Source organism: Ranitomeya variabilis, chromosome 5, assembly GCF_051348905.1.
Source record: "Ranitomeya variabilis isolate aRanVar5 chromosome 5, aRanVar5.hap1, whole genome shotgun sequence".
NCBI classification, from domain to species: Eukaryota; Metazoa; Chordata; class Amphibia; order Anura; family Dendrobatidae; genus Ranitomeya; species Ranitomeya variabilis.
In genome coordinates, this window is record NC_135236.1 from 250,155,913 (window position 1) to 250,413,731 (window position 257,819).

The following is a 257,819-nucleotide window of genomic DNA, read 5'->3' on the forward strand; positions in this document are numbered from 1 at the left end:
CACAATATGTACCACTTTTTATGATGATTTCGCATTCCTGTGAATCACTAACAATTTTTAGTAGTTATCTACAATTTTTTTTTTTTTAGAACTGCTTCACACCTATGTTGTATATAGTCAACCAACTTCTGGCACAACTGTTATTCCAGCACAGGACGCTTGGACTGCATCCCGCAATTTTTTGGCATTTGTTGGCTTTGCCTCACAAATGGTATTTTTGATGTCTCCTCACAAGTGTTCCATCGGATTAAGGTCAGGGGATTGGGCTGGCCACTCATAACCTCAATTTTGTTGGACTGGAACCAAGATTTTGCCCCATTTCAAGGGCATAGCCTCTTCATCATAAGGCACAACCTCTTCTGGTATTTTAATTTTTGCAAACTGGCACCAAAGTAAGAGAAACCTGCCCATATCATGACTATGGCTTGAATGCAGAGTTTGGGGGTCATCTGACGAACTGCCTGAGAACCTTGGAGCCAAGAAGAACAATTTGACTTACTTCAGTCCACAAAATGATTCTCCATTACTCTTTAGGCCAGTTGATGTGTTCTTTGGCAAACTGTATCCACTTCAGTACATGTTTTTAACAGTGGGACTTTGCAGGACTTCTTGCTAATCTCGACACCAAGATCGCGGGAGATGAGATTTCAGCGCTGAGATCTCATCTCTCAAGCTCTTGGTCCCAAGATCTCCATCTGCGCATGCGCCGCCTTCTGGTGGCCATTTTCCCAAAGTCCTCCGCACAGGAAAGCATGGACGAACTGCCGGGGGGGGGCTCTGGCCTGTCACAAACTGTCGGCAGAGCCCCCACAGCAGCGTAGCCCCCCTGCAGCACAGGACACCTGCACACCCCCTCATCCCAGCCTGTAGCAACGCTCCACTCCTGCCTCCTCCAGCAGCGACCCTGGGACCCCGCTTCACCGCAGCCACCACCCCCGGTAAGCAGTAAGATGCATTTATTATAAGAAGCACCACCAATTTATAAAAAAAAAATTTTTTCCTATTTTTCGCCTCAAAACTTGGGGTACGTCTTATAATCCAGGGCGTCTTACCAGGCGAAAAATACGGTATGTTAATGCTCCTACATAGGCTGGTGTGTGTGTCTTTAATATTAATGAGGGTAACTGGCTGAAGAGGTTGAACAAGGAAATTACATCACAATTTTTTTTTTTTTAGTTTATTTTTATTTAGCTCCATAAATTTGCAAAAACGCATATAAAACGTGTATTTTCAGCTGCGTTTTTCTGCCAAGAGATGCAGAAACCTTGCAGAAATTTCTGCAAGCAAATATGCAATGTACGCACATGGCCTAACGGGACTTATTCCTCCTTCGCGGTTTTAAAATCGTGATGTGGAGTGAGGGTACAGCAGCCCCCAAAGTCCAAAAATCTCGGGTTTCAGCTACCAGGGGTAGCTGAGACCCTGGAGAACACAATAGGGGCTGGATTTTCCAGTCCCCTATCACATTAAAGAAAAAGTGTGCCCGTTATTAACCCCTTCACACCTGAGCTTGTTTTCACCTTCCTGACCAGGCCAATTTTTTCATTTCTGACCACTGTTACTTGATGGGGTAATAAACTCTGCAACGCTCCAACGGATCCTAGTGATTCTGAGATTTTCTCATGACATATTATACTATGTGACAGTGGTAAAATTTCTTCGACATGACTTGCGTTTATTTGCAAAAATATCAGAAATTTGGCGAAAATGTTTGCAATTCTCAAAATTTAAATTTTTATGCCTTTAACTCAAAGATATAGCACGCAAAATGGTTAACAAATAACATTTCCCACATATGTAACTTACATCAGCACGATTTTTTAAACTTTTTTTTTTATTAAGTCCTAAGGGTTAACCCCTTCACCCCCAAGGGTGGTTTGCACGTTAATGACCGGGCCATTTATTTGTGAAAAAAACGAATATTTGGCGAAAATTTTGAAAATTTCGCAATTTTCCAACTTTTAATTTTTATGCCCTTAAATCACAGACATATGTCACGCAAAATACTTAATAAGTAACATTTCCCACATGTCTACTTTACATCAGCACAATTTTGGAACCAAAATTTTTTTTTGTGACGGAGTTATAAGGGTTAAAAGTTGACCAGCAATTTCTCATTTTTACAACACCATTTTTTTTTAGGGACCACATCTCATTTGAAGTAATTTTGAGGGGTCTATATGATAGAAAATACCCAAGTGTGAGACCATTCTAAAAACTGCACCCCTCAAGGTACTCAAAACCACTTTCAAAAAGTTTATTAACCTTTCAGGTGTTTCACAGGAATTTTTGGAATGTTTAAATAAAAATAAACATTTAACTTTTTTTCACACAAAATTTATTTCAGCTCCAATTTGTTTTATTTTACCAAGGGTAACAGGAGAAAATAGACACCAAAATTTGTTGTACAATTTGTCCTGAGTACGCTGATACCCCATATGTGGGGGTAAACCACTGTTTGGGCGCATGGCAGAGCTCGGAAGGAAAGGAGCGCCATTTGACTTTTCAATGCAAAATTGACTGGAATTGAGATGGGACGCCATGTTGCATTTGGAGAGCCCCTGATGTGCCTAAACATTGAAACCCTGTACAAGTGACACCATTTTGGAAAGTAGACCCCTTAAGGAACTTATCTAGATGTGTGTTGAGCACTTTGACCCAACAAGTGCTTCACAGAAGTTTATAATGCAGAGCCGTAAAAATAAAAAAACATATTTTTTCACACAAATGATCTTTTCGCCCCCAATTTTTTATTTTCCCAAGGGTAAGAGAAGAAATTGGACCCGAAAAATTGTTGTGCAATTTGTCCTGAGTACGCTGATACCCCATATGTGGGTGTAAACCATTGTTTGGGCGCAGGGCAGAGCTCGGAAGGGAAGGAGCGCCATTTGACTTTTCAATGCAAAATTGACTGGAATTGAGATGGGACGCCATGTTGCGTTTGGAGAGCCCCTGATGTGCCTAAACATTGAAACCCTGTACAAGTGACACCATTTTGGAAAGTAGACCCCCTAAGGAACTTATCTAGATGTGTTTTGAGAGCTTTGAACCCCCAAGTGTTTCACTACAGTTTATAACGCAGAGCCGTGAAAATAAAAATTCTTTTTTTTTTCACAAAAATGATTTTTAGCCCCCAGTTTTGTATTTTCACAAGGGTATCAGGATAAATTGGACCCCAAAAGTTGTTGTCCAGTTTGTCCTGAGTACGCTGATACCCCATATGTGGGGGGGAACCACTGTTTGGGCGCATGACAGAGCTCGGAAGGGAAGGAGCGCCATTTGGAATGCAGACTTAAATGGATTGGTCTGCAGGCGTCACGTTGCATTTGCAGAGCCCCTGATGTACCCAAACAGTACAAACCCCCCACAAGTGACCCCATATTGGAAACTAGACCCCCCAAGGAACTTATCTAGATGTGTTGTGAGAACTTTGAACCCCCAAGTGTTTCACTACAGTTTACAACGCAGAGCCGTGAAAATAAAAAATCTTTTTTTTCCCACAAAACTTTATTTTTTGGCCCCCAGTTTTGTATTTTCCCAAGGGTAGCAGGAGAACTTGGACCCCAAAAGATGATGTCCAATTTGTCCTGAGTACGCTGATACCCCATATGTTGGGGTAAACCCCTGTTTGGGCACACGGGAGAGCTCTGAAGGGAAGGAGCACTGTTTTCCTTTTTCAACGCAGAATTGGCTGGAATTCAGATCGGATGCCATGTCCCGTTTGGAGAGCCCCTGATGTGCCTAAACAGTGGAAACCCCCCAATTATAACTGAAACCCTAATCCAAACACACCCCTTACCCTAATCCCAACAGTAACCCTAACCACTCCTCTAACCCAGACACACCCAACCCTATTCCCAACCGTAAATGTAATCCAAACCCTAACCCTATCTTTAGCCCCAACCCTAGCCCTAACCCGAGCAATAACCCTAGCCCTATCACTAACCGTAACACTAACCCTAACCCTAGCCCCAACCCTAATTCTAACCCTAGCCCTAACTCTAGCCCTAACTCTAGTCCTAACTCTAGTCCTAACTCTAGCCCTAACCCTAATGGGAAAATGGAAATAAATACATTTTTTAATTTTTTAATTTTTCCCTAACTAAGGGGGTGATGAAGGGGGGTTTGATTTACTTTTATAGCGGGTTTTTTAGCGGATTTTTATGATTGGCAGCCGTCACACACTGAAAGACGCTTTTCATTGCAAAAAATATTTTTTGCGTTACCACATTTTGAGAGCTGTAATTTTTCCATATTTGAGTCCACAGAGTCATGTGAGATCTTGTTTTTTGCGGGACGAGTTGACGTTTTTATTGGTAACATTTTCGGACACGTGACATTTTTTGATCGCTTTTTATTCCGATTTTTGTGAGGCAGAGTGATCAAAAACCAGCTATTCATGAATTTCTTTTGGGGGAGGCGTTTATACCGTTCCGCGTTTGGTAAAATTGATAAAGCAGTTTTATTCGTCGGGTCAGTACGATTACAGTGATATCTCATTTATATCATTTTTTTTAATGTTTTGACGCTTTTATACGATAAAAACTATTTTATAGAAAAAATAATTATTTTGGTATCGCTTTATTCTCAGGACTATAACTTTTTTATTTTTTTGCTGATGATGCTGTATGGTGGCTCGTTTTTTGCGGGACAAGATGACGTTTTCAGTGGTACCATGGTTATTTATATCAGTCTTTTTGATCGCGTGTTATTCCACTTTTTGTTCGGCGGTATGATAATAAAGCGTTGTTTTTTGCCTCGTTTTTTTTTTTTTCTTACGGTGTTTACTGAAGGGATTAACTAGTGGGGCAGTTTTATAGGTTGGGTCGTTACGGACGCAGCGATACTAAATATGTGTACTTTTATTGTTTTTTTTAATTTTATTTAGCAAAAGAAATGTATTTATGGGAATATTTTTTTTTTTTTCTTTATTTAGGATATTTTTTTATTTATTTTTTTACACATGTGGGGAATTTTTTTAAAACTTTTTTACTTTGTCCCAGGGGGGGACATCACAGATCATTGATCTGGCAGTGTGCACAGCACTCTGCCAGATCTGCGATCTGCTGTGCAGGGCTGCAGGCTTACCAAGTGTCTGCTCTGAGCAGACACTCGGTAAGCCACCTCCCTCCCTGCAGGACCCGGATGCCGCGGCCATCTTGGATCCGGGACCTGCGGCGAGGAGGGAGGTAGGAGACCCTCGGAGCAACGCGATCACATCGCGTTGCTCCGGGGGTCTCAGGGAAGCCCGCAGGGAGCCCCCTCCCTGCGCGATGCTTCCCTATACCGCCGGTACGCCGCGATCATGTTTGATCGCGGTGTGCCGGGGGTTAATGTGCCGGGGGCGGTCCGTGACCGCTCCTGGCACATAGTGCCGGATGTCAGCTGCGATATGCAGCTGACACCCGGCCACGATCGGCCGCACTCCCCCCGTGAGCGCGGCCGATCGCGTATGACGTACTATCCCGTCGGTGGTCATACGGGCCCACCCCACCTCGACGGGATAGTACGTCAGATGTCAGGAAGGGGTTAAAAGTTGACCAGCAATTTTTAATTTTTACAAAAAAAATAAAAAAATCTTAGGGACCACATCACATTTGGTCAATGACAGAAAATACCCCAAATTGACACCATTCTATAAACTGCCCAAAACACATTCAAGACGTTCATTAACCCTTCAGGTGCTTCACAGTAAATAATGGAACGTGGAAGGAAAAATGAACATTTAATTTTTTTTCACCAAAAATTTACTTTAGATCTAAATTTTTTTTTATTTTCACAAGGTTAACAGGAGAAATTACTGTTTGGGCTCGGAAGGAAAGGGGCGCCATTTGGCTTTTTGAATGCAAAATTTGCTGGAATCATTAGCGGACAAAACTCTCAGCCCGGGCAAGGAGGGTAGTAATCAGAGAAGCAGCACGGAGATCAACAGAGGCATATCTGGGGGGGGGGGGGCAACCGGGGCGCACGCCCCGGGCGTAACTGGCGGGGGATGCAGTCGGGATGCCTAATGTGGCGGTCTGCAGTGTCTCCCCTGGCGGCTGCATTCTGCCACCCCCCGGACTGAGAGTCGGCTGTTCTCTGTTCCGACTGTCAAGCTGACTGCCAGCTCCCAGGGATAGATTGTACTCGCATCTTACGGAAGCGAGTACAATTGAGACTGACTGCCGAGTCAGAGCGATGCGAGCAGCGTGATCAGATCATGTGATCACGCTGCCAACGTCACTCGCCCGCGCTGCAGAGGTGAACACTGGGGGGGTTCAATTTGAGTTGGGATGGAGGATTTATTATGTGTGGGGAGAATTGGAGTGGGGATGGGATTTAATGTGTGGGGAAGATTTGAGGACACAAAATGAAGAGCAAAGGGGGAGATGGGGGCATATATGAGGAAACAGTACGGGGGAATGGGGGGCACGTATGAGGAAACAGTAGGGGGAACTGGGGGCATGTATGAGGAAACAGTAATGGACATGCATGAGGAAACAGTATGGAGGATGGGTGCAGACACTATGGGGAGCGAACGCGGAATGTATGCTGACAGTATGAGTAGGGATGTGAAAAATGTATGTGGACAGAGTACGGGGAGTGAGGGTGATGGGACGTGTGCAGACAGTATGGGGAGTCAGGTGAGCAGGCAGTATAGAAAGTGAGGGCATAAATATGAGGAGACAGTATGGTGAACAGGGGGGATGTGAGAGGAGACAGTATGAGGAGGGAGGGGAATAGTGTGAGGAGACAGTATGGGGGGAGAAAAGTGAGTGGGCACAGAATAGAAACTGAGTAGTGGGCCTGTATGGAAGACTGGGCCGAAAAATTTATTTGCTTACACACAAATTGTATAGCTCGTTTTGACTTTGCCAAAAGAAATGTGGAAGACTCCCCCAAAGTATGGAGGAAGGTGCTGTGGTCAGATAAGACCAAAATGAAACTTTACAGGCAGGAGAGGTATTTTTTTTTAATGGGGAGTGCATTATACTATATAGAGCCTGGGGGTGCTTTATACTACACTGCTCAAAAAAATAAAAGGAACACTTAAACAACAGAATATAACTCAAAGTAAATCAAACTTCTGTGAAATCAAACTGTCCACTTAGGAAGCAACACTGATTGACAATCAATTTAACATGCTGTTGTGCAAATGGAATAGACAACAGATGGAAATTATTGGCAATTATCAAGACACACTCAATAAAAGGGGTGGTTCTGCAGGTAGGGACGACAGACCACATCTCAGTACCAATGCTTTCTGGCTGATGTTTTGATCACTTTTGAATGTTGGTTGTCCTTTCACACTCGGTAGTGCACTATACTGTATAGAGGCCTATGGGGAGTGCATTATACTATATAGAGTCTGCCTATGAAGAGTGCATTATACTGTATAGAGGCCTATGAGGAGTGCATGATACTATATAGAGTCTATGAAGAGTACATTATACTGTATAGAGGCCTATGTGTACATTATACTGTATACAGTCTGTCTATGAAGAGTACATTATACTGTATAGAGGCCTTTGGATAGTGCATTATACTGTATAGTCTGCCTATGAGTAGTTCATTATAATATATAGAGTCTGCCTATGGGGAGTGCATTATACTATATAGCGTCTGCTTATGAAAAGTGCATTATACTGTATAGAGGCCTATAGAGTGCTTAATACTATATAGAGTCTGCCTATGAAGAGTACATAATACTGTATAGAGGCCTATGGGTAGTGCATTATACTATATAGAGTCTAGCTATTAGTGATGGGTCGTTCGTGAATTCTCTAAATGGCAATCACTGGGCATAAAATTCCTGTGTTCTGCGGACGTAACACCCACCTGGCCCAAACTCCACCTATTCATCAATTTAATTGGCTATCTGCAAGTGGGCGGGTTTTTGGCCACATACACTTTTTTTAAGTATGTGTTCACATATTGTGAATAGAGATCCAGGATGCAAAAAGAGCCAGCTCTTTGTGAGCGGAGCCAAGAGAGCTGGATGACCATAAAGAGACGGACTGCCCATCACTACTATCTATGGGGAGTGCATTATACTGTATAGAGGCATACGGGGAATGCATTTATACTATATAGTGTGCCTACAGGGAGTAATTATACTGTATAGAGGCCTATGGGGAGTACATTATACTGTATGGAGACTTATGGGGAGCACATTATACTATACAGGCCTATGGGGTTGCTTTATACCAGATAGAGTCTGCCTATGGGGAGTGTGTTATACTGTATGGAAGCCTATGGATCTGTGGTTCCCCTATACCTACAATTAGGGTGTGCCATCATAGTTGTACTCAGCGTAGTGCCGTCGGTAAGCCAAACTGACTCAGACTCTTCTATTTCACTGACTACCGACTCAGACTCCACAGCACTGGTCACTACTGAGCATGTACATAAAGTGCAGCACAGATTCATCGCAACTAAAAGCCGAGATCCTTAGATCAGGAACAGAACAGACATTTATAAGACATTTCATAACTTTCCCAAATTCTTATGAAAACATTTACAGCACATCCTGCACTGAACTACTGTACCAATTTGTTATATATTTTAGGAGTCTATCCATTTTATACCGACCCCACCAAAATTGACACAGACTCCACAGCCATTGTTGTAATCAGGGTTACCTGGTTAGGGGGCCCACTAAGAATTTACATCCCTCACCCTAAACCAAAACCCTAGCTACGCCTTTGCAATGACCCAGAGCATACTGCTAAAACAACATTCGAGTAGTTTAAGAGGAAACATGTAAATACAACCCCTGGCAAAAATTATGGAATCACCGGCCTTGGAGGATGTTCATTCAGTTGTTAAATTTTGTAGAAAAAAAGCAGATCACAGACATGGCACAAAACTAAAGTCATTTCAAATGGCAACTTTCTGGCTTTAAGAAACACTAAAAGAAATCAAGAACAAAAAATGTGGTAGTCAGTGATTGGTTACTTTTTTTAACCAAGCATAGGGAAAAAATTATGGAATCACTCAATTCTAAGGAAAAAATAATGGAATCATGAAAAAAAACAAAAAAAAATCACTAGTGTTTTGTTGCACCACCTCTGGCTTTTGAACTTGCAGTCTCTAAGGCAGTGTTCCCCATGTCCGGTCCTCAAGAGCCACCAACAGGTCATGTTTTCAGGATTTCCTTAGTATTACACAGGTGATAATTGCATCATCTGGACAGGCAAGCATTCAATGACCTGTGCAATACTAAGGAAATCCTCAAAACATGACCTGTTGGTGGCTCTTGAGGACCGGACTTGGGGAACACTGCTCTAAGGCATGGACTTAAAGGGACTCTGACACCTGAATTTGGCGGGCCCTGTTTACGGTCCGATGGGCGGTGTTTTCTGTTCTTTTATTCACCCCTTTCCCGCTGGCCGCAATATTGTCTTGAATGTGATTAGGTTTCCTCCGTAGTACACGCGTGCGCAACGCAATCTTGCCTTGCGCACGCGCAGTATGCTTTGCCCAACTGCGGGCAAAGCCAAAAAGCATTAGTGCACATGCGCCGGTGCACTATGTCCCGGAAGTATTTTGCTGTGTTCCTGGACATAGTGCGCCGGCGCATGCGCACTAATGCTTTTCGGCTTTGCCCACAGTTGGGCAAAGCATACTGCGCGTGCGGAAGGCAAGATTGCATTGCGCACGCGTGTACTACGGCGGAAACCTAATCACATTCAAGACAATATTGCGGCCAGCGGAAAAGGAAGGGGTGAATAAAAGAACAGAAAACACCGCCCATCGGACTGTAAACAGGGCCCACCAAATTCAGGTGACAGAGTCCCTTTAATGAGTGTCAAACAGTCTCTTCATCGATCTAGCTCCAACTTTCTCTGGTTGCTGTTGCCAGATCAGCTTTGCATGTTGGAGCCTTGTCATGGACCATTTTCTTCCACTTCCACCAAAGATTTTCAATTGGATTGAGATCCGGACTATTTGTGGGCCATGACATTGACCTTATGTGTCTTTTTTCAAGGAATGTTTTCACAGATTTTGCTCTATGGCAGGATACATTATCATCTTGAAAAAAGATTTCATCATCCCCAAACATCCTTTCAATTGATGGGATAAGAAAAGTGTCCAAAATATCAACATAAACTTGTGCATTTATTGAAGATGTAATGACAGCCATCTCCCCAGTGCCTTTACCTGACATGCAGCCCCATATCAATGACTGTGGAAATTTGCATGTTCTCTTCAGGCAGTCATCTTTATAAATCTCACTGGAATGGCACTAAACAAAAGTTCCAGTATCATCACCATGCCCAATTCAGATTTGCGATTCATCACTGAATATGACTTTCATCCAGTCATCCACAGTCCACGATTGCTTTTCCTTAGCCCATTGTACCTTTGTTTTTTTTCTGTTTAGGTGTTAATGATGGCTTTCGTTTAGCTTTTCTGTATGTAAATCCCATTTCCTTTAGGCGGTTTCTTACAGTTCGGTCACAGACGTTTACTCTAGTTTCCACCCATTCGTTTGTCATTTGCTTTGTTGTGCATTTCCTGTTTTGGAGACATGTTGCTTGAAGTTTCCGGTATTGACGCTTTGATGTCTTCCTTGGTCTACCAGTATGTTTGCCTTTAACAACCTTCCCGTGTTGTTTGTATTTGGTCCAAATTTTAGACACAGCTGACTGGGAACAACCAACATCTTTTGCAACATTGCGTGATCATTTACCCTCTTTTAAGAGTTTGATAACCCTCTCCTTTGTTTCACTTGACATCTCTCGTGTTGGAGCCATGATTCATGTCAGCCCACTTGGTGCAACAGCTCTCCAAGGTGTGATCACTCCTTTTCAGATGCAGACTAAGGAGCAGATGTATTTTGATGAAGGTGTTATTTTTGGGTATGAAAATTTACAGGGCGATTCATAATTTTTTCCTTAGAATTGAGAGATTCCATAACTTTTTCCCTATGCTTGATTAAAAAAGTAACCATTCCTGACTACCACATTTTTTTGTTCTTGAATTCTTTGTGTTTCTTAAAGCCAGAAAGTTGCCATTTGTAATTACTTTAGTTTTGTGCCATGTCTGTGATCTGCTTTTTTTCCCACAAAATTAAACAACTGAATGAACATCCTCCAAGGCTGGCGATTCCATAATTTTTGCCAGGGGTTGTATATGTGCGCACATTGAGTATTTATTTGCAGAAATTTTTGCAAGGTTTATGCATCACTTGGCAGCAAAAACGTGCGTTTTCCTGTGTTTTTGTACAGCAATGAAGGCTTTTTGTTAGCTAAAGAAATAAAGAAAAAAAAAAAAGGCTTTGTGATGTAATTTCTTGTTTCAACACCTTTTTCACTCTGATGCAGTGGCATCAGGGTAATGGGATTAGGTCTTGGTGTCAACAGCTGTCATTTACACCAAGCCCTAGGTTTAATAACAAAAAGGTGTGTCAGCCAGACACCCTCATTACTAATTCGGGAAATAGAGTTATATAAACACACACACATATATATTGTCACCAGCCTATGTAGGAGCTTTTACAGAATGAAACTACATAGGCTGGAACCAAACAGCAACTGTTATTTTTTACAAAAATACAAAATAATTTGCGTGGCCTCACACAGATGGAGAGCCGTCAGCTCATGTTATTATTCTCGGAAGGAGCCAATAGCCATAAAGGTTCCCAGGCTATTAATATCTGGTCACAGCTATTTGCTTAGCCTTTACTGGTTAGTTTACAGGCCTAACAAAGGCTAGGTAAACAGCTGTGGGCTGATATTAATAGCCTAGGAAGGGCCAATGGTTATTGGTCCACTCCCAGCCTAAAAACATAAGCTTTTAACCACCCCGGAAATGTCACATCAATGAGATGCCCCAAATCTGGCACTTAGCCTTGCTCTTCCTACTTGTCCTGCGGTGGTAAGTGGGGTAATGGTTGGGGGATTGATGTCACCTTTGTATTGTCAGGTGACATCAATCCCAGAGGTTAGTAATGGCGAGATGTCTATATGAATCCCCCATTACTAATCCCACAGTGATATTTAAAAAAAACAACACACACACTCCCAGACTAAAGTCCTTTTTTATTTTCAAATGACAGTCCTTTATTGCATCTAAATTAAACCATACTTGCGTCATCGCCCATTCCACTGAAACCAACGTCCCCTGTAAATGAATTAAAATAAACAATATTCCTCACCTGTCCGCCAAGATAATAAGCTATCATGCTCCCACAACAATCTTGATTACTTTGACAGCAGTCACTGATGTGACTTCTCTCAAGGACAGCTGGCTACACACTGACACAGGAGCGTGTAATCACTCCTGCAGTGTGGAGTTGCGGTGAGGTAGCTCATCATTCATCAGCTGATGAGCTCCGGTGATCTCACGGCACCACTGCTGCGTGAGAAAGTTCTCATGCAGCGGGGGTGCCGTGTAATGCTCGTGCCCAGACTGGATGGCGCGAGCGTGAGATTATGGCCCCACATCAGACTACCCTGGAAGGGGCGTGACTAAGGAGCTACCTTGGTGTTCACTGGAGCCTCTGATGGTGAGGTCAGGCTTGTGCGGCAGGTAGCTGCCAGGTACCACTCAAGGGCGAACAGCTTGCAGCATAAATACATCGGTTGAACCACAGCTCCCACTGGGCACAAGAACAGTCTTAGGCCGGCCTCACACTAGCGAGTTTTACGGACGTAAGAGCGCAGAAATTACGTCCGTAAAACTCGCAAAATAAACGGCACAATTATTCTCAATGGGGCTGCTCCTATTAGCCGTATATTACGGTTCAGTATTATACGGCTTTCTACGGCCGTACAAAATCGCAGCATGCTGCGTTTGTCAGCGTATTGCGCAAAAAATAGAATTATTCTTACCGTTAATTCGGTTTCTAGGAACCTTCCACGACGGCATATGGAGGTTGTCTCTTTGCCCTAATGGGGAACAGGAAACACAGAGGTTAAAAGGACCTCCCACTTGCCAGTGACTTACAACTGAGACCATAGCACTGGTTTACCTTTAGAATCCCAGAACTAATCCAGGAATATATATTGGGTGGGAAATTAGTGCCGTCGTGGAAGGTTCCTAGAAACCGAATTAACGGTAAGAATAATTCTATTTTCTCTAGTCACCTTCCACGACGGCATATGGAGAAATACCAACTAATTTGGCACTAGGGAGGGACAACGGCCTGGAGTACTTTACGGCCGAAGGCTAAGTCCTTATTGGACAATACATCTAGTCTGTAATGTTTAGAGAAGGTATGGAGTGAAGACCACGTTGCTGCCCTGCAAATCTGCTCCGGAGATGCGCCTGCTCTTTCTGCCCAGGAAACCGATGTAGATCTTGTTGAATGGGCTTTGATCCCTACTGGAGGCAATTTGTTTTGAGCGAGGTAGGCTTCCGTTATAGCTTTCTTGATCCATGTAGCGATGGTACTTTTGCCTACTTTTTTCCCTTTGTTTTGTCCTGAGAGATGGACAAATAGGTTATGATCAATTCTGAACGTACTGGTGTGGTCCAAGTACTGTAAAAGAATACGCCGGACATCCAAGGTGTTGAATCTTCTTTCTTCCAAGTTTGCTGGATTGTGGCAAAAGGTTGGTAGGAAAATCTCTTGAGAACGATGAAAGTCAGAGATAACCTTCGGAAGGAAGGACGGATCAAGACGAAGCACAATTGAATCATCTCTTACCAGAAGATAAGGTTCTCGTGTAGACAAGGCCTGTAATTCACCAATCCTTCTGGCTGAAGTAATGGCTACCAAAAACACAGCTTTATAGGCTAGGTTTTGTGGAGAACAAGAAGATAGTGGTTCAAAGGGTGGACCTGTCAGACCTTGGAGAACTACATTGAGATCCCATGGGGGAACTATGATCTGTTTTCTAGGATTCATTCTAGTAGCTGATGTCATAAACCTTTTAATCCAGCGATGACTCGCTAAATCTTGATCAAAGACCGAGCTAAGTGCAGAGACCTGGACCTTGAGGGTACTGGGCCTGAGACCTATTTCCAAGCCTTTTTGTAAAAAGTCCAATATGATGGGTATATTAGGCTTGAGAGGGTCTGGAAGGTTAGGCAGACAGAATGAAGAAAACTTTTTCCAGATCTTATTGTAGATGGCGTTGGTTACCGGCTTTCTCGATTTTTGTAGAGTAGCTATGACAGGGATTGATAGTCCTTTAGCTCTTAAAACCTGGGTTTCAGCAACCACGCCGCCAAGCTCCACTTCTGAGGGTCTGGGTGGAGAATGGGACCCTGAGAAAGAAGATCGTGCTTTATCGGCAACATTACTGGTCCATCCACTTGTAGTTGGATAATTAAGTTGAACCAACTCCTTTTGGGCCACAATGGAGCTATCAGGATAGTTGGAGTCCTTTCTAGGCGTATCTTCCGTAGAACCTTGGCAAGGATTGGGATCGGTGGAAAAGCGTAAGCTAGATGAAACTGCCAATCTTGGGTTAAAGCATCCAACCCCCTGGGATTGCCTCTTGGGTTCAAGGAAAAGAATGTTTCGACTTTTGCGTTCTGGTGAGAGGCAAAGAGGTCGACTTCTGGATGACCCCATCTGTGTACCAACATGTTGAATGTTTGAGGATCCAGGCTCCACTCGCCAGGATGGATTTCCTGGCGGCTTAGGTAGTCTGCCTGAATATTTGTAGTACCCTTCAGGTGGATTGCCGTCAGGGATAGTAGGTGTTTTTCGGCCCAAGAAAAGATTCGAGCGGAGATCTTTTTTAGATTGAGGGTTCTTGTACTGCCCTGGTGCCTGATATGGGCCACCGTGGTCATGTTGTCCGAGTAAATCTGTACATGTTGACCCGAAATCTGATGACTTGCCGCTAACAGGGTCTCTTCTACGGCTTTGAGCTCCCTGAAGTTTGATGATTTCTCGGTGATCGACTGGCTCCACTGGCCTTGATAGGGGACATGGTCTACTATGGCTCCCCAGCCCCTCTTGCTGGCATCTGTTTTGATGGTGGTTAGAGGGGACTGAATCCAGCATACTCCTTTCAGAAGGTTCCTGGGATTCATCCACCATGTTAAAGAGGCTTTCACCCTGCCTGGAGTGTGGATCCTCTTGGTAAGAGTGCCAGGTCGACCATCCCAATTGTCCAGAATGTGGGCTTGGAGAGTCCTTGAGTGAGCTTGAGCCCAAGCCACCGACTGTATGCAGGCTGTCATGGAGCCCAACAGTGACATTCCCTCTCGCAGAGTAGGGGATCTCATCTCCTTGAACTTCCTGATTTTTGTTATTAGGGAAAGTCTGTGATCGTCTGGGAGGAAGGACATTTGTCTTGCTGCGTCCAGCATTACTCCCAGAAATCTCCTGGTTTTTGCAGGTTGAAGGTGAGATTTTTGTAGGTTTGGAATCCAACCTAGGGATCTCAGAATCTCTAGGGTGGTAGAGACATGGGATATCAGGGTTACCTCTGTGGAAGCTACTATCAGAAGATCGTCCAGGTAGGGCACTATACAAACACCCTGTTTCCGGATGAATGACACTACTTCTGCCATCACCTTGGAGAACACCCTCGGTGCTGATGAAAAGCCGAAGGGAAGGACACCAAACTGATAGTGCTCCACCCAATGACTCCCCTGTATCGCAAACCTGAGATATTTTTTGTGTCTCGGGTGAATAGGGATGTGGAAATACGCATCCTTGAGGTCGATGGTAGCCATAAAGGAGTGGTGTTCTATCAGAGGAATCGCAGATCTTACAGACTCCATCTTGAACTTGCGATATTTCACGTGCTGATTCAGGCCCTTTAAGTTTATAATAATCCGGACGTCTCCCGAAGGTTTGGGGACCAGGAAGAGTCGGGAGTAGTGTCCCTTTCCCCACTCTGATTGTGGGACTGGGGAAATTACATTTGATCTGATAAGATCTTTGAGGCCTAAGGACAATAGGCTGCGGTCCCTTGATGATGGAAGGGAAGTGACTTTTAGACCCTGAGGGGGGGGAGAAATTAACTCTATTAACAGGCCCTCTTTGATGACATTGAGAACCCAGTGGGAGCTGGTGATATCTTCCCACTGACCCACGTATTTCGAGAGTCTTCCCCCCACCGGGTCGGAGTCATTGTTTGTCCTGTTGGGACTGCTGCTGCTGTGGGACAAAAATATTTTTTCCCCTACCCTTTGCGTAGCTCCACCTGCCGGTTTTTCCTTTGCCTCTTGCTTGAGAGGGCTGAGGTTGTGGGCCACGAAAAAAACGTTTCCTAGGCTGTTTTTGCTCAGGGAGCGCTTTCTTTTTGTCGGTGGCTTTATCGAGAATATCGTCTAGTGCAGGACCAAAGACGTAGTCTCCTTTAAAGGGTATGGCGCAGAGCTTAGACTTAGAGGTGATATCCCCACTCCATAGCTTAAGCCAGAGAGCTCTTCTGGCAGAGTTGGAAAGTACCAGGGATCTGGCGGCGACTCTTACAGATTCCAGAGAAGCGTCCGCCAAAAACCCTGTAGCTTTATGCAGAATGGGAAGGGAATCCAATATCTCGCCTCTTGAGGTACCTTGAGATATATGATTTTCTAATTTCTCAAGCAAGCAGGAGAGGGCTCTAGCCACACAAGTGGAGGCGACGTTAGCCTTAAGGACAGATGTAGAAGTTTCCCATGATTTTCTGAGGAGACTTTCGATCTTTCTATCCATGGGATCCTTCAATTGAGAAGAATCCTCAAAGGGGAGTGCAGTTCTCTTGGCGACTCTAGCCACCTGCACATCGACCTTGGGAATATCTAATTTAAGATCATCCTCAAGCAGAAATCTGTGCTTCATTTCTGAAGGGGTACTGAGACGCTTCTCAGGTAGTTCCCATTCTTGATTAATCATACTGATAATATTAGCATGAACTGGGAAGCCCACTCTCCTTTCTGATGAAAGACCACCGAACATCTGATCCTGTATGGACTGCGGTACAGGTTCCTCTTCTAGTCCCATGGTATTACGGACAGCAGAGACTAGATCCTCAATATAGTCTGAGGAGAAAAGGTACTTCCTGACCTCAGCTTTAGGCGATACTGGATCCTCCCAGTCAACAGATGAGGCATGAGAGAGGTCCGAATCAGAGTCGGATTCCACAACCTGAATCTTCCTCTTCTTAGCAGGGGAATGAGGTTGTGGCTGCGGAGGTGGAGGTGTGAAAGCTGCCAGGGAAGATTGTACCTCCTGTTTTACTAGTGAGCGAATCTCATCCAACAGTGATGGCTGCTCAGCTCTTATTATTCTGTCAGTACATGACTGACAGAGTTTCTTGTCCCAGTTAGGAGGACATTTAGTGGAACAGATAGGGCACTTCTTCCTATAGGCACCTTTAGGGGCAGGTTTTTCTCCCTGAAATATATAAAGGGAGAGAGGGGTGAGGACTTCTAACCCCTGCTACACTCCTCCCGGATCCCATCCCTGCAAACACTCACAGAGGCAGGGGTGGCGCTGGGCTCCGCAGATACGGGGCATGAAGAACCATCCATACTGGGGGAGATAGCCTTACCTCAGTGGTGGTTCAGCAGGCTTTTATGGACGCCGTCCTAGCACCTGCTCCAGCGATTAATCCCCCTCCCCCTCCAGGATCCAGGTGAGGGAGCTGTGAGGTCCGACACGCAGGCCGGCGAAACCCGGAAGTACCGGCTTCTTAGTGTATGGGGAAACCAGAAGTGACGCGCGAGAGCCGCCGACGTAACTTCCGGAACGCCGAGCCGACAGCATGGAGGAAGAGGACGCCGGACAGCTCCAGGAGGAGCCCGGTCAGGGAACCCAGGCTTGCTTTGCCCTCGTGGGGGCGCGGGAAGGCCGGGAGGGGGTCCCGAGGCACCTGCAAGCAGGACGACGGGAGCAGCAAAAGAGAGGGAGGCTGAGAGCGACCGTCTGCTGCCCGGCTATACAGGCAGAGCCTGAGAAGGTACCGTAGCCGCCGGCCACTACAGCACATGGAAAACCTCTCCCTGTCCCATGGGGAACAGGAAAGACACTGGCAAGTGGGAGGTGGGAGGTCCTTTTAACCTCTGTGTTTCCTGTTCCCCATTAGGGCAAAGAGACAACCTCCATATGCCGTCGTGGAAGGTGACTAGAGAAAAATCGCTAATGAAAGTCTATGGGGGTGAGAAAAATACGGATTCCACACGGACCTGCAGTGTGACTTGCGAGAAATACGCAGCGCTGTTAGTGAAAAGTCGGTAATTCAATTGCCGGCTTTTCATTTCTCCTGCACAAACCCGACAGGATATGAGACATGGTTTACATACAGTAAACCATCTCATATCCCCTTTTTTTTTTGCATATTCCACACTACTAATGTTAGTAGTGTGTATGTGCAAAATTTCAGCGCTGTAGCTGCTGAAATAAAGGGTTAAATGGCGGAAAAAATTGGCGTGGGCTCCCGCGCAATTTTCTCCGCCAGAGCGGTAAAGCCAGTGACTGAGGGCAGATATTAATAGCCAGGAGAGGGTCCATGGTTATTGCCCCCCCGTGGCTACAAACATCTGCCCCCAGCCACCCCAGAAAAGGCACATCTGGAAGATTCGCCAGTTCTGGCACTTGGCCACTCTCTTCCCACTCCCTGTAGCGGTGGGATATGGGGTAATGAAGGGTTAATGCCACCTTGCTATTGGAAGGTGACATTAAGCCAGATTAATAATGGAGAGGCGTCAATTATGACACCTATCCATTATTAATCCAATTGTTGGAAAGGGTTAAAAACACACACACATGATTTAAAAGTAGTTTAATGAAAGAAACACAGCGGTTGTTGTAATAATTTATTGTTCTCTCAATCCATCAGGAACACCCTCGCTTGGAAAAATAATAAACGCACAAGATACATACCTTCTGGTGAACCGTCTCGTCCCACGAAGTAATCCATCTGAAGGGGTTAACTAATATTACAGGCACGAGCTGCGATAAACCACTCTCTCGTGCCTGTAATCCCCGGGTGCTGAAAGGAAAGCAGGATCTGTACTTACATTGAGTCGCGGTGAGGCGCCCTCTGGTGGATGTTCTCATGAACTGCAGCCTGGGAACGTTTTCCCACGCTCCAGGTCATATGAGGACATCCACCAGGGGGCGCATCACCGCGACTGAAGGAAATGTAGGTCAATGACCTACATTTCATTCATTCACCGGGGAATTACAAGCACGAGCACCGCTGCATTTAGCAGGGCTCCTGCCTGTAATATTAGTTAACCCCTTCAGATGGATTACTTCGTGGGACGAGACGGTTCACCAGAAGGTATGTATCTTGTGCGTTTATTATTTTTCCAAGCGAGGGTGTTCCTGATGGATTGAGAGAACAATAAATTATTACAACAACCGCTGTGTTTATTTCATTAAACTACTTTTAAATCATGTGTGTGTTTTTTAACCCTTTCCAACAATTGGATTAATAATGGATGTGTCATAATTGACGCCTCTCCATTATTAATCTGGCTTAATGTCACCTTACAATAGCAAGGTGGCATTAACCCTTCATTACCCCATATCCCACCGCTACAGGGAGTGTGAAGAGAGTGGCCAAGTGCCAGAATAAGCGCATCTTCCAGATGTGCCTTTTCTGGGGTGGCTGGGGGCAGATGTTTTTAGCCACGGGGGGGCCAATAACCATGGACCCTCTCTAGACTATTAATATCTGCCCTCAGTCACTGGCTTTACCATTCTGGCGGAGAAAATTGCGCGGGAGCCCACGCCAATTTTTTCCGCCATTTAACCCTTTATTTCAGCAGCTACAGCGCTGAAATTTTGCACATAAACACTACTAACATTAGTAGTGTGGAATATGCAAAAAAAAGGGGATATGAGATGGTTTACTGTATGTAAGCCATGTCTCATATTCTGTCGGGTTTGTGCAGGAGAAATGAAAAGCCGGCAATTGAATTACCGACTTTTCACAGATATCACGCTGAATGAAATCTAAATACAGAATATATATATATGTGTCTCAATGACATATATATATATATATATATATATATATATATATATATATATATATATATATATATATATATATATATACTGTATATATGTTTTCCCGAACATTTGAGCACATAAATCCATTAGATGTCGGTTTTGCAAGCCTGAGCGAAAATCTCGCAGTACGGATGCCATACGGATTACATACGGAGGATGCCATGCGCAAAATACGCTGACACACCCTGACTACGGATCAATATTTTGGGAACATTTCTCCGTATTACGGCCGTAGTACGGACGTATAATACGTGGCGTATTGTCTTACGCCAAGTGTGAGGCCGGCCTTAGACTTAAGTGAAGAGGAGGTACTCTCACCAAGGGCAGTCTCTCCTACTGACCTAAGGTTCTGGAGTTTAAGATTCTCAGGGTAGAGACCGTCAGGATATTCCTCACAATCGCAGTGATACTGCATTCCGGCTGCTGCTCTGCCAGCCAACTTTTATCAGCCTTCTTGGGTTTTGCTCAGGTAGCTGCTTTGCCAGGTTGAGGAACAGAAGAGTTTTGGATGGTTGTGGTCTGACGTGACGGCTTTCGCCCGTCTGGACCACTTCTGGGATCTAGAGAGGGAAGACTTTGCTGCAGAATCTGGACTAGAATCAAAAATAAAAGCAACAAAAATGAAATACTCAATAAAATTAAAAGTTAAAAATTAAGATATTGGACAAAAAAATGGCGCCAGCACGCTAAAAGGTATAAGCCATATCACATTGCTTTTTTTGCACAGTCTCTTATGACTTATGATTGGTTTTATTCCCACACTTCTAAGATTTGTAAGGGTTTCACTAATACTATGAGATTATAGGTTTGCACATGTGCACTTGTTTTATTTATTTATATTCATCTTTTTGGTTTTACCTCAGGTTTATGCAACTCTGCTGGCTATTTTGCTGTAGCGCCATCTCATGGCTAACTTTGGAATATTTTAATTAACTAATTATTTTCTGTGATTTATCTAACAAAGATTTATATATTTTTCATATCTCTCTCTTTCATGTGGGTTCATTCTTACATCTATTTTTATATGAAAGAAGCTGGACTAGGCCCATCCTAGGATTTACGGATGAGATGATGGGATCCCCTTCTTCCCAGAGGGGGTGGAGCCATTCAAAGGCATCTCCAGCTAGGTAGGACATTAGAAATCCCACCTTTATCCGATCAGTGGCAAAATAGGGAGCATACCCTTGGAAGTATCGCAAGCACAGTTCCAAAAATATACGCCACTGCTTTGGATCCCCATCGAACTCAGGAGGATCCACCGGGACAGATGACAGTTGAGTAACTACATAAGAAGGGACTATGATTGTGGGTGGTGCACTGAAGGTCCGGGTTTCTGATCTGGTAAAAAAAATATCCAGTTGCTCATCCTGGCAGGGAAAATGTTCATCTTGCTCTGAGAGCGAAGGACCATGGGACTCAGCAGGGACCATGGCCTGAGCAAACTAATGCTCGTGCCCAGACTGGATGGTGCGAGCGTGGGATTGTGGCCCCACTGTGCCACAAACCAGACTACCCTGGAAAGGGCATGACTAAGCAGCTACCTTGGTGTTCACTGGAGCCTCTGATGGTGAGGTCAGGCTTGTGCATCAGGTAGCTGCCAGGTACCACTCCAGGGCAGTCTGGCTGTGGCAGCTGATTCCACTTAGGGACTGAATACTAATAACAAGTGCAGAAAAGTACGGGCGAGCACGGCTGGCACTCTTGGCAGGCAGGCGGGAACAACTAGCGGGACTGGAGCTGGTTCAGGTAGGACAGGAACATAGGCAGGAACAAGTAGGAAACAAGAACCAGTTCAAACTAGAGGGGATCAGAGCTGCAGCGCAGAGAGCAGAGCCGCAGGCTGCGGCGCAAAGAGCAGAAGGAGTGAACACAAAAAACACACAGCGGGATAGGAAAGGTTACAGACAGGGATACAAACGGGCACAGGTATAGGACTTAGTTCAGACAGGGTCAGGTACGGGAAAAGGCACAGAAACAAGGATTCAGACCAGGGTACGAAGCCCCCTAGGTGGCAGAAACAAGAGATACCGCAAGACAGGACCTGGCAACTCGGCAGCAAGACACTAAGAAAATACATTGCTCAGGCATCCCCTATGGGTGGAAATGCCTTAAAGGGAACCTGTCACCCCCCAGGCGTTTGTAACTAAAAGAGCCACCTTGAGCAGCACAAATGCTGCATTTTGACAAGGTGGCTATTTTAGTTCTTGTTCCTGCCAGTGCTGAAAGAATTGTTTATCAAATTTGTCCCTCATACATTGAGATCATCCGGGGGGGCAGGTTTTTCCCCCCAAACACAGACGCACCACAGCCGTCACTCAGGGTCTCTGCGCGCCGCCTCCTCATTCCTTCATTAGCGTCCCCAACGCCTGCGCTGTAAGTTCGAAAGGCAGGGCAACCAGTATATGGTTTATTATTTTTGATTTTTTTTTTTATAGGAGACAAGGGCATTGGGGATTTGGTGTTAGGCAAGTATAATGTGTTTTTTATTTGAATATGTATTTATTTTACATTTTTTTTTAGTTTGAGCACAGGTGCAGGCTGACAGGAGACTACTTCTCCCATCAGCGGCTCCTGCTACCACTTATCAGGGACAGCAGCCATAGCCTGATGGGACAAGTAGTCTGAGCAACCGACACCTGCTGACCTGTGGTAAGCTTTTTATCGCGGGTCACAGTCACATCTGCGGGGTCACGCTGACATCTGCCAGCGTGATCCCTTAGCGATGACTGTGGTAACGGTTATCGGTGGTAACATTAGTCTTTCAGAACCACCGTGCCAGTGTTTCCCACGCTGTCACACCGATGACAGCATGGGAAACACCATAGGAAGTCCATAAAAACTCAGCAAATTGCGGTGGCAAGTGGGGTAATGGTTGGGGGGTTGATGTAACCTTTGTATTGTCAGGTGACATCAAGCCCAGAGGTTAGCAAGTGCAAGACGTCTATACGACGGCCCCATTACTAACCCCATAGTGTTATTATTAACGTGAAAGAGCTGGAGCAGTTGTGCTTGGAGGAATGGACAAAAATCCCAGTGAGCAGATGTGGAAAGCTCATAGAAACTTACCAAAGCGACTTGCAGTAGTAATTGCAGCAAAAAGAGTCTCTACAAAGTACTGACTTTAGGAGGGTTTTAAGTTTTAAGTTATTTTGTTCTATTTCTTGTTTGCTTCACAATAAAAAGAAACCAAGTGTTCACAGTTGTAGGCATGTTCTTTACATGACTGATGCAAGTCTTCAAATAAAAAAAAAACAGTGAAATTCCAGGTTGTGAGGCAGCAAAACAAAAAATGCCAAAGGGGGAAGGGGGAAAACACTTTTGCAAGTCAGTGTATATAGGTCTCTATATAATTCATTTTGCTGTATTTGGTAATATCGCATCATTCTGCTATGTTTTCCCCCAAGATACTCTTCTAGTATAAGACTGTCATTGCCACGAGCGAGCAGTCACTCACAGAGTTCTCAATCTGCAGGGTGGCCGTTCCCGTCAGCAGCTGGAGGCAGCGCGTGGTAATGTACTCGTACAATGCAGGCAGATTTATAGCGTTAAGGAACAAATAACCGTGGCTAGCAGACTACCCGAGAGCGGCCTGCACTGCTTGGCAGGCTATGGCGCCATATGGTAGAGACATCTGCTCAGGCGCAGACACAACTAACCCTCTTAAGAGAGACTTGTCTGCGGAAATATGTTTATTGGGGCACGCGCCAACGCTGGTACAGTAAGCAGCCGCTGATTGGGGTATGCAGGTTTCTGCCTGTAAGACATCAGAATCCTCGCTATTCCATTACCATCAAATCTGGGGACGGCCAATTGACGATACAAATGTTATTATTTCATCAGCTTTTAAAACTAATGCGTTATTGTGCCCGATATTCTACACCTTACACACTTTTTGCTGAGTTTTTGAAGTGGAAACAGAACCAAGACTCCTTTTTGAAGATTTGGCTTCAAAAAAACTCTTAAAGAAAAAAGCCTCAGTGGAAACATACCGTAAAGTAATGAGCACACAAGGTCTTTTTTAGGCAGATTCCTCCTGGATGACACTTGAAAAAGTACTAAAAACTACTAAAAGAATACCCAGCAATGTAAGGACTGCTCTGGCTTATGGAGCTTCCATTAACCACTTAAGGATTCAAAGCCAAGAAGTGGCTGAAAGAAGTGACCTGCTCATGGTACGGGCGGCTTCTGCGCCGTGTGGAGGGAGGGAACCTGTCACCGGTTGTCATATAACTGCCGTCCATAACGCTCATATAACCCCCGACTCCCCCAAACCCTCAAGTTCCCCCGCACTGTATGGAAATCAGGTCCCTCCGGTCCGCTGAGCGCGGTTTCGGGCCTCTCCACCCTTCCCCCCCCCCCGGCTGCTGATCGCTCCCCCACACACAGTATAATGGGCTCCACAGCCCCCACATTCAGTACAATGCCCCCCACTCTATCCAGCCAGTTGGTGGTCCCGGTCCACACCAGAACAGCTGCATGCGATCCTGCTCAGGACTAGTTACAGGGAATCCATCACCAGGTTTACGCAGCATGATGTGGGGGTATAGATCCCAGTGGGGTCACTTATGGGGTTCCTTGCTGGAGTTTTCGTGTAAGTTTTCTCTGCTGCAGGGCTAGCAGTTCTCTGAATGCTGAGCTCTGTATAACCCCACCCACACCACTGATGGGCAGGTTTCTGTGTACACTGTGCATAGGCAGAAAGCTGACAATCCACAGTGAGACTGAGGTAATACAGAGCTCATGAATATGGAGGAATACCTGGAAGCAGGTTTACTAGTCCCCAGTGATAATATTACTGTTTTATCAGCAGTATATTTTCAAAACACAAGTAGCCTGTAAAAGGCATTGCTGGAATCAGGGTCTCTGTCCCTGCACCACCATGGTGCTCTATAATTCGTAGCAAAAACCTGGCGACACATTCCCACTAGAATTGGATGGAACTCTGTAGTAGTAAGTATGTCTTGTGCTGTTCATGGGTCTCTGCTAATGGCAGAGCCTGATTCCCTAAACTGGCGAGTACAGGGCGTCCTCAGCGTCACAGAGCGGAGTCACACCGTCGAATGTAAGGCTGATGTGTTTATGGATCAGTAACACTGTGGGTCAGCGTGATGGCCGAGGAAACACCACCAGATGTGAGCACAGCAGCCTAATGGGCGCAGGGTCACCGACTCCCCCCCACTAGGGGACAAACGTGTGACCACCTGCTATCCAAGGCCATAGCCGCCTCTAGGAAGTCAGCCTTAAAGGGATCATCCAACAGGACCCCCAGGCCACACTCTGCCCCAGATTCATCCGCCAAGCAAACCGCTCCCTGTACTGCAGGCGAAAGCGTCGCTCTACAGAAACGGGGTCTCTGTGGTCAGACCCCACTAGTGACAAGGTGCTGGCCAATCCCTGGCTGCGGTACAGAGCAGATCCGGACACACACAGCGCCGCACATACTCCAGATCAATATAGGCCACATGGCTGATAACAGAGGACAATAGCTCACACTGAACACAGCCCTGCAGATACTCCAGATCAACATAGGCCACATGGCTGATAACAGAGGACAATAGCTCACACTGAACACAGCCCTGCAGATACTCCAGATCAACATGGGCCACATGGCTGATAACAGAGGGCAATAGCTCACACTGAACACAGCCCTGCAGATACTCCAGATCAACATGGGCCACATGGCTGATAACAGAGGGCAATAGCTCACACTGAACACAGCCCTGCAGATACTCCAGATCAACATGGGCCACATGGCTGATAACAGAGGGCAATAGCTCACACTGAACACAGCCCTGCAGATACTCCAGATCAACATGGGCCACATGGCTGATAACAGAGGGCAATAGCTCACACTGAACACAGCCCTGCAGATACTCCAGATCAACATGGGCCACATGGCTGATAACAGAGGGCAATAGCTCACACTGAACACAGCCCTGCAGATACTCCAGATCAACATAGGCCACATGGCTGATAACAGAGGGCAATAGCTCACACTGAACACAGCCCTGCAGATACTCCAGATCAACATGGGCCACATGGCTGATAACAGAGGGCAATAGCTCACACTGAACACAGCCCTGCAGATACTCCAGATCAACATGGGCCACATGGCTGATAACAGAGGGCAATAGCTCACACTGAACACAGCCCTGCAGATACTCCAGATCAACATGGGCCACATGGCTGATAACAGAGGACAACAGCACGCACTGAACACCGCCCACACAAGGCTTGCTCTACATTCTGAGATCCATCCTGGAAACGTTCGATTCCGATCAGTCGTCCCATCGGTGGCATCAGCTGCACATACAGACACTACACACACCGAGCTGTGCCCCCGCTCCCCACACTCCGCGCCGCCGCCACTACTCCACCCGCGACAGGTTGCGGCCTCGCGCTGACATCCGTGGATGTGACGTCAGACTATGGCGCCCGCCCTTGGGCGGGTCAGGTGACGTTTTGCGGGAAGGGGCGGGTCCTGTTCTGATCAGTGGGCGTGTCTCCGGCCGCGCCGGAAGCGCAGTCCTCCTCTCGGTCCGAATCTGATTGCGGCCTGTGTGGACGGTGAAGCCTGGAGCTGGAGTACAGGCTGTACGGATACGGTGCGGGGGGAGGGACACGGGATGGGGGGGAGCCTGGGCCCCGTGTGACCCGGTCCCCGGGGAAGTGTGCGGGATAGGACAAGATGGAGGACACTTGAGGCCGGAGCAGGGTGAGTGCGCTCAGTGGGGCTGCTATTGGGGCAGAGGTCCGTGCTGTGGGCGCTGCTATCACCTGCTGGTACCCGGCTGCCTGCCACACTGCTCACCTACATAATGCCCGGCCTGACTTCTGGGACCGCTGCAGCCATCATCGTGTTCTCTGCCCGGGGGGAGGTGGTGCCAGTGTGCCCGGCGCTGGCCCTGCATGGCTCTGTGCCCAGGGGAAGGTGGTGCCAGTGTGCCCGGCGCTGGCCCTGCATGGCTCTGTGCCCAGGGGAAGGTGGTGCCAGTGTGCCCGGCGCTGGCCCTGCATGGCTCTGTGCCCAGGGATCCCCTCCGTGTGCTGATCGCAGATGGATGTGATCGGTGTCTTCTATTCGCATCAAAATCGCCCCCAGAGGATCAAACCAGCAACTTCTAAGAAGATGGCACCAGGTCTTATACTGTATGACTGTATGGCATCGGGGCAGAGTAGCGCCAGGTACCCAGTCCTTCCCTGCCTAAGGACTGCAGTGTGTTACCAGTGGTGGTCTGTCCCTGTAAGATCCAGTGATGGCTCTGGTGATGATAGATGTGCCATGTGGGCACGCAGGCGGTTGGCTTATTAGAGGGGTACTCTAGTAGACCCTGAATAGCAGATTCCACGTTTCCCAGCAGTGGATATCAGCAGGTCTATTCTCCTGTGATGATCTTTATTACCGGAGACGGTTATCTGATGCGTCCATTTAGCCGGGCGCAGCCGCAGGGGCGCGAGTCCGATCACAGTGATTAGAGGCCAGTATTGGTTGGGTCAGTTCAGATTAGGCTGCTTTCACACATCCGATTTGTGCCGTCAGTCACAATCCGGCAAATGTTGAAAAAAAACGGATCCGTCGCAGATTGTGAAAAACTGATGCGACAGATCCGTTTTTTCAACGGATCTGACTAGCTGATCCAGCTAATTGGATCCTAAAAAAATCTGAGCACGCGCAGTTTAAAAAAACGGGATCCGTCGCCCATAGGCTTCCATTCTAGCAAAAAGCCAGCGCTGTCTGTTTTTTCGCCGCAGACAAACAACCTAACTTTGTACATTTTTCCAGACTCCGGACAAACACTTTTCGCCGATCCGGCAAAAGACGGATGAAACATGAGGCCATCCGGCGCTAATACAAGTCTATGAAGAAAAAACGGATCCGGCAGCAGCTTTCGCCAGATCCATTTTTTTTCACAATTCGCCGGATTGAGCCTGATGGCAAAAACCGGATGTGTGAAAGGGGCCTTATTTGTGCTCCCAGTCGTCCCTATTCCTCAGTGTTACATGTGAAGGCGGGGGATTCCCAGACCTGATCCCCGAGGCTGCCTTCATATGGCCGGCACTGGTACATGGGCCAGCTCCATAGACATGCATGTGTATGGTGTGCGCTCGCTGGCCGAGATCTGCAGGAATCCATAGCACAGTTATTGGTGGCAGGGCTGACTGTGCACGCCCCGTCCTCCCCTGCAGTTTCCGCGTCGTGTTTACATTGTGGTGTAACGACAGCCGTGACCTTTCTTCTGCCTTGTGACAGGCACTGGGTGCGAATCTTCTGTGATTATTGTGTAAACTGATCACATGTTTTGTGCTATACTGTGCAGCCTGGCAATGATAGCGGAGATGTAGTTTACTCTTATTTATTTTTTTTCTTTTAATTTATCATAATTTTTTTATACACCTTATGGTGTTGGGATTTATCAAAATGACATTTTTGGACATAGCTTTAGCAATCATCCTAGTCTGGGCATGTGTTGTGGTTCTTTGTAGTTTTGTTAATGAGGTCGTCTTTGTTTTACACGTAATGTATTTTTTGTAGGTGGAAAATTCGCTGTGGAAATTTCCACCATGTGTCCCTGTCATGGAGTGAGTGTCCGTACATCCATTTTCCACTGCTTTCTGCGGTGTGCTATATATGGGGTGTGGGATTCCAAGACACAGGCAAACAAAGCCCAATTCCAGGCCAGATGTAAGGGCCCTCATAGATGAACGGGCTGTGGCTGTTAACCACTCATTGCCTGTATACAAGGTGGACATTCTGTGCACGTAGCATATCATTATCAGCAGCACATCTCGTGATTACACAGGACAACGTGCTGCCGAAAACCACGATTATATTGCTGACCTGAATAATCCCATTTGTTCGATGTACAAATGTTTTGCTCGTTCATTGGGACATTGATTTCATGCTTACAGAGAACGCTTATTCACAGATTATCACATACTCTAAATGATCCTTAAGGGTTGATTTTGTGATATAGGCTAGTGCTACACGCCAACATGTCACATGATGCTGAAATCGCAATATCACACTGGGCCATCACATCTTATTACTTCCTTTGGTGTCACAGTCACTAATGTTTCTAAGTGGGTTGAGTTTTTTTTGTCGTTGGTTGCAATTTGCACCTTACTCACTTTCCATAGACTTTAATCCAAGTTGCGCGCGACATGCGACTCCTGTTATTTGGCTTTTTCTTTCAAGCAAAATCACAGCTCTAGTTTTTGTCATGGGCCTTGACTGAGCATTGCTGCCTCCATGTAGCCTCAACCTTGTTTTTACACCTTGTGTGCAGTCACTCGGCCATATAGATTGGGACCGAGATCGGAGCGCAGTGTGCGGACTGGCCGGCAGCTCTGCTCACCCAAGCCTGACAGCCGCATAGAGACACATGAAGCTGTCACACTCCGGTCCGGAGAGCCGCCGACCGGTCCATGCACTGCTTTCCGATCTCGCTGGCGGTGCCCTAATATTAACCCTCTAAGCTCTGGTCAATGAGCGTTCAGGGGTGCTAGACCTTTTCTATATACTGTACCCAGAGCCGTACTTGCCGGTCACACATTGTACCAAGCTGGGTATGTTCCCGTAGATGCCTGCCTTAGGCTACTTTCACACTAGCGTTTTTTGCAATACGTCGCAATGCGTCGTTTTGGCGAAAAAACCCATCCTGCAAAGTTGTCTGCAGGATGCGTTTTTTCCCCATTGACTAACATTAGCGACGCATTGACACACGTCGCAACCGTCATGCGACGGTTGTGGCGGACCATCGGCAGCAAAAAAACATTGCTTGCAACGTTTTTTGCTGCGTCGAGAATATCTTTTCTGACCGTGCATGCGCGGCCGGAACTCCGCCCCCTCCTCCCCGCACCTCACAATGGGGCAGCGGATGCGCTGAAAATCAGCATCCGCTGCACCCGTTGTGCAGCACAAACAACACTAGCGTCGGGAACGTCGGCCCGAAGCACTGCGACGGGCCGAGTACGACGCTAGTGTGACAGTAGCCTTAGTAAGATCTCCCTTTTGTGTGAAGATGTAGCAGTACAGCTGCTCTTTGTCGTAGATCTATTACTGTCCACTCACTTGTAGTAGGCGGATGATGCCAGATTCTCCCATTGGTTCCAGCACTGGCGCCCGTACCCAGTGCAGGGAGGGCAGGCGGAATGCGTAGGTGGAGGGATTAGGACTAGCGGTACTAATGCTCCCGGCTCTGGCCTGCGGGGTCGGGATGTACCAGTGATGGATTTGTTAGTAAACACTAGAATGAAAGTTTTGCTGTTGTGTGAGTCATCTCCTTTAGTCGCACGGTCAGGTCTGTGCTTGTAACTTCAATGTCGTAGTGTGGGCATAGGGCAAATGTCTCCGTCATGATAGCGGAGGGCGACTAAGCTGTGGAGCTGTCCCTCTGCAGGATTAAACGTGGGAATCGCCGCTCCATCCCCCACTCCCGATTGTCTAGGCTCTCCTCTCTTTCATCCGGAGCATCTGCAGTAGTAGATTGGGTTACAGCAATAATACCGCTATCAAAGAGGCTGCAGCTGCCCCAGCCCCCTCACCCGCACTGCTTGTTTCCTTTCTTCGGGTCCCCCATTCTGTGTTTTCCCTTTTTCCCATTCATGTTCCTCTCCCTGTTTTTCCTTCTCCCTCATCCTCCATGGCACACCTCCCCCTCATCTTCCGCCACCCTCTGCTGTGCTTCAGTACACAGCCCTCTCTCATCCTATATTTATGTACCAGTGGTTTCGATGCTGGAAGTGGGTGATTCAAGGACATACGGGGAGTGCGGCGGCGGCGCGCTCGGAGACATGCCAGGCTTCTTTGTGTGCACCAGGCCTGGGTAGAAGGGATAGAATAGTCTTTTGTTCGGTGCCTGGTGTTTTCATTGTGCCCACTGTTGACCCTGCCGTCAGCCTGTGCTCCGAAACATAACATTATGCCGTGTACAGTACTCGCCCTGTCTAGGGTGTCAATATTATGTATGGTTAAATGCTTCATCCATTAGCTAATGCACACAACGGCGGATCGTGTTCCCCGAGCACAGTGACTTCATCCCGACCGTTGTATGTCTAGGCTGAAACCTTACTCAATGATTCACACACTCCTATTCTAGTGCTCTATACACTTAAAGGGATGGTCCACCTTTAACCCATGCCATATGTCCTCTCTTAGAAGTGGGGTGTGCTGTGTTAATGCACTGCAATGATGTCTGGTAATATAATTAGTCCTATATTATATTCATTTTTTTTATATATAAACATGAAGCAGGTATATTTTGTAGTAAATTAAACTTTTAGATCCATGCTGAAAAAAAAAATTGTGTTAATACAATCTGAGGAAACAGTCATGAACGCATGTGTCTTTCAGGGTTTTGTGCCTGCAGCCTAACGTTTTATATCTCCCATGACATACAGAGGAGGGTCACCGGCATGGAAGGCCGCCTGTCTCACATAAGCCTTTCTAAAGTGCTACACAGGTCAAGAGACCCCATTCTCCTGATGCCAGATTCATCCATGGATGTCCGCACAGGGCACCATTAGTACTTGCCGGCAGGGCGGTGGAGTCGGTATACAATGGACCGACTCTGACTCCTAAAATATAGAATACATTGGGTGCAGTAGTACAATGCAGGATGTGCTGTAAATGTTTTCCTAAGAATTTGGGAAAGTTATGAAATGTCCTATAAATGTCTGTTCTGTTCCTGATCTAAGGATCTCGGCTTTTTTTTACTCAAACATTTGTTTTATTAAGTATAAAATTCAAATAAAACATTTCACATTAAGACATACATTTTCATTTTCTCCACTCTTGACCCCCCTCCTTTCCCTTTTTTAGACAGCTCACTCTTTTCTCTTAACTTGTCTTGTAGTATTATAAACATTATCCGTATACCCTGACTTTTATATAGGTGAACCCTCTTCAGGCCTTGCTTCCCATAACTTCCCCTAACCTAGTTCCAGCCAAGGCAACCACAATTTATCGAACAGGACCATCTTAAGGATTTCGGCTTTTAGTTGAGATGAATCCGTGCAAAAATATATATAAAAAATTATTTTTAATGCTACGTTCTTAAAAAAGGCTAAACTGTGAAACACTTGGATAAGGTGTTTCTAGTGTATGTCACTGGAAATGCGTAGGAAAACTTTCACATTTTTAACCCTTTTTAAGAGCATATATGGTAATTAAAAATAATGTTTTTATAGATATACATTTTTTTTCGTCTATGGTTGTTGGACTTCCTTTTCTACAATTTAAATGATTCCCCTGGGCACCGGCCCGAGGCTTCTCCGTGCACCGCACCTATTGTGGACACCTTGTTGCATCTGAAGCGCTAATGGAAGCATCTTCCTCCTTTCTTTTAAACGTAACCGTACAAGTGGTGTGTAATCATTTGTTGATGACGGTGGGGTCCATGTTTGGCTTTGTGTGCTGCTGCAGCACTTCTGTGATTAAAATGTGTAGAAGCATTTTGGCTAGGCTGTGTTTCTGATGGTGTAACATTGGAATTTTTGCAATAAAGTGCCTTCATTTAAAATATTAGTTAAAGGTATTGTCCACTACTGGATGGCCTTTCTGATAAAGTAATAAAGCTTATACTCACCTCCCGTGCCGCTGCCGTTCCCGCATTGTTGGCACTCGTGGTCCTGGGGCTGTCTTGCGGTGTTGTGACACATGGTGCCCGGTGCCCAATCAGCGCTGGCGTCACTGTCCTTTCCTTCGGACAAATTGAACATGAAGAGGAGGTCCAGTCTGCAGTTGAACCCTGACTTCCTCTTCATGTTCAGTTTATCTGAAGGCGGAGACAGTGACGCCAGCACTGATTGGACGCCGGGCATCACGTGTCACAACACCGCAGCACAGGAGCCACGGGAGAGCGAGTGCTGACACTGCGGGAACGGCGCCGGCACGGGAGGAGAGTATAGGCTTTATTATTTTATTGGACATGTAGTTTAAGAAGAGTATTTCCTAGTGGTGGACAAACTCTTTTTAAGGTTTTTGCACCAAAAACTCACCTGCATTTTTACTGCGTTTTTGCATTCATTGCTTTCTATGGTTGAGAAAAAACCCTAAGAAGCGACGTGTATATATTATTAGGGGTACTTTAGCCCTGAAGAAAGGACTATGATGAGTAAACTTGTGTATAAATAGGTTGTATATTTCTGCCGTTAATATAGGTTTTTCAGGTTCTATAATATTAATGGCCTAGGTTTAGAATTAGCTGTTATGCCAGATTGTAGGGCTCGGACTCCTGCCGATCAGCTGACCGAAACCGGAGGATAAAGCTGCAATACCTTGTACAGCCACTAGCATGTAGAAAAGGAAGACAGCACATCACTCACATGATCAGTAGCGAATGCCAAGAGTCCCCCCCCCGATCGGATAATGATGGCTTGCCCTAAATTCATGGATCGGGGGGGGGGGGGGGTGTAAAACTCTTCTATATAATTGTCTAAGGGTCACTTCCGTCTTTCTGTCCTTCTGTCTTTGTTTCTGTCACGGATATTCACGCGGCCTCTGTCTGTCATGGAATCCAAGTCGCTGATTGGTCGTGGCAAAACGCCCACGACCAATCAGCGACGCGCACAGTCTGGAAGAAAATGGCCGCTCCTTACTCCCCGCACTCCTTACTCCCTGGCGCCCACATACTCCCCTCCGGTTACCGCTCACACAGGGTTATTGCCGGCGGTAACGGACCGCGTTATGCCGCAGGTAATGCACTCCGTAACCGCTGCTATTAACCCTGTGTGTCCCCAATTTTTTACTATTGAGGCAGCCTATGCGGCATCAATAGTAAAAAAAAAAAAAAAATGTAATGTTAAAAATAATAAAAAAAACCTGCTATACTCACACTCCGTAGTCCGCCGAGCCGCTCGCGCTGGCCGCCATCTTCCGTTCCCGGCGATTCATTGCGAAATTACCCAGAAGACTTAGAGGTCTCGCGAGACCGCTAAGTCTTCTGGGTAATTTCGCAATGCATCCTGGGATCGGAAGATGGCGGCAGCCACGCGAGCTTCGGTGGATCCCAAGCGTCGGTACCCGCTTCCTGGATCCAGGCGCCTAGGGAAGGTGAGTATATAACTATTTTTTATTTTAATTCTTTTTTTTTTTTAACAGGGATATCATGCCCACATTGCTGTATACACTGTGTTCCAAATTATTATGCACAAAGAGTTTAGGAGTGATAAGGTTAGAATTTTTTTGTTTGTCATGTAAACTCATTGATGGTGATGGGTGATGTGTGTCAGGGCTCTTTATATCACTGAAAGCAATTGCAGATACCTGTGCAAATTAGTTTGGCTGGTGTGTCCAAATATAGGCAAGACTACTTAAGAAGGCTGTTCCACATTATTAAGCAGCCTACATTTTTTGCCAAAATGGGAAAGAAAAAGGATGTGTCAGCTGCTGAGAAGCAACAAATTGTGGAGTATTTAGGTCAAGGCATGACTACAATCAACATTGCCAAGACACTTCATCGTGATCATCGCACAATCAAGAAGTATGTAGCTGATTCCCAGCACACACGTGTGCGTGCTGATAAGGAAAAATTGGGGACTCTTTCCAACAGGCAATTGCGTAAGGTTAAAAGAGCAGCTGCAAAAATGCCTTGTCATAGCAGCAGACAAGTTTTTGAAGCTGCTGGTGTCTCCAACGTCCCCAGAACAACAAGATGCAGGGTCCTTCAGAGGTTTGCAGCTGTGCGTAAGCCATCCTGTCGACCACCTCTATCCACTGCACACAAGCAGAAACGGCTCCAGTGGGCCAAACGATACATGAAGACTGACTTCCAAACGGTTTTGTTCACCGATGAGGGCCGTGCAACGCTCGATGGTCCAGATGGATGGAGTGGAGGATGGCTGGTTGATGGACACCCCATGAAAACACGGCTAAGGCGCCAACAAGGAGGAGGTGGAGTAATGTTTTGGGCTGGAATCATGGGGAGAGAGATTGTTGGCCCCTTTATGATCCCTGAAGGGGTAAAGATGAACTCCATAATCTATGTGGAGTTTCTAAAACAACAGTTCCTGCCATGGTTCAAGAGGAAGAACCGTGCTTTCCGCAGCAAGATCATTTTCATGCATGATAATGCACCGTCTCATGCTGCAAAAAACACATCTGCATCTCTGGCTGCTATGGGCATAAAAGAGGACAAACTTATGGTGTGGTCACCATCTTCCCCTGACCTCAACCCCATTGAGAACCTCTGGAGCATCATCAAAAGGAGTGTCTATGATGGCGGGAGGCAGTTCACATCTAAGCAACAGCTCTGGGAGGGTATTCTGTCCACATGCAAAACAATTGAAGCAGAAACCATCCAAAAACTGACAAATTCCATGGACGAGAGAGTTCAGAAGCTTCTTTCGAACAAGGGGTCCTATGTGCAAATGTAACATCACCTAGAATAAAGTTTTCACTTGAAAACTGTTTGATTTCATTTTGTAATAAGCTGATAATGCTTATAACTTCACAATTGATCATTTTTTTGTTCAAAATAAAAAAAGGTTGAAAACTCTGCTGTGCATAATAATTTGGAACATGCATTTGAGTGTTTATTTTTTTTTTTTAAATATACTGTTTTCATAGGCAGTTTGTTCCAAAACATTGCAATTATACTAGAATAGTAGATGACTGGAAAATAACAATGACTGCAATTCAGATAGGTAATTTAGAGAAAATATGAGGAAATATTATTTGCATAATAATTTGGAACACAGTGTACGTGGTCTGCGCAATATACAACGTGGTCTGCGCAATGTACTGCGTGGGCTGCGCTATACACTACGCATGCATATTCTAGAATACACGATGCGTTAGAATCGGGCCACCATTTAGTTGATTATAATTAAAACAATTAACATTATTTTTATGTGTTTGGCCCTTTGTTTTTTGGCTACATGTTTTTTTATTTCTCATGTAGCCAATAAACATGGTTAGAATGGAGCAAGCGTTTGCAAATCAACCTTGGCAGGATGACTGGCAGTAAGGAAGTGGTGTCGCCCATATCTTTCTTTTGCCGTAGTGAAGAAATGGATCGGACACAGGCTGAAGAGGGTATATGGGCCTGTGCAGTCCAGTAATGCACAATCCCACTTGGTTTGGAGGTATAAATGGGCCCAGTTACCTCTTGGGCGGCTGCACAGGTTGCACTACTGGTATATCTGCCCCCTGCTATGTTCATCCCCATGTTGTGTCCTCAGATATTTTGCACAATGTCACATTTAAAGACAACTGGGAAAGATACTAATTATTGAGTGAGAGCGAGTGCAATAACGCAGTGGCTGCCGGCCTGGTCTTGGTCATTTGTGGCACTTTCCTGCCTGATAAAGATACAGGCCTTCAGAAGGGGATGCGTTCTGATGCCGCGGACACTAGGATGACTTGTCAGGTCACACAGATCCAATGTAGACATTGCACTACTTGCTCTTTTCCCAGAATCTTAACCACAGGAAGTGTTGCCAAATGACTGACACTGCCGCTCAGGTCACATTTGCCCAAGTAGGGCCAAGCTCCGTCTGCCTGGTCTTTTTATTGGCGTGACCTCCTCCTCACCCTTCCGGAAGTATGATGAAGGCCTCTGGGTCACAGATTCAGTGTCGTTTTTCACCAGCGCTAACCATCTGGGTGTAAAGCGGCTCTGAAATTAACATCTCGAGTGCTGGTGCTAAGAGGAAGTGACACAAAGTAGAGAGTGAACAATGTGATAACATTATCATGTTTTATTTAATATATATTAATATGTGTCCATATTACAAGTATGAAGAAATGCGGCAATTCAGTCCTTTATTTCATCGTTTCAGACAGGCACTCTAAGGCCATGTGCACACGTTCAGTATTTTTCGCGTTTTTTTCGCTATAAAAACGCGAAAAAAACGCTAACATATGCCTCCCATTATTTTCAGTGTATTCCGCATTTTTTGTGCAAATGTAGCCTTTTTTTCCGCAAAAAAATCGCATCGCGGAAAAAAAAGCAACATGTTCATTAAAATGCGGAATTGCAGGGGATTCCGCACACCTAGGATTGCATTGATCTGCTTACATCCCGCACGGGGCTGTGCACACCATGCGGGAAGTAAGCAGATTATATGCGGTTGGTACCCAGGGAGGAGGAGAGGAGACTCTCCTCCACGGACTGGGCACCATATAATTGGTCAAAAATAAAAGAATTAAAATAAAAAATAGTCATATACTCACCTTCGATGTCTTCCCGCCTCTCAGCTGCATGCTGCTGCTTCGGTTTCTATAGCTGGTGTGCGGTGAAGGACCTGCGATGACGTCACGGTCTTGTGATTGGTCGAGACCGCTCACGTGACTGCGACGTCATGGAAGGTCCTGAACCACACCGGCATTTATAGGAACGGACGCCTGCAGGCGAGTATAACCATTTTTTTTTTTATTATTATTATTATTTTTAAACATTCTATCTTTTACTATAGATGCTGCATAAGCTGCATCTATAGTAAAAAGATGGTCACACTTGTCAAACACTATGTTTGACAAGTGTGACCAACCTGTCAGTCAGTTTTCCAAGCGATGCTACAGATCGCTTGGAAAACTTTAGCATTCTGCAAGCTAATTACGCTTGCAGAATGCTAAAAAAACGCGAAAAAACCCCCCCCCAAAAAATGCGGATTTCTTGCAGAAAATTTCCGGTTTTCTTCAGGAAATTTCTGCAAGAAATCCGGACGTGTGCACATACCCTAACATACTCTATTAATATATGATATCAGTAAAAGATGTAGTAACGATCTTCTGGTGCCACTTCCATTCCCGATTCCCGTACTTGTGGCATCAACTTTTAGTGGCGCAATTCATGTAGCGCATGACGTTTGCCTTATAGGAGCTGTGGACACACACAGAAGAATGTAATAGCTCTCCCTTTGGTCTGGGGTGCTGATCCATCCTGCTGTTGGGTATATAGACGAGCCTCGTTCTTCCTAGTCCTAATGAGGGAACACTGTAGTGTCTGTCTCCTATTCTCCTTCTTTCTCCTAGGCTATGTTCCCACCATCTGGAAGTAGCAGTGCTTTGGACGCAGTGTATTTTTGCTGCATTCTGTTTGAACACAGGTGAATCCGCATGTGATCACTGAACCGTGTGCATTTACAGCATTCAATACATTCTATGGATGACATTTCTGTTGCGGAGTCTCCAAATTAGAAATTGACATGCTGCGGTTCTGAAAGACGCTCTGCGTGTTAGTTTCCACGGGTGATCTGCAGGAGCACATACATGCATAGTGGACAGGAGATTTCTAGAAATCCCATCCATTATGCTGTAATGTCTGTCCGCATAAATATGCATCGTCAAACCCGCAGAAATTCCTGAGCGTGGGCACGTACATTACTGTTAAAATTAACCTGAAAGTTGGATCAACACTTATAAACTAACCAGATGGTGGCCCGATTCTAACGCATCGGGTATTCTAGAATATGCATGTCCACGTAGTATATTGCCCAGCCACGTAGTATATTGCCCAGCCACGTAGTATATTGCCCAGCCACGTAGTATATTGCCCAGCCACGTAGTATATTGCCCAGCCACGTAGTATATTGCCCAGTGACGTAGTATACAGCACAGAGCCACGTAGTATATTGCACAGCGACGTAGTATACAGCACAGAGCCACGTAGTATATTGCCCAGCCACGTAGTATATTGCCCAGCGACGTAGTATATTGCCCAGTGACGTAGTATATTGCCCAGCCACGTAGTATATTGCCCAGCCACGTAGTATATTGCCCAGCCACGTAGTATATTGCCCAGCCACGTAGTATATTGCCCAGTGACGTAGTATATTGCCCAGTGACGTAGTATATTGCCCAGCCACGTAGTATATTGCCCAGTGACGTAGTATATTGCCCAGTTACGTAGTATACAGCACAGAGCCACGTAGTATATTGCACAGCGATGTAGTATATAGCACAGAGCCACGTAGTATATTGCCCAGCTACGTAGTATATTGCCCAGCCACGTATGTCACAGGTTAAAAAATAAAAATATACTCACCTTCCGAGGGTACTCTTGTAGTTCTGTCGCCTGTGTTCGGTGCAGGCGGCAGCTTCCGGTCCCAGGGTGTGATGACGTCGCGGTCACATGACCGTGACGTCACGGCAGGTCTTTCTCGCGCAGGACCTGTGATGACGTCGCGGTCACATGACCGTGACGTCATGGCAGGTCCTTGTCGCATACCATCCTTAGCACCGGAACCTGCCGCTTGCATGGACCGGTCACCGGAGCGTCGCAAGGAGCGGGAAAGGCGGCGGAAGGTGAGTATATAATGATTTTTTATTATTTTTAACATTAGATGTTTTTACTATTGAGGCTGCATAGGCAGCCTCAATAGTAAAAACTTGGTCACACAGGGTTAATAGCGGCGGTATCGGAGTGAGTTACCCGTGGCATAACGCGGTCCGTTACCGCCGGCATTAACCCTGTGAGAGCGGTGACTGCGGGAAGTATGGAGCGGGCGCCGGGCACTGACTGCAGGGGAGTAGGGAGGGACTAATCGGACTGTGGCCGTCGCTGATTGGTCGCGGCAGCCATGACAGGCAGCTGGCGAGACCAATCAGCGACTTGGATTCCATGACAGACAGAGGCCGCGACCAATGAATATCCGTGCCAGACAGACAGAAGGATAGACAGAAAGACGGAAGTGACCCTTAGACAATTATATATAGACTAGATTGTGGCCCGATTCTAACGCATCGGGTATTCTAGAATATGCATGTCCCCGTAGTATATGGACAATGATGATTCCAGAATTTGCGGCAGACTGTGCCCGTCGCTGATTGGTCAAGGCAACCTTTATGACATCATCGTCGCCATGGCAACCATTATGACATCTACGTCGATACTGTGCCCGTCGCTGATTGGTCGAGGCCCAGGCGGCCTCGACCAATCAGAGACGCGGGATTTCCAGGACAGACAGACAGAAAAACCCTTAGACAATTATATATATAGATTACATGACTGCATTTGTCTTTTAAAGGGACATTACATTGCAAGATGATCGCGGACAAGCATTTTTAACAACACTCGTTCATGAACATCTTGCCGTGTGATGTCTCTTTAAAAGGATTATTTAGCAAAATGCTCCTTCATATCTGGTGAAATGATCTTTTGTGTAGCACAAATACTGGTGGTGCATTGTCCCGTGTATGCAGGGCTCGCACTGCTGAGAACCATGGCATGGCGGTTGGTGAAAGTTTACTGATCCGCGGTTGTATCATACCACCAGTAGGTCCGTGTAGAGGGAACATAAGTCTGATTATAGGCAACCCCATTCTGTGGGGAAGTTTGCCATATATAGTGAAAGTCAACTTTTCACATTTCTGTTGCGGCACTTCCACAGGACATTGAGTAGTAGAAAAGTCCTTCACTATGGGGGCACCAGTCCAGTCCTGTCTGCCGACAGCACCTTGACTGACACATGTCAGCGTTCCCACTCTCTCCTCCCAGAATTGATTATCCTGCGACTGCTGGCGAATGCCCCAACTACCTACATGCTGGAGGCTTGAGGTCACACTGCACATGTCCGACATCACGGTATTCACAAGCAGACTCTATACAGACTCCTGGGAGGAGAGAGTGAGGCACATTGTCGGTCACCCCTCAGTGGGCATTTTATGGGCAGATGGGAAAGGACTGGTCCACCCGTAGTGCTCACCTTTTTCACTAGTCAAAAGACATTTAGTATCACTATATATTGTAAACTTCCCCCTCGCAATGGAGTTGCCTGTAATCAGCCTAAGGGTATGTTTCCATGAGCCGGATTACACCCGGATTAGCTGCGGATTGGATGCTGCGTACAGCCGCAGTGTTCAACCCGCAGCATCCAGATGTTACAGCATAGTGGATGGAATTTTATGAAATCCCGTCTCCACTATGTGTGCGAACACGTTTCCGGACATGCGGCGCCTCTTTAGATTGCAGCATGTCTGCTTACCTCAGGAGATGATGCTGCTAGGTAGGAAATACAGTGTGAGGCTGAGAAGCGAGAAGTGCATCGCCACGCCACAATGCACTTCCAGACACACCTTCAATAGCTGCTGGAGCAGTGCTGGGTGGGATCGCCTGGCTTATCTTTAATGATTTGGGTGCGGTGGTTAAAAGTTTCTGAAAGATTCTATTTAAGCTTCTCTGACCGATTATAATTTTTTCGTATACTTTTGCATTTCTTCGGTACTCGTGCCTTTTCGTTCTGTTTGTAACGCCTCGGCTTTTCGGCGGTGCGAGTGCAGCATCCAATACCATGAGTGGTTTCCATAGTTGCAATTCAGTATACACACTATTGGTTTTTCAGATGCCATGACTCAATATTAAGTGTTACCTGGCAGTTGCTATTGTTTGCTTCTAATAGCTAAACGAGATATCTCCCTCTTTTTTATTCCTACTGTGTCATTATTTTATATATCTGGTGCTCTTCCTTCCTTATACCATGCGCCCCATGATGAAGCAGGGCGAAACGTGTTGTTACTTGGAAACACCACATATATAGTTAGTGTCAGCTATTAAATGTCTTTTTGCTGTGCGCCATCTATACTGTTAATACACTACATTACTTTATCATCTGACATGTCTGAGTCGTGCACCTTTATGGAGTCCAGTGTTTGCTGTACCTTCTGTCTAGCTGAGAGCCCCTGCTGAGGCACTTTTATCAAGCATTTCTTATGCAATAATTATGATGGATTTTTACCGTCTTAGTCATATTTGATTTTTAATTATTTAAAAGCTATAATTTTCAGTGATTAGCTAATAAAGTATATTTTTAGAAACTTTACTCTCTTCGTGGTATATTGGTTAGGTAGTGCACGAAGGCCACATTCAGTCGTTTGTGGTTTTTGTTCTAGTTTCATCAGTGTTTTTGATCAGATTTTCATCAGTGTTTGGTCAGTGTGTTGGTTTTTACTATCAGAGTTTGATTACTGATTTTCATGAATGAAAAATAAATTGCAGATCATCTCTTCTGCATTCCATTATGAATCACACAGTGACTCTGATGAAAAACTTCCATGTCTCTGTGTTTTGTTTTTTCTTGCGGATACACAGCGCGCAAAAATACATGGACATGTGAACAGCCCTATAGACTTTATCAGTGAAAATCCTGGCTAGAACCTGCATGTGATTCCCAGACATGTGAACAAGCCTGAATTAAGCTTATAGGGCATAGTTGTCCTATGGTGGTATGTTCAGATGTAATAAGGTGTGACGTTTGACGCCCTGACAATGAGAACATAATGGGGTTTTCTGATTGCGGGAAACCTTTTACCCTTGGCTGCAGTTCACATTGTACTTTGTATTGTGTAGGTGTTTATTGCCTGCAGCACTGATGTCACATTAGCGGCACTGCAGCCAATCATTTCACTCAGCGGCTCGTATCTAAACAGTGGATAATTCTTTGACCATTGTGTCACCATTGTTGGAGACTCCCCTTATGCCCAGTGGATATAACGTGACATTTGTCTATATGCATGCAATTTTTGTCTTTTTTTCACTTTGTACATACCAATTTTCCATTCAATCATGATTTTTTTGTAATGAATAAAATATATATTCTTTAACCTTGAATTCCAAGTGATTCTCCAGTATTGCGATTTTGGAGTGGTTTAGACTTATGTGAGTCTTTTTCTCTGACCACAGACAGTGGCGCTATCCACATTCATTATGCAATAAGGTATATCTTTATATTTAAAGGTTCCATGCAAATCTATGGGTCCGTGAAAAACACATTCAGCACACAGACAGCATCAGTGTGTTTAACATTGCAAAGTATAGGAGATGCTTTGCAATTCTGTTATTTCTTTATCATTAAAAAAACTGATGGCAAAAACAAACCGCACACTAATGATAAAATCGGACGCACTGATGACACCTGTACCATGTGTAAGCACGGACATGTGTGATTGAATCTTCAGGGCTTCTAACAGATCCCATTAAAGGGAACCTCATAGCAGGATTTACCCCTCACAGGTATTAAGGGCACTTTATCAAACTCTTAATATTTTCTGTATAATCACTAAGTCTAAAATCAATTCCGAATAGCAGCGTGCGGTTTCCCGTGCCGCTGTCAGTTATTCCTGCAGTGCACTGGTATCGTACCCATAGTGGCATGGTTGGCATCCCAGCGCATGCCGCTGTGATCACGATACCCGCGTGCTGTTGGAATGAGTGACAGCAGGGCCAAGTTAGTCCCGATATAAACTTTGGCTGTACTGATCAGCGATTATTGTACCACATCGGCCATTAGAAACAATGGTGGAACGCTGATAAAGTTGTTTTCTTCAAGGGCATATAGACGTGTCCTTCTGTCTTGAACACGCTCTGGCGAAGGACGTGCTGTAAAATTGCAGCACATCCACCTCCTCTTTTGGGACAAATCTGTATTCAATCTTCCTAGGAATGAAAGAAAATCTTTCTCAGATATATTTCTTTTTTGCCATTCTATAGAGAACTGTAATGTACCCGTGTGAATGAAAGCCAGCTGTTCTGTGTACAATATATTTGCCAGTGTAACATTTCTAATCTGCTAATGTGACAGCTAAATACGGTACTTTTGTGAACCTTAGAAAGATGAGAGCTCTGTGGATGAGCCTAGGTATCCACTATGCCTATTGGACTAGCAAACTCAATGTTTTCTTTTTAATGGTAAAAGCCATACACACTTAAAAGAAATGCATCCAGTCTTGCAGATTTATTGCAACCAAATGTTGATGTGAAGCCCTAACCTTAAAATAATGGGCATCTAGTATGACTGTTTTATTTACAATTTTTCTATTATGCTTAAAGCGCCTCTATCAATTTCACAATTGAAACTATAGAAATTTTTAAGTGGATGTCTTAGCTCTAATGAGACTGTTATTTTTACTTTATAAATCCATGTCAAAATGGCTCTTTAATGCTAATACTGAAATGGCCATTTTATGAGTCCAGCTGCAGAAAGAAATGGCTTATGAGCCCAATTGTGTTCAGTCTCTGCCCGCCCACCTCGAGATCTGCAGGTTGTACTGAGCAGTGTGAGATCTCAGCAGGGAGGAGGTACACTGAGGAGCTGTTAATGGGTCTAGTTGGGCAGAGATTGAGTAAATGGGAACCTGTTACCAGCTTTATACTGTATAAACCACGCCCATCACCTTTTATGTAAGTGGAGTGTAGACAACCCCTTTTGTCATGCTCTGCAGGTGAATCGCGCGGTCCGGTCCAGTGGGCGAATCCAGATTGCACTCGGCGACACCCCAGTCTCTTCAAACACCACATCTTGATCCACAGAGTGCTCAAAGTCTTGCACCTGCGCAGTTGAATCAGAGACCTGTGCAGGCACACATCAATCTGCCCTAGGACAAAGCGAAGTCATGTGATGCGCAGCCGCCACTTCTACGTCACCACGCCAAGTTCACTTATTTTTAAAATAAATACACCAGGTCTAAGGGTATGTGTCCACGTTCAGGATTGCATCAGGATTTGGTCAGGATTTTCCATCAGTATTTGTAAGCCAAAACCAGGAGTGGGTGATAAATACAGAAGTGGAGCATATGTTTCTATTCTACTTTTCCTCTAATTTTTCCACTCCTGGTTTTGGCTTACAAATACTGATGAAAAATCCTGACCAAATCCTGATGCAATCCTGAACGTGGACACATACCCTAACAGATCTATTTAATAATGTTTGCAGCTTGTATTGTGAATTCTGGTCACAGAGCCACTTGACTTTGCTGGGATCTGAGGAACAGTCCCATTCACTTGGCTGTGATGCAGTCCCTTGCACATAGGGTGACTAGAGTCACAGTGAAGGGTGGGGTAGAGGCAGGGCTAAACTACGGTAGCACTGAAACCTCACCATTTATTCTCAAGATCAGTGGCAGATGCAGAGTTTTAGCCCCAATAGATCACCAACCTTCATGGCCTATCCTGATGGCACCCAAATATACACCTCTTCTCCTGACATCACTCCCACCTTAATAAAACACCAGGGATTGTCTATCTGCTGTCTCTAAAGTCATGTCCTCTCTCTATCTGAAACGGAATTTCTCCATAACTGAACTACTCAAGTTTCCTCCCTCCACTACCCAAACTATGCCAGATATTGCTATTGCCTTGGGTGATTCAACCATAGCTCCCAAGCAGCACACTCTCTGTCTTGAGGTCATAATTAACACGGAACTTTCCTTTATTCCCTATTTCCAATCTCTCACTTGTGCATGTTGCCTACATCTTAAAAACATTTTTGGAATCTGACATTTTCACACCTTTGAATCAGCAAAAACTTAAATGTTGCACTTACTCATTCTTGTCTGGACTATTGCAACTCTCTATTGATCAGTCTCCCTCTTACCAAACGTTCTCCAATTTGTCCCGAATGAGGATTGTATTACTGTCCAGCCACTACACAGATATCTCCACCTTGTTCCAGCCATTGCACTCGTTACCTATCCACTACTCAGTAGAATATAAACTTATCACCCTCCACAGTTTCTCGCCACCCTACATCTTCTCTCTTATCTCTATCACCCTACCATGCCCTCTGTTCTGCAACTGATCTAAGACTAGCCTCCTTCTTAATCTAAACCTCTTACTTCAGTGTCCAAGACTTCTCTCGTTCTGGGCCTGTTTTCTGGAATGCACTACCCCAGATGACCCGATTAATACCTAGCTCCTACATTTTTAAGCGTGCTTTAAAAAAAATCTGTTTAGACAAGCCTATCACATTACTTCATTACCGACGCTAGTGCGAAAGTAGCCTTAGCCTATTATAATGGTGGCTGAACCATAACTGACTTTCTATCTATTGCAACCCCCTATATCCTTATAGATTGTAAGGTTGGGAGCAGGACCCTCATTCTTCCTGTAACTGAATAATTATGTGTCACTCAGTATTGTCTTTATTGTTTTTATGTGCCCTTGGTTAACTGTAAAGTGCTGCAGAATATGTTTGCAATATATGAATAATATTATTATTGTTCTAGCAACACTACACAATCGCTTTATAAAATGGGAATGTCCCTTTAACAAAACAATTAGCTACCCCCAACAACTGGAAAAGCCAGCAGTTTTTTTTGTGTGTGTGTATGTATGTATATGTGTATGTATGTATGTATATATATATATATATATATATAATGTTAATGTTTATATACAAATGTTCTTTTGTGCTTGTATGCTTATTGACTTCATGCTGTGCCTTCTGAATACATTTTCTGCATAGTATACGGATATGAATGCCTTTTAATGACACGTCTTTATTTCTTTGATTTGCAGTTACAATGCCATCTCTTCAAAGATCCAGTGTAATTCTGTAACCTCAAACTCTGGTACACCTGTCCCTTGGCTAAAACCCCTGTTCCACGCTGGAGAGTAGAGAGGCTGGCACAGCATCCCCAACCTGGAAAAACTTAAGGCCTCAGGAGGGTGCGCACACTTAAGATGTCCTTGAGCAGTGGCGCACCAGGAGGGAAAGGTCTGGACACAAATCCTGTGGAGACCTACGATAGTGGTGATGAATGGGACATCGGAGTGGGCAATCTGATTATTGACTTGGATGCAGATCTAGAGAAGGACCAGCAGAAGCTTGAAATGTCAGGATCTAAAGAGGTGGGCCTTCCAGCCCCCAACGCTGTGGCCACGCTCCCCGATAACATTAAGTTTGTGACGCCAGTACCTAGTGGTCAAACTAAAGAGTCAAAATCCAAATCAAAGAGGAGTAAAAGTAGCAAGGATGGAGGTAGGAGTAGTCAGACCTCCACTGGACTTTTCCCATCTGGAGAAGCAAATAAAAAAGAAGTATCAGGACGTTCTGCAGATAATGGGGGTAATTCAGGAGTCCCCTCTTCCGCAGCAACTTCTTCCAAGGCAGGAGAGAAATCGAGTAAGGCAGCCCGCAGCTCATCTAGTTCTAAAAAAGAAAGTGGAAAGGCCAAAAAGGACAAGGGTGAGGGGCCTGGGGCAAGTGGGGACAAAGAGCCCATTGGCGTTCTACAGCCGCCCCCTGGAGTCGGGGGTCGTGGAAACTCTGTTCAGGAACCTCTGGGAACTGCAGTAGAACAGATGGGTGGGGGAATAGCATCGGACAGTGGGAATGCGTTGAATGTTATAAAATCAGAAAATGAGGATCCCGAACTGGATACTCGAGGATTGAAGAAGGTCAAGGCTGAAATGGTGAGTACTCAATATATATTACACATGGAAGTGTAAATTGTGTACCATATAGGCAGAGGACTGTCACTCTACTTGCTTATGGGCAGCCTTTTCCCATGACCAGTTTTCATGAGATTTGCAAACAATGCTGCATACGTCAAGTAGTGTCAGACTTTTTTTTTTTCTGGTCACTGAAAAATGTAATTTGCTTTGTCAGCAGGAAAATGTTCGTGCCCCTGATCTCACGTAGTCTTTGTTCACACATTGTGGTAATGTAGCAGTTGGCAAAATTGCAGTTTACCAAAAATATTGCAAAGGTTTTAGACATGGTTGTTGACTGTGTGGTTTCTACAGATTTGACAGTTTTATTTATTTTTTTATAAAAAAAAAATTGCTGAGACAATAAACATCCTGGCACTATTGCATGGTGTGAGTGCAGCCATGATGGTTGTCTAATGTACAATTTATGGACATAATTTAAAAGACCTGTTCACTTCACTAGGCTCTTTTTAAAGGAGAAAAGTAATGCCAGGCACTGTATAGAATGTGAGAACGTTAAAGAGGTTTTGCCAAAATTGCAATTTTTTTCTTATCCAATTGGGTGGAGGTCTAGGTTATGCCGTCTGCTTCAGTGGGTTTCGCTTCATTCATTATCTATGGGGCTGACAGATAAAGCCAAGTACAGCACTATCTTTCCCTCAGTCTCATTCCCACGTGAATGGAGTCCGGTATGTACTTGCGCTCCCCAGGTCCACCAGTCGGGTATGTACTTGCGCTCCCCAGGTCCACCAGTCGGGTATGTACTCGAGCTCCCCAGGTCCACCAGTCGGGTATGTACTTGCGCTCCCCGGGTCCACCAGTCGGGTATGTACTCGCGCTCCCCGGGTCCCCCAGTCGGGTATGTACTCGCGCTCCCCGGGTCCACCAGTGTGTCTCCACTGCTCCTTGTGCCTGGCGTGGCTGCGGTGCTGATGTCGCATCAGCGCCACAGCAGCCAATCTGTGAGTTACGCAGCTCTGTGCCGGGTGTTCGGTCTACACTGGCACAGCCACAGAGCTTACTGACAGCACCACAGCCAATGCCTGACACTGGGAGCAGCTGCGGAGATTCGCAGGTGGACCTGGGGATGGTGAGCATGTTTTTTTTTTTGTTTGTTTTCTTGCTTTCTTTAATAGCAAACTGCAGCCAGGGGGAAACTTAATTGACAGCGAACAACCCCTTTAAGGTTATCCATAGGAATGTGATTGTCGAAAACTGATGGGACGGCCTTTACATCCAGATGCAGAACAGAAGAAGTTGGCTGCACATTTGCTTGGCTCTCAGTTTATTTCTGACGGACTTCCAGGAACATCCATGCACACTTTGTATAGCTCCCATTGCAAGAGAATTGAGACATCTGTCCTTTGTTTTTTCTCTCCATATGCTGTGGATGGCAGATTGGGGGGACTCCGGTTGTCGCGGAGAAAGGAAATATCCATTGTCAGGGACCTGCCAATACCAAATGTAATTTGGGAATGTAATTTCAAAACTTGTATATTTTATAAATGAAATAAGATTAGAGGAAATCTTAGTAATGTGGCAAATGCCCGAGGTGTCACTAAGTAGATGGTGAAGCTTGGTGGCAGGATGAGCTTTTGTGCTAGGAATATGTAGCATTTAATAGTTGTGTATTGTCAGAGAATCACTGTGCATTATACCTTTGTGGGGTCTTGTGTAATTTGCTGCAGCGTTTTTTAATTGTACTTACCTTGAAGCGGACTCTTTGTAGCGGGACCTTGGGTTTCTACATCACCTCTCCGTCCACTGCAGACCAGCTCCTATTCAGATAGCTGCTCTGCAGCACCTGGCAGCGTGTGCTAAACAGTGTGTGGTGGTGGCCTGCTCCGTCCATTGGTTACAGACAGCTGACTGCTCGGGCTGCTGGGTGTCAGATGTGCTATTGATGACCTATATCGAGATGCATAGGCAAATATGCATCAAAATCTACACATCATTCACTCCCTTTGTTAATGTGCTATTTTTTTTTTTGCTGCAAATGTATTTTTTTCCCGGCGGTTGATCACCACCACTATACACTGTGATCAAATGGGGATCAGGAGTCTTTCATCTCTGTAGTGTGCCCTATATAACACTAGCTGCGCTGTAAGGAGGAGGGAGATGGCTGTCAGTTGGTTCACCTAGGGGTTCACTAACCTTCCTTAACATCCAGCGCTAGTATATCTGCCTTTAGCATTACAGCACAATGGGGCTTTAAAGGAAAAGTGATGGTAACGAGTTGGAACTTCACTTTTTAATTAACACCCATGTAATGATGTTCATTGAAGTGCTTCTACATTGAATTTTTGTCACTTTTTCAGTTTGAGATTTTTTTTTAATTACATTTAATAGAACAATATTTATTACCATCGATTATCAATGTATTCCTGGAGGAATAATTATTGTAAATATCACTGTGATAAGCACTTAGATTTAATTGCTGATATCAGTGATATTTTCATACAAATAGACTAAATATATATATATATATATATATATATATATATATATATATATATATATATATCTAGAGATATATCGCTATCTGTCTCCAAATTAGTTATTAGGAAAAATTCAGGAGTGGATTACTCGATATAACAGTCTACATATGAATACCCAGCTATTCACAAACCACTCACGTAGTAATAATAATCTTTATTTTTATATAGCGCTAACATATTCCGCAGCGCTTTACAGTTTGCACACGTTATCATCGCTGTCCCCGATGGGGCTCACAATCTAAATTCCCTATCAGTATGTCTTTGGAATGTGGGAGGAAACCGGAGAACCCGGAGGAAACCCACGCTATCACGGAGAGAACATACAAACTCATTGCAGATGTTGTCCTGGGTGGGATTAGAACCCAGGACTCTAGCGCTGCAGGGCTGCTGTGCTAACTACTAAGCCACCGTGCTGCCCAGTAATAAAAATAATTTTATTTAATACAGTTAAAAACATGTAACATGCACAAATACATATAAATGAGGGATTTAATGAGAAAGGATCAAGTAAACATAGACATCGCTAAGTCCAAATGACCAGGGTTAGTATATATTATATATATTATGTTCAAAGATGGCTGCCGCACATTTGTACAAATACACAGTCTGAATTGACCTCCATAAATCAGGCTAAGCCATGTATGCAACGTATTACCGTATATCTTGCCCATTATGTAATAAAATGACCATCAAGACCACCACTGCCACCACGAGGCGCGTTTCGTATTGGGGTTTTATTAAGGGGACCCCTTCTACCACCTGTATATATCTAATAGCACTCACATATGGGACAATCCAATGGTGCATGCGTAGCCATCCCCAGGTCCCAGGTGCTTATTGTTCCCACACTCATTTCCAGCGTGCTTCAGGAGAAACTTGTCCCCTTGACGCGTACTGGTAATTTGCAGAGGCCTTTACAGCTGCTGGTATGGTGTGCATGTGCTCATGGGCACCATTTTTAGGAAGTCTATAGAGAGCAGCCATGCTCTGTAGTATCATCTTGATAGAACTATAGTGACTAGTGGTGAGCGAACGTGCTCGGATAACGTGTTGCAGATAAAAGGTGCATAAAAACCAAAATGCAATAGGACGGCTGTAATACTAATTACTAGAAGTCCATATATACAGTACATCGTAATATATAATATAGAGTTATAGAAAGAAATATGTGATAATGCAAAAAGAAAATACAAAGAATTGATTCATATAAACAGTAAGTTGATCTAATCATATTCTCATGCTACGTTTATCAAGTCTGGAGAAAGGAGAAGTATGTATAGAGGCACAGTGGGTGAAGTGAGGAAAGGTGCAACATGTAAATGCTGTCAGAAATCATTAATAGATAATAACCTGATGCAAAATCACCAGGAGCAAATAATTGACCAAGGTAAAAGACCCCCCAAAATTGCCAAAACGTCTTTTTTCATTTAATCCTGCAGTGGACATTGTTCCCAGATCATTTATCCATCTGGCCTCGAAGTGGGGGAAGGTTTGTTTCACGTTCCCTCCTATGATGTCACAATGATCCCTATCATACACCCCTGACTTTGAGTATTATATATATATATATATATATATATATATATATATATATATATATATATATATATATATATATATATATATATATATATATATATATATATATATATATATATATATATATATAATCTATATTAACCCCGGCCATTTGGACCTACCGCTGTCTACTTGATCCTGTCTCTTTAAATCTCTGTTATGTATATTTGTGCATGTTACTTGTGTTTACCTGTATTAACAGGCTCCCTGGGAAGTCAGCGGGAACTATAGTAGTTTCCATCGCAGCAAAGGCAGAATGATTATAAAACACGGATTACTGAATAATATAGATTTATCTGAGAGCTGCCATACAAATGTATGGAGGCATGTGAACCTAAAAGGGGGCATTCTGGGTAAGTCTGGATCCCTTTGGCTCTACATAACTAGCCCTAATCCTTTAGTTCTGCTAGATATGTCACTGCCAGAGGTGTTTGGTAGTGGCTCACTCCACTGTCCCCATGGAGAACATTTGCAGTTGTATGGTAGGGATTGTGAGAATTTGTATGGTCACCCGAAGAAACCATTTCTCATAGTCCAGATATTAATGGCCTCTTGCTGCTAATATTTCCTGACCTCTCCTCCCCCCCCCCCCCCCCCCCATATAAAATTGCACTGTGTTTGATTATTTTAGGAGGTTATTTCTGTATTTTATTAATAATCAGCCTTATTATTATTATTATTATTGCTCCAGAGGCTCAGGGTGGTGAAAAACAAAACTGGAGCTGTCACTCACCCCTCCTGTGGTCCAGAGTTACCTTTCACCACTACTATTGAGTACTGTCTGCAGCAAAGACGGCATGTCAGCAACGCTGCTGCCAATCACTGAGCTTGGATACGCACATCACCATTCTTTTCTTGCTTCTGGAGCTGTAATCTTTGAAAGTGGATAATCCTTTTCAGCAGGGTTTCAGGCAGCATTGCGAGAAGACAAGTTATAAACTGTGTGAGCAGTCTGTGGTTCCTGAAGTGTTTTCACGCCAGCGGTGGCCTTTTACACTCTGTACGTGCCGACAGGCCTCTGGCTGGACTCCACACTCATCTTTTTTCCTGCTGCCTCTTTCATGCAGGACAGGAAAGGAACAGATTAGAAGATGAATGAATGAAATGGCCTTTTCCTGTGGTCAGAGAGCATAGACCTTGTTAGCAGGAGGTGGACCGACCTCATAAAGATGGACAGATGAGAGTTGGCAGCTCCAGCCTGATGTCAGCCGCGGTCACGGAGTCGGGATAATAAAGTGTGAGACAGTTTGCTTCTCAGGGGATGAAGGAGTGTTTCCAGAGCACTGACTCCGCCGGCGGCCCTCTACAATATATCTGCACTGTGCATTCTACATCGGAGCTTGTGTGTGGTGTTTTTTAATAAACATAGCTTACCACAGCCTGATATATACTGGTTAAATAGGAAATTAGGTGTTTTCGGGGTTAAACCATTTTTCTTCAATGGTAAAATAAACATGTTTGTTCCCATGGAATGGACATGCAGCGTATTTCAGTCCAGATAGAAAATCCAAGCATATTACTGTGCTGTTTTGTATGTTATTTTGTGATGTCTTATCCATAGCATAAATCTACTGGTATTGGTGAGATGTGCAGCTTGTTGGCGTATATACTCTACAGCTTGCATTAGGGTGCTTTTACACTGCTTTTTGGCACTCGTTCGTTGGAGCCTACTTTCAAGCTTCCCCCGTAAAATGGGATTCGGGCATATTCACTGACAGGTCCATAGACTGTAATGGTGCTGATGAGTGAATGTGTCCTCTGTTGTGCATCGGTTTCAGACGTGTATGCCTACTGGAGGTAGACACTCGGACATAGTAGAGTACTAGACTGTTGTGAATTAGACTTTTTTGCTCCCTCTTGTGGTTACTAGTGATATGACTCTGAGATTGTCTTTCCTCAGTTTGGCACCCACCTGGGCCGTTAGTCCAGGGGTGTTGCTATATAAACTTCCTGGATCCTTAGTCCAGTGCCTGGCATTGTTGTAATCAGATCCTTTCTGTTTGCTCCTGTCTGCTGGTCCTGGTTCGTGCAAAATTAAGCTAAGTCCGGCTTCTTTGTTTTTTGGTTATTTGCTTTGCTCTTATTTTTGGTCCAGCTTGTACTAAATGTGATTCCTGACTTTGCTGGAAGCTCTAGGGGGCTGGTGTTCTCCCCCCGGGCCGTTAGACGGTTCGGGGGTTCTTGAATATCCAGCGTGGATATTTTGATAGGGTTTTTGCTGACCATATAAGTCATCTTACTATATTCTGCTATTAGCTAGTGGGCCTCTCTTTGCTAAATACCTAGCTCATTCTTACGTTTGTCTTTTCCTCTTACCTCACCGTTATTATTTGTTGGGGGCTTGTATCCAACTTTTGGGGTCTTTTCTCTGGAGGCAAGAAAGGTCTTTCTTTTCCCTTCTAGGGTTAGTTAGTTCTCCGGCTGGCGCGAGACGTCTAGAACCAACGTAGGCACGTTCCCCGGCTGCTGCTATTTGTGGTGCTAGGATTAGATATATGGTCAGCTCAGTTACCACTGCCCTATGAGCTGGTTTTTTGTGTTTGCAGACTTAGTAATTATTTCTGAGACCCTCTGCCATTGGGGTCATAACAGTATGCCAGGCCAACATTGAATGTTTAATGCATTGCAGAAGTGGGATAATAAGAAAGGAAATTCTGAGTTTTTTTTTTTTTTTTTTTTTCCTCTCTTCCTCCCCTTTACCTCTGAGTGGCTTGTGCTTGCTGCAGACATGAATGTCCAGACCTTGATTACAAGTGTAGACCAGCTTGCTGCTCGTGTGCAGGGCATACAAGATTTTGTTACCAGTAGTCCAATGTCTGAACCTAAAATACCTATTCCTGAACTGTTTTCTGGAGACCGATTTAAGTTTAGGAATTTCAGGAATAATTGTAAATTGTTTCTATCTCTGAGACCCCGTTCATCTGCTCAGCAAGTTAAAATTGTTATCTCTTTTTTACGGGGCGACCCTCAGGATTGGGCTTTCTCGCTAGCGCCAGGAGATCCGGCATTGGCAAATATTGATGTGTTTTTTCTGGCGCTCGGATTGCTTTACGAGGAACCCAATCTTGAAGTTCAGGCAGAAAAAGCCTTGCTGGCTATTTCTCAGGGCCAGGATGAAGCTGAAGTGTATTGCCAAAAATTTCGGAAATGGTCCGTGCTTACTCAGTGGAATGAGTGTGCTCTGGCTGCAAATTTCAGAAATGGCCTTTCTGAAGCCATTAAGAATGTGATGGTGGGTTTCCCCATTCCTACAAGTCTGAATGATTCCATGGCGCTGGCTATTCAAATTGACCGGCGTTTGCGGGAGCGCAAAACCGCTAAGCCTCTGGTGGTGTTGTCTGAACAAACACCTGATTTAATGCAATGTGATAGAATTCAGACTAGAAATGAGCGGAAAAAACATAGACGTCAGAATGGGTTGTGTTTTTACTGTGGTGATTCTACACATGTTATATCAGCATGCTCTAAACGCCTAACAAGGGTTGTTAGCCCTGTCGCCATTGGTAATTTGCAACCTAAATTTATTTTGTCTGTAACTTTAATTTGCTCATTGTCTTCTTACCCTGTTATGGCGTTTGTGGATTCAGGTGCTGCCCTGAGTCTTATGGATCTGTCATTTGCCAAGCGCTGTGGTTTTGTTCTTGAACCGTTGGTAAATCCTATTCCTCTTAGAGGTATTGATGCTACGCCATTGGCGGAAAATAAACCGCAGTTTTGGACGCAGGTAACCATGTGCATGACTCCTGAACATCGGGAGGTGATTCGTTTTCTTGTTCTGCATAAAATGCATGATTTGGTCGTTTTGGGGCTGCCATGGTTACAGACCCACAATCCAGTCTTGGATTGGAAGGCAATGTCTGTGTCAAGTTGGGGCTGTCAGGGAATTCATGGTGATTCCCCGCCGGTGTCTATTGCTTCCTCTACTCCTTCGGAAGTTCCTGAGTATTTGTCTGATTATCAGGATGTATTCAGCGAGTCCAGGTCCAGTGCTCTGCCTCCTCATAGGGACTGTGACTGCGCCATAGATTTGATTCCAGGTAGTAAATTTCCTAAGGGAAGACTATTTAATCTGTCTGTACCTGAGCATGCCGCAATGCGTTCGTATATCAAGGAGTCTCTGGAGAAGGGGCATATCCGTCCATCCTCTTCCCCTCTTGGTGCGGGATTCTTTTTTGTGGCCAAGAAGGACGGATCTTTGAGACCTTGTATTGACTATCGGCTTCTGAATAAAATCACTGTTAAATTTCAGTATCCTTTGCCTCTGTTGTCGGACTTGTTTGCCCGGATTAAAGGTGCCAAGTGGTTCACCAAGATAGATCTTCGTGGTGCGTACAACCTTGTGCGCATTAAGCAAGGAGATGAATGGAAGACAGCATTTAATACGCCCGAAGGTCATTTTGAGTACTTGGTGATGCCTTTTGGGCTCTCTAATGCTCCCTCAGTGTTTCAGTCCTTTATGCATGATATTTTCCGGAAGTATCTGGATAAATTTATGATTGTTTATCTGGATGATATTCTGGTTTTCTCTGAAGATTGGGACTCACATGTGGAGCAGGTCAGGATGGTGTTTCAGGTTTTGCGTGAGAATGCTTTGTTTGTTAAGGGCTCAAAGTGTCTCTTTGGAGTACAGAAGGTTCCCTTTTTGGGGTTTATTTTTTCCCCTTCTGCTGTGGAGATGGACCCAGTCAAGGTCCGAGCTATTCATGATTGGACTCAACCCACGTCAGTTAAGAGTCTTCAGAAGTTCTTGGGTTTTGCTAACTTCTATCGTCGTTTTATCGCTAATTTTTCTAGCGTTGTTAAACCTTTGACGGATATGACCAAGAAAGGTTCTGATGTTGCTAACTGGGCTCCTGCAGCCGTGGAGGCGTTCCAAGAGTTGAAGCGCCGGTTTACTTCGGCGCCTGTTTTGTGCCAGCCTGATGTCTCACTTCCCTTTCAGGTCGAAGTGGATGCTTCTGAGATTGGGGCAGGGGCCGTTTTGTCGCAGAGAGGCCCTGGTTGCTCGGTAATGAGACCATGTGCTTTCTTCTCTAGGAAGTTTTCGCCTGCTGAGCGGAATTATGATGTTGGCAATCGGGAGTTGCTGGCCATGAAGTGGGCATTTGAGGAGTGGCGTCATTGGCTCGAGGGTGCTAAGCATCGTGTGGTGGTGGTCTTGACTGATCACAAAAATCTGATGTATCTCGAGTCTGCTAAACGCCTGAATCCTAGACAGGCCCGCTGGTCATTGTTTTTCTCCCGTTTTTACTTTGTGGTCTCGTATTTACCAGGTTCGAAGAATGTGAAGGCTGATGCTCTTTCAAGGAGCTTTGTGCCTGACTCTCCTGGAGTCGCAGAACCAGTTGGTATTCTTAAAGAGGGAGTTATCTTGTCGGCCATTTCTCCTGATTTGCGACGTGTGTTGCAGAGATTTCAGGCTGGTAGACCTGACTCTTGTCCACCTGACAGACTGTTTGTTCCTGATAAGTGGACCAGCAGAGTCATTTCCGAGGTTCATTCCTCGGTGTTGGCAGGGCATCCGGGAATTTTTGGCACCAGAGATCTGGTGGCTAGGTCCTTTTGGTGGCCTTCCTTGTCACGGGATGTGCGGTCATTTGTGCAGTCCTGTGGGACTTGTGCTCGAGCTAAGCCTTGCTGTTCTCGTGCCAGCGGGTTGCTCTTGCCCTTGCCTGTCCCGAAGAGGCCTTGGACACACATTTCCATGGATTTCATTTCAGATCTCCCGGTGTCTCAGGGCATGTCTGTCATCTGGGTGGTATGTGATCGCTTTTCTAAAATGGTCCATTTGGTGCCTTTGCCTAAGCTGCCTTCCTCTTCCGATCTGGTTCCTGTGTTCTTTCAGAATGTGGTTCGTTTACACGGCATTCCTGAGAATATTGTGTCTGACAGGGGATCCCAGTTTGTTTCCAGGTTCTGGCGATCATTTTGTGCTAGGATGGGCATTGATTTGTCGTTTTCGTCTGCCTTTCATCCGCAGACTAATAGACAAACGGAGCGAACTAATCAGACTCTGGAGGCTTATTTGAGGTGTTTTGTTTCGGCAGATCAGGATGATTGGGTGACCTTCTTGCCGTTGGCTGAGTTTGCCCTTAATAATCGGGCTAGTTCCGCTACTTTGGTTTCGCCATTTTTCTGCAACTCTGGTTTCCATCCTCGTTTTTCCTCGGGACATGTGGAGCCTTCTGACTGTCCTGGGGTAGATTCTGTGGTGGATAGGTTGCAGCAGATCTGGAATCATGTGGTGGACAACTTAAAGTTGTCACAGGAGAAGGCTCAGCGTTTTGCCAACCGCCGCCGCGGTGTGGGTCCCCGACTTCGTGTTGGGGATTTGGTATGGCTGTCTTCTCGATTTGTTCCTATGAAGGTCTCCTCTCCTAAATTTAAGCCTCGCTTCATCGGTCCTTACAAGATATTGGAAATCCTTAAAGGGAACCTATCACCCCGTTTTTTAAAGATTAGATAAAAATAGTGTGAAATAGGGGCAGAGCTGGGCTTTACATTAGTGCCTCTTTGGTGCCTTTACACCCCCGTTAGGCTGCCGAAATACCTTAGTGAAGTGGCCGTTTTGTCCTGTCACTCAAGCTGGTCAGGTCGGATGGGCGTGGTCACAGCGCTGTTTGTCCCCCAGGATCCTGCTCATCATTACGTTGGTGGCGTAGTGGTGTGCGCATGTCCAGCAGATGAATCCACTGCCCAGGAGATGAATAACGGCGCGGTCTTCGCTATTCAGCCGTTTACCGGTGGGCGCGGCCATCTTTCCTGTGGCCGCGCCTGCGCAGATGGAGCGCTCTGCTGCCCGGGGCTTCAGGAAAATGGCCGCCGCGATCTCCATCTGCGCAGATGGAGATCGCGGCGGCCATTTTCCTGAAGCCCCGGGCAGCAGAGCGCTCCATCTGCGCAGGCGCGGCCACAGGAAAGATGGCCGCGCCCACCGGTAAACGGCTGAATAGCGAAGACCGCGCCGTTATTCATCTCCTGGGCAGTGGATTCATCTGCTGGACATGCGCACACCACTACGCCACCAACGTAATGATGAGCAGGATCCTGGGGGACAAACAGCGCTGTGACCACGCCCATCCGACCTGACCAGCTTGAGTGACAGGACAAAACGGCCACTTCACTAAGGTATTTCGGCAGCCTAACGGGGGTGTAAAGGCACCAAAGAGGCACTAATGTAAACCCCAGCTCTGCCCCTATTTCACACTATTTTTATCTAATCTTTAAAAAACGGGGTGATAGGTTCCCTTTAATCCTGTGTCCTTTCGCTTGGATCTTCCGGTTTCGTTTGCCATTCACAACGTGTTCCATAGGTCTTTGTTGCGGCGGTACGTTGTACCTGTGGTTCCTTCTGTTGAGCCTCCTGCTCCGGTGTTGGTTGAGGGCGAGTTGGAGTACGTGGTAGAGAAGATCTTGGATTCTCGTCTCTCCAGACGGAGGCTTCAGTATCTGGTCAAGTGGAAGGGCTATGGTCAGGAGGATAATTCCTGGGTGGTTGCTTCTGATGTGCATGCGGCCGATTTAGTTCGTGCCTTTCACGCTGCTCATCCTGATCGCCCTGGTGGTCTTGGTGAGGGTTCGGTGACCCCTCCTTAAGGGGGGGGGTACTGTTGTGAATTAGACTTTTTTGCTCCCTCTTGTGGTTACTAGTGATATGACTCTGGGATTGTCTTTCCTCAGTTTGGCACCCACCTGGGCCGTTAGTCCAGGGGTGTTGCTATATAAACTTCCTGGATCCTTAGTCCAGTGCCTGGCATCGTTGTAATCAGATCCTTTCTGTTTGCTCCTGTCTGCTGGTCCTGGTTCGTGCAAAATTAAGCTAAGTCCGGCTTCTTTGTTTTTTGGTTATTTGCTTTGCTCTTATTTTTGGTCCAGCTTGTACTAAATGTGATTCCTGACTTTGCTGGAAGCTCTAGGGGGCTGGTGTTCTCCCCCCGGGCCGTTAGACGGTTCGGGGGTTCTTGAATATCCAGCGTGGATATTTTGATAGGGTTTTTGCTGACCATATAAGTCATCTTACTATATTCTGCTATTAGCTAGTGGGCCTCTCTTTGCTAAATACCTAGCTCATTCTTACGTTTGTCTTTTCCTCTTACCTCACCGTTATTATTTGTTGGGGGCTTGTATCCAACTTTTGGGGTCTTTTCTCTGGAGGCAAGAAAGGTCTTTCTTTTCCCTTCTTGGGTTAGTTAGTTCTCCGGCTGGCGCGAGACGTCTAGAACCAACGTAGGCACGTTCCCCGGCTGCTGCTATTTGTGGTGCTAGGATTAGATATATGGTCAGCTCAGTTACCACTGCCCTATGAGCTGGTTTTTTGTGTTTGCAGACTTAGTAATTATTTCTGAGACCCTCTGCCATTGGGGTCATAACACTAGACTTTTAATTAGCTTGTTAGGGTTATTACTTGTTCTCTATCATTGTTAGGAAAGGCAAGGTGAATCAAATTTCCCAGCTTTATAAAAACCCAGCCTCCTCTAACCTTGTTCCATAAAACAGCAACCAGCCTGTTAGCACTCTCAAAATGGTGAAAGCCCACAAAGCGGGAGAAGGCTATAAGAAGACAGCAAAGCTTTTTGCCCTCTCCTCAGTTTGAAATGTAATTAATAAATGGCAGTTAAGAGGAACAGTGGAGGTCAAGATAAGGTCTGGAAAACCAAGCAAAATTTCAGTGAGAGCGGTACTCCTAGGATTGCTGGAGAAACAAATTCAAACCCCCACTTGACTGCAAAAGACCTTGAGAAAGATTTAGTAGACTCTGGAATTGTGGTACATTGTTCTACAGTCATGACATAGCTGTCGGGTGTGACCCAAGACCAGCGGCTCCTTCCCTGTCCCTAACACTAGGGGGCGCCCTAGATCGCCCTGCTCCCCAGGAAACTTCAGATGGCAAAGATGCCGGGGCCTCCCCCCTTGCCGTATCTCTTAAGATAGCCCTCCGTCTGTTCTCTTCCCCCATCCAGGTAAGAGGGGGTGCTACTGTGCACCGTAGTACACCAACCCGACAAGCAAGGCAACACAAACATAACAGAAACTTAACATAAAACTCCAGGCATACAAAATATTCATTCACATATAACAGTGGAATTCACTGGGGCGTCAAGGTAGGGGAAGAAACCAAAATAGAGAAGGGTAAGGAATTACCACACATACAAACCAAGCAACAGTCACAAAAAACTCCTTTCCCTCTGTTAGCCATGCAGGAATAAAGCTAGCTCTGACAAGGATTAGCAAGAGCCCAGATTATAAAGACAAAAAGGAGTGGCTAACCGAGCACAGGGATTTTCCAACATGGCCGATTAACCTCTGTTCTGCCAGAAGAAATAAACACATGAAGGAGAAGTGCTTCTTCTCAGCACCAGAGTAGGAGCAATCAGACGCTGCCATCTTCTGGCTCCACTCTGTTGCAGTAACTCTGTGACATCTACTTTTCAGAGACACATGCACAAATATGTCTTTCATGGAAGAGTCATCCGAAGAAAATCTCTACTGCATCCTCACCGTAAAATTGACCTTCAGAAGTATGTAAAAGAACATCTAAACAAGCCTGATGCCTTTTGCAAGCAAGTCCTATGGATCGATGAGGCTAAAATAGAGCTCTTTGGCCACAATGATCAAAGGTATGTGTGGAGGAAATAGGGCACAGAATTTCAGGAAACAAACATCTCGCCAACCATTAAGCATGGGGGTGGATCAATCATGCATTGGGATTGTGTTGCAACCAATGTCACAGGGAACATTTCACGGTTAGATGGAAGAATGGATTCAATGAAATTTCGACAAATTCCTGATAGAAAATTTAACACCATCTATAAAAAGCTGAAGTTGAAAAGAGGATGGCTTCTACAAATGGATAATGATCCTAAACACACGTCAAAATCCAAAATATACTACCTCAAAAGGCGCAAGCTGAAGGTTTTACAATGGCCCTCACAGTCCCCTGATCTGAATATCACCTAGACCTCAAAATAGCAGTGCATGCAAGACGACTCCGGAATCTCACAGAACTGAAAGAATTTACCAAAGAAAAATGGATGAAAATCCCTCAAACAAGAATTGAGACTTTTGTCTGGCTACAACAAGCATTTACAAGCTGTGATACTTTCAAAACGGGGTGCTACTGGGTACTAACCAAGCAGGGTGCCCAAACATTTGCATCAGCACATTTTCCTTTTTGTAATTTTTAAAATGTAAAAGATGAATATATAATATAATTTATTTTTTTTGCCTAAAATACAAAAGAAACGTGTCATGTCTAACTTCAGCCCTTTTAGAGATCATTTCATCTTCAACTTGCTTAACTGTTCACAGTAACAGTAAATTTGACGAGGGGTGCAAAAACTTTTACATGCCACTGTAAGCCCCGGTGGGACCAATGAACGGGTGCCAAAACACAGTGTGAAAGCACACTTACAAATACACAGCATTTGTAGAAGCGAAGTGATGACGTTAAAGTGAATCTGCCAGTAAGATCAACCCTCCTAAGCCATCTTTATGGGCATGTAGGTGACAGGAAGCTGAATAAAATTATACCTTGATATCTGTGATCCGATGTGTTATTCCAGAGACATCCATGTTTTTCTTATATGTAAATGACTTATTCCAGTTGTGGGGGAGGATGGTGCCTGGAAGATAACTCTGTCTCCAGAGCTAATCTAATATATAAAGCTGAATGTTTGTGTGTGTGTATGTATATATGTATGTATGTGTGTATGTCCACGATTGGCATCTGCACCGTCGCAGCTACAGCCACAACATTTTGCACAGTTAAACGTCTGGACCCCGAGAGCGTCATAGGCTATGTTGTGAGGCGAAATTTTAACCCTGCGCGTTCCAATTCACGAAACAATTTTGCCCCTATCTACATAATGGGGAAAAAGTGAAAGGAAAAGTGTTGGAGGCAAATTGACAGCTGCCAGATGTGAACAAGGGGGACTTAAAGAATGAAAGCGATGGCGCCAAAGAGTATATACTGTACATTTGCTAAGGTGGGGCCCCGACATGGGATACTCACCACACACGGGGATATGAACACATACACAAAATGCGCCACACACTACCACGTGCTTGAACACATATACCACCCTCAGCACACATTTCACCACACATACACCAACCTCGCCACATAAAAGTCGAAACACAAAAGTCGCAGCGCAAAACTCGCCACATGCAAAACTCACCACACGTGCAAAACTCGCCACATGCAAAACTTGCACACGCGGAAAAGTGCCACATGCACAAAAGTTGCAACACATGCAAAAGTTGCCTCACACAAAACTTGCACATACTCAAAACGCACCACACATAAAACTCGCCACGGTCACAACTCGCCATGCGCAAAACTTGCTGCACACAACTTGCTACACTAACCTGTCACATGCAACTCGACACACAAAAAGTTGCTACACGCATGTCGCCACACAAAACTCATTTCACAAAAGTCGCTACATGCATGTCGCCACACGCAACTCAACACACACAACTTGACACATGAAACTCGCCCTAAAACACACAAGTGGTATTAGTCGTCAAAAATAAAAATCTGATTAATAAGCAGACAAACTACAAGAGCAACAAATGTACCATATAGGAAATACGGCAGCTGTCAGTCACATGACCTGTCTATTATGTGTGTGTGTGTGAGCTAATATATACTGCCAGGAGGGAGGGCTTCCTGTTGGCTGGGGATTTATCAGGCTGCCAATAGCAACCAATCACAGCTCAGCTTCTATTTTGCTACAGTTAATTAATCTGAGTTCTGATTGGTTAATATATGCAACAAAGGACATTCTCAGTATAACAAAGGTTGTGTGAGGTAATAGCAAGTCAGTTAGGGTGTGTTGGTGGAAAGTCTGATGTCAGTCACATTACCTCTATGTGAGAGGATATAGAAACTGCCAGTTACAGACTATTTTTACCACAATAATGCCTCATAAGAAAAGGAATTCCATGGCACGAATGTCAGCTGATGCGAAAAAAGCTGCATTACGGGCCTTTGAAAAATGTGAAGACCGAGAAACAAGGCTGTGACACACATGAGAACAGCAGCTGCTTCTTCAAGAGCCAATGAATTTTCTGAGCAGAGGGAAGCGAGGCTTGCAGACAAGAGAACAAGAGCTGCTTCCTCAAGGGCCAATGAACTTTCTGAGCAGAGGGAAGCGAGGCTTGCAGACAACAGAACAAGAGCTGCTTTCTCTTAGAGCCAATGAACTTAGTTTTTGCCTTTTAATAATTACATTTCTATCTATTTGTTTTGTGGTTTTTGTGTGCAGAATAAATTTTTGTTAACACATTCTACTTTAGCAGCAGTTATTAACCCGGGTGAAGCCGGGTAGTACAGCTAGGTTTAAATAAAAGTGGGAGTTACCAGTGTGAGACAAGTAACTAACACAGAAAAGTAAAATTGAACTTTGTCTTCTTGCCAACACATTTTTGCAGTTTGCTGAGCTCTTCTGTATTGTAACAATATTTCAACCCTGTGTGTCTGTGAGCTGGAAACTGAAGCTGAGAGGAACCTGTAGATGTGTCCGTTACAATCAAACACAGCTCAGCAGTGAGATCAGGATAGCAGAGAGCGGCCATCACACATCGCACTTCCACTGATTTTGCCACATTTTGTTTATAATATTCTCTGGAGGCAGATTCTCATACATACCAGTGTCCGGCCCATAATCCTGAACAGCTCATTTATGTATAAGAAAAACATGGACAGTTCAGTGTGGATATTACAACTGAGAATTTGCTACACAACACTCCCCAAGTGGACCGGAATTTCTCCTAGAGTTGTATTTTCAAATTACCATGGTGAAAATGCATGTTATGCCAATAGCAGTACTTGTATATTAACCCCTTAGTCACCAAGCCAAATTTTTCAAATCTGACTTGTCACTTTATGTGGCAATAACTCTGGAATATTTCAACATATCCCAGTGATTTTTAATTACCGTATATACTCAAGTATAAGCCGAGATTTTCATCCCATTTTTTGGGGCTGAAAGTCCCCCTCTCGGCTTATACTCGAGTCATACCCAGGGGTCGGCAGGGGAGGGGGAGCAAGAGCTGTGTAATAATACTCACCTGCTCCTGGCACGGTCCCTGCACGTCCCTGGTTCTCCGGGCGCCAGCTTCTTCCTGTACTGAGAGGTCACATGGTACCGCTCATTACAGTAATGAATATGCGGCTCCACCTCCCATAGGGGTGGAGCCGCATATTCATTACTGTAATGAGCGGTAACGGTGACCGCTCGGTACAGGAAGAAGCTGCCGGGGAAGCAGGGACTGCACAGCGCCAGGAGCAGGTGAGTATAACTGGGAGGGGGAGCGCTGCGCTGAGCGATATTCACCTGCTCCCCGTTTTGGGCGCCGCTGCATCTTCTGCAGTGACGCTCAGGTCAGAGGGCGCGGTGACGTGGTTAGTGCTCGCCCTCTGCCTGAACGTCAGTGCTGAAGATGGAGCGGTGCCGAGACGTGGAGCAGGTGAATATTGAAAATGTCCGGGGCCTGAGCGACGGAGAGGTGAGTATGTTATTTTTTTTTTCTCATCGCAGCAACAGCAAATGGGGCAAGTGTCTGTATGGAGCATCTTATGGGGCCATAACGTTTGTGCAGCACTGTATGGGGCAAGTGTCTATATGGGGCCATAATCAACGTTTGTGCAGCACTATAGGGGGCCATAATCAACGTTTGTGCAGCACTATATGGGGAAAGTGTCTATATGGGGCCATAATCAACGTTTGTGCAGCACTATATGGGGCAAGTGTCTGTATGGGGCCATAATTAACGTTTGTGCAGCACTATATAGGGCAAGTGTCTGTATGGGGCCATAATCAACATTTGTGCAGCACTGTATGGGGCAAGTGTCTGTATGGAGCATTTTATGGGACCATTATTAACCTTTATGCAGGATTATATGGGGAATATTTTAATATGGAGCATCTTATGGGGCCCATCATGAACTGTATGGAGCATTATATGGGGCTCCTGATTCAATATGGATATTAAAGACACTTAACCTACTGATGTCTCAATTAATTTTACTTTTATTGGTATCTATTTTTACTTTTGACATTTACCGGTAGCTGCTGCATTTCCCACCCTAGGCTTATACTTGAGTCATTTAAGTTTTCCTGTTTTTTGGTGGCAAAATTAGGGGGGTCGGCTTATACTCTGATCGGCTTATACTCGAGTATATACGGTAGTTTTTTTTCGTGACACATTATACTTTATGTTAATAGTAAATTTAGGACTATATGTTTTCATTTATTTATTACAATGTGAGAAATTTGGCACACAGAGTTGTAATTTTCCAAAAAAAATAAATTTTCAAACTTTGACTATCCAGATTGTCATACCGCACAAAAAAGTTAATAAAAACATTTAGCTCATGTCTGCTTTACATCAGCATCATTTGTAAAATGCTTTTTTTTTTTTTTTTTTTAGGATGTTGGAAGGTTTAAAAGTGTATCAGCAATTTTTGAAGGAAATTAAAAAAAAAACAAACATATTTTTTTAGGGACTTATTCAGTTTTCCAGTGACTTTGGGGATCTATATGTTGGAAAAGCCTTAAAAGTAATATTTTAAAAACCGCTTCCCTCAATATATTCAAAACTGCTGTCAAGTACTTTATTAACCCTTCAGGTGCTTTGGCAGCCACCACACAAGCATGATCTCAGGGTGCCAATGGGGTTAAATAGGGAGCTCCCCCACACTCTGTTAACCATCTAGATGCCATAGTCACTATTCACAGCAGCATCTAAGAGGTTAATCGGCCATGGTCGGTGCCTATACCGGTCATTGCTAATGCAGCATTTTCACTCTTTGGGGATGCTATTCACTTGTATCTCAGGTCAGTAAAAAGACTGTTATGATCTGGTGGCCTAAGAGCAGCATGAGACGTACTCTGGAGAAGGTGGTACCTGTACTGACCGCAGACCCTGAACTTAACACCGCAACTAGAAGTAGCCGTGGAATGTATCTAGCACTCCCTGGACATCTTGACACAGCCGGAGGACTAATTACCCCTAGAGATAGAAAAGGGAAAACTATCTTGCCTCAGAGAAAATCCCCAAAGGATAGACAGCCCCCCACAAATATTGACTGTGAGAGGAGAGGGAAAAAACATACACAGACTGAAATGAGAATTTAGCTAGAAGTGGCCTCCTTTGCTAAATAGAAAGGATAGGACAGAGTACTATGCGGTCAGTATTAAAACACTAGAAAATATCCACCACAGAAAATACAAAATCTCCACAGCTAACTAAAGATATGGAGGGTCTATCTGCATCTCCAGAGATACCAGCTTGGCTAAAAAAATCCTTATACAGACCTAGCTGGACAAGACAAAACATAGGAAAGAACTGAACAATAAGACCACAGCATGTGAACAGCAAAATCAAGGCCAGAACTTATCTTTTGTTGAAATGAACTGCAAAGCAGAAGAGACCAGGCAGGGATGTGAATCCTCCTGGAACAATGGACAACTGGCACTGACTAAAGGGTGAAGCAAGACTAAAGACTAAATAGCCCAGTCAAAATTGCAAAAAGTGAACACACCTGATAAATGCTGCGATTCAGAGACAGCAGCGCTACCACTTACAACCACCGGAGGGAGCCCAAGAGCAGAATTCACAACAGTACCCCCCCACCCTTGAGGAGGGGTCACCGAACCCTCACCAGAGCCCCCAGGCCGATCCGGACGAGCCAAATGAAAGGCACGAACCAAATCATCAGCATGAACATCGGAGGCAACAACCCAAGAATTATCCTCCTGGCCATAACCCTTCCATTTGACAAGATACTGAAGCTTCCGCCTCGAAAAGCGAGAATCCAAAATCTTCTCAACCACATGCTCCAACTCCCCATCAATCAACACCGGGGCAGGAGGATCAACAGAGGGAACAACGGGCACCACATATTTCCGCAACAAAGATCTATGAAAAACATTATGGATGGAAAAAGAGGCTGGAAGGGCCAAACGAAAAGACACTGGATTGATAATCTCAGAAATCCTATAAGGGCCAATAAACCGAGGCTTAAACTTAGGGGAAGAAACCTTCATAGGGACATGACGGGAAGACAACCAGACCAAATCCCCAACCCGAAGCCGGGAACCAACACACCGACGACGGTTAGCAAAACGCTGAGCCCCCTCCTGAGACAACACCAAATTGTCAACAACATGAGCCCAAATTTGCTGCAACCTGTCAACCACAGAGTCCACCCCAGGACAATCAGAAGGCTCAACCTGCCCCGAAGAAAAACGAGGATGAAAACCAGAGTTACAAAAGAAGGGTGAAACCAAGGTAGCAGAACTAGCCCGATTATTAAGGGCAAACTCGGCCAATGGCAAGAAAGCCACCCAATCATCCTGATCAGCAGACACAAAGCATCTCAAATAAGTTTCCAAAGTCTGATTAGTTCGCTCGGTTTCGCCATTTGTCTGAAGATGAAATGCGGAAGAAAAAGACAAATCAATGCCCAGCCTAGCACAAAAAGCCCGCCAAAACCTAGAAACAAACTGGGAACCTCTATCGGACACAATATTCTCCGGAATGCCATGCAAACGAACCACATGCTGAAAAAACAACGGAACCAAATCAGAAGAGGAAGGCAACTTAGGCAAAGGTACCAAATGAACCATCTTAGAAAAACGGTCACAAACCACCCAGATAACTGACATCCTCTGAGAAACCGGAAGATCCGAAATAAAATCCATAGAAATATGCATCCAAGGCCTCTCAGGGACCGGCAAAGGCAAAAGCAACCCACTAGCGCGGGAACAGCAAGGCTTGGCCCGCGCACAAGTCCCACAGGACTGCACAAAAGAACGCACATCCCGTGACAAAGAAGGCCACCAAAAGGACCTACCAACCAAATCTCTGGTACCAAAAATCCCAGGATGACCAGCTAACACAGAACAATGAACCTCCGAAATCACTTTACTAGTCCATCTGTCAGGAACAAACAATTTCCCCACTGGACAGCGGTCAGGTTTATCAGCCTGAAATTCCTGAAGAACCCGTCGTAAATCAGGGGAGATGGTAGAAAGAATCACCCCTTCCTTCAGAATACCGACCGGCTCAAGGACCCCAGGAGAATCAGGCAAAAAGCTCCTAGAGAGGGCATCAGCCTTAACATTCTTAGAACCCGGAAGACACGAGACCACAAAATCAAAACGGGAGAAAAACAGGGACCATCGGGCCTGTCTAGGATTCAGCCGTTTGGCAGACTCGAGATAAATCAGATTCTTATGATCGGTCAAGACCACAATACGGTGCTTGGCCCCCTCAAGCCAATGTCGCCACTCCTCAAATGCCCACTTCATAGCCAACAACTCACGATTGCCGACATCATAATTGCGTTCCGCAGGCGAAAACTTTCGAGACAAGAAGGCACACGGTTTAATCAAGGAACCATCAGAATTCCTCTGAGACAAAACGGCCCCTGCCCCAATCTCAGAAGCGTCAACCTCAACCTGAAAAGGAAGAGAAACGTCCGGCTGACGCAACACAGGGGCAGAAGTAAATCGACGTTTAAGCTCCTGAAAGGCAGAAACAGCCGCAGAGGACCAATTCGTCACATCAGCGCCTTTCTTCGTCAAATCGGTCAGGGGTTTAACCACACTGGAGAAGTTGGCAATGAAACGGCGATAAAAATTAGCAAAGCCCAAAAATTTCTGAAGGCTCTTCACGGATGTGGGCTGGATCCAATCATGAATGGCCTGAACCTTAACCGGATCCATTTCTATAGATGGGGGAGAAAAAATGAAGCCCAAAAAATAAATCTTCTGTACTCCAAAGAGGCACTTAGACCCCTTCACAAACAAGGCATTATCACGAAGGATCTGAAATACCATCCTGACTTGTTTCACATGAGACTCCCAATCATCTGAAAAAATCAAAATATCATCCAAATATACAATCATGAATTTATCAAGATAATTCCGAAATATATCATGCATGAAGGACTGAAACACAGATGGAGCATTAGAGAGTCCGAATGGCATCACAAGGTATTCAAAATGGCCTTCGGGCATATTAAACGCAGTTTTCCATTCGTCCCCCTGCTTAATACGAACAAGATTATATGCCCCTCAAAGGTCAATCTTAGTAAACCAACTAGCCCCCTTAATCCTAGCAAACAGATCAGAAAGCAAAGGCAAAGGGTATTGGAATTTGACCGTGATATTATTCAAGAGGCGATAATCAATACAGGGTCTCAAGGAGCCATCTTTTTTGGCAACAAAAAAAAACCTGCTCCCAATGGTGAAGAAGATGGCCGAATATGCCCCTTCTCCAAGGACTCCTTAACATAGCTCCGCATGGCGGTATGTTCTGGCACAGACATGTTGAAAAGTCAGCCCTTAGGGAACTTACAGCCTGGAATCAAGTCAATAGCACAATCACAGTCCCTATGCGGTGGAAGGGAACTGGACTTGGGCTCATTGAATACATCCTGAAAATCAGACAAAAACTCAGGAATTTCAGAAGAGGGGGAGGAGGCAATTGACATCAAAGGAACGTCACCATGAACCCCCTGAAAACCCCAACTAGTCACAGACATAGATTTCCAATCTAATACCGGATTATGCACCTGTAACCATGGGAAACCCAGCACAATAGCATCATGCAAATTATGCAACACCAGAAAACGACAATCTTCCTGATGGGCTGGCGCCATACACATGGTCAGCTGTGTCCAAAACTGAGGTTTATTTTTAGCCAACGGTGTAGCATCAATGCCCCTCAAAGGAATAGGACTCTGCAAAGGCTGCAAGGGGAAACCACAATGTCTGGCAAATTCTAAGTCCATTAAGTTTAGAGCGGCGCCTGAATCCACAAATGCCATGACAGAAAATGACGATAATGAGCAGATCAGGGTCACAGATAACAGAAATTTAGGTTGTACAGTACTGATGGTAACACAACTAGCGATTCTCTTGGTACGCTTAGGGCAATCAGAAATAACATGAGCAGAATCGCCGCAGTAAAAACACAACCTATTCTGACGTCTGAATCCTTGTTGTTCAGCTCTAGACACAATCCTGGCGCCGATCAATCTGAATGGCCAGAGACATAGAATCACTCAGACCAGCAGGCGTGGGGAACCCCACCATAACATCTTTAACGGATTCAGAAAGACCCTTTCTAAAGATTGCCGCCAAGGCATCCTCATTCCATTTAGTCAGTACAGACCATTTTCTAAACTTCTGGCAATATGATTCTGCCGCTTCTTGACCCTGAGACAGGGCCAACAAGGTCTTCTCAGCATGATCCACTGAATTACGTTCGTCATACAATATCCCAAGCGCCTGAAAAAAGGTGTCTACATTAAGCAACGCCGGATTCCCAGGTTCCAGGGCAAATGCCCAATCCTGGGGGTCACCACGCAGCAGAGATATAACAATTTTAACCTGCTGGATGGGATCACCAGAGGAACGGGGTTTCAGAGCCAAAAACAGTTTACAGTTATTTTTAAAGCTCAGAAATTTGGACCTGTCCCCAAAAAACAAATCAGGAGTTGGAATTCTAGGCTCTAAAACCGGAGTCTGAACGATATAATCGGAAATACCCTGTACTCTAGCAGCAAGTTGATCCACACGAGAAGCCAATCCCTGAACATCCATACCAGCGCCGAACTCCTGAGCCACCCGGAGGTAAAGAGGGAAGAAAAAAAAACACACAACAGACTACAGAAAAAAAAATGGCTCAGCACTTTCCTTCCCTTCTTCTGAGATGCGGTTAACTCATTGTTGGCCAGTTGTACTGTTATGATCTGGTGGCCTAAAAGCAGCATGAGACGTACTCTGGAGAAGGTGGTACCTGTACTGACCGCAGACCCTGAACCTAACACCGCAACTAGAAGTAGCCGTGGAATGTACCTAGCGCTCCCTAGACATCTCGACACAGCCGGAGGACTAATTACCCCTAGAGATAGAAAAGGGAAAACTATCTTGCCTCAGAGAAAATCCCCAAAGGATAGACAGCCCCCCACAAATATTGACTGTGAGAGGAGAGGGAAAAAACATACACAGACTGAAATGAGAATTTAGCAAAGGAGGCCACTTCTAGCTAAATAGAAAGGATAGGACAGAGTACTATGCGGTCAGTATTAAAACACTAGAAAATATCCACCACAGAAAATACAAAATCTCCACAGCTAACTAAAGATATGGAGGGTATATCTGCATCTCCAGAGATACCAGCTTGGCTAAACAAATCCTTATTCAGACCAAGCTGGACAAGACAAAAACATGGGAAAGAACTGAACAATAAGGCCACAGCATGTGGACAGCAAAAATCAAGGCCAGAACTTATCTTTGTTGAAATGAACTGCAAAGCAGAAGAGACCAGGCAGGGATGTGAATCCTCCAGGAACAATGGACAACTGGCACTGACTAAAGGGTGGAGCAAGACTAAATAGCCCAGTCAAAATTGCAAAAAGTGAACATACCTGATAAATGCTGCGATTCAGAGACAGCAGCGCTACCACTTACAACCACCGGAGGGAGCCCAAGAGCAGAATTCACAACAAAAGACATACTGGTGGTCACTATGTGGTTACAGAAGATCGGTCATTAGATTCCTGCTCCATGAACCACAGGCAGCGTGAATCGGAGCATGGCTGTGGGATTGCAGCCGTGTATGTTTTACTCTGAAACACTGAGACGTTTCAGAGAAATCAAGAGTTTTAAAAGCTATGCCAGGTCCATATGGAGAAATCTTACGGTGTCAATGACATCCCCTACCGGCTTCTCCCCATGGGTATAATTAGGCAATCGATCAGGAGCTGGACGGGGACGCCATTGGAACAGTCAGGTCTCTTCCTATAATCCCTGGATGGCTTTTTAGGGTACTTACCCACGATGAGGATATAGCAGCGGTTTGGATGCAGCGTATTTTCACTGCCTTCTAATTACACAGGTGAATCCGCATGTGCTGATGTACCGCATCCAATACATTGGTTAAATTTTTGTTGCAAACGCTAGCGTCTCCACAACAGAAACTGGCATGCTGCGGCTCGTAAGCCCGCACCACGGGTGAGTTTACGTAGCGTCAAATAGAAGCACAGCGGGAATGGGATTTCTGTAAATCTCATCCATTGTGCTTCTAATGTAGAACTTCTGAACGCAGCGCAAGTGCGTTACGTCCAACACGCTGCTCTTCCTGATCGTGGGCTTGCAGCCTTAGGGTATGTGCACACGCTGAGGATTTGCCTGCAGATCCGCAATGGATTGGCTGCTGCGGATTCACAGCAGGTTTCCATCAGGTTTACAGTACCATGAAAACCTATGGAAAACCAAATTCACAGTGCATATGGTGCAGGAAATCCATGGTAAATCCACACCGTGGGCACATAGACTAAAACTGTTTTCTCTGAAATGCATCAGTAATGGTGCAGCCAGGCTCTAATTCATACTGCCCCTAGTTCAGACTGCAGAAAACTAAGACATTTTAAAGTGCAAAGAAGTGACTAAACCTAGCCTTTTTTTGTTATTTAAACCATACTAATAAGAGCAGCTCAGTGGTTTGCACAAATCCCACCAAGGACAAAATCTGCAAGGAGTATGTGTGTTCTCCCCGTGTTTGCGTGGGTTTCCTCCAGGTTCTCTGGTTTTCCCCCACACTCCAAAGACATACTAATAGGGAATTTATGACCATAAAAATATCCAAACGACATATAAACATGGTTATAGGGATTTTCCCATCATATAAAGATCAATAACTGGTGGGCTCTACTGACCTATTCAACCAAAGTCAGGGTACAAATTACCCAGAAAGAGTATAAAATGTAAACATTTTTATTAAGTATTAAATGTAAAAAAGACATGAACCAGAGAGTAAATGGGACAAAAGGGGATAAAATAAAGTAGATAAAGGTGGGAGGGGGCTTTCACAAAAAGTAAAGGGTAGCAAGGCAGTCTATATCAGACAAAGCAGGGAATACTAATGAACATCCATGATTCACATAAGAATTTGCATGTAAGGCATGATACCGTAAATCATAGTACAGACTATTAAGACAGTATAGTGACAAAAATAAGTCCGTCTATATGTATATCGTGCAGTATAATATTAGAAGACAAGTCCATAATCAGTCCATATCTAATATAAAGTTAGTATAGAGCGTACCCATATTGAGGTGAAGAGACCCCACATACAGCCACCAGTGCCCCGACGCGCATTTTGCTGTTACTCTTTCTCAAGGGGAGTGTGACTAATGGCGCTATATAAGCAGAGTTTTGCAGATATCAGATAAATGAGTCAGAATTTATTATAACCTAGTAAATTTGACTTTTAACACTATATTTTCTGTATAGAGTCAAATGACCTCTCTGCAGCAGCTACAGTTGTGGCCAAAAGTATTGACACCCCTGCAATTCTGTCAGATAATACTCAGTTTCTTCCTGAAAATGATTGCAAACACAAATTCTTTGGTATTATTATCTTCATTTAATTTGTCTTAAATGAAAAAACACAAAAAGAATTGTCCTAAAGCCAAATTGGATATAATTCCACACCAAACATAAAAAAGGGGGTGGACAAACGTTTTGGCACTGTTCGAAAAATCATGCGATGCTTCTCTAATTTGTGTAATTAACAGCACCTGTAACTTACCTGTGGCACCTAACAGGTGTTGGCAATAACTAAATCACACTTGCAGCCAGTTGACATGGATTAAAGTTGACTCAACCTCTGTCCTGTGTCCTTGTGTGTACCTCATTGAGCATGGAGAAAAGAAAGAAGACAAAAGAACTGTCTGAGGACTTGAGAAACCAAATTGTGAGGAAGCATGAACAATCTCAAGGCTACAAGTCCATCTTCAAAGACCTGAATGTTCCTGTGTCTACCGTGCGCAGTGTTATCAAGAAGTTTAAAGCGCATGGCACTGTGGCTAATCTCCCTAGCTGTGGACGGAAAAGAAAAATTGGCAAGAGATTTCAACGCAAGATTGTGCGGATGTTGGATAAAGAACCTTGACTAACATCCAAACAAGTTCAAGCTGCCCTGCAGTCCGAGTGTACAACAGTGTCAACCCGTACTATCCGTCGGCGTCTGAATGAAAAGGAACTGTATGGTAGGAGACCCAGGAAGACCCTACTTCTTACCCCGAGACATAAAAAAGCCAGGCTGGAGTTTGCCAAAACTTTCCTGAAAAAGCCTAAAACGTTTTGGAAGAATGTTCTCTGCTTAGATGAGACAAAAGTAGAGCTTTTTGGGCAAAGGCATCAGCATAGAGTTTACAGGAGAAAAAAAGAGGCATTCAAAGAAAAGAACTCTGTCCATACAGTCAAACATGGCAGAGGTTCCCTGATGTTTTAGGGTTGCTTTGCTGCCTCTGGCACTGGACTTCTTGACCGTGTGCATGGCATTATGAAGTCTGAAGACTACCAACAAATTTTGCAGCATAATGTAGGGCCCAGTGTGAGAAAGCTGGGTCTCCCTCAGAGGTCATGGGTCTTCCAGCAGGACAATGACCCAAAACACACTTCAAAAAGCACTAGAAAATGGTTTGAGAGAAAGCACTGGAGACTTCTAAGGTGGCCAGCAATGAGTCCAGACCTGAATCCCATAGAACACCTGTGGAGAGATCTAAAAATGGCAGTTTGGAGAAGGCACCCTTCAAATATCAGGGACCTGGGGCAGTTTGCCAAAGAAGAATGGTCTAAAATTCCAGCAGAGCATTGTAAGAAACTCATTGATGGTTATCGGAAGCGGTTGGTCGCAGTTATTTTAGCTAAAGGTTGTGCAACCAAGTATTAGGCTGAGGGTGCCAATACTTTTGTCTGGCCCATTTTTGGAGTTTTGTGTGAAATGATCAATGTTTTGCTTTTTGCTTCATTCTCTTTTTTGTGTTTTTTCATTTAAGACAAATTAAATGAAGATAATAATACCAAAGAATTTGTGTTTGCAATCATTTTCAGGAAGAAACTGAGTATTATCTGACAGAATTGCAGGGGTGTCAATACTTTTGGCCACAACTGTATGATCAGAAGCCGCAAAAAAAATGGTGCTATACAGTGGCTTGTGAAAGTATTCACCCCGTTTGGCATTTTTCATGTTTTGCTACCTCGCAACCTGGAATTTCACGTTTGTTTTTTTTGAGAATTTGCATCAGTTCATGTAAAGAACATGCCTACAACTGTGAACATTTGGTTTTCTTTTTATTGTGCAGCAAACAACAAATAGAACAAAATAACTGAAAGCGTCAATGTGTATAACTATTCACCCCCTAAAGTCAGTACTTTGTAGAGCCTCCTTTTGCAGCAATTACAGCCTCAAGTCGCTTTGGATAAGTCTCTGAGCTTTCCACATCTGGCCACCAAAGCTATGGAGTATGTAAGCCATACCGCCGACTTCACGACTTTTGCTCATTCTTCAAGGCAAAACTGCTTTTTTTGATCTTTGTTTTACAATTACTGAGTTAAAAAACTCACCAAATACTGAACGTGTGCACGTGGCCTTATTTAAATTAGGTCACTTGCTGTTTTCACTGGTTTTTTTTAATGTTTTTATTGCGTTTTTGACGCTGCAGTTTTTGTCTTTTGTTGGTGTATTATGCTTTAAATAAAGCTGCTTTGTTTTTGATGCTTACATTTTTTTTGCTTTGACAAAATTTTTATTGCTATACTTAAGTGCTGATTACGTGTGTTTTCAATGCATTTCTGCAGTGGAAACGCAGTAAAAACTCATGTGCTTTTTTTACCTGTGGATTTTCTGTACCTAATGTAAAGGTACCGTCACATTAAGCGACGCTGCAGCGATATAGACAACGATGCCGATCGCTGCAGCGTCGCTGTTTCGTCGTTGTGTGGTTGCTGGAGAGCTGTCACACAGACAGCTCTCCAGCGACCAACGATGCCGAAGTCCCCGGGTAACCAGGGTAAACATCGGGTTACTAAGCGCAGGGCCGCGCTTAGTAACCCGATGTTTACCCTGGTTACCAGTGTAAATGTAAAAAAACCAAACACTACATACTTGCATACCGGTGTTTGTCGCGTCCCCCGGCGTCCGCTTCCCTGCACTGTGTAAGCGCCGGCCGTAAAGCAGAGTGGTGACGTCACCGCTGTGCTCTGCTTTACGGCCGGCCGGCTCTGACACAGTGCAGGGAAGCGGACGCCGGGGGACGCCACAAACACCGGAATGTAAGTATGTAGTGTTTTTTTTTTTTTACATTTACACTGGTAACCAGGGTTAAACATCGGGTTACTAAGCGCGGCCCTGCGCTTAGTAACCCGATGTTTACCCTGGTTACCAGTGAAGACATCCCTGGATCGGTGTCACACACACCGATCCAGCGATGTCAGCGGGTGAGCCAGCGACGAAATAAGGTGCTGGCCTTCTAGCTCCGACCAACGATGTCACAGCAGGATCCTGATCGCTGCTGCGTGTCAAACACAACGATATCGCTATCCAGGACGCTGCAACGTCACGGATCGCTATCGTTATCGTTGTTAAGTTGTTCAGTGTAAAGGTACTTTAAGTCTTATGGGGGAAATCTGCCCAGAAAACTCAGTGCACCCACAAGAGAAATTGACATGGTGCAGATTTGAAACACGCACCACAGGCCGGTTTACACGGAGTAAAAGAAGCGCAGTGTGCAGGAGATTTCTATAAATCCCATCCGCTTTGCTGGAGCTGTAACACTCTGCTGTAGGGATGTAGCCTAATTCTCTCTTCTATAGGTAAGGAGCCTCGTCAGCATGGTATTATTATTATATGTCCAACCATTTCTAGCGATGATTGTGAATATAGGTAACATTGATGTCAAACTGTGTAGAATATAAATATTTTCTGTGTTTAATGAGGCACATAATGAAGTAGAAGGTTTGTTTAAACATGGCATCCTGTTGGCAGAAAGGTGGATGGGTGCCAAGACGGTATTTGCAGTAGCAACAGTTTACGTAAACTAGCTGAAGCTACTCTGGGAAGCTGCTGTGTGGTGCGGACGATCCTAGAGTGGGATCCCAAACAGATGTTAGCGCCTGTCCATAACTCGGGAAGTGGCAGGTAACCCCTGTGTGCATTTACCGCTCTGTAACAATGTGTGTGCTTGAGGTAGGAAAGTGTCACTGAGCTGTGCTGAGTGTCACATGTTGTAGGGGGATTGTTCATGTACAGGCATACCATATGTCCGCCATATTTATGGAGCATCTAGATGTCATAGTAGCTTCTAGTAACGTTATTACAGCAAAGCATTTTGCCTAGAATACTTGGTGCGCCATTTATTCCCTTTCTCTAGTGCTCATTTATTCCCTTTCTTTAATGTCTATAACAACTGACTTTTAGCAAACCTGAAAATAATTTGTATTGCAGTATTTGCTTAGTATTTTTCTTATTATTAAATATACGGTAATATGCGATGCATGTTTCTGATCTGTGGGGGTCCTGAGACCTCCATCGATCCGATGAAACACTGCTCTGAAGACCAGAGGTCCTTCATCAGCTACATGCGGACAGGGGTGTATGGGTTTATCAGGAAGTCTACGGGTCTACATTCACTCTCACATAACTGTGTAATGGCCCATAGACTTACTATTGAGTCCATTCACTGCTCAGGAGCTGTGGACTTTATATTGGTGTATGACCAATCTGTGGGGTGTCTCAGGACCCTGACCCCCACCGATCAGAAACCCTATAATCTATAAAAACCTTTATAAAACTACACTTACACTTAAATGGTTTATTATAGCACCATGCCTGTGTTAATGACCATTTTCTGCAGTCGGGTTAACATACAATTTAGGAATGATACTAAAACAATTTAAGCACTGCTCCTGAAATACCGCTTTAAAGGAAACCTCTCACCAAGTCAAATGTGTCCAGTATTTTAATCTTATTTTATTCACATTGCTCCCGAATATTTTTGCTTGTTTGTACTTTTTAAATGTACCATACGGTGTCACAGATATGGGCACTTTTTTAGTGCTACTTTTATGGTCTTTACCGAGGGCACGTGGCTAACGGGATTTTTTGGGGGCTTTTGTTTTATGCTGCTCTGTGAGCAACGCCCCCTTGGTAAAGACTCTAAAATTAAATAAAAAATAAAATTAAAAGGCCCGTGTCTCTAAAACCATATGGTAGATTAAAAAAAGAATGGAACAGACATGGGAGCACTTGGATTTAAATGAGAAGAAAGTGTCCACTTTTGACCTTATGTCAGGTCCTCCTTGAAGGGTTGTTCCCCAAGCTACAAGTTATCCACAGGTTAGGACAAAGCTTATTGCTCTCTGAGATGCCCCACCAGAATAGACTGCTTTCTCCGGGAGTCCCACAGGCACTAAATGGAGTGGTGGCCGAGTGCCCAGTTGTCAAAGTGTAAGCACTCTGGCCGGTGCAGAGGATTAATCACCAGTTGGTGAGAATTATGTCCTCCTTATAAATAGAAAAGAAAAATCCTCAAGCTTTGTTTCTCCCTGTTAGAATTGATACAAACTAGTAAAACCACAGAACATTGATACAAAATAGAGCCATATATGCTACACGTTTTGAATTTCTACATGTGCATGATTTTTTTTTGTCATGGCAAGTATTGTATGTGTACAGAGCCGACGAGGTAATATATTTAGGGTATCTGCACATACTGTAGGAGATTTCACAAAATTAGAGAAAATCGGCAGCGTAAAATTGACCGATGTTGTGGATTTGAAAGAGTGAAATATGCGGAAATACTGCTATTTGATCCCAACAACATTTCCAATGCCCTTCACGGCAGTGACTTTTGGTTTGGATTTTCTGCTGCTGCTGATGTGGTGTCTGTAAATGCACTATTACGGCATCTTGGCCATGCTTTTCGAGATGCTCCTGGTGTAGCAGATATGAGCCAGGTTTGTACATGAAGACCCAGCAGACATTGGCATTGGCCATCTCATGTCTTTCAGGTGCTTCTCGGCTTGAGGTGCATGATGAAAGCTGTGTTATGTTCATGTGCCATCATTTAGGGATGTCGGGTTGGCTTGAGGTATAATTCTATTAGGTTCAGGCTGCGGTCTGTGTCTGTGGGTCTTGGGGGCTTTCCGTAGAACAATACATATTACTTTCTTTTCATTTTGAGCCCTTTAGTCTCTACACAGGTTTTAAAATGCTTTTGGGTAACATTAGGACCCCTCCACTAAACGTCCATTACTCAATGATGGATAGTAATTGTAAAATAGATGTCTCCATTCACTTTTTGTAAAAATAATGCAGCACAGACACAATCTCTGTGGCCGTCTGTGCCCCCCATTAGTCTTCTCACTGGCTTTGTTCTGCAGGCTTGCACCTCTCCTCCTTCTCTGTGTTTTACTTTTTCGTCTAATAAGGCCTCTTTCACACTTCAGTCTTCTGGCATCAGTCAAAATCCGTCATCGCAACGGATCCATCAAAAATAGTGAAAAACGGAAACAACGGATCCGGTTTTTCGACGGATCCATATATCTGTCCCATCTGTTTCTTCCCTTTTTTCGATGGGTCCTTTTTTCATATTTCCAAATGGGATGCTCCCAAACGTGATTGGCTACTGGAAAATAATGGAAACCTAAACCTATATATTGAGTGTTTTAACACCCCATCTTTGAGAGGTAGTAGAGAAAGTGGCAGAACTAAAAGGAGCTCTAGCAAATATTGTGACCATCTATGCATCTATCCATCAGGCAGGTTGCTGGCAGGCTTCTTGCTTGTATGCTTCTTGCTGGCACATTGAGGAGTGAAGCCACATGGCAGGTTTATATAGATTTGGGTCTGTCTGGCCAAATGGCTACTAAATACAGATTTGGAGCATGCTCAGTGTAAAAAAACGGAATCCGTCGCTGGATTCCGTCATTTGATGGACAGCGACGGATCCTGCACCCATAGGCTTCCATTCTAGCCAACAACGGACGCAGCTGGATCCGTCGCTGTCCGACTTTTCGACACAGACAAAAAACGTTACTTCGTCCATCCTCTTCAGACGGATAAACAAATTCCGATGGATCCAGCGCACAACGGACGAAACGTGAGGCCATACGTCGTAATCCGTCGCTAATACAAGTCTATGAGAAAAAGAGGGTTTTTTTTCACAAAACGACGGATTTTGACTGAAACAAAAAAACTGAAGTGTGAAAGACGCCTAGGCTCAGTGCAGACTGCATTTGTGCCGTCGAGTAGTATCTATGTAAACCATAATTTTCAAACTCTGTTAAAAAGTATGTCAATTATCTGTTGTTTCTTCTTAAACATAGAAACGTTTTTCTTTTTCCATTAGTAATCCAGCATCTTGCACAGGAAAGCTCCAGAGTCCATTTTACCACCATATTCCTGCCAGACACATTAATGGTCTATCCTCTGGATCATTGCCGGTCTGACCACAGCCCTCAATTTATACCTGTGTCCTCCGATTATATATTTTTTCTCCGTTTGGTTTTCTGCCATTATATGATATTTTTATTATTTCTAGTCTGTGCTATATTCTTAAATTAAATATCCCTTTACTCTGCCCCCCCTGTAATGTTGGATTAATGATATGTTTCCAATGAGTCTGTATCGCTAGAGTTTTACTTACTTTCCCCTGAAATGTATGGAAGAACTGCCCCACTGTTCAAGGGAAATTATGCATCACTGTTCAAAAAACCATAAGTTATGGCCACACATGCATTAGCAACTTAACTTTTTTATGCGGTCTGTGAATCTGCAGCATGTCAATGTGCAAAGGATAGTTTTTTTGTTAGCTACTGCCATCCATAAAGCCTCCTAAGCTGCAGCTATCTCGGCCGTTTATTCCAGGCACAGGAGCTCCTGTGTACTCTGAGAGAGCCAGTGCCTATGTGTATCTTTGGAAGAACAAAAAGATCGACAGTCCGACATTGGACATGGGGGGAGCCTTAAATTCCCAGACCATTCTCCTGGGTTCCCATATACATTAGACTTTTGGCCAAACTTGGCGTTATCGGAGGGTGCAGCCGATATGGCAAACAGATCTACATCCCATCAGTAGAAGCCCAGAGCACGCCACTGACGAGGTCAGAGATCGACGTTGAGTCATTTTAATTTCTGGTATTCTCACCCGAAATGACAGGCTCTGCATACCAACCAAGTCCCACAGAAAAAGGCAATTCCAACATCACAAGTATATTTTTTCGTCCTTAAAGTACATCATTAAATCTTTACATTTTGTATATTAAGACACTGTTATGTCTTATGGAAAGTTCGTATTGATTGATGGTCACTGATAAAACGGTGCATTGACTCGTGGAAGTAACTGGCTGTCTAATATAGCCTTCAGTAGGTTAGCCAGTAACTAGTAATGGCTCCATAATCATTTAAAAGATTACGACAATTCTACTGGCTTGCAGTCCAGTTATATCTGTTCCATGTTTCAGATTATAGTTGGATGTTCAGAAAGAGGAAGAAAGGTTAAGAACTGATCAGTAAAATCAGCAAATCCCTGAGCAAAGTGTCAGCATGTTCTGTCCCTATTGTACCTCCTTACATGTTTATATTGAACTCTTTATATCCACTCCCTACTAAGAATAGGGAGTATAAACAGTTTGTCTAATAAAATAAAATACTTTTTGGTTGACTTGGTGGGGTAAATAATTGGGTTGCCTCAATTACTGCTTCAAATGCACAGCCCAGTATGCAGGACCACAGAAAACACAGGAGAGCAACAGTGTAGGTATGCTAAAAGATAACCTGCCTGCTGCTGCATACTGTGTTGATATTGATTTGAGTCTGTAACAGTAGACGAAGATCTTTCAGGTAGCCAGCAAGTATATAAGGGATCTTTATTCAACGAAGATCTTTCAGGCAGCCAGCAAGTATATGAGGGATCTCTATTCAACGCCTTGAAAGGAAATGTGGATAATCATTTAGTTTGTGCTGTTTGAATGGTCTGCTCTAGTTCATGGTGCTCGAGCAATATGTTTGTTTTATTTATTTTTTTGATGATTCCTATCTTCCAGGCGTCCTTTAGCCTTCAGAATCACAGTTGTGCTCTCGTCTGCGGGAGCACATCCAGGTTCTGAGCTGATCCTCCTTGGAATGCGGCACTAATGCTTTTTTAATCTGTCGATTTATTGTTGTTGGCTAGGCGAACCCTGAGCTGGCAGAATGTCGTGCTAACCCCGTTCTGAGACGTTTTCAGCAGACACGAGAAGCAAGGAATTAAAAACACATTTTAAAAAATAACTGCAGGCTTGCTAAATAAAGCCTTTTACTGGCACATGATTATTTTAAAGAACTGCATGTTTTCCAGGCTTAATTAATAGAAAATAGACATGACTTGGCCTTATTTTTTTGCTGGTGCCGTGCCATATGCACATTTAGGCCACATTCAAACATTCTGTATTTGGTCAGTATTTTACGTCGGTGTTGGTGTTTTCAATAATTTTTATAATTTTTTTTAATATTAACAGATATAATTGGAAGAAAAAAAGGGAGGAAATATATATGTAAAACTTTAATTTGGAGTAATTTGTATAGTAGTAGGAAAGGATAATGAAGGGAAGGGAGAACTTTGAGCGAACCTGTCAGCGGAATATGGCTAAGTAAACTACGGGCATTGTCAGGTTGGCGCTGTTACGCTGATTAAAAAATGTTCCTGGGGGTGAAGAAATCTGTCTTGTAGTTCTTGTGTAATCAGTGTTAGGGTACCGTCTCACTATACGATTTACCAACGATCACGACCTGCGATACGACCTGGCCGTGATCGTTGGTAAATGGTTGTGTGGTCGCTGGGGAGCTGTCACACAGACCGCTCTCCAGCGACCAACGATGCCGAGGTTCGCTGGTAACCAGGGTAAACATCGGGTTACTAAGCGCAGGGCCGCGCTTAGTAACCCGATGTTTACCGTGGTTACCAGCGTAAAAGTAAAAAAAAAAAAATCCGTACATACTCACCATCTGATGTCCGTCAGGTCCCTTGCCGTCTGCTTCCCGCTCTGACTGAGTGCCGCCGTACAGTGAGAGCAGAGTGCAGCGGTGACGTCACCGCTGTGATCTGCTCTCACTTTCCGGCCGGCAGTCAGTCAGAGCGGGAAGCAGACGGCAAGGGACCTGACGGACATCAGATGGTGAGTATGTACGGTTTGTTTTTTTTTCCTTTTACGCTGGTAACCACGGTAAACATCGGGTTACTAAGCGCGGCCCTGCGCTTAGTAACCCGATGTTTACCCTGGTTACCAGCGAACGCATCGCTGGATCGCTGTCACACACAACGATCCAGCGATGACAGCGGGAGATCCAGCGACGAAAGAAAGTTTCAAACGATCTGCTACGACGTACGATTTTCAGCAGGGTCCCTGATCGCTGCTGCGTGTCAGACACTGCGAGATCGTAACTATATCGCTAGAACGTCACGAATCGTGCCGTCGTAGCGATGAAAATGCCACTGTGTGACGGTACCCTTAAGGTACCTTCACACGAAACGACTTTGTAACGATATCGCTAGCGATCCGTGACGTTGCAGCGTCCTGGCTAGCGATATCGTTGAGTTTGACACGCAGCAGCGATCAGGATCCTGCTGTGATGTCGCTGGTCGCTGAATAAAGTTCAGAACTTTATTTGGTCGTCCGATCGCCGTGTATCGTTGTGTTTGACAGCAAAAGCAACGATACCAGCGATATTTTACACTGGTAACCAGGGTAAACATCGGGTTACTAAGCGCAGGGCCGCACTTAGTAACCCGATGTTTACCCTGGTTACCAGCGTAAAATGTAAAAAAAAACAAACAGTACATACTTACATGCGTCCCCCGGCGTCCGCTTCCCACACTGACTGAGCGCCGCAAAGTGAAAGTGAAAGCACAGCGGTGACGTCACCGCTGCGCCCTGCTACTGCCGGCGCTCAGTCAGTGCAGGAAGCGGACGCCGGGGGACGCATGTAAGTATGTACTGTTTGGTTTTTTTTACATTTTACGCTGGTAACCAGGGTAAACATCGGGTTACTAAGCGCGGCCCTGCGCTTAGCAACCCGATGTTTACCCTGGTTACCCGGGGACCTCGGCATCGTTGGTTGCTGGAGAGCGGTCTGTGTGACAGCTCTCCAGCGATCAAACAGCGACGCTGCAGCGATCAGCATCGTTGTTGCTATCGCTGCAGCGTCGCTTCGTGTGAAGGTACCTTTAGAAGTTTTCAGCTAATGATATGCCTGTGCTCCAGGGTGGGACTGTAGGCAGTCTAATCTTCTTGCTCTAAGCCAGAGAGGCCTCCCCGCAGGTCAGTTTTAGCATTTAGTGAACCTTGTAATAGTGACCAAAAATAAAAAAGTGTTGGCTCTGGGACGGGGAAAGGGCAAAAACGGAAATTCGTCTGGTCGTGAAGGGGCTAATATTCTCCATATCAAATGAAAGAAGGGCCATTTGGGGTGTTGTAGTTATGTCTGCTTCAGTAGTTAATTCTAAAAGAGGATGCCTGTTTTAAACATTTTCTTAATTTTAGGACATTTCCAAAAATTGTGCAGCATGTCACCATCTTGTCCACAGTTTCTCCAATGTTGAGAAGAGGTGTTTGCAATGGCTGTTGCCAATCTTACCGGGGAGAAATACCATTTGGTAAGAGATTTCTAGTAAGATTCATGGAAGGTCATACATATGTTGGATGAGTAAGTGAGTTTCATGCTTTCCTGCGATTGAGCTGTGGTAATTTGCTTCCTTAAATCTTTTTCCCACCTCAACATATAAGGATTTTTTTCAATGAGAATGTCATTATTAAAGTAAATATTGCTGCTTTTGGAAATGAGTTTGTTTGTGTTGCCTTGGAGCTGACCAATAAACTGTGGAAAAGGATGACTGTTTATTAATAATTCCTGATTTTTTTCCTCTAATAATGAGAAGGTGTAAGAAATCTATTTGCGATAATTTAACACTTTTGATAATCACCGAAAAATGAAACTGTTTACATTGTGAAGATCTTTACCTTAGTATGTGTAAGCCAAGATCAGAAGTGATGAACAAGCAGAGGAAACGTAGAAACACGTCACCACTTCTGTATTTCTCACCCACTCCTGGTCTTGGCTTACACATAATGAGGTAAAATACTGACCAAATCCTGAATGTGGCCTTATGCTTAGGTCGTGCACCCAAGCTGCACTTTCTGAGACGTTGATTCCTAAATGTTAAAGCGCACATAACCCTCTTATTTGGGGGGGGGGGGGTTCCAGTCGCTGAGACTATGAATGAAATGAAGGTCAACCATGTATGCCTCTGCACAATTCAAGACTGGGTTCTGTAGATCCCTTGTCCCCAGGATCCACAACCCTATTTTCAGTCCTAGCTTTTGGATCCCCAGTGATCGGTGGGTTTTGTTTATTCCGTGGATAAGTAATATCTTTTGGATTTTGGTGGAGGAGGTCTTAATCTAAGCATCCCATGTTTGATGGGCAGCAGCGCTCTTGTGAGCACTCTGTGCTCTCATTGTTACCCAGCTTTGTGCAGCACAAATGAAAGAACAGCATGCATCCCCTTTAAACAACTGATTAGCAGGGGTGTGGAATCCGACTCCTACTAATCTAAAATTGATTTTTTTTAAGTTTAGAATTGCGCATGAGTTTTGTAGACCTGGATAACCCCTTTAAACTATTTTGAGCTACAATGGTTTTGTTATGGGTATGGGATAAAATTTAGCTTATAGAAATGGAAACTACTGCCATGGTGTCCTAGAAGCATAGCCATTGCAATAGAAAACAAAAGCCATGTTAGCATGTTTAGGGAAGGTTTACCCATGACAGATTTGGTAATAAATAAGACATTGGTGGGCATCCGGCACCCCCACCAACCAGCTGAAAACTGTTTTGATGTTAGCTGGATGTAAACATGCAGAACAGAGCTATAGAGTGCGGCTCCATTCAATGTGTAGGAGTCGGGTACTGCAGGACAACTCCTACTCCAAAGGCGAGAAGCTGCTCTGCAGTACCTGGCAGTGGAGCTGCACATTGAATGGCTGTGCTCTGCTGCTCTGTATTTTTGCATCCGGCTGCTATAGGCGTTTGCAAAAGCTGATCGGTGGTTGTGCCTGGTGTTGGTCCTCCACTGATATCATATTGATAGGTCATCAATGTGATGTGACTAGACATTCCCTTTAAGAATGCATTTACATACGTTAATTTTCAGTTTTGTGTTAATTATATGTCCGTGATCCGTGGCGGGTTGTGTGGAGGGGGGGTCTTCATGAGGTGCTCCGATTATATATTCATAATGCAGACTACTGACAGGACACTGATTCCTCACTAACCTGCCCCCTAGTTTACATAATGAATATACTAATGTATGTATTTGAAAAAAAGCATGTCACTTAATCAAAATGGGGTGCCTGCGCACTTTCTGTTATCGGTTAGTGCCTATTATCTTCCTGTGTTTCACAGAAGGAAAAAAACCACCATCAATATGGTGCCGTCAGGTGCGCCTGCACATTAGCACCTATCGCGTTCCGATAGATGCTACTGTGCAAGTGCCGCTACCGGCTCCTTATTGCTGCAGCCAAAAAATGTACAGTAGAAGAAAATGGTAGCGGTGCTTGCGCAGTAGCATCTCTCGGTATGAGATAGGCCCTTCTTGTTGCTGCAGCCCCCCAAAAATTTACACTACAACAAAATGGCGCCATAAGTGGCGCAGTAGCATCTGCAGCAAGGAGGAGACGGTAGCGGCACTTGCGTAGTAGCACCTATCGGAACACAATAGATGCTAATGCGCAGGCGCACCTGACGGCACCGTACTGATGGTGATTTTTTTTTCCTTTCAAGCACAGGAAGATAATGAGCACTAACCGATAAGAGAAAGTGTGAAGGCGTCCCAGGCAGCTCCATTTTGATTAAGTGACATGCTTTTTTTCATATACACACATTAGTCCATTCATTATGCAAACTAGGGGGCAAGTCAGTGAGGGATCAGTGACCTGTCAGCAGTCTGTATTATGGCTATATAATCGGAGCACCTCATACATGAACCCCGCCTTAGGGCACAAGAATCTCATTAACAAACTGAAAATAAAGATTAAGAAACAACCAGAAGACGGATTTCATCACCAAGGTATCATTGTAATCAGTATAACGGCGCTGACCTGACACTGTAGGTTACTGTGCGCAATCCCTTTAAGGCCTCCATACACAACTGATAAAAATTGTAAAAAACCCACTCATTTTGTTGGAACTGGCCGACCATCTGACTTGTATGTAGGGCTGTTAGGGGAGAGAAGGATCAGGCAGATAGAATTTCATCAGCTGATTGTTTTGCTTTCTGTGGAAATTATCTGCTGGTGACTTTCTCCATCCATTTTACAAGCGCATGAACGCTCGGCCCAGTGTTCCTGTGTATGTGGTGGGGTCAGGAGAGAGTTGTTTGGCTGGCAGCGGACTTATGTGCCTGCCTGCTTTCGCTGGAAGTGGAATGGAGCAGCCGGGTCACACACGCTCCGCACCCCTACCCTATCCATTTCCTGTTTACACAGGAGAAAAAGAGTCAAAAAACGCTAGAATTTGAAAAAGTATTAAACCAACTTTATTAAATCACACATATCAAAGGTAAAAAACCATCAGATATATAACGCACAAGATTCATTGAGCAACCAATATGTGGCATAGTATTGGTGAGGTAAATGACATAGTTGCCAAAAGCAAAGTGAGTGCCGGAAAACAGAACCCGCACAAATGGGCTAATATTACATATATAGACACGCTATACAAGGAGATACCACGTACATGTCCTTAAGCCATATACAAGATAGCAGCTGCTAAATGCAGACGGTGACGTGTATCTAATGAAACAAATACAAAAATCCATTTTCTGTTGGCACGGTACTTAATTAGCATGCTCATTCATGGCTGCACATCAGATGGGGGGACGCCAGAGGCCCATTCTGTGGATCAGTGTCGGTGACAGTGGTTTGACCCTCAGCAATCAGCCAGTTATTGCCCATCCTGCAAATGGTTGGTACATTGCCCGATGGGCTGTTTGTTTTTATCTCGGGTTACTCCAGATTAGGCTCCTCCCACAACAGTCACATGACTCTCTTTTTTTTTTAAGTACACGTTGATGGAATATGTGTTACAACTGCCATTTTAGGTCCCTCACGGAGCCTCATCCTTCACAGTCAGTTGAAGCCACGTTTGGTGAGGAAGAGCCATGTTTATCGCACCGATTATGATGGATAATCTTGCAGAGCATCTGTTGGGAGGACCTCCACTGTTCAGGTTCAGATTAGGGAGGGTAGTGGGGCCTTGCTCATAATGCTCGTAATGTAAATGTAAGAAGGGTTGTCTGGGGGGAAACGGTGGGATAAATCCATCAGTACAACCTCTGAGATGGGTTGTTCCATGATTGCGGGAACCTTTGGCCATCTGCAATTTGTTAATGAGCTAATAAAGTCCCGGTGTTGTCCTGGATAAAGGGATTCCCCTATCTGACGTGACACGGGGAGCGGATGAGCACATAGACTATGTATGATATGGCAGCGACATGCACTCTGCGATCAGGCAGAGTTGGAGGGATGAGCGGTGACACCAGGGGTAAAGCTCATCTGGAGGACAGTCAGCTGGCTGCAAATCATTATATTGTCCATGGATTAGAAAGCGAGTCCTGCTGAGTACCCTCGGAACATGGCTACTCCATACTGCACCATTCACATAGGAAACAAGCAGACCAGGGTTTATTATTGAGATTTGACTCTATTTGTACGGTAAATGTGCATTAGACCTACAACCCGGGGCTGGCTAGTTGTGCCCAGAGGTGCCAGCCCCTACTGATCTGTGTCCAAGCTCTGCCCCTTTGTGACATATACCACACACTCATCTCCGCCTCCCCTGTGTGTTCCCCCTGTAGTGTGTGTCCCACAGGAACAGAGCTGTTTGTTTACCTTGTTCCTACTGTTAATACTGGAGAAAAAAAACTTGCTGAACTGGCTTTTATGTGTATTCATCAGTCTAGTGAGAAAGTGCCATGTAGTGCCCCATTACTGGGCAGTACCTCAGGAGAGCAGTTTGTTTATGTACATGTGGCAAGTGCCATGTAGTCCCCCGCTGCTGGGCAGTACCTCAGAGAGCTGTGTGTGTACATGTGGCGAGTGCCATGTAGTGCCCCGCTGCTGGGCAATACCTCAGGAGAGTGCTATGTGTGTACATGTGGTGAGTGCCATGTAGTGCCCCACTACTGGGCAGTACCTCAGGAGAGCACTGTGTTTATGTACATGTGGCGGGTGCCATGTAGTGCCCCGCTGCTGGGGAGTACCTCAGAGAGCTGTGTGTGTACATGTGGCGAGTGCCATGTAGTTCTGCGCTGCTGGGCAATACCTCAGGAGAGTGCTATGTGTGTACATGTGGTGAGTGCCACGTAGTGCCCCACTACTGGGCAGTACCTCAGGAGAGCACTGTGTTTATGTACATGTGGCGGGTGCCATGTAGTGCCCCGCTGCTGGGCAGTACCTCAGAGAGCTGTGTGTGTACATGTGGCGAGTGCCATGTAGTTCCACGCTGCTGGGCAATACCTCAGGAGAGTGCTATGTGTGTACATGTGGTGAGTGCCATGTAGTGCCCCACTACTGGGCAGTACCTCAGGAGAGCACTGTGTTTATGTACATGTGGCGGGTGCCATGTAGTGCCCCGCTGCTGGGCAGTACCTCAGAGAGCTGTGTGTGTACATGTGGCGAGTGCCATGTAGTTCCGCGCTGCTGGGCAATACCTCAGGAGAAGTGCTATGTGTGTACATGTGGTGAGTGCCATGTAGTGCCCCACTACTGGGCAGTACCTCAGGAGAGCACTGTGTTTATGTACATGTGGCGGGTGCCATGTAGTGCCCCGCTGCTGGGCAGTACCTCAGGAGAGCACTGTGTGTATGTACATGTGGAAAGTACCATGTAGTGCCCCGCTGCTGGGCAGTACCTCAGGAGAGTGCTGTGTGTATGTACATGTGGCAAGTGCCATGTAGTGCCCCGCTGCTGGGGAGAGTGCTCTGTGTATGTTCATGTGGCGGGTGCCATGTAGTGCCCCGCTGCTGGGCAGTACCTCAGGAGAGCGGTGTGTGTATGTGGCGAGTGCCATGTAGTGCCCCGCTGCTGGGGAGTACCTCAGGAGAGCACTGTGTGTGTACATGTGGCGAGTGCCATGTAGTTCCCCGCTGCAGGGCAATACCTCAGGAGAGTGCTATGTGTGTACATGTGGTGAGTGCAATGAAGTGCCCCGCTGCTGGGCAGTACCTCTGGAGAGCGCGGTGTGTATGTTCATGTGGCGGGTGCCATGTAGTGCCCCGCCTCTGGGCAGTACCTCAGGAGAGCGCTGTGTGTATGTTCATGTGGCGGGTGCCATGTAGTGCCCCGCCTCTGGGCAGTACCTCAGGAGAGCGCTGTGTGTATGTTCATGTGGCGGGTGCCATGTAGTGCCCCGCTGCTGGGCAGTACCTCAGGAGAGTGCTATGTGTGTGTACATGTGGCGAGTGTCATGTAGTGCCCCGCTGCTGGGGAGAGTGCTCTGTGTATGTTCCTGTGGCCCGTGCCATGTAGTGCCCTGCTGCTGGGCAGTACCTCAGGAGAGAGCGCTGTGTGTATGTCCATGTGGCGAGTGCCCAGGAGCACATTGCACCCAAAGGTTGCGATCAGTATTTTACATCAGTATTTTCCAATTGCCTCTTCAGAGAGGAAGAGGACTAGAACTCTAGCGCCACCTACAGGAAGTAGCAATCCTAAGAGTCAATGTTGACTCTTTAACGAGCCTTGTCACATGACTTAGGATAACAAAAACAAACCAGAATCTTAATTTGCAGACACTGTTTCGGGGTACTGCCCCTCGTCAGTGCAAATTTTCCAGAGGAGCAATGTGGCTTAAGTTTCCTCATCTTGGCATGTCAGGCTTGACATGTCACTCTCCGCAAAGGAGAAATGTTACCTGTTGGATCCCAGTCAGATGCCTCTCGCGCAGCCAAACCATCTCACAATCTCACACTTAGCACTGACAAGGGGAAGAACCCTGAAACAAGGTGTCTGCAAATTGAGATTTTGGTTTTGGCTTTTATCCCGTCATGTGACAAGGCTCGTTAAAGGGTCGACATTGACTTTTAGGATAGCAACTTCCTGTAAGTGGCACTAGAGTTCTAGTCCTCTTCCTCTCTGAAGAGACAATTTGCATATTTCCCAGAGGAGCATTGCATCTTAAGTCTCCTCATCTCGACATGCCAAGCTTGACATGTCATTGTCTACAAGGAGAAACCTTACCCATGGATCCCTACCTCAGTGTGTGTAAGCCAAGATCAGGAGTGGGAACAGTCAGAGGAAATGTCTAATAGAAACCCGTCACCCCTTCTGTATTTATCACCCACTCCTGGTCTTGGCTTACACATACTGAGGTAAAATACTGACCAAATCCTGAATGTGTGAACATGGCTGAAAAAGCTGGCAGTCGCCTGGCTGGATGTTGTTTCACTCTTGATTTGGGTACTTGGGAATAACGTCTTCTTTGCTGTGTATGTAGTACTTACATTTATGAGACCTCCCCAGAGTTTTTAGTTCCCTAGCTACTAATAGTGTCAGTAATATGATAGACTCCAATGAAATCAGTTCTTTTATTTCTGGTCTATACTCCGTATGTAAACTTTTCCTGTCTTTAAGCTGTAATTTCTGTATGATCGGGTGTGAGAAGCAGAAATGACGCATTCTTATGAAGAGAATGATTGAGAGAAAAATCCTCCCAGCGGAGACCTTCAAGGCCAATTTGCTAATTTCTGATGGTTGCCATGCTGATTACAATGGTAGAAGTCAAGTGTATTGTAGCGGCAGGTTTTGTTCTAGGTTGTGTGCATCAATGAGAGCAATTTCCCTTGTTATTTCTGCTTCTCCCCCGGCATTGGTTTTCCTTCCTCCTTTGTTTCTCTCATTCCTCCTTCTCATCTCGGTGGTATTGCTCCCAAGCCCTCTCTAATTGTAGGTGTTGATCAGGGGCTACTAGCCACCCCTTCCCCAGTCTCTCGGCACACGCCGTCTCCTCCCAGCCTCCAGGTAATGATAAAATAAAGGGTCTGCGGCTGTGTGATGTTGGTAGTACCGGGTGTGATTAGGAGTGGAGGAGGGGTGAGTGTCAGGTGAGTACATGTCTGTGCGTCTCAGGCTGCCTCTCCTGTGCACGTGTTACTATGCAAATTTTCCTCTAAATATCCTTGTATATATTTATTTGTATGCAGATAGCGTGCGTGGATGGAAATAATTGTGCTGAAATCCTCTGAGCTGCTTTATCTCTGCCATAGAATACCTTTTATAATCAGCATCTCTAATTGTGCCATGGTCGCCTCCACACTCCCACCTCCCACTGTTCACTCTTCCCTATCGCCACCTCCATTACCACCTCTCTTGGTTCATTAAACGCCTTGCTGCTCGAAACTACTGACTTGTATTAAATCAGGTTAACCTCTCCCCAGCCGCCGGCAGGCGCTGCTTCTGCCCCCATGAAAATAAGCGCTCACAGCTAAATTCTCCAAAGACTCTGAGGCTTCAGAGGCGTTATTGAGGAGCGCGCTGGGCATCCCCACCTGAGGCTCCCGTGCTGAAGAGGGCTCTTACGCCTGTCAGGTGGCTGCACACCCATGTCATGTGAGAAACTGGAGGAACTGTAATGCAGTCCGTACCACCAATCAGTAACGGATCTATAGAGATCTCCTAGTGTGCAGCGCTTCGGGTCCTCGCTCTGAGCTGTTCGGTGCAGACTGTAAAGCTTTTTATCAGGTCTAGATCAGAATATATATAGGACATGTCCACATGTGTTTCCATGAATGCACCATTTCTGCACCTTTTAGTGCCACTTATTCCTGCTCTCTTGTTAGATGGGATGGCTGTCGGCCAAGTGATTGCTCATCTATATACCTTGTATAGTTATATGCCTGAAGGCCCAAGTAGCTGACCCATGTTCATTTATGGTGGAGCTACAGGATATGATATAAGGGTGAATTACACCCAGATTTTTGTCAAAAATCTCTGCTACTAAGAATTGTATCAGTCATCTGAATAAGGTTATTTTTGTGACAAACCTCATTCAGAAGAATGGGATAGTCACAGAAGTTTCTGCAACAAATCTGTCTGGTGAATTACAGCTCAGCACCTTAGAAGTGAATGGCGATAATCTGCATACCGTGCACAACCTATGGCCGGGTGGTGCTGTCTCTGGAAAAAACAGCCATGTTTTCCTACTTCTTGATGACTAAAGTGGATTTGTCAGCAGGATTTTGCCTTGTAATCCAAAGGTAAGTTCACACAGGGCATTTCTGCTCCGTTTGTTATGCTAATTTTCAGCTGCTTTTTACAATACCAGCAAAGCCTATGAGATTTCAGAAATCTCATACACACATTGGTTTTTTGTGTGATCAGTATTTTGTGCTTTGCTGCGTTTTTTGGACATAGAACATGTCACTTCCTTCAGAGTTTTTGCTGCGTTTTTTCACCCATTGACTTGAATGGGTGTTGAAAAAAACGCAGCAAAAACGCTGGTATCATTATTTGCTGCTTTTTTACTGCTGAAAATCCATGGACATTAGCATGAACAAAGAGAAAAAAAAACACACCAAATACGCACCAAAAACACACCTAAACCTGCATTTTTGACGCAGCTTCTTTCCTGACAAGAAGATCGGGTTTTGCTGCAGAAAAAAAAGCAACAAAAACGCCCTGGGGGAACTTATCCTAAGGGCAGCTTGAGGTAGGGGCAGAGAGCCTGATTTCAGGGATGTGTCAGTTATTAGGTTGTATGCTGTAGTTTCAATACAATCAGTTCTTTATCAGCAGGAGATTATCACTGCTGCACTAGCTACCCTTGTGCCTCCTGGTCCAATTTCACCCCCAGCTCTAATTTAGCCACTTACAGTCAATGTACATTATACATTGAAAGCTGTAGTGTCGACGCTGTCAGCTTACTGAGCACAGCTACATCTACAGCAGAGATAACAATGATTGTGTCAGAACTGCTGCACCCAGTAAGGTGACACACCGCTGGAATCAGGGGACACAATGATCATTAATACAGCCTGCCTGTTATCAGCAGGACACCCTCTGTTCACACAGCGTGATGTGTTGCTTCCATCTGTCTCTCGCATAAAACATCTATTCTGACACAAACAAGTGTTGTGCTTGTTCCATCAGTTGATGAGTGCACAGGGACGAGCATGTATCGGGCTGTGTGAAAGGGTCTGGCCATTTTATCTTTGTGGTGGCGGCATGCTTTTGTGGCACTTACTAGTGTGTAAGTACTACTGGTTCTCTTCCTGCCTTGTTATTGTAGCCTTCCTCACCGCTCTCATGTCCACAAAATGGCTGCTGATAGAGGAGCATGTGACCCACCTGTCAATTAGCCTCCTCCAGCTGAAAGCCAGTGTAGATGGAGGAGGCTGGTGGACTTGGGTGGTCCTATGCTCCTCCAGCAGCCGCTGTGACGTGAGCGGCAGAGTTGTAGATAATGTGACCGTCTGGAGAACCTGAGCGCCTCCTCCAAACTGATTATTGGGACAGTGTTTCCTTTCCATCTGTGCCCTTCTGTTCCTTAGATATGTGCCCCCCCACCCCCATCCAGTAAAGATGCAAATTTTTTCCTTTCCACCAACTGGGCGTGTACCACAGAGCTCCTCTGTAGCGGCTTGCTTTTTTTTTCACTCTGATGCTGGCCAATTGCAGCACAACCCCGCCCACAGAGAAGTTCTCTGGTATACGCCCAGTTGGTTGAAAGGAAAATTTCCACCTTTATGCACAACATACGAGCGGAGGGGCACCAAAGAAAAAGAAACCGTTCCAGAATCAGCAGAGCGGCTGCAATAGGAGGAGGTTTAATATAAAAAATGAGTGAAAGTTCTTCTGTAAGTGTTACCACTGTGACCCCAACGGTCCTAATAATTAGGGTCTCCATTTTCTGAACAATTGTGCATTAGTGATGAGAGAACGTGCTGGGATAAGGTATTTTTCTATCATGCTCCGGTGCTAACGGAGTGTCTTCAAGCACAGTATTCGAGCACGCCGAAGACACTCGGTTAAGCTAAGTTCACATTAGCGTTCGGGGGCTTTGCGGAGGGCTGCGTACGTCCTCCGTTAAGCCCCGCCTACTTGCGCATGCATCCTGCGTACCTATCTTTAACATTGGGTACGCAGGACATGCATTGTATGTGGATGCATCGTTTTGACTCGCTCGCCGTCTGCACAAAACGCAACTTGTTGCGGTCAGCAGTCGGGTCAAAACAATGCATCCGCAAACATCTGCATGTCCTGCGTACCCAATGTTAAACATAGGTACGCAGGACGCGTGCGGAAGTAGGTGGGGCTTAACGGAGGATGTACGCAGCCCTCTGCAAAGCACCCGAACGCTAATGTGAACCCGGCCTTAGCGCACGAGCATGCTCAAATAGCACCTTATTAGTGACTAGATGGTGGCCCGATTCTAATGCATCGGGTATTCTAGAATATGCATGTCCACGTAGTATATTGCCCAGCCACGTAGTATATTGCCCAGTCACGTATATTGCCCAGCCACGTAGTATATTGCCCAGCCACGTAGTATATTGCCCAGCCACGTAGTATATTGCCCAGCGACGGAGTATACAGCACAGAGCCACGTAGTATACAGACTTAAAATAAAAAATAAACATATACTCACCTTCCTAAGGCCCTTTGAAGTCCTGGCCCTGTGTGCGGTGCACGCGGCAGCTTCCGGTCCCAGGGTTGGTATGAGCGCAGGACCTGTAATGACGTCGCGGTCACATGACTGTGACTTCATGGCAGGTCCTTCTCGCAGGACCTTTGATGACGTTGCGGTCACAAGACTGTGATGTCATGGCAGGTCCTTGTTGCATACCATCCTTAGCACCGGAACCTGCCGCTTGCATGGAGCAGTCACCGGAGCGTCCCGAGGAGTGGGAAAGGCGGCGGAAGGTGAGTATATAATGATTTTTTATTTTTTAAATTATTTTTAACATTAGATCTTTTTACTATTGATGTTGCATAGGCAGCATCAATAGTAAAAATTTGGTCACACAGGGTTAATAGCAGCGTTAATGGAGTGCTTTACACCGCGGCATAACGCGGTCCCTTAGCGCTGCCATTAACCCTGTGTGAGCGTTGACTGGAGGGGATAATGGAGCGGGCACTGACTGCGGGGAGGAAGGAGCGGCCATTTTGGCACCGGACTGTGCCCGTCGCTGATTGGTCGTGGCTGTTTTGCCACGACCAATCAGCGAGTTGGATTTCAGTGACAGACAGAGGCCACGACCAATGAATATCCGAGACAGACAGACGGAAGTACCCCTTAGACAATTATATAGTAGATGAGCGAGTATACTCGTTGCTCGGGTGATCTCCGAATATTTTTTAGTGCTCGGAGATTTAGTTTTCATCACCTCAGCTGAATGATTTGTGACAACTAGCCTGCTTGATTACATGTGGGGATTCCCTAGCAACCAGGCAACCCCCACATGTAATCAGGCTGGCTAGCAGCTGTAAATCATGCAGTTGCGTCAACAAAAACTAAATCTCCGAGCAGTCACAAATACTTGGAGATCACCCGAGCAACGAGTACACTCTCCCATCACTGGACCTTATCCTAGCACGTTCACTCATCACTAATGTGCATTTATTCTTCATTATGGGCTGAGATACTGAACATGCCCTCTGTCGATGTGTCGGTGGTCTCCGATGTGAATCCCTCTTTGAGGGAAGCCTCTCTGGTAAGGATCTTCCTGTTTGCTGGCTCAGGAAAGCCTTTATTTCCTGCCCCACCAGCCAGCTATTAGATGAGCGAGCAGCTTTGCTAATTATTCTGTGCGCCGTACAAATTAGCACCCTGACTGCTGGCTAATTAGCAGACCTACTGTAATTACCGTCTCCTTGTGTTGTGGCTGCGGATCTGCTCCACAGCCATTCATTTCCTCGCCTTCATGCGACATGCTGATGAACTTGTATTAGCCATGTAGGCCTCCCTGGCCATTACAGCATGAGGACACCTTTGGGTAGGGGAGATAGTGTTTTGAAATACATGCTTGTCTGTTTGTTTGGTTGGTTGGTTGGTTGCTGGCTAAAAATATATTTTTTTCTGTTGTGTTTCATTGCAAACTTGCACAGTTTGCCTTCAATACTATCTTGCACCATTGGTGGTTCTGAGCAGAGTTTATAGTTCTTTATCTTTGTTCTTCTGAGTTCCTATCATAAGATTTGGCTCAACTTTTAGGGTACTGTCACACAGTGGCACTTTGATCGCTCCGACGGCACGATCCGTGACGTTGCAGCGTCGCTTGATTATCGCTCCAGCGTCGTAGACTGCGGTCACACTTTGCAATACACGGCGCTGGAGCGATAATTTCATGACGTAGTTGCGATGTAGAAGTCATACGGGACATTGGGAATATCGTGCACACCTTTGTTACACGCTGCGATCGTGCCGCCACAGCGGGACACTTGACGACGCAATAAAGTTTCAAACGATCTGCTACGACGTACGATTCTCAGCGGGGTCCCTGATCGCAGTAGCGTGTCAGACACAGCGAGATCGTAAGTATATCGCTGGAACGTCACGGATCGTGCCGTTGTAGCGACCAAAGTGCCACTGTGAGACAATACCCTTAGGTGGTCATAAATCAGCTCAGAGGAGCTCAGAACAAAGATAAGAGTTATAAAGTCTACCATCAAAACAAGCTGCCTGATGGATTCTCAGTTAACTCATTCTGCAGGCAGCAATTAACAGAGCAGCACAGAAACAAGAATTTTCAAAGATGATTTGTAGCCAAAATACATGCACTTCAATTTACAATATATATTTATATGGATACCCTCGAGGGCATTTTTTTTAAAGTGGTTATTCAACCTTTTAAAATGGATGGGGGGTCCTACACTTTCCACCCCAGTCCATGTAAACATTGAAGACACTGTCGCACTTGCACAAGCATTGTGGCCCCTGATCGGGTAGGGTGCTGAGGGTTGGCACCCCACCAATTACGGTAATACTGATGGGCTATAGTAAGATTGTCATCTGGCTTCAAGGGGGTTTCTTAAAAAAAAAAAACACTGTTTCCTAGCTGCAGTTTGTTTAAAAAATAAAACCACAACATTTTGTTCACTCACCCTTCCTGGGTCCAGGCTGAGTCATAGCTGCTCCCGTTGTGTAGGTCTGTCAGGTTGATAATGCTGCAGCCAATCACTGATCGTGAACTCAGGCAGAGACACTGCGCTCAGTTATTGGCTTTTGACGTGATGTTAGCGCTGTCGACATAAGATTCATCCGTTCATCCATGAATGAAGCAGTTGCAGGTATTGCCGAATGTAAATGCCCACTTATACGTCATTGTAGTGAAAGTGGGACAAGTCCACCCCCTGTCCATTCATTTGTATGGAAAGCATGGCTGCTCGTGGCCACTTTGAGCTGAGGTCATGGGATGGGAAGTGATGGCCGGCCCCATCCGATGCTTATGGCGTATATACTGGAGCCTCAGGACAACGTGCCATCACTATCTACCACACTACAACATGTAAGTGTGATATTACCATCACTTTATGACAGGGGTATAATGCACAGTGTTACACTTGGGTTTTATTATTTTTTGGCTAAGCTTGGCTTTCTGTTTGGTAGAGTATATGGTGCTTACCTCACATATAACCATCGTTGGCTCCAGGTCATTTAGTGAACTCTATTTCCGAGCATGTGCTTATGTGTGTGTTCCTCCATTGGGTACTCTGTTGCTTTATTATTGCTTTTTGTTCTATAGTTTTTCATCTCAAAGTTATGTTTTATGAGACTTTCATGCACCGGAGTGATTTTGGGTGCGTTGGGTATTTTGGTGCAAATTTTGTTCCATTTTGTGAAATGTGTGACAACACAGATCAAAGAGAAAAATAAAGAGCATAGTTTTTATTTGCACAAAATGAATAAACCACATGTGCCACTTTGAAAAAAAACGTCAACGGACCCCACAAAATAAAAAAAGAAAAAGTGACTTTAAAGGTAATTATATCATGTTTTTGTTACCCCATTGGATGCAGCATGATGTAAGGGAAGAGACCCTGATTCCAGCTGTTACTGAGCAGTGTGTTGTATTTTTTTGTATAATCTCACAATTTTCTTTGCTGCAGCTCTAGCAGTTCTCTGAATGCTGAGCTCCGTATAACCCCCTCCTCCCCCACTGATTAGCAGCTTTCTGTGTACACTGTGCATAGGCAGAAAGCTGCCAGTCAGTGGTGGCTCATGAATATGGAAGACTACCTGGCAGCAGGTTTACTAGTCACCTAGTGATATTCTTCTGCTGATTAAAAGTGATTTTATCAAAAGTACAAGAAAGGGAACGTCTTTATAATCAGGGTCTCTGTCTCTACATTATGCTGCTCCCAGATTGGGGTGCAAATCCTGGTAATAGATTCCATTTAAAAAACCCTCCACAAATGATGAAGGATGAGGGGCCCAAGGAGGTTATGTTATTCCTCAGGATAATACAATGTAAAATGACTTTTTGAATACAGTTATTCCATAAATCTATACTTCTTCTGTATAACTGTCATTGTTTGTCACTCCCTTCCCTGTAGATGGAATCCACGGTTTGTGCATCTTCTGGACTACCTCTGCATCTGCTTGTCCCCATGGTCAGCAGCGACATATCGTCTCCCTGTGAGCAGATTATGGTGCGAACAAGATCCGTGGGTGTGAACACCAGCGACGTGGCTCTTGCTACTGAGCCTGAATGTCTTGGCCCTTGTGAACCCGGCACCAGTGTTAATTTGGAAGGCATTGTGTGGCAAGAGACAGAGGATGGTAAGCAAAGCTTTGTGTATGCACGAAGTGTCTGCTGGTTTACATTTGGGCTGATGCCCAGCAGTGTATTATTATAGCACCTTCCAATCTGCCTGGTGCCATAGTACAACTCGCTTATCTCCATAATCCCCTAATTTCAAGGAGTCCTGTGTAGAGGGGTTGTTTCACCCGAGGCGGGCTGTGTCAGAGGGCTCCTGGGGTTCTGCTCCTGGAGCCGAGAAGCAAGCAGCTGTTTCTTCCAGGAGTAACGGCGGTCAGCCAGGCATCTTGTCTGCGGGGGAAGCTTAGTACTACATGGAAGAAGGCCATTCACATATTACAGGAACAGTGTGACGCTGCCAGCATGGAAGCCTCTCTTACAGACCGTCTGTACTGGCGGGATGGTAAGCTTAAAGGGGTATTCCCACCTGATCTTATCCTAATATGTAGTCTGTGTAATAATAATAATAATAATAGCAAATACCTCCAATTAGGAACGTAGAATAGCTCTTCTGGTAAGATCTGTCACTTTCCCCATGTGCAGAGCATTGCAGTAGCTTAGGTATCCATGGTTACAACCACTAACAACTAACTAGCTTTTACTATATCAGTGGTTGTAACCATGGATACCTAAGCTACTGCAAATGGGGTAAGCGACATAGGTTATCAGGAGAACTGTACTACATTTCTAATGGAGGTATTTGCAAATTTTATTATTACACCTTTTACATATTGGAATAGGATCTTGGAGTTGGGAACATCCCTTTAAAGAGAATCTGACACCAATTTCTGCTGCACCTTTTATAGAGCATTGTAAAGTAGGATCGGAAACCCTGATCCTAACTCTGGAGTCAAATCCCACCAAGGACGACATCTGCAAGGAGTTTGTATGTTCTCCCCGTGTTTGCATGGGTTTCCGCCTGGGTCTCCGGTTTCCTCCCACATTCCAAAGACATACTGATAGGGAATCTAGATAGTGAGCCCCAATGGGGACAGCGATGTCTAACGTGTCTAAAGCTCTGCGGAATATGATGGCTCTGTATAAGCAAAGCATAATAAATAAATGCAGCCCTGGATACTTCTGAGATCTGGAAAACCTTGTCCTCCACCACTGACTGACTGGCAGATTTCTGCCTATGTACAGTATAGACAGAAAGCAGTTAATCATTTCCATGAGTTGGCTTAAAATGAGCTCATCAGTGAGCAGAACTAGCAGAGCAGCAGCAGACATTACAAGGTTTTTTTCTCATACTTATGGCAGGGGAGCCCGGTAAGTAACACGCCAATGGAATCATGGTCTTTGTTCATAATTTATGCTGCCCTCAGACTGGTGACAGTCGTGACAGAATCCCTTTAAATGTATTTTCAGAGTGCTGACTAACTGGTTACTCTAGCTTACATGTGCAGGGCTGATATTTTGCCAAGCTTTCGGTAAAGCACAGTTATATGGAGCCATAGTTCTCCTCCCCTAGACTGCTAAGACATATGTAATCCGCATCAAATTCTATGTGAATAATATCATGCTCCAGTGGACAGTATAGAAGGTTTTTTTTCCTACACACTGCGTACAGAATTATTAGGCAATTGGATTTTGATCACATGATACTTTGTATACATGTTGTCCTACTCCAAGCTGTTCAGGCTTGGGAGCCAACTACCTATTAAGTAAATCAGGTGATGTGCATCTCTGTAATGAGGAGGGGTGTTGTCTAATGACATCAAAACCCTATATAAGGTGTGCTTAATTATTAGGCAACTTCCTTTCCTTTGGCAAAATGGGTCAGAAGAGAGATGTGACGGGCTCTGAAAAGTCCAGAATTGTGAGATGTCTTGCAGAAGGATGCAGCAGTCTTGAAATTGCCAAACTTTTGAAGTGTGATAACTGAACAATCAAGCGTTTCATGGCAAATAGCCAACAGGGTCGCAAGGAGCGTGTTGGGCAAAAAAGGCGCAAAATAACTGCCCATGGGGGCGTGGCGATGTAGAGGAGCTGTGCGGACGTGTTTGGCTGGAGCTCCCATAATCCTGACACACATCGTGCCATATACTTGCCCGGGAGGGTCCTTTTGGATACCGCTGTGCTCCTTGGGGTGCCTGGGGGCCCCCAGCTTCTGAGGGGGCGCAAGGTGCGGCTCCGGTCGGGTGAGCTCCTGGAGCGCACAGACGGAGGACAGAGTCGGCAGGAGACAGCGGCCATCTTCCCTGCAGTGTGCGCTGGAGGCAGACGGCGCGAAGTGAGCCCCGTGGCTCATGAGGGAGCTGGCTGCATTCCGGCACAGCTAATCAAGGTACGAGAGGGGGATTGCGCGGTGTGAGTCCTGAGAAACGGACCCCGTGCCCCCCCCTCATTAATACCATAAAGCGCCGCATAGCGCCGACTGGCTCTGGCACCACTGAGACTCCCTCCCCCTGCCCTGCAGCCCAGACGGTGGGCACAGAATCTGCCACAACTTACTGACGGCCGGCCACTTTAATTATACCCTGCAGCTGCTGGGAAGTGGAGCCCACATTTACTAACTGTTTCTTGGATTCTCCCCTACTCTGAACTCATAGCGTGGGGTCTGCAATATAATTCTGACTCAGCCGGGTGTTGCTGGGAGGACCTTACTGGCTGTGTGTGCACTGCGACATATTGGTACATTAACCAGGCAGTGGCTATATCTTGCTGAAGTGATAATTTGACTTTACAGTATTAACCATGAACCGCTCCAAAAATTCAGGCGCAGCTGAAAAACTTAGAAAGTATGTACGGTCGGATCCTCCTGACAGTGTACGCTCAAAAAAGAATAATCCCTCACCTGTGAGCAGACCTGAAAACCAATCAAAAAACTATGCCTCTGATGATGAGGAAGGTGGAGATCAGGAGGACCTGACCCTGAAACAGGCATCTGAACAACTGATGCAAGCTATATCTCTGACCAGGACGTCATTAACTGGGAAGATAGAGGAGGTGCACTCTGAGGTGGGGCGCCTTCGACAAGACATGCAATCCATGAGGGGTCGTATCACAGAGGTTGAATCAGGGGTATCTCGCCTGGAAGACAATTATGTACCGGTGGAGGCTAAACTGACAAAAGTAGCCGGCTCTATAAATGGAGGCTAAACTGACAAACGTAGCCGGCTCTATAAATGCATGGAAGCAGAAGGCGGATGATCTTGAGAACAGACTACGACGGAACAATATCCGTATCATCGGCCTACCAGAGCGCTCAGAGGGTCAGCACCCCGAAAAATTCCTGGAGGGCTGGCTTTAAGACACTTTGGGGGATAAATTCTCCACCACCTTCACAGTGGAAAGAGCCCACAGGGTACCAACAAAACCTCTCCCTCCGGGCGCCCCGCCAAGACCCTTCTTGGCGCGTCTTCTTAATTGCAGAGACAGAGACACCGCCCTTCGCATGGCAAGACAAAAAAATCCTATCAAGTATAACAACGCCACTGTCTCCATATTTCCAGATTTCTCCATGGAGCTGCAAAAACAACGGGCTCAGTTCATGGAGATAAAAAAACAGCTCAGGGAGAAAAACATCTTATACTCAATGCTCTACCCTGCCAGGCTCAGGGTTGTCTACCGAGGCTCTTCCTCCTTTTTTGCAACTCCGGCGGAGGCTGAGGAGTGGATGCCGTCATGTGTGGGGGCGGGCGGGGGAGGAGAAAAATCCTAAATGGATTGCTATCTTCAGTCATATGATTGCTCAGAATTTGGAACTCCCTCTCCGGATTTTCTTTATCATTGAGGGGAGCTCCTTTTGCCAACGTCCAGGAAAACAACTTTACCGAACTCTGTATTCAGAGATGGTATCCCCTTTTTTGGACTGGGATAAGTGGAGCATGAATCTTTGCTGCTTTTTGAAGCATTTTTTGCTTTTCATTGTTTTGGTTTTGTTAGTGGTTACTTGTATAGAAATTACTGCCATGTTTTTCTCCATTACTAGCGTGATAGAAGCTCGGCGTGACACTTTATATTATGTTAGGTTGACAAGATATGGCGTCTGATATTGTATGCATGACTTGGAATGTGAGAGGCCTTGGATCACCTCGCAAGAGAGTTAAAGTATTTTCTCAGATACGACGCTATCATCCCCATATAGTGGCTTTGGCTGAAACACACCTGACCAGGGACTCTGCTCGCTATGTGCAGAAGGCCTGGATACAGTGGTCTGTACATGCATTCCATACCAGCTACTCCAGAGGAGTCTCTTTGTTAATTCATAAAGATATTAGATGGGAGGTTAGAGAAGTCCGGAGAGATCCAGAGGGTCGTTTAGCGTTTGTACACGGGATTATGAACTCGGATGACTATGTTATAATGTGTATATATAACCCTCCCCCTGCTAATTTGCCAGTCATCAAAAAAGCGGTAGCATTCGCCCTAAATTATCCAGATGCGTATATTATGTGCATGGGAGATTTTAATTTGATAATGGACGAGTGTTTGGTAGACTTCGGCTAGATGACGGGGCCGCGGGTCTAAGCCCTTCACCGTCTCGATTGTCAATATTTATGGAGTGTACTGGTTGGATAGATTTATGGAGAACACATCACCCTGACGTATAAGAGTTTACCTGTCATTCATCCTTTAGACGCACTTTATCCCGATTAGACTACATATTCGGCTCCAGTAACTTGGCGGTACGAGTGGGGGAGGTGAGACATGGGAACAGGGGCGTTTCAGATCATAGTCCGGTAATTCTTAAACTTAAGCTTAGTCAGAAAAAGAATATTATGACTTGGAAAATAAATCCATTTTGGCTTAAATTAATAGGTTCAGAAGACAGGACTATTGACCAACCGGACTGCTTCATTACATCCCACACAATGCCGCAAAATATGAATATTTTTTGGGATGCTCTTAAAGCATACCTGAGAGGATGTTTATCCTCTACCATCTCGTATATTAAGCGCTTGACCTCAAGGGAAGATGATGACATGGAGAAGCGACTGAGGGACTCGGAGGCGGCCTATATAGCTAACCAGACAAGTGAAAACAGAGCGGAGTGGTTACACTCGTACAGACTACATAGTCAATATACTGACACTAAATCTAAACGCAAACTATTCTTTACTAAACAGGCATACTTTGAAATGGGAAACCAGTCCAGTAAACTCTTAGCATTTATGGTGCGTCAGCACAATACTTCCAATACTACACTTAAAATCCGGAAACCGGACGACTCAATAGTAACCTCGACAGATGATATACTCCAATGCTTTTATGATTTCTATAAAGAGTTATATAGCTCCAAAGGAGATTCTGATACTTTGGAATGCCTAAACTATTTATCGGACATAGAATTCCCTACACTGACTGTTACACAGCAAGCCTTTTTGGACGCAGACTTTACTCTTGATGAGATAAATAGGGCCATAACAGATATGGCTTCTGGTAAAGCGCCTGGCCCGGATGGTTTCCCCATAGAGATGTATAGAAAATATCGAGATATTCTGGCACCAATCCTTTTGAAAGTCTTTCAGGGGATTTGGGAGGGTGGTTCCTTGCCAGATTCCTATTATGAAGCAAATATTATAGTCTTAAAAAAAGAAGGGACAGACCCCCTAGAATGTGGATCTTATCATCCGATTTCATTAGTTAATGTGGATTATAAGATTTTCACTAAAATTCTAGCTACCAGGTTAAATACGGTAATACTGGATATAATACACCCAGACCAGACGGGCTTTATGCCGGGTAAGAGTACTTCTATTAACATCAGGAGGGTTCAATCAATAGCTCAATATAGTACGTTGGTACCTGGGAATAAATGGGCCATGGCCTCGCTGGACGCGGCTAAGGCATTTGATTCTCTTGAGTGGCCTTTCCTATCTGCATGTCTACTACGATATCGATTTGGTCCTAAATTTCAAAACTGGATTGCCGCATTATATCTGAAACCGAAAGCCCGGATAATTAACAACTCTATTTCTGAATCATTCTCCTTAAAAAGAGGGACTCGTCAGGGATGTCCTCTATCTCCGGCCTTATTTGCCCTTGCGATAGAGGCACTAGCAATTCGTGTGAGGTTCACGTCATCTATTAGGGGTATCACGATAGCAGATCGCACAGATACTATTGGTCTATATGCAGACGATATGGTGGTGTTTCTGGACGAGGTGGAGGAGACTCTACCACATGTGATTACCATTATAGAGAGATTTGGCAGACATTCGGGACTATATATTAACTGGGGTAAATCTGCCCTGATGCCTCTTTCTCATGACTCAGTGGCACACCTTGATGTGTTATCCCCATTACCGGTTGTTTCTAGCTTTAAATACCTAGGAATAATCATATCAAAATACAGCAGACTTGATCTACAGTTTAATATTCTACCGTTATTAGATTTTGTTAAACATAAATTCGCTATATGGAGTAAACTGCCTTTATCTGTCTCAGGTCGCCTAAACTTGATAAAAATGATACTTCTCCCGAAGCTTAACTACTCCCTCCAACATAGTGCAGTACCGGTTCCTAAATCCTTTTTTTCAAACTTAAATTCATTAGCTACGTCCTTTATCTGGGGGAAGGCTAGACCCAAACTTAAATTGTCTACTTTGCTCAGATCTAGGCAAATGGGAGGGGCGGCGTTGCCAGATTTTTTTTTATATTATTTAGCTGGACAGCTTAGAGCTCTGGGAAAATGGATGCCTGGGGGATGTTTGCCGAATTCGGAGAGCCATCTAGCCCATGCTGCCAAGATTTACTGCCCATTGGGTTTCTTGGAAATAAACAGACCTTCTGCTCCTAGATTAATTACCATTACTTTGGCTAGTGAGGCTAATTTGGCGGCAGGTGAAAAAGGTAATTCACTTTGATGGTATTGTAGCCGAAATGCCCTTATGGGATAATGAAAACTTCCCGAGATTATTGAATCACCCGTCTGCTCAATTCTGGATATCACACGGTGTTTCGTCGCTTAATGATCTTTATGACCGGGGTACCCTGATGTCCTTTGAACAACTGCAACTTAGGTATGATATACAAGGCCTCAATTCTTTCGCTATCTCCAACTTAGATCGGCGATTCAGTCGCATGTTCGTAGCGTGGAAGTGACGCAAGCAATATCTTCCTTCCCACTGATAGGGATCTTTAAGTCACAGGGGCCCCGTGGCCTCATCTCTGCATTATTCACTTATATGTTATCCGTAGGTGCTGATGCTGCTTTGCTGCTAGTCAAGGAAAGGTGGAAGGTCCTGGTACCTGATCTTCAGGGCGAGGGCTGGGAAATGGTCCTTGAGTCCCCAACCAAGGTGTCCCCCTCAGCTAACAATAAAATGATACAGCTATATATATTACATCAATCATATTTAACCCCGCTACGACTATTTAAAATTGGGTGGTCCCGGTCTTCGGAATGTCTCAGATGTCATATGGGGGAGGCAGATTTCATACACATGATATGGGAATGTCCAGTTATTCTTTCTTATTGGGAAGAGGTAACATCGTTGTTGACCTCCCTTGTACATATTCCTGTACCCCTGACTCCGTTAGTGTGTTTGTTCGGGGTATTGGAGGAGGAGATGTGGGACCACCATGTTCAAATTTTCTTAAGAGAGACACTTTTCCTGGCAAGAAAGTTAATCGCCTTGCGTTGGATGGGTACCACACATCCATCTCTTAGGATAGAGCAGGTAAATTTAGTTGTGCCATACGAACGTACTTTATATCAGAATAGAGGCTGTTTGGAGAAATTTAATAAAATCTGGGATTTGTGGAACTCATCGTACCTCACCATGTCATCACGTGGTTGAGGGCCTAGATTCAATATGACAAAGTTTGAGAAACTATACTATTCACGTTGCGCTTCAACGCTATTCTGTTAATGTGGTGGAGAGGGTTTTGTTTTGGCAGTAAAATAGTTTTAGTTTTAGGATTTTTTAGTATATGAGGCATACTATAATACCTTGAGTTTATATGATCCGATCGGTGTATTAAGATTTATGTCAATGAAACTATCATCAAAATGTAATTGCACTGTCTTGGAAATTTGTGAACCGTGTATGTACACTTGATTTATGTGATTTAATAAACGAATTTAAAAAAAAAAAAAATAACTGCCCATGAATTGAGGAAAATCAAGCGTGAAGCTGCCAAGATGCCATTTGCCACCAGTTTTGCCACATTTCAGAGCTGCAACGTTACTGGAGTATCAAAAAGCTCAAGGTGTGCAATACTCAGCGACATGGCCAAGGTAAGGAAGGCTGAAAAACGACCACCTTTGAACAAGAAACATAAGATAAAATGTCAAGACTGGGCCAAGAAATATCTTAAGACTGACTTTTCAAAGGTTTTATGGACTGATGAAATGAGAGTGACTCCTAATGGGCCAGATGTATGGGCCAGAGGCTGGATCAGTAAAGGGCAGAGAGCTCCACTCCGACTCAGACGCCAGCAAAGTGGAGGTGAGGTACTGGTATGGGCTGGGATCATCAAAGATGAACTTGTGGGACCTTTTCAGGTTGAGGATGGAGTGAAGCTCAACTCCCATATCTACTGCCAGTTTCTGGAAGACAACTTCTTCAAGCAGTGGCACAGGAAGAAGTCAGTATCATTCAAGAAAAACATGATTTTCATGCAGGACAATGCTCCATCACATGCCTCCAACTACTCCACAGCGTGGCGGGCCAGTAAAGGTCTCTAAGAAGAAAAAATAATGACATGGCCCCCTTGTTCACCTGATCTGAACCCCATAGAGAACCTGTGGTCCCTCATAAAATGTGAGATCTACAGGGAGGGGAAACAGTACACCTCTCGGAACAGTGTCTGGGAGGCTGTGGTGGCTGCTGCACGCAATGTTGGTCGTAAACAGATCAAGCAACTGACAGAATCTATGGATGGACGGCTGCTAAGTGTCATCATAAAGAAAGGTGGCTATATTGGTCACTAATTTTTTTGGTTTTGTTTTTGAATGTCAAAAATGTTTATTTCTAAATTTTGTGCAGTTATATTGGTTTACCTGGCGAAAATAAACAAGTGAGATGGGAATATATTTGGTTTTTATTAAGTTGCCTAATAGTTCTGCACAGTAATAGTTACCTGCACAAACCGATATCCTCCTAAGGTAGCCAAATATTAAAAAAAAAACACTCCATTGTCCAAAAATATTAAGCTTTGGTATTTATGAGTCTTTTGGGTTGATTGATAACATAGTTGTTGATCAATAATAAAAATAATCCTCTAAAATACAACTTGCCTAATAATTCTGCACGCAGTGTAAACATTGTATTACTCGATACTGCCCCCATGCACTTATCTTTGCTTTTTCTACGAGTCCCTTAACCCCTTCATGACCCAGCCTATTTTGGCCTTAATGACCTTGCCGTTTTTTGCAATTCTGACCAGTGTCCCTTTATGAGGTAATAACTCAGGAACGCTTCAACGGATCCTAGCGATTCTGAGATTGTTTTTTCGTGACATATTGGGCTTCATGTTAGTGGTAAATTTAGGTCGATAATTTCTGAGTTTATTTGTGAAAAAAACGGAAATTTGGCAAAAATTTTGAAAATTTCGCAATTTTCACATTTTGAATTTTTATTCTGTTAAACCAGAGAGTTATGTGACACAAAATAGTTAATAAATAACATTTCCCACATGTCTACTTTACATCAGCACAATTTTGGAAACAAATTTTTTTTTTGCTAGGAAGTTATAAGGGTTAATATTTGACCAGTGATTTCTCATTTTTACAACAAAATTTACAAAACCATTTTTTTTAGGGACCACCTCACATTTGAAGTCAGTTTGAGGGTTCTATATGGCTGAAAATACCCCAAAGTGACACCATTCTAAAAACTGCACCCCTCAAGGTGCTCAAAACCACATTCAAGAAGTTTATTAACCCTTCAGGTGTTTCACAGCAGCAGAAGCAACATGGAAGGAAAAAATGAACATTTAACTTTTTAGTCACAAAAATGATATTTTAGCAACAATTTTTTTATTTTCCCAAGGGTAAAAGGAAAAACTGGACCACGAACGATGTTGTCCAATTTGTCCTGAGTACGCTGATACCTCATATGTGGGGGTAAACCACTGTTTGGGCATACGGCAGGGCTTGGAAGGAAAGGAGCGCCATTTGACTTTTTGAATGAAAAATTGGCTCCAATCTTTAGCGGACACCATGTCGCGTTTGGAGAGCCCCCGTGTGCCTAAACATTGGAGCTCCCCCACAAGTGACCCCATTTTGGAAACTAGACCCCCCCAAGGAACTTATCTAGAAGCATAGTGAGCACTTTAAACCCCCAGGTGCTTCACAAATTGATCCGTAAAAATGAAACAGTACTTTTTTTTCACAAAAAAATTATTTTAGCCTCAATTTTTTCATTTTCACATGAGCAACAGGATAAAATGGATCCTAAAATTTGTTGGACAATTTCTCCTGAGTACACTGATACCTCACATGTGGGGGTAAACCACTGTTTGGGCACATGGTAAGGCTCGGAAGGGAAGGAGCGCCATTTGACTTTTTGAATGAAAAATGATCTCCATCGCTAGCAGAGACCATGTCACGTTTGGAGAGCCCCCGTGTGCCTAAACATTGGAGCGCTCCCACAAGTGACCCCATTTTGGAAAGTAGACCCCCCAAGGAACTTATCTAGAAGCATAGTGAGCACTTTAAACTCTCAGGTGCTTCACAAATTGATCCGTAAAAATGAAAAAGTACTTTTTTTTCACACAAAATTTCTTTTAGCCTCAATTTTTTCATTTTCACATGGGCAACAGGATAAAATGGATCCTAAAATTTGTTGGGCAATTTCTGCTGAGTATGTTGATACCTCATATGTGGGGGTAAACCACTGTTTGGGTGCACGGCAAGGCTCGGAAGGGGAGGCGTGCCATTTGACTTTTTGAATGGAAAATTAGCTCCAATCGTTAGCGAACACCATGTCGCGTTTGGAGAGCCCCTGTGTGCCTAAACATTGGAGCTCCCTAACAAGTGACCCCATTTTGGAAACTAGACCTCCCAAGGAACTAATCTAGATGTGTGGTGAGCAGTCCAGTTTCTCCTGAGTACGCTGATACCCCATATGTGGGGGTAAACCACTGTTTTGGCACACGTCGGGGTTCGGAAGGGAAGTAGTGACGTTTTGGAATGCAGACTTTGATGGAATGGTCTGCTGGCGTCACGTTGCATTTGCAGAGCCCCTGATGTGCCTAAACAGTAGAAACACCCCACAAGTGACCCCATTTTGGAAACTAGACCCCCCAAGGAACTTATCTACATGTGTGATGAGCACATTCAACCCCCAAGTGCTTCACAGAAGTTTACAACGCAGAGCCGTGAAAATAAAAAATCATTTTTCTTTCCTCAAAAAAGATGTTTAGCAAGCAATTTTTTATTTTCACAAGGGTAACAGGAGAAATTGGGCCCCAATGTTTGTTGCCCAGTTTGTTGTGAGTACAGTGATACCCCATATGTGGGGGTAAACCACTGTTTGGGCGCACGTCAGGGCTCGGAAGGGAAGTAGTGACATTTGAAATGCAGACTTTGATGGAATGGTCTGCGGGCGTCACGTTGCATTTGCAGAGCCCCTGATGTGCCTAAACAGTAGAAACACCCCACAAGTGACCCCATTTTGGAAACTAGACCCCCCAAGGAACTTATCTAGATGTGTGATGAGCACGTTCAACCCCCAAGTGCTTCACAGAAGTTTACAACGCAGAGCCGTGAAAATAAAAAATCATTCTTCTTTCCTCAAAAATTATGTCTTAGCAAGTAATTTTTTATTTTTGCAAGGGTAACAGGAGAAATTGGACCCCAACAGTTGTTGCCCAGTTTGTCCTGAGTACGCTGGTACCCCAAATGTGGGGGTAAACCACTGTTTGGGCACACGTCGGGGCTTGGAAGGGAGGGAGCACCATTTGACTTTTTGAATGCAAGATTGGCTGGAATCAATGGTGGCGCCATGTTGCGTTTGGAGACCCCTGATGTGCCTAAACAGTGGAAACCCCTCATTTCTAACTTCAACACTAACCCCAACACACCCCTAACCCTAATCCCAACTGTAGCCATAACCCTAATCCCAACCCTAACCCCAACACACCCCTAACCACAACCCTAACCCCAACACACCCGTAACCCTAATTCCAACCCTAGCCCTAATTCCAACCCTAACCCTAAGGGTATGTGCCCACGTAGCGGATTCGTGTGAGATTTTTCCGCACGACTTTTGAAAAATCTGCAAGTAAAAGGCACTGCGTTTTACCTGCGGATTTACAGCAGATTTCCAGTGTTTTTTTGTGCTGATTTCACCTGCGGATTCCTATTGAGGAACAGGTGTAAAACGCTGCGGAATCCGCACAAAGAATTGACATGCTGTGGAAAATACAACGCAGCGTTTCTGCACGGAATTTTCCGCATTATGGGCACAGCGGATTTGGTTTTCCATAGGTGTGCACGGTACTGTAAACCTGATGGAAAACTGCTACGAATTCGCAGCGGCCAATCCGCTGCGGATCCGCGGCCGATCCGCTGCGGATCCGCGGCCGATCCGCTGCGGATCCGCGGCCGATCCGCTGCGGATCCGCGGCCGATCCGCTGCGGATCCGCTGCCAAATCCGCACATGCCATAACCCTAACCCTACCCGTAACCCTAACCCTAGTTCTAACCCTAACCCTAGTTCTAACCCTAGTGGAAAAAAAATATATATATATTTTCTTTATTTTATTATTGTCCCTATCTATGGGGGTGATAAAGGGGGGGGTTTATTTATTATTTTTTTTATTTTGATCGCTGTGGTAGAACCTACCACAGCGATCAAAATGTACCTGTAAGGAATCTGCCGGCCGGCGGGCGTACTGAGCATGCGCCCGCCATTTTGGAAGATGGCGGCGCCCAGCGAGGAGACGGCCGGACACCGGGAGGATCGTAAGTATGAAGGGGTGGTGGGGGGGTGGATCTGAGCACAGGGGGGGTGATCGGAGGACGGGGGAAGCGGACAGCAGGACGGGGGAGCGGGCAGGAGCACGGGGCAGCGGAGCACAGGACGGAGGGGACCGGACCACGCACCGGAGCACTGGGGGGGCGATCGGTGGGGTGGGGGGTGGTCACTTCAGGTTTTCCAGCCATGGCCGATGATATTGCAGCATCGGCCATGGCTGGATTGTAATATTTCACCTGTTTTTTAGGTGAAATATTACAAATCGCTCTGATTGGCAGTTTCACTTTCAACAGCCAATCAGAGCGATCGTAGCCACGGGGGGGTGAAGCCACCCCCCCTGGGCTGAAGCACCACTCCCCCTGTCTCTGCAGATCGGGTGAAAATGGAGTTAACCCTTTCACCCGATCTGCAGGAGCGCGATCATTCCATGACGCATACGCTGCGTCATAGGTCGTTTTGGCACCGACTTTCATGACGCAGCGTATGCGTCAAAGGTCGTTAAGGGGTTAAAGGGTTATTTCTTTCTCAGCCTTAAAGGGGTATTTCCATCTCCAAGATCCTATCACAATATGTAGTAGGTGTAGTAATAATAATAACTAATACCTCCAATTAGAAATGTAGTATAGTTCTTCTGATAAGCTATATTGCTTCCTCATGTGGTTGGCATTGCAATAGCTTAAGTATCCATGGTTACAGCCAATCATTTAGTGGCAATTAGCTAGCTCCTATTGGTCGTAAGCATTGATATCTAAGTTACTGCAATGCCCTGCACATGGAGTAAGCTACAAAGCGAATCTAAAGAACTATACTGCATTTCTAAGTGGAGTTATTTGCTGGTATTATTATTACACCAATTACATATTGGGATATGATCTTGGAGATGGAAATACCCCTTTAAATAGTTGTGATGAGAATAACCTGGTCCACTGGAGGTAGAGCTATGGAAACAACCGACAGCTGCTCAGCTACGCTGTTTCTATGGGAGTAATGGATATTTTCTATGGGACTAGTGGAGATCACTTTGCTCAGCTGCTGTTATCTGTTTCCGTAGCCCTACCTCCAGAGGTCAGAGCCTCCACGGACTTAATCTCGTCTGAGCCATTTAGAACTCGTATGGCAATAGCCATTTAAAAATCCTCAGCACTAAAAACATGTTTAAGCTACATTGTGAATAATACTGCAATATTATTTTATTAAAGAAACCAATCTTTAGGAAAATACACTTTTTTGTTTTATTCTGTAACCCAATTAACCTTAGCCCCAATTTGCACTTCCAGCACCCTGTGCAAGCAGCTGGCCAGGCATCTTCCCTGCAGGGGCCATATGGGAAATTGAGTATTACATAGTGGGTGTTACGATGGCTGTCTTTGCAAGAGATCCTTTTCTGTGATGTAGCTTTATACCTCATGTTATGTTATGGGGTGGTCTCTGGGTTTAGTAAATAAACCTTAATCCCAGAGGATATGTGCTGTACTAGTGTGACAGAAGCAAGAGCTCTCAGAAGCCTGTACTGTTACGGCCCCTGTGCCCGTACAATCAGCCGCGGGTCCACTGTGTGCTACACATCCAGATCACTGCACAACTGCCGGGATCAGAAATAACGCCGATCCCTACAGTGGCTGACTGACCAGGGAGGCCCCACTCTCTTTCCCGTTTTTGGCTGTGTAGTAAGATCTGTGCGTGAGTGCTACATCCGAATGTGAGCTGATAAACCGTGACTAGGAGCATTTGATGTCCCATTCAGATCCTAGTGCCCTGATGCGGTGTTCACACAGCGGCACTGTTCCTCGTGCTGTATTGGACGCTCCTTCCAGCTACAGGGTGATCACTGGTTCCTGCCTCTGAATGTAATGCCTGTTGTACAGGTCGGTAATTCAGCACCTGTAGCCACACTGTACCTTTTGTGTGCCTTTAATTTTTTCTATGGGGGCACACACAGCTTTCTTACACTAAGGGAAAGAAAACTGGCGTGCTCCCACCCATGTGCTTATTGTGCCATAATTATCCCATTGGAGGATTGCTTCCAGAGAGGAGTGTAGTCAAATAGTTACCGATATGCATGCCCTTATAAACAAGAATGTTGCTAATCACTGACTGCCATTCTCAGTAATCTCCCCAAGCACAGCTTGTTGTGTTAAAAAAAACAAACAAAAAAAACCCTTTTCTCCCCCTCCCCAGGTCCAGTTCGAGTCTCTGCCTCTGCTCCTGATCTTTCCATCTGCAGCGGCAGCTCACATTGACAGCACTGCAGCCAATTAGTGAGCTAAGCGGATCTGCACAACCCACTAAGCTCACTGATTGGCTGCAGCAGTGATGTCAACATGACGTCAGCGCTGCAGACATCAGGAGCAATGGCAGAGACTTGGACTTGGGGGGAGGGGGTGGGGGGGAGTAAACAACAGTTTAGTTTTTTACAATAGACTGTGCCTGACCACATACGTTTTTTTGTAAACCCCTATAAACACAAAGTTCATTACTTTTCATTATGTTGTTAACCCCGTCACTACAAATGTCGTCGCTGACAGTTGAGCGGCACGGGAAGAGGTGCGAGGACCTATGTCATAGGTCCCCGCACTAAGGGCTCTGTGATCAGTGTCATTGACCAATCACAGCAGGAGTGATTGCAGCATTTAGAAGACAGGGAAGGGTCTCGCTCTCCCTTCAGATCGGCGCCCCACATCATCATTGCTACAGGCCCGATCATTGCCATGGTATACCAATAAATACACATTTTTATGTAAAATAAAAAATAAGTAAAAAATAAAGGTATGGTATCACAGTGTCCAGAACGACCCCATCTATGAAGTTGCCACACTAGTTAAGCCCTTCAGTGATTGCCATAAAAAAATTAAATATGTGGCTTACTATGAATTTTCATTGTACCACTGGAAAAAAAAGTGGATTAAAACACAATCAAATAGACATGTAAATAAAGAGTTTCACTTAAAACGTCATCTTGTCCTGAAAAAAAAACAAGCCGCCATACAGCTCAATCAACGGGAAAATAAAGTTATAGCTCACAGAATAAAGCGATGGAAAAATATTTTTTTTCTAAACAATAATTGTTATTGTGTAAAAACGGCAAAACAAAAAAGTTATATAGATATGGTATCACTGTTTTTCTGCCTCGCAAACATCGCACTAAGGCTCGACTCGACTGACCTGACTCGATATTTTTCCTGTGCTCTAAGCTGAACGCTTACATGGGGGTTTCCGTGTAAATCTCTTGAAATATGTGATTTAGACGGAACCCCCGGTGAAAGAGTCCCTATAATGAGGCAGATGAAGGACTTCGTCTGGCCTGTGATCAAACTGTGTCCGTCTTTTTAGGTGTGCATAAAAGTGTGGTTCGCCACAGTTTTGTGCATTTCTGAAAAGAAAGCTGAACAGAGGACGGATGGAGTCCAGAGTGAGTAACTCTGCTGCCTCATTATAGTGAATGGAGCCCTCGGGGTTTTCATGTGAGTCATGTCACTCAGATTTAGATGGATAGACCAAAGTAAGTGCTCAACGTAGAGTGCAGGATAAATGTAATTCAAAATCTTATAGAAAATATCCTCAGCAAAAGCTTCAACTCGATGCACAAAAAAACAAGTGCGACCTCCAGACCATTATCTGTCAATGGAATATAGGGGCTTCCATGTTACTGTAGTACAGAGGCTCTGGAAAAGCAAAATGGCTCCTAACCCGCCAAAAGATATCCAGCTAATTCTGTGCTCCCAAATCCAAATGCCCCCTCCCTTCTGAGCACCATAGTGTGCCTAAACCACATTTAGCACCCACATGTTTGGCAGGGGTATAATTTTTAAAATGGGCTCAGTTGAGGGGGGATTCTACACTTCTAGCACTTAGGGGCTCTGTATATGGAGTCCGCTAACTATTCTAGGAAATTCTGCACACCAGGAGGGAAATAGTTCTCCTTTCACTTCGAGTCTCGCCACATATATGGAGTATTTTCACTTTGAGCAGATACTGTGGGACAATTCTTGTTGACATTTCTACCCATTTCCCAGTGTAAAAATGTAAAATCTTGGGCTAATACAACATTTTTATGGTAAAATTGTAATTATTTTTCTTCACTATCCAGTGGTTTAGAATTCTGTGATACAACCTTGGTGTCAATATGATCACTACAACCCTAGATGAATTAGTTGAGAGGTGTAGTCTGTAAAATGCGGTAATTTATGGGGGGTTCTAGCACCTCAGGGGCTTTGCCAATGTGACATGGCACCCTCAAACCAAAACAATAAAATCTGCACTATAATATGGCGCTACTTCCCTTCTGAGCTTTGCACTGTGCCTCAAAAGTTATTACCAATTACATGTAGGGTATTGGCTCAATCAGGAGAAATTGCACATCAAACTTGTGATGTCCTTTTTTTCCTATTAGCCATTCTAAAAAATTAGAGATTTGGGGCTATAACAACTACATTTTTGCCATAAAAATGTAATTATTCTTTCATCAACGCCCAGTGGTATAAATGTCTGTGAGGCACATCTGTGGTATCAGCGTGCTCACTGCACCCCTAGATGAATTCATGGAGAGGTGTAGTTTGTAAAAGGACATCACTTATGGGGGTTCTGCTGTTCTGGCACCTCAGGGGCTCTGCCAATGTGACATGGCACCCTCAAACCATTCCAGCAAAATCTGAACTCCAATATGGCGCTTCTTCCCTTTTGACCTTTGCACTGTGCCTCAAAAGTAGTTTTCGACTACCTAAGGAGTACTTGTGTATTCAGTAGTAATTGCACGAGAAATTGTATAGTGCATGTTCTCCTGTTACCCCTGTGAAAATATGGGGCTAAAAGAACATTTTTGTGTTCAAAAAGTCAATTGGAGCTAAAATATCATTTTGTTAGCTAAAATGTGATTTTTATATCTGTGATTTTATAAATGTAATACTTTATAAAATTCTGTAAAGCAACTCGTGGGTTCAATGTGCTCACCACAGATACATTCTTTGAAGGGCCTAGATTCCAAAATAGGGTCAGTTGTGGGGGGCTTCCACTGTTTAGGCACATTAGAGACACTCCAAATGCGACATAGTGTCCACAAATCTGTGTACTCAGGAGAAATTGCAGAACACATTTTGAGGTCCATTTTCCCCTGTTAACCTTGTGAAAATAAAACACTTGTGCCTTAAATAAAATTTTTGTGGGAAAAAAGTAAAATGTTCCTTTTTTCCTTTGACATTGCATTAATTTGTGTGAAGTAGTACCTGAAGGGTTAATAAACTTCTTGAATGTGGTTTTGAGCACCTTGAGGGGTGCAGTTTTTAGAATGGTGTCACTTTTGGGTATTTATGTTTAAAAAATTGTGCTGATGTAAAGTAGACGTGGTAAATGTTGTTTGTTAACTATTTTGTGTGACACCACTCTCTGATTTAGGGCCTGTGCACACAATGCAGATTTAGTGCAGATTTAGTGCAGATCTGCAGCGTTTTTTCTGCTGCAGAATCGCTGCAGATCTGCACTGTGATTTACAGTACAATGTAAATCAATGTGAAAAAAAAGAGCTGTGCACAGGGTGCAGAAAAATCCGTGCAGAAACGCTGCAGATTTCAAAGAAGTGCATGTCGCTTCTTTTGTGCAGTTCTGCAGCGTTTCTGCACCCCTTCCATGATAAAAATCTGCACTGGTAAAACTGCACAGAAACTGCACAAAAACTGCAAAAAATTTGCAACAAAAACTGCATCAAATCTGCATCTGCGTTTTCTGCCAGGAGATGCAGATTTAGAGCAGAAAATTCTGCACCACATTTCCTGCGTGTGCACATAGCCTAAATAAAGGGCATCAAAATTAAAAGTTTGAAAATTGTGCCATGTTCCACATTTTTGACACACTTCCGAAATTTTCGCAAATAAATCAAATCATATTGAACAAATTTTACCACTTACAACAAGTACAATATGTCACGAAAAACTATCTCAGATTCAGTGGGATCCATTGAAGCGTTCCAGAGCTATAACCTCATAAAGTGACAGTGGTCATATTTAAAAAAAAAAAATTGGCTTGGTCATTAAAGGGCCACTGTCACCCCCCTCCAGCCGTTATAAACTAAAAGAGCCACCTTGTGCAGCAGAAATGCTGCCTTCTAACAAGGTGGCTCTTTTAGTTTTAGGTTCAAGTATACCCCAAATAAAACGTTTTTATACTTAGCCACAATTCCTGTCTCTAGCCAGGTAGGCGGGTCCTCACTCCCCAGCTTGGCCAGCTCCTCTGCCGTCACTCACATCTTCCTGCGCTTTCGGCGCCGCCCCCTCAGCGCTGTTATCGTTTCAAATCCGGCGCCTGCGCTGTGTACTGGTGTCCTGCGCAGACACAGTAAGCTCTGGCCGTCTGATGTAATGGCTGATACCAGAGAACAAAAGACATCCACAGAACACCAGGATGGATCTGCTGCACAGCAAATAGCTGTAGGACCTGCGATGACGTCACTGCCATGTGATTGCCCTAATCAGCCATTACATCAGACGGCCAGAGCTTACTGCGTCTGCGCAGGACACCAGTACACAGCGCAGGCGCCAGATTTGAAACGATAACAGCACTGAGGGGGCGGCGCCGAAAGCGCAGGAAGATGTGAGTGACGGCAGAGGAGCTGGCCAAGCTGGGGAGTGAGGACCTGCCTACCTGGCTAGAGACAGGAATTGTGGCTAAGTATAAACGTTTTATTTGGGGTATGCTTGAACCTAAAACTAAAAGAGCCACCTTGTTAGAATGCAGCATTACTGCTGCACAAGGTGGCTCTTTTAGTTTGTAACGGCTGGAGGGGGGTGACAGTGGCCCTTTAACGTACAAAGTAGTTCAGTCCTTAAGGGTTAAAGCCGTTACATGTTTTAATATATAAAGAATAAAAGCCGTGGCCGTACATCATCCAGTGTAGTCTGACTTGCTGCAGGTTGTTCTCACGTCATCTGTCGCTTTTCCGTAGTACCAGAGTTAGCATCACATACTGTAGCGCCTACCCGGTCTCCGGCGGTGGTTTAGGAGCAGATGTTCAGTGCCACTAGTGAGCGTCTGATGTAATGTAGTACAGCATTCCCGAGGGTGATGTGCTGTCTGAGAGCTACCAGCCTAATACATACCTGCTTCCTCTGCTCCGAGCCACGTTCTGCAGCTGTGCCGCCATCTGCTTTCTGAGTGTAAGCCCGGGAATGCTGCTGATGTGTGCACCGTGCTTCTATTGCCTGTAACGGCCACTTTACTCTTCAAAGTCAAATCCCAGTTTACTGTTTTGATGATCACATATTCTCAGCAAAATGCTGCATTTTGAGGAGGAAAAAAAGTGGTAATTTTTGTGGATTGTGAAGATAACCCATGGTTTGACAACACCTTGTGGAGTGACCATAAAGGGGTCGGCCTCTTTCTCTCGTAGGTGCCGCTTTCCCCACACTTCTACCTATACAGCGGCTGCCGGTGGGGAAGCATGTGACAATTGGTGGTGTGTCATTTGATTTTGCACAGATGTGTTTATTCTTTCATACAAAGGTGCATGTTATTTTTATAATTAAGGGTCAAAAAGGTATTGGGGTTAGTTTAAGGCTATGTGCACACGTTACGGATCTGCAGCATTTTTTCTGCACGGAATTCCACCAAATCTGCAAAGGATTGCTCAAGCACGGTTAATCAGTGGGAATCCAGAATTGATGTGCACATGCTGTGCACACGCTGCCCGGGATTCTGCCGACATTTTGCGACAGGCCAGAACCCCGGCACTACCAGGGTTCCACGTGCATTGGTCTCCGGGAATATGGCCGGGGGAGGCACATGTGCTGCTGGTGATCTCAGGATCAAGATCTCGAGAGATGAGATTTCAGCCACTGGACTACTATCCCTAATATCCCACATCATCCCGTCAGCCAGAGCCACCAGACTACTACCCCTAATATCCCACATCATCTTGTCAGCCTGAGCCACCGGACTACTACCTTTAATATCCCACATCATCCCGTCAGCCAGAGCCACCTGACTATTACCACTAATATCCCACATCATCCCGTCGGAGGCACCGGACTACTACCCCTAATATCCTACATCATCCCATCAGAGCCCCACGGACTACTAGCCCTAATATCCCACATCATCCCGTCAGAGGCACCGGACTACTACCCCTAATATCCTACATCATCCCGTCAGAGCCCCCCGGACTATTACCCCTAATATCCCACATCATCCCATCAGCCAGAGCCACCGGACTACTACCCCTAATATCCCACATTATCCTGTCAGAGCCACCGGACTACTACCCCTAATATCCCATATCATCCCTCCAGAGCCAACATTGTCAGGTTGTCACTGCTACTCCGATTAAAATGATACCTGGGTTGGAGAAATTCGTCTTGTGTTTCTTTTTGTAATCTGTGTTTTAATTTTTAAGTTAATGAGATGCTTCATGCCAGACAAACAGAAGTTCTTGATTCTGGGCTCCCCCTGCAGTCTATGGCAGAGGGTGGTCTGTGTCTGCACGGTAATAAATTGTGTTATTTCCAGCTTTACAGAAGGACGATAACACCATAGAAAAATAATAGGCCTCAGTTACCACATCTGTCTACAAGGAAAATTGTTGCTCATAGCAACCAATCACAGCTCAGCTCTCATCTTTTAAACCGCTCTGGTGAAATGAAAGATGCTTAGTGATTGGTTGCGGAGTGGGCAGGGCTATGTGGAGTGGACGGGGCCAATACACACACACTTTATGTAGATTAAGGAGGGTATCTGGCTGAAGACGTTGAACAAGAAAATTACATCACAATTATTTATTATATTTTTTTAATATATCTTAACCCCTTCCCGACCCATGACGCCATGTAGGCGTCATGAAAGTCGGTACCAATCCGACCCATGACGCCTATGTGGCATCATGGAATGATCGCGTCCCTGCAGATCGGGTGAAAGGGTTAACTCCAATTTCACCCGATCTGCAGGGACAGGGGGAGTGGTACTTCAGCCCAGGGGGGGTGGCTTCACCCCCCCCCGTGGCTACGATCGCTCTGATTGGCTGTTGAAAGTGAAACAGCCAATCAGAGCGATTTGTAATATTTCACCTATAAAAATGGTGAAATATTACAATCCAGCCATGGCCGATGCTGCAATAGCATCTGCCATGGCTGAAGACCCCGATCTGCCCCCGCCGCCACCGATCGCCTCCCCAGTCGTCCTTTCTGCCCCGTTCTGTGCTCTGCTCCCCTCCGTCCTCCTGTCCGCTCCTCTTGTCCGCTCCCCCCGTGCATCGATCCACACACACACACACACACCCCCCGTGCTCCGATTTCCCCCACCCCCCCTGTGCTCCGATCTCACCCCTCATACTTACGGAGCCTCGCGGTGTCCGTCCGTCTTCTTCATGGGCGCCACCATCTTCCAAAATGGCGGGCGCATGAGCAGTGCGCCCGCCGAATCTGCCGGCCGGCAGATTCGTTCCAGGAACATTTTGATCACTATGATAAAACCTATCACAGTGATCAAAATAAAAAAAATAGTAAATGAACCCCCCCTTTATCACCCCATAGGTAGGGACAATAATAAAAATAAAGAAAATATATTTTTTTTTTCTTCCCCCACTACGGTTAGGGTTAAGGTTAGGGCTAGGGTTAGAATTAGAATTAGGGTTAGAACTAGAGTTAGGGTTAGATTAGACTATGTGCACACATGGTGCGGATTTGGCTGTGGATCCGCAGCGGATTGGCCGCTGCGGATTCGTAGCAGTTTTCCATCAGGTTTACAGTAAAATGTAAACCTACTGAAAACCAAATCCGCTGTGCCCATGGTGCGGAAAATACCGCGCGGAAACGCTGTGTTGTATTTTCCGCAGCATGTCAATTCTTTCCACAGGTCCGCAGGTGAAATCTGCACAAAAAACACTGGAAATCCGCGGTAAATGCGCAGGTAAAAGTGCCTTTTACCTGCGGATTTTTCAAAAATGGTGCGGAAAAATCTCACACGAATCCGCAATGTGGGCACATAGCCTTAGGGTTGGAATTAGAGTTGGAATTAGGGCTAGGGTTGGAAATAGGGTTAAGATAAGGCTTGTAGTTAGGGTTAGGGGTGTGTTGGGGTTAGGGTTGTGGTTAGGGTTGGGATTAGGGTTGTGGTTAGGGTTGAGGTTAGGGTTAGGGTTGGGATTAGGGTTAGGGGTGTGTTGGGTTAGGGTTGTGGTTAGGGGTGTGTTGGGGTTAGGGTTATATCTAGAGTTGGAATTAGGGTTTGGGGTGTGTTGGGGTTAGTGTTGGAGTTATAATTGAGGGGTTTCCACTGTTTAGGCACATCAGGGGTCTCCAAACGCAACATGGCGCCACCATTGATTCCAGCCAATCTTGCGTTCAAAAAGTCAAATGGTGCTCCCTCCCTTCCGAGCCACGACGTGCCCCCAAACAGTGGTTTACCCCCACATATGGGGTACCAGCATACTCAGGACAAACTGGGCAACAATTATTGGGGTCCAATTTCTCCTGTTACCCTTGCGAAAATAAAAAATTGCTTGCTAAAACATAATTTTAGAGGAATGAAAAATTATTTTTTATTTTCACGGCTCTGCGTTGTAAACGTCTATGAAGCACTTGGGGGTTCAAAGTGCTCACCACATATCTAGATAAGTTCCTTGGGGGGGGGTCTAGTTTCCAAAATGGGGTCGCTTGTGGGGGGTTTCTACTGTTTAGGCACATCAGGGGCTCTGCAAAAGGAATGTGATGCCTGCAGACCACTCCATCAAAGTCTGCATTTCAAAACGTCACTACTTCCCTTCCGAGCCCCGACTTGTGCCCAAACAGTGGTTTACCCCCACATATGGGGTATCGGTGTACTCAGGACAAACTGGGCAACAACTATTGGGGTCCAATTTCTCCTGTTACCCTTGTGAAAATAAAAAATTGCTTGCTAAAACATCATTTTTGAGGAAAGAAAAATGATTTTTTATTTTCACGGCTCTGCGTTGTAAACTTCTGTGAAGCACTTGGGGGTTCAAAGTGCTCACCACATATCTAGATAAGTTCCTTGGGGGGTCTAGTTTCCAAAATGAGGTCACTTGTGGGGGGTTTCTACTGTTTAGGCACATCAGGGGCTCTGCAAACGTAACATGATGCCCGCAGAACATTCCATCAAAGTCTGCATTTCAAAACGTCACTACTTCCCTTCCGAACCCCGACGTGTGCCCAAACAGTAGTTTACCCCCACATATGGGGTATCAGCGTACTCAGGAGAAACTGGACAACAACTTTTGGGGTCCAATTTCTCCTGTTACCCTTGGGAAAATAAAAAATTGTGGGCTAAAAAATCATTTTTGAGAAAAGAAAAATTATTTTTTTATTTTCATGGCTCTGCATTATAAACTTCTGTGAAGCACTTGGGGGTTCAAAGTGCTCACCACACATCTAGATAAGTTACTTGGGGGGTCTAGTTTCCAAAATGGGGTCACTTGTAGTGGAGCTCCAATGTTTAGGCACACAGGGGCTCTCCAAACGCGACATGGTGTCCGCTAACGATTGGAGCTAATTTTCCATTCAAAAAGTCAAATGGCGCGCCTTCCCTTCCGAGCCTTGCCGTGCACCCAAACAGTGGTTTACCCCCACATATGAGGTATCGGCGTACTCAGGATAAATTGCCCAACAAATTGTAGGATCCATTTTATCCTGTTGCCCATGTGAAAATGAAAAAATTGAGGCTAAAATAATTTTTTTGTGAAAAAAAAGTACTTTTTCATTTTTACGGATCAATTTGTGAAGCACCTGGGGGTTTAAAGTGCTCACTATGCTTCTAGATAAGTTCCTTGGGTGGTCTAGTTTCCAAAATGGGGTCACTTGTGGGGGAGCTCCAATGTTTAGGCACACGGGGGCTCTCCAAACGCGACATGGTGTCCGCTAAAGATTGGAGCCAATTTTTCATTCAAAAAGTCAAATGGCGCTCCTTCCCTTCCGAGCCCTGCCGTGCGCCCAAACAGTGGTTTACCCCCACATATGAGGTATCAGCGTACTCAGGACAAATTGGACAACAACGTTCGTGGTCCAGTTTCTTCTTTTACCCTTGGGAAAATAAAAATATTGTTGCTAAAAGATCATTTTTGTGACTAAAAAGTAAAATGTTCACTTTTTCCTTCCATGTTGCTTCTGCTGCTGTGAAACACCTGAAGGGTTAATAACTTCTTGAATGTGGTTTTGAGCACCTTGAGGGGTGCAGTTTTTAGAATGGTGTCAGTTTTGGGTATTTTCAGCCATATAGAACCCTCAAACTGACTTCAAATGTGATGTGGTCCCTAAAAAAAATGGTTTTGTAAATTTTGTTGTAAAAAAGAGAAATGGCTGGTCAAATTTTAACCCTTATAACTTCCTAGCAAAAAAAAATTTTGTTTCCAAAATTGTGCTGCTGTAAAGTAGACATGTGGGAAATGTTATTTATTAACTATTTTGCATCACATAACTCTGGTTTAACAGAATAAAAATTCAAAATTTGAAAATTGCAAAATGTTCAAAATTTTCGCTAAATTTCCATTTTTTTCACAAATGAACACAAAAATTATCGACCTAAATTTACCACTAACATGAAGCGCAATATGTCACGAAAAAAGAGTCCCAGAACCGCTAGGATCTGTTGAAGCGTTCCTGAGTTATTACCTCATAAAGGGACACTGGTCAGAATTGCAAAAAATGGCCAGGTCATTAAGGTCAAAATAGGCTGGGTCATGAAGGGGTTACGGAGGCCATTCATATTAGCCTAAGAGTATGTGCACAAGGAGTATTTGATAGCAGAAATTTCTGCACAATTCCTGCATCTCTTGGCAGGAAAACGTAGCCTCAAAAATGTCGCATTTGCTGCAGATTATCCTCTGCACCAAATCTGCTAGTCAAAAATACTCTACGTGTGCATCACACTTCAGATTTCTCTTTCACTTTGCTGGTATCAGGTTTTGTCACACATCTGCGCAGAAAAAACCGCACCAAATCTGCAGCGTGTGCACACAGCCTAGGGGTTCATTCACATGTCTGTTTTTCACATATGAGTTCTATCCGTTTTTCACATGGATGGAACCTGTACTTCATATAGTCTATGAAGCTGTTCGCATGTCCAATTTTTTTATTCCCCCAAGTGTCTGATCAAAATCGGCAATTCAAGTCCATGGGTCTGAGGAAAAAATCGGACCATTCTCAGATCCCATCCAAGTTCTGTCCATTTTTTGTGGACTGTTAGGACAATGTAGATAAAAAAAATTTTTTTTTATTTTTTTTCTTTTCTCATCGAAGAAAAACTGATAATTCTCAGACCAAATTGATGACATTCAGATGAAACTCTGAACAAAATCACTGATGAATCTACAACCGTTTTTCTCATACATCAGAAAAACAGAAGTCTGGAAGAGTGCTAAACCCGATTGAAATGCCAAGCCTGTCATTACTCTTGCGAAATTACCAATAAGTGATTGTTTCAGCTGATGAATGCCATTCAGTAAAATCTTCATAGGATCGTCATAGCCTACAAACAGTCAGTGATCAATGAGAAGAACAATGAGTGGAACAGGCAGCCACGAGAGGTGGTGAGTTCTCCTTCAATGGAAGTCTTCAAACAAAGGCTGGGCAGACATCTGTTTGAGATGGTTTAGTGACGCCTGCATTGAGCAGGGGGTTGGGCACGATGACCCTGGAGGTCCCTTCCAATTCTATGATTCTCTGGGAAAGAATATTCTTAGAAAGATTTTTTTACCTTAACCTCAAGTCAGTTTAAAACTGCAAATGTAGACTAAAATGTGTGTGGTTCTGTCAGCTTAATAATTGGTCAGCATTCATTCTTCCACCTAGGGTTAGTGGATTAGAGCCCCCTCTCACAGATTCAGGGGTACCAGAGAAGATGTGCTGTACACGTGGATATAGTGGAGCCTCCAGCAGGACAGAAGAGCAGCTATTTCTCCCCCATCCTCTGCTGATCCTGCTGCAGTCGGCAAAGGAGTGAGTTGTAGGAAACCGGAATCTGTAGCTTATTGCCTGTGCTGGAGTGACCAGCGTGAAAACTGGAACATTTCAGAATTTGGTTTTAAATAGGCGTGAAAAAAACTACAATAATGTGAATTCCAGCCCACCACTGAAGTTAACCCTGTCCAGTCAGAGCTTGGGTAACGGCTCTGCAGCCGCCCAAATATGTGATAAGTGAAGAAATAGTCCAGCTTCACAAATAGATTATTCTTTATTTAGATGAAATCCATACATTAGACATGAGAGTCTTGATGACACCAAAAAATGGTGCAGAAGAGAAGGGAGGAAGCATGAGCCGAAACATACAGACACCACGTTATCGGAGAAATAAAAAATAAGTGAACATGATCATCTTATCTTCTATGACATGGAGAGAAGAACAGCATGAATTACTCTCCTAGGTATGGACTTGGTTCCGACCTACGATTTTGATTTATTTTCCATTTGTGATGTGAGAGTTTGTTAGAGGCTTTGTACTAAAAAAGCATTTTTATGACACTGAGGACATCAATAGGAATGTTGCCTGCGCTTCTAGCCTTCAAGTCGCTCCATTATTTTGACCAACAAGCACTCGTAACGTTAAATGAACTTCAAAGTCCAAAATGGTAATTATTAATTTTATTTATTTATTTTACCCTCTTATATAACGCCAATAATTCCACCACACTTTACAGACATTATCAAACAAACATTATGAACACCGTATTAAATTTGACGCAAAAACTGAAGTACCCAATCCTTGCGTCTATCCAATCCAAAATCGTGGCTCAGCTATGGATCGATTTCCAAATACAATGGAAAGTGACTTGAAGGCATTGTCTGACACAATTGAATCATCTTTTTATGAAAACAGTAATTTGAAACCCAACCAATGATTGGCTTTAAAACTATTAAGGGATATTCAAAGTATTGTAATAAAAAAAATCGGATAAGGGAGTCACAACAGCTGCCATGAATAAATCCAATTATGTATGATGGGTCACAGAAATGCTGTCTGATGTCGACACATATTCACTTTTGCCTGGTAATCCTACCATTTCTTGTAAAAACAGAAACCATGGTTTTCTAGGTGAGGGTGTCACTATGAGATGTTTCAGTAAAAAAGAGGCAGATTATTTGAAAATATCTAACCCTGTAGTGCCAATTTTGTATGCACTCACTAAAATTCACAAGAAGTGCCACTCCCCACCTACGCACCCCATAGTGTCAGGAATTGGGTCACTGAGGGAGAGATTGGGAGAGTGACTTGACTAGCTCCTTCAGCCCCTGGCTCAAAGAGTCCCGGGCTATCTAAAAGACCCCAATGATGGCTTGCATAGTATTGAAGATTTAGCATGTGGGGTCTTCTCTACATCTGCATTCCACATAAGGTTGCAGTTTATGCCCTAAATTATCATGTAAATAAATATCGTGATATCATTATATTTACATGCATTGGCAGTAACTGGAGTATATTATCAAAGCACGCCGAAGATACTGGGATAACACCTGAGCATGCTCTGCTAGCACATTATCTGAGCACGTTCACTCATCACTAATCTTTAATGAAAACAACTCATATGTTAAAGATTTGTGGTGGTACGGCAGATTAATCGACTATATTCTATTAATAAGGAGATCAGATGTATCTGCCATAAAAAAAGCCTTGCTGACTATTTGGAAAAAAAAACATTAATTTAAGATTTAAAGTGGAAAGTTGAATTTTGGGACTTCCCAGTGACTACAACCACACATAGGAAGCCAACAGCAGGAAACATGATTTTGCACGCTAGTAGTCACCACCTCAGCCACACTATTTGCGCTATTCCAGTGGGAGAACTAAGGCTACTTTCACACATCAGGTTTTTGCTATCAGGCACAATCTGGCGAGTTGTGAAAAAAACTGATCCGGTTTTTTTTTCCTCCTGATCCTTTTTTTTTCTCATAGAGTTGTATTCGCGCCGGATTGTGCCTGATGGCCACACGTTTCATCCATTTTTTTCCGGATTTAGTTAAAAAAAGCTGTTTTTGTCGGACGGAGAAAACGTACAGAGGAACGTTTTTTTCTGTCTGGCAAAAAAACACCCAGCGACGGATCCTGCGAAAAACGTATGAAACTGACGTGAAATGATGAATCCGGCCTCCGAATCCGGTTTTCATGCATTTCTCCATTCAAATCATCTCTCTCTCTCTCTTCCCGCCGCCCCCCTTCAGTCAGTCAAGACTTTATCCCCAGATTAATAATAATAACAAGAAAAACTGATCCATTGCATCAGTTTTTCACAATTTGCAACGGATCCGTTTTTTTTTTTTTAATTCACCGGATCCTGCCTGACGACAAAAAACTGATGTGTGAAAGTAACCTAACACGTGGAAAAAGAAACTGTAATACCAATGAAGCTTTTTTTAGTCAAAGCTTCCAACATACCATAAAGATTCAGATGTTGAGGTTACAAAAATGGGGCTCTACAAAGAGCAAATAAAATGGTTCAAACCAAACCATGCTTTAGAACCAGTGCAACATCCAAAATTTGGATAAAACTCCATTGACCTTAGTGCTTCAATATTGCAGACAATTTCAACAAATTAAAATATTTATTTTTTTATATAAAAATCTGTCCATTCTGAAAGGTCAATAATTAGTTAAAATAATTGTTGTGTTGTATCTAGATGTGCCTCTTCCCTAGGCAATTTGTTATCCCCTAGCTTTGTATGATCACCAAGCATTAACCTCTTTACAACCTTGGGCTTATAGGTACTTCCAATGTCATCCACATCCATTTGATCCGGGCTCGGTGCGGGAGCCCACATCCTTCCCGACACATGATAACTGGTATTATCAGCTGTCATGTGCCTCGAACAGCCGTGGGTGGAATCGCGATCCACCCACGGCTGTTAACATGTTAAATGCTGTTGTCAATCACTGACAGCGGCATTTAACTCTAGTGCGCTGCATGCTCCTCATAAGACCCGCCCATCGGCTCTGATCTTGGGGCGCCGATGCGTTGTAATGATAGCTGTGGGTCTGCAGAAGACTCCCGTGCTTGTCATTGCAGAACGCCTTTGAATGCTGGCCCATGATTTCTGCTACACAAGAGATCAGATGATCGCAGCTTCAAGTCTCTTACCGGGACTATTTAATCCATCCAGTAAAAAGAAAAAATATATATAAAAAAAAAATATAAAAGATCAAATCACCCCCCTTTTTGGCCCATTCAAAATAAAACAATAAAAAATACATGTTCTGTATCGCTGTGTTCAGAAATATCTGGTCTATCAAAATATAAAGTAAATTTATCCGATCGGTAAATGGCGTAACAAGAAAAATATCGAAACACCAGAATTACAGTTTTTTTGGTTGCTGCAACATTGCAATAAAATTCAACAGCAAGCAATCAAAACATTGTATCCACCCCAAAAGGGTATTAATAAAAACATCAGCTCGGCTCACAAAAGTGAAAAAGCCTTCACCCAACCCCAGATTCTGAAAAATGGAGACCCCACGGGTCTCAGTAAATGGCGACTTTTTTTTCTTTTCTTACAAACTTTGGATTTTTTTTCCCACTACTTAAAAAAGAACCTAGACATGTTTGGTACTCGTACTAACCTGGGAACCATAATGGCAGTTCAGTTTTAGCATTTAGTGAACATGGTTAAAAAAAAAAAAAAAAAAAGTTATGGAATTGCAGGGCTTTTTTTTTTCTTTTTTTTCTTTTTAAATCTCACAGCACTTGGAAATGTTTTCCTGTTTTCCAGTAAACTATATGGTAAAATCAATAGTATTATGATACAACTCGCCCATCAAAAAACAAGCCATTTCAACAGCCATCAAAATAAAAAAGTTATGGCTCTGGAAAGAAGGGGAGCAAAAATGGAAAACCGCAAGGTCGTGAAGGAGTTAACACCAACAATTGGCTGTCAATTAAGGGGTTCTTTAAGGCTGTGTGCACACGATGCTGATTTAGTGCGGATTCGCAGCGGATTTTTCCGTGCAGAAACACTGCAGATCCGCACTGTGATTTACAGTACAATGTAAATCAATAGTGAAAAAAAAAAACAGCTGTGCTAATGGTGGGGAAAAATCCGGAAATGCTGCGGATTTAAAAGAAGGAGCATGTCACTTCTTTTGTGCGGATCTGCAGCGTTTCTGCACCCTTCCACTATAGAAATCCGCAGTGGTAAAAACCGCCGAAATTCCGCATCAATTCTGCATAAAAACCGCACAAAATCTGCGGCAAATCTGCACTTGCGGTTTCTGCCAGGAGATTCGGATTTTGTGCAGAAAATGCTGCCCCCCATTCTGCAACGTGTGCACATAGCCATAATGTGGGTGAGAATGTGTGATAACTTCATGGACTAGGAAGGAAAGAATAATTTCCCCATAAAAACTTTTCTTAATTGCAAAACATCATTTGTCTTAGATATAATTGAATGCACTATATGCTTTTTGTAATCTGCTGGGAGCACTAAACAGGTTCAAACTAGAATAAGGGAACATTTATATGACATTAAAAACACCAACAGTAACAGAGAAACATGTCGCAGGCCTCCAGACATTTCATTACCAGCCATAATGGTAATTTAACTGCAATTAAAATATGTGCAATAGAGAAAATAAAAAAAACATGCAAGGGAGGAGATTTGGATCACATACTGAGAAACTGAAGCATGGTGGACCTTCAAACTTGGCACTCGGGTACCGAAGAGGTTAAACACCCCCCCCCCCCCCCCCCCAAAAAAAAAAAAAAAAAAAAGTCATGTTACATTACACAGGTCTGCAAAAAAAAATTTTCAAGAGCTGTTTAGGTTATTCCACGTAATCTTTATGTTTTTAAGTGTGCTGAATCCGAGAATGACCTCCTTTTTGTTATAGGGCATCATTTTTTCTGACAATTTAAGTATTTTAAATAAGACAATACCTCAAAATAAATGAAAATAGACTCATAACATAAATTTTTTTATTACAAATGTTTCATGAAAATCATTTTTTAACTGCAATGAGCTCACTGACACACTAAAATCGATTTTTCTTCCCTGTGAGGCTTCTCTTGGTAGATTTACGCTTGTGAGTAGCATCTGGAATGTCTCTCTGAAGCGTCCAACAGTAGTCTGCCATCATTGTAATGCTCAATCTTCCCAGGTATCTTCTTTCCATCTCTTTAATGTCCTGGTGGAATCGTTCACCTTGCTATTCACTCACAGCTCCCAAATTTTCAGGAAAGTTGTCAAGGTGGGAATGGAGGAAATGCACTTTCAAACTCATCAGGCAACCTAAAGCTTGAAATGCTTTCAGCATTCGTCCGACGATTTTTTTTTGTAGTCAGGGTCTTTGTTATTGCCTAAAAATTTCTCTACGACCTCTTTAAATACAAACCACCCTTCTTTTTGAGGATGCGTCATGTATTGATAAACTCTTGATCAGCTATAAGCCTTCTAATGTCTGGCCCGACAAACACACCTTCCTTCAAGTTTGCCTCCGAGAGGCCTGGAAACTTGGTGACCAAGTATTTAAAGCATTCTCCATCTTTTGGAAGTGATATTACGAATAGCTTTATCAGTCCCAATTTTATGTGGAGAGGTGGTAGAAGAACTTTATGGGGAGGAACCAAAGTTTCTCGGAGGACATTTTTTTCACCAACTGTGAACACCCTTGGCAGTTATATTTTTTGGCATTGTATATCTTCAATGCATTGATGTGAATTAATTAATAGTAATTTTGACTTTCAAAACCCTAAGATTAAAAAAAAAAAAATTGAGAAAAATATACTAAATTTGAAGAGAATTTTGCATTTTGTGGCAAATCCTGACGTCCAGGATTTTTTTCAATACTTTTTCCTTTTCAGCACACCAAAATACATGGAAATTAGATGAAAATAATCAAACAGCTTTTTAGTCGCAGACCTGTGAATCCACCTGTTCTATCAACTCTGCTTCACTTTCACTTTATAAGTAAGATAACAATCGTATATGAAGTAATAGAAATACTGTAACTCTTATTTCATTCCTTCCTTTCTGCAAGTTAAATTTATCTTTTAATTTTCTCATTTTATCTCTATTCTCCCAAAAACAAATGCAAAGTATACATACGTGTGTGTGTGTGTGTGTGTGTGTGTTGGTTGTGCTGTAAAGAAAAATCAATAATCTTATTTTCTGAAAGGAGTAAGCACATCCTGTCTGACTATTCAGCTAAGTTTTATTGCAGTCTAGGCAATATACACAGCAGAGTTGAAAGTGGGACTTTTCATTAATTGCTATTGATGGGTGTATGACCCTTTAATCTCTGGTGTTCACACCATTTGACCTTACCAGATGATAACTCTGCTCAAATTTACATCTGTAAATTTAACCCATGGTTTTTAATAGGAATTAAAATATACTTTGTACTATCTGGCTGTAACATTGTGCCGCTTTGTAGTACTTGATTATAAGACTGATTATATATTGTATTTCTTTGATTTAGATCTAAAACAAAAAATGTTTTTCTCTTATGGAATTTTACTGGGTTTCCTCATATACCGTGTCATTTTACCATACTGTTAACTGAATTGTCAAAAATCCCGTAACCGTTGTATTCTATAAACTAAATTTCAACATGATTTAATGTCATTTAAACTTTGAAAATTGCTAGGATATGATCTAGTAACTTTGAATGTAATTTTTTTTCATGTATGTCACCTTTTGTTTTGTATTTCACATTTGCTTTCAAATGTATGTATTGATTACAGTAATTATTCAACAGGCGGCAGCACGAGAACATAACTATATAATACATTTAGCTACCTTTCTGATGCATGATGATTAAGGGCAAGTCTTGACCTGAAACGTTGATGCAACCGTTACACTAACTTAAATTCACCTGTCATTATGACTTTTCATGTCCTGTGTGTGGATTTCATTTAAATAAATAAAAATCCATTTGCGAAGCTAGACTATTTATTTGCTTATAAAAAAAAAATCCAAAAAGTTTAAAAATGTTTTCTAATAAAATCCAGATGTAAAGGCTAGCTTCTTTCCTGAGAATGGACTACACACACTGTGGGGATTAGGAAGACACTCTTTTTTGCTTAGTGAGACGGGTATCTGATCTCAACAAGAAAGATGAGAAGTAATCAATTGTGACAGCAGAAAAGAGCGCATATTTTTACCATTCCATGGTTAAAAGGGCAAAAAGGAAAAGCAATCCTAATGAAAAGCTTTGGGCTAGCCTGTTACAACTATGTTCACCCATGTGGTATGAAACATCCAATGTTTCCTTACCTGAAGCTCTGTAAATACCTACCTGTAATAATTTTTTTACATTTTTTTTCACAGGCATGTTAGTTGTTAATGTGACTTGGAGAAACAAGACTTATGTAGGCACCCTCTTAGATTGCACTCGGCACGACTGGGCTCCACCTAGGTGAGTTTGTGTCTGTATAAAAATTGTCAGTTTTCTTGGTTTTTGAAAAGGGTCAAATGAAGTTTGAAAAGAGATTCTGCTACTCTGAAATTGAGTTTTGTCAGCTAGACAAGAACCTGTCACAAATCAGATACTGGTTGCATTATTTCTGACATGTTGGGCTCCTTTCACACTAGCGTCGGGCCCGGCCTGTCGCAGTGCGTCGGGCCGAGGGTCCCGACGCTAGCGTTCTCTGCGCCGCACAACGGGGGCAGCGGATGCATTTTTCCAGCGCATCCGCTGCCCCATTGTGAGGTGCGGGGAGGTGGGGGCGGAGTTCTGGCCGCGCATGCGCGGTCGGAAAAAGCGGACCGTCGGCAGCAAAAAACATTACTTGTAGCGTTTTTTGCAGCCGACGGTCCGCTACAACACGGCGCAACCGTCGCACGACGGTTGCGACGTGTGTCAATGCGTCGCTAATGTTAGTCAATGGGAAAAAAACGCATCCTGCAAGCACTTTTGCAGGATGCTTTTTTTTGCCAAAAAGACGCATTGCGACGTATTGAAAAAAACGCTAGTGTGAAAGTAGCCTTAGTTTTATTCTGAAATGTTGTGGCGTTTCAGAGAAAACATATTTTGAAAAGCCGGCCCGAGGACTGTGTGTCTTGACTGCCTAATTATAGACTAGTCATGGTGACTTTCCCTCCCCAATCTCTTTGACCCTCAGGCTTCTCCGTATGCAAACGCATAGGGAGAGACCTGTTAGTCATGGTGGCTGGGCAGCGAGAGAAGTAACCACTCGGGACTGGCATCTAGTCGGGCAAGACATATCGTCCTCGGCCAGCTTTTCTCTGAAACGTTTTAGAGTAAAACGTACATGACTACAATAAAACAGCCAGTGTCTGAATGCATGAAATGATAGGTTCCCTTTAAAGGTTCTTTTCAGGACTCTCATAGACATGACAAGAGTGACATGAACATGCATATTTTTTTGTCTCTGTTTACGTTGTTTCAAGATGGCTGCTAGTCCCTTCATTTATGGATTTTCCTCTGGTTATGCCAAAAATAAGTCTGACGTAGGAAAACCCATTTTAGGCTATGACCCAAACTTTGCATGAGTGATTTTTAAATTGAAATACTCACCGTCTTCATTTTCTCCCCTTTCCCCTCCAGATTCTGCGACTCTCCCACCAGTGACTTGGAGATGCGGAACGGACGGGGGAGGGGTAAACGCATGCGGCCAAGTAGTAATGCTCCTGTTGCAGAAGGTACACCAGCCCCTGACAATAAAGGTGCAAGCAGTAGTAGCAGCAGTAGCAGCAAGACTCGAGCTGGAGCCAACAATAAAGGGAGACGTGGAAGCCAGAATTTAAACGAACATCGTCCACCCCCTTGCAATCCAGCAGATGATATAAAAGCTAGTCCATCATCTGCAAGCAAACGAAAAAGCAAGCCCCCTTCTGACATGGAACTGACCTCCAGCTCTGAAGACTCTAAGGGAAGCAAGCGTGCTCGCACAAACTCCATGGGATCCTCATCTGCCCCAGTGTCTGTTTCTTTACCGTTAACAGTGCCATTAAGCTCTATTAAGGTAGAACCAACTGCATTGGACCGTAATTGTTCCTCCCCAATATTAATAGACTGTCCTCACCCTAATTGCAACAAAAAATACAAGCACATTAATGGCCTGAAGTATCATCAGGCTCATGCACACACAGATGATGACAGTAAACCGGAGGCTGATGGAGACAGTGAATGTGGTGAGGAGCCGCATCTTCATCTGGACATGGGTAGTTGTAATGGTACCTTTCCAACTCAGAAAGGTTCCCTATCGCCAGCACGGTCTGCAACTCCTAAGGCTCGTTTGACTGAACCACACAGTCCTACGCTCTCTTCTAAATTTGTTGGAAAGGTTGTATGTAAGAAAAAAATTGGTACTGAAGGCGATACGGATCCTGGAGCTCTTTCTAATGATGGATCAGATGATGGTCCCATGGCAGCTGATGACACGAGTAATGATGGCTTTGAATCACAGGAAAAAAGATTATCTGAAAAGGATGCAGCAAAGAAGGGCAATGGGGGAAGTAAGCCTGACAAGTTGGCCTCATCTAAAAGTGTAAAGTCTGCTCGGCCCATTGCACCTGCAATAGTACCCCAACAAATGTACACTATTCAAACTACAACCTTCACTGCTGGGAGCCCTGGATCCTCCACTGGCCTGACCACCACAGTAGTCCAAGCCATGCCTACCAGCCCACAACTTAAACCTATACAACCCAAACCAACAGTAATGGGAGAGCCATCTAGTATTAATCCTGCCCTTACTCCATCTCGGGATAAAAAGAAAAAGGATAAAAAGAAGAAAGATCAAAGAGAGGATGAAAGTCCTGGAACCTCTATAAAAGTAGGACGTCCAGAAGAAGGAAAAAGTCCTTTTGGGGAAGCAACTGGGGATTCAGCAAATAAAGGAGATGGACTTATTAACGGCTCTGATGCACATCAGAGTAGGCTGGCCAGCATAAAAGCAGAGGCTGACAAAATCTATAGCTTCACAGACAATGCTCCAAGCCCGTCCATAGGAGGGGGAGGAGGTGGGGGTAGTAGTAATTCAAACCGAATGGAAAATCCCAGTCCTGGTCAGCCCATGACTCCGTTACATGTGGTAACCCAAAATGGGGCAGAAGGAACTTCAGCTAAAACAAACAGCCCAGCGTACTCTGACATTTCAGATGCAGGTGAAGACGGAGAAGGTAAATTGGAAGGCACAAAGGCAAAGGATCCAGAGCAAATGGTAAAGGAAAGTGCCAAAAAGTCTCTCTTTCCTCCACAACCCCAAAGCAAGGAATCCCCATACTATCAAACCTTTGAAACATACTATTCTCCCAACTATGCACATTCCAGTCCAGGTGCCATGAATCCCACTGGTCAGACTACAGCAGAAAGTCAGCCTCTGAAGGTTAAGAAAGAAGACGATCTGGAGGTGACGGAAGTTAAAATGAAGGTGGAGCCACCAGAGGAAAAAAAGCCCGAGCTTAGCAGCACTAGCCAACAGCCCTCAGTTATTCAACAGCGTCCAAATATGTACATGCAATCGCTCTATTACAATCAGTATGCCTATGTGCCTCCTTATGGCTATAGCGACCAAGGGTATCATGCTCATCTGCTGAGCACTAATCCCACATATAGACAACAATTTGAGGAGAAACAAAGGCACACCCTGGAACAGCAGCAACGTAATATTGAAAAGAAGGCAGAAATGGCTATGAGAGATAGAGAAGTCTCCCTCAAAGAAGAATGGAAGCACAAACCTTCAGTACCTCCAACACTTACAAAGGCACCAAGTCTAACAGATCTTGGGAAGTCAGGTCCTAGCAAACCTAAGGAGATGGTTTCTGGGCCAGACACAAGCAAGTCTGTGATTATACCTAAACCGGAGGACTCAAAGATCCCAGTGCAGCAAGCAGAGGGCTTAAAAGCAAAGGTATCTGAAGGAAGTGGTCATACAGGAAAGGAAAGTGGAGAACCTTCAAAACCTGTAGGAGAGTGCAATAGGCAAACTGGACTGGATCCTGTATTGTGGTACAGACAGGTAAGAAATAAACTTGATTTTATCTGTCAGATGATTGAATATTGAAGACATTTTATGGTTAACTTGGGGCTTGTTATATGGAAAGCATAAAATAGTAAATGATGCTGTTAGTCTAAGTACTCTATAGCTGGAACTGATTTATTGCTGTATATTGATGCCTGCCTTGCTATTTGCATCATAATTATGACTCTATGGTCTTTTAATTTTTAGTCAAATCAACTAAAAAAAAGTCCACTTTTTTCTAATTTACATTCAGCACATATAAGCCGATGTGGCTGCGCTTAAGCTTGTCCGTCTCACCATGTATACTTTTCTGTTGTAGTCAAAGGTCCCTTGCTCATGCATGTTCATATACCCCAAAGTGCCTGTGCATCTTACTTTGGGTAAGCTTTTCTATAGTCACAAACTGGACCCTAAACAGTCGTCAGCGCAGATGTGAACAGAGCTTTAGGCCTCAGAAGAACTGTTCTGTTGTGCTATTAATCAGTCGTGTCAGTAATTGTCCTCATGCTTGGAAAGTGTACCTTACAATACTTGGTGTAAGTGCGTCTGAGCATGCAAATAGAGCAAGTAGTGTAAAGACATAAAGCCTTGTAAGCATGTTGGAAAATGTTAGCGCTGAATGCTTTAGAGCACGGTGTAACCGAGAAGCCATGTTGGATGGGTTGCAATGTATTTACAAAATTATTTAACCCATTAATGACTGCTTTTATTCCTTTTAACTGTGGCAGTTGTGGAATTTGTTTATCTGTCGTCTGGAGAGGACGGACAAAGTAAGGTGTTTTGTCTGCATCGAAAAGTCAGACAGCGACGGATCCAGCGGCGTCCGTCGTTGGCTAGAATGGAAGCCTATGGGCACAGGATCCTTCGCTGTCTGTCAAATGACAGAATCCAGCGACAGATTCCGTTATTTTACACTGAGCATGCTCCAAATCTGCATTTAGTAGCCAATTGGTCAGACAGCCCCAAATCTATATAAACCTGCCATGTGGCTTCATTCCTCAATGTGCAAGCAAGAAGCACGTTTGGGAGCCTCCCATTTGGAGATATGAAAAAACTGATCCGTCGAAAAAACAGATGCAACGGATCCGTCGACAAACCGGAACCGTTGTTTCCGTTTTTCACTATTTTTGACAGATCCTTTGCGACAACGGATTTTGATGGATGCCAGAAGACTGAAGTGTGAAAGAGGCCTTACCTCCGCAGCATCAGACAAGCGCAGGGGCAGTGATCCAGCCAGCTTCAGAGCAGAGCTTGCAAGCGCTGTGCAAAGAGCTCATAAGTGCTGCGCTCTTTATTAGTGATGAGCGAATATACTCGTTACTTGAGATTTCCCGAGCATGCTCGGGGATCCTCCAAGTATTTTTTTTTCTTGCCGCAGCTGAATGATTTACATCTGTTAGCCAGCATAAGTATATGTGGGGGTTGCCTGGTTGCTAGGGAATCCCCACATGTAATTATGCTGGCTAACAGATGTAAATCATTCAGCTGCTGCAAGAAAAACTAAATCTCCGAGCACTAAAAAATACTCTGAGGACCCCCGAGCATGCTCAGGAAATCTCGAGTAACGAGTATATTCGCTCATCACTACTCTTTATCTATGAGACCAGCGACTGCTGATACACTGTAACCTTGACAAAGAGCAGTAAGTTATAGTATTAAAATCCCTCCGTTCTTGAGAACAAAGAGGATTTGTAAAAAGAAGAAAACCCCTTTCAGAATGTACCTATTTTAAAAGATGAGACCTTTTATGTACCAGGTACCAGGATATTTCTGTATGCATACTGGAAAATGCTAGACAATTGTGTAAGTTGTAAAGTTAACCATTTACAGCAATCTTAAAACTTTTTTTTTTTTTTTTTTTATGTGTATAAAGCAACAAGAAGCAGAGTCCCGCATGTGGTCCTATGTTTATCCCAAGTACACTGATGCACTAAAAGCAGATGATGAAAGGTGGAAAGAAGAGAGAGATCGGAAAGTCAAAGAGGATCGAAGCCGGAGCAAAGAAGCCTCTGTGAAGGAAGATGGCAAAGATGCAATTAATGTAGAAGTTAAAGGACCCCAACAAAGTGAAGATCTTCGTGGGCTACCTAAAGACCCTCGCACTAGTACTCATGTGCCAGTTTCCTCACCACTTACGCAACACCAGTCCTATATTCCATATATGCATGGATACACGTACAGCCAAGCGTATGACCCCAGCCATCCAAGCTACCGTGGGATGCCTGCAGTCATGATGCAGAATTACCCAGGTATTTTATTCCAATTATTACCTATATCCAGTAATGAAGCAGCAAGTTTTACTAGTTCTCACTTGTTGCGTTATATCGCTAATATAACTAAACCTATTTTCATTGATCATTCATTTGATAGTAACTTATATTAATAGTAATATTGCTACGAACCCGCACCTCGCCACCCCGCATGACGTCGCTATTACGTCAGAAGGATCACGCAGTACGTTCCGCACCCCCTGGGGACACGTAAGGTTGCCACATGAGGCTGTGGTCCCCTCTGTTCCTTGACTTCTCCCCACACGATGTATTTGTGACCTCCCTGGGAAAAAAGCAATAGGCTCTGCTTATTCAAGAGCATTTAACCCCTTGGGATCTCTCCCGTCCTGCCACCTGAGCTGCACCTAAATCCACTCCCCTTTTATCTAGTGGCTAAAACCTCCAAAACCTAAAATGGGTCATAAGTCCTTAATGTACCCTTCTGGGGAGGCGGTTTTGGCACCATCGGATTCGGCCGGACCCCTGTTACGCATTGAGACTAAACATGGCTTTGCTACCTGGCCCCTACTAACCATTCTACGTATTTCCCCACCCTTGGGTGCTAGAACGTTCCACAGATCTCAAAATGTAACCTGTGTCTGGCTAGGATGTACAATAGCTCCATATTCTCCTTATAAAATCCTAGCTGACTAAACAAAGCAGTTACACCACATGGGATCCACAGGAGGTTATCTTGGACAATGACATACATCTTGTTAAGGTCGATTTACACTGCATGATTATTATGATCGAATGTTCCTAGGAGCTCTCATTTTCTGATAATCCTGCAGTTTAAATAGACTGCTAATCACCCGAAAAATGAGAAAATGATAGTTTGTCTGTTGCAATGATCGTTCTCTGCAGAACATCGTTTTTGTAAACTGGGATTGTGCTGCCAAGAACCGTGGCATTGAACAATCTGTTATAGACTGGCCTGGCTTCAGATCCGCACTGAATGACATCTACGGGTGCTTTACTCTGTGCCATGCAATGTGCTAAGCCTCCATGTGCACTAACACTGACGGACAGCATATTTCCCAGTCGATAATCAATAGCCGGTTTATACAGGCTGACTGAATGATCTATAATAGATTGCTCAATGCCATTGTTCCTGGCAGAGAAATCCCTGTTTACAAAAACGATGTGCTTCCTAGAAAAATGGCATTGAACAATCTGTTATAGATCATTCAGTGGAGATCTAAAGCCAGGTCAGCCTGTATAAACCAGCTATTGATTATCGACTGGGAAATATGCTGTCCGTCAGTGTTAGTGCACATGGAGGCTTAACACGCTGCATGGCACAGAGTAAAGCACCCGTAGATGTCATTCTACAATATCCGCATTAGGGGAGAGGGTCCTATTCAAAGGATTACAATCTAAAATATTGAATTGCTTTTGTCTAAATGGTGGTAGTTTTAATAGATAACAACGTTAAAAGGTGTAGATAGGACGGCAGAGCTGATGATGGCAAATATGTACTTGTGAATATTAAAATTGATGTCAAGTAACTCTTTAGAAAAGGATGAGGAGGTGCATTGGTGGCAGCCTGCTGTACAAGGTAAAGCTGGACGTTATGCCATAAAGACCTGCTATACATAGGTGATTGTTGTCTCCTTTCATCTCTTCGTCTAGGCTCCTACCTCCCCTCCAGTTATTCATTCTCCCCGTATGGCAACAAGGTAGCTGGCAATGACGAGTCTGAGAAGTCACGGGCCAGTCCAAGCGTCGGCTGCAAACCTACCACCGAGTCTAAAGCTCTGGACATACTACAGCAACATGCAAGCCATTACAAGAGCAAGTCTCCCACAGTGAGTACACGGTGACAAAGTCCGTCCGCTAAATTCTGGTGAAGAAAATAGTCATCTATTGATAATGTGAAGATCTCTTCTGTATTATTAAAAGAGCCTTTTAGTTTTCAGGCCTCCTGTTTAAAGACCTCTATATTGCAGAAACTGCGCAACTTTTGCATGTGGGCTCTGAGTGATGTTACAGCTCAGTCCCATTCACATTAAGGGGGGCCGAGCTACAGTGCTAGACACTACCCATACAATAGAGAGGGTCTGTTTCTGATAAAATGCTGACCTATTGATCTAATCGTGGTCAGTCACATTATCCCTTTCCTGACATAGAACATATTAGTATGACCTAATTTTTGTGTAGATGTATGGAGTGGGCTCAAAAGCACATAAGAGGGTGTAGGCTGTGCTATACAGGTGACATCTAGTGATGAGCGAGTATACTCATTGCTCGGGTTTTCCTGAGCACACTCGGGTGGTCTCCGAGTATTTGTAACTGCTCGGAGATTTAGTTTTCGTTGCCTCAGCTGCATGATTTACAGCTATTAGCCAGCTTGATTACATGTGGTGATTCCCTAGCAACCAGGCAACCCCCACATGCACTCAGCCTGGCTAGTAGCTGTAAATCATTCAGCTGCAGCAACAAGCCCCTGAGCTCAGTGATTGGCTGTAGCACTGTTGATGTGATGTCACCGCTGGAGACATAAGAGACTAGGGCAGCAGCGGAGGGCCAGCACTGGACCCAAGGAGGGTAAGTAATATCAGCATCTTTGTACTATCTTATCAAGGAAATCTGCTTCTTTCTCTGCCAGGACTGATCAGTCATTATCCAACTGCTCAATTCTGAGATAAGATCTGTATTCAGTGAACACTTTTCCATTACTGAGATAGGCGATGGCGGCTGCTACTGCCATCTCCTATATCTGGCGCCACAAAGCAAACAAATTTGAAATTGACATTTTTTTAGATGATGTACTTCCTTAAAAAAAATACGATGAAGTTATGTATGTATTCATTTTGTATCTATATATCTACTGATATATACCTAATAGTACTAACCTGGAGAACCATTTCTACAGCACAGTTGACTACCGTATGTAAAAAACAAAACCCAAGAAGCAATGGCAGAATTTTTTTTTTTTTTTTCATCATTTCACCACACTTGGATTTTTTTTTTTTTTACAATTTTGCATCACATTGTATGGTTATATGAATGGGGTCATTCAAAACTGCACCCTGTTCCTCAAAAGATTAGCCTTCATACAAGTATGTTGACAGAACAATAAAGTAATGACTCTTGGAAGAAGGGAAGGAAGAAAAAAGCACAAAAATGAAAATTGGCTATGGACATCCTTTGTCCTGAAAAGGGTTCAAGAAGTTAGAAATGTACTCAGATATTCACATCCCAATTATTACCTATGTATTATTTACGCTTAATCACTGGGCTGCAGTATATAGAAGAAATTGTGGTCCTCAGCCACTTGTGTAAGGAATGTAGGAAGCAGCTGGAGATGCCTAGTTTCATTAGAGGCTTCCCAGAGCTTTTTCCCTGTAGACCACATATTCCTGTAGATGAAGGTACACTACTGTTCTCTTGTACAATTTGACTTATGTTTCCTGTTTTTGGCTACTTCAGTTATACTACCACATATGGTGTAATCTTAAGAGCATCATTGTGATATTAATACCTTTTATGTACAGATTACAGACAAATCCCCACAGGAACGAGACCGAGTTGGTTGCGGTGTACCTGGAAGTTCTGCCGGAGGAGCTGTTGGCTGTAGTAGTATGGGAGCACCGGACCGAGGAGTAGGAGACAGGAGCTCAGAAAGGCCTCGCACTTCCCCTTCACAGCGCTTAATGTCCTCACATCATCACCATCACCATCTTGGTTACTCTTTGCTGCCTGGCCAGTATCAGCTCCCCTACGCCACAGGTATGTTGTCGGTCCTCTCAGGGCAGTGTATTAAAGACTAACAACTCCATCTTTCCCTATGACAAAAAAGGGTATTATATTCCTCAGTGGACCTCGTGTCGGAGAGACTGCGCTAGACTTAGGGATGGTCTGTTTGTTAGTGTCGGAGAGACTGCGCTAGACTCAGGGAGGGTCTGCTTGTTAGTGTCGGAGAGACTGTGCTAGACTCAGGGATGGTCTGTTTGTTAGTGTCGAAGAGACTGCGCTAGACTCAGGGATGGTCTGTTTGTTGGTGTCGGAGAGACTGCGCTAGACTCAAGCAGGGTCTGTTTGATTGTGTCGGAGAGACTGCGCTAGATTTAGGGAGGGTCTGTTTGTTAGTGTCGGAGAGACTGCGCTAGACTCGAGGAGGGTCTGTTTGTGTCGGAGGGACTGCTCTAGACTCGGGGGTTCTGTTTGATAGTGTCGGAAAGACTGCGCTAGACTCAGGGATGGTCAGTTTGTGTCGAAGAGAATGCTCTAGACTCAATTGATGGTCAGTTTGTTAGTGTCTGAGAGACTGCGCTAGACTCGAGGAGGGTCTGTTTGTGTCGAAGAGACTGCTCTAAACTCAATTGATGGTCAGTTTGTTAGTGTCGGAGAGACTGTTCTAGACTCAGGGAGGGTCTGTTTGTGTCGGAGAGACTGCGTTAGACTCAGAGGGTCTGTTTTTTAGTGTCGGAGAGACTGTGCTAGACTCACGGAGGGCCTGTCTGTGTCGGAGAGACTGCGCTAGACTCAATCAGGGTCTGTTTGTTAATGGAGAGACTGCTCTAGACTCGGGGGTTCTGTTTGTTAGTGTCGGAAAGACTGCGCTAGACTCAGGGATGGTCAGTTTGTGTCGAAGAGACAGCTCTAGACTCAATTGATGGTCAGTTTGTTAGTGTCGGAGAGACTGCGCTAGACTCAAGGAGGGTCTGCTTGTGTCAGAGAGACTGCGCTAGACTCAGTCAGGGTCTGTTTGTTAATGGAGAGACTGCTAGACTTGGAGGGTCTGTTTGTTAGTGTCGGAGAGACCGCTAGACTCATGGAGGGTCTGTTTGTGTCGGAGAGACTGCGCTAGACTCAATCAGGGTCTGTTTGTTAATGGAGAGACTGCTAGGCTTGGAGGGTCTGTTTGTTAGTGTCAGAGAGACTGCGCTAGACTCAGGGAGGGTCTGTTTGTTAGTATTGAAGAGACTGCGCTAGTTTCAGGGAGGGTCTGTTTTTGGTGTCGGAGAGACTGCACTAGACTCAATCAGGGTGTTTGTTAATGGCGGAGAGACTGCGCTAGACTTGGAGGGTCTGTTTGTTAGTATCGGAGAGACTGTGCTAGACTCAGGGAGGGTCTGTTTGTTAATGGTGGAGAGACTGCGCTAGACTCGGGGATGGTCTGTTTGTTAGTGTCGAAGAGACTGCGCCAGACTCAAGGAGGGTCTGTTTGTTAGTGTCGAAGAGACTGCGCTAGACTCACGGAGGGTCTGTCTGTTTGTGTCAGAGAGACTGCGCTAGACTTAATCAGGGTCTGTTTGTTAATGGAGAGACTGTGCTAGACTTGGAGGGTCTGTTTGTTAGTGTCGGAGAGACTGCGCTAGACTCAAGGAGGGTCTGTTTGATTGTGTCGGAGAGACTGCGCTACATTTAGGGAGGGTCTGTGTGTTGGTGTCTGAGAGACTGCGCTAGACTCGAGGAGGGTCTGTTTGTGTCGAAGAGACTGCTCTAAACTCAATTGATGGTCAGTTTGTTAGTGTTGGAGAGACTGTTCTAGACTCAGGGAGGGTCTGTTTGTGTCGGAGAGACTGCGCTAGACTCAGAGGGTCTGTTTTTTAGTGTCGGAGAGACTGTGCTAGACTCACGGAGGGCCTGTCTGTGTCGGAGAGACTGCGCTAGACTCAATCAGGGTCTGTTTGTTAATGGAGAGACTGCTCTAGACTCGGGGGTTCTGTTTGTTAGTGTCGGAAAGACTGCGCTAGACTCAGGGATGGTCAGTTTGTGTCGAAGAGACAGCTCTAGACTCAATTGATGGTCAGTTTGTTAGTGTCGGAGAGACTGCGCTAGACTCAAGGAGGGTCTGCTTGTGTCAGAGAGACTGCGCTAGACTCAGTCAGGGTCTGTTTGTTAATGGAGAGACTGCTAGACTTGGAGGGTCTGTTTGTTAGTGTCGGAGAGACCGCTAGACTCATGGAGGGTCTGTTTGTGTCGGAGAGACTGCGCTAGACTCAATCAGGGTCTTTTTGTTAATGGAGAGACTGCGCTAGACTCAGGGAGGGTCTGTTTGTTAGTATTGAAGAGACTGCGCTAGTTTCAGGGAGGGTCTGTATTTGGTGTCGGAGAGACTGCACTAGACTCAATCAGGGTCTGTTTGTTAATGGCGGAGAGACTGCGCTAGACTTGGAGGGTCTGTTTGTTAGTATCGGAGAGACTGTGCTAGACTCAGGGAGGGTCTGTTTGTTAATGGTGGAGAGACTGCGCTAGACTCACCGAGGGTCTGTTTGTTAATGGTGGAGAGACTGCGCTAGACTCGGGGATGGTCTGTTTGTTAATGGTGGAGAGACTGCGCTAGACTCGGGGATGGTCTGTTTGTTAGTGTCGAAGAGACTGCGCTAGACTCAAGGAGGGTCTGTTTGTGTCAGAGAGACTGCGCTAGACTCACCGAGGGTCTGTTTGTTTTTGTCGGATAGATTGCTCTAGACTCAGGGAGGCTCTGTTTGTTAGTATCGGAGAGACTGCGCTTGACTCTGGGAGGCTCTTGTTTTTTATTTTAGAGCATTTGGGAGCCACTTTCCTTAAAGTGGAAAACCCCTTTAAATTTCTCAATCTGTTTTGTAACTTGCCTCTATTTAAATATATCTTATTGTCTGGTAATGAAACCTTTCCTTGATGTTGCTATATCCTGAATAAATTCTACTTGACAGAAAAGACACTTAAAGCCATCCTTGTATTTATAGGTTTGTCTTCTACGGCCATTGTAGCAAGTCAGCAGGGCTCAGCCCCATCCCTGTACCCACCCCCGAGGAGGTGAAAATGGTAAGATTTCATACAACCTATATTTTCACAATTATGCTGCTTGCTAGATTCATTGTCAATGTACATACCTATAGGCCACAGCCGGGATAAAAGATAGATGAAAGTCGCCTCACAGATGGGGAAGGGAGCTCTTTTTAGACATTTTATTCTGTTTAATTGCTAATCACACTGACAGCAAAAAATGATGTTGCATTAAAGGAGTTCTCCGCTAGTACCATATTGATGATCTATCCTCACATAATCAGATAAGGTCTTCAATATCAGATTGGCAGGCACCCAAAAACCAGCACCAGCTCTGGCAGTACAGATATTATACTGTGTGAGGAACAGAACCCAACACCCCCTGTTTAGTGGACGCTCACAGACACTGCTGATTGTCAGTACCCCAAGTTTATCTATAGCCCTCATATTCACTCAACAGAGATGAAAACAATGTCCTTTTGCTCTCTATCTGCTCTATCTGGTTGTTAGAGTTTGGTACACTAAGAAAAAAAAAATAAAAAAAGGCATGGAATAGCTGGGTAGACTGATATTCCATAGAGCTTTGCACGGTAACATTTATAATTTTCATTGAGGTTTTCACCCTATTAAATGTTTAGTAAATGGAGTAGAATGAAATCAGCAATCAGGTCTGCAATGAAATACCCAAATTACTTACACAAATTCTCTCATCCAATTTATGATTCTGCAGCATGTGAATATAGCCATTCTATACAGTGACTTGCGAAAATATTCACCCCCTTGGCATTTTTCATGTTTTGCTACCTCACAACCTGGAATTTCACTGTTTTTTTTTTTTCTTTTTTTGAGGACTTGTATTAGTTCATGTAAAGAACATGCCTACAACTGTGAACATTTGGTTTTCTTTTTATTGTGAAGCAAACCACAAATAAGGCAGAATAGCTGAAACTTTTAGTGTGCATAGCTATTCACTCCCCTAAAGTCCGTCCTTTGCAGAGCCACCTTTTGCAACAATTACAGCTGCAAGTCGCCTTGGATAAGTCTCTGAGCTTTTCACTGGGATTTTTGCCCATTCCTCAAGGCAAAACTGCTCCAGCTCCTTCAAATTAGATGGTTTCCTCTGGTGAACAGCAATCTTCAAGTCTGACCACAGATGCTCAACTGGATTAAGGTCTGGGTTTTGACTAGGCCACTCTAAAACATTTACACGTTTTTTCTTAAATCACTTGAGTATTATTTAGCAGTATGCTTTGGGTCATTGTCTTGCTGAAAGGTGAACCTCCTTCCCAGTCTGAAACAACTGACAGACTGAAACAGGTTTTGCTCAAGAATATCTCTGTATTTCGCACCATCCATCTTCCCCTTGACTCGGACTATTTTTCCTGTCCCTGCTGACGAAAAGCATCCTCACAGCATGATGCTGCCACCACCATGTTTCACTTTGAGTGTAGTGTTCTTGAGGTGATGAGCTGTCTTATTTTCGCTCCAGACATATCGTTTACCTTGGTGGCCAAAAATTTCAGTATTACTATCCTCCTTGCTCGGGCTGAGGTAATTGTTTACACCAGAAATTTTTAGAGGCTTCATAGCAAAAGGGATGACTACATATGCACATGCCAAGTTTTAGTTTTACAGTGGGAACGGAAAGTAAATATACCTCTTTAAAATTTTCACTCTTCATTGCAGCCATTTGGTAAATTCAAAAAAGTTAATTTTTTTCACTTTAACGTATACTCTGCACCCCATCTTGACGGAAAAAAAACATAAGTCTAGAAATTTTTGCAAATGTAATAAAAAAGAAAAACTGAAATATAACATGGTCATAAGTATTCAGACCCTTTGCTCAGACACTCATATTTAAGTTACATGCTGTGCATTTCCTTGTGATCCTCCTTGAGATGGTTCTACTCCTTCATTGGAATCCAGCTGTGTTTAATTAAACTGATAGGACTTGATTTGGAAAGGCACACACCTGTCTATATAAGACGTCACAGCTCACACTGCATGTCAGACCAAAGGAGAATCATGAGGTCAAAGGAACTGGCCAAGAAGCTGGAGTCAGAATTGTGGCAGGGCACAGATCTGGCCAATGTTAAAACAGAATTTCTGCAGTACTCAAAGTTCCTAGGAACACAGTGGCCTCCATAATCCTTAAATGTAAGAAATTTGGGACCACCAGACGTCTTCCTAGACCTGTCCGTCCAGCCAAACTGAGCAATTGTAGGAGAAGAGCCTTGGTGAGAGAGGTAAAGAAAGAACCCCAAGATCACTGTGGCTGAGCTCCATAGATGCAGTAGGGAGATGGGAGAAAGTTCCACAAAGTCAACTATCACTGCAGCCCTCCATCAGTCGGGCCTTTATGGCAGAGTGAGCCAACGGAAGCCTCTCTTCAGTGCAAGACATATGAAAGCCCACATAGAGTTTGCTAAAAAAGCACATGAAGGACTCCCAGACTATGAGAAATAAGTCGATGAGTCTGATGAGACGAAGATGAACTTTTTTGGTGATAATTCTAAGTGGTATGTGTGGAGAAAACCAGGCACTGCTCATCACCTGCCCAATACAATCCCAACAGTGAAACATGGTGGTGGCAGCATCATGCTATGGGGGTGTTTTTCAGCTGCAGGGACAGGACGACTGGTTGCCATTGAAGGAAACATGAATGCGGCTAATTACAGAGATGTCCTGGATGAAAACCTCTTCCAGAGTGCTCTGGACCTCAGGCTTAGCCGAAGGTTCACCTTCCAACAAGACAATGACCATAAGCACACAGCTAAAATAACAAAGGAGTGGCTTCAGAACAACTCTGTGACCATTCTTAACTGGCCCAGCCAGAGCCCTGACCTAACCCAATTGAGCACCTCTGGAGAGACCTGAAAATGGCTGTCCACCAATGTTCACCAGCCAACCTGACGGAACTGGAGAGGATCTACATGGAAGAATGGCAGAGGATCTGCAAATCCAGGTGTGAAAAACTTGTTGCATCATTCCCAAGAAGACTCATGGCTGTACTAGTTCAAAAGGTGCTTCTACTCAATACTGAGCAAAGGGTCTGAATACTTATGATCATGTGATATTTGAGTTTTTCTTTTTTAATAAATTTGCAAAAAATTCTACATTTCTGGGTTTTTTTGCAGTCAAGATGGGGTGCAGAGTGTACATTAATGAGAAAAAAAATGAATTTTTTTGAATTTACCAAATGGCTGCAATGATACAAAGAGTGAAAAATTTAAAGGGGCCTGAATAAACACAAGTTGTAATGTCGCAGAATAGGTAACAAGCCAAGTAGAGGGGGGACTTTTGCAAGCCTAGATAGTGAAATATGTCACACACTTCCACCAAAGACATATATCCAAAGCTTTTTACTAGCATATGAGTGGCATTGATTGTATTTTCACAATGCATGGACTTGCAAATCTGGCATTAGATTGTCAGTCAGTGTCCTGCCATGTCAAGGTGACCTAAGGCTTCTGACGCCGGTTACTAGGCATCAGTCCAGTACATCAGTACATAGAAGGGGTGTGCAGGGAAATACAATGTTGGTTCCTGCTTCCTTTTCAGCATTTAGAGCTCAGAGCTGGGTTTGTTCTCTTATTATATAAAACACTTGACCTGGACATATTTGGTACGTGTGTGGCATAGAAATAAAGCCCATTCTTAGCTTGTATCCATAGACTGTAGTGTTTGCTTCTGTAGATCATATAATTTTTTTTGTTTTAATTATCTATTTTTCTCTACATTTTTTCATGACAGGAAACTTCAGAACTCAAGGACCCTGTCTACGTAAAGTCATGTGACTGGATCACAGGACACATCTGGGATGAGTCAGTGCATCAGTTGAATGGTGTTTCTTCAGCCAGAGTTTCTCCATAAAGGGCTTCTGAGGTATCGCTCTGATCCAGGACACACAAGCCCAATTATTTTGCCCTATCAACGAGCTTGGTTGACTCATTCCTGCCTATGGGAGATCTGGTGTTGCAGAACAGGACTGTATTTATTCAGTGCATCCTCCATTGGACTGATAAGACATGGGATTTCTTTTCTCACATTGGGGGAAATACCGTGCTCCACATTGAACACCTCATTCATGTAATACAACGTTCTGGGTCAGGATCGTGCATCCTTTGCTTACAGACTCTTGGTTAAATGTTCTTTTGAAGTTCTGAGATGGATTTGTTTTTGTCCTTTGTTGATACACTCCGTCAGTCATGACTATTCAGTTATGGATTTTAACGAGCACACATGCTCAGGCGTCCGAATTTCATGTGTTCCAGGAGCTAAGGGATGGCATTGCTACGGAGATGTCCTCACGAATCACTATATAAGAAGTACAGTTTTGGGTCTTGTTGCATTACCTGGAAGTAACTGTTGGCACCCAGTTTTTAATCTTAACACTTCTTATGTTTCTCTTCTGATATAATACCTGTTTTGTTTTTTCGTGGTGATTGCCAGTACAAGATCTATGCTTAGTGTCTGAGCAAAAGTGGCAAAAAAAAAGAGTACCGTTTTATGGCTCCTATTGACATCATATATTTGTAACGCTGCCCAATCAGCATCGTGCCACCTTTTTCCACGTTTGTCTTTTTGATTAGTCAAGCATTGTCCATTTTTTTCCTCTTTTCATATCCTCTACTTTGATGATCCGCTTAAAGAAAATGTAAAAAATATTAATTCTGGCTATATATGAGTGATGTGAAAACAGTAATGCTGGACTCCTACGGACACATCCTAGCTGTGTATAATGTATATAGACCGACAAGAAAAAGGATCTTTTATAAGACACTAATCTGAAATTGGGGAGAAATTTCACATGTGCATTTTAAATCTGTGTAACCACTAAATGTTTAGCGCCCCCATGGCAGGATGCCATGGTTTTAGCATTGCAAATCCAACTCCTTTGCAGTTTTTCTCTCTTAACTTCCCTGTCTTTCCAATTATTTTTATGTTACAGCATGCAAAGTACAATGCGGACACCTGTGACTGCAGGAATGTAGTTTCTCCATGTCAGAAAATGATAAGTTTGTGTCCCTTTTATACAGAGATGCACTTTGTGTAATCGTGGACTTAGTTATACCAGGCACACAATGTGGATATGAGCCGTTCCGCCTAACAAGCATACCGCTATCCACATCAGCCATAGAACGGAGAATATCTTGTCGTACAGACTTCATTACTGAGCATGCTACTTAACTTTTACAGTCACAACATGTTTTATTGTATTTAAACCCCATTCTCTTATGTAAAAAAGAAAGAAAAAAACAACTTTCCATTGGTTTCAAAATATCTTTGAAGGAGAATGCAATTCTTGCGGTATCAGATATCGTATGATCGTTAAGAAATCATTAAAGAAGTTGTCCACTGCTTGGACAACTCTCAGAAGGCACGCTTGACCCCGAAAAAAAAAAAAAACTTACACTTCCCTCCTGTTCCGGCGCTATTCCCATGGTGTCGGCACTCGCTCTCCCCGGGGCTTCCGTGTTGTTGTTGTGACATGTGACCTGGGCACCCAATCAGCGCTGGCGTCACTGTGCCCGGCTCCTGATGATTTGAATAGGAAGTCTGAGATCAGCTACAGCCTGGACTTCCTCTTCATGTTCAGTTGTCTGAAGGCGGGGAGAGTGACACCTCTGCTGATTGGGCGCCAGGGTCACATGTCACAACACCGCACAAGAGATTGCGAGTGCCGACACCGCTGGAACGGCGACGTCACAGAAAATGAGTATAGGGTTTTTTTTTATTTTATCGGGGCCAAACATTTAGATCAAGAAGGGGTTGTCCAAGTAGTGGACAATCCCTTTAAGACTTGCTGCTATTTTTCCATCAGTTTGCTGGTACTGTAACCAAGTACTTTACGTTTGTCATCAGTTGTGTCTCACCAATACTTGGGTCTTTATTTTACTTTTCCTTTACTGTTTTTCAACTTCCTCAGTTACTGTACAACTTAAAATTTTATTGGGCCATTTTATAATTTTTTTTTAATTTTCTCTCTGGAATTTTTACCCAGAGTTACAGTCCAGTTTTACAATGCCCTGTAATGATGCACAATATATGCTGATCTTGAAACAGTTGTTTGTTTGTTTTTTTAGACATCCACTGTCTGCTAGTTGCACCTCCTCTAGCCCGAGAGGTGATCTGAAGGAATTTCGTTAAAAATAATAAAAAAAAAAAATGTATTTAACCCTTTCTGGAAGTTTTCCAATAAAGTTCTTTTGTATTGCTTGGTTGTAAACAGACGTTATTGTATATGGAATAAACATTACCCCCATGATCATTATAGTGGGGTAATTGGGGGAGGGTTGATGCTCTTCCTTTTCAACCCTGAAATATCTGTATAAAGATGTAAAATTATTTTTCTGTTATGTAGTTTTTTTTGTGTTTTTTTTTTTAAATCTGGTTAAAGTCCTTTTTGTGGTAAAGTTAAATTTGTTTGCCCTGCAGTTTAAAAAAAAAAAAAATACACAAGTTTTGTTTAATCAGATATGTGGTTGTTTTCTGAATGTTTTGTAACACAATATAAAACTAGGTTTAATGTTAGTTAAAGAAGCGCTCCTCCTCCCATCAAAACTTCTGGCCTCTAAATATATTTCAGTCATCAGATTATACAGCACTGTGTACTTACAATTGCTCATTTTGGCTTTCTAACCGGTTAATTCTTCTCTTTTCCATTAGGTCTGTCACATCCCGTGATTAAAAACAGATTAATTGAATCCTTCTAAGCACTATGTAGAAACAGGAGGTCAATTTTCCTTGCACAAGTCAGCACTAGTACACACCGCAAAGTCCTTGGAAGGGGGGTTTAGCAGAGCAGCAGGTTCAGGAGTTGAAAAGGAGGATGACGTATGCAGGGAAAATTGACCTCCTTCACTGCAGCAGGAGAAGAGGGAGTGTGGCGGGATCAGTGAGGAGCAGCTCAATAATGTTTTTCGCTCCCCGGAGTATTCTATTTAATGCAAAAGAGCATACAACAAGCACAACATTAAATTGACCAGTTGTTTTTACATATACCGTATTTGTAAGGGCAATGGATCCGAAATATGCAAATTTATACAGAACGTCCTGGTTGTGACAGTTGGCAATGGTGCTCCACATCGGCTATACCCTACAAGACTCTGGTCTAAGAAAAGTTAATTATGCATTTGAAACTGTATAAAATCCAGATATCATTCCCTCAGCCACAAACGTGTGAGTGTGTGTATATAGCGGGTGAATTAGGTATTGAACTTAAGGCGCTATTGACATGAAATTCTCACCAGATGTTGGTAACAATCCATCCAATCCACAAAGGCAAATAAATCAAACCATAGATGTCCATAAATTAAGTTATGTGTAATAATGAGACATGACACAGGGAAAAAGTATTGCACATGCTTACTGAAATTTATTTTGTTTTATTTAAAAAAACCTTTTCAATTCTAGGATGTTTGCCAGTGCTGTATGGTAAAAAACCGCCCCACACCATGATGTTCCCACCTCCAAACTTCACTGTTGGTATGGTGATTTGGGGGTGACGTTCAGTACCTTTTGGCCTCTAAACATAGTGTGTTATGGCATCTAAAGAGTTTAATTTTGATCTCATCTGACCAGACTATATTGTATTTCTCAGACTTGTCTAAATGTTGTTAAGCAAACCGGAAATGTTTGAACATGCTTCTTGTTCAGCAATGGAGTCTTGCGTGGGGAGTGTGCATAAAGGCCATGGAGGTTGACTGCATTATATATAGTTTTCTTTTAGGCTATGTGCACACGTTGCGGATTTGGCCCTGCGGATCCGCAGCGGATTTCCATGCGTTGTACAGTACCATGTAAACCTATGGAAAACCAAATCCGCTGTGCACTTGCGGAAAATTCCGCGCAGAAACGCAGCAGTTTATTTTCCACAGCATGTCAATTCTTTGTGCGGAATCCACAGCATTTTACACCTACTCCATTATAGGAATCCGCAGGTGTAAAAACGCAGGCAAAATCCGCAGGTAAAACGCAGGTCATTTTACCTGCGGATTAATCCGCAACGTGTGCACATACCATTAAACAATTGTACCTGCTGACTCCAGGTCTTTCTGCAGCCCTCCACAGGTGATCCTTAACTCTTGGACCACTTTTCTGATAATTCTTTTCAATCCTATGTCTTGCAGGGAGCACCGGGACATGTCCTTTCCAGTTCCAGATAATGACCCCAACAGTGCTCACTGAAACATTAAGTAGTTTAGAAATTCTTCTGTAACCAATGCCATCAGTATATTTTGCAACAATAAAGTTGGTTTTACCCATCATGAGATGTTTCTTGTATGGCACCTTAGTAATGAGACCTTTTTATAGGCCATCAGTTGAGCCAGCTTATTTTTCACTAAGTGGCAGGATTGCTTTCTAATTACTGATAGATTTCAGCTGGTGTCATGACTTTCCATGGCTTTTTGCACCTCTTTTTCTTATTGTGTTCAATACTTTTTCCCTGTGTCATTTCTCATTGTTACATATAACTTACCGTATATACTCGAGTATAAGCCGAGATTTTCAGCCCAAATTTTTGGGCTGAAAGTGCCCCTCTCGGCTTATACTCGAGTCACGGTCTGTGGCAGGGTCGGCGGGTGAGGGGGAGAGAGCGCTGAGGCATACTTACCTAGTCCCGACAATCCTGACGCTCCCCCTGCCCGTCACACTGTCTTCGGGTGCCGCAGCTCTTCCCCTGTACAGCGGTCACGTGGGACCGCTCATTAGAGAAATGAATATTCATTTCTCTAATCAGCGGTGCCGGTGACCGCTGATAGAGGAAGAGGCTGCGGCACCCGGAGACCAGCTGTCCGGGGGAAGGAGCGGGACGCCGGGAGCAGGTAAGTATCGCATATTTACCTGTCCACGTTCCGGGCGCCGCTCTGTCTTCCCGGCGTCTCTCCGCTCTGACTGTGCAGGTCAGAGGGCGTGATGACGCATATTGTGTGCGCGCCGCCCTCTGCCTGATCAGTCAGTGCGGGAAGACGCCGGGACCGGACGCTGGGGAGCTGCAAGCAAGAGAGGTGAGTATGTGTTTTGTTTTTTTTATTGCAGCAGCAGCAGCGTTATATATGGCACAGATTTATGTGGAGCATCTATGGGGCCAAACTGAACGGTGCAGAGCATATATGGCACAGCTTTATAAGGAGCATCTATGGGGCCAAACTGAACGGTGCAGAGCATATATGGCACAGCTTTATAAGGAGCATCTATGGGGCCAAACTGAACGGTGCAGAGCATATATGGCACAGCTTTATAAGGAGCATCTATGGGGCCAAACTGAACGGTGCAGAGCATATATGGCACAGCTTTATAAGGAGCATCTATGGGGCCAAACTGAACGGTGCAGAGCATATATGGCACAGCTTTATAAGGAGCATCTATGGGGCCAAACTGAACGGTGCAGAGCATATATGGCACAGCTTTATAAGGAGCATCTATGGGGCCAAACTGAACGGTGCAGAGCATATATGGCACAGCTTTATAAGGAGCATCTATGGGGCCAAACTGAACAGTGCAGAGCATATATGGCACAGCTTTATGTGGAGCATCTATGGGGCCAAACTGAATGGTGCAGAGCATATATGGCACAGCTTTATAATGAGCATCTATGGGGCCAAACTGAACGGTGCAGAGCATTATATATGGCACAGCTTTATATGGAGCATCTATAGGGCCATAATGAACGGTGCAGAGCATTGTATATGGGGCACAGCTTTATCAGGAGCATCTATGGGGCCATACTGAACGGTGCAGAGCATTCTATATGGCACAGCTTTATCAGGAGCATCTATGGGGCCATACTGAACGGTGCAGAGCATTCTATATGGCACAGCTATATATGGATAATATATGGGGCAATAATCAATGGTATGGAGCATTATATATGGCACAGCTTTATATGGAGCATCTATGGGGCCATAATGAACGGTATGGAGCATCTATTTTTATTTTTGAAATTCACCGGTAGCTGCTGCATTTTCCACCCTAGGCTTATACTCGAGTCAATAAGTTTTCCCAGTTTTTTGTGGCAAAATTAGGGGGGTCGGCTTATACTCGGGTATATACGGTAATTTATGGACATCTATGGTTTGATTTCTTTGCTTGTTTGGATTGGATGGGTTGTTACTGACATCTGGTGAGAATTTCATGTCAATAGCGCCTATAGAAATATATTTACTTAGAAAATTGGTGACATGTTCAACACTTATTTCTCCTGCTGTATATTTATCATATCTCAGAAAATGGGAGAGAGGGTAACTTTTAGAATAATTTACTGCATATGTTCCTTAGGATTTCTTTGTATAAAATAATTGTGTCCAGAAAAGAACAACGGACCAGATATTTTTGCAAGTCTGAAACGATCAGACTAATATAGTCTCTTTGTAGGAGATTACATAGGTTTTGTCACATATGCAATAATCGAATGGAATGAGATAAATGGTTCTTTCTATTGTTAGTTTATAGTGAACATACATGAATTACAGAAAAAGTAAGACAATTTTCACTATTAATGGCACACAGAAACTGATCGGTACCTTATTGTTGGGAACATCATTTCCCATAGCAAATTCCCTGGGACCGCAGTGCTCGGGCTAGCAGCCGCGTGCTGCCGGCCCTTTAATCTTGCTGTTCTATTCGTATACACTTGTACTGTTCGGGTCAATATGACCCAACCTATTAAAATCTGTTAGTTTTGACATTGAGCTACTCTGAGCGTATTATTTGACTACCAGTTGCATTATGTATGTGAACAAAGTTGGTGAAAAACAAATGAAAAATAAAAATCACAGACGTAACTCACATGTGCCTTACATAAATATTTACTACAACTGGAACAACCTTTTTAGTTTTTTTCCATTGTTGGTGGAGGCCAATGGTTCGCGTTTTTGAGCATGCTGCTGGATACGGTTTACTATGACTGCTGCTTCTTTTTGGGAATTTACTTTTCTTCCTAAAATATATGTCCTTACGTCAAATCTGAAACTCGCATACCCGGATTCTTTTCGGGTTTTTCTCCAGACTTTTTCCTGTATATATACCTGAGCGTTTAGAGCGCATGAACTATTGCTGTCACAAATAATAATAATTTTATTTATACAGCGCCAACATATTCCGCAGCGCTTTACAAATTATAGAGGGGACTTGTACAGACAATAGACATTACAGCATAACAAAAATCACAGTTCAAAACAGATACCAGGAGGAATGAGGGCCCTGCTCGCAAGCTTACAAACTATAGGACAAAGGGGAGACATGAGAGGTGGATGGTAACAATTGCTTTAGTTATTTGGACCAGCCATAGTGTGAGGCTCGGGTGTTCATGTAAAGCTGCATGCACCAGTTAACTGCCTAAGTATGTAACAGTACAGACACAGAGAGCTATTAACTGCATGAAATGTATGAGAACATGATGCGAGGAACCCGATTAAGGTTTGGGTTTTTTTTAATGGGCCACACAGGGATAGTTAGGTTAATGCGTTGAGGCGGTAGGCCAATCTGAACAAATGCGTTTCTTTCTCGCCTCATTGGGGGACACAGGTAACCATGGGTGTATGCTGCTGTCACTAGGAGGCTGACACTATGCAAATAAAGAAGAAGTAACTCCTCCCCGGCAGTATTCACCCTTCGACAGGCACCAGGCAACTCAGTTTTTGCTTAGTGTCTGTAGGAGGCGGACCTGGATCTAACACCAGATCCGCATTTCTTTTACAGGGATTTGTTTTGTTTATTAACCTTTTTCAGATTTTTCCTTCAGGGTAACGGTGCAGTTTTCTCACCCTGTTTTCCCCACTTTGAGCGACCGAGAGAGCAGTGTGGTATCACCCACATCGCACCCTCTCGGACCCACTGGGCAGGACTTTGTCCCCTGTCACCCATTCGAGTGTTCAGGGTGACCTTCTTCCTCGGTGGCCAGTCCTGCCCGTTTTCCCCTCCTCATCCCTCTCCTCGGAGTGGGCTGAGAGGAAGACGGCAGTCACTTCCAGTGACGCTCTCCCCCTGGTTAGGGGTCGACGCCGTCTTCTGCGCCAGAGAGTTTGTGGCGCGGGAAGGAGGACTTCTTCCAGGACCCTCTAGTCTACAAGGGATCCTGATGGTTCCTCATCTCCAGGTAAGGGATCTCCAATCAACAAAGCCTCCCCCGCTCCCCTTCATTCCCTCTCCCTGCCCTGCAGCAATCTCCATATAGCTTACTAGGCTTCCCCTGTGATAGGAGAGAGGGTCGCATTTTCAGGCGCTGGGTCGCGCTAAACTGCGGGGAAAGGCTTCACATTAACGCCAGCATTCTTTCCCGCCATTTTTTTCTCTGTCTCTCCCGGCTTTTCTCCTTTTTTTACGCTTGAGCGCCCTCTGGTGGCGGCCGGCATTATTGCGGCCAGGAGTTTTTTCATCTCCCGGCTTGTTCTTCACTTTCTTTTTGGCGCTTGAGCGCCCTCTGGTGGCGGCCGGTATTATTGCGGCCGGGAATCTTTGTGCTGTTGGGGGCGTTTCTTCTGCTTCCCCCTTCAGCGCTTGTGCCCGCCCACAGCGTTGCGCTGTCTCAGCGCTCTTTTTACTGCTTCCTGCTCCCTGTCAGCGTCTGCTCTCCGCGTGGGACAGAAGTTTTTCGGGGGAACACAGGCAGCTGCCGCTGGCACTGGTTTTTCGGCAGGCTCAGCGCTACTGCTCTCTCGGGCTCTACTCCTCCTGGCAGTACTTCTCCGCTCCAGGACAAGGTAATATCCACCTATGTCTGACCCCACCCCGGCCTTTGCCACTACGGCCATCCATTACGCCTGCGCTCACTGTAAGAAAAAGTGGGTCTCAGGTCAGCCATCTCCTTTCTGCCCGTCCTGCGTTCCTCCCACCATGTCAGTCCCTCAGGAAGCTTCTAGGTCCCGGGATGAGTGCACCCCCCCTCCCCTGGAGTGGGCTGTTGCAATGTCTCAATCAGTGTCCGACCTGACTAAGGTTTCTCAGTCCCTGGTCCAGGCACTTGAACGTATCCCGCTTCTCTCTAATGCCACCAGTGCCACGAACGCCTCACACGGCGATTCGCTCGCACCTGTCCTAGACCCTCACAGAGGCAGACCGGACAAAAGAGACAGAAAACGGACCTTATCTAGATCCTCGTCCAGTTCCCTGGACGGGATACCCCTATCTGCCCGTTCCCCCCTCCTCGCAGGCGGACGTCGGGTCTGATCTATCCTCTCAGTCGGAATCTGACTCTGATGCAGATCAGACTTCCGAAACACAGGAGATGGTTGATAGCCTTATTTCGGCTATCATTCAGACGCTTGATCTTAAGGAGGTTGAAGCGAGCTCTCAGGATGTCTCCGTTGCGTTTAAACGGATTAAACGTCCTTCTAGGTTTTTTCCTAATCACAGGGAGTTTGACAACACTACCTCTACACACTGGCAAAACCCTGGCAAGCGTTTCCCTGGCACGAAACGGCTTGACGTGTTATACCCTTTTCACTCCGACCTTGTCTCCAAATGGTCCGAGTCTCCTAAGGTTGACCCGCCCGTCTCCAGGCTATCCTCGCAGACGTTTCTGTCTATCCCGGGCGCGGCTTCCCTTTAGGACCCCAGGGACAGGCAAATCGAGGCATTAGCAAAATCGGCATTTGAGGCTTCCGGAGCCTCCCTTTGCCCTAGTTTTGCCTCGTCCTGGGTAGCCAAGGCTGTGTCAGCCTGGGCCAAAACCCTGCGCAGGGGCATTTTGGCTTCTGCTCCTGCTGAGGAACTCTCTGATTTGGCGGATCAGATTTCTCTTGCAGGAAAATACCTCATGAATGCCTCCCTTGATGCAGCGGCCTGCTCCACCAGGGCTAACAGCAACATTGTGGCCATTCGCCGGATTCTCTGGCTAGAAGCGTGGAACGCTGACCCCGCTTCTAAAAAATCCCTCACTGGTCTGCCCTTCCAGGGTTCTAGACTCTTCGGCACACAGCTGGATCAAATGATCTCGGACACTACGGGTGGTAAGAGTACCTCCTTACCCCAGTCCAAGCCTAAACGTCCCTTCAACAGGAGGGGCCCCCAGTCCTTTCGTCCCTTTCGGTCCTTCGCCTCCTCAGGAAACCCCAACCAGGACCGTTCTTCCTCGCAAGGGGACTGAAGGAAACCTTCTTTCAGGCCTCCACCGCGCTGGAGAGCTAAGAGCCACCCCGCAAGACAATCTGGATCTCGGGGCCACAGGTCCTTTAATAAATGACAGGTCGCCCCCACCTGGAAATCCCTCCAGGGTGGGAGGCCGACTTCTACTGTTCTCAGAGGTGTGGCTATCGGTAGTCGACAACGCCTGGGTCAGGGAGATCGTCACTTTGGGCTACATGATAGAATTTTCTTCGCCCCCCAGGAAGACGTTTCCTGCTCTCTCGTCCTCCCAAACAGCCCTCCCACCTCTCAGGACTTCTCCAGGCCGTCGAGTCGCTCCTCGCCTCAGGAGTCGTAGTTCCGGTGCTTCATCGCGAGAGGTTTTGGGGTTTTTACTCAAACCTGTTTGTGGTTCCAAAAAAGGACGGTTCTCTCCGTCCAATTTTGGATCTCAAGCGGCTGAACCACCATCTCCGGATTCGGCGTTTCAGGATGGAATCTCTACGCTCGGTGATCGCATCCATGGAACCGGGGAAGTTTCTGTGTTCCGTGGATATCCGAGATGCGTACGTTCACGTCCCTATTTGCGTACGTCATCAGAGATTCCTCCGGTTCGCGATCCAGGGTCATCACTATCAGTTCATGGCCCTCCCTTTCGGTCTGGCGTCTGTGCCCAGGGTCTTTACGAAGGTCATGGCAGCTGTCATGGCCATCCTACGTTCAAAGGGGATTCTGGTAATCCCATACCTCGACGACCTCTTGATCAAGGGTCCGTCCCGTCGGGATTGCAGCCAGAGCCTCCAGCTTGCTCTGGACACGCTTCTTCACCTCGGCTGGATAATCAACTACCAGAAGTCTTCCCTGATTCCATCTCAGCGGCTGGAGTTCCTGTGCATGGAATTCGATACCTCTCAGGCTCAGGTCTTTCTCCCCAAGGAGAAGTTCCTTTCTCTTCGTCGGGGGGTCAGAGCACTAAAGAACCCGAATCCTCCATCTCTCCGCCTCGCCATGAGGGTTCTGGGAAAGATGGTCGCCTCCATGGAGGCGGTCCCCTATGCCCAGTTCCACTCTCGTCCCCTCCAGCTGGCCCTTCTGTCGGCCTGGGACAGGAATCCACATTCCCTGGATCGCCCATTTCGCCTCTCAAAGTGAAACAGTCTCTCTCTTGGTGGACGCTGTCCACCTCCATGCTGCGCCGGAGGTCATTTCTCCCTCCCCACTGGCAGGTGATCACCACCGATGCCAGTCTCCAAGGTTGGGGAGCAGTTTTTCTCCACCTCAGGGCCCAGGGCCGCTGGACTGCCCAGGAGGCGCACCTCCCTATCAACCTCTTAGAAATCAGAGCCATCTTCCTAGCCCTCATCCCCTGGGAATCTCCTTTCAGGGAAACCGGTCCGCATTCAGTCGGACAACGCCACAGCCGTGGCTTACATAAACCATCAGGGAGGGACTCGCAGCACACGAGTCATGGCGGAAGTGGCAAAAATTCTGCGTTGGGCGGAGGGTCACGTTCCCTCTCTGTCAGCCGTCCACATCCCAGGGGTGGACAATTGGGAAGCCGACTTTCTAAGTCGCCAGGGCATCATGGCGGGCAAGTGGTCTCTTCTTCCCGCAATCTTCAGCCAGATTTGCCAGCGGTGGGGCGTTCCAGACGTCGACTTGATGGCCTCCCGGGCAAACCACAAGGTTCCCCGGTACGTCTCCAGATCTCGGGATCCGATGGCCATGCGACGATCTGTTCCCACCCCTCCCCTTGATCCCAAGGGTCGTAAAAAAGATCAAGACAGAAGGGGTCCCCGTACTCTTAGTAGCTCCAGATAAGCCTCGCAGGGCCTGGTATGCGGAACTGGTGAATATGCTATCGGATGTTCCGTGGAGGCTTCCTGATCTTACGGACCTTCTTTCGCAGGGGCCCCTCTTCCACCCGAATTATCTGTCTCTGAATTTAACGGTATGGCCGTTGAGGCCACGGTCCTGAAGAACGCGGGTTTTTCTCATAGCGTCATCCAGACTATGATTAGGGCGAGAAAACCAGCTTCCTCGCGTATATACCACAGGTGTTGGAAGGCTTTTTTCTGGTGGTGTCAGGACAACAATTTGCTTCCTATGACCTTTTCCCTTCCTTCCCTTCTCAGCTTCCTTCAAACGGGCCTAGATGGGGGTCTTTCCCTTAGCACCTTGAAGGGTCAGATTTCCGCTCTGTCCATTCTTTTTCAAAGATACCTGGTTTCCCTGCCTCAGGTGAGGACCTTCATCCAGGGGGTCGCTCATATAGCCCCCCCTTATCGTTCTCCTGTCGAGCCTTGGGATCTCAACCTCGTCTTGGAGCCCTCCAGCGTGCCCCCCTTTGAACCGCTTCAGGACGTTTCCTTCTCGCTTCTATCCTGGAAGGTAGCCTTTTTGGTCGCCATCACTTCCATTAGAAGGGTGTCAGAGCTGGCGGCATTATCCTGTCGTTCTCCCTTTCTAATCCTGCATCAGGACAAGGTGGTTCTTCCTCCGGTTCCTTCCAGACGCTGTAAGTCGAGGGACCTGGGTGACAGGCTGACACTCGCAGTGCGCATGCCCAGGAATCCTAGCCCCGCACTGTGCATAATGCATAACACACTGCGGGGCTGGGATTCCCAAGGTGGGTGGCCGCAATGCCCGCACAGGTGCAGTCTGCAAGCCTGGCTGGGACGTCACACGGCCAGAGCTTAAACACAGCGCAGGCACCGGTTTTGAAGAGAAAAAAGCGCGGAGGGGGTGGCGCCGAAAGCCCCTGAAGATTTGAGTGACGGCAGAGTAGCGGTTCAAGCTGGGGAGTGAGGACCCGCCTCCCTGGCTAAAGACAGGTATTTTGGATAAGTTTCAAAACGCTTTATTTTGGGAATACTTGAACCAAAAACTAAAAGAGCCACCTTGTTAGAACGCAGCATTACTGCTGCACAAGGTGGCTCTTTTAGTTTATAACGGCTGGAGAGGGGTGACAGTGGCTCTTTAAGCTCATGGAGCGGCAGGAACTGAAGAAATCGATAAACAATAGTAGATGCAATAGATAATCCACAATGATACTAGAAATCATTTGTGAGTGAAAATATGGTGGGAGACCTGTTTAAAAACCCCGAACAGTACATTTGTAATAATCATTATTTCATACCAGAAGAGAAAAAAAAACAAAGCTCATAATAACAACACCTCTCCATAAACAAACTTGCCTAACCACAATTTGCAGATCCTCCTAATAATTAATCTGTAGCTTCACAAACTTTTTTGGGGGTCAAATAGATCCAAACAGTACAGCAGGGTTATACCCCCACTTGCACTGCGAGTCCACGCTCAGCAGTCACTACTGAACACTGAGTGTGCCTGCATTGAAGGATTACGTCCTCACGCTGGCCAGTGCCAATGTGAGGACATACTCTGTCGGCAGAGTTAGTGCGCAATGCACTCCCCTCCGACAAATGAAGAGCGCAGCGGCAGCCCCACTGTTCTCATATATATCTATGCCTCCCGGCCCTCTCCAGTGATGCCCATGCTCTCCAGCCTCCCCAGTGATGTACAGGTGCTTCTCACAAAATTAGAATATCATCAAAAAGTTAATTTATTTCAGTTCTTCAATACAAACAAAAACTAATATATTATATAATCATTACAGAGTGATCTATTTCAAGTGTTTATTTCTGTTAATGTTGATGATTATGGCTTACAGCCAATGAAAACTCAAAAGTCATTATCTCAGTAAATTAGAATACTTTATAACATCAGCTTGAAAAATTATTTTAAAATCCAAAAATGTTGGCCTATTAAAATGTATGTTCAGTAAATGCACTCAATACTTGGTCAGGGTTCCTTTTGCAGCAATTACTGCATCAATGCGGTGTGGCATGGAGGCGATCAGCCTGTGGCACTGCTGAGGTGTCATGGAAGCCCAGGTGGCTTTGGTAGCAGCCTTCTGCATTGTTGGTTCTGGTGTCTCTCATCTTCCTCTTGACAATACTCCATACATTCTCTATGGGGTTAAGGCCAGACAAGTTTTCTGGCCAATCCAGCACAGTGATACTGTTGTTTTTAAACCAGGTATTGGTACTTTTGGCAGTGTGGACAGGTACTAAGTACTGCTGGAAAATGACATTTCCATCTCCAAAATGCTTGTTGGCAGAGGGAAGCATGAAGTGCTCTAAAATTTCCTGGTAGATGGCTGCGCTGACTTTGGTTTTGATAAAACACAGTGGACCTACACCAGCAGATGACATGGCTCCCCAAACCATCACTGATTATGAAAATTTTTACACTTTTTAAGGTACTCGTCAGGGATGACTAAGAAGGTCCGAGGACCTTAGAAGCACGTCGGAAATCGGACCCCCTCTGAGCGCTTGTCTTTTGGTGACGTCACCAACAATAAGCCCCGCCCCCCACGTGATGCTACGGCGGCGTCTCTCGGCCGGAGCACGCTGACACACATCTAGCTGCTCGGCAGCTGCGGAGGCTTCCCCCCAACGAGGGAGGACGCTCCCTTGGCATTTCATCATACCTACCCCTCCAGGTGAGCCGTGCAACTACCGATTGCGGGCACCTTGTGAAGCGCACCCTGCCCCCAACTGAGTACATTCTGCAGTGGTTTCTGCACCTCTAGTGGACAAAAGTAAGTTCGTGCTTCCTCACATTCACTATTTTGGTTCTACTACAGTTGTGATTTTTATATGTTCCTGGTAGCTGATTCTTTTGATTCATACACACGCTTTTTCTGGTACCCATAGTGCAGTGTTCCCCAACTCCGGTCCCCAAGAGCCACCAACAGGTCATGTTTTTAGGATTTCCTTATTATTACACAGGTGATAATTGCATCACCTGCACAGACAATAATTCCATCACCTGTGCAATACTAAGGAAATCCTGAAAACATGACCTGTTGGTGGCTCTTCAGGACTGGAGTTGGGGAACACTGCCATAGTGGGTGTCTTATATTATAAAGAGCGATCACTAGAAGCGCAGGTGTTTTTATGTTTTAGTGGCAATTCCACAGTTTGTTTGCCTTTTTTTACCATGTTCACTAAATGCTAAAACTGACCTACCATTATGATTCTCCAGGTCATCTATATATATATAATTGTCTAAGGGTTTTTCTGTCTGTCTGTCTGTCCTGGAAATCCCGCGTCTCTGATTGGTCGAGGCCGCCAGGCCTTGACCAATCAGCGACGGGCACAGCATGGCGACGATGATGTCATAAAGGTTGCCTCGACCAATCAGCGACGGGCACAGTCTGCCGCGAATTCTGGAATCATCATTGTCCATATACTACGGGGACATGCATATTCTAGAATACCCGATGCGTTAGAATCGGGCCACAGTCTAGTCTATATATATGAGGCATCGTGATTACTCGCTAAACCCGCCCCCTGCACAGTAGCTCTGCCCCCACCCCATCACCACACACAATCCGCCCCCCACCACATCACCACACATAATCCCGCCCCCACCACATCACCACACATAATCCCGCCCCCCACCACATCAGCACACAATCCCGCCCCCTACCACATCACCACACATAATCCCGCGCCCCCACCACATTACCACACATAATCCCGCCCCCCACCACATTACCACAGATAATCCCACCCCCCACCACATTAACACACACAATCCCACCCTCCACCACACTACCACAGATAATCCCGCCCCAACACATCACCACACATAATCCCGCCCCCACCACATCACCACACATAATCCTGCCCCCCCACCACATCACCACACATAATCCCACCCCCACCATATTACCACACACAATCCCGCCCCCCACCACATTCCACACATAATCCCGCCCCCCACCACATTACCACACACAATCCCGCCCCCACCACATCACCACACACAATCCCACCCCCCACCACATTACCACACATAATCCCGCCCCCCACCCCATTACCACACATAATCCCGCCCCCCACCCCATTACCACACATAATCCCGCCTCCAACACATCACCACACATAATCCCGCCCCCGCACCACATCACCACACATAATCCCGCCCCAACACATCACCACACTATTGTTATTAACTTCATTTTAAGTTAATTTACCACCTGTGTAAGCGCTATTGAGGCCATGTGCACACATTCAGGATTTTTTGCGTTTTTTTCGCGTTTTTTCGCTATAAAAACGCAAAAAAAAGGCTTACATATGCCTCCTATTATTTACAGGGTATTCCGCATTTTTTGTGCAAATGTTGCGATTTTTTCCACGAAAAAATCGCATTGCGGAAAAAAAAGCAACATGTTCATTAAAAATGCGGAATTGCGGGGATTCCGCACACCTAGGAGTGCATTGATCTGCTTACTTCCCGCACGGGGCTGTGCACACCATGCGGGAAGTAAGCAGATTATGTGCGGTTGGTACCCAGGGTGGAGGAGAGGAGACTCTCCTCCACGCACTGGGCACCATATAATTGGTCAAAAAAAAAGAATTAAAATAAAAAATAGTCCTATACTCACCCTCTGATGGCCCCGGAGTGTTCCCGCCTCTCCGGTGCATGCTCTCTCTTCGGTTCCTATAGATGGAGTGGTTCAGGACCTGTGATGACGTCACTGTCTTGTGATTGGTCGCGTGACCGCTCATGTGACTCACGCGACCAATCACAAGCCGCGACGTCATCACAGGTCCTGAACCACACCGGCATCTATAGGAACGGACGCCGCTGAGGAGATCGTCTGGGTGAGTATAACCATTTTTTATTTTTTTAATTATTTTTAAACATTCTATCTTTTACTATAGATGCTGCATAAGCAGCATCTATAGTAACAAGTTGGTCACACTTGTCAAACGCTATGTTTGACAAGTGTGACCAACTTGTCAGTCAGTTTTCCAAGGGATGCTACAGATCGCTTGGAAAACTCTAGCATTCTGCAAGCTAATTACGCTTGCAGAATGCTAAAAAAAGCAAAAAAAAAATGCGGATTTCTTGCAGAAAATTTCCGGTTTTCTTCAGGAAATTTCTGCAAGAAATCTGGACGTGTGCACATACCCTGAATGTTGTCATTATTTACTTTAGTTTAATCACCAGCAGCGTTAATTAGATAGCAATGAGCGTGCCGAGCGTTAGCTGGCTGGAAACATCTAGTTACATAAACATATAGACCAAACATGTCTATGGTTTTTTTATTTAGGTGGTGAAAATAAAAATCTAAAGATTGGTAAAAAATAAAAAAATGGCGCCATTTTCCAAGACCTGTATCCTCTCCATTTTTTGTGATCTGGGGTCGGGTGAGGGCTTATTTTTTTGCGTGTTGAGTTGCCATTTTTATGGATACCATTTTGGTGTAGATACTATTGCATTTTATTGCAATGTAGTGGCGACTTAAAAAAAAAACGGAATTCTGAAGTTTTTAATTTTTTTCTCCTTATGCCGTTTAGTGGTCGGATTAATTTTTATATTGATAGATCGGGCACTTCTGAACGTGGCGATATCAAATATGTCTGTATTTGATTTTTTTTATTGTTGATTGAGTATACCATTCATCCTGACTAAATTCTTTACTCCATTTGCTGAAATACAACCACAAACCTGCAAGAAATCTTCACCATGCTTCATTCTTGCCTGCAGTCACTCTTCACTGTACTGCTCTCCAGCCCTTCGGCAAAATGACTGGTTTCTGTTAAACAAATATTTAAAATTTTGATTTATCAGTTCAGAGCACCTTACATAGGCTTAAGCCTTTGCCTTACTCACTGCTGCCATTTTTCTGCTTGCCAGTTCCTCAGTTTTCAGGCATAGTAAAGGCAATTTAACTTTCTTCAATTTGGCAAGTATGGCTTTTTGGGCACAATTTTTCCATGAAGACCAGTTCTGCCTAGACTTTTACAAACAGTAGATTGATGTAGCTGGGTCCCACTGGTTGCTGCCAATATTGAGCTGATGGCACTGCTGGACATCTTCCAATTTTGAAGGGAAGGAACCATGATGTGTTGTTTATCTGCTGCACTAAGTTTTCTTGGACTTCCACTGTGTTTACTGTGCTGAAGCATTTTTTGGGGCTGCTTCTAAAGAGCTTGAAGAGCATCTTGGAACCTCATTCTGCTTTGAAATCTTTGCCCAATAGAGGCATTTCTGATACAGAATAACTACGTTGTGTCTTGTTGCTGTGGTCAGTCTAGCCATGGTGTATAACCTGTGACACTAAACTGTCTTCTGCAACCTCACCTTTGTAACAGAGTTTGGCCCTTCATGTCCTGTTTTAAGCCTCCTCCGCAGCTGTTTCTCTTTCTGTTTCAATTTACATATGAAAATGATGATTTTTATCACCTGTTTGGTGTAATTGGTTCCTCATACAGCAGACTATATTCTTACAAAATCTCTGACTTTGTGCAAGTGTACCTCGAGGAATTGATAATGGCTATTAGCAAGACCTCATTTTGACATCCATGTGTCACATACATGTACTTATCTGGATTTTTGAAGGAAGGATAGAACACGTAGTCTGTGAGCATGTACTTTTTTTTGCCCACTGATTGTCCGCCAATTACTTGATTCAATTTGCAGATCAGACTTGCCCATGCAAATGATTAGGACACCAACAAAAATAGGAGACTTAAAAATGTTGATTCTTGATATTGGCTGCTGTTTGCCTTTTATCTCAGCTCCTACAGCTTACTGTCTGCTATCTTTGCAAGACAGGGATGTAGAGTCTTTGAACAATCAATGTTTGATAATATGTTGATTGTCCATTTTGGGTATGAGATCCTGTGGTTTGTTGACTTGCAAAACAGGGGAAGAAAAACTATGCAAATTCTACAAGATATCAGCTTAGGAGACCACCTAATGCGGAGGACACCATGTGTGGACGCAATGGATACAAGTCGGGTCTTGCCAATTACATGAGGACTTACCCAGGTCAATCCAAGGACCAGAAGGATGATCGGAATCCAATTATGTCTGGCTAATTAAGATGGGGGGCAATGAGATGAAACAGCATTTAATCTTAATTATCCAGACATCTATTTTCATTAGGTCAAAAACCATAGACTGTTGTCATATGTTGTTATTCTTGATATTTTCGAATGGCTATGGTTTGCTTCTTATATCACCTCCTGCAGCTTACTGTCTGCTATCTTTGCAAGACAGGGACGCAGAGTCATTGAGCAATCAATATTTGGTAGTATGTTGATTGACCATTATGTGGAACCCTGTGGTTTGTTGCAAAACAGAGGAGGAAAAACTATGCAAATTGATTAAATACTCATTAAATACTCAAAACAATGAGCGTTAAACTCATCTCACCCCTTCCTTGACCCTTGGATGATGACCTGAACTACAGATGTGCATATAAAAAGAATTTCTAGTCTTCTGCAAAGATACAGAAAATAATCAGAGAGACTTTACAAAACCACAGCCAGGGACATTCCACAGGATAATATCTTAGGGAATCACAGCCCCAGCTGGAAGAACACAGATCTGCTCTATTGACCATGGCTGAACCCTCAGAAACATCTTGAACAATCCAAGTTGGGACAATCAGGTCATGTGGCCACATACCTCACTGCTCTGTGTCAACTTCCTAAGCTTTTTGTCACCTTCTTTCTGTGAGTGCCCACCTAAAGAGGGGTGCCACTGGCGGGGGTAGTCGGCCCTGGAAGCCCCGAAGTCGCAGCAACTCTAATCCCAGCGAGTCAGCGGAAGGGTGAGACTCTGTAATTTGCACCATCTTGAGTAATTTGCTGGGACTGTTCTATGTGTTATTGTCTTTTCTGTGGTTCAGTAAAATATTGCCACTTTGTATTACCCTCAAACTGTGTTGCCTGTGTAGAATTATGCCCACGGTAAAAGGAGAGCGGGCGTTCAGTGGGATGAGCCCTGGTCTATGCTGTCTCAGGCCAGCGGATGAGAGCACCCACTGATCCCCTGTGTCTCTACACCAGCGTATAACTCAGACGAGTGCTAGCTGATGTTATACTATGGATCAGTGCCAACTAGTGTTTATTTCCTTATGACGAGTCAGCATGAGAAACAAATTGCTGCAAGCTGTGATTAGTAGTGTATATCGGATGGTGAGTACTCAGACAAGTCTATGGGTATGTACAAAACATCGGACTGCACTCAGATTTCATCAGATTGCAGTCCGATATACGCCGACTCACAGAATAGAAAAGATTGAGAAATTAAATTCTCCATCTTCTCCACACCTGTTATTTGATTCTCGCATGCCAGATGTTACTGGCGAGTGTGAGTGTGCCTAAGGAGATGAATTGCACTCAATTTTGTTAAGTAAAATTGTTCAATATTTTCCCTATGGTATGGTTAAGAGAACGAAGGTGCCACTATATTCTTTTTTCAACCCCTGGGTTTTGGTGTCACTGTGAAATTAACATGAAAAGTGTTAAACCGTCCTTTAGCACAATGAAAGGGTTCTCCTTAGTCAGTTGCAGCAGTAAAAATGTGTGGGACCTGTACAGAAGGCATGAATGCATCTTAAAGGGACTATGGCCTAAAAAAAAAAGTCAGCAATTGAATAAATTCAAACTATGAATGTTTTCATTATCTTATGAGATAAATTATGAATTTGTTTGAAAAGTGTTATGTTCAACTTGTGAACACTAGGGGGAGCAGAGCAACTGCTGCAATTTGCCATGAAAGCCTAATGTAATGCTAGCTTGCAATACCACTGCAGTAAAAGTGGGCAGGATCTCATCACGTTAGTGATGTCGCTCCTAGGGAGGATGAAGTTTAGACTGCAAACCTTACATTTTAGACCGAACAATATAGTCCTCTATACAGTATTATAGGCACCACATAGTCCTTCATGCAGTATTATGAGCAACACATATTTCTCCATACAGTATTATGAGCACCACATATTCCTCCATACAGTATTATGGTCACTACATAGTCCCCCATACAGTATTATGGGCAGCACATAGCCCTCCATACAGTATTATGGGCACCATAGAGCTCCATAGCGTACTATGGGCACCACATAGTGCTCTATGCAGTATCATGGGCTCCATACAGTATAATGGACCCCATATAGTGCTCTATAACCCCTTTCTGACATCTGACGTACTATCCCGTCGAGGTGGGGTGGGCCCGTATGACCACCGACGGGATAGTACGTCATCACCGATCAGCAGCGCTCACGGGGGGAGCGCGGCCGATCGCGGCCGGGTGTCAGCTGCATATCGCAGCTGACATCCGGCACTATGTGCCAGGAGCGGTCACGGACCACCCCCGGCACATTAACCCCCGGCACACCGTGATCAAACATGATCGCGGTGTACCGGCGGTATAGGGAAGCATCGCGCAGGGAGGGGGCTCCCTGCGGGCTTCCCTGAGACCCCCGGAGCAACGCGATGTGATCGCGTTGCTCCGAGGGTCTCCTACCTCCCTCCTCGCCGCAGGTCCCGGATCAATGATCTGTAATGTCCCCCCCTGGGACAAAGTAAAAAAGTTTAAAAAAAATTCCCCACATGTGTGTAAAAAAAAAAAAAAAAAAAAATATCCTAAATAAAGAAAAATAAAAAAATATTATTCCCATAAATACATTTCTTTAGCTAAATAAAATTAAAAAAACAATAAAAGTACACATATTTAGTATCGCCGCATCCGTAACGACCCAACCTATAAAACTGCCCCACTAGTTAACCCCTTCAGTAAACACCGTAAGAAAAGAAAAAAAAAACGAGGCAAAAAACAACGCTTTATTATCATACCGCCGAACAAAAAGTGGAATAACACGCGATCAAAAAGACTGATATAAATAACCATGGTACCGCTGAAAACGTCATCTTGTCCCGCAAAAAACGAGCCGCCATACAGCATCATCAGCAAACAAATAAAAAAGTTATAGTCCTGAGAATAAAGCGATACCAAAATAATTATTTTTTCTATAAAATAGTTTTTATCGTATAAAAGCGCCAAAACATAAAAAAAATGATATAAATGAGATATCGCTGTAATCGTACTGACCCGACGAATAAAACTGCTTTATCAATTTTACCAAACGCGGAACGGTATAAACGCCTCCCCCAAAAGAAATTAATGAATAGCTGGTTTTTGATCACTCTGCCTCACAAAAATCGGACTAAAAAGCGATCAAAAAATGTCACGTGTCCGAAAATGTTACCAATAAAAACGTCAACTCGTCCCGCAAAAAAAAAAAAGATCTCACATGACTCTGTGGACTCAAATATGGAAAAATTACAGCTCTCAAAATGTGGTAACGCAAAAAAATATTTTTTGCAATGAAAAGCGTCTTTCAGTGTGTGACGGCTGCCAATCATAAAAATCCGCTAAATAACCCGCTATAAAAGTAAATCAAACCCCCCTTCATCACCCCCTTAGTTAGGGAAAAATAAAAAAATTAAAAAATGTATTTATTTCCATTTTCCCATTAGGGTTAGGGCAAGGGTTAGGGTTGGGGTTGGGGCTAGGGTTAGGGCTAGGGTTGGGGCTAGGGTTAGGGCTAGGGTTAGGGCTAGTGATAGGGCTAGTGATAGGGCTAGGGTTATTGCTAGGGTTAGGGCTAGGGTTATGGCTAGGGTTGGGGCTAGGGTTGGGGCTACAGTTAGGGTTGGGGCTAAAGATAGGGTTAGGGTTTGGATTACATTTACGGTTGGGAATAGGGTTGGGTGTGTCTGGGTTAGAGGAGTGGTTAGGGTTACTGTTGGGATTAGGGTAAGGGGTGTGTTTGGATTAGGGTTTCAGTTATAATTGGGGGGTTTCCACTGTTTAGGCACATCAGGGGCTCTCCAAACGGGACATGGCATCCGATCTGAATTCCAGCCAATTCTCCCAGAGCTCTCCCGTGTGCCCAAACAGGGGTTTACCCCAACATATGGGGTATCAGCGTACTCAGGACAAATTGGACATCATCTGTTGGGGTCCAATTTCTCCTGCTACCCTTGGGAAAATACAAAACTGGGGGCCAAAAAATAAGTTTTGTGGGAAAAAAAAGATTTTTTTATTTTCACGGCTCTGCGTTGTAAACTGTAGTGAGACACTAGGGGGTTCAAAGTTCTCACAACACATCTAGATAAGTTCCTTGGGGGTCTAGTTTCCGATATGGGGTCACTTGTGGGGGGTTTGTACTGTTTGGGTACATCAGGGGCTCTGCAAATGCAACGTGACGCCTGCAGACCAATCCATTTAAGTCTGCATTTCAAATGGCGCTCCTTCCCTTCCGAGCTCTGTCATGCGCCCAAACAGTGGTTCCCCCCCACATATGGGGTATCAGCATACTCAGGACAAATTGGACAACTTTTGGGGTCCAATTTATCCTGATACCCTTGTGAAAATACAAAACTGGGGGTTAAAAAATCATTTTTGTGAAAAAAAAAGAATTTGTATTTTCACGGCTCTGCGTTATAAACTGTAGTGAAACACTTGGGGGTTCAAAGTTCTCACAACACATCTAGATAAGTTCCTTGGGGGGTCTAGTTTCCAATATGGGGTCACTTGTGGGGGGTTTGTACTGTTTGGGTACATCAGGGGCTCTGCAAATGCAACGTGACGCCTGCAGACCAATCCATTTAAGTCTGCATTCCAAATGGCGCTCCTTCCCTTCCGAGCTCTGTCATGCGCCCAAACAGTGGTTCCCCCCACATATGGGGTATCAGCGTACTCAGGACAAATTGGACAACAACTTTTGGGGTCCAATTTATCCTGATACCCTTGTGAAAATACAAAACTGGGGGCTAAAAAATCATTTTTGTGAAAAAAAAAAGAATTTTTATTTTCACGGCTCTGCGTTATAAACTGTAGTGAAACACTTGGGGGTTCAAAGTTCTCACAACACATCTAGATACGTTCCTTGGGGGGTCTAGTTTCTAATATGGGGTCACTTGTGGGGGGTTTGTACTGTTTGGGTACATCAGGGGCTCTGCAAATGCAACGTGACGCCTGCAGACCAATCCATTTAAGTCTGCATTCCAAATGGCGCTCCTTCCCTTCCGAGCTCTGTCATGCGCCCAAACAGTGGTTCCCCCCCACATATGGGGTATCAGCGTACTCAGGACAAATTGGACAACAACTTTTGGGGTCCAATTTATCCTGATACCCTTGTGAAAATACAAAACTGGGGGTTAAAAAATCATTTTTGTGAAAAAAAAAAGAATTTTTATTTTCACGGCTCTGCGTTATAAACTGTAGTGAAACGCTTGGGGGTTCAAAGCTCTCAAAACACATCTAGATAAGTTCCTTAGGGGGTCTACTTTCCAAAATGGTGTCACTTGTGGGGGTTTTTAATGTTTAGGCACATCAGGGGCTCTCCAAACGCAACATGGCATCCCATCTTAATTCCAGTCAATTTTGCATTGAAAAGTAAAATAGCGCTCCTTCCCTTCCGAGCTCTGCTATGCGCCCAAACAGTGGTTTACCCCCACATATGGGGTATTGTCGTACTCAGGACAAATTGCACAACAACTTTTGTGGTCTAATTTCTTCTCTTACCCTTGGGGAAATAAAAAAATGGGGGTGAAAAGATCATTTTTGTGAAAAAATATGATTTTTTATTTTTACGGCTCTGCATTATAAACTTCTGTGAAGCACTTGTTAGGTCAAAGTGCTCACCACACATCTAGATAAGATCCTTAGGGGGTCTACTTTCCAAAATGGTGTCACTTGTGGGGGGTTTCAATGTTTAGGCACATCAGGGGCTCTCCAAATGCAACATGGCGTCCCATCTCAATTCCAGTCAATTTTGCATTGAAAAGTCAAATGGCGCTCCTTTCCTTCCGAGCTCTGCCATGCGCCCAAACAGTGGTTTACCCCCACATATGGGGTATCAGCGTACTCAGGACAAATTGTACAACAAATTTTGGGGTCTATTTTCTCCTGTTACTCTTGGTAAAATAAAACAAATTGGAGCTGAAATAAATTTTGTGTGAAAAAAAGTTAAATGTTCATTTTTATTTAAACATTCCAAAAATTCCTGTGAAACACCTGAAGGGTTAATAAACTTCTTGAAAGTGGTTTTGAGTACCTTGAGGGGTGCAGTTTTTAGAATGGTGTCACACTTGGGTATTTTCTATCATATAGACCCCTCAAAATGACTTCAAATGAGATGTGGTCCCTAAAAAAAAATTGTGTTGTAAAAATGAGAAATTGCTGGTCAACTTTTAACCCTTATAACTCCGTCACAAAAAAAAATTTTGGTTCCAAAATTGTGCTGATGTAAAGTAGACATGTGGAAAATGTTACTTATTAAGTATTTTGCGTGACATATGTCTGTGATTTAAGGGCATAAAAATTAAAAGTTGGAAAATTGCGAAATTTTCAAAATTTTCGCCAAATATTCATTTTTTTCACAAATAAACGCAAGTTATATCGAAGAAATTTTACCACTATCATGAAGTACAATATGTCACGAGAAAACAATGTCAGAATCGCCAAGATCCGTTGAAGCGTTCCAGAGTTATAACCTCATAAAGAGACAGTAGTCAGAATTACAAAAATTGGCCCGGTCATTAACGTGCAAACCACCCTTGGGGGTGAAGGGGTTAAAGTATAATGGACCCGACCCCATATATTGTTCCATATAGTATTGTGGGCATCATATATTGCTCCATACAGTATAATGGGCCCCATATATTCCTCATGCAGTATTATGGGCACCACATAGTCCTCCATACAGTATTATGAGCACCACATAGTCTTCTATACAGTATTATGGGCACCACATAGTCCTCTATACAGTATTATGGGCACCACATAGTCCTCCATACAGTATTATGGGCACCACATAGTCCTCCATACAGTATTATGGGCACCACATAATCTTGTATACAGTATTATGGGCCCCAAATAATCCTCCATACAGTATTATGGGCATCGCATAGTCTTCCATACAGTATCATGGGCACTACATATTCCTCCCTACAGTATTATGGACACCACATAGTCCTCCATACAGTATTATGGGCACTACACAGTCCTCCAGACAGTATTATGGGCACTACATAGTCGTCCATACAGAATTTTGGGCACCATATATAGTGCTCCATACAGTATAATGGACCCCATATAGTGATCCATACAATATAATGGACCCCATATATTGCTCTATATAGTATAGTGAGCCCCATATATTGCTCCATACAGTGTAATGGACCCCATATAGTGCTCCATACTATATAATGGACCCCATATATTGCTCTATATAGTATAGTGAGCCACATATATTGCTACATACAGTATAATGGGACCCATATAATTCTCCATACAGTATAATGGGCCTCATATAATGTTCCAGACAGTAGAATGGGCCCTCTCTAATGCTCCATACAGCATGATGAGCCCCATATATTACTCCATACAGTATAATGGGCCCTCTATAATGTTCCATTCAGTATAATGGGTCTCATATATTTCTACATACAGAATAATGGGCCCCATATATTACTCCATACAGTATAATGGTCCCCATATGTTACAGAACCCCCCAGCACCAAGAATGTTATGCAGTATATGTATGTATAATAGGTTCCATGTGAAATGCATCAGTCCACAGGCTGCGCCTCTGGACAAGATATTCTCCTTCTGACCTCCTCTACCTTTGTAATTCCCACAGTAAATATCAGCAAGCTCCGGCCCCCTGCGGCTATTGTAATGTATGTCTGGTCTGCTGTTTTTCTATTGGCCTGCCCTCTGTATCTGTGTTATATATTCTGTGTGCTGTGAATAAAGTGTTGTTAAGGTACCGTCACACTCAGCGACGCTGCAGCGATATAGACAAGGAGCCAACCTAAACTAGATCGCTGGAGCGTCGCTGTTTAGGTCGCTGTAGAGACGTCAAACACAGCAGCTCCAGAACGATGCAGGAGCGATCCAGTGATATAACGGTGACTCACTTATCGTTCTCGCTGGTTGTTAGCTCCATGTAAAACATTGCTGGTGTCGTTGCTTTTGCTGTCAAACATGACGATGCACGCCGACCTGGCGACGAAATAAAGTTCTGGACTTCTAGCTCCGACCAGCGATGGCACAGCGGGATCCAGATCGCTGCTGCGTGTCAAACACAACGAGTCGCTATCCAGGACGCTGCAACGTCACGGATTGTTGTCGTTCTCGTTCCAAAGTTGCTGAGTGTGACGGTACCTTTAGACTGGAAATACGTGGAGAAGCAGTGAGATTTTATATGCTCCCATGTAACTAAGGAATTCCAGCCAGCGTCCTTCATTCAGAATCCAGCCAAGGCAGAGTGGACCTCCTGAAACACGGGGTGGTACCTAAAGAGGTACTACAGCACAGTAGACCCCACAGTAGACCCCGTTACACCATATATTGCTCCATACAGAATAATGGGCCCCATATTCCTCAGAAGACGCTGAGGAGACAGGAGCAGCGGAGGAATGGGGAGAGACGAGTATTTTAAACAGTTGAAAGGACGATGCTGGCACTGGGCCTCCCGACTCACCCCCCAACAATGAGTGGGCCCCCTGTTTGTCCAAAGCCTCAGCACTTGCCCAGTTGCTCTGGGTGGTGACGCCAGCCCTGATCACATGATAGGATTAGATGCTCAGCAGATTGTATTACATAATAGGATTAGATACACAGCTTAGCTAACTATCACAAATGATAGAATTAGATACACTGTGCAGCGGACTGTATCACACTGCAGTGGTGATAGCTTTGACTAGAACAGGTCAGGTTGCCTGAGATTGTAGAACTAATGCAATGTGTCATGGGGATACCGCGACAGAGAGGGATCAGAAGATCACAGCATCTGGCTACACGTGCACCTGCACTGGTTGGCTCTGCTTTGCCTTCTAGTTAGCTGGGCAGATTACCCTTGCTTTGCTGTTGCTGCAAGGGTTAAGTAGTTCTGTTTGTCTCTTAGAGCTCTTCCTCCTGAATTATCTCAGCTGTTCTGATTTCTCCACTCCCCTCTGGTATAAATGCTGGCCTCTTAGCTGTAGTAGTTGCCAGTGATAGCTTGCTATAACCAGGTTTGGAGGTGTGAGGTGTGTGAAGAGAGGTTATCTAGGAGTCATCTCTGGAGATAGCCGTTTGGAAGTTTGGAATCTTCCTTTAACCTTATCTCCTATTTGGTTTGTCTCACCTTCTGGCATAAGCATGACACAAGACTACTGGTCTGTTTTCACCCCAGGAAGAAGTCACAACTGCAGCCATGCTCTCACCACTCTGAGCAAGACTGTAGAGGTATCTTCTTCCAGCAGTGAGAACAAGGCTGAAGCCTGCCATTAATAGTACAATCCCAGCTGCCATCTTGTGTTCTCTCTATCGCTTCCCTGGTGTTCCTATAACAGCTAAACACAGCATGAGTGGCGACGGGGAAATTGTAGCTGTGTTCTTGTGCTGGTCTACAATAAAATGGTGCCTGGTTCCACCCACAACCGTGCACTGAGCAGCCCAGGGGGATGCATGTCCGCAACAAATTTCCAAAGCGGTATTTGACTATGTGGACTTTTCTGTGGATTGTAGGAGTACATCATTTTATCTACATATTCATAAAACTGGCACAAATAATCCTTTCTGTTGAGAGGTCGGTACTGTAACCGGCTGTGAATTCACTTAGCACAAAGAAATAATGTCACTGTCGGAATCAAAAACCAAAAGTTAAATATTACTGAAAGTCTCCAATATGACTAAGCCTTGTTAGGACTCATTCACAAGTTTTCACAGATGGAGTAAGTGATCTATACAAAACCACTGAGACTTGTCTGATTTTGATTAGAGTCTCGGATTAAACTTGCCAGTGCAAATTTACTGGTCCGTAAAAAAAGAAAAAAAAATGGACAGAACTCGGATGCCAGCCATGTGCTGTTCGCTTTTCACAGTATTTTTATTATGAGAAACTTGAATAATCTCTGATGATAGAAACTGACCAAACTCGGAATAAAAAGGCTGATGAAAAGCGGACATGTTTCTTCACGTATGAGAAAAATCACTGACGTCTGAATGAGACCTAACTTTAGAAAAATGATCACTGGTACCTGCAGTGCTTCACTTCACGTCAATAACTAAAGTGTCTTTATTTTGTATCGGTTCTTTAACCTATTAATAACAACCATAGTTTTAGACTTGACGACCAGACATGTTCTAGAGTTAAGATTTTAGGCTTGATTTTTTTTTTTTGTATACTTTATGACATATAGGGCTTGATTTTTTTTTAACTATTTTAGGTTGTCCGAGACTTCCTGTCATTTTGATCAAGAGGGGCACACATTCCTTCGCTTCCTATGGAATTGTTTTCCCTGACCCATTAGTTTCTCTCATCCTCTTGATCTAATGATAAAAAAAATACAAGAAAAGAATTCTTTGTACATAAAAAGGGTTGTTCATAATTAGGCTTTTTTTTTACATTTATTTATCTTTTAGTTTGTGGAAAATAATTTAATTTTGCAAGTATTTTTTTAATATCTGTTTGAATCAAGGAAATATTAATTTGTATTTGTGACTATATTTTGACATGAAAAATGGTCTATGTAGGAAAATTGTCCTAAGGCTTTGGACATGGTCAGTAGAGCGGTGGTAATTTTTATTCTCATATTTTTTTTATTTTTGTTTTTTCCCTCCAAACAAAATATCTTCAGGGCGGATTAAACTTATTTTTTTACTCTACGTATAGCATTTACTCTCCCTTGTTAATGGAAAAAAACTGAAGTTATTATACAGCAATTATTGCAGGTAGACATTTAGCATGGTCATTTACCGCAATTGTATGTATTATTTTACAGCAGTGATTAGGAACACTCCACTATGGGTTAAAAAAGTGCTTGTTTTTTTTTTTTTTTTTTTACTATATTTCATTACAAGGTAGGGGATGACCAGGAGAAATTTGATATTGCCTTACGTCAGAATCCTGATCTTGAAGATCTAGTAAATAAGTTGTGTAACCTGTATGAACTTTCTAGTTCTTTATCACTTGCAGCTTTTTTTTTTAACTGTATGTTGACACAAGAAGTAGCAGCTGTATTACATGGCTGATGTGGCTATTTGTCAGTCCCAGAGATGAGTGGAGAGGTAGTGACCTTATGATACAGTAAGGGTACCGTCACACAGTGGCACTTTGGTCGCTACGACGGTACGATTCGTGACGTTCCAGCGATATCCATACGATATCGCTGTGTCTGACACGCAGCGGCGATCAGGGACTCTGCTGAGAATCGTGCGTCGTAGCAGATCGTTTGGAACTTTCTTTCGTCGCTGGATCTCCCGCTGTCATCGCTGGATCTCCCGCTGTCATCGCTGGATCGTTGTGTGTGACAGCGATGCGTTCGCTTGTAACCAGGGTAAACATCGGGTTACTAAGCGCAGGGCCGCGCTTAGTAACCCGATGTTTACCGTGGTTACCAGCGTAAAAGTAAAAAAAAAAAAAAAAACGTACATACTTACATTCCAGTGTCTGTCCCCCGGCGTTCTGCTTCTCTGCACTGTGAGCGCCGCTGTGCTTTCCGGCTGGCACAGACACAGTGCAGAGAAGCAGAACGCCGGGGGACAGACACCGGAATGTGAGTATGTACGGTTTGTTTTTTTTACTTTTACGCTGGTAACCACGGTAAACATCGGGTTACTAAGCACGGCCCTGCGCTTAGTAACCCGATGTTTACCCTGGTTACCCGGGGCCTTCGGCATCGTTGGTCGCTGGAGAGCTGACTGTGTGACAGCTCTCCAGTGACCACACAACCACTTACCAACGATCACGGCCAGGTCGTATCGCTGGTCGTGATCGTTGGTAAATCGTTATGTGAGACGGTACCCTAAGGGTTTTAATCTGCAGAGTTATTATGCAACTAAATGAAAAATGAAAATTTTCTCATCTCTATGGTTCATTTTCATCTGAGCGTATAACTCTGACTAGTGCAATGATGATAAAAAAAAAGGATTGCAGTGGGACCAGTGTTATTAATGAGGCCGTGCTGTTCTGCATATTTTTTTGTCAGCTGTATTCGCCAGCATGCTGCGATTTCACTCCGCAATAAAATGGGTACGAGAAAAAAATTGCATGATACGTTGCAGTAATGTAACATGGGAAACTGTAAATGGTCCTTCATATTATTAACAGCTGTTGTAAAAAACAGATTGTACACTGACAGCACAAGGATGCCAGTCATAAGCCACAGAGTATGTCAGTTTCTTCATATTTTGATGATCATCTTTTTGGGCAGCACCAACCACAGCCTCCCCGACACTGTATTATTTTCCTTCACTATAAATCTCCCATTTAATCTCTTAAAGACCAGGGGTATTTTTGGTTTTGCATTTTCAATTTTTGCTCCCCTTCTTGCCATAGCCATAACTTTTTTATTTTTGGTCACTATGGCCATGTGAGGGCTTGTTTTTTGCGGGACGAGTTGTACTTTTGAACAACATCATTGGTTTTACCATGTCGTGTAATAGAACATGGGGAAAAAAATTCCAAGAGCGGTTAAATTGCAAAAAAAGTGCAATCTCACACTTGTGTTTTGTTTGGCTTTTCTACTAGGTTCACTAAATGCTAAAACTGACCTGCCAGTATGATTCTCCAGGTCATTATGAGTTCATAGACTCCAAACATGTCTAGGTGCTTTTTTATCTAAGTGGTGAAAAAAAAATCCAAAATTTGTAAAAAATAAAAAAATAAAGTTTCCATTTTCCGAGACCCATAGCGTCTCCATTTTTCGGGATTTTTTGTGCGCCAATCTGATGTTTTTATCTACACCATTTTGGTGTAGATACAATCTTTTGATCGCCGGATATTGCATTTTATTGCAATGTTGCAGCGACCAAAAAAAGTGAATCGCAATTCCACCCGTGGCTGTTCCGGGCACATGTCAGCTGATCAGATCAGCTGTCATGTGCCGGAAAAGGTGCGGGCTCATCGCTGGAGCCTGCAATAAACAGGGGGAGGCGTTCAATGACGGACTCTGTCCGTCATTGGACGTTAAGGGGTTAAAGGGATTCTCCAAGAATGTCACAAAATGGCCCCGTCACATAATTTAAATGGCAATCCGTCCTAGTAATCATCCAGGAGAATTGGATCACACTATGCTGACACTCAGATCAAATGCTGATCAGTGTCATTAGCATAATCGGTTGATTCTCTCGGAACACAGAATACACGGCCGTCTGACTGTAGTCTCATTTTAAGATGGTCAAGCCTATATTTGCACTTACTATGGCAAAGAATTAGATGGTATTGATAACTATGTCCCAATGTGTTTTGTTTTGGTTTTTGTTTCTGACATTTTCAGATTTTTTTTATTTTTTTACTTTCTATATGAAACAGACTTAACTATTGTCTATTGTTAACAGTTCTTTGAATCAAATATATGGAACATTAAGGCTATGTGCACACGTTCAGGATTTTTTGTGTTTTTTTCACGTTTTTTCTGCCGTTTTCCGCACACAAAAAAACGCTAAAAAACACTTATATTTAGCATCCCTCCAATTTTTGTGCACATGCTGCATTTTTTTCCAAGAAAAAAACGCATTGCGGTAAAAAAAACGCAGCATGTTCATTAATTTTTTGGATTTTTTGCATTTTTGCCCCTATATTATTGCATTGGGAAGCTCAAAAACGGGAAAAATCTGCAAAAAAAATGCACAAAAAACGCCAAAAAAAGCAAGCGGATTTCCTGCAGAAAAAGTCCGGTTTTGTTCAGGAAAATTCTGCAGACATTCCTGAACGAGTGCATATAGCCTTAAGGAGCAATTCATGAAAGCTTTTTTGCCAGATTTCTGGAGAAAAAAACTTTTAAAAGTCTCATTTTGTTACACAAGGTTGCACAAAAATGTGCGTTTTTGCACCATTCTCGCCCAGCTCCAGCAAGAGTTGGCATAACTGGGGCTTGACGGGGGTGTCACGGGGTATGGCAACTGCCGTTCGTCAAATTCATGACGAGTGGAGTGGTGCCGTTCGCTAGACCACAAATCTTACTCCAGCAGCAGTAAGATTTGTGGCAAGGCGCACAAAGCGGCCCAGGCCATTGCGCACCTTGCCCGAGTGATTAAGATGTGACTCAGAAGCGTCCGCTCCAAAATGCCCCCTCATCATGTACATGATGTCATATGACGTTTTCACACCACTTAGGCCGGCGTCACACTGGCGAGTTTTACGGACGTAAGAGCGCAGAAAATACGTCCGTAAAACTCGCAAAATAAACGGCACAATTATTCTCAATGGGGCTGCTCCTATTAGCCGTATATTACGGTTCAGTATTATACGGCTTTCTACATCCGTACAAAATCGCAGCATGCTGCGTTTGTCAGCGTATTGCGCAAAAAAATCGCCAATGAAAGTCTATGGGGGCGAGAAAAATACGGATTACACATGGACCAGCAGTGTGACTTGCGAGAAATACGCAGCGGTGTTAGAGAGAAAAGCCGGTAATTCAATTGCCGGCTTTTCATTTCTCCTGCCTAAACCCGACAGGATATGAGACATGGTTTACATACAGTAAACCATGTCATAGCCCCCTTTTTTTTTGCATATTCCACACTACTAATGTTAGTAGTGTGTATGTGCAAAATTTCAGCGCTGTAGCTGCTAAAATAAAGGGTTAAATGGCGGAAAAAATTGGCGTGGGCTCCCGCGCAATTTTCTCCGCCAGAGTGGTAAAGCCAGTGACTGAGGGCAGATATTAATAGTCTAGAGAGGGTCCATGGTTATTGGCCCCCCTGGCTACAAACATCTGCCCCCAGCCACCCCAGAAAAGGCACATCTGTAAGATGCGCCTATTCTGGCACTTGGCCACTCTCTTCCCACTCCCGTGTAGCGGTGGGATATGGGGTAATGAAGGGTTAATGCCACCTTGCTATTGTAAGGTGACATTAAGCCAGATTAATAATGGAGAGGCGTCAATTATGACACCTATCCATTATTAATCTAATTTTTTGAAAGGGTTAAAAAACACACACACACGATTTAAAAGTATTTTAATGAAATAAACACAGCGGTTGTTTTAATATTTTATTGCTCTCTCAATCCATTTGCAGACCCTCGCTTGGCAAAACAATAAACCCACAATATACATACCTTCTGCTGACCCGTCACGTCCCACGAGGTAATCCATCTGAAGGGGTTAAAATAATTTACAAGCAGGAGCCCTGCAAATGCAGCTGTGCTCGTGCTTGTAATTCCCCGGCGAATGAAGGAAATGTAGGTCATTGACCTACATTTCCTCCAGTCGCGGTGATGCGCCCCCTGGTGGATGTCCTCATATGACCTGGAGCGTGGGAAAAAGTTCCCAGGCTGCAGTTCATGAGAACATCCAGCAGGGGCGCATCACCGCAACTGAAGGAAATGTAGGTCAATGACCTACATTTCCTTCATTCGCCGGGGAATTACAAGCACGAGCACAGCTGCATTTGCAGGGCTCCTGCTTGTAAATTATTTTAACCCCTTCAGATGGATTACCTCGTGGGACGTGACGGGTCAGCAGAAGGTATGTATATTGTAGGTTTATTGTTTTGCCAAGCGAGGGTCTGCAAATGGATTGAGAGAGCAATAAAATATTAAAACAACCGCTGTTTATTTCATTAAAATACTTTTAAATCATGTGTGTGTGTGTGTGTTTTTTAACCCTTTCAAAAAATGTGATTAATAATGGATAGGTGTCATAATTGACGCCTCTCCATTATTAATCTGGCTTAATGTCACCTTACAATAGCAAGGTGGCATTAACCCTTCATTACCCCATATCCCACCGCTACAGGGAGTGGGAAGAGAGTGGCCAAGTGCCAGAATAGGCGCATCTTCCAGATGTGCCTTTTCTGGGGTGGCTGGGAGCAGATGTTTGTAGCCACGGGGGGGCCAATAACCATGGACCCTCTCCTGGCTATTAATATCTGCCCTCAGTCACTGGCTTTACCACTCTGGCGGAGAAAATTGCGCGGGAGCCCACGCCAATTTTTTCCGCCATTTAACCCTTTATTTTAGCAGCTACAGCGCCCAAATTTTGCATACAAACACTACTAACATACAGTATATTACTGTATGTAAACCATGTCTCATATCCTGTCGGGTTTGGGAAGGAGAAATGAAAAGCCGGCAATTGAATTACCGGCTTTTCACAGATATCGCTCTGTAGTAAATATAAATACAGAATATATATATATATATATATATGTGTGTCTCAATGACATATATATATATATATATATATATATATATATATATATATATATACTGTATATATGTTTTCCCGAACATTTGAGCACATAAATCCATTAGATGTCGGTTTTGCAAGCCTGCGAGAAAATCTCGCGGTACGGATGCCATACGGATTACATACGGAGGATGCCATGCGCAAAATACGCTGACACACCCTGCCTACGGATCACTATTTTGGGAACATTTCTCTGTATTACGGCCGTAAAATACGGACCGTATTGTCTTATGCCGAGTGTGATGCCGGCCTTATTAAATAACATACAGATGACACAATTGATATATGACCCTGATCAACCTTAATGGGATTCTGTCAGCACAGAATTTCTGTCCAAGCTAAATCCTGCCACAGGATGGAAGATGGAATCCAAGCAGGTTTGAAGGTGTACATACATGACTGGCCCCTTAATGAAGCACCGAGCGTCTGTACTTGGTTTGAACAGTCATTCTGTGCTGAAAAGAGTCCTTATAATCCGTACCATGTCAACTTTGTATCACTAAATCTAATGTCCACTGGGTGGCAGTAGTGTTGCACAGTTGCTTGTACCTATCAGTCACAGCATGGCAGTATAATTCAATACAGCACTACTTTCTGTCACATTATTAGATGCACAGCGCTGAGAATTGGCCGCTACAGTTGGTTTCACACTTGTATTCAGGCTTTCCATTTGTCTGTTCTTTTTCGACTATCAGACTACCAGAATTCATGTCTAAAATATATCCGTTACATAACGGATGCAAACTGAAGCAGAGAGACCCCGCTGATTATTAAGGGATCCATCTGGGTACTATTATGTGGAAGTTTTTTTAAATGAAAAATAAAAATTGACTGTATTGATGATTCCCTTTACATTTAGTACACTTGTTAGGTGATCTCTAATCAACAAAGAAAACAATAAAAAAAAATACATTAACCATACTAGATTAATTATTCCAGTACCAAGGAGTGACTCATAGCTATATCCCTTTAGAAAGGAAGTAGTTAACGAAACAGGAAATGTGCACATCTTGTACCAATACCTTCCGTAAAAAATTCTGGGAAGACCATAATACAAGAAATGATATAGTTCAGAAATATGGTAGAACGTAATGTCTTTACTATTTTATGCATTGCTTCTCTTGAATAAACCCAACATGGTTCTAAAAAGTAGACGCTCCCTACTAGTCTTGCTATATCGGCCTTATTAATAGAGCATAAAAACAAGCACACAGCCATGCAAATATGACCGAGCTCAGTCATTTTCCAAGTGCAATTGTCACATATTTCCAGTTAACCATCAAGACAGTTTGTTAAATTTCTACCCTGGTTAACAGGCAATTCTATTATTGTGAAGGATCTGCAACTAATCAATTGCAGAGGACTACAGAGAGCTGAAGCCCTCGTAGCACATACATATATATATGGAGTTGCATCAGTCCGGCCTCAGTTCTGCAGAGCTGTCAGTACTGCCATCGCGAGGTGCTTGTAAGGGAGAATAGCTCCATATTATGATAATAGCACATGACATTTTTTTCTGCAGGATACTGTATAAGTGATGCTATGTTTCCATAGTGTTTTCGCATACATTATGTGGATCTGTCAGAACTTACATCCAAAGCACCCTAAAACAGGATTTGGGCAGTATCTACTGACCATAAGGATGCAGACGGAGTCACAGTGTGCACAGTTGGACATCAGTTTGGGCTGTATATGTCTTGTTGAGGAGGGCAGCAAGACATAGTCGACTACGTTTTAGTGCTCGCCTCCAAAAGGTGTATACAGATGAAAATGATGTATGACACAGCACACTGATTCAGTCTGCATCATTTTAGCCAATGGTCCTGTTAACGCACATGCCTGAATCCTGTTTTGCGGGGCTTTGAATGTAAGTTCCGATCAGGGCCAGCGTTAGTGGCAGGCAGACCAGGCAGCTACCTAGGGCCCCTGCTCCTCCAGGGGCCCCAAGTCAGTGGCGTGCCGCTAATAGCAGCACACCATGCGGCCGCTATGAGGCCCGTAATAGATGCCGATACAGTTGAAAGCAGTGAGTCAGATGACGCTCCCTCTCCCATTATACCCCCTCAGCTTGTGACTCAGCGGGTGTACGATGACGACACTTCATCATGCACCACACTGTGCCAGAAGTGGAGCTGATGAGACCAAAGCAGAGCCTGCAGCAGCGCGGGGAACGGGGAGAGGTGATTATTATGTGTGTGTATATACAGGTGCTTCTCACAAAATTAGAATATCATCAAAAAGTTAATTTATTTCAGTTCTTCAATACAAAAAGTGAAACTCAAATATTAGATAAATTCATTACAAACAGAGTGATCTATTTCACGTGTTTATTTCTGTTAATGTTGCTGATTATGGCTTACAGCCAATGAAAACCCAAAAGTCATTATTTCAGTAAATTAGAATAATTTATAACACCAGCTTGAAAAATGATTTTAAAATCCGAAATGTTGGCCTACTGAAATGTATATTCAGTAAATGCACTCAATACTTGGTCAGGGTTCCTTTGCATCAATTACTGCATCAATGCGGCGTGGCATGGAGGTGATCAGCCTGTGGTACTGCTGAGGTGTTATGGAAGCCCAGGTTCCTTTGATAGCAGCCTTCAGCTCGTCTGTATTGTTGGGTCTGGTGTCTCATGTTCCTCTTGACAATACCCCATAGATTCTCTATGGGGTTAAAGGGAACCTGTCACCCCCAAAATCGAAGGTGAGCTAAGCCCACCGGCATCAGGGGCTTATCTACAGCATTCTGGAATGCTGTAGATAAGCTCCTGATGTATCCCGGAAGATGAGAAAAAGAGGTTAGATTATACTCACCCAGGGGCGTTCCCGCTGTGGTCCGGTCCAGCACCTCCCATTTTCTTACGATGACGTCCTCTTCTTGTCTTCACGCTGTAGCTCCGGCGCAGCCGTACTTTGTCTGCCCTCAACAGGTGCCGGGAAAGGTCAGAGAGGCCCGGTGCCTGCGCACTGCAGTAATTTGCGCTGCCCTCAACAGGACAGACAAAGTACGCCTGCGCCGGAGCCACAGCATGAATACAAGAAGAGGACATCATCGTAAGAAGATGGGAGGCTCCGGACCAGACTGCGACGCCCATCGAACCGGTCCGCCCCCTCAGGTGAGTATAATCTAACCTCTTTTTCCTCATCTTTCAGGTTACATCGGGGGGCTTATCTACAGCATTCCAGAATGCTGTAGATAAGCCCCTGATGCCGGTGGGCTTAACTCACCTTTGATTTTGGGGTGACAGGTTCCCTTTAAGGCCAGACAAGTTTTCTGGCCAATCAAGCACAGTGATACTGTTGTTTTTAAACCAGGTATTGGTACTTTTGGCAGTGCGGACAGGTGCCAAGTCCTGCTGGAGAATTAAATTTCCATCTCCAAAAAGCTTGTCGGCAGAGAGAATCATGAAGTGCTCTAAAATTTCCTGGTAGACGGCTGCACTGACTTTGGTTTTGATAAAACACAGCAGACCTGCACCAGCAGATGACATGGCTCCTCAAACTATCACTGATTGTGGAAACTTCACACTAGGCCTAAAGCAGCTTGGATTGTGGCCTCTCCACTCTTCCTCCAGACTCTGGGACCTTGATTTCCAAATGAAATGCAAAATTTACTATATTTAATAATCTCTTTATTTATATAGCGCCAACATATTCTGCAGTGCTGTACAGTTTTGCACACGTTATCATCGCTGTCCCCGATGAAGCTCACAATCTAAATTCCCTACCAGTATGTCTTTGGAATGTGGGAGGAAACCGGAGAACCGGGAGGAAACACATGCAATCATGGGGAGAACATACAAACTCCTTGCAGATGATTATGGCTTACAGCCAATGAAAATCCAAAAACCCCGGCAAAGGCTTTCTAAGCATTTAAAAAGGTCCCTTAGTCTGTTTCAGTAGGCTCCACAATCATGGGGAAGACTGCTGACTTGACAGATGTCCAGAGGCAGTCATTTAGTCATTGGGCAGCATGGTTGGTCAGTGGTTAGCACTGCAGCCTTGCAGCGCTGGAGTCCTAGGTTCAAATAAACATTTGAAATAGACCACTCTGTTTGTAATGACTCTATATAATATATGAGTTTCACTTTTTGTATTGAAGAACAGAAATAAATTAACTTTTTGATGATATTCTAATTTTGTGAGAAGCACCTGTATGTGTGTGTGGGCTGCACTATACTGTGTGTGTGTGGGGCTGCATTATACTCTGAGGGGGCTGCATTATACTATGTGTGGGGTGGGGCTGCATTATCCTCTGAGGGGGCTGCATTCTTCCTCAGCCGGTGTAAAGAAACTTGGGAACAAGCGTCAAACGGCTTCAATATTGTCGATCACGCTCATATAACAGCCTGAGCTCAGCACATGTAAATGCAAGCAAAATGTTTCTGTGTGATGGTGCAATATGTGAGCACTTGGGACCCCACTTTGTCTAAAACCGTCCCTGGCTCCAATAGAACCACTGAATATATACTAAAATGCTATGTGACTATAGCCTAAGAAAAAAATCTTGTATTTGTTATAGATTTCAGCAGAATCATAAGCAGTCACACATTGAGGGAGAAGGAACTGTTTTACTTGGTATTAGGCTCACATTGGGAGGTGGATCCTCTAAGCTCCAGGTCCATGTCAGCACACGGGTTTCAATTATTGATACAGTTGTGAAGCGAGGACTTGTGCAGCGCCCCAGAGTCCTGGTCGTTGCAGTACTGTTGCTCTGCCGCTATGGGGGGCTATGGTACGTCTGATGGCACTGAAGGAGTTCATCTGACCAGGTATCACAGACACCAATACATTTCACAGTCTGGCCTCCAGGGGGAGCTAAGGGCACTATGCATTAAGCCACTCCTCACAGTCTGGTAAAACTGGGGGTTGGATAGGAAGTTAGTTCAGAAAGCTGACTGGGTTGGAACCAGGCAACACCTTGTGACAGAGGGTGTTGTGGGGGAAGATTCAGAGGGGTCCCTGTCAGGGGTGGGATCCTGACAGAGGCCTAGCGAACAGAGAGAACGTTACGGTACCGCGCCTGCACATGATCGCGGCGGTACCCTAAGAAAGGACAAGAAGCGAGGTATATTGTGCTGAGTGAGAAACGAGATCAACGCAACAAGGAGAAATACCAGTGGGAGTCGTGCTGTAAGATCGAGGCAACATCCTACTGAGGCGCGTAGCCGGTGGCCGGAACGCCGAGGAAGTATCAGGCTCCAAGCAATACTTCAAACCTACGGCAGGACAGTCAGCTATAGGCGGGCTGTCTCACACCAATCACCTATGAAGACATGGGGGGCACACTAGGAGAAGGGCGACACTAGGGTCCAGGAAGAGCTCCGAGCCTACCCGTCATACGGGTGCGTCCTAGCCATATCATCTGGGGGACGAAGAAGAACATCAGAATCGAGTTGTGAGGGAACACGAGAAACAGACACAACAGTTGTGGGGACTATCCCGTGAGCACAGCAGGGGAGGACCGCAACACACAAGCGCTAGAAGGTAGGCACAGATTTCCACCTGCAAAGGGAACTCTGGAGGTGCCATCGGACCGGCCGGACTTGCGCAGCCTGGTTAACTGTATTCCGGACTGAGGATCCTGAAGCCTTCAGTAAAGAGGTAAAGAGACTGCAACCTGGTGTCCTCGTTATTTACTGTGACCAGCACTGCACCGCACTACCACCACCATCCACACCTTTCATTGGGCGCCCCTCAGCAGGGTCACGGACCGGGTCTAGCCACCATGACAACCCCCAGAGCAGAGACTCAGAGGCCCGCTGCCGGGTACCCCTCGGCCCTGCGGCAGCGGGGGCGCTGCAAAACTTGGCGTCACGAACAGGATCTACTTAAGCCTGAAGAATCAGGTCATGTGTGCCTTGGAATTGTGATTTATTGTGCTTGGACTGTGACTTATTGCAAAGACTGTGTATTGCCACTTGCCGCCAGAAGTTCCCGCCAAAACCGCCGCCATTACAGCGCTAAGGAGAGCGCAGGAGAAGAAGAAGGGTGTGGAGTGGGCGTAGACAAGCTGGAGAGCGCGAAAGACAATGGCCGCCCAGTCTAAATATTTCTGCCCTTTGAGGACGTGTCCGTCAGCAGCCGAGATCCGCCTCCTGATCCTCAATGGCGAAACCGCTCACGAAGGAGAGAGCGGGAAAAGGACCAGGAAGAAGGAGTCAGCGACATGGAGGACGCCATGGCGAGCCACCTGGAGTCGGAGCGTGGGGTAGGAGCAGAGTACTCCCCCAGCTACCCAGAGGGGCACCGCAACCAGGCCTCCACCGCTGATGTTGACTTCCTGCAGGCCGGAGTGGATGAGCTCGGCGACCAACTACGGCAGACGCAGCTGAGTACTGAGGCCGGGTGGAAGAAGACCTTCATCGGGAGCCTCATCAGACATCTGTTGGCAGCCTCATCTGGTCCGGAGCAAGAAAGAAGTTCCAGCGCTTCGAAGCCAGAAAGAAAGGCCCTGCCGGAAAGCGAGGTGCTGCAAACGGGGATGACAACGCCGCAGCGCGAGGCCCTGCAACTAGCGTCCCAGACCCCAGCGGAGAGAGAGCAGATCGGCACCGGAGGGACCGCATCTGAAGCAGGTATGAAGAACGACCCTGCCCCGCCAGCAGATGCCCTGCTGATAGGCCCCATCGCGGCACCCCCTCTCCCTGGGACCTATAGACTCCGGCGCCTTACACCCTGGGATCGGGCCACGGGTATGGAGCACTTCTTAAAGGCCCCGATCTCGCCGATCACCTTGCCGAGCGAGGTCTATGCGGAGCTACGGCCACCAGAGCGAGAGTAAACCTCGATGCCATGGATATGTAAATAGATAACTGTTTGTTTCCCTGCTTCTTGCTGCTACAACCCGACTAGGGTAACTCTTAAAGGGATCCCTTTGTTTACCCGGGATCCCTTCCTCTGCTTTTGTTTTCTGTTTATTCATTGTTGAAAGAACTGCTGGATCATTCATGAACAATGCATGATTACAAACTTTTTGTACATATTTTGCACCTTCTTAAAGGTGCTCTCTACTGGTTTTACACAAGGAAAGGACTCTTTGCGAAGACACTGGTCTTGGAACCAGCACCGGAGTCCTTACTGCGAACAGACTTGCAGCTTGAGAAGTTGCACTACCTCATAGAGACTTAGTCCCCTCTTAAAGGGGATGTTCACATATTGCACTTATGAACAGTGTTGCCTTAAGATGGTTAAATGGCAATAATGTCTTGAAAGAAGAAGTTAAATGTAGCTAACTAGTTGATTGTGAGAAATGTTTAATGATGTTGATAGAAGAATGAGGACAGAAAGTGAACCCGTACGGGGTTAGTCAGTGAGTCCTCCTAGGAGCCATACAGAGCTGGCTGTTGTGAATTAGACTTTTTGGCTCCCTCTTGTGGTCACTAGTGATATGACTCTGGGATTGTCTTTTCTCTGTTTGGCACCCACCTGGGTCGTTAGTCCAGGGGTGTTGCTATATGAACTTCCTGAATTCTCAGTCTGGTGCCTGGCATCGTTGTAATCAGTCCTTTCTGTTTGCTCCTGTCTGCTGGTCCTGGTTCTTGCAAAATTAAGCTAAGTCCTGCTTCCTTGTTTTTTGGTTATTTGTATTGCTCTTAATTTTTGTCCAGCTTGTACTAAATGTGATTCCTGATTTTGCTGGAAGCTCTAGGGGGCTGGTATTCTCCCCCCGGGCCGTTAGACGGTTCGGGGGTTCTTGAATATCCAGCGTGGAAATTTTGATAGGGTTTTTGCTGGCCGTATAAGTCATCTTACTATATTCTGCTATTAGTCAGTGGGCCTCTCTTTGCTAAATACCTAGTTCATTCTTACGTTTGTCTTTTCTTCTTACCTCACCGTTATTATTTGTTGGGGGCTTGTATCCAACTTTTGGGGTCTTTTCTCTAGAGGCAAGAAAGGTCTATCTTTTCCCTTCTAGGGTTAGTTAGTTCTCCGGCTGGCGCGAGACGTCTAGAACCAACGTAGGCACGTTCCCCGGCTGCTGCTATTTGTGGTGCTAGGATTAGATATACGGTCAGCCCAGTTACCACTGCCCTATGAGCTGGTTTTTTGTGTTAGCAGACTTGGTATTTATTTCTGAGACCCTCTGCCATTGGGGTCATAACAGTATGCCAGGCCAGAGTTGAATGTTTAATGCATTGCAGAAGTGGGATAATAAGAAAGGAAAATCTGAGTTGTTTTTTTTTTTTCCTCTCTTTCTTCCTCCCCTTTACCTCTGAGTGGCTTGAGCTTGCTGCAGACATGAATGTCCAGACTTTGATTACAAGTGTGGATCAGCTTGCTGCTCGTGTGCAGGGCATACAAGATTTTGTTACTAGTAGTCCTATGTCTGAACCTAAAATACCTATTCCTGAACTGTTCTCTGGAGACCGATTTAAGTTTAGGAATTTCAGGAATAATTGTAAATTGTTTCTATCTTTGAGACCCCGTTCGTCTGGAGACTCAGCTCAGCAAGTTAAAATTGTTATTTCTTTCTTACGGGGCGACCCTCAGGATTGGGCCTTCTCGCTAGCGCCAGGAGATCCGGCATTGGCAAATATTGATGCGTTTTTTCTGGCGCTCGGATTGCTTTACGAGGAACCCAATCTTGAAATTCAGGCAGAAAAAGCCTTGCTGGCTATTTCTCAGGGCCAGGATGAAGCTGAAGTGTATTGCCAAAAATTTCGGAAATGGTCCGTGCTTACTCAGTGGAATGAGTGTGCTCTGGCCGCAAATTTCAGAAATGGCCTTTCTGAAGCCATTAAGAATGTGATGGTGGGTTTCTCCATTCCTACAAGTCTGAATGATTCCATGGCGCTGGCTATTCAAATTGACCGGTGTTTGCGGGAGCGCAAAGCCGCTAATCCTCTTGTGGTGTTGTCTGAACAAACACCTGATTTAATGCAATGTGGTAGAATTCAGACTAGAAATGAACGGAAAAATCATAGACGTCAGAATGGGTTGTGTTTTTACTGTGGTGATTCTACACATGTTATATCAGCATGCTCTAAACGCCTAACAAGGGTTGTTAGTCCTGTCGCCATTGGTAATTTGCAACCTAAATTTATTTTGTCTGTGACTTTAATTTGCTCATTGTCTTCCTACCCTGTTATGGCGTTTGTGGATTCAGGTGCTGCCCTGAGTCTTATGGATCTGTCATTTGCCAAGCGCTGTGGTTTTGTTCTTGAGCCGTTGGTAAATCCTATCCCTCTTAGAGGTATTGATGCTATGCCATTGGCGGAAAATAAACCGCAGTTTTGGACACAGGTAACCATGTGCATGACTCCTGAACATCGGGAGGTGATTCGTTTTCTTGTTCTGCATAAAATGCATGATTTGGTCATTTTGGGTCTGCCATGGTTACAGACCCATAATCCAGTCTTGGATTGGAAGGCAATGTCTGTGTCAAGTTGGGGCTGTCAGGGAATTCATGGTGATTCCCCGCCGGTGTCTATTGCTTCCTCTACTCCTTCGGAAGTTCCTGAGTATTTGTCTGATTTTCAGGATGTATTCAGCGAGTCCAGGTCCAGTGCTCTGCCTCCTCATAGGGACTGTGACTGCGCTATAGATTTGATTCCAGGTAGTAAGTTTCCTAAGGGAAGACTATTTAATCTGTCTGTACCTGAGCATACCACAATGCGTTCGTATATCAAGGAATCTCTGGAGAAAGGGCATATCCGTCCATCCTCTTCCCCTCTTGGTGCGGGATTCTTTTTTGTGGCCAAGAAGGACGGATCTTTGAGACCTTGTATTGACTATCGGCTTCTGAATAAAATCACTGTTAAATTTCAATATCCTTTGCCTCTGTTGTCGGACTTGTTTGCCCGGATTAAAGGTGCCAAGTGGTTCACCAAGATAGATCTTCGTGGTGCGTACAACCTTGTGCGCATTAAGCAAGGAGATGAATGGAAAACTGCATTTAATATGCCCGAAGGTCATTTTGAGTACTTGGTGATGCCTTTTGGGCTCTCTAATGCTCCTTCAGTGTTTCAGTCCTTTATGCATGATATTTTCCGGAAGTATCTGGATAAATTTATGATTGTTTATCTGGATGATATTCTGTTTTTTTCTGATGATTGGGATTCTCATGTAGAGCAGGTCAGGATGGTGTTTCAGGTTTTGCGTGAGAATGCTTTGTTTGTTAAGGGCTCAAAGTGTCTCTTTGGAGTACAGAAGGTTCCCTTTTTGGGTTTTATTTTTTCCCCTTCTGCAGTGGAGATGGACCCAGTCAAGGTCCGAGCTATTCATGATTGGACTCAACCCACGTCAGTTAAGAGTCTTCAGAAGTTCTTGGGTTTTGCTAACTTCTACCGTCATTTTATCGCTAATTTTTCTAGCGTTGTTAAACCTTTGACGGATATGACAAAGAAAGGTTCTGATGTTGCTAACTGTGCTCCTGCAGCCGTGGAAGCGTTCCAAGAGTTGAAGCGCCGGTTTACTTCAGCGCCTGTTTTGTGCCAGCCTGATGTCTCACTTCCCTTTCAGGTTGAAGTGGATGCTTCTGAAATTGGGGCAGGGGCCGTTTTGTCGCAGAGAGGCCCTGGTTGCTCTGTAATGAGACCATGTGCTTTTTTCTCTAGGAAGTTCTCGCCTGCTGAGCGGAATTATGATGTTGGCAATCGGGAGTTGCTGGCCATGAAGTGGGCATTTGAGGAGTGGCGTCATTGGCTCGAGGGTGCTAAGCATCGTGTGGTGGTCTTGACTGATCACAAAAATCTGATGTATCTGGAGTCTGCTAAACGCCTGAATCCTAGACAGGCCCGTTGGTCATTGTTTTTCTCCCGTTTTGACTTTGTGGTCTCGTATTTACCAGGTTCAAAGAATGTGAAGGCTGATGCTCTTTCAAGGAGCTTTGTGCCTGACTCTCCTGGAGTCGCAGAACCAGTTGGTATTCTTAAAGAGGGAGTAATCTTGTCAGCCATTTCTCCGGATTTGCGACGTGTGTTGCAGAGATTTCAGGCTGGTAGACCTGACTCTTGTCCACCTGACAGACTGTTTGTTCCTGATAGGTGGACCAGCAGAGTCATTTCCGAGGTTCATTCCTCGGTGTTGGCAGGGCATCCGGGAATTTTTGGCACCAGAGATTTGGTGGCTAGGTCCTTTTGGTGGCCTTCCTTGTCACGGGATGTGCGGTCATTTGTGCAGTCCTGTGGGACTTGTGCTCGAGCTAAGCCTTGCTGTTCTCGTGCCAGCGGGTTGCTCTTGCCCTTGCCTGTCCCTAAGAGGCCTTGGACACACATTTCCATGGATTTCATTTCAGATCTTCCGGTATCTCAGGGCATGTCTGTCATCTGGGTGGTATGTGATCGCTTTTCCAAGATGGTCCATTTGGTATCTTTGCCTAAGCTGCCTTCCTCTTCCGATCTGGTTCCTTTGTTCTTTCAGAATGTGGTTCGTTTACACGGCATTCCTGAGAATATCGTGTCTGACAGAGGATCCCAGTTTGTTTCCAGGTTCTGGCGATCCTTTTGTGCTAAGATGGGCATTGATTTGTCGTTTTCGTCTGCCTTTCATCCTCAGACTAATGGACAAACGGAGCGAACTAATCAGACTCTGGAGGCTTATTTGAGGTGTTTTGTTTCTGCAGATCAGGATGATTGGGTGACCTTCTTGCCGTTGGCTGAGTTTGCCCTTAATAATCGGGCTAGTTCCGCTACTTTGGTTTCGCCATTTTTCTGCAACTCTGGTTTCCATCCTCGTTTTTCCTCGGGACATGTGGAGCCTTCTGACTGTCCTGGGGTAGATTCCGTGGTGGATAGGTTGCAGCGGATCTGGAATCATGTGGTGGACAACTTGAAGTTGTCACAGGAGAAGGCTCAGCGTTTTGCCAACCGCCGCCGCGGTGTGGGTCCCCGACTTTGTGTTGGGGATTTGGTATGGCTGTCTTCTCGATTTGTTCCTATGAAGGTCTCCTCTCCTAAATTTAAGCCTCGCTTCATCGGTCCTTACAAGATATTGGAAATCCTTAATCCTGTGTCCTTTCGCTTGGATCTTCCGGTGTCGTTTGCCATTCACAACGTGTTCCATAGGTCTTTGTTGCGGCGGTACGTTGTACCTGTGGTTCCTTCTGTTGAGCCTCCTGCTCCGGTGTTGGTTGAGGGCGAGTTGGAGTACGTGGTGGAGAAGATCTTGGATTCTCGTCTCTCCAGGCGGAGGCTTCAGTATCTGGTCAAGTGGAAGGGCTATGGTCAGGAGGATAATTCCTGGGTGGTTGCCTCTGATGTGCATGCGGCCGATTTAGTTTGTGCCTTTCACGCTGCTCATCCTGATCGCCCTGGTGGTCTTGGTGAGGGTTCGGTGACCCCTCCTTAAAGGGGGGGTACTGTTGTGAATTAGACTTTTTTGGCTCCCTCTTGTGGTCACTAGTGATATGACTCTGGGATTGTCTTTTCTCTGTTTGGCACCCACCTGGGTCGTTAGTCCAGGGGTGTTGCTATATGAACTTCCTGAATTCTCAGTCTGGTGCCTGGCATCGTTGTAATCAGTCCTTTCTGTTTGCTCCTGTCTGCTGGTCCTGGTTCTTGCAAAATTAAGCTAAGTCCTGCTTCCTTGTTTTTTGGTTATTTGTATTGCTCTTAATTTTTGTCCAGCTTGTACTAAATGTGATTCCTGATTTTGCTGGAAGCTCTAGGGGGCTGGTATTCTCCCCCCGAGCCGTTAGACGGTTCGGGGGTTCTTGAATATCCAGCGTGGAAATTTTGATAGGGTTTTTGCTGACCGTATAAGTCATCTTACTATATTCTGCTATTAGTCAGTGGGCCTCTCTTTGCTAAATACCCAGTTCATTCTTACGTTTGTCTTTTCTTCTTACCTCACCGTTATTATTTGTTGGGGGCTTGTATCCAACTTTTGGGGTCTTTTCTCTAGAGGCAAGAAAGGTCTATCTTTTCCCTTCTAGGGTTAGTTAGTTCTCCGGCTGGCGCGAGACGTCTAGAACCAACGTAGGCACGTTCCCCGGCTGCTGCTATTTGTGGTGCTAGGATTAGATATACGGTCAGCCCAGTTACCACTGCCCTATGAGCTGGTTTTTTGTGTTTGCAGACTTGGTATTTATTTCTGAGACCCTCTGCCATTGGGGTCATAACAGCTGGCTCAGTAATCCTGAACTGAAAGATGGATGATAAGTTCTATACCGTGTATAGTAGTAGAAAGGCAGTAGGCCCGGGCGGAAAGGGGCGGTCCTGTAACAGAAAGGAGAGGCAGTAGGGCTGGAGCGGATAGGACAGGCGGTCCTGCAGATGTAAAGAAGGAGAATGCAGAAAAGTTGATTAGCCTTATAATGTTTTATAAGAAGGTCTTTAGTGGATTCAGCGAGTACGTCCTTAAAGGCAAAGTTAAATTATTGTTCGAAAATTTGCACTTAGTAGAATACCCGGTTGGGTAAAAGAAGTTATTTATAGTATGTTACTTAAATATTTAACCATGTTTGTAACGTTCAAGTGTCCTCACCTCCCATAAAGGGAAGCTCTGTTAAAGTTTACTTGTTATTGCATTTCAAAAATTGTATGTCTTTTTGCTGACATGTATTGTTGTTTTCTTCCCAGTCCAGGAGTACTGGATTTAACCGGGGGGGAGTGCAGCGCCCCAGAGTCCTGGTCGTTGCAGTACTGTTGCTCTGCCGCTATGGGGGGCTATGGCACTGAAGGAGTTCATCTGACCAGGTATCACAGACACCAATACATTTCACAGTCTGCCCTCCAGGGGGAGCTAAGGGCACTATGCATTAGGCCACTCCTCACAGTCTGGTAAAACTGGGGGTTGGATAGGAAGTTAGTTCAGAAAGCTGACTGGGTTGGAACCAGGCAACACCTTGTGGCAGAGGGTGTTGTAGGGGAAGATTCAGAGGGGTCCCTGTCAGGGGTGGGATCCTAACAGAGGCCTAGCGAACAGAGAGAAAGTTACGGGACCGCGCCTGCACATGATCGCGGCGGTACCCTAAGAAAGGACAAGAAGCAAGGTATATTGTGCTGAGTGAGAAACGAGATCAACGCAACAAGGAGAAATACCAGTGGGAGTCGTGCTGTAAGATCGAGGCAACATCCTACTGAGGCGCGTAGCCGGTGGCCGGAACGCCGAGGAAGTATCAGGCTCCAAGCAATACTTCAAACCTACGGCAGGACAGACAGCTATAGGCGGGCTGTCTCACACCAATCACCTATGAAGACATGGGGGGCACACTAGGAGAAGGGCGACACTAGGGTCCAGGAAGAGCTCCAAGCCTACCCGTCATACGGGTGCGTCCTAGCCATATCATCTGGGGGACGAAGAAGAACATCAGAATCGAGTTGTGAGGGAACACGAGAAACAGACACAACAGTTGTGGGGACTATCCCGTGAGCACAGCAGGGGAGGACCGCAACACACAAGCGCTAGAAGGTAGGCACAGATTTCCACCTGCAAAGGGAACTCTGGAGGTGCCATCGGACCGGCCGGACTTGCGCAGCCTGGTTAACCGTATTCCGGACTGAGGATCCTGAAGCCTTCAGTAAAGAGGTAAAGAGACTGCAACCTGGTGTCCTCGTTATTTACTGTGACCAGCACTGCACCACACTACCACCACCATCCACACCTTTCATTGGGCGCCCCTCAGCAGGGTCACGGACCGGGTCTAGCCACCGTGACAACCCCCAGAGCAGAGACTCAGAGGCCCGGTGCCGGGTACCCCTCGGCCCTGCGGCAGCGGGGGCGCTGCACTTGGAACATGGGAGGCCACATGCAGACAGGAAGCAGAAAAGTCTAGAACAACACAGGCAGATGCAGGCCAGGAGCAGATAGAGGTGCACAGCAAAACAAACAGGTCAAGAGTCTTAATACCAAAAAAAAGTGTGTATGTTAGTGTGCCTGAAGTAGGTCTAGGCAGATGATGTCATGGGAGCACGCTGGGGCCACATGTAAAACCTGACATGGAGCACAGCAGAGGGCAGTGACCATAGGAGAAGGAGGTGAAGCATTGCCGAACTAAGGCAGGTGCTTAACACTTGGGGTATACAGCATCCATTATCAACTACATCCATACCTCCCAACTTTTGAAGATGGGAAAGAGGGACAAAGATTGCGGCGCGCAACGTGCGCTGCGGCAAATTTTAGGCCACGCCTCTGACCACACCCATTCATAATTAGTCACACCCATATCCACGTCCCAACCACACCCATTTAGCACTGCTGATCACACTGTTTCATATACAATAATTATAAACAAAAAAATATGGCCACACAGTGCTCCATACTGTATAATGGCCACACATGATGCTCCATACTGTATGATGACCACACATGATGCTCCATACTGTATAATGGCCGCACATGATGCTCCATACTGTATAATGACCACACATGATGCTCCATACTGTATAATGACCCCACATGATGCTCCATACTGTATAGTGACCACACATGATGCTCCATACTGTATAATGACCCCACATGATGCTCAATACTGTATAATGACCGCACATGATGCTCCATACTGTATAATGACCGCACATGATGCTCCATACTGTATAATGACCGCACATGATGCTCCATACTGTATAATGACCGCACATGATGCTCCATACTATATAATGACCGCACATGATGCTCCATACTGTATATTGGCCGCACATGATGCTCCATACTGTATAATGACCCCACATGATGCTCCATACTGTAATGACCGCACATGATGCTCCATACTCTATAATGGCCCCACATGATGCTCCATTCTGTTTAGTGACCGCACATGATGCTCCATACTGTATATTGGCCGCACATGATACTTCGTACCATATAATGGCCACACATAGCTACTCCTACACACGCAGCTGCGCTCCTTACACTTTGCACACATGGCTCCGCTTCATACACCTCATACACATTTAGCTCCCCTCCATACACCTCGTACACACACGGCTCCGCTCCATATACCTTGTACACACACGGCTCCGCTCCATACACCTCATACACACACGGCTCCGCTCCATTCACCTCATACACACACGGCTCCGCTCCATACACCTCGCACACACACGGCTCCGCTCCATACACCTCGCACACACACGGCTCCTCTCCATACACCTCGCACACACACGGCTCCGCTCCATACACCTCGTACACACGGCTCCGCTCCATACACCTCATACACACCTTAATTGTGCGATGATTTGCTGTCTCATTATAGCACATGATGATACAGTGTCAGACTGTCACAGGGGCTTTGGCTTAGCCCTTTTATGCGTGGGAAAAAAAGCAGCCACAATAGCGTCGTCACCCTCTCCCAGGGAGCTGCAGCTGCTCCTCCTCTGAAATGCACTGACTGGAGTGTCAGTGAGTCATCGATCTGTGACATCGACTACTCACTCACTGATCTGCATCTGTCGCTCTGCAACAACACAGCAGTGAGCACTGAGCAGTGAGGCAAACAGAGGGAGGCTGTGAGTGTGTCCATCCCTCCCTGCTCAGCCCCACTCATTCCACGCACGATTATACTAGCCAGGCATTATTAGCTCCAGTCCACTGGTCTGCTGGCAGCTGCTTACATTGCCGCCGGCACCCAGGCTGTGTTCGGCTGTTACGTACCTCAAAGGAGCTATGCTCAAACTAGAAGTGTCCCCTCTCTCTCCCTCTCTGAACAGTGACGACCACTGGGAGACTCAGGAACATACGGAAGGGGAAAGGGCGTGGCCTAACAAAAGGGGGTGTGATGGCAGTTTCTCCTGCTGTCTCCGGGATCAGAGCGCAGAGCGTCCTGCGCTGGACAGCGCGGCAAAGCATCAAATCCGGGACAGTCCCGCACAATGAGGGACGGTTGGGAGCTATGACTACATCATGTAGGGTAAAGGAAATATTTAACACAAGTAGAAATGAGAGGTCATACAATACAGTCTAGAGAGGAACTAAACACGTTTCCTGAAGCTGTAACAGTTACCAGCACCATCTGCTGTCTGTTCAACACAGTGCCCCTCAGTACATCCTGAAATGAATGAGTAGATTATCAAAACAATGACTGGTTTTCATTGCATACACAACACTAAGAACTCCCTGGCCAATGCAAGCACTGACTAGACTAGTATAAGTGGCATTATCATTGGTAATATCAAGACTAGAAGCTCATTTATTTAAAGGGATTGTCCAGTTGTCCAGTCTAAAATGAAAAGCCTGTAGTCACTCTATGTGACTGCTGACTTGTGAATCCTTCCAGTGGATTGTGCGCTGTGAGGAATCGCTGTTGTCTGCACCGAGAATGGCAGTCAAGTATGTGATATGAATATTCCCAGGCACAACCCTTCTAGTGGGCATGGCCTTGCTCAATACAAGTGTATCGAGTGAGGCCGCACACACTAGACAGGTTTTGCCATGTAGTATGTACAGTATATTGCATACTTGACCCCCATTCCCGGGGCAGACACCAGCGATTCCTCGCAGCACACAGTGCATGCTCTGGGAAGATTCACAAGTTTGCAGTCATACAGAGTAATTGCAGGCTTTACATTTTAGACCGGACAATCCCTTTAAGTTATGACTTATGTTTTGTCATCAAGGATAGGTGCTGGTAGAAAGTTTCTTACCTGAATGCATAGTAACATAGCGTCCACTGTAAGATTTAAATCTCTTTCATGATTTGGGCCTGGCTCTTTATTTCCAGTGATAGGATGCCCTAATACTGCACATATTATGCCATTTTACAAACTTATTCCATTTTTTCTTTGTGGTAACAATAAGTCTGAATTGCCATGCCCATGTTTTGTGTGTACACGCGCAGATACAACACAGATGGCATGTGAGTGTTATCCGCAGGGTCGGACACTGACAGCTTGGGGCCCCTGTGCAAGAAATGTGCCTGCCCCCCCCCCCCTTTATGGCAACAAAGCTATATATATGTAACTAAGGACAGTGTTATACATAATAAGTGAGTACACTGTATGCTAAGGGACTGTGAGAGTAAACTATACACTAGGGGACTGTGTTATACATAATGAGTGAGTGCACTATATACTAAGGGACTGTGCTATACATAATAAGTGAGTACACTGTATACTAAGGGACTGTGCTATACATAATAAGGCTACATCCCTGTATCTGTGTGCAGTGTAGGTATGCTGCCCACTTTTACAGACGCATTGAGCATGTCCTATTCTGATCCTCAAAATCGGATCATAAGAGGACATTCTCTGACACTCAGGGATCTCATTCTCTGACCCTCTGATTTTCATGTATGTGTGAATAAACCTATAAAACTTTACAAGCCTGTGTGCCATCCGATAAAAAAACCTGGAAGCACACGGACATTTCATGCAAATGTGAGAATGTAGAATAAGGGATTTTACAGATAACATTATCACACCACGTCATACAGTGCAGATACAGAATATTATCTACATCCAGGCACTCACCACTGAAGCCTCGTCTGATTAGAGCCGCTTTGTTCTTCATCTGGTCAGACCTTCATGTTGACATCTCCCAGCCACAATTCGTCTTGTCACGATGATCTTCGCAGCCCTGAAAATAACAAGGTCACATACATTGTATACATACTGTACATGTGTCTCCCCCCTGAATACAGATATGTACCCCACCATTAAAGGGAACCTGTCACCTGAATTTGGTGGGACCTTTTTTCGGTCCGATGGGCAGTGTTTTCGGGTGTTTTATTCACCCCTTCCTTTCCCGCTGGCTGCACGCTGGCCGCAATATTGGCTTGAAGTTGATTCGCTGTCCTCTGTAGAACACGCCTGCGCAAAACAATCTTGCCTTGCGCACGCGCAGTATGCTGTGCCCAACTGCGGGCAAAGCCGAAAAGCATTAGTGCGCATGCGCTGGCGCACTATGTCCCGGAACACAGCGAAATACTTCCGGGATATAGTGCACCAGCGCATGTGCACTAATGCTTTTTTGGCTTTGCCCACAGTTGGGCAAAGCATACTGCGCATGCGCAAGGCAAGATTGCACCATCATCATTGGCTTCTCCCCTACCCCCATCAATGCAATTTCCACCACCTCTATCATTGCTTTCTCCCCCACCACCCTCACCACTGCCCTTTGCATCACCATCATTGTCCTTTCAGCCACCACCATTATGCCTTCTCCCCCACCACCCCATCATTGCCATTTCCACCACCTCCATCATTGCTTTCTCTCCCACCACCCCATCATTGCCCTTTACACCACCACCATTATTGCCTCCTCTCCATCATCCCCATCATTGCCCTTTACACACACACACACACGTCACCTCTCTGCACTTTCCCCACAGCCACATACGCACAGACAGACGCACACACACAGCACCACTCATCTCTCCGCATGTTCCCCACAGCAGTAGCATCTTCTTCGCTGGCAGCTTTCTCTCTGGCACAGCCGCACGCTGAATGCTTACATCATCCAGCCACGCTGCTGTATCAGACAGGAAGCAGGACAGATCCGTGCAGCTCTGCTCCGCTGCCACTTTGCAGGCAGCAGAGCTGCAGGGATCGCTCCCTGCCCGTCGCACATGAAGGCAATCTGGCCAGGGGCCCCTCAGTGTCAGCCACCCTGCAGGGGCCCCCTCCACCTCTGAGCCTCGGTGCAGCCACATCGGCTGCACATACGGTGTATCCGCCCCTGGTCATCCGTTCATATCACAGACCCATTCATGTATGACTTTGGTCTGCAAAGGGGATTAAACTTGGATATGTTAAATGACCATAAAATTAATAATCCAAGAAAAAAAGAATGTCAGCATTCTTCTCAACAATGCAGCAATAAAGGACAATGCTTTAGCTTGTTGTGGGTTTTTTTTTTTTCGAGCTGTGTTGTATCAAACTTTGAATAAAGAAGAGCTATTATGGAGAATGCTGATGTGCTTTTGCAGTTTGGTGAATTCTGGAGACTGGCAGAGACTAAACTAGGAGGAACGATCAGGAGAACCTACAGTCTATTTGTGCTTCTTCTATTTGCAGTTGGATTACAGTATAAAAGGTGTCTGACTACAAGACTATTTTATTTTTTTTACTATGAGCCTAAGAACTAACAGGTAGTTGCTAACTACCTTTCTGTTCTAACAAGTCAAGGTCCGCTCCTGCTAGTAATTCTGCTGCTTCATTTCAACAGGGCAGCTCTTCCTCTTCCAGATTGCTCTTTCGACAGAGCGTAACTGTCAGCGTCATGCTGATTGACAGTCAGCTTCCCGCTCTTATTCACAGGGGATCCTGCTGTAAATCAGCATGGCATCGGCAGTCACACTCTGTCAACAGAGCAGAGCGGAGCAGAAGAGAAGATGCTGTTCTGTCAATGAGGCATTAGTGTAAGTCACAGAATTACCAGCAGGAGCGGTCTGTAGGCCCATAGTGAAAAAAATAAAAACGTCCTGAGTAACCCCTGTCAGAGAAGATATATTTCTACTTCTGCCCAAAATGTTATTAAAAGAGTTTAGGTTAAAAGGGATGTCCACTGCACGGACAACCCCTTCTTAATCATTATGTTTCCCCCAAGTAAAATAATAACCACTATACTCACCTCCGGTGAGTTATCAAGGGGATAAAGTGAGTAATAGCACAGCGAAACGCGCGTCGGAGTGGAACTCAATTCATCGGACTCCAGTATTTTGGTAAGAGGATCACTATGTGGTAATCCCATGTGAGCTTTCACGCTAGTTGGCATTCCATTGATATTTCTCTTGGGTTTTCCTGTAGGCTGATCTGAACCTCGGACTTATCATTAGCTATGCACCTATGTAAGAGCCAGATTAGGCATGATATGTGGATAGGGGGCTTTAATAATTATTTTTGATGGTCTTAGTGGTGGGTTTTGATGTGGCAGATCCTTCCTTCCATGTTAACATTTATGCCAAAGTCATTGTTTACTGTTATGGACATACAGTATTATTGGACGTCAGCTTATGGTGTCCGTACTTAATGTAATTTTGTGTCTGTTGTTTGTCTGATTTTTCAATAAATTGTTGTATATTTATCTCTTTTACCAAAACATTAACGCTCCTGTGTCCTCCTTTTTTGGTACATGATTTGTTTGGAGTGGTATATATAGGGGCCGGGATATGGATCCTGGTTACCCTACAATATGAGTCTGAGTTTATATGTATTGATTATAGACAATAATGTACGCATCAGAATCATGGTTATCATTTGTGAACATCAAGCAAATGTACAAGTATTGGAGTGATGGAAATGTCCATCCAATTTTCAAAACCACTGATTGTCATAATACAGTATCTGGGACATTTACATTTTTGTGTGGAGGGGGGCAAGGGGAGAGGTTGCATTTTTAATATTTTATTGGTGTCTGGGGCTTTCCTTTATATTGTTATGTCCACATTGCTGAAGATTTTGATTTGCTAACATATGACATGACACATGTTAACCGTTTACTTACTTAGGCATTAGATCTTTAAGTCATTAGGTCTTGAACAGCAGGACATGTTTTTTTTTTATGTGCACTGAATGCATTTAAGTGCTTCAGTTCCTGGGGGATTTAATGTGCCAGTGCGTTCTTCATCAATTAAGCCGTTAAAGGCACTACAGACCAGCAGGGAATCTCTACACTGTGGTGTATTGTTCCTTAGGTTTAGACAGAGCACCAGTGCGACATAGCACAACATTTTCTGTCTTCTTGCCTCTAGAACAGGGGATCACAACCGGCGGCCCTCAATGCCTTTTTGTCAGACTCTCAACGATCTGGTGGCAGACAGGCCTGACAAGGTCTGGTGGCTGCTCAAATGTATTTTCCATGTTAGGGAGTACAGGAGTGATAAGCAGCGGCACAACGATGGGTAACTATTAATTGTGCACTATGTGGCAAAGTCTGTGACCACGCTATCATGTAGGAAAGAAGTATATGAAGTAAAGAGGTGGTCATGTATGAGTGCTGCCATAATCATTGCGGTTTATGGGAGAAGATAAACATTCGACTGTCAGTGACTCGCATGAACTAGAAAGGAGAAAGCTGAATCCATGGTCTCTTCCTTTCTGATTATGAACTAAAGATAGAAATACTTCTATCACCTTTATAGGTGGGTGTTGTCACGACTCTATGGCATAGAATCCCAGGACCAGGGGCTCCTTCCTTGTCCCTAACGTTAGGGGCGCCCTAGCTTGCCCTGTTCCCCAGATTACTTCTGATGGTGAAGGCGCCAGGGCCACATACCTTGCCTTAGCTCCTGAATCCGCCCTCAGTCTGTACCCCTCCTCCACCCAGGGAAGATGGGAGTAGTAGTGTACCGTAATACATCAACAAGACTAACAAGGTAATATAAACAGGGATAAAGGAAAATACCAATCTTACAAATATACTCACACTAACAACAGAGGTATATACCGGGGAGTGGAGGATGGGGAAAAACCAAAGTAGGAGAAGGGGATTATCACACACCCAAAACCTCCAAAAGTCTCAGATACATCTACCAAATGCTTTCTCAAACAACAACCGCAAACCACCATCTCCTAACCATACAGCATAAAACTAGCTCTGGCAATGAGTGCATGACAGGTGTCACGGGGGTACTGGGTAGACTACAGCTGATTACCCGGGCCCCTGCAAAATCCCTCAAACTAGGGAAACCCTGTCTGTCCCTCTCCCAGAGTTTACACTGAAGGTGTACATGTCTGGGCCGCCAGGCCTGACCCTGAGTCCTGTTTCAGTACTAAGCTGAAACCTCCACCCGCCACCCAGTGATAAGACCTCTCACCAACCCCTACAGAAAGCACAGACAGGGAAAACTAAAAAACGCACCACGCCGCAGACACACAGGAAAACACTATAATGTGCACAGGGCAAAACAATACAAATATAGGAAGGAGAAATATAACGAAGGATAATACACCACCAGATACGATATTTCCTCTCCTAGACAACCACTCCAGACCGAGATCACCAGGCACAAGACACAAGCTATAATCGGCGACGCCCAAAGCCCAGCAAAACTATTTAAAGGCAATGGGCGTGACTAAGCCTCCAACCCGAGTACCAGCCAGATTAACCCCGGACAATCTCGATCAATCTAGCCGGCGCCACTGAGCATATAGTGGACGAATGAGGAATTACCGCTGTCTGTCGGACGCCCTAGTGTGAACAGCATCCGACATGACAACAGGGCTCAGATTATACAGGAGATGGGAATGGCTAACAGTGAATAGCTGAGAGCCTTAATGCAAAAAAAGCTTCCAGGAGCTCTCAACTGAGCAGTTTAACTCTTGCAGCACTAGAGCAAAGAAAGCCAGAACTGCTAATAGGACAATGAAGCCGTTCTAACTACCACAGGTGTATGTGTTACCAGACGCTGTGATCGTCAGACCCCACTCTGTCATGGTATCCCCATGACAATACCCCCTCTCCTAAAAGGAGACTCCAGACCCTCAGAATCCGGTTTATCAGGATGAGAGGCGTGAAAAAGGCGGACCAAATTGGTCTCATGAACAGCGGACACTGGTACCCACATTCTTTCTGCTGGACCGTAACCCTTCCAATACACTAAATATTGACGAGACTGGTGAGCAGAGCGAAAATCAACAATTTTAGCTATCTGGAATTCCAGACTTCCATTAACCATGACAGGGGAAGATGGTGGTAGAGATGGTACCGAGGAGAACACATACTTTTTGAGAAGAGAACAGTAAAATACATTATGGATCTTAAAAATAGACGGTAGAGCAAGGCGAAACGCCACTGGACTGACGAGGGTAACAATCTTATAGGGACCAGTGAACCTGGGTCATAGTTTCCAAGAGGGAACCTTTAATTTAATATTCTTTGATGATAACCACACCAAATCACTCATACACAGGTCTGGACCTAGCAAGTGTTTCCGATCATCCATACTCTTGTATCTGGATCCCAAGGATCTTAAGTTATTAAGAACATCTCGCCACACCGACGTAATAGATGAGGAAAACCGTTCCTCCTCAGGTAATTCACAAGAACGATTACTATTGAAACACAAGACTGAAGATGAAACCCATATGTCCCGAACACCCTTATACCCTGGGATCTTGCCAGTTGATTCCTGACAACGATTTTTTACAGCGAACTCCGCAAAAGGTAAATACAAAATACACTCCTCCTAATTCTCGGACACAAAGCACCAAGTTTGCCCATTAGATATGAATGAAAGGCAAATGAAAATGAAAGGTGAATCCCTAAACGAGCACAAAATGTTTTGCAAAATTTAGATATAAATTGAACCCTTTGTCGGAAACGATATCTGATGGAATCCCATGCATTTTCATGATAGCTTTAATAAAAAAATTGTGCCAAAGCATTTGGTAATGCAGGTAACACAATGAAATGAGCCATCTTGCTGAATCTATGCACCACCACCATTCTTACTGTGTTACCTGCTGACATGGGTAGCTCAGTGATGAAATCTAGAGCCCCGAAGGTCCAAAGGTTGAAGAGCCCCTAATGGATGAGTATGTTGGGACTTAGAACACGCATAAGTACTGCAGGCAGCTACAGAATCTCAAACATCCTTGTGCATCCTAGACTACCAAAAATGATGAGTAAGAAGATCTGTGTTGGCTTGAGGGTCAACCTGGAGAAGAGATAGTACGATCCCCACCCGCTGCTCCTCCGTACCGGAGGAGTGAGGACTTAACCTAAAATAAAGTTTGCAAGACTCTCTGAAAATCACAAACTTATCCAAACACCCAGAGAACATTTCCAGTAAAGCGATCTTGGGCTCCAACAGAGGCTGCCCTGGAGTTGCAGGCCCTAAGCCTGGAGTCAGTGGTTGCTGCAAAGCGACTGAGCGTAAGTCTGCCACCTCAAGGCTGAGATGTTGTAGCTTCCCTGCAAGAGCAGTCACAGGATCCATAATGGATGTAAAAAGGTACGGCCAGTGATAATGTCACACAATGACAAGGGACTGTGGGCACCTACCCGATTTCTCGAACTAGTGGCACTCTAGGCTATCCCTGTCCCCCAGGATGCCCCGGATGGTGGAGATGTCAGGGTCTCATACCTTGCTATGCTCTTATCTTACCCTTATCTGTTCCCTCCCCAACCCAGGGAGGTGTGAGGCCAAAGTGTATGGGCAAACACTAACTAGGGGATAACAGACAGAGAATCAGCTGTTCTCTAAGTAGGCTGCCAAACTTACTGCCAGCTCTGAGAAGGTGCAGAGCGCCAGCTTACAGTGATCAATTTCAGATGCAAGTACAATCATAGCCCTGACTACCAGAAGATTACTGAACACATTGATTTATTGTAATGGGGGGGAAGATGTGAGGATGTAGTTTGGGGAGCATGGGAGGGATGAGTGTGGACACAATATGGGGAGTGGAAGAAATTTGAGGACAGAGTATGAGGTACAATGAGTGAGATGGGGGCATGTATAAGGAAACAATATGAGGGATGATGAATACAGACTCTGTGTGGTAAATGGAGGCATGGTTTCGGAGAGTATGAGGAGCGAGGAGGAATGTATGCGCACACAGTATGAAGAGTGAGGGAAGAATGTATGCGGGCACAGTATAGGGAGTGAGGGTGATGAGATGGGTGTAGACACAACATGGGGATTTGTGGGGATGTGTGAGGAGGCAGTATGGAGAGTGAGAAGGTAAATTTGAGAGGAGACAGTATGGTTAGCAGGGGGGATGTGAGAGGACACAGTAAGAGGAGGGAGTGGGAAATGTATGAATAGTCTACTTAGGTGAATAATATGGGGGGAGAAAGTGTGAGAGGGCACAAAATAGAAACTGGGTAGTGCGTGTGTGTGGAGGGGGGTAGCCTGAAGGACAATGTAGGGGCACATCCAAGAGGGGCCAGTGTACCATGGAGAGGGAATGTGATGAGGGGGCACAGTGTACAGAGTCAGCACTATAGAGGGGACACAGTGTGAGAGGACAGTGTACAGAAGGGTCAGTATGGAGGGGTTCTCCTGTGAAAAAAAATAATTACCTATCCGCAGGATTAGTGATGACGTATTGATTGGTGGGGGTCTGACTGCTTAGACCCAATTGGCAGAATGTGGAACTTTTATCCCCATTAGACTGGAGTGGCATGTTTGACTTGACCACTGAGCATTCATTCACTCTGGCTGCGAGCACTGAACTTGTTTTTTCTGGAAGACCCAATGAGAATTAATCGAACTGCGGTCAGATATCCCACCTGCCTCTGCATTCTAAAATAGGGTTAAGTGTCCTATTAGGGATAAAGCTTCCTCATTCTTCTGATCGGATATAGTTTCTCAAAGCAATGACCTATCCTGTAGAGTCCATGGATTGGTGATAACGTGTTTTAACCAAAGAACCCCTTTAATGTAATCTACCATAATTGTACAACCCAGTTATGGTGGCGCACAGTAGATGTGCAGGAGCCTCCTGTGTTTTACAGTCAATGATCCACTATAACAGGGATAACGGCTTACAGATATTTGTGATCTTTGCATATAGCTGTAGGGGGGGCCCCAGACACCCCAGTTCGATCCTGATCGGGGAAGATATCGATGTCTAATTTCAGGTTATTGATCACCTTGTTCTGGAGATAAGCCACCAGCTGACATGACAGCCATCAACTTTCTCATAAAGAACCCAGGAGTGCTCGGCTGGCTTTACTTTTATGTGAAAATGTTTGAGATTTATTGAATATGCATGAAAGTTTAGGAGGCATGCATCTTAAGAGATTTTTTTTTAAAAGAGGTACTCTGAATGAGCTCCATATCTTTTCCTAACTGTCCATCCGGTATTAACACTTTTCTGTATATCTCTTCGACCAATATCGACAGGTTTAGCCGACAGTCTAATGTGTATGGGGGCCTCCATATTCTCCCTCAAAAGATGATGTCAGAGGAAAGAAGGATCCAACATGTCCGATTTCAGACTGCCAATTCTATTGTTCTCTAAGAGATAAGGCATCTCCAGAGATGTATGGTAGTGTCTTTGTCATAGAGAACACTGGAGTGTACAGCAGTCCGAGCACTCCGATGTACACTGTGTGCAGAATTATTAGGCAAGTTGTATTTTGATCACATGATCCTTTTTATACATGTTGTCCTACTCCAAGCTGTTCAGGCTTGAGAACCAACTACCAATTAAGTAAATCAGGTGATGTGCATCTCTGTAATGAGGAGGGGTGTTGTCTACTGACATCAAAACCCTATATAAGGTGTGCTTAATTATTAGGCAACTTCCTTTCCTTTGGCAAAATGGGTCAGAAGAGAGATTTGACGGGCTCTGAAAAGTCCAAAATTGTGAGATGTCTTGCTGAGGGATGCAGCAGTCTTGAAATTGCCAAACCTTTGAAGCGTGATCACCGAACAATCAAGAGTTTCATGGCAAATAGCCAAAAGGGTCGCAAGAAGCGTGTTGGGCAAAAAAGGCGCAAAATAACTGCCCATGAATTGAGGAAAATCAAGCGTGAAGCTGCCAAGATGCCATTTGCCACACGTTTTGCCATATTTCAGAGCTGCAATGTTACTGGAGTAACAAAAAGCACAAGGTGTGCGATACTCAGGGACATGGCCAAGGTAAGGAAGGCTGAAAAATGACCACTTTTGAACAAGAAACATAAGATAAAACGTCAAGACTGGGCCAAGAAATATCTTAAGACTGACTTTTCAAAGGTTTTATGGACTGATGAAATGAGAGTGTCTCTTGATGGGTCAGATGTATGGGCCAGAGGCTGGATCAGTAAAGGACAGAGAGCTCCACTCCGATTCACACGCCAGCAAGGTGGAGGTAGGGTACTGGTATGGGCTGGTATCATCAAAGATGAACTTGTGGGACCTTTTCGGGTTGAGGATGGAGTGAAGCTCAACTCCCAGACCTACTACCAGTTTCTGGAAGACAACTTCTTCAAGCAGAGGTACAGGAAGAAGTCGGTATCATTGAAGAAAAACATGATTTTCATGCAGGACAATGCTCCATCACATGCCTCCAACTACTCCACAGCGTGGCTGGCCAGTAAAGGTCTCAAAGAAGAAAAAATAATTACATGGCCCCCTTGTTCACATGATCTGAACCCCATAGAGAACCTGTGGTCCCTCATAAAATGTGAGATCTACAGGGAGGGGAAACAGTCCACCTCTCGGAACAGTGTCTGGGAGGCTGTGGTGGCTGCTGCACGCAATGTTGATCGTAAACAGATCAAGCAACTGACAGAATCTATGGATGGAAGGCTGTTGAGTGTCATTTACATAGTTACATAGTTACATAGTTATTAAGGTTGAAGGAAGACTGTAAGTCCATCTAGTTCAACCCATAGCCTAACCTAACATGCCCTAACATGTTGATCCAGGGGAAGGCAAAAAAAACCCATGTGGCAAAGAGTAACTCCACCATGGGGAAAAAAATTCCTTCCCGACTCCACATACGGCAATCAGACTAGTTCCCTGGATCAACGCCTTATCAAGGAATCTAGTGTATATACCCTGTAACATTATACTTTTCCAGAAAGGTATCCAGTCCCCTCTTAAATTTAATTAATGAATCACTCATTACAACATCGTACGGCAGAGAGTTCCATAGTCTCACTGCTCTTACAGTAAAGAATCCGCGTCTGTTATTATGCTTAAACCTTTTTTCCTCCAGACGTAGAGGATGCCCCCTTGTCCCTGTCTCAGGTCTATGATTAAAAAGATCACCAGAAAGGTCTTTGTACTGTCCCCTCATATATTTATACATTAAAATAAGATCACCCCTTAGTCTTCGTTTTTCCAAACTAAATAGCCCCAAGTGTAATAACCTATCTTGGTATGGCAGACCCCCCAGTCCTCTAATAACCTTGGTCGCTCTTCTCTGCACCCGCTCTAGTTCAGCTATGTCTTTCTTATACACCGGAGACCAGAACTGTGCACAGTATTCTAAGTGTGGTCGAACTAGTGACTTGTATAGAGGTAAAATTATGTTCTCCTCATGAGCATCTATGCCTCTTTTAATACATCCCATTATTTTATTTGCCTTTGTAGCAGCTGCCTGACACTGGCCACTGAATATGAGTTTGTCATCCACCCATACACGCAGGTCTTTTTCATTGACGGTTTTACCCAGAGTTTTAGAATTAAGCACATAGTTATACATCTTATTACTTCTACCCAAGTGCATGACCTTACATTTATCCCCATTAAAGCTCATTTGCCATTTATCAGCCCAAGCTTCTAGTTTACATAAATCATCCTGTAATATAAAATTGTCCTCCCCTGTATTGATTACCCTGCAGAGTTTAGTGTCATCTGCAAATATTGAAATTCTACTCTGAATGCCCCCTACAAGGTCATTAATAAATATGTTAAAAAAAAGAGGACCCAATAGTGACCCCTGTGGTACCCCACTGCTAACCGTGACCCAGTCCGAGTGTGCTCCATTAATAACCACCCTTTGTTTCCTATCCCTGAGCCAGCTCTCAACCCACTTACACATATTTTCCCCTATCCCCATTACTCTCATTTTATGTAACAACCTTTTGTGTGGCACCGTATCAAAAGCTTTGGAAAAGTCCATATATACTACGTCCACTGGGTTCCCTTGGTCCAGTCCGGAACTTACCTCTTCATAGAAGCTGATCAAATTAGTCTGACATGAACGGTCCCTAGTAAACCCGTGCTGATACTGGGTCATGAGGTTATTCCTCTTCAGATACTCCAGCATAGCATCCCTTAGAATGCCCTCCAGGATTTTACCCACAGTAGAGGTTAAGCTTACTGGCCTATAATTACCGAGTTCAGTTTTTGCCCCTTTTTTGAATATTGGCACCACATTTGCTATACGCCAGTCCTGTGGTACAGACCCTGTTATTATGGAGTCTTTAAAGATTAAAAATAATGGTCTATCAATGACTGTACTTAGTTCCTGCAGTACTCGGGGGTGTATCCCATCTGGGCCCGGAGATTTGTCAATTTTAGTTATTTTTAGACGCCGCTGTACTTCCTGCTGGGTTAAGCAGGTGACATTTAATGGGGAATTTTTATCACTAGTCATTTTGTCTGCCATGGGATTTTCTTTTGTAAATACTGATGAAAAAAAGTCATTTAGCATATTGGCTTTTTCCTCATCCTCATCCACCATTTCACCCAGACTATTTTTAAGGGGGCCAACACTGTCATTTTTTAGTTTCTTACTATTTATATAGTTAAAGAATATTTTGGGATTATTTTTACTCTCTCTGGCAATGAGTCTCTCTGTCTCAATCTTTGCTGCCTTGATTTGCTTTTTACAGAATTTATTTAATTTTCTGTATTTATTTAATGCCTCCTCACTACCTACTTCCTTTAATTCTCTAAATGCTTTCTTTTTGTCCCTTATTGCGCCCCTTACAGCTCTATTTAGCCATATTGGTTTCCTCCTATTTCTAGTATTTGCGTATTCCCATACGGTATATACTGTGCACAGGTCCTATCCAGGATGCTAATAAATGTCTCCCATTTTCTTTGTGTATTTTTGTGTCTCAGGATATCGTCCCAGTTAATTGCACCAAGATCCTCTCTCATCCGTTGGAAATTTGCCCTCCTGAAGTTTAGTGTCCTTGTCACCCCCCTACTACCCATCTTATTAAAGGTTACATGAAAACTTATTATTTTGTGATCACTATTCCCCAAGTGACCCCCAACCCTTATATTTGATATGCGGTCTGGCCTGTTGGTTAATATTAGGTCTAGCAGTGCCCCCCTCCTTGTTGGGTCCTGAACCAGTTGTGAAAGGTAATTGTCTCTCATAGTCATCATAAAGAAAGGTCGCTATATTGGTCACTAATTATTTGGGTTTCGTTTTTGCATGTCAGAAATGTTTATTTCTAAATTTTGTGCAATTATATTGGTTTACCTGGTGAAAATAAACAAGTGAGATGGGAATATATTTGGTTTTTATTAAGTTGCCTAATAGTTCTGCACAGTAATAGTTACCTGCACAAACAGATATCCTCCTAAGATAGACAAATCTAAAAAAAAAAACACTCCAACTTCCAAAAATATTAAGCTTTGATATTTATGAGTCTTTTGGGTTGATTGAGAACATAGTTGTTGATCAATAATAAAAATAATCCTCTAAAATACAACTTGCCTAATATTTATGCACAGTGTATTAGAGAGTCTGGACAGATAGCTGCTGGTCAAACCATCAGTTATCCAAAATCTAATACAAATAGAGTCCATGATCAGCACAAATTGCTAGATACAGTGCCTTGCGGAAGTAATCGGCTCCCTGGAACTTTTCAACCTTTATCCACATATCATGCTTCAAAGATAAAGATACCAAATGTAAATGTTTGGTGAAGAATCAACAACAAGTGGAACACAATTGTGAAGCTGAATGAAATTTATTGGTTATTTTAGAAGTTTATAACATTGAGCAGTGAAAATTAAAAAAAAAACATTTTAGTTACAGCAGGGTTTTTGCTCATTTTGTTTCTTGGAGGTTTTGTATGTTTTATGGCCAATGTGAACATGTGTTTATGTGCGGCATGTATACCAAATCAATACAAGTTTAATTTTTGTGTTTTTTCTTTGTATTTTTGCATTCTGTGCCAGCCGGTGTGTGGTCTCCCTCTCCCGAGCTGGAAATTACATTTAAAGGCTTCCCTAGACTGGTGTCCACTGATTGGGACCCGGCCCTTTTGTCTGCAATTATTCACACACTGAGGTAAACTCTGACACATGGTAAGGATTTTAATATTAGACAGTGTAGAGCCATCCTGATCAGAGTCACCTTGTCGACGGTGGGATGTCTTTTATGCTATTTTTGATCAAAAACAGTATTACTAAGAACTCTGTGCTATTTAAATGCATTTTTGCTTTTTACTTATTTAGTTACAGCAGGGTTTTTACTCATTTTATTTCTTGTAGGTCTTGTAGGTGTTATGGCCAATGTGAACATGCGTTTATGTGCTGCATGTATACCAACTCAAACCAAGCTCAATTTTTTTGTTTTTTTCTTTGTATTTTTTGCATTCTATGCAAGCAGGGGTGTGGCCTCCCTCTCCTGAGCTGGAAATGCATACCAGGAATGGGGTTGGGGCCAATCATACCAAGCCACTATTAAAGAGAAATGAATATTCATTGCCCTCCACACTCATGGGTGTGAAATGTAGTGAATATTCATTTCTCTTTAGCAGCGGGCACATGAGTTAGCCGCAGCCACCGGCTCCAGCCTCTTGTGACAAGCTGCTCTGCCAATGCTGCCTCTCCACCTCCCCACCATAGCCAGAACCAGTACATCCAGATTGTAAGATGCTGCCCCATTTTCCTCCACATTTTTGGAGGAAGAAAATGCATCTTATAGTCCGAAAAATACGGTATATTGGGATTTTTTTTTACTGTTTTGGTGCTTTCACACAATTAAAACTATTTTATTGAAAAATAATTATTTTTGCATCAATTTATTTTGAGAGCTATAAAATTTTTATTTTTCTGCTGATGGAGCTGTATGGCAGCTTGATTTTTGCGGGACAAAATGACGGTTTCAGAGATTTTTATTTACATTCGTCTTCTTGATTGTGTTTTATTCCAATTTTTGATCGGCGATATGATGATAAAGCATAGTTTTTCGCCTCCTTTTTATTTGTATTTTTTTATGGTGTTCACTAAAGGGGTTAACTAGCAGGACTGTTTTATAATAGGTCTGGGCGTTTATTTATCAGTACAATATATATACTGTATATATATATATATATATATATATATATATATATATATAATTATTATTATTATTATTTTGTGATTAAAAAATATATTTTTACAACTTTTCACCTTTATTTACTTATTCCCACTGTGGGACTTTCACTTTCTGCAGTTTGATCGCAGTTACATGTATAAAGTATAGCAATGCAGGATCATTGCTATACCTTACCACCTGTCAGCACTGCAGACACAAGGTAGATAGATCATGCACTGCGCATGATCTAACTAACTTCCATGATGACATCGGATCACCATGGCAACGATCAGGACCCCATGACGACGTGGGGTCTCCGATCCAAGGGCAGAGCGGCTTACTTCCCTCTACCTGCTCTCTAAATGCGGCGATCTCACCGACACTGACAGCTGACACCCGGCAGTGATTGCCAGCGCACAGCCCCCTGAGGTCAGGCGATCGCCATGACGAACATGTACTGCATCGGTCAGGAAGTCCTTCCTGATCATGATGTATATGTACTACAAATGTCTGGAAAGAGTTAAAAAGACACACCCATTTTCAAGCACATTTTCTTCAACCACAAGATACAAGTAAGGCCGGTGTCACACTAGAGTGGGAATTTTTCTGAATATTTTACAACGCTAGACTTTATATGAGTTTATACCACCAGGGGGCGCATCACCGCAAGTCTACGATGCTACATTCCCCTGCATTCCATTCATTCCACAGTTATTACAACCAGGAGCAACAGCTGCATTAGCAGGCTCCTGGTTGTAAATGTATTTAACCCCTTCAGATGGATTTACAGCATGGGACATGACTGTACACAGGAGAGGTATGGGATATTGTTGCTTTTTTATTTTATTTTTTTACAGAACGAGGGTCTTCAGGTGGATTAAGCGTATAATAAAGATTTTAAAACCCCATGTGTGTATTTATTTCATTAAAATAATTTATTCATAATGTGTGTGTGTATTATTAACCCTTTACTACTATTGGATTGACCCCTTTCTGCCATTGGACGTACTATTCCGTCCATGTGGGGTGGGCCCTAATTCCCAAGGACGGAATAGTACGTCCAGCACGATCGGCCGCGCTCCAGGGGGGGAGCGCGGCCGATCGCGGCCGGGTGTCAGCTGCCTATCGCAGCTGACATCCGGCACTATGTGCCAGGAGCGGTCACGGACCGCCCCCGGCACATTAACCCCCGGCACACCGCGATCAAACATGATCGCGGTGTGCCGGCGGTACAGGGTAGCATCGCGCAGGGAGGGGCTCCCTGCGGGCTTCCCTGAGACCCCCGGAGCAACGCGATGTGATCGCGTTGCTGCGAGGGTCTCCTACCTCCTATCCCTGCAGGCCCCGGATCCAAAATGGCCGCGGGGCTGCATCCGGGTCCTGCAGGGATTACTTCCGGGTGCCGTGCAGGCTGCAGATGAAAGCTGCAGCCTGCACGGCTGTAAGTGAGATCGGTGATCTGATAGAGTGCTGTGCACACTGTCAGATCACCGATCTGGAATGTCCCCCCCTGGGACAAAGTAAAAAAGTTTTAAAAAAAATTCCCACATGTGTAAAAAAAAAAAAAAAAAAAAATTCCTAAATAAAGAAAAAATATATATATTATTCCCATAAATACATTCCTTTATCTAAACAAAAAAAATCAAACAATAAAAGTACACATATTTAGTATCGCCGCGTCCGTAAAGACCCCACCTATAAAACTATATCACTAGTTAACCCCTTCAGTGAACACCGTAAAAAAAAAAAAAAAAAAAAAAAAAGAGGCTAAAAACAACGCTTTATTCTCATACCGCCAAACAAAAAGTAGAATAACACGCGATCAAAAAGACAGATATAAATAACCATGGTACCGCTGCAAACGTCATCTTGTCCCGCAAAAAACGAGCCGCCACACAGCATCATCAGCGAAAAAATAAAAAAGTTATAGTCCTCAGAATAAAGCGATGCCAAAATAATTATTTTTTCTATAAAATAGTTTTTATCGTATAAAAGCGCCAAAACATAAAAAAATGATAGAAATGAGGTATCGCTGTAATCGCACTGACCCGAAGAATAAAACTGCTTTATCAATTTTACCAAACGCGGAACGGTATAAACGCCTCCCCCAAAAGAAATTCATGAATAGCTGGTTTTTGGTAATTCTGCCTCACAAAAATCGGAATAAAAAGCGATCAAAAAATCTCCCGTGCCCGAGCATGTTACCAATAAAAACGTCAACTCGTTCCGCAAAAAACAAGACCACACAAGACTCTGTGGACTCAAATATGGAAAAATTATAGCTCTCAAAATGTGGTAACGCAAAAAATATTTTTTGCAATAAAAAGCTTCTTTCAGTGTGTGACAGCTGCCAATCATAAAAATCCGCTAAAAAACCCGCTATAAAAGTAAATCAAACCCCCCTTCATCACCCCCTTAGTTAGGGAAAAATAAAAAAATTTAAAAAATGTATTTATTTCCATTTTACCATTAGGGTTAGGGCTAGGGTTAGGGCTAGGGCTAGGGTTAGGGTTGGGGCTAGGGCTAGGGCTGGGGCTAGGGTTAGGGTTGGGGCTAGGGTTAGGGCTAGGGTTGGGGCTAGGGTTAGGGTTGGGGCTAGGGTTAGGTTGGGGCTAGGGTTAGGGTTGGGGCTAGGGTTAGGGTTAAGGCTACAGTTAGGGTTGGGGCTAAAGTTAGGGTTAGGGTTGGGGCTAAAGTTAGGGTTAGGGTTTGGATTACATCTACGGTTGGAAATAGGGTTGGGATTAGGGTTAGGGGTGTTTCTGGGTTAGAGGTGTGGTTAGGGTTACCGTTGGGATTAGGGTTAGGGGTGTGTTTGGATTAGGGTTTCAGTTATAATTGGCAGGTTTCCACTGTTTAGGCACATCAGGGGCTCTCCAAACGCGACATGGTGTCCGATCTCAATTTCAGCCAATTCTGCGTTGAAAAAGTAAAACAGTGCTTCTTCCCTTCCGAGCTCTCCCGTGCACCCAAACAGGGGTTTACCCCAACATATGAGGTATCAGCGTACTTGGAACACATTGGAGAACAACTTTTGGGGTCCAATTTCTCCTGTTACCCTTGGGAAAATACAAAACTGGGGGCTAAAAAATAATTTTTGTGGAAAAAAAAATATTTTTTTATTTGCATGGCTCTGCGTTATAAACTGTAGTGAAACAATTGGGGGTTCAAAGCTCTCACAACACATCTAGATGAGTTCCTTAGGGGGTCTACTTTCCAAAATGGTGTCACTTGTGGGGGGTTTCTACTGTTTAGGTACATTAGGGCCTCTGCAAACGCAATGTGACGCCTGCAGACCATTCCATCTAAGTCTGCATTCCAAATGGCGCTACTTCCCTTCCGAGCCCTCCCATGCGCCCAAACGGTGGTTCCCCTCCACATATGGGGTATCAGCGTACTCAAGACAAATTGGACAACAACTTTTGGGGTCCAATTTCTCCTGTTACCCTTGGGAAAATACAAAACTGGGGGCTAAAAAATAATTTTGGGGGGAAAATTTTTATTTTTTTATTTTCACGGCAATGCGTTATAAACTGTAGTGAAACACTTGAGGGTTCAAAACTCTCACAACACATCTAGATAAGTTCCTTAGGGGGTCTACTTTCCAAAATGGTGTCACTTGTGGGGGGTTTCTACTGTTTAGGTACATTAGGGCTCTGCAAACGCAATGTAACGCCTGCAGACCATTCCATCTAAGTCTGCATTCAAAATGGCGCTCCTTCCCTTCCGAGCCCTCCCATGCGCCCAAACGGTGGTTCCCCTCCACATGTGGGGTATCAGCGTACTCAAGACAAATTGGACAACAATTTTTGGGGTACAATTTCTCCTGTTACCCTTGGGAAAATACAAAACTGGGGGCTGAAAAATAATTTTGGGGGGAAATTTTTTTTTTTTTATTTTCACGGCTATGCGTTATAAACTGTAGTGAAACACTTGAGGGTTCAAAACTCTCACAACACATCTAGATGAGTTGCTTAGGGGGTCTACTTTCCAAAATGGTGTCACTTGTGGTTTTTTTTTACTGTTTAGGTACATTAGGGCCTCTGCAAATGCAATGTGACGCCTGCAGACCATTCCATCTAAGTCTGCATTCAAAATGGCGCTCCATCCCTTCCGAGCCCTCCCATGCGCCCAAACAGTGGTTCCCCCCCACATATGGGGTATCGGCGTACTCAGGACAAATTGGACAACAACCTTTGGGGTCCAATTTCTCCTGTTACCCTCGGGAAAATACAAAACTGGGGGCTAAAAAATAATTTTTGTGGGAAAAAAATGTTTGTTTTATTTTTACGGCTCTGCACTATAAACTTCTGTGAAGCAGTTGGTGGGTCAAAGTGCTCACTACACCTCTAGATAAGTTCCTTAGGGGGTCTACTTTCCAAAATGGTGTCACTTGTGGGGGGGTTTCAATGTTTAGGCACATCAGTGGCTCTCCAAACGCAACATGGGGTCCCATCTCAATTCCTGTCAATTTTGCAGTGAAAAGTCAAACGGCGCTCCTTCCCTTCCGAGCTCTCCCATGCGCCCAAACAGTGGTTTACCCCCACATATGGGGTATCAGCGTACTCAGGACAAATTGTACAACAACTTTTGGGGTCCAATTTCTTCTCTTACCCTTGGGAAAATAAAAAATTGGGGGAGAAAATATCATTTTTGTGAAAAAATATGATTTTTTATTTTTACGGTTCTGCATTATAAACTTCTGTGAAGAACTTGGTGAGTCAAAGTGCTCACCACACCTCTAGATAAGCTCCTTAGGGGGTCTACTTTCCAAAATGGTGTCACTTGTGGGGGGTTTCAATGTTTAGGCATATCAGGGGCTCTCCAAACGCAACATGACTTTCCATCTCAATTCCAGTCAATTTTGCATTGAAAAGTCAAATGGCGCTCCTTCGCTTCCGAGCTCTGTCATGCGCCCAAACAGTGGTTTACCCCCACATATGGGGTATCGGCGTACTCAGGACAAATTGTACAACATCTTTTGGGGTCCATTTTCTCCTGTTACCCTTGGCAAAATAAAACAAATTGGAGCTGAAGTAAATTTTGTGTGAAAAAAAAGTTAAATGCTCATTTTTATTTAAACATTCCAAAAATTCCTGTGAAACACCTTAAGGGTTAATAAACTTCTTAAATGTGGTTTTGAGCACCTTGAGGGGTGCAGTTTTTAGAATGGTGTCACACTTGGGTATTTTCTATCATATAGACCCCTCAAAATGACTTCAAATGAGATGTGGTCCCTAAAAAAAAATGGTGTTGTGAAAATGAGAAATTGCTGGTCAAATTTTAACCCTTATAACTCCCTAACAAAAAAAATGTTGGTTCCAAAATTGAGCTGATGTAAAGTAGACATGTGGGAAATGTTACTTATTAAGTATTTTGTGTGACATATCACTGTGATTTAATTGCATAAAAATTCAAAGTTGGAAAATTGCAAAATTTTTAAAATTTTCGCCAAATTTCCATTTTTTTCACAAATAAACGCATGTAATATCAAAGAAATTTTACCACTATCATGAAGTACAATATGTCACGAGAAAACAGTGTCAGAATCACCGGGATCCGTTGAAGCGTTCCAGAGTTATAACCTCATAAAGGGACAGTGGTCAGAATTGTAAAAATTGGCCCGGTCCATAACGTGCAAACCACCCTTGGGGGTAAAGGGGTTAATAATGGATAGGTGTCTTATTGACATCTCTCCATTATTAGCAAGGCTTAATGTCACCTTACATTAGCAAGGTGACATTAAGCCTTTATTACCCCATATCCCACCGCTACAGAGGAGTGGGAAGAGAGAGACTAAGTGCCAGAATAGGCACATCTGACAGATATGCCTTTTCTGGGGTGGCTGGGGGAAGATGCTTTTAGCCAGGTGGGCAAATAACCATGGACCCTCTCTAGGCTATTAATATCTGCCCTCAGTCACGTGCTTTCCCACTCTGGAGGAGAAAATTGCGCCGGAGCCCACGCCAGTTTTTTCCGTGATTTAACCCTTTATTTTAACACCTAGAGCCCCCAAATTTTGCACACAGACACTTCTAACATTATTAGTGAGGAATATGTAAAAAATAAGAGCTATGAAATGGTTTACTGTATGTAAACCATGTCTCATATCCTGTCGGGTTTGATAAGGAGATAGCAAATGCCGGCAATTGAATTACCGGCTTTCCTGCTATCTAGCGCTGTATTAAATATAAATATATATATGTGTCTCACTGACATATATATACTGTATACAGTTCAGACCAAAAGTTTGGACACACCTTCTCATTTAAAGATTTTTCTGTATTTTCATGACTATGAAAATTGTACATTCACACTGAAGGCATCAAAACTATGAATCAACACATGTGGAATTATATACTTAACAAAAAAGCGTGAAACAACTGAAATTATGTCTTATATTCTAGGTTCTTCAAAGTAGCCACCTTTTGCTTTGATGACTGCTTTGCACACTCTTGGCATTCTCTTGATGAGCTTCAAGAGGTAGTCATCGGGTATGGTCTTCCAACAATCTTGAAGGAGTTCCCAGAGATGCTTAGCACTTGTTGGCCCTTTTGCTTTCCCTCTGCGGTCCGGCTCACCCCAAACCATCTCGATTGGGTTCAGGTCTGGTGATTGTGGAGGCCAGGTCATCTGGCGTAGCACCCCATCACTCTCCTTCTTGGTCAAATAGCCCTTACACAGCCTGGAGGTGTGTTTGGAGTCATTGTCCTGTTGAAAAATAAATGATGGTCCAACTAAACGCAAACTGGATGGAATAGCATGCCGCTGCAAGATGCTGTGGTAGCCATGCTGGTTCAGTATGCCTTCAATTTTGAATAAATCCCTATCAGTGTGACCAGCAAAGCACCCCCCACACCATCACACCTCCTCCTCCATGCTTCACGGTGGGAACCAGGCATGTAGAGTCCATCCGTTCACCTTTTCTGCATCGTACAAAGACACGGTGGTTGGAACCAAAGATCTCAAATTTGGACTCATCAGACCAAAGCACAGATTTCCACTGGTCTAATGTCCATTCCTTGTGTTCTTTAGCCCAAACAAGTCTCTTCTGCTTGTTGCCTGCCCTTAGCAGTGGTTTCCTAGCAGCTATTTTACCATGAAGGCCTGCTGCACAAAGTCTCCTCTTAACAGTTGTTGTAGAAATGTGTCTGCTGCTAGAACTCTGTGTGGCATTGACCAGGTCTCTAATCTGAGCTGCTGTTAACCTGCGATTTCTGAGGCTGGTGACTCGGATAAACTTATCCTCAGAAGCAGAGGTGACTCTTGGTCTTTCTTTCCTGGGGTGGTCCTCATGTGAGCCAGTTTCTTTGCAGCACTTGATGGTTTTTGCCACTGCACTTGGGGACACTTTCAAAGTTGCCCAATTTTTCAGACTGACTGACCTTCATTTCTTAAAGTAATGATGGCCACTCGTTTTTCTTTACTTATCTGCTTTTTTCTTGCCATAATACAAATTCTAAGTCTATTCAGTAGGACTATCAGCTGTGTATCCACCAGACTTCTGCACAACACAACTGATGGTCCCAACCCATTTATAAGTCAAGAAATCCCACTTATTAAACCTGACGGGGCACACCTGTGAAGTGAAAACCATTCCTGGTGACTACCTCTTGAAGCTCATCAACACAATGACAAGAGTGTGCAAAGCAGTCATCAAAGCAAAAGGTGGCTACTTTGAAGAACCTAGAATATAAGACATAATTTCAGTTGTTTCACACTTTTTTGTTAAGTATATAATTCCATATGTGTTAATTCATAGTTTTGATGCCTTCAGTGTGAATGCACAATTTTCATAGTCATGAAAATACAGAAAAATCTTTAAATGAGAAGGTGTGTCCAAACATTTGGTCTGTACTGTATATGTTTTCACGAATATTTGAGCCCATGGATCCATTCTATGTCCATTTTGCAAGCTGGCGAGAAAATCTCGCCGTACGGATGCCATACGGATGCCATTCGGATGACACACGGATAATTTTTAGAGAAAAAATCACATCCTCGCTTTGAATACGGATCACTGTTCAGGAACTTTTCTGCGTATTACGCCTGTAAAAAGCGGACCAAATTTCCCTATGCTAAGTGTGACGCCGGCCTAACAGTAACCAAAAGTAAAGGTGCTTTACCCTTCTTAATGCACCTGTTCCTTTATTTTTAGTCTCATTACCTCCTGCCCAGCACACATTGTACCAGTCACTGTCAGTCAGTTCTTATTATGGTGGATAGTATTAAAGGGTTATCTACAAGTTTTGAAAATTGTACCAAAGGAAAGCTGCTCAAATTGGAAATGACTACCTCCTGTCCGTCTGTCACCTCAACTGTTGTCTGCAACTAATCTCTGGCCTCAGCATCAAATATGTGCAAAATAATATCCCACCATGACTATTCTATATATTACCTCCACATAGTGTGAGGCAGTGACCGGTGTCACAGGAAGGGGTCGCTGTATGTTCTCCCCAGGATGCTCACGGAGGCGTATTAAGGTTGTGGGAGTGCCATGCGGTCAGAGGCGTAGCTGTGATTGCAATGCAGACTAAAAATAAGTGTTAGTCTTGGGCATGTTATTGTCCAAGGCTGTTGTGAATTTTGTTGTGGGTTCTGCTCTTAGACTCCCTCCGGTGGTTATAAGTGGTAGTGCTGCTGTTTGTCCTTCACAACAGTCAGCAGCTGCTTCCACTTTGGAAGGGGCTATTTAGTCTGGCTTCTTCCTTTAGTGAGTGCCAGTTGTCCATTGTTTTCTAGGGATCCACATCTCTGCTTGGTTTCTCCTTCTGGATTGTCCAAATCATCAAAGATAAGTCCTGGCTCTGTTTTTGCAGTCCACATGCGGTGGACTTAATAGTTCTGTGAATTGCTGTTTTTTCTTGTCCAGCTTTGTCTGTGTTAAGATTTACTCAGCCAAGTTGGAAGCTCTGGAGTCACAGAGTTACCCTCCATGCCTTTAGTTAGGTGTGGAGATTTTTGTATTCTCTGTGGTGGATTTTGTAGTATTTTTTATACTGACCGCACAGTACTCTTTCCTGTCTTTTCTTTCTAGGTAGCGTGGCCTCCTTTGCTAAATTCTGTTTTCAGTCTGTGTTTGTAATTTCCATCTCCTCTCACAGTCAATATTTGTTGGGGGCTGCCTTTCCTTTGGGTATTTTCTCTGAGGCAAGATAGTATTCCTGTTTCTTTCTTTAGGTGCAATTAGTCCTCCGGCCGTGACGAGGTGTCTAGGGAGTGACAGGAACATCCCACGGCTACTTCTAGTTGATGTGTTAAGTTCAGGGTCTGCGGTCAGTATAGAGGCCACCTACTCCAGAGCTCGTCCATGCTGCTCCTAGGCCACCAGTTCATAACAGTACAACTGGCCAACAATGAGTTAACCGCATCTCAAAAGAAGGGAAAGAAAGTGCTGAGCCATTTTTTTTTCTGTACTCTGTTGTGTTTTTTTTTCCCTCTTCACTTCTGGGTGGCTCAGGAGTTAGGCGTTGACATGGATGTTCAGGGACTTGCTTCTCGGGTGGATCAACTTGCTGCTAGAGTACAGGGTATTTCTGATTATATCGCGCAGACTCCTGTTTTAGAGCCTAGAATTCCTACCTCCGATCTGTTCTTCGGGGACAGGTCCAAATTTTTGAGCTTTAAAAATAACTGTAAACTGTTTTTTGCTCTTAAGCCCCGTTCCTCTGGTGATCCCATCCAGCAGGTAAAAATTGTCATTTCTCTGTTGCGTGGTGACCCGCAGGATTGGGCATTTTCCCTGGAATCTGGGAATCCGGCCTTGCTTAATGTAGACACCTTTTTTCAGGCGCTTGGGTTATTGTATGATGAACCTAACTCTGTAGAGCATGCTGAGAAAACACTTTTGGCCCTGTGTCAGGGTCAAGAAGCGGCAGAGTCATATTGCCAGAAATTCAGAAAATGGTCTGTGCTTACTAAGTGGAATGAGGATGCTTTGGCGGCAATTTTCAGAAAGGGTCTTTCTGAATCTGTTAAAGATGTTATGGTGGGGTTCCCCACGCCTGCAGGTCTGAGTGATTCTATGTCTCTGACCATTCAAATTGATCGGCGCTTGCGTGAGCGCAGAGTTGTGCACACTATGGCGTTGTCTTCCGAGCGGAGTCCTGAGCCTATGCAGTGTGATAGGATTGTGTCTAGAGCTGAACGACAAGGATTCAGACGTCAGAATAGGTTGTGCTTTTACTGCGGCGATTCTGCTCATGTTATTTCTGATTGCCCTAAGCGTGCCAAGAGAATCGCTAATTCCGTTACTATCAGTACTGTACAACCTAAATTTCTGTTATCTGTGACCCTGATCTGCTCATTATCGTCATTCTCTGTCATGGCATTTGTGGATTCAGGCGCCGCTTTAAATTTAATGGACTTAGAATTTGCCAGACGTTGTGGTTTTTCCTTACAGCCTTTGCGGAGTCCTATCCCTTTGAGGGGGATTGATGCTACACCATTGGCTAAAAATAAACCTCAGTATTGGACACAGTTAACCATGTGCATGGCGCCAGCCCATCACGAAGATTGTCGCTTCCTGGTGTTACATAATTTGCATGATGCTGTTGTGCTGGGGTTTCCATGGTTACAGGTACATAATCCGGTGTTGGATTGGAAATCTATGTCTGTGACTAGTTGGGGTTGTCAGGGGGTTCACGATGACGTTCCTCTGATGTCAATTTCCTCTTCCCCCTCTTCTGAAATTCCTGAGTTTCTGTCAGATTTCCAGGATGTTTTCGATGAGCCCAAGTCCAGTTCCCTTCCACCGCATAGGGACTGTGATTGTGCTATTGATTTGATTCCAGGCTGTAAGTTTCCTAAGGGCCGACTTTTCAACCTGTCTGTGCCTGAACATGCCGCCATGCGGAGCTATGTAAGGGAGTCTTTGGAGAAGGGGCATATTCGGCCATCTTCTTCTCCATTAGGAGCAGGGTTTTTTTTGTTGCCAAGAAGGATGGCTCCTTGAGACCCTGTATTGATTATCGCCTCTTGAATAAGATCACGGTCAAATTCCAATACCCTTTGCCTTTGCTTTCTGATTTGTTTGCCAGAATTAAGGGGGCTAGTTGGTTTACTAAGATTGACCTTCGAGGGGCATATAATCTGGTTCGTATTAAGCAGGGTGACGAATGGAAAACTGCGTTTAATACGCCCGAGGGCCATTTTGAGTATCTTGTGATGCCATTCGGACTCTCTAATGCCCCATCTGTGTTTCAGTCCTTCATGCATGATATTTTTCGGAATTATCTTGATAAATTCATGATTGTATATTTGGATGATATTTTGATTTTTTCAGATGATTGGGAGTCTCATGTGAAACAAGTTACATAGTTACATAGTTACATAGTTATTAAGGTTGAAGGAAGACTTTATGTCCATCTAGTTCAACCCATAGCCTAGCATGCCCTAACATGTTGATCCAGGGGAAGGCAAAAAAACCCCATGTGGTAAGAGTAAGCTCCATCATGGGGAAAAAAATTCCTTCCCGACCCCACATACGGCAATCAGACTAGTTCCCTGGATCAACGCCTTATCAAGGAATCTAATATATATACCCTGTAATATTATACTTTTCCAGAAAGGTATCCAGTCCCCTCTTAAATTGAAGCAATGAGTCACTCATTACAACATCATACGGCAGAGAGTTCCATAGTCTCACTGCTCTTACAGTAAAGAATCCGCGTCTGTTATTATGCTTAAACCTTTTTTCCTCCAGACGTAGAGGATGCCCCCTTGTCCCTGTCACCGGTCTATGATTAAAAAGATCATCAGAAAGGTCTTTGTACTGTCCCCTCATATATTTATACATTAACATAAGATCACCCCTTAGTCTTCGTTTTTCCAAACTAAATAGCCCCAAGTGTAATAACCTATCTTGGTATGGCAGACCCCCCAGTCCTCTAATAACCTTGGTTGCTCTTCTCTGCACCCGCTCCAGTTCAGCTATGTCTTTCTTATACACCGGAGACCAGAACTGTGCACAGTATTCTAAGTGTGGTCGCACTAGTGACTTGTATAGAGGTAAAATTATGTTCTCCTCATGAGCATCTATGCCTCTTTTAATGCATCCCATTATTTTATTTGCCTTTGTAGCAGCTGCCTGACACCTGGCCACTGAATATGAGTTTGTCATCCACCCATACACCCAGGTCTTTTTCATTGACGGTTTTGCCCAGAGTTTTAGAATTAAGCACATAGTTATACATCTTATTACTTCAACCCAAGTGTATGACCTTACATTTATCCCCATTAAAGCTCATTTGCCATTTATCAGCCCAAGCTTCTAGCTTACATAAATCAGCCTGTAATATAAAATTGTCCTCCCCTGTATTGATTACCCTGCAGAGTTTAGTGTCATCTGCAAATATTGAAATTCTACTCTGAATGCCCCCTACAAGGTCATTAATAAATATGTTAAAAAGAAGAGGGCCCAATACTGACCCCTGTGGTACCCAACTACTAACCGTGACCCAGTCCGAGTGTGCTCCATTAATAACCACCCTTTGTTTCCTATCCCTGAGCCAACTCTCAACCCACTTGCACATATTTTCAGGTATTTCAGATCCTTCGTGACAATGCCTTGTTTGTGAAGGGGTCTAAGTGCCTCTTTGGAGTACAGAAGGTTTCTTTTTTGGGCTTCATTTTTTCTCCATCATCTATAGAAATGGATCCGGCTAAGGTTCAGGCCATTCATGATTGGATCCAGCCCACATCCGTGAAGAGCCTTCAGAAATTTTTGGGCTTTGCTAATTTTTATCGCCGTTTCATTGCCAACTTCTCCAGTGTGGTTAAACCCCTGACCGATTTGACGAGGAAGGGCGCTGATGTAGCTAATTGGTCCTCTGAGGCTATTTCAGCCTTTCAGGAGCTTAAGCGCCGATTTACTTCTGCCCCTGTGTTGCGTCAGCCGGATGTTTCTCTTCCTTTTCAGGTTGAGGTTGACGCTTCTGAGATTGGGGCAGGGGCCGTTTTGTCTCAGAGGAATTCTGATGGTTCCTTGATGAAACCGTGTGCCTTCTTTTCTTGAAAGTTTTTGCCTGCGGAACGCAATTATGATGTCGGCAATCGTGAGTTGTTGGCTATGAAGTGGGCATTTGAGGAGTGGCGACATTGGCTTGAGGGGGCCAAGCACCGTATTGTGGTCTTGACCGATCATAAGAATCTGATTTACCTCGAGTCTGCCAAACGGCTGAATCCTAGACAGGCCCGATGGTCCCTGTTTTTCTCCCGTTTTGATTTTGTTGTCTCGTATCTTCCAGGTTCTAAGAATGTTAAGGCTGATGCCCTCTCTAGGAGTTTCTTGCCTGATTCCCCTGGGATTCTTGAGCCGGTTGGTATTCTTAAGGAGGGGGTGATTCTTTCTGCCATCTCCGCTGATTTGCGACGGGCTCTTCAGGAGTTTCAAGCTGATAAACCTGATCGCTGTCCAGCGGGGAAACTGTTTGTTCCTGACAGATGGACTAGTAAAGTGATTTCTTAGGTTCACTGTTCTGTGTTGGCTGGCCATCCTGGGATTTTTGGTACCAGAGATTTGGTTAGTAGGTCCTTTTGGTGGCCTTCTTTGTCACGGGATGTGCGTTCTTTTGTGCAGTCCTGTGGGACTTGTGCGCGGGCCAAACCTTGCTGCTCCCACGCCAGTGGGTTGCTTTTGCCTTTGCCGGTCCCTGAGAGGCCTTTGACGCATATTTCTATGGATTTTATTTCGGATCTTCCTGTTTCCCAGAGGATGTATGTTATCTGGGTGGTCTGTGACCGGTTTTCTAAGATGGTTCATTTGGTACCTTTGCCTAAGTTGCCTTCCTCTTCTGAGTTGGTTCCGTTGTTTTTTCAGCATGTGGTTCGTTTGCATGGCATTCCGGAGAATATTGTGTCCGATAGAGGTTCCCAGTTTGTTTCTAGGTTTTGGCGGTCCTTTTGTGCTAAGCTGGGCATTGATTTGTCTTTTTCTTCCGCATTTCATCCTCAGACAAACGGCCAAACCGAGCGAACTAACCAGACTTTGGAAACTTATTTGAGATGCTTTGTGTCTGCCGATCAGGATGATTGGGTGGCCTTCTTGCCATTGGCCGAGTTTGCCCTTAATAATCGGGCTAGTTCTGCTACCTTGGTGTCACCATTCTTTTGTAATTCTGGGTTTCATCCTCGTTTTTCTTCAGGGCAGGTTGAGTCTTCTGATTGTCCTGCGGTGGACTCTGTGGTTGACAGGTTGCAGCAGATTTGGGCTCATGTTGTGGACAATTTGGTGTTGTCTCAGGAGGAGGCTCAGTGTTTTGCCAACGGTCGTCGGCGTGTGGGTTCCCGGCTTCGGGTTGGGGATTTGGTCTGGTTGTCTTCTCGTCATGTTCCTATGAAGGTTTCTTCCCCGAAGTTCAAGCCTCGGTTTATTGGTCCTTATAGGATTTCTGAGATTATCAATCCAGTGTCTTTTCGTTTGGCCCTTCCAGCCTCTTTTTCCATCCATAATGTTTTTCATAGATCTTTGTTGCGGAAATATGTGGTGCCCGTGGTTCCCTCTGTTGATCCTCCTGCCCCGGTGTTGATTGATGGGGACTTGGAGTATGTTGTGGAGAAGATCTTGGATTCTCGTTTTTCTAGACGGAGGCTTCAGTATCTTGTCAAGTGGAAGGATTATGGCCAGGAGGAAAATTCTTGGGTTGTTGCCTCCGATGTTCATGCTGACGATTTGGTTCGTGCCTTCCATTTGGCTCGTCCGGATCGGCCTGAGGGCTCTGGTGAGGGTTCGGTGACCCCTCCTCAAGGGGGGGGTACTGTTGTGATTTTTGTTGTGGGTTCTGCTCTTAGACTCCCTCCGGTGGTTATAAGTGGTAGTGCTGCTGTTTGTCCTTCACAACAGTCATCAGCTGCTTCCACTTTGGACGGGGCTATTTAGTCTGGCTTCTTCCTTTAGTGAGTGCCAGTTGTCCATTGTTTTCTAGGGATCCACATCTCTGCTTGGTTTCTCCTTCTGCATTGTCCAAATCATCAAAGATAAGTCCTGGCTCTGTTTTTGCAGTCCACATGCGGTGGACTTAATAGTTCTGTGAATTGCTATGTTTTTTCTTGTCCAGCTTTGTCTGTGTTAAGATTTACTCAGCCAAGTTGGAAGCTCTGGAGTCACAGAGTTACCCTCCATGCCTTTAGTTAGGTGTGGAGATTTTTGTATTCTCTGTGGTGGATTTTGTAGTATTTTTTATACTGACCGCACAGTACTCTTTCCTGTCTTTTCTTTCTAGGTAGCGTGGCCTCCTTTGCTAAATTCTGTTTTCAGTCTGCGTTTGTAATTTCCCTCTACTCTCACAGTCAATATTTGTGGGGGGCTGCCTTTCCTTTGGGTATTTTCTCAGAGGCAAGATAGTATTCCTGTTTCTTTCTTTAGGTGTAATTAGTCCTCCGGCCGTGACGAGGTGTCTAGGGAGTGACAGGAACATCCCACGGCTACTTCTAGTTGATGTGTTAAGTTCAGGGTCTGCGGTCAGTATAGAGGCCACCTACTCCAGAGCTCGTCCATGCTGCTCCTAGGCCACCAGTTCATAACAAAGGCAGAGTTGGGAAAACCTGCTCTGGGGTTTTTGTATTTTGAAACAGACTGCAGGATGGTAGTCGTGCAGTCCGTTTTATTCCAGGCCTGGGTTTTCCATGTGGATGAAGGCCATAGATCCCAGTTAAAATCTCTGCAGTAAAGGGTTTGGGTATGTCAGTCAGTATCAGCCTGGTATATGCTAGAGGGCAGAGCAATCGGCTCTGCAGAGCTCCTGTGTGAGGCAAGCGGAGCCAAGCAGCCAGTGGAGTTAAGATGCCTGGTACCACAGCCTACACAGCAGTGGTCGCCCGCAGTAACTGGTCAGAGGAGGACTGGCATGTTTAGTGACTGCAAACTGAAGGATATTGTGTACTGTGGAAAGCTATGAGTAAAGAGACATTAACTCGGTGGTACAGTTGCCAACGCCAACCGGTCTCGGAGGTGGACTGTCTTGTGCCCATCGGTGAACTGGAGGTAGACGGTCCTGAGCCTGAAGAAGGACTGACGTGTTTAGTGACTGTAATCTGGAGGATATGCTTCCTGGCAGTGATCCAGAGGATACTGGGTACTATGTAGTGCTGTGAATTGGACATTAATGATACATACTTGTGTGAATGGGACATTAATGCTGTCAAGTAACCGCATTAGAGACTTTGTGTTGGAACTTTGTTGGATCACTGCCTCCTCACTGCATAAGTGTGCTACCGTTGCGCTACAATAGTGACCAAATAATACCACATACAGGGGATAAATGCCACTACACCATGACCACACCACATGTTACCAACACATAGTGACTGAATACTACACTACTGATCATTAATTTAAAAAAACACAATGCTAATAACACTAATATTTCCATAAGTGTTATTATACACATGAGCTCTGTATATAGCGTCAGTGTACAGGTAATACAGTGATCACTGGTAACATTATACACAGGAGCTCTGTATATAGTGTATAGTGCGCAGGTAATACAGTGATCACTATTGTCCTTATTCACAGGAGCTCTGGTACAAGAGGAGAGAGGACCCTATCTGCGAGGGCTCCTTGTCTACAAGGGTTAGGTGAGGATACAGTTGGTTGAGGGTAGAGCTGGTCATGCAGCGGTATGGTGAAATGAGGGTTACTGCAGGTTGGACACTTGTCTGAAGAGGTAGGTCTTCATGTTCCTTTTGAAGATTTCCATGGTAGTCGAGAGACTGATATGTTGAGGTAGAGAGTTCCAGAGTAGGGGGGGTGCACTGGAGAAATTATGACTTTTCTCATCCACAGATCATCTCTGCAGACTTCCATCTTCTCTGTCTTGTGCTGCACATCACCACTTGATGCCCTTAAAAAAAACAGTGTCATTATAATGCTCCTGAATAAAAATATCTGACCTACACTAAGCCCCCTAAAGGGAACCTGTCACCCCCAAAATGGAAGGTGAGCTAAGCCCACCGGCATCAGGGGCTTATCTACAACATTCTAGAATGCTGTAGATAAGCCCCCGATGTATCCTGAAAGATGAGAAAAAGAGGTTACATTATACTCACCCAGGGGCGGTCCCGGTACGATGGGCGTCGCGGTCCAGTTGGGGCCTCCCATCTTCTTTCGATAACATCCTCTTCTTGTCTTCATGCTGCGGCGCCGGGCCTCTCTGACCTTTCCCGGCGCCTGCGCACTGCAGTACTTTGCTGTGCCCTCAACAGGGCAGACAAAGTACGTCTGTGACAGAGCCGCAGCGTGAAGACAAGAAGACGACGTTATCGTAAGAAGATGGGAGGCCCCGACCGGACCGCGACGCCCATCGTACCGGGACCGCCCCTGGGTGAGTATAATATAACCTCTTTTTCTCATCTTTTAGGATACATCAGGGGCTTATCTACAGCATTCCAGAAGGCTGTAGATAAGCCCCTGATGCTGGTGGGCTTAGCTCACCTTCCATTTTTGGGGTGACAGGTTCCCTTTAAGAAATAATTGCTCCTCACTATGTTATCTGCACAAAATATTACTGTGACGACACAGCATTTAATCTTAATTATCCAGACGTCTATTTTCAGTAAGCCGGGAGGCATAGACTGTTATCTATGTGTTGACTTTTGAATTTATGTGTTTGTTCTTTGGTTGGTCAAGAAAACACAGACTTTTGTTCGTATAAGCCTGTAATATTGACTTTTAAGTTGATGTTTGTTATAACATGTCGTATTGTTATCCTGGATAACAGAGACACAGGGTAATTGAACAATAGATCTTTGTAGGGTTGAGCGAAACGGAAATTCAAAAATCGCCGACTTTCGGCAAAGTCGGGTTTCATGAAACCCGACCCGATCCTAGTGTGGGATCGGCCATGAGGTCGCCGATCTGCGCGCAAAAGTCGCGTTTCGTATGACGCTTTCAGCGCCATTTTTCAGCCAATGAAGGAGGACGCAGAGTGTGGGCAGCGTGATGACATAGGTCTCGGTCCCCACCATCTTAGAAAAGGGCATGACAGTGATTGGCTTGCTTTCTGCGGCGTCACAGGGGCTATAAAGGGGCATGCATGCCAACCGCCATCTTACTTCTGCCGATCTTAGCATAGGGAGAGGTTGCTGCAGCTTCATCAGAAGAAGGGATATAGTTAGGGAGGGAAGATTAACCCCCAAACTGCTTGTGCTGTAGCGATTTCCACTGTCCAACACCACTTTTTTTGCAGGGACAGTGGAGGCTATATTTTTGTGCATCAGCTCTGTAGCTTATTAGGCTGCCTTATAAGGCTCCCTGATAGCTGCATTGCTGTTTGCACGCTGCTGTGCTTTTTTAAAAGCAAAAATCCTGTTGCTCCTTTCTGCCCAGTTATCTTGTTTATTTGTCTACACTTTTGTGTGCAGCAGTCCTTTTTATTGCTGCCATACTTGTCCTGAGATCATTGTAGGGAGATTGAAATTGTACTACAGTCCTTGGGTATTTTTTCATATATCTTCCAGCCACTTTCTGCCACTTACATTGTGTTGTTTTATACACTGGGCCTGTGTTTTGGTTCAGTCTCCCAAAAAAAAAAGTGAGATTCAAATTCTCACAAAGTGGATATACTTCCATCCTGTTAGTTTGTCGTATATCAGCCAGACACTTTCTGCCACTTACATTGTGTTGTTTTATGCACAGGGCCTGAGTTTTAGTTCAGTCTCCCCCAAAAAAGGGAGATTTAAATTCTCAACAAGTTTATATACACCTTCTACCTTGTTTTACAGTACCATATAATGGTGGTTGTTTTGGTTAGGTTTTCTAAAAAATGAGGAAGTCTGGTGGAAGAGCCCGTGGGTGGTGGTTGCCAGCTGGTACTGATGGTGGTGGTGGTGGTGGTGCATCTAGTGGTAGTGGCAAAAGCACAATAGCACCTAAGGCTGGAGGTGTTGAGCCAGCGTCATCGTCTGGCTACACAAGGCCTCGAAGGCTCCCTTATCTGGGAATAGGAAAACAGCTTTTAAAGCCGGAGCAGCAGGAAAAAGTTTTGGCTTTCCTTGCTGACTCAGCCTCTGGCACTGGCACAGGGTCCCTCATAGTACAATGAAGTGTCTCTGACGGTGATGGTGCACAGCCAACGTCAGACACACCGTCGTAATATGAGGGGCTCTGTGCCAGTACCGCCGCCCACGAGAGAGTGTTCCCCCCAGCTCAAACAGTGCTCTATCGCCTGTTTATTTATGAACAATTTTTTGGCAGACATTTAGCCCACTTTATTATTTGGGCCTACTAACTGTGTCTGCCACTCATTACAGTTTTCCTCCACTGAACAAAGCAATGCTGCCTGTTTAGTCCTGTTACCACATTTGAACTGCATTTAGCCTACTTTATTATTTGGGCCTACTAACTGTGTCTGCCACTCATTACAGTTTTCCTCCACTGAACAAAGCAATGCTGCCTGTTAAGTCCTGTTACCAATTTTGGACTGCATTTAGCCTACTTTATTATTTGGGCCTATATCTGTGTTTCCTCCTCATCCTGCCCATTGCCCAGCCACTACTAGATGAGTCTGCTGGTACATTGACCCAGACCACTACATTCCCCTTGCACTCTACACAGCCAGAATCTGACCCTGCTGAAAGTCAGGTTCCCCTTCCCGCATACTATACCACCTTACATGGGGACAAAGAGGAAGGTGCAGATGAAAGTGCAGGTTCCTTCATCAGGTGGGGGGGCATACTCGTTGGCGACGTCACTGGCACAGGGCCCCTCATAGTACGCAAAAGTGTCTCTAGCAGTGGGAGGCGCCCACCGCCGTCAAACACACCGCCGTACTATGAGGGGCCCTGTGCCAGTGCCAACGAGTTGGCCCCCCCGCTTGCTCAGGATCACAGCACTTGCAAAGTTGAAATACTTACCTCTCCCTGCTCCACCGCCGTAACGTATTCCGCATTTCCTGGGCCCACGAAAACCTTGAGCCAGCCCTACCCCCCACAACTTTAGCCAAATGACCCCAAGTTTTCAATGCCTAACTATTATTATAAAGTAAATTAAGATTGACAAGCTTAAGTAATAAGAATTGATGTTTTTGGCATTAAAATGGGCACTGTAGGTGTTTTCCTGTCCTCCACTCACTGCCGACTTTGATTCCCCATTGACTTGCATTGGGTTTCATGTTTCAGGCGGCCCCCGACTTTTCGCAATAATCGGCCGATTTCACCCGACCCGACTTTTGACAAAGTCGGGTTTCGCAAAACCTGACCCGATCCGAAAAAAGTAAAAGTCGCTCAACTCTAGATCTTTGTTAATATGTTGATTACACATTGTCCAGGCCAGCTAGTTTGTGGACCTTTGTGGACCTGCAAAACACAGAAGGACAAACCATGCAAATTGAATAACAAACTCATCGTACTGTGTCCGAACTCACCCCCCCACTAATCATACTGTGTCCATACCATTCCCCACTCACTATATTGTGTCTGCACCATACCCCACTCACTATATTGTGTCCACCCCATCCCCTTCACTCACTACACTGTGTCCGCACCCATCCCCCACTCTCCATATTGTGACTGCATCCATCCCCCCATACTATTTCCTCATGCCCCATCTCACCGCTTGCTTCTCATACAGTATCTACAAATTTATCCTGCTCCTTATTGTGTCTGCACCTGAACCTTCCTTGCTCCCTCAAATCTTCCCTACCCCTCCCCCCACAGTAAAGCTCTCCCACCCCCACCCCAACACTAAATCTCCCCCACAATCTAAATCTCCCCCAAACACTAAATACTCCCATCTTAAATCTTCCCCACACACAAACTGAATGTTTGGTGTCTTCAGCTCCACTGGAGCACTTACCACCAATGCGTACCTCTGCAGCGCTACGAGTGATATCAGCAGCGTGATCACATGACCTGATCACGTTGCTGATGTCACTCTGACATGGCCGTCAGAGCTGCAATTGTACTTGCATACAGTTGTTCACTGGGAGCCGATGTGCTGCACCCTTTCTGTGCCGGCTGTGAGCTTGAGAGGCGACTCAGAAAGCGGACGACTTCCAGTCGGGGGGGCGGTAAAATGAAGTAACTGAGGGAGAACACTTCGTACTGCTGCATTAGGCGGCCCAACAATGCCCCCCATCCCGACTGCGCTCAGGGTAGATGCCTTCCCTGCCCTCCCCCTAGATATGCCTCTGCCACCAGCAGTACAGTTCATCATAAGAACCACTAACAGTACAGAAATTCATCATTAGAACCACTAGCAGTACAGAAATACATCCGTATAACCCCATCAGTACAGGAACACAGCATAAAAATCCTCGTGAGTACAAGAATACAACAACAGGATCACCATCAGTACTGGAATACATCACCAGGACCACCATCAGTATATTGTACAAAACTTGTAATGACAGGTCAGACCCATATACGTTTGTATCGCATGAACCTACAACTTCCAATATGTCCTTAACAATGGTAAGGAGATACTGGGAATTGTTTCTATCAGTCAGCATGAGACTTCAGACCATACAGGAACCAAAAGATATAAGAATCAGTATCACAAACATTTTTTTACATCCAGGTACCATATAGATTACGTTTTCTCTGATTGGAGTCATTGTCTTTCTTTTCTTCATCTTGTCCAGACATCATGATGACTTTTTACAGCTACAGCCCGTCTCTGCAGACTTCTATCTGCTCTGGTCTTGTGCAGCACATACCCACATGATACCCTTACAAATAGCAGTGTCATTATAATGCTCCTGAATAAAATATCTGCCCTAGACTGAGCCCATGAAGAAATAATTGCCCCTCACTCAGAGGCGTAGCTAGGGTTTCAACTTAGGGGGGGCGAAACATCTGAGTGGGCCCCTAACCAGCTAACTCTGATTACAGCTATGGTTGCGCACTCTAATTGTGAATATAAGGGAACCTCAGAATATGACCCTACTGTTATTGAAAATAACTCTATATACAAAAACGAACATTGACTTTACCGCCATATTGTGACCATATGCAACTTTGATGGTCACAATACTCTGAGTGCCCCTATAACAATAATGCTTAAGTGCCCATTTAACATTTAATAATGTCTCCTAAGTTCCCCAAAGCTTCGATATACACAGTATAAGGCCCTACAGCTCCCCTATATACAGTATGATGATTCTATAACTCCCCTATACACCGTATGATGTTTCCACTGCTCCCCTCTACACAGTATGATCCCACTGCTCCCCTATAGATAGTATGAGCCCAATGCTCCCCTATACACAGTATAAATGCTGACAGAGCTCCACTATAGAAAGTATAATGCCTCCCAGAGCTCCCCTATATACAGTGTAATGGACCAACAGCTCCCATATGCACAATATGCCTTCACAGTTCCCTATACACAGAACGATGGGCCTGCAGCTCCCTTATACACAGTATGATTGGCCTGCAGCTCCCGTCAAACAGTATGATGTCCCCCACAGTTCCCCTGTACACAGTATGCTGGACCCGCAGCTCCCTTATACACAGTATGATTGGCCCGCAGCTCCCTTATACACAGTATGATGGGCCCCCAGCTCCCTTATACACAGTATGATGGGCCCGCAGCTCCCTTATACACAGTATGATGGACTCACAGCTCCCTTATACACAGTATGATGTGTGCACAGCTCCCTTATACACAGCATGATGGGCCCGCAGCTCCCTTATACACAGTATTATGGACTCACAGCTCCCTTATACACAGTATGATGGGCCCGCAGCTCCCTTATACACAGTATGATGGACTCACAGCTCCCTTATACACAGTATGATGGACTCACAGCTCCCTTATACACAGTATGATGTGTGCACAGCTCCCTTATACACAGCATGATGGGCCCGCAGCTCCCTTATACACAGTATGATGGACTCACAGCTCCCTTATACACAGTATAATGTGTGCACAGCTCCCTTATACACAGCATGATGGGCCCGCAGCTCCCTTATACACAGTATGATGGGCCCGCAGCTCCCTTATACACAGTATGATGGGCCCGCAGCTCCCGTATACACAGTATGATGGACCCCCAGCTTCCTTATACACAGTATGATTGGCCCGCAGCTTCCTTATATATAGTATGATGGACCCGCAGCTCCTGTATACACAGTATGATTGGCCCGGAGCTCCCTTAGGCTAGGTTCACATTGCGTTAGTGGGTGATCGCTAACGGACAGTGTTGCACGGCGAAAATGTCGCAATTAATGCCGTGCAACGGGTCCGTTAGCGCACCCATTGACAGCAATGTTAATTTCGCCTGCAGCGCATCGCTAGCGCGTGCCTTTTTCGGCTCGCGCTAGCGATGTGCCGTTCTTTTGTGACGCGCCTCGGACGCTGCTTGCAGCGTCCCCGGGGCGCCCGAGGTCCGTTCCCCACTCTCGCAGATCGGGGATCTGCGAGAGCGGGGACGTTAACGCGACCCCTAAACGCGACCCCTACAAATACATTGCGTTAGCGCAATCCGCTGGCGCTAAACGGATTGCCCTAACGCAATGTGAACCTAGCCTAATACATAGTATGATGGGCTCGCAGCTCCCTTATACACAGTATGATTGGCCCGCAGCTCCCTTATACATAGTATGATGGGCTCGCAGCTCCCTTATACACAGTATGATGGGCTCGCAGCTCCCATATACACAGTATGATTGGCCCGCAGCTCCCTTATACATAGTATGATGGGCTCGCAGCTCCCTTATACACAGTATGATGGGCTCGTAGCTCCCATATACATAGTACTAGATGGTGGCCCGATTCTAACGCATCGGGTATTCTAGAGTATGAATGTCCATGTAGTATATTGCCCATTTACGTAGTATATTGCCCAGTCACGTAGTATATTGCCCAGCGACGTAGTATATTGCCCAGCCATGTAGTATACAGCAGAGCCACGTAGGATATTGCCCAGCGACGTAGTATATTGCCCAGTTACATAGTATACAGCACAGCGACGTAGTATATTGCCCAGCCACGTAGTATATTGCCCAGCCACGTAGTATATTGCCCTGCCACGTAGTATATTGCCCAGCCACGTAGTGTATTGCCCAGCTACATAGTATACAGCACAGCGACGTAGGATATTGCGCAGCTACGTAGTATATTGCACAGAGCCACATAGTATATTGCACAGCTTTGTAGTATATTGCCCAGCCTTGTAGTATATTGCCCAGCCACGTAGTATATTGCCCAGCCACGTAGTATATTGCCCAGCCACGTAGTATACAGCAGAGCCACGTAGGATATTGCCCAGTGACGTAGTATATTACCGAGGCACGTATAGGGCCAAAAAATAAACATACTCACCTAACGATCCGAGGGCCCCTTGTAGTGTATCATACTCACCATTCTTGTCGCTGCTCCTCTGCGTCCCGCCTCTTCTCTTCCTGGGATCCTGTGCAGATGGTAGTGGTCGGCTTCAGGAAAATGGCCGCTGGATGCTGCGCGTGCGCAGATCGAGATCGCGGCGGCCATTTTCCTGAAGCCGAGTTCCATTGCAAGTGCCAGGGCTGGTGGAAGCAGGACCTATGAAGACGTCGCGGTCACATGACCGTGACGTCACGGCAGGTCCTTGCCGCACACCAGCCCTGGGACGGGACCGGACCGCAAGCTGACGCTTGTAATGGAGCGGTCCGGGGAGCGTGGCGAGGAGCGAGAAAGGCGGCGGAGGGTGAGTATAGCAGGTTTTTTTTTTTTATTTATTATTTTTAACATTACATTTTGTACTATTGATGCCGCATAGGCAGCGTCAAGAGTACAAAGTTGGGGACACACAGGGTTAATAGCAGCGGTAACGGAGTGCGTTACCCGCGGCATAACGCGGTCCGTTACCGCCGGCATTAACCCTGTGTGAGCGGTGTATGCGGGCGCCGGCAGTGAGTGCGGGGAGTAAGCGGCCATTTTTTTCTGGACTGTGCGCGTCGCTGATTGGTCGCGGCAGCCATGACAGGCAGCTGCCGAGACCAATCAGCGAACGAATAACGGTGACAGACAGAAGGACAGACGGAAGTACCCTTAGACAATTATATATATAGATGATGGGCTCGCAGCTCCCTTATACACAGTATGATGGGCCCGCAGCTCCCTTATACACAGTATGATGAGCCCGCAGCTCCCTTATACACAGTATGATGAGCCCGCAGCTCCCTTATACACAGTATGATGGACTCACAGCTCCCTGTCATGATTTGGATGCCCCGGTCATTTACTCATCCTCCGGCGTATTCACTATTTTGTGGCACTGCTGCAGCTCAAACTTGTGAGCGCAGCTTCTGACAGGCCAGAAGTTAGAAGCTATGTCACAAGCGCTCAATGTAAGACTATGAGGCTATGTGCACTTGTTGCTGATGTGTGCGGATTTACCGCTGATTTCCTGTGTTTTTTGTGCAGATTTCACCTGCGTTTTACCACCTGCGGAATCCTATACAGGAGCAGGTGTAAAACGCTGCGGAATCCGCAAATAGAATTGACATGCTGCAGAAAATAAAACGCAGCGTTTCCGTGTGGTATTTTCCGCATCATGTGCACTGCGGATTTGGTTTTCCATAGGTTTATGTAAATGGTACTGTAAACCAGATGGAAAACTGCTGTGAATCCGCAGCGGCCAATCCGCACCGTGTGCACATAGCCTGAGAGTGAGAAAGAGGCCAGAACGAGACTCCCACAGACTCACACTGATTAGTGACCTCTGCGCTGCTCCATGAAACACTGGAGCCTCGGACGGGTCACTAACTGAAGGAGACAGAGCCGAGCGGAGACTAAAACAGATGAAAACGCCAGAAGGTGAGTATCAGACAGGGGCAGGGGACGTGGATTATCAGCACCGCTCCAGCAGTGATATAAAAAATAATGCTGGAGTGGTGCTGTAAATGTGATGCAGCTCTTGGTTACTGTATGCGGCTCCTTATACTAATACTCATAAAAGGCCAAGGTGGTACGTATCAAAAGCCCCCGACCCCCCATCTCCAGCCTCCCCAGACAGCAAATATTACATGATGGAGCACATATAATATCATAACAAAACATTATAATATTCAGCCCCCAGTGACCTGTCCCCCCTCCCCCACTTCAGCCCCAATCCCCCCATCATCTCACATCCACCCCTCAGTGCCCTGTCCCACCTCACCCACCTTCAGCCCCCACAACACCCCCATGGTCTCACATTTACCCCCCAGTGTCCTGTCTCCCCTCCCCCACAATACCCCCATGGGCTCACATTCACCCCCCAGTACCCTGTCCCCCCTCACCCACTTTCAGCCCCCACAATACCCCAACGGTCTCACAGTGACATACCTGAATTTAATAAACCTAATAAGTCCCATCCCCACTTACTGATAAAGTTTGCACTGCGGGCAGGACCAGGAAGTGTAAGTGAAATGCAAGTTGTGGGCACTAGGACCCAGCGTGCCTGAGCCAATCCCAGCGTGCACAGAGTGAAGGAAACTGCAGCCAGGAAAAGCTTCATGATCAGGTCAGATGGGCGAAACCATTCACTGCAGGAGGGAGACTGCAGCCGGCCACTGTGCTAGCAGCGTGCAGAGTCTCCGTCAGATGGGAGCAGACATTATACTGCTCTGCTCCTATGCTGTGTTCTGCCTCGTCACAGATGTGGCCCTGCCCTGGCTCCCAGTGGGCCCCTTCATGTGACAGGGCCCGGGGTGACGGCCCCCTCTGCCCCCCCAGTAGCTACGCTACTGCCCTCACTATATTCCCTGGAGAAAATATGACCCACACACTATCCATCTTGTGGTACATGCCCTGTAAGTGCATCTCTGCTGCTGTGTTTCAAGTATTTAATCTCTAATGGAAATGAAGAATCTTCTAATTAATATCAGAGAGAACAAATGACCACCATACACAACACATTCCACTATACCAAGACCAATAATAAGACATACAGAGAAGAAATACCTCCACACCATGACCACACCACACAGTGACCGAATAATATCACATACAAGGAGAAATAGAGCCACATCATAACTAGACTACAAATTCCACCACTTAGTGGCTGAATAATACCACATACAAGGAACAAACCCTCCACATCATGAACAGACCACATAGTGACTAAATAATACCACAAATTACCAGCATATAGCAACCAAATAATACCACATACAAAGAGAAATACTGCTACATCATAACTAGACTACATAATCCACCACATAGTGACCGAATAATACCACATACAAGGGCCAAATACTGCATATTGTGACCAGACTACAAATTACCACCACATAGTGACGAATACCACCACATACAAAGGACAAATATAGCCACACTATGACCAGATCAAAAATTACCACCACATAGTGACCGAATAATACCACATGCAGGGAATAAATATCGCCACACCGTGACCAGACCACAAATTACCACCAAGTAGTGACCGAATACTACAATACTGATCATGAACACAAGCCACAACACTGTTATAACCACCAGTGACATTATACACAAGAGCTCTGTATATAGTGTCAATATACAAGTAACACATTGATCACCAGCGACATTTGACACAGGAGCTCTGTATATAGCATATAGTGTACAGTAAATACAGCGATCACCAGTGACATTATACACAGGAGCGCTGTAAATAGTGTCAGTGTACAGGTAATACAGTGATCATCAGTGAAATTATACGCAGGAGCTCCGTATATAGTGTCCATGTACAAGTAATACAGTGATCATCAGTGACATTATATACAACACCTTTGTACACACGTGGTCAAAATTTTTAGTACCCCTCGTTTAATGACAGAAAACCCCACAATGGTCACAGAAATAACTTGAATCTGACAAAAGTAATAATAAATAAAAAAAATCTATGTAAATGAACAAATGAAAGTCAGACATTTCTTTTCAACCATCCTGCCACAGAATTTTTTTTTTAAAATATATAAACTCTTGAAATAGGCCTGGACAGAAATGATGGTACCACTGAAAATAATGTGACAAAAGGGACATGTTAAATCAAGGTGTGTCCACTAACTAGCATTACAGATGTCTACAATCTTGAAATCAGTGAGTGGGCCTATATATAGGGCTATAGATACTCACTGTGCTGTTTGGTGACATGGTGTGTATCACACTCAACATGGACCAGAGGAAGCGAAGGAAAGAGTTGTCTCAGGAGATTAGAAAGAAAATTATAGACAAACATGTTAAATGTAAAAGTTGTAAGAACATCTCCAAGCAGTTTGATGTTCCTGTGACTACAGTTGCAGATATTATTCAGAAATGTAAGATTCATGGGACAGTAGCCAACCCCCCTGGACATGGCCGCAGGAGGAAAATTGATGACAAATCAAAGAGAAGGATAATACGAATAGTAACAAAAGAGCCCAGAAAAACTTCTAAACAGATTAAAGGTGAACTTCAAGCTCAAGGAACATCAGTGTCAGATTGCACCATTCGTCGTTCTATGAGCCAAAGTGGACTCCATGGGAGACGACCAAGGAGGACACTATTGTTGTAAAAAAATCATAAAAAAGCCAGACTGGAATTTGCCAAACAACATGTTGACAAACCACAAAGCTCCTGGGAAAATGTCCTATGGACAAATGAGATAAAAATGGAACTTTTTGGCAAGGCCCATCAGCTCTATGTTCACAGACAAATGAAGCATATCAAGAAAAGAAAACTGTCCCTACTGTGAAACATGGGGGAGGCGCTGTTATGTTCTGGGGCAGCTTTGCTGCCTCTGGCACAGGGTGTCTAGAATCTGTGCAGGGTACAATGAAATAACAAGACTATCAAGGGATTCTAGATAGAAATGTGCTGCCCAGTGTCAGAAAGCTTGGTCTCAGTTGCAGGTCATGGGTCTTGCAACATGATAATAACCCAAAACACACCTAAGAATGGCTAAGAGGAAACCATTGGACTATTCTGACGTGGCCTTCTGTGACCTAAATCCTATTGAGAGCTGGAAAGAGCTGAAACATGCCGTCTGGAAAAGGCAACTTTTAAACACGAGACAACTGGAGCAGTTTGCTCTTGAGGAGTGGGCTAATATACCTGTCAAGAGGTGCAGAAGTCTCATTGACAGTTACAGAAATTGTTTGATTGCAGTGATTGCCTCAAAAGTTTGTGCAACAAAATATTAAGTTATGGGTACCATCATTTCTGTCCAGGCCTATTTCATGAGTTTTAGTTTTAAAAATTCTGTGGAAGCATGGTTGAAAAGCAAAGTCTGACTTTCATTTGTTCATTTTCATTGAGTTTTTTTTATTTATTATTACTTTTGTCAGATTCAAGTTATTTCTGTGATCATTGTGGGGTTTTCTGTCAGTAAAGGAGGGATACCAACAATTTTGACCATGTGTGTATATAGTGTCAGTGTTCAAGTAATACAGTGATCACCAGTGACATTATACACATGAACTCTGTACACAGTATATAGTGTATAGTGTATGTGTGTACATGTGATACACAGACTCACCAGTCACATCAGTAGTTGAACTCCTTTATCTTCGCTTTTCTTCTTCATTCAGCACAGACCGCCATCACTTCTTTCAGAGAGGACTCGTCTCCGCAAAAAATAACATACAGTCATCAATAGCTGATCGCTTCCAGAGCACATTCCCCAGTTTTTCCCTTTTGTTTCCTCCATGGAAAACAGTTTCCTAAAAAGTTAATTATATTAGAGTAGTAATAATGTCCCTAATTGGGCCCTAAAGAAATGATGTTCCTCTCTTGCCACCATAAACTAATATAGCATGTTTCTCATTCTGGCCCCCTAACAGTAATTAAGTCCCTCATCCTGGCCTGCTTTTTTTGTCTCGCCCAGCCTTGCACCCTTTATTTTTTAATATGCCCCAGCCTGGCCCTTTATGTAATTTGTCCAGCCTGGCCCCCAACTATCCAATCTACTCCACCAGCTATCCATGCTGGCCCCCATATGCCCTGCCCCTCCACCATATATTTATCCTGGACCCCCATATAATCATCCTTGTCCCTTGTACTCCCCCCCCATAAATCCATCCTGGCTCTCCCATATATTCATTCTGGCCCTTCCATATATCCATTCTGGCTCCCCCCATATATGCATCCTGTCCATCCCATAAATCCATCCTGGCTCCCCCATATATCCATCCTGGCTCCTCTATATATCCATCCTGGCTCCTCTATATATCCATCCTGCCCCCCCATATATCCATCCTGGTCCCGCTATATTTCCATCCTGGCACCCCATATATCCATCCTGGTCCCTTGTCTTGGCCCTTCCATATATCCATCCTGGTGCCCCATATATCCATCCTGGCCCCTCCATATATTCATCCTGCCCCCCCCAGTAAATCCATCCTGGCTCATCCACAAATCCATCCTGGCTCCCCCATATATTCATCCTGGCCCCCCCATATATCCATCCTGGTCCCTTGTCCTGGCCCTTCCATATATCCATCCCAGCCCCTCTATATATCCTTCCTGGCTCCCCATATATCCATCCTGGTCCCCCAGATATCCATCCTGCCCCTCATATATCCATCCTGGTCCCTTGTCCTGGCCACCCATATATCCATCTTGGCCCTCCATATATATATATCCATCCTGCCCCCCCATATACAGTATATGCATCCTGGCTCCCCATATGTCCATCACGGCCCACTATATATATGCATCCTGGTTCCCCCATATATCCATCCTGGCCCCCCATATATATCCATCCTGGCTCCCCATATATCCATTCTGGCTCCCTCATATATCCATCCTGGCCCCCCATATATCCATCTTGGCCCCTCATATATCCATCTTGGCCCCCCATGTATATGCATTCTGGTCCCTCCATATATATGCACCATGGCTTCCCCATATATATGCATCCTGGCTCCCCATATATCCATCCTGGTCCCTTGTCCTGGCCCCTCTATTTATCCATCCTGGTCCCTTGTCCTGCCCACCCCCACCATATATCCATCCTGGCTTCCCCATATATACATCCTGGCCCCCATAGATATGCATTCTGACCCCTCCATACATCTATCCTGGCTCCTCTCTATATATATCCATCCTGGCCCCCCCCCATATATCCATCCTGGTCCCTTGTCCTGGCCCTTCCATATATCCATCCCAGCCCCTCTATATATCCTTCCTGGCTCCCCATATATCCATCCTGGTCCCCCAGATATCCATCCTGCCCCCCATATATCCATCCTGGTCCCTTGTCCTGTCCCCTTTATATATCCATTCTACACCCACATATATCCATCTTGGCCCCCCATATATCCATCTTGGCCCCTTCATGTATCCATCCTGGCCCTTCCATATATCCATCCCAGTCCCTTGTCCTGCCCCCCATATATCCATCTTGGCCCCCTTATATCCATCCTGGCTCCCCCACATATCCATCTTGGCCCCCACATATATGCATTCTGCCCCCTCCATATATCCATACTGCCCCCTCCATATATCCATACTGCCCCCATATACAGTACATGCATCCTGGCTCCCCACATATTCATCACGGCCCACTATATATATGCATCCTGGTTCCACCATATATCCATCCTGGCCCCCCATATATCTATCCTGGCTCCCCCATATATCCATCCTGGCTCCCCATATATATCCATCTTGGCCCCTCATATATCCATCTTGGCCACCCATGTATATGCATTCTGGTCCCTCCATATATATGCACCCTGGCTTCCCCATATACATGCATCCTGGCTCCCCCATATATCCATCCTGGTCCCTTGTCCTGGCCCCTCTATTTATCCATCTTGGTCCCTTGTCCTGCCACCCCAACATATATCCATCCTGGCCCCCCATGTATATGCATTCTGGTCCCTCCATATATATGCACCCTGGTTTCCCCATATATCTATCCTGGCCCCCTATATATATGCATCCTGGCTCCCCCATATATCCATCCCGGTCCCTTGTCCTGGCCCCCATATATCCATCCTGCCCCCCATATATCCATCCTGGTCCCTTGTACTGCCCCCCCATATATATATCTAGGCCCCCATATATCCATCCTGGCTCCCCCAGATATCCATCTTGGCCCACTATATATATATATATATGCATCCTGGCCCCCCATATATATTCATCCTGTCCCCATATATATTCATCCTGGCTCCCCCATATATCCATCCTGACAGCTCTATATATCCATCCTGGCTCCCCCATATATCCATCCTGGCCAGTAGCGTAGCTACCGGGGGGCAGATGGTGCGGGCACACCGGGCCCGGTGCTCTGAGCGGGCCCACCTGGAGCTACGCTAATGAAACGCTATGCGCGCCGATACAGTTACGTTCTGCGGCAGAGCAGGGAGAATCAATCTCCCTATTCTGCTGCAATGGGACCCCTGAGCAGGCGGGGGGGCCCGGTGCCAGCAGTGGGCCCACCGCTGTCATCGGAAGATCAGTTGTACCGGCATTTAGCAGATACAGCTGATCGCAATGATGGGAGAAGGAGGGCTGCGCTCCTTCTCCCATCATCCCCCTGTCAGTGTCGGCGTCTGACGTCACCGACACTGACAGCAGGCTAGATGACGTCACTGCCTGGTACCCGCTGTCAGTAGATCAGCGGGAGCAGTGCAGGAACCAGGAAGAAGAGAGGTATTTTTTTTTTAATAGGTGCTGCTGCCTTATTACAGGGTCTGCCTATGGGAGCTGCCTTATTACAGAGTCTGCCTATGGGGGCTGCCTATAGGGGTGCTGCCTTATTACAGGGTCTGCCTATAGGGGTGCTGCCTTATTACAGGGTCTGCTTATGGGGGGCTACCTTAAGACAGGGTCTGACTGTGGGGGCTACCTTATTACAGGGTCTGACTATAGGGGTGCTGCCTCATTACATGGTCTGACTACTGGCCTGCTGCCTTATTACAGGGTCTGCCTATAGGGGTGCTGCCTTATTACAGGGTCTGCCTATAGGGGTGCTGCCTTATTACAGGGTCTGCCTATGGGAGCTGCCTTATTACAGAGTCTGCCTATGGGGGCTGCCTATAGGGGTGCTGCCTTATTACAGGGTCTGCCTATAGGGGTGCTGCCTTATTACAGGGTCTGCTTATGGGGGGCTGCCTTAAGACAGGGTCTGACTGTGGGGGCTACCTTATTACAGGGTCTGACTATAGGGGTGCTGCCTCATTACATGGTCTAACTACTGGCCTGCTGCCTTATTACAGGGTCTGCCTATAGGGGTGCTGCCTTATTACAGGGTCTGCCTATAGGGGTGCTGCCTTATTACATGGTCTGACTATGGGGGCTGCTTTATTACAGGGTCTGACTATGGGACTGCCTTATTACAGGGTCTGCCTATAGGGGTGCTGCCTTATTACAGGGTCTGACTATGGGGGCTGCCTTATTACAGGGTCTGACTATAGGGGTGCAGCCTCATTACAGGGTCTGACTATGGGCGTGCTGCCTTATTACAGGGTCTGACTATGGGGGCTGCCTTATTACAGTATCTGCCTATAGGGGTGCTACATTATTACAGGGGTTGCCTATGGGGGTGCTGCCTTATTACAGGGTCTGACTATGGGGGTGCTGCCTTATTACAGGGTCTGCCTATAGGGGTAATGCCTTATTACAGGGTCTGCTTATAGGGGTGCTGCCTTATTACAGGAGCTGCCTATGGGGGGCTGCCTTATTACAGGATCTGACTGTGGGGGCTGCCTTATTACAGGGTCTGACTATGGGGGTGCTTCCTTATTACAGGGTCTGCCTATGGGGGTGCTGCCTTATTACAGGGTCTGACTAAGGGGGCTGCCTTATTACAGGGTCTGACTATGGGGGCTGCCTCATTACAGGGTCTGACTATAGGGGTACTGCCTCATTACAGGGTCTGACTATGGGGGCTGCCTTATTACAGGGTCTGCCTATAGGGGTGCTGACTTATTACAGGGTCTGACTATGGGAGCTGCCTTTTTACAGAGTCTGACTATGCCGGTGCTGCCTTATTGCAGGGTCTGCCGCCTTATTACAGGGTCTGCCTATGGGGTGCTGCCTTATACTACAGAGTCTGCCTATGGGGGTACTGCCCTATTACAGGGTTTGCCTATATGGGGGTGCTGCCTTATTACAGTGTCTGCCTATGGGGTCTGCCGTATGCTATAGAGTCTGCCTATGGGGAGTGCAGTATACTATATTGTGGACTATTTGGTGCATTATGCTACTGTATATGGAGGCTATCTAGGGGGCCATCATACAGTATGCAGATTACAGTTAGGGGATCATCATACAGTGTTGGAGCCATCAAACAGTTTGGGGGCTACTAAGGGGTCAGTATACTGTGTGGGTGGTACTATACAGTGAGGGGGCATTATACTGTGTATAAGAGAGCATCATACTGTGTATAGGGGAGCTGTACAGAGGGAGAGACTTGGGACTTTATTAAATGTAAAGTGGGCACTTATTGTTATAGGGGAACTCAGGTTACTGTAGCTATCAAGGGGGCACACAGGGCATTATTACTTTCTAGGGGCAAAATATGGGCATTGTTTTCTAGGGCACTTGCACCTGGCATTACTATATTGTAGAGAGTTGCTTTAGAATTTAGAGGGCACAGAGAACCACACAGCAGGTGCAGTGTAATAGGGACACATATGGCAGCAGCGGCTCAGTATTGGGGTATCAGGTGCAGTAATAGGGACACATATTGCAGCAGCGGCTCAGTATTGGGGTGTCAGGGGCAGTAATAGGGACACATATGGCAGCAGCGGCTCAGTATTGGGGTATCAGGGGCAGTAATAGGGACACATACGGCAGTAGCGGCTCAGTATTGGGGTATCAGGGGCAGTAATAGGGACACATACGGCAGCAGCGGCTCAGTATTGGGGTATCAGGGGCATTAATAGGGACACATACGGCAGTAGCGGCTCAGTATTGGGGTATCAGGGGCAGTAATAGGGACACATACGGCAGCAGCGGCTCAGTATTGGAGTATCTGGGGCAGTAATAGGGACACATACGGCAGTAGCGGCTCAGTATTGGGGTATCAGGGGCAGTATTAGGGACACATACGGCAGCAGCGGCTCAGTATTGGAGTATCTGGGGCAGTAATAGGGACACATACGGCAGCAGCGGCTCAGTATTGGGGTATCAGGTGCAGTAATAAGGTCACATACGGCAGCAGCGGCTCAGTATTGGGGTATCAGGTGCAGTAATAGGGACACATACGGCAGCAGCGGCTCAGTATTGGGGTATCAGGGGCAGTAATAGGGACACATACGGCAGTAGCGGCTCAGTATTGGAGTATCTGGGGCAGTAATAGGGACACATACGGCAGTAGCGGCTCAGTATTGGGGTATCAGGGGCAGTATTAGGGACACATACGGCAGCAGCGGCTCAGTATTGGGGTATCAGGGGCAGTAATAGGGACACATACGGCAGCAGCGGCTCAGTATTGGGGTATCAGGTGCAGTAATAAGGTCACATACGGCAGCAGCGGCTCAGTATTGGGGTATCAGGTGCAGTAGTAGGGACACATACAGCAGCAGCGGCTCAGTATTGGGGTATCAGGGGCAGTAATAGGGACACATACGGCAGCAGCGGCTCAGTATTGGGGTATCAGGTGCAGTAGTAGGGACACATACGGCAGCAGCGGCTCAGTATTGGGGTATCAGCAGGATGAGGAGTTTGTGCAGGTTGGGAATAGATGGTGATGGGGCTGGAATATGAGAAGTGAAATGTGTCTTTGTTGTATTCTCTGCAGGTGAGTCGTTGCTTGAAGAAGTTGTCATGTCGGTCTGGGCCAGATGGAAAAGACGGGAAAAATGAACGATTCCATCAGAAAGGACGTCAGCGGTAAGACATTATCTGTAACTGTGCAGTGATCTGTTATATGTTCTGTAGGGCAGGTATCTATCACTGACCATATGGCGGTAATATCCGTGTTGGTCTTTATATAGAGATTATCTTCAGTAACAGCGCGGTCATCTGCTGAGGTTCTCCTCCACTATTATGGCGCGTCACCGAGTTGTAATCAAGGTTACCTGGTTAAGGGCCCACTCAGAAGCTTCGCCCCCTGGACCAAAACCCTAGCTACGCTCCTGGCCATCTTGGCCTCCCATATATATGCACCCTTGCTTCCCCATATATCTATCCTGGCCCCCCACATATATGTATCCTGGCTGGCTCCCCCATATATCTATCCTGGACTCTTGTCCTGGCCCTCTATTTATCCATCCTGGTACCTTGTCCTGCCCCTCCCCCCACCATATATCCGTCATGGCTCCCCCATATATCCATCCTGGCCCCCATATATATGCATTCTGCCCCCTCTATATATCCATCCTGGTCCCCCATATATATGCACCCTGGCTTCCCCATATATCTATACTGGCCCCGCATATATATGCATCCTGGCTCCCCCATATATCAATCCTGGTCCCTTGTCCTGGCCCTTCTCTTTACCCATGCTGGTCCCTTGTCCTGCCCCCCCATATATCCATCTTGGCCCCCCATATATCCATCCTGTCTTTCTCATATATCCATCCTGGTCCCCATATATATCCATCCTGGTTCCTTGTCCTGCCTCCCCCAGATATCCATCCTGGCCTCCCATATATATGCAGCCTGGCTCCCGATATATCCATCACGGCCCACTATATATATGCATCCTGGCCCCCATATATCCATCCTGTCTCTCCCATATATACATCCTGACCCCCCATATATACATCCTGACCGCCCATATATCCATCCTGGTCCCCATAGATATCCATCCTGGTCCCTTGTCCTGCCTCCCCAGATATCCATCGAGGCCTATATATATATGCATCCTGGCTCCCCATATATCCATCGTGGCCCACTATATATATGAATCCTGACTCCCCCATATATCCATCCTGGCCCCCCATATACAGTATATGCATTCTGGCTCCCCCATATATGCTTCCTGGCCCCTCCATATATCCATCCTGGTCTTCCAAATACATCCATCATGGTCCCTTGCCCTGCCCACCCATATATCCATCCTTCGTCCTTTCACCACCCATGTATCCATCCTGGTCTCTTCTCCTGGCCGCATGCACAGAGAGAGAAAAGCAAAAGATTCCTCTTACCTGCCTGCGCTCCCAGCGCCGGGCGGCGTCCTCCTCCACAGATCCAGGGTGGACTCTCGGCTTCCCGCTGTCACACATACCAGGTATTATTGTTGCATATTTTGATGCATGTGGCCATGACTTGCATACTGCTATTATGCCGGCATACATAGGGATATGGATCCTTTATATTTTGATATGGCCATTGATTGTTTTTTCATTATGATCGTTGGTATGCTCGTGCAGTGATGGGTCTTTGGAGTCCTTGGGCAACTTACACTGCCACATAGTGTTTTACTTTCCCTCACTGTTGTCCATTAATCTGTCCTCTGTTTTGATCCGTATTTTATTGGTTATTTAATAAATTTATACATTTTATGGGAGCATTTAACTGCGTTTTTATGGTGTTTATGCAATGAGTTTTGGCAGTTTTCCTGAATATAGTCCTGACACACATGCAGGTGACATCTACAGTAAATTATTTGCTGATTGAACATTAATTGTATATTCATGCATGTATAATGTTTGTGACTTCTTTATTACATTAGAATGTCAGCCTGGCTCATCAATATCGGAGGGTTCTGATCAGGGTCGGACTGGGGTGTCTGGGGCCCACCAGGGGAATGGACTCTAGGGGCCCACCCTACAGCTATACGCAAATATCTGTCATTATAGCGGAGCATCAGCTGTAAAACACAGGCGGCTGCTGCACATCTAATGTGCACCCCAATAACTGGGATGTAAAATTACGGTAGTTTACATTAATGGAGTTCTTTGAGTAAAACAAATTATCACTGATCCATGGGCTCCACAGGATAGGTGATCTCTTAGATCCGACCATTAGAAACTGCACCGATCGGAAGAATGGGGAAGTTTTATCCCTGACAGGACACTTTTATCCCTATTTTAAAATGCAGCGGAAGGTGGGATGTCTGACCGCAGCTGCATTCATTCTCTTTGGGGCTTCCTGAAAAAAACAAGTGCAGCCACTGAGGGAATGAATGGATCAGTGATCTAGCCGGACATGTCACTCCAGTCTAATGGGGACAAAAAATTCCACATTTTGCTGAATGGGTCCAAGCAGTCAGACCCCACCACCAATCAATATGTTATCAATTATCCTGTGGAGAGGTGATTACTTTTTTCCACAGGAAACCCCCTGTAAGTGCATCTCTGCCGCTGTGTACAGAGCATTAAAACTCTAATGGAAATAAAGAATCTTCTCCTAATTAATATCAGAGAGAACAAATGACCTCCATGCACAACACAATCCACTATACCAAGACCAAAATTACCACATACAGGGAAGAAATACCACCACACCATGACCAGACCACATAGTGACCGAATAATACTACATACAAGGGACAAATACCGCCACACCATGACCAAATCACATATTACCACCATATAGTGACCGAATAGTATGACATATTAGGGCAGCATGGTTCATAGGTTAGCACTGCAGCCTTGCAGCGCTGGGGTCCTGGGTTCAAATCCCACCAAGGACAACATCTGCAAGGAGTTTGTATGTTCTCCCAGTGTTTGCGTGGGTTTCTTCCAGGTACTCTGGTTTCCTCCCACATTTACAAAGACATACTGCTAGGGAACCTAGATTGTGAGCCCCATCGGGGACAGTGGCAATAATGTCTGTAAAGCACTGTGAAATTAATAGCGCTATATAAATCAGTAAAAATAAATATTACCAGCATATAGGGACCAAATGATACCACGTACAAGGAGAAATACTACCACGCCGTGACCAGACCACAAATTACCAACACATAGTGCCCGAATACTACAATACTGATTATGAATACAAACCAATATACTAGCAGCACTGTTATTACCACCAGTGACAATATACACAGTACCTCTGTATATAGTGTCAGTGTACAGGTAATACAGTGATCACAGGTGACATTATACACAGGAGATCTGTATATAGTGTCAGTGTACAGGTAATACAGTGACCACCAGTGACATTATGCACAGGAGCTCTGTATATGGTGTATAGTGTACAGGTAATACAGGGATCATCACCAGTGGCATTATATACAGGAGCTCTGTATATAGTGTCAGTGTACAGGTAAATACAGTGACATTATACACAGGGACTCTGTATATAGTGTACAGGTAATGCAGTGACCACCAGTGACATCATACACAGCTCTGTATATAGTGTCAGTGTACAGGTAATACAGTGATCACAGGTGACATTATACACAGGAGATCTGTATATAGTGTCAGTGTACAGGTAATACAGTGATCACCAGTGACATTATACACAGGAGCTCTGTATATGGTGTATAGTGTACAGGTAATACAGGGATCACCGGTGACATTATACACAGGAGATCTGTATATGGTGTATAGTGTACAGGTAATACAGGGATCACCGGTGACATTATACACAAGAGCTCTGTATATAGTGTCAGTGTACACATAATACAGTGATCACCAGTGACATTATACAAAGAGCTCTGTACACAGTATACAGTATATAGTGTAAGTGTACAAGCAACACACTGACTCACCGGTGACATCTGTAGTTGAAGTCTTTTTTCTTCATCCAGTGCAGACCGCCATTACTTCTTCCAGGAAAGACTCCTCTCTGCAGAAAATAACATAGGCAG

The 257,819-nt window shown here is 44.8% G+C and overlaps 1 protein-coding gene across 4 annotated transcripts; it reads left to right on the forward strand.

The window, feature by feature from the left end:
* The first annotated feature begins 26,398 nt into the window (after positions 1-26,398).
* On the forward strand, positions 26,399-152,770 carry ZNF609 (zinc finger protein 609). 4 transcript variants are annotated; one of them, XM_077264020.1, is made up of 10 exons: positions 26,399-26,618; positions 46,138-47,034; positions 99,584-99,809; positions 133,908-133,995; positions 135,223-137,563; positions 139,440-139,815; positions 141,469-141,644; positions 143,334-143,568; positions 146,514-146,592; positions 150,307-152,770. In XM_077264020.1, the coding sequence occupies exons 2-9, from the start codon at positions 46,303-46,305 to the stop codon at positions 146,585-146,587; spliced, it is 4,248 nt and encodes a 1,415-aa protein (XP_077120135.1). In that variant the 5' UTR covers positions 26,399-26,618; positions 46,138-46,302; the 3' UTR covers positions 146,588-146,592; positions 150,307-152,770. The 4 variants fall into 4 exon arrangements, with proteins under 4 accessions (XP_077120135.1, XP_077120134.1, XP_077120136.1 ...); XM_077264019.1 differs by having other exon boundaries at positions 26,403-26,618; positions 135,148-137,563; XM_077264021.1 differs by having other exon boundaries at positions 26,471-26,497.
* The last annotated feature ends 105,049 nt before the right edge of the window (positions 152,771-257,819 follow it).

Excerpts from the sequence above, each read along its gene's own strand:
- ZNF609 (XM_077264019.1), top strand. The coding sequence starts at position 46,303 with ATGTCCTTGAGCAGTGGCGCACCAGGAGGGAAAGGTCTGGACACAAAT. Across the intron at positions 99,810-133,907 it reads GTGGCAAGAGACAGAGGATG|GCATGTTAGTTGTTAATGTG; the intron begins GTAAGCAAAGCT and ends TTTTTTTCACAG. Across the intron at positions 139,816-141,468 it reads CATGATGCAGAATTACCCAG|GCTCCTACCTCCCCTCCAGT; the intron begins GTATTTTATTCC and ends CTCTTCGTCTAG.